Genomic DNA, 288358 nt, shown 5'->3' with positions numbered 1-288358 from the left:
TTCAAAACAAGCAGATTAGTTACTAATGGAAACATAGTATGAACACAGTATGAATTTCAAAACAAGCAGATTAGCAAATGAATTCATACTATGTTACTAATGGCTAATGAATTTCAAAACAAGCAGATTAGAAAATGAATTCATATTGTGTTGCCAAGGCATTGTTCTCCTCTTTCTTCAATTCTTGCTTCTTCCCATCAATACTGAGTTCCACTTCTGAAAATGAAAGAAGATACAATGCAAAGTATAAGATATGAAAGACAATGAACACTAGAATATAATCTAAAGTAGACTATATATATTTTATAATAGCAAATTGTCAAGAAAATTAGAAAGATAAACATAGTCAACAAATTAATAAAAATCTCATTTATATGTTGAGTCCCATATAGCCTTGCATTTTACAATGTCCAAAATTAGCCTTATAGATTATTTGGCTACTCAAAAATCGAAAACAATAAACTTAGTGTTATATTCATTAAGAGTTTCCAACTTAGGGCTAAATTCCACTAAAATTATCCAAAAAGTGCTTCCCCTGCTTTATTACAAATGTTGCCACACTTAGGGGCTGACTTTTTCCATGATATGTATCTCGTTGTCCTCATATGTAGAGCATGGTGGTAGTTATGTAGGTTGTATTTGTACATAAATGAACAAAATATGCCAAAAATGCTTGAAATTAACTAACTTGCAAGGTATTTTTCCTATCATTAAAAATTATAATTAGTTTTATTTCTTATTATTTTTCTTTCTTTTTATAAACAAAGGCATAATCAACAATTAGGGGGATTGGAAACACCCCTATAGGTTGGAAAGAGCAATATGTGCTTTGGAAATATTTCTAGTAGTTTTTGAGGCATTTCTAAGGTGTTTTGGTTTACATTTCTAATGGTGAAATATTGGTGGGGGAGGAGTTTCCTACTACTTAGCTTTTGAACAATGCATTCCCTCCTATCTTAGAGGTTTTCTTATCTAAGATTGCTTGGAAGGAATGTGTTGGCTTGTTAGTAATATTTTCTTAAGTCTTATTTTTACTAAAGTTGCACATAACATGCACACACAAAATCATTGTAGAGTGTGTCTGCGAGACCATGTTTGAGAATTTCTGGAAGGAAGTTGGAGGCAATTGACCATGACTCTCTTGACATTCGAGGTAAAGGAAAGAGCTCAATGATCACATATTGGTGCCTTGGGGGAGGGTGGTGGTGGGGCAAGCTACTAGCTTGTGCCAAGAGTTGTGGAGAGATGAGGTTCACGGTTTCAGTGATCTACATTTGGAAATATATGAGGTATTTGTCAAAGAGAAAAGAATATACATCATGATAAGAGATACTCATCCTCATCATAGACAGACACTCTCAAGGTCACAATAGAAGCAATAGTGTAAGTGGAGGAGGAAGCTGAAGGCATCTCTTCCAAGCCACCATTGACATATAAGGAGGCAATACGCATCAGGGACATGCTTTTTTAGGTTGAGAAGACTATCAATAACAATCTCTTGGTTTGGAGCTATTATTGTCTCTTCCATTAGAAAATAAGATCATTTTCACTAAGTTTTATAGATAGTGCTACTTCTCCTTTGATTAACACTTCCACAGATGTAAGAAACATATCTCACCTCCCAAAACTCTTCACATTCAACTCATCCCATAGGGACACTAAGATTACCATTGTTACTTGTAATTTATATTTTCTCACTTTTCTCCTTAGCACACATTCTACATGGGGTATTGCAATTTTGATAGCATTATATTCCAATGAAATTATCACAAACAGTTTGAAATTTCTTTGTATAGAAACTCTACCATTTACCATTTATGTGCAATTATGGATTTAACTCAAAGTTCAAATTCAAAACATATTGCAAGTTTCAATAAAATCCGTATCTTTGAGAATAAATGCTAACAATACATTTGCTCTTTATTGTTGAGATCAGTTTATTCTTACATGTTCATAGTGTCATCCTACAAAAGTGGGGTAGCATCAAAATTTGAGTGAAAATATCCTAGCCAACAATTGAAACTTGAGATAGGCCCAATGCTCCATGCAAGTATTAATACAATTTCCAGCTTCCAGTCTACGATCTTGCTCTCTGCAAATTAGACAAAATACCCGACAAAATTGCTGAAAATAAACAAGGACAAAACACCCATCAAAATTTCTACCAAAACACCACTGAGGCAAACATGCTCCTACAAAAAATGATGAAATGCACACAATCTTTAGTGATTCTATGCTTTAACATTTGTTCCAACATTCATTATAGTTGGGCTTCAAGAAAAAACATAAATCACATTCAATTGGAATTTTTAAATCACTAAACCTCCATGATCAATGTTTTGGCAATTTTATTCAAAGAAACTTCAATATAACTACAAAGAGTTCATGGAAAATATAGAGAAAAATGTGAAGAAACTTCAATGTGACTACAAAGAGTCCATGGAGAATTTACATAAAAAAATTGGGAATATTGAGATAGTGAACTAATATTGTTGAAGCTCATTTCTAAATTCTGCTGAGGAGCCTACTAGGGAAAGAAATACATAGTAGAGGAGTTTAGTGAAGCACTGTATCCCTTACATTTCATCTATGTAGGGATCAGTTTACACAAGTATATCACTTAAATATATGTGATGTACCTCTTTTAAACTTAAACTTAGAGGGGTTACATGTAGTAATTACATGGCGCAGTGAACTATTAAGGAAATTTCCAAAAGAAACAAATTGTCAAAAATAGTTTTTGAACTTTAATGATTTGTGATCTATGATGGCCAATCAATCATATTAACCATATTTGATGGTCAAGATGCATTTTGCCATGATCTTTTCTCCTCATTGCTGCCATTAATGGTGCTTTACTTGACACTTGTTGAGGTAGTAAAAATTTCACTATTGAGAATTATAGCTCGAACATGAACTTCTGCACAGGTTCAATGTGAACATAAGATGTAGTTTGTGATAATTTTGAAAAGTAATTCCATTTTTGGAAAAGTAATTCTATTTTGTAATTCACTTTAGTTAAAAAAGTGAAATTGTTATGTTTAGCAGTTGAGCCTAATATTGTATCTCATGCATAACTTAGACTAGGAGGAATATTAAAAATAGATTCTTTGCTAAAAGTATATAGACAGGGCAAGGTAGATGCTTTCAACACACTTGGGCAGTTGAGTAGGTTGAGCAACATAGAGGGAGAGAGAGCAGGTAACTAGGAAAGAGATGTTTCCAACAGCACTCAGTCCCATATGGTTGCATGGATAGCACAATACGGATTTGTATAGTCATACAGACAGTATTGTTTGAATCTATACAATTATATAGACAATCCATATAGTTTATATGGGCAAGCCAAACATCTATATAACAGTCATTTTGCTTAGTCCAATGTGTGTTTGGTATCCATACATGTGTCTATACAGTTCGTATGGGCGGGACAAACATCTATATAGCGGTCATTTTACTCAGTCCAAGGTGTTTTTGTATCCATGCAGTGTTGTTTTTTGGGCAGGATGTGGAGGTCAATTGCTTGGACCCAAATCTTTCTAAGGTATCACGAGACCCAACAGACATTTTTTAAGTTTCTACCAATTATATGTTCATTTCCTCTTGTCCATTATTTTTTTCCAAGTATAAAGGAGGCTTATGTGTTCTATGAAGTCAATTTTACTGATGCTTCCAAAGGAAATCCCAAAAGAATAGGATGAGGAGGAAGAACCTTTAAAAATAAGGAAAGGAATGTTAGATCATTCTAAGAGAGTCCTCATCTAATGAGAGAAATTCAAGCTCTAATTGTTTGCTTAAAAGTTTGTTTAGGTGTTGAGGAGCAAACATAAACCATCGAGAACTGAAACCTAGGACTTCCCAAATACCACTGAAGGCAATCTACCAACTGAACTACTAACCCACACATTTGAGCATATTTCCAGATGGTATCTTGACTACCAACACCTAAGAGAATATGGCAAGCTGGAAATTTGATGTTCAAACAGTTGCACTGGGATAATTTGAACTATCCACGAGGATGGTATTTGTCTACATGATTAATCTGGACTTTCTCAGCATCGTAGAGCAACATGGGTTACTTCTCTCTTTTGCAGGGAAGTGATTGGCAAAGAAATTTTTTCAAACATGAGCTGATATGTGGGACAAGAGAATAAAACAGTACCTATCCTTCCAGGATTTTAATTGTTATCATCAAATTTTCAGGTTGTTGACTTGTCTGTTTCTACTGCACTATAACAGTTCATTCTGGAAGTTTGTTGGTTTAAGCATAGTAGAAAGATTCAAATATAAATACAAATACCAAGGTAGATCCATCTTAACTTTGGATCTATCAAGCACCAAGAGGGATCAAACAATTTATTGCTTACAATTATAAGTGGAATATGAAATATCCACAATTCCAAGTTAAAGTGGGTTAAGAAGTGTCAAGACATCTACAAGCTTTATTGTTAAGACACAAGTACTAAACTCTAGGGTGTTTGGTTCCTCATAAATTTTATCTAATCAAGAGTCAAGCATCACTTTCATTTTACTGGTTTCACTGATGGATGTTTTTGGATCTACCACAAACCTTAAACAATAATATATGTATCCTAAACTTGTTAAGTTTTCAAGTCATTTTGGGACTAGATTGTGCAGGTATAATTTGCTTTTTATTTGTCCCATGGGGTTGTCTTTGGACTCTTGGAGACAAGCGAATGGTATGACGAGCTAGCAGGAGCATGTAAGATGTGATCCAATTGACAATATTATTTACCCTATGGAAAGACCATTGTTGCACAACCTTTCACGAAATGACAATGTCAACCAGCCTGCAAGAATTTCTAAATTTAATTACATTTGGCTCTCTAGATTTCTGCTAGAATTGAATTTTTAGGAAAGATAGATTATCTTCCACATGCATCCAAAGTAGATATGCTAGCATTCCTTGCTTAAGTGGGATGGAGGTTTCAATTTTTTCCATCTTTGGCTCTTAGAAATATTGATCTTGATGTGAATGTATATTGGTTTTTGATGAAATATGAGTTGTGTTTTCAACAAATGTGTGTGTGTATGTAGTCACTTTGTCTAATAACCAAAATAATTGCCATAACAATTATTACTATTTGTGAATAAGATATTAAAATGTATTACCATTAACCAGTAAGAGAATAGATCTTGATGAGCATACAGAATATTCTTAGCTTCACTTCTTTATGATTCATACATTCCTGCCAAGAACAAAATTTCCTCTTCATTTTCTTAATGGCAAACTGGAAGAACATAGTTTCAGTTTTTACAATCCATATAATTACCAAACTTAAAAAGATATCATAACCAACAATATTAATCTAGATTCCTTACTCACAAAATATTATCAAAGCCTCATGATGAGGTATAAGCCTAATCATTGGTTTGCCTATTAAAGCCTTCAAACAGTTCCATAGGTGCCATCCCCTAGTTTCTTGATGATCTTATACCTCGAACAAAATAAATTACAAAATGTGGTGATGTTTAAAAAATTACACATCATATAATTTTCCATCTTATATCTTTATAAGCAAAGAAGAGACCCTCAACCATGAAATCGACTAGAATGTCCTTCAAGTAATAAATGCACAAAACACAAGAATGCCAAGAAGTATGCAGTTGATGTAAGTAGCAACATTTTACCAAAAAAAAGGAATGCTCTTGCAAAATTCAATGCATTGCCAAAGTAATGCCAATATTAGAAAACTACTCATTCCCTTGAATGATTACTTACCACTCCATTTGTGCTTAGAAAAACGTAATGGAATTCATAAATAAAAGCTTAGATATTTCTTATTATGTTGAAATTGTTGATGTCATAAAGAGGAAGATCCAAACAGTGCCATTTTATGTCTCTCCATTCTTGGATTATGCACAAATCTGACAAATCTTCTACTAAAGAGGCAATAGGATATTCACCAAGTGGCTGGAGAATAGAAACCATGAACATCCAACCAAAAAAACACATTTAGATCTAAAACCAATCACAATTGAGATATTTTGTCAACCACTAAAAACTCTTTATTGCCTTATTAGACATCAAAAGGATTTCTTAAGTCTTTGCACTAGCCTAGGAAACAAAGCACATTAGGTTGCATTATGAAAATTGCTTTCACAACCCTCAAACCACCTTCATTTCCACTATCCTTTTATTGCAAGCACAAGAGCCCACTAAAACTGCAATATCACAGAACTCATTGTCGCACCTTGTTCAGCCATGCTTCATGATATCAACATATCAACACCTTTCCCAATTGTTCTTCATTCATTTACTTTTTCTTTTGTCACAATGGACAAATTTGTATGATTGCTAAAGTAGACAAATTGACCACAACCATGTTTGGATGTAGATCAACATGCACAAAGAGGAAGGTTCTAACTGGAAGTTAAACCCCTGCAATCATCAAGAAATAGAAATTGCTTCAAATTAGATATGTTCACAAAGAGTTTCAATGTTATATTCAAAACAATAAGCAAAGTAGCCTCAAGCCTACCATCAAACACACCAAAATGACTGGCTTAAAGCCTTAGACATCACTAAATAAGATTTAAAGCAAGATCCAAGATATAACAATTTCCAATCAAATTCAACAAATACAAAAGTGGATTGTAAAAGCTACTATAAAGAACCCATCTCAAAGAAACAACAGGGTTTACATTATTACCACTAAAACAATATAAATTGTCAAAATTGAATTCCTTTGATCTCACACTGTATGCAAAGCCCAATAGAATCAGATTTCTATATGCATCAAAATATTATGATGTTAGAATTCAAATATCAAAAAAAATATTCCCTGAAAAAAATAAATAATAGAATCCAAATATGAAGACTTATTAAGACCAACTATAACATACTTTGATCGTACTATAACACTAGTGTTAGGCATTCATGTTAGATCTTCTGCCATGCTTGCATGACAAATGAGTAGCTAGTAAGTATGGTCAAAAACAAATGTGAAATAAACCTTGCACAGACCACCAAAGTGTCGGAAAAAAATACCATATAATAATGTAATCCGCTCTCTGTAGCAATAGCATCCACAACAAATAGATTCCATGCTTCCCACATTTCCCAAATGATAGAATCGCCCACCAACGCAAATAACACACCAGCTTCAAGTGGAAATAACTGCTCAAATTCTAAAGTAAGTACCACAAGAGTCCCAAAACTTGCAATTTAAATATAGCACTGCATAATATCAAAATATTAAATTTATATATCATTCAAACACCCACCAATAGAACTCTATTTAAAAGGAAAAACAACATGGCCTCAGAAACACAGTATTAAATCTCCACATAATTCCAAAATCCAAACAAACCACATAAGAAACGCACCAGTTGGCAATAAAGTCTAAAAATATGTTACATAGGAGTCAAGATAGGAGCAACTTTACAGAGTAAAAGGAAAAGATTAAATTATCAATCAAATTACTCCCTAGTTGTTATAGTCTCTACAATATGCAAATACCAGACTATCTTACATGAAAATGAGTTTTCCCAGAAAATATATATTAAAATAGGATCATGTGACCTATAAACTTAGCATCAATTCAAAATTAAAGCCTACTTATACTTTATGTGACTATCCTTGAATTTAGTATTCTTAGTCAAATTATGTTTTGAAGTGGACACTTGTGGCATGTTCTAGACTATCTTCATTGAATTTTTGTTAAACTTTGCACATGTTACATATTGTGAAAAAAAAGAAGGTATATATGTGATATGGGGTTATGATGACTTTGCATATCTCACACGTCAAACCTTCCCTCAATATTTCATTTCGACATGGAGGTGTTCATGGCCAAGGATGAGTGAGGAGGCCAAGAGGTTGGCTCATCATCGGAGTCCTCAATCACTATAAAAGGATTGATGCACTGGCAGAAGATATCCTCCAAGAAGTGGCCTAGACTAACAACATGTGGTTGTATGATCCTGGGAAGTGTACGAGAACGAGTGAGTCCTACTCTCCAAACATCCAAGGCCAAAGGTAAGAATCTCCTAATGGAAACCTAGCTTTCAATGAGAACCTAATATCTCAGAAAATCTTAACAACACTTACAAAACTATTTTGGTCTAAAACCGTTTTCAATAATTTGGCTTGGATATGTACCAAAAAGGTTACAAAACATTGTGAGACATCCAATTCCCATGATGTGGAGATCAATTGTTTGCAACCATTAAGTTTTACCTACATGGTATGATTTTAGGTTTACATAAGAATGCCCCTTATTATAATCAATGATTTCAATAGAGTGAATAATGAGTACCGTAATGCCCCTTACTATCATACATGGTTTCAATAGAGTGAATAATGAACATTGTAAACAGAAGAGTGTTACTTAGCCCAAAGGAAATTAGCAACCATATATCTCGATTGCAGGTTGCATGCATTAAAAAGGAAACAAGAAGAAGTCGCCTTGTAAAATGGGCAAGGGCATCAACAACCTTATATTTGTATCTTACTGCATATGGCAACTTCTAGTTAGCTAATAATATTAAATTAGCTTTTATTCTCAACAATTGAATTCATTATAATTGAATGTCCAAACATTCCAAATCCTGTTTCTTTAACAAGCAGAGAAATTGTTCAATCATAAGTGAAAATATTCAACTTTTCTCCAAGATCAATCACACCCAATGTCAATTTCACAAAACTTGTAAATTCAACTTATGTCAATCTATAATCACAATGATTAGCATGCAACCAAAGATAGTTCACAACAACAAATAAGTTGTGGGACATCCTTCTGGAAAAAATAAATAAATAAATAATAAATAACAAATAACAAATAAAAATAAATAAAAAAATTGGAGTGAATTTCTCATATTAAACTTCGTCAAGTTATATAGTTATAATATTCATTACATGTAGTGAAGTAGAACAACTAAAACTAAAAAAATAGAAATGAACAAGAAACACAATTAACCCTATCAAATTAGGAAATATATGGCCAAATTCCTTAGCACAAGATCTATTTACAAGTTGATCATGTTCACCTAAAGACGAGCTCAAAACATTAAGCAGATAGTATCTCTGCTACAAAAAAATATGTTTATAGGAGAGCAAAGAAATTGTTATGTATCACGCTCAAAATTTCATATAAAATCCTCTTTTAGACTTGATAAAGTGATTCAGTTACAATAATTATATTGTACACTTAGATTCCAAGGAAGAGTCGTTAAAAGGAAATTGCCACTTCCCCTAACAGATAGATTCACATGAGATCAAAGGAGCTAACAAATATCAAAAGATGAAAGAAGATAAACAAAATTTCTCCCATCATACTTCACCAATTAATAGTCGTAAAATTTATTGTGTGAACTCCAAAACATGGAAGACCGACCAACTAAGATAATTTAACCACTTGTCCAATCCCCTATACACATAAGACTTCAATAGCACAAATTTGCTATCGAATATCACTATTCACCTTTCACATAAAGTAACCAATCTTACAAAGGAGTAAATAAAAAAGAGGAACAGTTTCAAAAAACTTGCATTCTGAAACATCCCTATGGTATATTTTCACCTTCAAGTGTACATTCCTCGGTTAATTATTATGATGTTTCATAGTAAAGAATCATTTGCACATGCTAAACTCTAGGCTCCAACCTGTCTAGGGAACTAAAAGCATAATCGCACGATGTACAATTCTTAAATTAGCCAAAAAAAAAATACAGTAGTATTGATCATAGTACTATCTTTATATCAGCATGAGAAAGAGAGAGTGGATCTTCTTCAAAACTACAACCATCTTATATTACCCATGAATACATATTTAGAATACATGTGTGTCACAAAATTGGAGACCGAAGATAAATATAGCTCTCTAGCTTACTATAGAACCTATTTTCACTATATGAGAAACAAAATGATAGTGCTTGGCATGCACACCCCACATTGATCTTCGAAGTTTGGAGGTAAGATGTGACCACGCCGCTTGATCTTCATGAATAATCTCTGAGATGCCACCCAAACACTGGTTTTGTTTTTATTAGGAAATTTGACCAAAACTCAGTTCATAGAAATGATTTTCTTTTAAACATAACTCCATCCATTAGAGAAACAAATTTGGAGTGAAATTGGCAGTTTCAAGAAGTACCCCATATCCTCAATGTGCACAAAGGGCATTGGGTATGTTGCAAATTTGATCTTGTTTAAATATTTGCTTCAATTTCCAAAGGTTTTGATCTACATGGGATAGATACCCATAAAATAAAATTGAAGACATCCGTTTTTGTGTTAATGCATGCCCCACAAGCTTGGTATTTCAAGATCAATGGGTTTTCACGCAAGTTGAACTTTTCAAAGTTTAGTGTAGATTTTACTTCTTTATTTAATAGATCTAATCCATTTATATTGGCCATATACACAAATGAGTTTATCATTTTTTGAATTTCTGAACAACTCATGTTAGTAGTGTAAGAAGATTTTGACAAGTGAAGTTGACATGAAGGACATAGGAGGCTGGTAGGTTTTTTATGAAGTTTTCCTTGTACAAGGGATTTACACCTTAAAGATTTTAAAGATATTTCAAAGTACAAAAGGAAATAATGATCCAAGGTTATATTCTTCAACTTCATGGATGGTCAACATAATGATGAAGCCCTTAGAAAAGGAGAAGTTCGAGGACACAAAAGGAGAGATTTGATTTTGTCAATAACACTTTCTTCACAAAGAGGGAGTGTTAGTTTTTCCCTATTGCATTAGATACTTCTTTCTCCCATGGTGGCATAGCAATCATCTTTAGTAGCAAAGGCACAACAACAATAGGCACAACAGTCTAGATTTATGCAGGGTACTTGTGCAGTCATGATAAGGGTGCAATTGAGGAGAATGAGGATGCAACACTAGAATTTTCAGGGTATTGCCCTGTAGTTATGTAGGAGATAGATTGAGAGGGTGCATGGATGTTAGAAGTTTTCCCTGTTTCATCAGTTATTGTTCTCTTCTATAGTGGCATAACATTCAACCAGCAAAGGCACACCAACAACAACCACAGTAGTTTGGATTCCTGTGTAGGGTACTTGTGTTGTCATAATAAGGGTGCAACTGAGGAAAATGGGGGTGCAACACTAGATTGTTTGTGATGCTAAACTTTAATTATGTAAGAGAATATTGAGAGTGCACACACATGCCTTCCAGCATGCATGCGCCAACCTTAACCACTTCTAGTTTTATGGTTGTTTTTCCAGATTTAACATTCCAATTTTAGAATAGATGCTTTTCTTATTTTGGAATTTGAAATCCATATTTAGAATTACGTTGCTTTTAGCTTCAATTAGCTTTTGTTCTAAGGTAGATTAAGCACATGAGCCAAGAAATCTTCCACTTTTAGGGACATCGTACTTCCCTAGACAGATTTAGATAATGGTCTTGCTTTTCTAATTTTTAGCACCCACATGGATGGGCTATTTTGTCTTCTCCTTTAACCTTCCTCATCTATATTATATAAATAAGGCATGGTAGAGGTGGTTATTTTTTAATGCTTTTAAACATGAGATTGAGTTGTGCTAGTGATTCTGATAGAACTTTTGAGTTGTAGTAGTGTGTCATTTTTCCAAATTGTAGTTTTGGAAGTTCAGTTTTGTACACACTGTCTTATATTTTCAGTATGATGTGTTAGTAGATTACATATACAGAATTTGTAGTTTTGATAGCCATTAAAGTTTTATGTTTTGGCTACTTGCGTTTTCTGATTGCAGACTCTGCCTACCATGGTCTGAAAATTTTAACAAGGCCTACATAATATTATGTCATCCACCACGGTTTCATTAACCTTGTGGTCTGTGTCATGCGGAAAGAGTCAATTTTGCGGACAAAACCGACCTCCCTAGAAACTAAGGCGTTTCTAGTGACAAACAAAACAATCAAGCATTATCTTTCCCTAAATATGCATTTAAAATAAAAGCAACCAGGTGTTTAAGGCTTACCTTTAGTCCAACGCTGTTTGTAACGGCCAAGCCTCTTCGATCCAGATGAGCTCCTCTCCTTGAAGCCTGCATACACAAACAAGCAAACGATTACATAGCACCTGAATAACTCATATAATAAAACATATTCATCATAAAGACCAAGGAGTTTATGAAACAAATTATGCAGGTAAGAGTAAGAGAAAGTGCAGAACCAGAGTTATATTGATTTTTTAAAGACTTTCTCTCTTTTTTGGAGTTTGAGATGAGGAGCAGAGGTATAAGACTTGCCAAGGAGGACAGTATGGTTATTGATGGAGCCATACTGACTGCAAATAGTCATGGTGACAAATTTTAGTGTAACAGTCTGAACCAACCGGATGGCATGAATCTCAAAGGAATGAGACTGGGTGCAAACCCCAAGCAAGTTGGAAGAAGTTTGAGCTATACAATGCAACCCTTGACCTTGGAATGTGTTTCTCAGAGCACTTCCAACAAACCAATAAAATACGAAGTTACAAAAGCCTTCATTATGTTGGCCTGCAAATTCTCAAGCTAGGAGTATTATTTCCTTTATTTGGTGTTGTTATGTTATGAATGGATATTGTCTTGGAAAAATACAATTTTTTTTCCATGGGAAAAAACTTTATGTTTGATATTTCTAGGAGGAAATAAAAATATATATACATTATCTTTGGCCTTTCAGCCTAGAAAATATGTTATTGTTGTCAATAGCATGTCTTAGATATTGCTTATTGCAGTCCTCCAATAGATTTATTTAGATAAACATCATAGCATCACAAAACCTACCTCAAATACTTAGTCCTCCTAAACCATTAATAGCACTGCTAAACTATTTCTATAAGAAAAATAGTGAAACGTCATCTTCCCGACTATTTAAAAGGGGAGCTAGTTGAAACCAAGCGTCCATCTCTAAATTCTTGAACTATGATGATTCCTTCCTGTAGAGACAAGGCATCCTTTTAGAATCGTTCCACCTTTATATTAAATTCCCAATATATGTGAAGAAAAAAGCTAGACACAAACCTTCTTTTAATCTCCACAACTCTACTCATGACTAAGCTCAAAACCAAATTTGCTATCATATTTTTCCCATTAGCCCAATCTATTAATAATTTAGAATCTCCCAATACTTGAAGTTTGAGAATTCCCCTATCTGCAACATATTTCATCAAAAGAAACAAGGCATAGAGCTCAACTCAATTCTTAGTTCCATGTCCAGCCTAATATTTTATATTAATTTAATGGGAAAGTGATAGAAATAAAATGCAGCCATAACCAAAATGATACGAGGTCCCTTGTCAAGCCCCATTAAAATAGCCCAAGGCCACTAAATAGTCAACCACGGGTTCAATTAAAACCCTTGTAGCTTTGGGAGTTGAAATTTTCTTGTTTCCCCATAAGCACTCTTGATTTGATGGGCCACTTGCTTGGATGTGTATCTATTCCCTAGAATGGTGTTTTCTCCCTTGCTAGCCAAATCCCCCACAAAACAAAGCAAGGCCAAGCCTTGTGACTCACAATAGAATTGTCATGACACCAATATTCAAAACACTTCCCCAATAAATCCTTATCCCGTTGATTTTTCCATGACTAGACAATTGTGATATTTCTTTCCAAACTAAATTAACTAAAGGGGGAAGGACAAAAAACAATCCATTGTTTCAATAACATGCATAAAACCCTTGGAAAATGTACTTCATGTGATTCCACGCTGTCAAAACTTAGCTCAACACAGATGCTACCAGAAGTGGACTTTGAAAATCATTGCGTGATTTTAGTAGATTAATCGATGCATGTATAATTGATGTCAGGTCAATATACATATAATAGAGGTATACAAATAACATGGAGGAATTACTTAAATGTTGAGAAATAGGCTTCAACCTTATTTTGTGAAGTCATGCAAAAGAAACCTTAGTTTGTGAATCAAGAAATTTCCCTAAGTCGGATCTTTAACAACAATATGGCCAGAATTCAATCTAAAATAAACATTTTCTAAGATCATTGGATCTAACGTTTTGTGATCTGTAAATTCAAAATTTGTCGAACAATTGCAGGATAGAGATTCAAGTAATGGGTAAGTATAAAAACCTGGATGATGATGAATAGGACTGTTGTAATGAGTAAGATCCGCACATCATAGACATTTTTCGGTATTGCTAGAGGCATTGTAATTGGAATGGTAAGCACTTTCTTCCTTCTTGACCCTAGGCATTGTATCTTCCCTTCTTGGCAACTCCATTTCCATTTTCTTCTTGAGGACGCGCATAGCCCGTGCCTTGATAGCATTTTGAGAAGGACCAGCTTGGTTCTTCTTGTGCTGCTCACATCACCTCTCTTGTTCATTTACCCCAACCAAATATTAACGCTTCATCATCTTTTCCTAATTCTAACTATCTAGTGCACTATTTAGAGAGTGTTAAGGCTCCCCTCCTATAGCTCTGCTCTCTATTTTGTTGTTAACCAAATTTTATCCGCCTGGTTTGCCCGCCAATCCTCCTTGGCCATACCCTCTTAAATTTGAGTGGGAAAATAAAATTCCAAATTGAAGACCCTAAAACTTTTGCCATAAAAAAATAATAATAAATAAATAAATAAATATTATTCAAATATAATAATATTTTAATTTTTTTAAAGTTATCCAATGTTATAAATGTTTTAACATTTTCAAAGAGAAAGGTAGTTGAATTTGCAAGCTATTTTGTTTTCTCAATTTTTTTTTATTTTTTTTTCATGTTTGCATTTTATGAAATATTTGATTCCTTTGTCTTCGCGCTTGGTAGATCTAGATTTAAGATCGATCTAGATCGGTTTAATTTTTTATTTTTATTTTGCAATTATAAATTCTATTCATTCTTCAAAAAGATGTACATCGAGAGTAACAACAAAAACGGGTGGTCTCACCTCGACCAGGTTTGTTGACCACCACATACAACATATGATAAAAGTAAAAAAAGGAAACTAAGGACATCGTCCACAACTGAGAAGGCCAAAGACACCAGAAGACAAGTAAAACATAGAAAACACATGTTATCATGCTAGTCATTCGACGCGATGGAGGTTGGGTTGTCCAGGGTTGTCCCAAGAGGAGGCGAAGGTCAAAAAGAGAATTGGATGTGCTCCTCAAAATGAGTCATCCAGGACTCCATCTTCTCCACCTTTTCTAATAGCAAGTTTTGTCTTCGTTAGATCACCACAATACGCTCTCAGCCTTGGCACTGAAAGTAGTGAAATTTATCCAAGGTAGCTCCCAGTTCCGCATGTTCCTCTCGTCGAATCCTTTCAAGAGTTTCCAATCTCTCCAATAAGCATTGAATCAAGTCTCTACAATTTTCCAAGAAACAATGTTAAATGACCCTTGAACCAGGAACCGAAGATTCTGCACCCCCTCGTTGTCCCGAGCCTCTATGCCACCAAGCCCCGTCCATCAAGCTATTATAAATGTTTTAATATTTTTCAAAGAGAAAGGTAGTTGAATTTGCAAGCTATTTTGTTTTCTCAATTTTTTTTATTTTTTTTTCATGTCTGCACTTCATGAAATATTTGATTCCTCTGTCTTCGCACTTGGTAGATCCAGAGTTAAGATCGATCTAGATTGGTTTTCTATTCATTCTTCAAAAAGATGTACATCGAGACTAACAGCAAAAATAGGTGGTCTCACCCCGACCAAGTTTGTTGACCACCACATACAACATATGATAAAAGTACAAAAAGGAAACTAAGGACATCGTCCACAACTAAGAAGGCCAAAGACACCAGAAGACAAGTAAAACATAGAAAACACATGTTATCATGCTAGTCATTCGACGTGATGGAGGTTGGGTTGTCCAGGGTTGTCCCAAGAGTAGGTGGAGGTCAAAAAATGCATTGGATGTGCTCCTTGATATGAGTCATCTAGGACTCCATCTTCTCCACCTTCTCTGATAGCAAGTTTTTAGCTCTCCAAACCACCACAATATGCTCTCGACCTTGGCACTAAAAGTAGTGCAATTTATCCAAGGTATCTCCCAGTTCTGCATGTTCCTCTCGTTGAATCCTTTCAAGAGTTTCATATCGCTCCAATAAGGATTGAATCAAATCTCTACAATTTTCCAGGAATTAGATAAAAAAAAAAACCATGAGAATAATTAGATAAATCATTATTTATTTAATTTTCTCTAGGAATAATTATTAAATCATTGTTTAAATCATTATTCCTGGTCACATTTGAGTAAATCTCTTAGAAATAATTAAATAAATCACTATTTATTTATTATTCTTTATTTCCATTATTCGAATAATTGCTAAATCACTATTTAATAATTATTTCAATTTCACAACATTCTTAATCCTTGTGAAATAATTAATAAATCATTTTATTTGTTAATTATTTCTAAATAAAGATATTTGACCATTTTAAATATATTTTCCCTCTCCAATAAATATAATAAAGTATTCCTAGCGGTTAGATCTTGATTTGGTCAATATTATTTTATTATTCTCCATTTTCGAGATTAACTCAATACTTTGTTATAAATAGGATGGTTTTCCATTCATTCTTCGCCATGATCATTATCATCGTCACCATCATTGTCTCTTCAAAGTTATCCCCTTTTTGTAGATCTCCTTCACCATGTGTTATAAATAAAAGAATGTATTCAATTAAAGTCTTTCCATTTGGGTTATTGCATTGGATATCTTCATTGTTATTTGCTATTTTGGATCATATATGTTTTTGTTGCAGGTTTTTCACTTTTTATTGTAGGTCTGAATCATAAGCAGGCACAAATTATTGTTAGGGTCACTTGTCACCTAGTGACTTAAGTGAAGTGTTTTTTGGTACACCTTCCAAGAAATTTCACACTAACAAATGGCAACTCCACTAGGTTTTTAGTTACATTTGTCGTCAACAAATGGTGACTCCACTAGTGTAATAACAACATTCTTGGGTGACTGAAGTTTCAGTAAATTTTAGGGTTTTCTATAGCTATTTTTAGCCTCTCAATTTATATTTATAGTATTATTTCATTTTTTGTCAAATTTTCAGATTTTGGTGGTTTTCTGGTTCTTTCTGCAGGTCATAGGTACCAGTCGAGCACGAGACGGAAAAATTTGTGTGAGATCTACTAACTGAGAGTTCCAGGAGAAAAACGCACTTTTTAGCCCCTAATCTATGTTCCAAAGCGCACTCTTTTGCCCAAAACCTGTGTTTTCCACTGTTCCGGGTCAGTGCCTGCATTTTGGTATTTTCCGGAAGTCTTTCAGAATTTTTTCATATTTTTCGAGAGTGTTGTCTGCAGACTGGGAATGGTACTTCACCTCTATTTTTAGTCTCCTCTAGGCCTAGATACACTTAATTTTTATATTTGAGGAAGGAAAATCCTCATAGGGTTTAGAGTACACCTCCACAGTGTTAGGAAGAGATTGGTTGAGTGAGGAGTCTAGGGTTTCAACATTTTCAACCACTACTTTTTAGAGTTTGATCCATTACTTTTCAGCACTTTTATATAAGTTTCTTTTACCTTTTCTCCCTTTAGAGTTTGGGTTTGCCTTTTCCCCCTTAGTATCCCCTTGAGCATCCTAGGTTTTAGACCTTCACACCTATCATTTTCAACATTTTTCACCTTTGATTTTTGTTGTTTGTCTGCACCATTTACAACAAATTAGTGCCTCTGGATATAAGTCCCTTGACATTAGGTCTTTTAGGAATTTTTATGTGCCTTTGAGTAGCTTGTTTTCCCTCTCTTTCTTAGCTTCTTCATAGCCTTTGTGGGTGGAGTTTTGTGTGCTTGATTGGCTATTTATTTTCTGTCCTTTTCATAATATATAAAGTATTTCAGCACTTTATTTGCAGTGGCACATGGCATCATCAAATATGGCAATTAACTCATCCACTTGACACATTATTTTCACACAATCACACCAAGTGAACATGAGCTTGGTTAACACCGCCAAGCCAAGACATTAAACACTACACCTTAATAACTCAACGCACATAAAATTAAGCCCACTTACGCACCAGGGCCAAACAATATTTGTAGTTTAGGTGTAGGATCATTGGGATAGGCTTCCAATAACACCCATCGATTGCTTTCATTGAGACATAGAATTTGACATATTAGGGAGCTTAAAATCCTTCACCATCCCACGGTCCAAAGGCGGAGTGCGTCCAAAACCCGATTAAGAGGGGGTTAGGCTAGGTCATCGTGCGAGCGATTCTCCTCGGGACTACCCAACCTATGGCAGGGAAACTCGTGCATTGGATAACTACCAAGAAGCTCAAGACTCAACCACCCCCATGGGACGAACGTAACCGTAGTGACCAATATTAGGAAAATAACCTATAGGACTAGTTGTGGGAAGCAGTTGGTTCTCTACCCTGCCTTTCTCTAGACAACTCTGCTTGCGGGGATGAGATTCCATCAAGTAAGAAGTTCTTTGGAAGGTCGTCTGAAACAGTAGATCAAGAATTTTTGAGGATGTAGACCATCTATAGGCTAGAGGTCTTTTTCTTTGATATGACTTGCTTTCTTGTATTATAGTAACATCATTAATATAGTTAGTTTACACTTGCCACCACTATACTAGGTGTTTGCTTGTTGTTTGTTGCTCTTTTATTCCTATCATCACCCGTTAGTCATTAGGACATTAGTATCTTAACATCATTGCACCCCCTAAGCATTTATCGCGGAGACTTTGAGGTCTTCACCGCCAATTCCCGTTAGGACATATTACTCCTCCCCACCAAGTTAGAGTACATCCTCCCAGTCCTTCATCGAGTCATCATTCTGATTATGATTCTACTGATTCTTCTAGTTACTCCTTTGATTCTGTGTCTTCTCAACCCCATATCGCCACCACATTAGGGAATTTTGAGGTCTAAAATGGGCCTCGTAAGGAAATTATAAAATAATAGTGGAAATAATAAAATAAGATTGTATTACAACATCAAAATTTAGAGGGAAAAAAGAGAAAACTATTTTTTCAACTTGTATTTTCAACTTATCTCCCTATGGGTTTACTCAAATTTCAAGCATGAACACTCGTTGGATGCAGAATTTGATTCCTCATCCAAGGAGTATCCATGTTGCATACTTTCGATGGACCCTACTACACGAAAAATAAGAAATACATGAAAAACGTGATTGCAACCACGTTTTTTTTTTTATGTATTTCTCATTTTTCATGTAGTAGGGTCCATCGAAAGTATGAAACATGGGTACACCTTGGATGAGGAATCAAATTTTTCATCCAACAAGTACTCCCACTTGAAATTTGAGTAAAACCTTAGGGAGATAAGTAGTTTTATTATTTTATTATTTTTATTATTTTTACTTTTTTACTCCAAAAATGGTGAATCATCATCCCCCATGGTTGACATCATCATCTTGAATCCTATTAGTTCTTATAAAGTTTATTTTGGCTGTACATTTTTCGTAGGAGGCCCATTTTAGACCTCAAAATTCCCCTAATGATGTCAGGGACCAACGTGGGTGCAGGAAACCAGGGTGGTAACCCAGGTACCAACCAGGGTAACACCACCAGCAGAAACCCCACAGGTGTGGTCACTCCTCCTCCATTGCTTCCTTTTATGGCTAGTTTGAGTCTCCCCCATTTCATCCAGCTCATCAACGATCCTCTTCTCCGTGATCCCACTTGGCCCGCTATGCTGACTAAACTCCCTTCAGACATCCCAAAGTTTGAAGGTAATCCTGGAGAAGATCCCACTAATCATGTTCGCTCATTCCACATGTGGTGTTCATCAAATTCCATTACTGAAGACTCCATTTGTCTTCATCTGTTCCAACGCATGCTTACTGGAGCTGCTGCTAAGTGGTATGTCGATCAACCTAGAGCCACTCATTCCACTTTTGTGACTCTTGCCAAAGCTTTTCTTGCCTATTTCCAGTTACCTCTCCGTTATGACACTGATACCAAACTATTGACTTCTTTCCGTCAAACTTCTGCCACTCACCTATCCGACCATGTTTAGGAATGGCGTAGAAGGAGGAGCATATGTAGAGCTTCTGAATTTGAAGATCGTGTCTATATGGATTGATTACTTAGATCGCTTTTGGCCCCCATTACTAAATATGTCGTGTCACACTTCCCCCAATCTAAGGAAGATGCACTCCAAGTAGCCTTAAAATTTGATCTGATTTACACCCAGTCAGGTTATCTCTACATTGTCATCCTCGATCTACCTCAGCTTAGTGCTGCTAATGCACCGAGGGCATCTCATACCCCGATGGCATAGTTGGAACCATTTCACACCCTCAGCCATATCCTCCACCTCCGATGAGTTATGGTCCACCTCAGGGAGGGACCAGTTCCTCTTACATTGATCCCTCCCCCAATCCTCCACATGGAAACTCTTATCCAGGTCCTAGCACATCATATGCATATCTCCATTTGTATCTACAGATTCCAGGATCAGTTTTTGCACCACCTTTTTATCCCAATCTTGCCCCATCTCCTTATTATCCATATGCACTACCTAACGCTCCAACCCCTCCGGAACTAGTGCCCCAACCCCCCATGCCTACTCCCCCTCTACCACAACATCCACTTCCTCCACAAGGTCAAGTGTATGTTCAATAGAGCAGACCCAATCCCCTTAACCCCAAGAAAAGGAACAAGGGGAAGGGTAACCGGAACCAACAATCTTAAGGTAATCAAGGCAACCAGGGTCCTCCACCCAATGCACCTCAAGGTCCTCATCCTAATCCCGCAACCTAGTAACAGGGCAGTCAATCCAAGCAAAACAAGGGTCTTCATACAAATAAATCATGTGCCTATTGCGGCGTATATGGTCATTATACTCACGAGAGTCCCCTTTTACCTTAGATTCATAAATTATGGGAAGCTCAAGCAGCTGCTTCTTGAGGTATGCAACCCATCGCTCCTCCTCCCCCTTCTGCTTCATCTCAAGCAGTAGTGCTTACCAATCTTTTTCCTCAACAAGGATATATTGTTTCCCAACCTGCACAAGGTCAAGCAACTCCTCCAGCTCCATCATCTAGTCACCATGATTATCAAATTATTATGATGAATTATAATGAGGTCAATACAGAGCAAGTCAGCCTTCAGGCTTGATCGCGCCAATACGACAAGCCACCTGTTAAGTCAACAACTGAGTCCCAACCCCAAGTTTCCACTGATCCTCTATCGTCATCCAATGGCACCTTACAAATCCCTCAATTAAGGTCAAGGTTATTCCCAAGATCCCTAAAGTTCCATTACATAGAAATGTTGCTTCTGCTAAAGCCGCCCATACCTATAGCATAGTGAATGACTTGGTGCAGTCTCCTACTACCATGTCAATGTTGGAAGTCCTCCAGATGTGCCCATCCCAATGGAAAGAGCTATTATATGCTTTGGGTGTTGTGGATCCCCAATATGATCATATGATTGTCTTTCATGTTGACAAGTCAAAAAAGCCTTCCCTACCTTCATCTGTTGAATTTCAAATGCAAGTCTCCATTATAAATAAAGGTGCCTCCACTTGTGTAATGGCTATCAGTGTTTGGAAGCAACCTGGTTCCCCTGACCTTTACCCATCCACCATTACTCTTCGTGCCTGGGATGGTCATCCTTCATAGCCCCTTGGCTTATATTACAACTGTCCAATCACAGTTGACAGCAAGACTGTCTTTTTTCACATTGAAGTCTTTGATTCTCCCTTAGATTGTAACATCCTTTTGGGTCATAGTTATACCTATGTCATGTCAGTTGTCACATTTATGGTTCACCGTAAGATGTGCTTTCCCCATAATGGAAAGATTGTCACCGTTGATCAGTTGACGTATTATGATCCCAAAGCCTAGACATTACCTCAGACCAACATCTCCTTCATGACTGACAATAAGGTTGTCTTGTCCCTCACCAATGTCTCTCCTGGAGTATAAAAATATTCCACTTTTTTTGGCGCTTATTATGGTCCACAACATACTCCTTCTGAGCCTAGCTCATCTAGTGTTTTCATGCTCCAAGCATCACGAGCTTCCCACAAATGGTTCGGTATACCTTCACAACAGCCTGCACCTCCACAACCTTTTGTTCCTAACTCAACCCAGGCTTTTGGTACTACTCCACAAGGATCATTTTCTCTGCTGGTATCTCTCCTAATCCGTTTCCACCCGGAACTGCTCCCCCAAGTGTTAACGATCTTAGAGAAATTCCTCTAGGCCATTACCCTTCTGGTCAGATACCGTTCTCATCCCTCCCCCCCCCCCCAAGAGTTTATTCGACACCTGTTATGGCTACGTTGAGTTTACTCAGCATTACCATGGGGATCCCAGTGTGATACATTAATCCTCCCCTAAACACTCCCCCCAATCAACTTAAACCTTACACTAATTTGATCCCAGTACAACCTATTGTCACTTCCCCTACCTTTGCTTCAATTCCACAACAACCTAAACAGGAACCTACTCTTGTTGTGAAAGCTTCTAGTGAGGGGGGCAAAACCCAGAAAAAGGGAACCAAATACAAGGCATGTTAGGTCCCTATACTACTAGTGTAACCCCTTATTGTTATTAGTATAACCCCCTTATTATATTGTTGTGCCCATGTAGTCCCCATATTGTTATTATTGTGCCCCATAGAAGCCCACTATTGTTATTATTGTGCCCTTACTATTATTGTTATGTCGGCTCTGATTATATTATGACCCCTTAGACTCCTATTTATAAAAAGGAGGTCTTGTCATTTGTATCATCCAAGAATTGTTCATTTGTGTAATCTAAAGGAGATTGCCCCCTCGAAGAGGCTTATTTCTAAGGCGTTTATCTATCTTTTTGTGAGCTGGTTTCATAACATTTGGTATCAGAGCTTTGGATTCTAGGGTTTCGCTGCTCCAAAACAGGTCAGCGTGGAAGTTTCATTATAACTTATTTTCTGCAACGTTTCATAATCTAAAAAAAAACCCATTTGAGAAGAAATCACGTTGAATCTCACGTCCGAATTTAAAATCTTGTCTCGCTATATTTTTGGATATATGATTTGCGGAAGTTAGGGTTTTATCAAGCTCCAAAATTTCATCTAAAACAGGTCATCGTGGAAGTTTCGCTATACCTTGTTCTCTAAGAATTTTCAGAAGCTATATAAAAAACCCATTTGAGAAGAACGCGGTATGAACAGTGGGTCTAAATTTCAGATCTTGGCTCGCCATACTTTCAGATATATGATCTGAGGAAGTTAGGGTTTTTGCAGACTCCTGAATTACATCTTAAATAGGTGACCTTGGGAAAACCGTCATAACTTTCTCTCTGAGCATAAGATTGAAATTTCACAAGAAGTTGCAGAAAGAGGACAAACTGTAGTTTTTGTTGTATCAGTTTCAGGTCCTAAGGTTGAAACTGTCACACATGGCACTTCGTACAAGTTCTTTGTACTGAACCAGTCTATAATCAGGTCATCGTGGGAGATTTGACATAACTCTTCCTTGTAGAATCCAATATTGATAAGACTTGCGGGGTTAGAAAGATCACTCAAAGGGCTACTGCAGCACACAATTCCATAACTTGGAGATCTGAAATTACATATTTATAGTCGTTTCAAGATCGGGCTCCAAAAATCAAGAAAAAACGAGATGAGGAAGTTTGATGGCAAGGATCCAGTAAATTGGATACTACATATGGAGAAATATTTTGATCTACATGTTGTACCACTGTTACAAAAGGTACGTATTGCATCTAATTATTTAGAACCGAATCAATTTTTATGGTATAAAGGGCTTTGTTCTCGTAAACCACTTGTCACGTGGTCAATTTTCACGGAGGAAATGATAACACATTATGAGGATACAAAGAGAAACACCTTCTTTAGCCAATTGATAAATCTCAACAAAAGGGTTTAATGGCAGAGCACATTGAGGATTTCCAAAAATTGAATATAAGGGAAAATGATATTCCAGAGAAGCAGAGGATTGATGTCTCCATAGGGACTTTAAATGGTAACATTCAACATGAGGTTCGTCTTTGGGAACCTGATTCCTTGGAGAAGGCATTCAGGTTAGAAAGAAAAGTGGAAAGCAAAATTATGGCAACAAGGAAGTCTACCCCTCACAACTATAAATATGGAAGTGTTGTTTCTCCTAGCCTTCCACAACCTACAAGGTTTACATGACAAAAATTGGAAGAAAAAAGAGAAAAGGGCTTTGTTACATTTGTGATAGAAAATACACTAAAGGTCATAAGTGTGCTGAGAAGAAATTATTTTACATAGATTGTGAAGAGGAGGAATAAAAGGATCAAGAAACATCAAAAGAAGAGGATATACACCGGGAACCCACCCTAGAGAAAGAAGAAATGAATTTGACCATACCTTGTAAAGCATTGGAAACAATTACCACTCCTCAAACCCTCAAGATAGAAGGACATATCAGAAGAAAAATGTTCAAGAAGTGAAAGATCACATCGAGCATCAAGAAATGAATCTGGCCATATCTTGTAATGCATTGGAAGAAATTACCACTCCTCAAACTATCAAGATAGAAGGACATATCAAGAAGTGAAAGATCATATCGAGAAAGAAGAAATGAATCCAACCATATCTTGTAATGCATTGGTTGGAATTACCACTCCTCAAACTATCAAGATAGAAGGACATATCAAAAAGTGAAAGATCACATCGAGCATCAAGAAATGAATCCGACCATATCTTGTAAAGCATTGGAAGAAATTACCACTCCTCAAAATCTCAATATAGAAGGACATATCAAGAAGAAAAAGGTTCAAGCAGTGAGAGATCACATCGAGCATCAACAACAAGTTCTCCAACTTTTAAAGGATAATGCCACTTTGGTGCAAAATCAAATGAAAGAACATGTAGATAAATATCGCAGTGAAAAACATTTTGATGTAGGTGATTGGGTATTTTTACGGCTACATCTCAAGCAAGCTATTTATGAGAAGGAAATGTTGGCAATACTACATGCACTTAAGAAATGGCGACCTTACCCAATGGGAAGACACCTCAAGGTAAAAATGGGTCATCATAGTCTTAAATACTTTTTAGAACAAATATTATCTTTAGAAGAATAGAAAAATTGCGCCACAAATATGTTGGGTTATGACTTTGACATTATCTACAGAAAAGGGAAGAAAAAATTTGTTGCAGATGCACTCTTAAGAAACGATGAGAATGTGGAAGCATTGTTTTGTGCTATTTCTGTTATCCAACTAGATTGGATAAATGAAGCAAGGGATGAATGGAAGAAGGACGAATAATTGTGGCCACTCATTCAAAAGTTGCAGAAGATCCCAATTCAAACAATATTGCCAGAACTTGAAGATGAAGAAAAAATCATATTGGAACTTGGAGCAGTCACAGAAACAAGAACCCGACAGCTATGAAATCGATCAATTTCAGAGTATTTCATAAAGTGGAAGAACTTACCCACTGAAGATTCCACATGGGAGTACAAGAATTTAACATTCGAGGACTTCCAAAAAATTAATATAAGGGTAAGTGATATTCCAGAGAAGAAAATGGTTGATATCTTCATAGGGACTTTAAAGGATAACATTCAACACGAGGTTCGTCTTTGGGAACCTGATTCATTGGAGAAGGCATTCAGGTGGGCAAGAAAAATTGAAAGCGAAATTATGGAAACAAGGAATCCCACCACTCACGACTATAATTATGGAAGTGTTTTTTCTCCTAGCCTTCCACAACCTACAAGGTTTACGCCACAACAATTGGAAGAAAAAAGAGAAAAAGGGCTTTGTTACAATTATGATAGCAAATACACTAAAGGTCATAATTGTGCTGAGAAGAAATTATTTTACATAGATTATGAAGAGGAGGAAGAAAAGGATCAAGAAGCATCCAAAGAAGAGGATATACACCAAGAACCCACCCCAGAGAAAGAAGAAATGAATCCGACCATATCTTTTAAAGCATTGGAAAGAATTACCACTCCTCAAACTATCAAGATAGAAGGACATATCAAGAAGAAAAAGGTTCAAGAAGTGAAAGATCACATCGAGAAAGAAGAAAGACATCCGACCATATATTGTAATGCGTTGGCCGGAATTACCACTCCTCAAACTATCAATATAGAAGGACATATCAAAAAGAAAAATGTTCAAGAATTGAAAGATCACATTGAGCATCAAGAAATGAATCCCACCATATCTTGTAATGAATTGGAAGAAATTACCACTCGTCAAACTATCAAGATAGAAGGACATATCAAGAAGAAAAAGGTAATAGTGTTGATTGATTCAGGAATTACCCATAATTTTATTCATTGTAATATAGCCAAGGAATTGAATTGCTTCTTATATCCAGCACCAGAGTGTCAAGTGATGGTTGCAAGTGGAGGAACCATAAATTCCTCTCGAAAGTACCATAATATCAAGCTATCCATGGGAGAATATGTATTGAATAGCCCAATGCTTTCCATTCCAATGGGTGGTGTTGATGTTTTACTAGGCGTCCAATGGCTATAATCTTTGGGTGCAATAGCTTTTAATTTTCAAGAACTTTTCTTGAAATTTTTTTGGGAAGGAAAGGAAGTTGAATTGATGGGTATCGAAGGAAAACCTGGAAAGATAATAAACTCTAACATCATGACAAAGCTTCTAAATAAAGAACAACGGGGTGTAATTGCACAATTATGTTCACTAGAGGATCCCATATCGAAATCATGTATTTCTCCAGATCTCCAAAACGTTTTGGACAATCATTCCAAGGTATTTGAGACTCCCAAAGGCCTCCCACCTATTCGTGATCATGATCATGCTATTCATTTGATTCCACGAAGTGTTCCTCCAAACATCAGGCCTTACACATATCCATATGCCCAAAGGAGTGGGAACTCATTCAAAAGTTGCAAAAGATCCCAGTTCAAATAGTATTGCGAGAACTTGACAAGGAAGGAAAAATCATATTGGAACCTGAAGCAGTCATAGAACCGAGAAACTGAAATCTACGAAATAGATCAATTTCATAGTATCTCATCAAGTGGAAGAACTTACTCGATGAAGATTCCATATGGGAGGACAAGAATTTATACAGAAGCATCAAGAACTACTCAAGCGTTGAGGACAACACTTTTTGAAGGAGAGGGGCATGTTAGGTCCCTATACTACTAGTGTAACCCCTTATTGTAATTAGTATAACCCCTTATTATATTTTTGTGCCCATGTAGTCCCCATATTGTTATTATTGTGCCCCATAGAAGCCCACTCTTGTTATTATTGTGCCCTTACATTATTATTGTTATGTCGGCTCTGATTATATTATGACCCCTTAGGCTCCTATATATAGAAAGGAGGTCTTGTCATTTGTATCATCCAAGAATTGTTCATTTGTGTAATGTAAAGGAGGTTTCCCCCTCGAAGAGGCTTATTTCTAAGGCGTTTATCTATATTTTCTATCTTTTTGTGAGTTGGTTTCATAACAAGGCACCCATAGCAATTCCAACTCCTCCTAAGCCGCCAAAGCATATTCCTCCATGTGCTTTGTGTGATGTTGTTGGTCATGCCATTAATAATTGTCCTGAACTACCTCATGTCAAGAATGTGGTCTCTGACACCTTCCCTGATTCCAACATTCCTGAGGTCCATGTCACCTTACCTGAGTCAGCTAAGAATAATAGATCATTACGCATGAATCACCCATATGCTTTATGTGATAATTATGGCCATTATTCTCATCATTGTTGTCATCTCAAAGATTTTTGTGATACACTTCAAGTGCTTCGTAAATTAGAGGTCGCTCGTAGTGAGTCCATCTCTCCTATACCCACATATTTTGGTCCCACTCCTACACCGGAACAGGAGATCTCTCAACCACCCATTATGATCCCTCCCCCTGATGTTAAAGTGACGAATATTACCACTACCATTCTCTACATGTCTTCATCCATGAGATTGATGCATTCGAACTCCTTTGATGTCTCCTATTGTGATTTTGTTGAACCTTCTTCGACGAACACCCTGGTCTCAACATCGATATATATTCCATCTACTTGTCATATGTCTTCCATCCTTGACGATGTGTATGTGAACCTTGTCTCTCATGAAGATGCCTCATGTAGCTCTTCTCCATCACGTGGTCCCTCTTCCTCCATTCTGCCCATCTTCCATTCCGATGAAGACATCATGGAAGCTACGACCACTCCTAATTATCCTTCGGATGGTATGTACCATTGTGCATACTTCGTTTTGCAGCAAACCCATGACCAATATTTTGTGGAGTCCAAAGACTTCGTTCATCATGAGGTCGATTGGTTCAATAACTCCTTACTTCTAACCCACAAATTTGAACCACATACACCTTGTGGCCAATACATTACCACTAAATGCTTGGGTAAGGAGGCGTCCATTTTTTAGAGTCCAAGAGAAGCAATTCTCCCCAACCCTCCTAGTGTGTTTGGTAGCGTCGACTCTAGTACCATTATTCTTCCCCATTTAGACAAATCTCTAGAGTCTCATATCGCTTTAGATCAATCTTGGGATGATCCACTTACTTATCCCTCCATCTTACGTCAACAACCCAATGCCTTAGACATTGTTGTTGTTCAACCCCCATGTTTTCTAGGTGAGAATCAATTCATTATATTTGAAGCCACTCTTTGGAATAGTGACACCATGTATGCGAACCCCAAAAATTCAATCCATTTGACTCATATATGCAGTACAAAACGAGATTGGTAATCCACCATTTCCTTTCTATAACTGTATCTTTCCATTCTTCCCACAATAAGACATCCATAAACAAATGGCAAACCACATCATCAAAATATGTTTGGAGTCCACTACTCTAAATACATCTGGTATGCCCATAACATGCTTTGTTTATCCATACAAAATTGGGGGGCACATATGCCCCTTACATTTCTTCATTATCCTTTGGAGGATCTCATGTCGGTTGGGCTGAGATAATTAAATCACTTCTTCGAACACTTGAAACACAATGGCGCTCCATAAACTCATCCAGCTAAGGGGCATCGTTCCCACCTAATTAGTCCCCTCCATAATCACATGCTGAGAAAGTATCACATTCTTGGGGGAATGATGGTACCCCTGGCCACATTCTTACTTGATCAACATAAGTCTCGGCCTAGACCCAACCGATCAAGGTATGGTCGATTATCCTTTCACTTCTCGGATAGTTTGTCCTACCGGCCTCTTCAGCGAGCCATTTACACATCGCATATCGTAGATGATTGATACCATATATTAAAACATTCTACTCTATGTGATGCCACACTTACCACTCGTTCCCCAGGTTTGACTTAGTGGGTGGGGATGATTCTAGACCTCCTCTAGTAGTTCATTCCTGTGATATTTTATTTCCTTAATTATTCACCAAGAACCATTCTCCCAAGAAGCATTAAGGCCATATTTAGACGAATAAGGCCACCTACCTAAAAGTCAGAGATCCTAATTCTTACAGTCGATTTTTCCACTACGATCTCCACAAGATTTAGGACCTTATCCTCCTCTACAAATTCTCCAACAACTCATTATGCAAATGAATTGGATTTGGGGGCAAAAAACCCTAGTTTTTTTGTTGCCTGTTGCAACCAAATCGTAGCTTTGTTTGATGAACCGTAAGCACTGTTAGAAAACTCTCACCGAGTTCTATAATGGGTATCCCTTTGTTTTTGGTAATTTGACACTTCACTGGGAAGCCATTTTTTCCATGAGGTCTCACTTTGTCGCCTATTAAAATCAAATGTCTTCATTTAAGACATTCTTACTCTGGTACCACTTTACCTTTGCACTGGTTGAGTCACATGTCAATTTTTGTCATGAGTAACCATCATTTACTCATGTTTTTATGGTCCCCTCTGGGCCCCCCCCATGTGGCAGCATAGATGAGTCACCCTTGTTGAGAGCATCTAAGATGAGTCACCCTTGTATCTATGGAGTCCGTTCTGAGTCCCATTGAGTCCAGTTACAATATTCCATACATTAGTGTGTCGCATCCATCCCATTTTATTCATATTTGGCCTCCAGCTCTACTGCTCCGTCTTTGCCGAACCCCCGTTTGAGTCATTGACCATCCCCTCCAAAATCGAGTCAGTCGTTGTCAGGTCAACCATCCTTATTATGTTATAACAAGGGAAGTTGTTTGTCAGGCACTCATTTTGTTTCCTTCCATCATCATCCCTGGTGTTAGTCGATCAGTCTCTCTACTATGCTTCCTTGTGTCCTTGTTAAGGATTCCTCTTTGCCTTAACTTTGGCGGGCCCTCTTCTATTGACCTCAGCACATTTATTCCAGAAGATTAGTCTAGAGGGAAGTGTACCTTCCAATTTCCATTTTTGTTCGGTGCCTCAGATCAAGCAAAGGGAATTATCATTTCCCTTTGACTTGGTTATTTATCACATTCTCGACACCAGCTCCTTATTGCACGATTGAGATTTGTACACTTGATGGTTTAGTGATCTAGACAATTGTCTGAGTGATTCTCGGGTGTGTGTGAGATGTTCCAGACCTCATGAGGGGGTGGCCCTTCAAGTAGCCCCCCACATGCCTGGATGACAACAAATGTATATCTAGCCTCAGATGTAGTTCCGCAAATGTGATGGGGCAATTTTCGCTACTTGCAACACCCACAGCATGAATGTCTCCTTTAGATGATCCATTGAGATCTTCAGAGCCCTTTTATGTTTAGCAGGGCTTCTTTGATTGCGATCCCCCCTCACCATGTCAGCTTGAGGGGAATTATGTACTCAGATGTTATGTATACAGTCCTAGTCTATGTTTTTCCAGACGCATTATGTATATGATATCCATTGTATTATTTTCTGGCCCATTGATGCCAGTGTATCATGTATCATGTACATTGTAGCTTAGTCCCACATTGTTGGGCTCATCATTATTCTTTGTATGCAGCTATCTCTGTGGGTATGGTTATGCCTTCCCCACCTCATTTGAGATCATGTAATACCACATAAAAGGATACTTCTATCAATTTAGTAGGTCTCGCCCCCTCCATTTGTGTCCTTTCTTGGATTGCTTAAGTTATCTCTCTCTCTCTCTCTAACTCCCCTTTTGTGTCTCGTGGCAATGTAACCTACAACGTATTTTGGTCATACGATTTGCTCCTAACACTCATACGTTGGGGGAAAATCTGTTATCACCAAAAAATTATCACCTGGTCATTTCTAACTAGATGGATCAAAATATACCATGTAGGATTAATTACACAGAAGGTGTTCTCTTTGTGAGGTTTCGCCAGCAAACACTATTCATTCCCACCAATCACAACACTCTATTTTCATCGTTCTAGCAAGTGAAATTATAACACGTGTACATCCTTTTCAAAATATTTGTATGTGTGACGTGGTGAAGAACTAGGCTTTGTTGTCTTCCAGCTTCAGGCTAGTGTCATGCCCTCCACGCCAGATAGAGGACAACATTAGTTTTTGGTAACATTGGATGTGCTCTAGCCATGAAAATTGGTGGAGAGGCTAAAGCACATGAGTTCTAAAGAACCCAGAAACGGTTTGGTGAAATTCCACTTGGATTGTATTTTATTAAAATAATTAACATTTTTAATGGGGTTCCTAAGTCTAAACTTAAGAAAATTAAAGTATTAATGGGTATTAATTAAAATATGGGTGATAATGTTCTAGAAAGTGATAAAGTAAAGATTTAATTTTAGCCATTGATTAGAGACTTAATCTCAACCATTGAAGTCTCAACGAGAAAAGTATAAGAAGGAGGCTTGGGGTTCATTTGAAATACACAGAGTTGATCAGTCAGTTCAATTTTGCTAGGGCAGGGTTTGCTAAGGAATTCGAACCAGTGATCAAGCAATGAGGATCAGAGGTAGTAGTGGAAGGAAGTGATTTCCAGTTCTAGTGAATATACATCAGAGAAGTCAGTGAACGATAATAGAGCCAGCGTTGTGCCAAGGAGGGACAACGCAGCAACTGGAGGAGATTGACACAGAGGGACAACGCCAAAACTAGATGAGGTTGACACAGAAGTGTTGGGGAATAGCATAGATCAGTGCCAAGAATCGTTGTGGGTGACTGGCAAGAGAAATCTCGATTTCTTAGCAACAAAAGAAGTAGCAGCCGAGGTTGACACAGAATTGTTGGGGAATAGCAGAGATCAGTGCCAAGAATCGTTGTGGGTGACTGGCAAGAGAAATCTCGATTTCTTAGCAACAAAAGAAGTAGCAGCCAAGGTTGACGCAGTCAGAGGGAGTCTCCACGCAGAAGTCACATAGTGGTTACGTAGGCTCACGCAAAGACTGCGCAGTGGCTCATCCAAGAGCTGGGGATAGGATAAAATCTCCAGAATCAGTGTGAGAGAATTCTCAGTTATCTTCTCTGAGTGGATTGCCATTTTCTCTGGGGCATCCAGATTGTATTTAGAAATTTACTACCAATAATATAAACCCTCAAATCTGTTGCACCAGTTTTCCCACATTGGGTTTTTTTGAGGATGTTTGTCCAAAAACAAGTGTGTCAATGTGATTGTTCATATGCTGATGTTTCTCATGCCTTTTAATTTTTAGTTTTTAATGTGTGAAGTCTGCAGCTGAATTTATTTTGATATTTACTAAAGCATTAAAGCATTAGCGAATAACTTATTGTAAATAACTAGGAGAAACAAATCAATTACTGCAGAAAATTTTTCACATGGTATCAGAGCAAGGTCCAGGCAATATGGAAGCAAAGAAAAAGAGCATGGAGAACAGTAGGGATTAGAATATTTCTAAATTAGCTTCCAGGTTGGAAGACGAATTTTCTTGCTTATCGAGTTCTACATCGGTGGAGGATTGGTACATTGATAGCGGACCTTCAACTCATATGACTGGAGAACGAGAATATTTCTTGAGCTATCAGGGGGAACAAATGAACTTCCAAATCATAAAGGCTAACAAGACGAAATTCACCCCAGTAGGAAAGGGAACTGTTATATTCCATACAGCAGTAGGAGATAGTATTGGGGCCACGAACATATTGCATGTGCCAAGTATGGGAATGAATTTGATTTATGTATCACAATTAAAAGATAAGGGATATGATGTGTACTTCATCAGTAATAGAGTATATGTGAAGCATCCTAAGGGGAAAAAGAGGGCCCATATTGGAACTCGAAGCAACAGGTTATAAAAGTTGTAACTTGAGTCTCCTATGGCACTGATAAGCAATAATGTCAGTGGAGAAAAAGACTTAAATGAACTTTGGCATAGAAGGATGGGACACTTACATCACGGGGCGTTAAGGATGCTCAAGGATAATGTTACGGGTGTTCGAGTGCTTACTACCAAGCATGATGATACATGCAGAGGCTGCATACTAGGCAAGTAGGCTAAAGCATCTTATTCTAGAAGAAACAATAGAGCTAAGAGTGTATTAGGCTTAATACACTCATACATATACGGTCCTATGTTTATAAGAGTTATCAGTGGTGCTAAGTATTTTGTCACGATCATAGATGACCATTCCAGGAAAACTTGGATTTATTTTTTAAGATCCAAGGATGAGGTCTTTGATCGGTTTAAGGATTTTAAGGCTCTAGTGGAAAACCTGACAGGAAGTAAGATAAAATATTGCGCTCAGACAATGGCAGAGAATACATGGATAAGAAATTCATAGGTTTCTGCACAAGAGAAGGGATCTGAAGAGAATGGACAACACCTTATAATCCATAGCAGAATGGAGTCGAAGAAAGGAAGAACAGAACTATTGTTGGAGCAGCAAAAGTGATGTTATATGATCAGAATCTACCCAAGATTTTATGGGCAGAAGCATGCAGCACGACTGTATACATTCAGAATAGGACTCCTCGCAGGGCTTTAGGAAATAAGACGCCAAAGGGCGTTTTCACGGAAAAGAAGCCAGAAGTAAGTCACCTCAGGATATTCTAAAGTGTGGCTTATTTCCATATTCCATCAGAGAAGCAGAGCAATTAAGAGAAAATTGTCGAATTTGGGTATCTTGTGGGTTACAATGAGACTTCAAAGGCATACCGAATCTACATTCCAAGTAGTAGGAAGATTGTAGTAAGGCGGGATGCGAATTTCATGGAATATAGAGATTTCAGGATATCTCGAGAGATGTCATTTGAAGAACAGGTTGAGGATGCTCCTTTGGTCCAGCAACAGGGATCAGATCTGGCAGGAAGACGGGTACCTAGTTCGAGCACGGTAACTAGTACTAGCATCTCCTCAAGAGAAGAGGAACCAAGGGTATCACAATAGGTACAACAACAGGAAGAGAAATAGATGGAACCTCCCACCACCAGTGGAAGGACTACCCAAGAAGTACGGCATACTCTTAGGGATGCAAAGAAATTCGTTGGAGCTCTTAGAGATGAGAAAAGGCAGCGTAGACAACCTTATAGGTACCAAACATTGGTAGCTCAGGTCGAAGAACCTTCTAGTTTTCAACAAGTTGTACAACACTAGGTATGGGTGGATGCCATGGTAGAAGAGTACAGTTCCATCATGATAAATGATGTTTGGGAAATTGTACCAAGACCAGAGAACATATCAGTTGTGGGTTTGAGATAGATCTACAAAATTAAGTATGTTGCAGATGGCAGCGTAGACAAGTACAAGGCTAGGTTCATCGCGAAAGGATATGCTCAAAAGGAAGGGATAGACTATGAGGAAACCTTTGCCCCAGCAACCCGGTATATCTCTATTAGATCCATTATATCCCTTGCAGCACACATGGGATGGGAGATTCACCAAGTGGATGTCAAGACAACTTTCTTGAATGGGGTGATAGAATAAGAGGTATATATCGAACAGTGAGAAGGTTTCGAAACACATGAAAAGAGAACTTGTGTGTGTAGGTTGAAGAAAGCCTTCTATGGGTTTAAACAAGCACCCAAAACTTGGTATGGTCGAATTGACAGCTACTTACAACAGTTGGGATTCATCAAGAGTGATGTTGATCCTAATCTTTATTATCTGTTGGTAGAAGGTGAGTCGTTAATTCTGGTATTGTATGTGGATGTTTAGTTTTGACAGGATCATCCAGACTCATAGAGGATTGCAAGAAGAAACTGGAAATAGAATTTGACAGGAAGGATTTGGGGCTAATGCACTACTTTTTGGGATTAGAAGTTTAGTAGTAGGATGGTGAGATTTTCCTTGGCCAAGGTAGATATGCATCAAAAATTCTAAAAAGATTAAAAATGCAGGATTGTCGACCTATGGGTATGCCTATGATTACCAACTGGAAGAAAATAGATGCTTCTAGAGACAAGGAAGTGGATCCCACCTTATACAGACAACTCATTGGGTCGCTTATGTATTTGGTCAACACCAGGCCGGACATATGTTATGTTGTCAACACCCTTAGTCAGTTCATGGTGGAACCAAAAAGGGCGCACTGGGCAGCAACAAAGCACATTCTAAGGTATGTGCGGGAAATAGTCAATTTTGGATTAATGTACACCAAGGGCGATGATATCAAATTGAGTGGATTCATTGATGCAGATTGGGTAGGAAGATCAGTAGACAAGAAAAGTACCACTGGGTATTGCTTCGGTATTGGATCTAGGATGACCTCCTGGTGCAGTAAGAAGCAAAAGTATGTAGCACTGAGCTCTGCTAAAGCTGAGTATATGGCATCTAACAAAGCAACATGTGAAGCTATATGGCTCAGGAAACTGCTTGTAAATCTATTCAGAAAATAATGGAAGCGACAAAAATCTTCTATGATAATAATAGTTGTAGCAAGCTCTTTGAAAATCCATTGTTTCATGATCGCTCCAACAACATTGATATTCAATTTCACTTTATCAGGGACTGTGTTCAGTGTGGGGCGGAACAATTGGGGTATACTCCCACAGGAAATCGGGTAGAAAATGTACTCACCAAGGCTCTAGGAAGAACAAAGTTTGTTCAATTTCGAGAACAAATGGGTGTTGAGCCCCAAACTTGCATCTTCCCTATACACCTTTCTAGCCTTTTTCCATTTACCTGGACCTCCTAAGCTATCAAATCATTGCAAATTAGTTTAAAAAGAGCATATAAAGTGGTTTCCTAACTATGTCTTGTGTCTGTTGTTTGAATTAGATTTTTGCTCATTCGGCTGCGGTTCTTGTCACTTTCCGCAACCTTTTTGTTAAATTCTATGTTACATGTGTCTTCAGGCAAATCCAGCCACATGGGCAAGTTGCAAATGACGTGGACATGGACCGAGTCATATTGGTTCAGTCGAATTCACCAAAGAAGGCCGTGGTCAAAGTTAGTCAAGCGGTGGTCAACGTAAGAGTCCTACGGTGACAGAACTCTGTTTTTCACCACGTGAAGACTTGCGTGGCCGTTCCTAGATTTCTGGGGACATATCAACACCTGTGGACTGCTCCATGAACCGAATCCAATAGCCACCCTCCATAGATTTAATCACCACAGCAGCCATGACGCTAGATCCCTGGACGTGGTTGTTCACGTGTCTTTTATCAGCGCATATTTTAGGAAAGTAGTTATGTCATCCTCTGTTATAAATAAAGCGTTCTCATACACATAGTAGCTAGCTTTGTAATGTAATTTTGACTGTTAACGAGCCCACTGTGCCGTGACAATTATTTCTGTGTTATGACTGCATTTTAATACATGAGAAGACTCTGTTTATAAGCTCAATTCGTGGTTGATTGCTGATTGCCCGAGGTTGTGCAGAGGGCCCCTGTACACACCAAGGTTTTGTTAATTGTTGTATAGTTTCATGCTTTATTTCTTTACGTTCCTTATGCCATAATCATTCACTTGTATATATTGCACTCCTTATGGTATTAACGTTGATTGTTGTCCATAGTTTTTATGCTTTACAATGCTGTTAATTGATCAGTGTCTTTGTTTCAGATTACAGTAGGCAACCCGAGCATTTGCACCTAGTTTTATAACGACTAATGACATGGAATTATTCTTGTCCTTCTGCTGATTTATTTTTCTTAGTTCTTAGTTCTAGCACTATTTTATTTATTTCAGTTTTGCTCATTTACTTTTCTGCAAGATAGATATTAAATTACTCATGTCATTTTCAGTTATCTCCGAAAGCCATAGTGAGACTAATGGTGAGGGATTGAAGTATGAGTGTGTAATTTGATATTAGTTTATTTTTCTGCAAGTTAGTTATTGAATTGCTCATGTCATTTTCAGTTACCTCTGAAAGCCATAGCGAGACTAATGGTGAGGGATTGAAGAATGACTGTGTATTTCAATATTAGTTTTATTTTCTGAAAATTAGACATCAAGTTGCTCAAGTTGTTTATGATTACCTCCGAAAGCTAGAGCGAGACGAATGGTGAGGGGTCAGAATATGAGTTGATGTAATTTGATCTTAACTTTACTTTGCTTGCAATTTTTGGATTTCTTTGAGTTCAGTTTCTTTCATATTTAGACAGCAGCAAGGATACCGGGTTTCATGATCAATAGTTCACTGTTTGTTTAATTGGAATAGTGGCATATTTTCATTCTCTTTTAGGAGTTAATTTCATCATTGCATGTTTTAAAACCTTTTTGCAAGTTTGAAGTTTTGGAAATCAATTTAGAGGACATCATTGCCTTGAACATTTTTATCCATACTTGAATTTTAGAATTGCTATCTCACAATAGGGAATCAACGAAGATAAACCCAAAAACAAACTAAAAACCAAAAACGACAAAAAGTAAGAAATCGGTTATCTTGCATATATAGTGCGCTTCACTTCAGCAGTTTACGACTCCCGAATTGACAATTAATATAGCAATTTAGGACACTCTAAATTGACCAAACAATGGGTATGTTGGAAAATCCCTTTCAATAGTGTGATGCAGCATTTGAGAGGGAGTTGTAGTACAAATGCAACAGTGGCAGTGGTAGTGTCATGGGCAACAGTATAGTAGTAGAAGAAACATAGTGTTGGTGGAAGCAACAGTGCGGAAAGGGGATGCTTCAGAGACAGAGCAGCATGCAGTTGGACATTGTTGCGAGAGCATTTTCCTCACTAAGAGGGAGTGTTAGGTTTTGGTAGCATCGGATGTGATATAGCCATTAAAATTGGAGGAGATGCCAAGGCACGTGATTTCTAAAGAACCCAGAAACTGTTTGGTGAAATTCCACCTGGATTGTATTTTATTAAAATAATTAATATTTTTAATGGGGTTCCTAAGTCTAAACTTAGGAAAATTAAAGTATTAATGGGTATTAATTAAAATATGGGTGAGAATGTTCTAGAAAGCGGATCAAGTCAAGATTTTATCTTAGCCACTAGTCAGATAATTAATATCAGCCATTGAAGTCTCAACAAGAAAAGTATAAGAAGGAGGCTTAGGGTTCATTTGATATACACAAAGAGTTGATCAGTCAGTTCGATTTTCCTAGGGCAAGGTTTGCTAAGGAATTTGAACCAGTGATCGAGCGGTGAGGATCAGAGGCAGTACTAGAAGGAAGTGATTTCTAGTTCAAGTAAATATACGTCAGAGAAGTCAGTGAAGGATAATAGAGCCAATGTTGTGCCAAGGAGGGACAATGCAACAACTGGAGAAGATTGACACAGAGGAACAACACAGAAACTAGGGAAGGTTGATGTAGAATTGTTGGGTAATACAAGTGATCAGTGCTAGGAATCATTGTGGGTGACTGGCAGGAGAAATCTCGATTTCTCAGTAGCAGAAGCAGCCAAGGTTGACGTAGCCCAGGGAGTCTCCACGCAAAAGTCACGAAGTGGCTACATAGGCTCACACAGAGACTGCACAATGACTCATCCAGGAGCTGGGGACAGGATAAAATCTCCAAAAGCAGTGTGAGATAATTCTCAGTTATCTTCTTTGAGTGGATTTCCATTTTCTCTTAGGCATCCAGATTGTATTCAAAAATTTACTACCAAAAATAGAAACCCTCAGATCTGCTGCACCAGTTTTCCCACATTGGGTTTTTCCAGGGACGTTTGTCCAAAAACTAGCGTGTCAATGTGATTTTTCATATGCTAATGTTTCTCTTGCCTTTTAATTTTCAGCTCTTAATTTGTGAAGTCTAAAGCTGAATTCATTTTGATATTTACTAAAGCATGGGTGAATAACTTATTGTAAATAAGTAGGACAAATAAATCAATTACTACAGAAAAAATTTCACAAACAACAAGTATGGAGGACATATATAGATAAACGATTGGCAGATGCAAGTGGGCTAACCAGGGTTTGAGTCGGTCAATAGTAACAACAGACCCCAATGACATTAGAGTGTAGGAACCTCATACTGTGGGTTAAGGTCTAGAGAAAGTTGAAGAAGTTGCAGGTCGGGGAAACCGGGCCGCGTGAAGAAGGAAGTGACTGCTTCTCTGATGCTTTTTTTCCTCACACACTCAGGTTTGAATTGGGATTCCAATAGATCATCGGCTAGATATGGTAGCAAAAATTATGGGGGTGGGGGTGCCAGATTTGGAGATGTATTTAGCGGAAGTAGGAGGAGATGGCAGGGATGTTATGGTAGTGGTGGAATCGTACATGGAATTGGTGAACGAGATTGCAGGTGTTGGGGAATGCAAGAACTATCTGAAGAAAGAAGGTGCTAATCTAGTGAGAAGGCTCAAATTATTAGTAGCCATGTTTGAAGAAATCAAGGAACTGGAGGATCCCCTGCTTAAGGATAATAACCTACAGACCTTGAAATCTTTGTGCTCGGATCTTAAACATGCTGTGGAGATCCTCAAATTTGGCCATGATGGAAGCAAGTTGCAGGTAAATTGCACAATGTAACTATTCAGTTGGAGCATGCTTTAAGTGAATTGGCTTATGAAGAACTTGGATTGTCAAATGAAGTTTGAGAATAGGTTGAACTTGTACATGCCCAGTTCAAAAGAGCTAAAGGAAGAGTTGACACACTTGATTTGGAACTCGAGAAAGATCCAAGTATTGTCTTGTCTCAGAGGAGTGACAGAGATGTTGACCAGCATGTATTAAGAAGATTAGCATAAAAGTTACAACTCAAGACCATTGTCTATCTTAAGCAAGAACCACTGGCACTACATGATATTGTTATCAAATGTGGAGAAGTTGGTGAGAGGTTAGAGAAAATGTCAAGTATTATGATGAGGTTGAAGGACTTAGTTTTGATAGAGAATCCTGAGATGGATGTTCTTGATAGTGAGAAAGGATCGAATACTTGTGGTGGTCTTACAGATAAATCCAACTCTCCTGTTATGCCTAATGAATTTCATTGTCTGATTTCCCTATAGCTAAGAAAGATGTTGCCACAACACTCTTCAATTTATCATTATATCAAGGTAACAAGGCAAGGGTTGTGAGAGCTAATGTTCTGTCCCCATTGATGCATTTTCTGGTAGATCCCAGTGCAGGGATGGTTGATGAAGCGCTTTCTATACTAGAAATTCTTGCAAGTCATCAAGAGGGGAAAATAGTTATCAAAAATGTTGATGCAATCCCAATATTGGTAGAATTAATCAAAGTTGGCTCACCTCCAAACCTGGAAAATGTAGTTGTTGTTTTGATTGCATTATGTACAAGTGATCCACAACATCTTGTTGCAGCCCGAGAACTTGGAGCTTATCAACCCTTGTTAGATTTGGTCCATAAAGGCACAACAAGAGCTAAGCGCAAGGTTGCTTCATTATTAGAGCACATCAACAGATGAGAGCAAGCTCCAAGTAGCTGATTACAATATTTGGAACAGACAAGCAATCAAGCATTGGTTGGCTCATTTGTGCATTCCTTTTTAGTATGGTGGTCAAAGATCATCTCCTTGTGGTTTTATTGTATATTTATTAGAAATTTGAAACTTGTGTCATAACCATAAGGTGAAATACTCAAAGTGGTTGTGAGATGAGGATGTAGGGATGTGTGGAGGGTACTATTCTTTTGTTATATGTGAAGGCTATGTGGTGTGGATAAAATTGTTGAAGCACGACATCCATCTGGCAAAGCATGATTTTTCTTGGTTAGAAAGATAGACGCTTGCACTCTTTCACTTAGACTCCTTGATCACTACTAGGTTTGATCAATCATTCAATGGAGAGGCCATTTGTAATGGCGTCATTTCCTTTACTCACAACGCCCATTGAATCAACATACAAACCTTGTATAATTCCTTTGGTGGTTCAAATGTGCTTATGATCCCCTCCCTAATCAATCCATCATTCACTCTCATTCTTCCTCTGGCATTAGGAAATTATGACTAAAAGTTAATAAAATTTGGGTGTGTCACAGTTTGTTGCTAAGTGTATGAAGTGAATTGCAATTCAGTTGTAGTGCCTCGAGCTATGGAAGGTGGAAAATTGAGATTCCAGGGAAGTGAAAGAGGTTCAAACCCATATTGCAGTGAAGTTGGATTTGCATTGAGAGCGGCCTCTATAAAATTTCCTTGTTCCTAATGTCCTGCAACATTCTACAGATCATCATGAGAGGGAATCGAGTTGTCATTATCGGGACTGACATAAGCACCATTAAAGCTTGTATCATTGATGGTGGAAGTGGAAATATGTATTGTGGTCATCGAATGGCCTGTTGTGGCGGTATTGTAGATAGCCCATATGTTCTGAAGAGCTATTCAATGGTCTCATTGTCATATTTATGGTGGAACTTTTCAGTTAGTTCGAAAATCTACGATATACACTCTGTGGGTACTCAAGTTCTTTCATCATGTTCATCCTTCGTTCGACAAGGCTTGCCTTTTATGGTTGGCGGTGGGGTTGTATTCATCATCGGGTGTGTTGGGTCAACAATGAGTAGCTCATCAGGCGAGGAAAAATTGTGTGGATCTCCATCCAACTCTAACTGTTGGATCAACCATTCCACAATATTTCCATCACATTTGAAACCAAGTTTGTGGTGAGCTCAAATAGCCACTTTAGGAAGCCCATCGCCTCCTTCAGGAAACATGCAGAGCTAGATGGTTTTGTTCAGATGCCCAGGCTAGAGCAGCTAAGTTTCTAGAGAGCTATGGCAAAATACTGGATGAATTACAAGAAGATCCTGAAAGCCACAGAAGACCACCTGATTGTGTATTTTTGTGTAGACTACGAGAGTAGTGCCTAAGGAAAGTGGGTTTCAGAGACATATTTAAAAAAGTCAAGGAAGAAGAGAACACAAAATCTTTGATCCTATTTGAACAAGTTCAAGTTCTAACAGTCTTTGATAGTACTGAAGATGGAGGGAAGCGTTTAGAAAACTTAACAAGGGAAATATTTGCATGCAATATTTTTTATTTGGGTGTTGCAAAGCTTGTTGAAGTGTTTGAAAGGGATGGCATATCCTTTTTGGCTAGTTGTGAAAACTTACTACCTCGACCATGGGTCATTGATGACTTGGAAACATTCAAGTCAAGCTGGATGAGGAAGACTTGGAAGAAGGCTGTCATGTTTGCGGATAATTCTAGCGTAGATCTTGTAGTAGGGATATTACCTTTTGCAAAAGATTTGCTTCGACGAAGTACACAGGTGGTTTTAGCTGCCCATGATCTACCATCCATTAATGATGTTACTTAGTCTGAATTGATGGAAATTGTCTCAAAAGTGAAAGAGATGAAAAATGGGAGGGAATATATTCTGGGAGTAGACGTAAAGAACCTTCTTATTGTAAATTTTGGGACTGATTTTATGTATCGCTTGAGCTTGCATATTTATAAAATGATGTTAATCGAGTTGTTTGGGAGGGTATGGGCAATGGGATTGACATCAATCTCTAAGCGCAGTTCAAATCATAGTTACCAAGTTGAAAATTTAATTCAAATTTGAGTTTGATTGGATGAAAGATTTTCAATAAATCAATAATATATACCTTAAAAATATTTAAAGATAGGTATTTCTCTTCCTGTAAGTGTGATACCTTCCATTCATTTTCCTCTTCATTTTAATATTTAAATAATTTAATAATTATAAATAATCTAAAAATTGTAAAACACAATTAAAACCTAATAATTATATATAATATAAAAATTCTAAAACACAATTAAAAAATATAGCACTACCTTCATCCCTTCAAAATCTCTCTTAACTTCAAAACTTAAATATATTCCTAATAAAATTTACACACTTTGAGTGTTCAAATTATTTCCTTCACTATTTTCTGGACTTTCCAGACATTCAAAACAAACTAGATAATATAAAAAAATAAATTTCTAATTTAATAATAACCTTCCAATTCGTTTCCTTCTATTTGCATGCATTAATGTGCAAGTACCCCTATCTATTGTGTGTTTAGACAAGCCTTCTAAATCAATTAGATTACTAACTACTGCGAAACGGATCAAATTTCCTCGTACTATTCGGTGTACGAATAGAACTTTCAATTTTTTGTATTTTTCACCTCAATTCAAGCGAATTTGGTTACTATGGTTCAAATGTGAATTATAGTGCAGCCAGAGACCTAGAGACTGAGCTTTATGGCTTGCATTTCATCAAATGTGGACAATGTCCAATGTGTATTCAATGAAAGGCCATACTCCTTATATATAAGTGTGTTCCAGCTTTTCACGCTTGATAAGGCTTGTGTATATTTAATTCTAAGTTGGTTGCACCATCCATTCCAAGTTTTAATGGAGCATGGTCATGTTGCTAGCAAGAAGGACCCTCCCACATGGGACCTCATCCCTCATCCTCACTCTGCTCACTAGTACAGTTGTTTCTTTTCCTTATAAAATGATCCACTTAATTTTAAATTTGTTAATAGTAAGCAATGACCCACTCATTAGCTCTACAATATATAGGAAATCACGTGGTCTATGCAAGTTATTTAGTCGAAACAACTTTTGGAAAATTTCTCTGCTTCTTTATTTTATGCTCCCAAATACTTGCATGCATGTCCATGGTGTACTTTGTAATTTCATCCATTAGGTGGGCTGACATTTGTAGATTATATAAGAATAAACAACAAATGGATTAGACTTCATCACGATGCCCCACAGATCTCCCATCGATGTTGTGGAAAAATAGTATCTAGGATTTCTTTCCCTCACTAGCAATGGGCGGTCATACATTCACTTATTCAATGTGGAGTTTGATATGATCAAGGCACTGGAGTTCTATGACCCCGATGGCAATGCCTCATCTCATTGGAGACCAATCCTGCGGAATATTGTAATAGAGAGGACTGTATGGTATTAAAAGACAAATAATTGGGCATGATACAATTGGGCAAGTTCTCCCAATATTTTATGGAATAGTGCTCTCACCTCGTGGTGTTTACATTGGATAGTTTGGCAAATCTTATACGGATGGATTTAACAGTGGGTTGTGTTCATGGCGATATGATATTTATAAATCTTCGATTCCTTCGGTGTACCTTTGCACCTTTAAGAACAATTGCTAGTTTTACCATAGTAAAATCACTTTCACTGTGGAAAATAATTTAGTAAACCACTTTTATTTAATTATTTTCTCATTTAAAAAAAAAAAAAAAAACAAAACAAAAACACCCATGAGAATAATTAGATAAACCATTATTTATTTAATTTTCACATCAATGTTTAAATAATTATTCTGTGTCACATTTGACTAAATCCCCTAGGAATAGTTAAATAAATCACTATCTATTTATTATTCCTTATTTCCATTATTGGAATAATTGTTAAATCATTATTTAATAACTATTTCAATTTCACACCATTCTCAATCCTTGTGAAATAATTAATAAATCATTTTATATGTTAATTATTTCTAAATAAAGATATTTGACAATTTTAAATATATCTTATCTCTCCAATAAATATATTAAAGTATTCCTAGAGGTTAGATCTTGATTTGGTCAATATTATTTTATTATTCTCCATTTTCGAGATTAACTCAATACTTTGTTATAAATAGGATGGTTTTCCATTCATTTTTCACCATGATCATTATCATCGTCACCATTATCGTCTCTTTTCTTTTGAGCTCCCATTTGAGTTCTCCACATTGTTTTGGGTTTTTCACACATTGAGAGAGAAGATCGATTACTGAAGCATCAAGGACATCAAAGGACCCATCCCATGGAGGGGGATTTACATACCCTTTTTGTAGATCTCCTTCACCAGGTGTTATCAATAAAATAATTTATTCAATTAAAGTATTTTCATTTGGGTTATTGCATTGGATATATTTACTGTTGTTTGCTATTATGGATCGTATATGTTTTTCTTGCAGGTTTTTCACTTTTCATTGCAGATCTAAATCCTAAATAGCCATAAATTGTTGTTAGGGTCACTTGTCACCTAGTGACTTAAGTGTTTTTTGGTACACCTTCCAAGAAATTTCACACTAACATAGCAGGGCTTTGGAGGGAGGGAGTACCGCCCTCTTCTAGGGGCTGGACGCATCAACGTTGGACTAGCAGCTTCACCTGCAATGCAAAGGACCTTCCAAGCACGCCTGACCCACACCCACTAGGTTCATCGCACCTGGTGTAGAAACCAACAGCCTCCCAAACAGGATTGTGGACTAGCACCAACCAAAACCACACAACACTGCACAGACTCAGGAGATCAGCCACCCCAGGCTCGAACACAGAGAGGTATTGAAATTCGAATAATTCGAACGAAGGAGGGTTGGAGGAAGCAAATAATTTCCCACCACACTCTAAGGACCTCCCCCAGCCACATCAGCAACAAAATAACACTTCTACCTCCAAGATTCTTGCTCCCTTCCCCAGAAAGACACAGAAAAACACATGGAGAATCCAAACAACCCAATTACGAGACCAAAAGCCAAAAGACGAAAGCCATCTACAAAAAGGCCACCCCTCCCAGGAGTAATGTTGCCTACGCCACCACCGAAATACATATAACCGCAGAAAATCAATACACAAATTGACCAGGAGCTCTTGAAGGTCAATTCCACCAGGAACCACAGTCAGCAACCACTCCAAAAACACCCTTGCAACATGAAAGTTACCAATTTAGAGAGCCAACAACCTGGCCGCAAACCGCATTTTTGGGGGCTCCACCCTACCCAACGGAAGCAACGTTGCTCCCTTCTCTGACAACTAAAGAACCAGGCAAGAGAATGAAGCCGAAACAAAACATGAATGAAGTCCCCATCGACCACCCTCGATCTTAGAACGACATCTCCCGCACTGGTCCAAACACTACTAAATTCCACACTCATACCATTACTCCTCCCCATATATCAGGTGAAGTGAGAGGGCATGGGGGTGGCCCTCGACCTGGGTGCTAGTTGTTAGCCATCATGGGCCACGAGGTGCCCCATCCACTATGTCCATCACCCCCATCGAGGATAGATCAGTTTAATTATTAATTATAGTTATAGTTATAATTTTTTAATTTTTTTTACGAACTCAAAATGTTAAAGAGGACATCACAACATCTATACCATGGGAGAGGAAATCAATAATTATGGAGAAACCCTATAGGCCCATGGAAAAATTGTAGGCGAAGAAAGGGGTGTGGAGTTTTTTACTAGAGCGAGGCGTAGTTTTGACGAAGAGTGAATGGGCTCTAGACAATGTCAAGCTCTGATATACTTGTCAAAATGAAAACTAAGATTAAATGATAACCATGAGATTTATATTCACATGATGTATATTTTTAAGTACATAGATCGTCGTTGTGATAAACCCTTTGAAGGCACACAACTACTCATCAAATATGTTTTTTCAGATGAGATGTTGGCATGAAGGGGGAGGAGTTGGTGGATTATGCATTAGAGGAGGGGGTGTTCAACAAATTTGGGCTAGCGCAAGGACTTTATTCATTCGCATTTGGAAGCTAGATCGAAAGTTCACCATGCCTTGGATTTAAGGCCTACCAGGTCTTTAGAAAGCAAATTTAATAATTTGATAGCGCAATCATCTAGCAATTCAGAAGCCCTAACCCCTGCTCCAATTGTGCACTCCTCGGGTCCTCTAGTTTCAGTCAGCCCAAGGCTCGAGGCCATTTGTGAGGGGATGTAAAAATCTTCTTGGGGTTGTCTAACTTTGAGTTTGATTTCCCTTTCATGCTAGAGATCGGAGAAAGATATGCAATGTATTATTGCTTTCTTACGGTTTTCAGAAGTTTTAGAAGTTACGGCTTTCTCCGGTTTGTTTTTTTGCTTGTCCTTCATCTCAAGTGCCATTGGCCTTGCCCTCCTTGGACGAACTGGTGAAGGAGAGCCTTTCCCCGACGATGAAGGAAGGTCAAACTGATGTTGAGAATATTTGAATCCATTTGCAGTGTTAAAATTTAGATACAAAAGGGTATTCAGAATTTTAACACTATAGATGGCTTCAAAGACCCTTGTAGCGAAATGAAACACTTCAGTATCAAAATTGCAATTTTCAATTTCCGGAGTGACATAATAAAAAATCACTAACATAAATGACTAATTCATATATTTGTTGTATTTATTATTTGATCATATTTTTATTCTTGGACTATAGTAATCATTTACGTTAATCATTATTAATTTTGTCACTTATTATCTAGTCATATGTTTTAGTTCTGGACTAAATTAGTCATTTTAGTTAGTCGCTTTTAGTTTGGTCACTTATTATCTAGTAGTATATTTTATCCCTAAACTAAATTAGTCATTTTTAGTTTGGTCACTTAAAATTTCTCAAATTTGGTGGTAATTCACTTGAAATAATTGCGGTGACTAACTTTTTTAGTCACCTAGTCACTAATTTCGTCATTTTCTACCAGTGTAACTAGTGTCTGTCTTCATAATTGTATTTGAGTCATAATAAAATATACTTGTCAAAAGAAATAAAAGGAAATTTTATTATTAAAGAAATTAACTTATTGAAGCATGGGTTTCATGCTTTGGTCAATTGTTTTTTGTTCAAATCCTCCATTGCAGGCTTCTAGGATTTATGTCAAGTGTCCTTGTCCATGTCATGTTGTAACAACCCATTCTTGGGATCTATTTGTCAAAGAAGAATTTTATTTTATTGTACTTTATGTCTTATAGGCCTCCTCCACCAAGTTGGCCTCAAACAGGGGAATTCGACCTCACAAGAAGCCTATATATCAGAGCAACTTGACCTCATTTGAATAGCCAACTTAACAAGTTCAATCTACAGTTTTTGGGCTTAGAAAAAGTGTGAATTACAACGGGAGAAGAGAAAGATTCTAGCAAAGTAGAAGGAGCCCAACATCTTGCTAAAGAAGCTGAAATTTCTCTCTTTTATCTCACATGTGCGAAGTTATGGATTGTTGTTGGGAGCCAAAATTTTGCAGTTGCTGGGAGGTCGAAATTTTGAAGTTGTTGGTGAAGCTGTGGCCAAAATTTATGAGTTTTTGTTGGGTTGTTGCTAGGTTTTTGTTGCTACACCAGAGTGACTATTGAATTTTGTTGAATCTACTTGGAAGGTTGACTTGTTGGAGGAGGAATGTTTGTTGGTCTAAGGTCTTGGTCTATCTCATTTTAAATCTACTGAAGGGAGAGTTCTCTGACTAGTTTTTCCCCTATATAGGGGTTTTAGCCCTGGCTGAGTGCCTACATCTAGTGTCCTTGATCTTTGTGTTTTGGTTTTGGTAATTGATTGGTGAACAAATATAAAAGAGAACATAAGAAAGTTATTAAGAATAGAAAGGCATCACAAGTAATCATCAACATAAAGAAAATATTTCTGCCTTTCTAATTTTCTAACACCTCCTTTAAGATTATGTAATGATCAAAATTTGCACCTGTCCACCATCTTGGTTTTGAACTGGAGTTATTTGTTTTGAGCTTCCCAACTTTGGAACAAGTTTTGAGAGAGTGCTCAAGCTCATAGCAAGCTCTATAGCAAAAACAAATGTTTTCGTAATCTAGATTTTGTACCCAAGAATAACTAGGTCCAACTGAATTAATTTTAGCATGACATCCTTTGTTTAAATCCATTTCCATACAAATGTGAGCATATGTGGACTTCAAGTAATATATTTTTTTCTTCGCTTCAACAATAGAATCTTCCTAGGGCATTACCGATTGTAGTCAAAGTAGTTAGATTCACATCTGCAAAGGAAGTTTTGGGAGCATTACCCAAAGTGGAGAAATCAAAATTGATGCCAAAAGAGAATCAAAAGAGGGGAACCAATTATACATACAGATTCCTACATTGCCCGATATGCATGGATCATAATCATAAATCAGCACTCAATTATCAACTTTGTCAGATACAATGATGAAGAAACCTCTTGGCAAAGGGTATATGTTCAAATCATCATATAAGAGGATTTCGTTGCTCAAAAATCTAGGAATGGAGGTCTACAAGCCTCAGCTACAGGCTGTTGAACCTGTAAATCAAGCCTACGTCAGGAAAAAATAAAAATTTAAAAAAATAAATTAAATTAAATAAATAAATGCTTCACTTAAAGCTTCAACCCCTAAGGGAACCTCAATAGAGGGAGCTTCAGTAACAGACATCCATGAAAATGAGGATCCATAGATAGGGTTCAACAAACCATGAGTAGAGTATTTCACCAAATTGCAAAAGGGAAGGGGGGGGGGGGGGATCGATAAGTGAGAGCCCTCCTAGCTTGAAGGAGAAGCAGTGCTCAAACCACTAGGAGCTGAAATTGAGAACAAAGCAGATCTAGCCGTGAATGTTGCAGAGAGGTTTGCAACACCCATGAAAATGTTAGACATTGAAGTTTAGACAATATGAAGCTAATCATAGAAGAAGAAGACCTCTTACTTAAAACAGGAAGCGAAGATATTCTTCTTGATGTTGAAGATGGTGAGATTGAATACTGAGACGAGGTAATAGTCAAGAGCATGGGCAATCTTGAGGATTCGGGAGACAATAGGGCCACGAGCGCCTCCTTTCAAATGTATATTGAGGAGGAATGGAGAAACAATCGACTAGGCTGAACCCTAGCCATCACACCAGAGGTGAATCACAATGCCATTATTAGTGTCAAACTCTTATAATGTTATGAAACTACATAAAGATTTATTTTCAATAAAATAGATGACATGTTATAAAAGATATATTTTACTTATTACTGAAGTGTTAAATACTGAGATTTATTTTCTCAATTATTATATCGTAATGAATTTGATATACCAGCCTAGATCCATCTTAACTCTATATCTATCAAGCATCGAGAGGGATCAAATATCTAGAGGTGCAAACCTTTCCTCAAGTTTTGCACTCAAAAAAGAGTTTTACACCTCAAGAGATTTGATCTCTCTAGTCGCTTGATAGATATGGGGTTAAGATGGATATAAGTTGGTCTTATATTTTTGGTGGGTAGACCTATTGACTAGGTGAAAGATGACAATATGTCCAAATGTAATTTTTCATGTTTTTACTTGCTAAGAATTGGTATGGAGTTGATTTATTAATTCCATTAATGGAAATGTATATTTATGTGTTTACGTATTTATGTGTGAGTCTTCTCTGCTTTGAAATTTTTTACTAGAACTAAAGCTTGTGGAATGTAAAATAGTAATAAAATGCAAAGGATGAAGTGCTAAACCTTGCATAATATTTTAATAATGGAATATTGACAAAGTATGGGTGGTGCAAATTAACGGATGTAGAACTTTAGAAGCAAATTAAATGATGCAAAACTTTTAGTGCACATTAAAGGATATCAAAACCAAGTGAGGGTATGTTTCCACTACTCCACACAAGGAAGATATATTAAAATAATAATTGTTTTGTGAAAGTCATCCAAATTTTCTAACTAGGATGTAATCAATAAATAATAAATTTTACACTGGATTAAGCCAAGAAATGAGTAATAAATTATCATTTATATTCTTTGAAATTTGGCCTAGGCATGAGATAGAAAAATAATAAAGTTACAGGGAAAAAGTTAAAAGCATTCTAAGTAAATAGATCAAATGGAAGTAATCCATGGCCAAGGTAAGGCATGACATGGTAGGGCTTGGTGGCCCTAAGCAGCAAGGAATCACCCTTGAGGTGACACACAACACTAGTTTTTACATCATCTGCCATAGGTCAAATGTATGGATATGTTGATGTGGTACTTGTGTAAAAAGATCAAAAGGACCATATCTTGGTGTCCCACACTCAAAGTGAGACAAACTGTATATCATTAGAAAGCACACATTGAGTGGAAGAGGATGGAGACATGTTGACAATGTTGGAAATCCATCAACCAAGGGGGTCTCCTCTATGTGAAGTCCCAATTATACCTCACGCCATTTGGAATAGAAGCCCCATTCAAAGTATCGGCCTGGTTGCCATGTCTTCTTATATATTTTCCTTGGCTTTAGCTGTCAGCAAGAGTGAGAAGTGTGTATGTGCCTTCACTAAAAGCAAGTAAGTGTGCATGGTGAATGTTCGGTTGCAGGTGTATCAAGGTTCTTCTACTGTGGAGGGATGAAAGGTGAGCTTCTAAGAGAAAGGTAATAGTACCATCCTAGTAGAGGCAAACACAAGCGAAAATATAACCGCCTAACATCAAGCAGAATAGTCCACATATATGCGGAAATTGTTACAACCATTACAACACATTTTCAAGTAGATAAGCATTAAAATAACCAAAATATTTCAACTACTTTAGTACTGGTGAAAGCAAACATGAATCATAAATATTCACATAAAATTCTTACAAATATTCATAATCCATGCATGAAAACATGTCAGCCATCGAGCTTCAAGTATTAAGTAAAAGCCCTAAGATACATGAATACAATGAGCATCACTAGCTCCAATAGTGCAGCATTTGAGCCACGACTTGCTCCCCAAAAATACCAACTTTGCCTCTCTAATGCCTTATGGGATAGGCCAGGGTGAAAAGTCCTTTTCTTGTACCATGAGGATGTATATATAACAAATGGGGTGATCCTTCACCTCCCTTGTGACTCTTGGGCTGCCCTCATGACTGTTAAACTTCTATATGACCTTTTGACTTCTTACATGACCTTTCACATTACATGAATGATTTATGGACTTCCACTTTACTTTATATTTCTACAATATTGAATTACATATTCCACAAAATGATGTGGCACATGATGACTCATGACATGACACTGATCACATGGACTTGCTCATGGCAATGTCAATCCATTCTTTTTTGTTGCTTCCTTTGTGTCTTCTAAAAGATGGATCATGATATTATTCTTTGTCCTCCAAATGGCTTAGAGACGAGGAGTCTTTAGTGGAACTTGATCTCAAGTTGTTGTCTCAATTTGATGTCCCTTTTCTTTCTCTTGATTGATCATCTTGTCTTTGTAGCTAATAAAATGTCTTATGGCATGGCCTCCTTCTCCATCTCCTTCATCATCATCTTGTCATGGTATGACAGAGTACCTGCATCTTTCAATTCACTCATGACAAGACGACATCAGCCTAATAAACCCCTAGTCTATGATGTTGCACGATGATCCACTAACTGAGCTGGAACCAAGTGACAGGCTGAGGCAGAGGCTCAATAACTACACAATTGCGCAGCTCAGGTAGTCAAGGGTCAATCTTGAGCCTTGAGACTACACAATGTGTAGTTGAGGTGGACTAAGGAAGAATATTGCGTAGTTTGGGAGCTCAGTGAACCAAGCTGAGGGGTTGAGCACTGATTCAGCCAACTACATAGTTCTAGAAGGTAAAGGAGCTTGGGTGATTGTGCAATTACACATTTTAAGAGCTCAAGGCTGAGGCTTGAGACTACGTAATGCACAATTCTCGTTGGACAGGAGAGAAAGATTTCGCAATTTTGGAGGTTAGAGACTGATCTTGAGCACTGTGATTGTGCAGTCCGCAATCCTAGAAGATGGAGACTGCACATTGCGTAGTGCTAAGGGATAAGGGTGTTGCTTGAGGCCTAAGACTGCGCAATGTGCGGTTCAGGTTGGGTAAGCTGAGGTTGAGTAGCCCGGTTGGGGAGTTTTCCCAGTTAGACTAAGTGTTGGATCAGTGAGATAAAGATGAGCAAGAGAGAGACTTTGAGCATGATCACACACTTAGATCACTTGAAAAAATGACAAGGAGCACTCATAACATATGAACACATACATTCCTCACTGCAACAACTTTGCGACAACTCCTACCAAGTGCGACACAAAAGATACACTTTGCGACGAAAGCAATGACACTTGTGTGACAATGCTTGAAACTTTGTAAATAAGTGGGAGACATGTATACATGATAGGAACGACTCATTATCACAAATGTTTCCTGTTAAAACAAGGCAAAACTCCACTTCACACGATAAGCGATAATTCCCACGCTCAGAGACAACACTTGCGAATGATAAGAAAAGTGTGAACGACGCTTGCAAAATGTGAATGACAATGAAAGCAACACATGCCAGAGCAAAGATAACATGAAAAAGACATTAATTAGAGTGAGAGCAAGAAAAAGCGATAGTCAAAAGCATGAAAATCACACTTGCAAAACTCATCGAAATAGAAGTGCAAACAGAGCCAAAAGTGAGAAACTGTCAATGTCAGTGCGCACTGACTGTCGACATGGATTGAACATAGCACAAGCACTGTCTTGATAGACTGTGCTAGGCTTATTCAAGCTTGCGTGTAGGAGCGTGCCCATGAATTCATTGTAGATTGAGCATGTGTGAGCAAGTGACTTCGACACTTACAATAAAAAAAGGGAGCTCAAAGACTTAACAGAGCTAGAAGCGACTACAAAAAGGTCAATCGCAAGATCCGTGGTAGGCTCCAAAATTCAAGTATAGGAAAATTTTGGAGGGTTTTTGTCACAGCGACAACAAGAACTTAAAAATGGGGTTTTAAGTGATTAAAAAAAAATGGAAACTACAACCCCACCTCCTTGAAGTGGCTTACTACGTTAGTGTGTTACACCTCTATCATTATCATTTTAAACATAGAAGTTGTCTCTTTAGGCAACTTAAATATTCCATCATCAATGAGCCAAAAATCCAAGGTAAATAGATGCTCGAGATCTAGTCATTCCTACATAACCTTTTTGAGTCACCTAGCTCTTGTCAGGTCCTCAACCATGATTACACCATTGGTAGCGTATAATCCCTCTACATGCATTGATGGAAGTAGTTGAGTGACCACATCACATAGCATCCACCTAGGGTGGAAATTATTGAATGTGATTACACCTAGAGGAAATTTTGAATGGTTGTTGGGAAACATCCTCAACCAATCTAGAATATGCCCCGATATCATTCATATAATGCTCTTTTCACACCTTCACTAGTTCCTTTTGTTGCATCCGTACCACTCTATTGAAACTCTTGGAAACTCCAATTGCAATTTGAGAGGACTCATGTTTTTGTTTTTCATACCCATGTTGCATAAAAATCCTTGCTATCAAAACAAATTAGACATTTTTACACTCGTTTATCACGTTATGTAGTTTATTTATGTTTTTTTTTGTGAGTAGTCCATATTGTTTCTTATAGGTGGACGGTAAAAATTTAATCTCCACATAATATTGTAGAATATTGATAGTAGTATACAGAAATCAAAGGTTGAGATTTATCTCAAAAGTAGTTATGTTAAGTGAGTTACGATTTTCTAGGTAATGTGGCATTGGTAAGCCATGGTATTGACCCATGGTATTGTAAAAAAACAAATTTACATATTAAGAATTGTTGTGATAAAGTGGGGGTAAATCTTCATGGTTAATAATATTATTCCATGTATTTTTAAAGGCATGCATGTTTAATTTATATAATAACTATTTTTTTATTATTTAATAATAATAATAATAAGTGTTTTATTCTTTTTTTCTAGGAATGTGAGATGTATCATGTAGTAAGTGTTTTTTATGCTTATTATGGATTAATGCACATCAACATTTACCAACCATTTAATTTATATGGTTGTTCTAGTTATGTCAATTTAAGCATTAAGGCATTTTAAGACATTCCCCTCATCTCGTGGAAATCTTATCTCCTCTCCCATATTTTTTGTGGGCTAGGGTTATAAAAGAAGACAATATGTCCAAATGCAATTTTTTATGTATTTATGTGTAAGTCTTCTATGCTTTGAAAAGATTTGCTAAACTTAAAGCTTCTAGAATGAAAAAGAGTAAAATTTGTTGAACCTAAAGATTTTGGAATGCAAAAGCGTAAAATTTGACTAGACCTAAAACTTGTGGAGTGTAAAAGAGAAAGACAATGCTAAGGATGGGTAAGTTTTAAATCTTTTAATGGATTTTTTTTTTTTTTCCCATGGTTAATCAACAACTACCCATGATTAAATCTAGGGGTTGCTACTATAACACCAAGAGTATATCCATTGGCCCTTAAGCCATATATACTATGAATTTATGACTTAGAAATATGATATACCAAAAATTTATGACATAACAAGAACTAAGACTCCATTGGGGGGGGGGGGGGAGCCTGCTCCTTAAGCATTTGCACAACGAGCCAAATATGTTCCCCCTTGGGATTTGAAACTGAATGGAGGGGATAACCACTTGACCATCCCATGAGGAGACTTTGAAAATGGAAAATTGACAAAGTATGGGTGGCGCAAATTATAGTAGAACTTTGGGTGCAAATTAAATGGCATCTATTGCAGATTAAATGATGCCAAATTTTTTCAAAAAATCATAATGTTGGAGTGTTTGAATCATTTTTTTGATGGTGGAAATGGATCCAGCACCATCAAGAACCCCTGGGGCACCCAAAATCCTAAAGTTTGACAACTGTAACCCAAAGTTTCAAGAATTTATGTCGGATTTTATCATAGTCTTGTCGGAATTTCCATTATTCTCTGAGCTAATTTGTGGGTGTTTTAGACTATGCTTTAAATTAATAACTATTTTGGTAAAGTGATCCAAATTTTCTAACTTGGATGTAATTAGTAAATAATAAATTTTAAGGTGAATAAATCCAAAAAGTGGGTAGTAAATTATCATTTATTTTCTTTGAAATTTGGCCCAAGCATGAAATAACAAAATAATAAAATTATAAAAAGTTAAAATCCTTCTAAATAAACAAATAAAACGGAAGTAATCCATGACTGAGATAAGGCATGAAAGGGCAGAGCTAGATGGCCCTAAGCACTGACAAGGTAGCGCCCTTAAGGTGAAACATAACACTAGTTCTCATGTCATCCACCACGTGTCAAATGTATGGATATGCAGATGTGGTACTAGTGTAAAAAGCTTCTAAAGGTTGTATCTAGGTGTCTAATACTCGAAGTGGGACAATTTTTATATCGACATAAGGCACTTAATGAGTGGAAGAGGATCGAGACCTTAAACGCGTAGTTTAAAGCAATTAAAAGAAAGAAAGAAAATTATAACCCCACCTCCTTAAAGTCACTTAGGGGGTCAAGTGTGTTACAACACTGTCATTATCATTTGAAACAGATAAATTTTTTCTTTAGGGAACTTAAAATCTTCCACCATCGATATGCCAAAAAACCTAGGGATGCTCGAGATTTGGTTGTTCCCGCGGGAGCTTCTCGAGTCACCCAACTCTTATGAGGTCCTCAACCATGATCACATAGTTGATAACCTATAATCCCTCTACCTGCATTGATGGAAGTAGTCTAGTGACCATGTTACAGGGCATCTACCTTGAGGTGGCAATTGTGGAATGTGATTGCACCTAAAGGAAATTTTGAATGGTTGTTGGGAAACATTCGCAACCAATCTAGAACGTGCCCCCAGTATCCTTCATTATAATGTTCTTTTTCACGCCTTCACTAGGTCCATTTGGTCGACCCCTACCACACTATTGAAAGTATTGGAAGCTCTAATTACAATTTGAAAGGACTCCTGATTATTTTTTTCACCCATGTTTCAAAAAAATCCTTACTATCAAAAAAAGTTAGACATTTTTGCACCCTTTTATCACATTATGTCGTTCATTTATGTTTGATTTTTGTGATTAGTCCATGTTGTTAAAACATTTTTGTAGTTCCTCTCACTTAGCATGCATTTCTCTACAAGTCGAATAACATAGGGGGTCCTATTGGGTCCCAATATTTTAGACACTTGTGAGGACTCCCACCATTATTAGGAGTTGTTTCTTTTATTGGGAGTTATTTCTTGTCCAACTCCCTATTCATCAAGGTATAATACTGAGATCGTTTCCAATTCCTGACAAACCACATCCACCCACAAGTGTTGCTGACAAGGCATCTTGTGTAAAATTCAAGTCCACGATATACTACACCTAAAGTGTTTTTTAAATGTTTATTGCCTTTGATTAGCAAAAATGTGGTTACCATTATGCCACAAACCAAAGAAGAAATGATCATGAAAGCACAACTATTTGATTTGATTTATGCTCAGTCAAAGTATTTATACATGACTATCCTTGATGCTCCTCATCCTCCACCTCTTGAGTAGAAGAAACCAAATATCTCTCATATAGTCAATAGCTTAATCAAATCTATGAAACAACTGATTATAACTAGTCCACCCTATAATTCATACAATTCCAACCCATATGGTGTTCATCGTATGGTGCCAACCAATATGACAATCAGCATGGAGGTGTTGCTACTCATGCCTCCAACACTTCTTTCATGCCATATTATCCAGCTTCGTAGCAGAGTGTCCCACTATCACAACCATTGGACTACTTGATACCCCCGCCAAATATGCTAGGTCTTTCTCAAGACATGTCCCTTCCCTTAAATAACACAAACATTGATGATAGTATATCCATTTAATACAACCCTTACGGACCTCCCCAAGTGAGCAATCCATATTATCCACTTCTTGGACTCCTCAACCTCTACCCCAACCACATGGTGGAGGTAATTTTGTTCAACCTTCTCGTATTCAACAAGTTCAAGGCTTCAATCAATTGAACACTATCAACCCCTCCAATAAAAATAACGGAAAGGGCAAGAAGAATCTAAATCAAGGACAAAAGGGCAACCCCCTAAATGAAAACACTGAGGGCATCCCTAATATTGGTAACCAACCTAAGGATTCAAAGACCAATTAACCAAAACTAAGGAAAAGCAATAGGTTCCACACTAATTTCCATTATACCTTATGTGGAGAGTATGGCCATCATACTCACTACTGAACACAAATTGCAAACTTCAAATGGATGAAGGAATCTATGTCGAATATGGATCTTGCTCGCCCATGGGGGCACCATCTTCTGAACAAACCTTCCCTCAACCATAACCACTCGTCATTATCCTTAACCCTATCCCTTGGAAATGTTTTTTCACCACTAAACCTAGGGTCACACACCTCATTTCCCACCACATCAACTTCATAGCCCATAACTAGTCTTCCAACTTGGGGTCATCCCTTCCACTTATAGTACCACAATATTCAATGGAGATTCTCCTTTGAAGTAAAATGGAGGTCCTTACCCATACAAATTAGAAGGCATCATCTTTGATTGGGACCACTATCAGCAAGCACACCTCCCATCATCTACCCTATTCTAAATATAAGTCATTATTTAGAAATTTGCAATCCATCAATGCATTATAAATGATGGGGCATCTTCATGTAGTATGTCCTCCTTGGCATGGAAATAGTTAGTCTCTCCCACACTGAGTTCAGAGAATTTAACTATAGACTTTGTCCCCCCTTAGGGACCTTGCCTAACCTCCCCAACACTTTAGTTGATAAGGTTGTTTTGATCAATGTCTAACCCAATGGATTACAATCCCCCCTGGCCGGGATTACATCTATGTCATGAATGTTGTCGTGTATTCACTCTTTCAAGACATGAAACTCCCTCGTGATGGACATATAATCACCATTAATAAACTCTCATACCGTGATCCCCCCCTCACATGCTTCATAGGATAGAACTCTTCCTTTTATTGCTCATATTGAGCCCTTGCACTATGTGTTCACTATCACTAGTCATACAACATATTCCCCCAATCCAAGAAACACTAACCTCTTAGTCTCATCCCTCTTAGAGGACGAAAAATTTCTTGAGGCCATTATTTCTTTCACTTGTCTTAGTAATAAATCCCACCTAGGTTCTCCTATCAACTAGTTGCAAGGTCCTAACCGTTCAATTAGTGCACCCTTAGATTCCATCTCTCTTAAAGTTATTCCTTCTCGCGTAGGATCATCTCTTGTGACTAATAGTGATTTTGTGGAATCCAATTCTATGGTTATTGATCATACTCCCATGAGATGTGTTGTCAAACACTTTAAGGTCCCAACACCCCCCATGGATATTATGCAACTTAGTGGATTTGATACATTATTTTAGATAGTATTTTACAGATATTCGACTTTAAATCACCTATTGCTGTACCTTTATTCCATCATCTTAGGTATTTGGTAGAAACCCTTCCTGTAGTCCTTATATAATGGTATTGGGGGTAGTGCCACTTCCTATATTGGTGCTACAAAACCTTGGTTGTGAAATAACATGACCCCACAACATACCCTTCGTGGGAACTCTCATCACGCTAGGTTGTGTCATGTACCCCCTAACATTATCTAATCACAAGCCATGTGGCCTAATTAGCATAATAAATTGAGATAGTTTCACTTCTCCATGTGGTGAGTCCCCTTTGGCTTCAGTCTCTTTTTTTTACCTCCCATTGAGGTGATATGGACTCCTTCAAGGAGTTCCTTTTATGGAAACTCATTGTTCCCTCGTCTCCTTTTGGAAGTGTTGTTTACAAGAACTCATTATTCCCTAGGTTCCTTCAAGGAGTACCTTTTATGGGAACTCTTCATTCCTTGACATCCTTCAAAGGGTGTCTTTTATGGAAACTCATTGTTTTTTGTCCTCCTTGAAGGAGTGCCTTTTTATGGGAACTCATTGCTCCTTCGTCTCCTTCAAGGGGTACCTTTTATGGGAACTCATTGATCCCCAAGCTCCTTCAGCAAGTGCCCTTTTAGGGAATTCATCATTCCTTAGCCTCCTTTAGGGGGTGCCTTTTATGGGAACTCATTGGTCCCTAACCTTCTACATAGAGTGCCTTTCTTAGGGACTCAACATTCCCTAGCCTCCTTTAAGGAGCACCCTAACACTTGTAGGCATGGATACATCTACTATATTTGATCGGGATGATATCTTAAGCGATATTCTCATCATCTCTTAATGTTAAGATTAAGGACCTGGCTTCACATGTTGCTTACACATAAACTCATATAGTTTGATCATCCATTAGCCTAATGGCACCTAACATTGTGTCATACACTCATGACATGTTTAGAACAAAAAAAAAGGGGGCAATTTGGGACTACCTATCTCATCAGTTCATAAAAGAAAGTATGTCAACTTAATACTTTTGTTATTTACTTTGTTTACTTCAATAAATGATTTCTATAATCAATACTTTCACTTTGGGTATTTGGTTTCATGTGTATAGGTATTAACTAAAAGTTTCTCTAAGGTATCCAATATACATCCCACTGGTGCGCATATATCTTTTCTTGCAGGCATGTACTTCTCTAAACTAGCACGTAATACTCTCCCTCTAAGATCAATGCATCAACCAATGTTTCCCCCTAAGTATGCCTTTAGGCTTTCTTTATTTTGTTTCATTCACCACATCACCTAGCTCGACATGTACTCTATGGAGCCTAACTAATAGAACTCAACCTCCATGTGTTGCCTAATTTCAAATCACCTTTTACCATCATGGTGCCCATGTTGCTTCACCTGATACGATGGCAGATAATCCACATCCCAAATATTGAACCTCATACTTCTTTCTCATCATTATGCTGACCCATCCCTTCAAACTCTAATTATTTCATTGGTGTTGGTTGGGTATGCCAAACATCTACATTCCAACCCTCCATTCATCAACCTCTAGAGAGACTCAACCATGGAGCCCCCTCCCCTGATTTACTATCATTACTGGCCTCTCGAGGCCAAGTCATTTGACCATTGGTGCACAAATATTTGTGTTTGTACATTCAAACCAATTATTATTTTATTCTTTCACCATATTTCTTTTTCTTAGCAAAGTTCATTTCTTATCTTGGTGGCAGTCTTAGTTGTCCTTGGTTCAAAGCACATTCACATCATTTACACCAAGTTACCATGCTTACATGGTCATCATTAATCATAGGCATCCCTGTAGTTTACATTTTGATCGCTAACAATGCCACCATTAGTTATTTATGCCCTCTATAGCCACTACAACCTTACTTACAACTTGATGCATCACTTCCATATCTTCTTGTCCTCTTGGGAAGACCAATCATCTCTTTTCTAGTTGATCTCTTGATCGCCACCTATGTTATCTATAAAAATTGTTGTGACTAAGGGAAGTTCCTTTTACAACTTTGTTCATCATCCCCACCAAATATATATATATATATATATATATATATAATCTTAAAATAATGGTTCATTAGTGACTTTGTAGTGATTTTAAATAACACCTTTATTCTTTGTAGTCACATCTTCATTCCTATCAACATCTACTCATCTATTCGAAGAATGTGGTGGTATCTCAGTTATCATTCCCATCATAATGGTGAACCCTAGATGGGACAACAATAGTCTCCATTGATCTCTCCTTCTATTGAGTCACTTAATGTTTCAACTTCAACATAATATCCACACTAGATAAGACACCCTATGACAGTTGTAGCCATATTTTTAATAGAAAACCCTTGAACTTTATTAGGCTATCAATGTCAACATCATAGAACTTTTGTTCAATACCATTCACATAAGGTTCCATGCATTGTTCCTCTCGAAGCACTTGTTTCCTACCATTAGCACCCGTGAAAGTGATGTAGACATCCACATCATATATTTTATAGTTATCAAACATTGGTCACATTCTAAGATCATGTTCAGACCAACCCCTTTGACCTATTATCTGTCATTGCAAATCATTTCTAGAAATATCACAAGCATGGGATATGTCATCCTTATTTGCATCAAACCATTAAGAGATTCTTCGAGGTTTGTGGTTTTGTAGGTGGGTTCCTATATTTTCTCAAGTTGTCCTTCAAATCCTTTCACTTTTCTCTCTCCACAATATCATTTCACAGATGATTAATTATAGTATTCAAATGATGATTTATTTCAGCTATATGATTGTCCCTAACCTCACAAATTAGGGGGCAACTGTTATCACTTCAAAATCACTCGCAACCATAAAGGTGATCAGCAAAGCCATCATCACTAAGGAAATTCCCCATGACATTAATATATCCACTAAATGAACTACTCAAAAACCATTAAATATTAGCTTTTGTAGACTTATGTGTGTTTCCTTTAAACATCCCACCCAACTTTTGTAGCATATCCCCGATAATATAGAAAGTTAAAAAAACAAAGTGGACAAAAACAGGCCTTTACATCTTGGGAAAAGCCATCCATGACAATTCAAGTGGGATTTCAATAAGTCTTTGGTTTAGTGTTCCTTTAGAGTCTGGAAACCATGATTAAAAGCACAAGTTCACTCAACCAAACTCAAGCTTTCGTGATCAAAATCAGTGGGTCTTTGGTGCATGAACTTATACCATTCTTGGTACATAATATTTACTATATAATGATGTCATTTTCATGCATTCAAATAAACAATTTGAATTGATAGACAATGCTATGCCAACAAGTTCATTCTTAAGATCCATTTGTACATGTTTGAGAGAGAGGGATAGACAATGAGAGACAAAGAGAGCCCATAAAGGATCAATAAGGTCCCTCCCAAGGAGAAGGAGAACAAGCTCACTGCTAGCCACTTTTTCTTGGTGTCTCATAAAGGCCTTTTTTCCTTACCATTGATGTTAAAGGTGTATTTGCTTCATTTTTAAGTTTATTTTATTTCATATTGATTACTTTAATTTATTTTTATGATGCAAGTTGCTAGCTTATTAATTGCTTTATCTCTTTCATTCTGATTGTGAGTAATGTTCAACCTTTCCATTACTCAGTGGAGATTCCTTTGCTTATCTTAGTAACATTATTTCATGAACAAATATGATGCTTTTAGCTAATCCTTAAGAGCCAACTTGATTGATTTCAGTTTCTACTCTCATGTGGAAACTAGAGAACCTATAACGCGGATCTTCTAGGGTTTAATTTTTTTTTCCACAACCATGATGCCTTGAAGCCATGGATGATTAAATTGGAATGGAAGGCAGTCTAAATTAGGTGAATCTGGAATGTGCAGGGCCTTAGGTTTGTGATCTAAACTTACCAAATGAAACAATTATAGACTTGATAATGTTATCCTGTAAAAGAAAATCACTGTGTAAGAGAAATTTTCCAATCCTTCCTACTATATGCTCTGACCCAAGCCTCAAATTTGACCATGTAATATTTTGTTTATTAGGTTTTATGTCGATCATATCCCATTTATGTATAATATCCTCCATCCTTTCTCGGAAATGATCCCTAATTAAGTTCCCCATTTTTTTTTATTTGTTATGAAAAATCACATCGAGGTCCCTTGTAGTAATATAATTATGAGTATGTTTCATTTAATTTAATGCTAAAAGAGGGCTCTGCCAACTTTTCCTTATAGAGCACTAGCATGTATATGTTGAAAGCATTCAATTTCTTTTACATATGTTGGTAAAGTTGGTTATCTAAAGTTAGGTTTGATATGCGAAACTATTGATGGTGTTGTACCCACCAACATTCAGGGGATCTCCCTAGTATGAAGTCCCAACTAGACATCACATCGTTTGGTGTAGGAGTCCCATCTGGTACGATGGCCCGATTTCCATTATATTAAAGATATGCCTTAGCTCTTTCTTGTTAGCACATGAGAGTGGTATACTCAGTCTTCAAAAAACAAGGTTCGTGTGTCTAGTGAGTGCTTCGTGCAACTTGTGTCTAAGTTCTTTCACTGCAGACACTGCAGAGGGAGAGGGTGAGAGTTAGTCTCAAGTTGAAAGGGAATAGTTCCAACTCAGTTAGAGACGCACAACACAACAGGATATGCGCAGCTTCTAGCGGAGTAGTCCACATGGATGCGGCAGTCACAAACACAAAGTGAACAGATAACATGTACAACACCCAGCGAAGTAGTCCACACGAGTGCAAAGGTCGTTATAACAAGTTTACAAGAATGAATTTGTCTAGTGTCTGGCGGAGTAGTCCACATGGGCGAGACAACAATAACAACTAATACAATACATTTCCAACAACATATGCACTAAAACAACCGAAATAGTTCAATTATCTTAGTACAGGTTAAAGCAACATGCATCTCAAGCGTCCAAAGAATAGCCTTACAAATGAATACAATACATGTGTGAAAATGTGTTGGCATGTTAACAGGCTTCTGAATTAAGAGAAAGTTCCAAGACACATCCGTACACCATACATCACTAACCTTGATAGCGGGGCGTTGGACACACTGCTCGCTCCTCAAAGAAAGGACTACAAACTCTCAAGGCTATGTGGGAGGAGACAAGGTGAAAAAGTCCTTTTGCATGTAGAAATGAGGGGTATATATAGCCAAGGGTGAACTTGACCCTTGTGACTCTTCGACTTTCCTCATCACTGTTTGACTTACATGACTCTTCAACTTCGTTTGTGGGTCTCTTGGACTTCCACGTTACACTACATTGATTACGGCAGTATGAGCCACAGTAGTGATGTGGCTGAGAAGACTCATGACATGACTTGACATGACAATGCTAGTATGTTCATGTTGATGGTGGTGTCCATGTCAAGTTGCAGTGTTACTGAGTGATGAGTGTGCTCTGGGTGTATCATAGCCTCACCTCCACATGACAAGGTGTGTGAAGTCTTCGATGGTCTTGGTGTTCGCTTGATGTTGCACGTGCATGTATCCCTTTCACTAGTACTTGGCATGCTTCATATGTTCATCCATTCACGAACAAGTCTCCAAGCATGTGTTCCTTGTTCATCCTGTCGTCGTCGCACCATGTCTAATTCATGTACATGTCTTTGTAATCACTCATGACGAGACGACATCAAATCCATAAATCCCTCAGTCTACCACGTTGCATCATATTTCGTTTTCAAGTGTAGGTGACCGAGAGAGAAGACAAGACTCTGAAACTGCGTAGAGCACATTTCAGGCTGGGATACAAGGCTCCAAGGCACTGTCGGGAAAAACTGCGTGGAGGTCACTGAGAGGTTGGGTTGAGAAGTCTAGGACAATAGTGACATTTGTGGGATTTGGCTCAACTGGGAGGTAGAATTGCACAATTTTTCTAGGGAAGGCAGTACAGGCAATAGGAGGCACTGGTAGTGAAAAATGTGCAAATTTCTAGAGGAGGACGGGAGCAAGCTACGGGAGCTTGTTGGAAAAAACTGCGCATATCCGGGAGGCAGTCATTCAGGACATGTCTGCGTTATTTCCGAGCTGAGCGGGGTGCCAGGTGGTAGGTGGATTGTCCAATAAAACTACACAATTTTCAGGAGGAATGGTAGGCAAGATGATAGGGGGGATTGACTAACAAAACTGTGTAATTTCCAAAGACAGAGCAGTGACAGGCAGTGGGTGCATGTCCCTCTTGTCTGCGCAATTTCTTCAAGCAGTGAAAGTAGGCAGGCTGACAGCTTCTCCGTAATTTTTGGGAGGAGTGCAGCCCTTGGTCACTGCCCAAGTCAAATTCTTTGGTTGACCAGCAGAAGGCTTGATGGATAGGCTTGCAGGAAGTGTAGACTGAGATATCTTCTTAAGCAACTTCTATGTTGTTCTAGGTGATAGTCAGTTAGGTTGATTCCAGGATTTTGTAGTGCATATTGCCTGGAAGGTAGCCTCAAGATCTGCACAATTATGGGCAATAGTGAATGGTCACTGAGGGCTGAGACTGGGCAGTGCAGCTCACTGGAGGTTGGGTTGATGGAGGGTGGTCCGGTCAATAGATCTTTGGCAAAACGGTTAAGTGTGTGAGAGAGTGAACTTGTGTATACATGACCTTGTGAACACACACTCAACATGACTTGACGACAAGACACCTCAAATCGACAAGACAACACATGCTCAGTGTGACTGACTAAAGGGTGAGAGCGACAAGTGTGGCACTTGAGATAGATCATTGAACGACTGTGACGACACTTACGTGACATTGCATACAACTTCATGTGTGAGTCTGACAGATGCTTACATAGTGAACACGACTTGTACACACAAAGAGAAACCTTGAACATAGCCAGAACAAGACCGCAAACATGACATTACAACCAACATGCTAAAAGATGACCAGTGAACGGTCAAACAAAGGGTGTAAAGACTTGACACGAGCTCATGGGATGAGCACGAGTTTTTTCAATCATAAGGGAAAAACCAAGGAAGGCTCTGAAATTGGATGCAGACCAAAATTTTGGAGGGTGTTGCAGCCGCTACAACACTTGGTGACACATTGGTTCAATACCAGCTTCTCTGTTTTGATTCGTTGACAACACAGGGCTTTGATCTATTAGGGAGTATTGAATCATTGTGCAGGTTAATTCAGTTTCCCCACTTACCCCATGGACATACATGGTTCACCTTTCGCTAACTCAATCAAACACAACAACAAGTTCCAGCTTGATCACAGTGTTTCAAAATTGGGAAGGGTAGTTTGGATCGCGAGTTCAAAATTTTCAAAGTATAAGTTTTCATCCCTGGTGTTGCTCCATTGCTAGTAAGCCTGGCCAGTACCCCGGTAGAGTCACGTGGGAACACACGCATTGCTCCACTACCAACGAGCCTAGTTAGTACCCCATTGGAGTTGCATGTTTCACCTCTCTACCCAGGAATCCTTTCTCTTCTTTCACCTTTGTATTTTTTGAGAAGAGGACTGTGTAAAGGCACTTATTTATTTTTGGGGTGGAAGAGGGATCTCGAATTATTGAGAGCATAAGAGGTTGCTCCTTCAGAGAAGCATGTAATACCTCTTATTTAGGTTTGCTCGTTTCGTTTTTCCCCTTCTCCGTTTCTATTAGTTAGATGAGCTTGAACACACAAAGCAGGAGACTAAGTATAGGCATGGGGTTTTCCAGTGTGGACATAGGTTCATGGTTGGACTAGAGCTTCCCTTACAGACAACTCGTATTTTCTGTTAAGACTTCATTGGTCAAAGGTTATAACTAAGCATGGAGAAGACGGACACATGACTAGCTAAGTGCTACAATGTCACAAGACTCTTTGGATCTCAGCCACATACTCATTCAAAACCCAGAACTCAGTAGAGGGAAACACTTATTAGAAAAACCAAAAATAGCATGATATTAAGCAAACAAAACAAAACAAAGCAAAAATAGCAAAGGAAAGCAAAAAGACAACAAGCAGTAAACAAACTATGTACATAGCACGGGGCGCAGCCCCAACTTACTAAAAATAATGTTTTAAGTCTTGGTCGTTGATAAGAAGGTTGTCAATCCTCCCATCAAGTGATTGCATATGGTACATGTGTGAGCCAAGCTTTTCCTTGACAGTGTTAATCTATCAAGTTTCGCTACCAGAACCTAGTTGTATCCCGAAAAACCATTCAACAAAGAAAACATTTTTGCTCCAAATATAGTTTGTAAAATATGTTCCATTTACAACACTGGGTAGTTGCCTTTGTCTGAGGCGTAGTTCAAGTTTCGAAATTCAGCGCATATGTGGATCTCCCCAGACTTCTTACATACAGGAACTAAGTTAGAAACCCATGTAAAATGAGGAACTTTGTATATGATCCAAACATCCAATAGCTTAGTCAATTCTTTCTGTATGAGCAGTTCATGTGACATATGTAATTTTCTCAGCTTCTGCTGAAATGGCTTGACCCCTTCTTTGATCAAAATCACATGTTGGATTATTCATGTGTCATATGTTTTCAGATCATCATATGTCCATGCGAACACATCCCGATATTGTTTAAACAATCAGACAAAAGCTTGCCACTCCTGTGGTGTGCAACACGTACCGAGATTGATGAACTTCAGATCTTGTTCTGTTCCCAAGTTGATATGTTCATGCATCATGGTGGAACTGTGGGTTTTGTTGTTCCTTGGCCCTTGAGCACCCTTGGGGATGAGGTTGTCTTTCTCGTCATCAACTGCGGCTTGTAGAGACTGCTCGTGCTCATCTTCGTCATTCCCTACGTCCTTGAAGACATCAGTGTTGGCCATGAAGTGGAGTATCTGTTGATCATTGTCAAAAATGCATAAATTAGTTATGTTATTAGGGATAGAAGGCTTATACAAAATTTCAACAGTAAATCTATCCCTAAGCGGTGTCATCCTAGCAGCTGCGTTATAAGGCATCGGCAGCTGCATTACGCATTCTTGGAACAACAATGGTATTGAAAGCTTGGAAGTTAGAGATCAGTTGCCATACCTCTTGTTGATAACTTTTGAGATGAGGCGGAAAATAGATTATGGTGTTACATACCTTTTGTACCACGATTTCTGAACCACCTACCACTTTGAGCGCAACAACATTGAGACTAATGGCTTTGTGCAAGCCCAATACGAGTGCTTCATATTTAGCAGTGTTGTTTGTGCACTCGAACTCCGAGCGACTTGAGATCAAGTGTTTCATGTGCTTTAGGTCTATAGAGACACACCCACTCTAGATCCATCCCGTGTCTTTGATCCGTCAAAATACATGGTCCACAACTCATCTATACACAGACCGCTTGATGCACTAGAACTACTACTGCTACCACTACTGATGCTAGTGTTACAATGTGTTTTACATGTTTCATTTCCATCAGTTGGGGAAGGAAGGAGACCCAACTGCATGTCTAGTGGGGTTGGGGCTCGCTGTGCGAGATAACACCCCAGTTGTGTTTCTAAGAGGCAGTTGTCGAACATGAGTTATGCGAAATCCAACGGTTCGTTCTCACCATTGATGGAAGTGACATTATATTTCATGTATCTCTCGGATAGCACCCGGATATGATTGCTTTTTCCCTCGTATGGAAGCCATAATTGTGACCAATCTGTGGCAAAGTAGCCATTCAACTTGTTGGACCAGTCTCTGCTAAGCAGTAATCCATATGCTTCTGTTATGTCCATAATGACAATGTTAATGCATTGGTGAACTCGACCGTCATGAGATAATTAGATGATCACATCCTGAAGTTCACCAATGGCTGGTATGCATGTTTGATCTAGTTGGATGATTTGCGCAGATGTCTTGCTCCATTGCGCATTGATCCTCTTGGAAATGGAGAGTGGCATGACGTTAGCTGATGCGCCAGAGTCAACCAAACAGTTGTGAACATTGTAGTTAAAAATTTCAAATGAGAGCAAGAATGGAGGGCAAATAGAGTTTTCTTCTTCCATCTGGAGTGTGTTGAGCACATTTATGAGTGAACCAGGAGATGTGATTGCTCCCTTACTAGTAGAGGTTGTACAGTCAGCGGATGTTTGCCCCAATGTGCACAACAGAATCTCCCACCGACCCATGAGCTTAGCTAACTCGAACAAAGAGATGTTTGCACGAGTTTTCTTCATGGCTTCCACAATGTTGTAGTCAAGAGCGGGTAAACTCATCGAAGTGTCAAAGGTTAGACTCATGTTTGTACTGTCCGGTGGAGTGTTCTGAATTTTAATACTCATGGACGTACTCTTGTTTGCAGTTGTCTTCCCGGGATTGCTATTTTGCTTTTTGCTTTGGGACAGCTGGTGGATCAAACTTCCTCATCACTAGTTTAAGCTTTTCTTTCACCTCCCCAACAGTAATGGGATCCCCTTGAATTCTGACATTGTATCGACCATTTTGCTTTGGGGGTTGCTTCTCAGTGTTCGTTTTCTGTGTTGCGCGTGGGCATTGATACATGTTGATCACTTGCCCAATTCTTAGTGCATCATCAGATGCCACATCTTCTTCATAATCTTCATCTTTCGGTTAACACTACAAATTTTTTACCATGTTTAACGTCGAGTCTGCAACTCAGTTCCATTTCGAACAAGTCCCTTCCAGGTGATGGTCTTCATGGAATGAGAAAAACTTGGGGTTCCCGCACATTTCCATCTAGAACACTAAGCTAGAGCTTTGCGCAGTTTTAGCTGGGAAGTTGTTGCTGCTTGATGACATACTCCTCTTCTATTATCTGGGAGGTCGACTGCTAGTAGATGTCTCGACCATTCATTTCTTTAGTTCAGACACCTTTGTTGTCAAGATCTTGACAAGATGAGTAATGGTTTGATTCCTTGTCTTTCCCCTTACTCGCAGTAGCCTAGGGCTTCATACTCGCATCTTTTGAGTCCTTTGTTGGTTCATCATCCTTAATGACTCTAAACACACGCAAGTCCTTTTCCACAACAATCGCCTCTTCGCAATTTTCAAGTAATGTTGGTTTCGTAGCTTGCTTGACGAACTATGCAATACTAGTTGGCAGTGCAGACATGTAATAGTCGACAATGACGGAGTCATGAGGTTGTGTGTTTGCTGCAAACTTGTTCAAGATGCATAAAAACCTCTTATTAAAGTCTTTCACTTCTCTTTCGACTCCATCTTGAGACTACCTAACTCTTTGAGCAACATGGCACGGGTCTTGTCATCAACATTTTTTTCCAAAAACATTCTCTCGAACATGCCCCAGTTCTCGGTGGAGTTGACAGGAAGGCTGTGATACCACACCACTACTCGACCATCCAAGGTACACAAAAACTATCTACATGCATCGTCGTCATATCGTACCTCGAGTGTCTGCAGCTGTAGGTAGAAGTTGTCTAAATGGTCTTCTACCTTTACTGTTTTGTTAGGGTCAAACTTTATCAACATCCTCTCCAAACACTGTGGCATCTTATGCAAAGCACCTAGGAGAGCCAATGGTCCCTCAGTCTTCCATTCCAAGTTTTGATCAGCCATGTCTTCTTCTTCTTCATCCTCCTCCTCCTCTTTAGAATCTTATGATTCTGCCTCTGAGTCTATTGGTTCATCTTCACCTCCACCCCCTTCGCTACCTTCCCCTCTGTCTCCTATACAGGAGCCTAAGCCCACGATCACGAGGGTGTTTTCTTCTTCTTGTAGGAAGACTAGAGGTTCCTCTCCGTTCTCAACAACCCCTTCTAGACCTTCTAGAGTGGCAAGAACTGCTTCTTCCACTAATGAGACAATAACTCATGTGGGAATGGTCTTTGGCTTCTTTGATGCGTATGGAAGATCTTGCATTCCTGGGATCAGTCTGACTGCTTTGGAAAACTAATGGGTGATGGGACGGATAGAGCGGAGGTGATAATATGAAATTTCATGTTCACGTCTAGGAGGTGAGGAGTAACCAACTTCAGAGTCGCACGTAGGTGAGAGGGAGTTTGAGTTACTGCCTTGACTAGATGACTGATGAGTGGGGGGGAGAGGATATTCAACCATAAACAACAGGCGGACCTCCTTCTAGCGCCAGAAATGTTGACAGTGCTGGACCCACCAACATTCAAGGGATCTCCCCAGTATGAAGTCCCAACTAGACCTCACATTGTTTGGTGTAGGAGTCCCATCCGATATGATGGCCCAGTTTCCATTATCTTAAAGATATGCCTTAGCTCTTGCTTGTCAGCACATGAGAGTGGTATACTTAGTATTCAAACAATGAGGTTTGTGTGCCTAGTGAGTGCTTAGTGTAACTTGTGTCTAAGTCTTTCACTGCAAAGGGAGAGGGTGAGAGTGAGTCTCAGGTCGAAAGGGAATAGTCCCAACTCAGTTAGAGATGCACAACACAACAGGACATCTGTAGCTTCCAGTGGAGTAGTCCACATGGATGTAGTAGTCACAAACACAAAGGGAACAGATAGCACGTACACCACCAAGCGGAGTAGTCCACACGAGTGCGACGCTCGTTATAACAAGTTTACAAGAATGAATATTTCTAGTGTCTGGAGGAGTAGTCCACACAAGAAAGACAAAGATAACAACTGATACAACACATTTCCAACAACATATGCACTAAAATAACCGAAATAGTTCAACTATATTAGTCTAGGTTAAAGCAACATGCATCAGAAGTGTCCAAAGAATAGTTTTACAAATGAATACAATACATGTTTGAAAACGTGTTGGCATGTTAAAAGGCTTCTAAATTAAGTGAAAGTTTCAAGACACATTTGTACACCATACATCACTAACCCTGATAGCAGGGCGTTAGAGCCATTGCTTGCTCCTCAAAGAAAATACTACTAACTCTCAAGGCTATGTGGGAGGAGCCAAGGTGGAAAAGTCCTTTTTCATGTACAAATGAGGGGTATATATAGCCAAGGGTGAACTTGACCCTTGTGACTCTTCTACTTCCCTCATGACTGTTTGACTTACCTGACTCTTCAACTTCGTTTGTGGGTCTCTTGGACTTCCACGTTACATTACATTGATTACAACAGTCTCACCCATAGTAGTGATATGCCGAGACGACTCATGACATGACTCGACATGATAGTGCTGGTATGTTCATGCTAATGGTGGTGTCCATGTCGAGTTGTAGTGCTGCTAAGTGATGAGTGTGCTCTTGGTGTATCATAGCTTCACCTTCGCATGACAAGGTGTGCAGAGTCTTCGATGGTCTTGGTGTTCGCTTGTTTTTGCATGTGCATGTATCCCCTTTGTTGGTACTCTACATGCTTCATATGTTCATCCGTTCACAAAAAAAGTCTCCTAGCAAGCGCTCCTTATTCATCCCGTTCATTATCGCGCCATGTCTCGTTCATGTACATGTCTCTACAATCGCTCATGACAAGACGACATCAAATCCATAAATCCCATAGTCTACCATGATGCATCATCTTTCGTTTTTGGGTGCAGGTGATCGAGAGAGAGGACAAGGCTTTAAAACTGTGCAGAGAACATTTTAGGCAACGATGTGAGGCTGCGAGGAACTATAGGGAAAAACTATGCAGAGGTCACTAAGAGGTTGGGTTGAGCAGTCCGGGACAATAGTGACATTTGGGGATCTGGCTTAGATGGGAGACAGAACTGCACAATTTTTTCTGGAGAAGGCAATGCGAGTAGCAAGAGGCACTGGCAGTGAGATTGCGAAGATTTCTAGAGGAGTCCAGGAGCGGACTGCGAGAGCTTGTTGGCCAAAACTATGCAGATCTGGGAGGAAGTCATGCAGGACATGCCTGCGTAGTTTCCGGGCTGAGCGGGGTGCCGAGCAATAGGTGGATTGTCCAAGAAAACTGTGGAATTTTAAGGAGAAGTGGCAGGTAGGCTGACAGGGGGACTGATTGAAAAAACTGTGCAATTTCCAGAGACAGTGCAGTGCCAAGCAGTGGGTGCCTCTCCCTCTTGCTTGCACAATTTCTTCAGGTAGTGGAAGCAGGCAAGTTGGCAGCTTCTGAGCAATTTTTGGGAGGAGTGCAGCCCTGGGTCACTGCCTAAGTCAAATTCTCCGGTTGACCAGTGGGAGGCTTAATGGATAGGCTTGCGGGAAGAGTAGACTAAGATAGATTCTTGGGCAACTTCTGCATTGTTCTGCATGAGAGTCAATCATGTTGATTCCAGGATTGCGCAGTACAGATTGCCTAGAAGGTAGCCTCAAGCTCTGCACAATTCTGGGCAATAGTGCATGGTCACTGAGGGCTGAGACTGGGTAGTGCAGCTCAGTGGAGGTCCAGTCGATAGATATTCAACAAAACGGTTAAGTGTATGAGCAAGTGAACTTGTGTATATATGACCTTGAGAACACACACTCAACATGACTCGATGACAAGACACCTCACACCAACAAAACAACACATGCTCAGTGTGACTGACTAAAGGGTGAGAACGACAAGTGCGACACTTGAGATAGATCGTTGAATGACCGCAACGACACTTGCGCAACATTGCATACAACTTCATGTGTGAGTGCGACAAATGCTTACATAGAGAACACAACTTGTACACACAAAGACAGACCTTGAACATAGCCAAAACAAGACTGCAAGCATGACATTGCAACCAACATGCTAAAAGATGACCAGTGAACAGTCAAGCAAAGAGGGTGTAAAGACTCGACACGAGCTCATGGGATGAGCCTGAGTGTTTACAATCATCAAGGAAAAACCAAGGAAGGCTCCGAAATTAGATGTAGGCCAAAATTTTGGAGGGTGTTGCAACCGCTACAACAGAAACCCAAATGAAGAGAAGGGATGTTGTGAAGAGAACATAAACCCCCATAAGCTCCTCTTGAACTAGATGTAACACCATCACAATTGTACCACTAATGCTTGAAAGTCTCTAACGCTTCAGAATCCTCAAACTTGGTCTATCTCTCGAAGGATGGTATGTTTTTATAATTGAATTAAATCCATTAATGCCTCTTCATTATTGTGACCATTGGGTCCAATACAATTCGAGGAGACTATATTAATTGTTTAACCTCAAGTTTTTTATTGTTACCTTTAAACGATGCATTGGCTCCAAGATTTTTATAAGTTCTAATTATGACTATTAAGGTCCTATCTAGGGTGGATTGAATCCCTAATATATTTTCTCTATTAATTGTTTCTTTGTGTTTTTATTTTGTTGGCTTCCTCCCCGCTCTATTGGGTAGCCCTTTTTCCATCTCTTCTTCATCTCTCTCCTCCTCCTCCATTTGTAGATGAGCCCTTTCCCTTGTAAGGATTCATATGGGGAATTTTTGCTTCTTGAGGACATTATGTATTTCTTCTAATTGAATGGAGATTATATGCTTATTTACTATTGGAGATGTTGATTCTTTGTGCAACATCGAGAGGTATTCCCACATATCTACAAGTTGGCCAAGGAATACGAAAAGTCAACCTAGAAAGGACACAAGTTGGCTAGCCAATGAAGGGACATGTCCATTAGATTGTCACACCCCCTTTGACATGTATAAATAGATGACGCGATGCCTCATTTGATTACCAACGAAGATCAAGTCTAAGCAAGGAGAAATCATATTTTTTTAGGTCTATCTTTTCTTCATTAGACAACTGCACGTGTGAGAAGAATAGGTTGAGTTGACCATACCTTTGACCAAGCTTGACTGTAGAGGTTTGAATTGATTTGACTTCAAGTCATTGACTGAGTATAACAGTAGACCATAGTTATCGTAGGGCCAAACTTGACCATGAGCAAGAGTTTTACTTTTTCACTGGTTTTGACCAACATTGACCAATTGCTAAATTTGACCAGGTTTCATTGGTATTTGACTTGGAATATTAGCACAACTTTCTAAACAAATTATTGATTTGTAAAGCTTACTAAAGAATAATTTCTCCTAAGAAAAGTTGTGAGGTTTTCTCCCAAGGTTGGGTTTCCCAGGGTAAAAAATTGTCTCTATTGTGCATGGTTGTCTTTCTATGGTCTTTACCCTTTTCACTGCATTTATTCTTGAGATTTATTAGTGTAATTATTCAGTGATATGCATGGTATGAAATATTATGTGAAAATCATTAAGAAGTAATTATTTGACAAGAAATTGTATTCTATGGCACTAGTCTTAGAATTTCAACATGGTATCAGAGCTTTATTGAAAGATCAACCAAAGAAGTAAACTTAAGAGAAAATATTTAATAACTTGTTTGGATTTTTGATCTCTTGTAAAAATGGTGACAAGTCTTGGATGGTGCTACTAATTTCCAATCTTAGAAGACTAGGTTACTCCTTACCTTGGAAGAAAATAATCTTCAGGATCGCGTCAAGGAAGTCATTCAAGAGCTAGAGGGGGGTCAAGGAGAAACCAAAGTATGAGAAGAATGAATAAAAGGATAAGATAATATTGATAGATTCTATAAAGGTTCACTTGATTTCACATGTTGCTAAGTTGAAGATTGCCACAAAAGTATATAATGCTCAGGTGGGTTTGTACAAGAGCAACAACATTGGCTGAAAATTAACCTCGAGGCATCAACACCATGATGTCTATATCATATTATGTTGTCTCTTATCTTATGAGAGTCTCTCAGTTGAGGGATGAACTTAGAGCCATTGGAGATACCATTGAGCATACAAAGCTTGTTACAATTTCTCAATGGATTTCCTTCCTCATGGGATCCATTTGTTTCGGGAATTCGTGTATGAAAGGAGCTACCCCAGCTTGATAAGCCATGGATTGATTATTTTCAAGAGGAGGCCAAATTGTTGTCCAAGAAAAACTTGCAAAGACCTTAGGATGAAGAAACTCAGGACATTGCAACTCATGCAAGAAAAGGAAAAGGAAGAAGAAATTTTGGAAAGTTTGATAAGAAGAATTCATGTAGAAGATGTTGATTAGTGGTTTTCATTGATGTCAACCCAAGCAGCACCAGGGGCTACCCCAATCTTGCATGGGCATTTTTACTTGACAACTTACTATATTTCGAGTTGATGATATTCTATATGGATGCTACTCATTGAGATGTTTCTGTTGATATATGGCACGCCACGTAATTCTTCACATTTGAGAGATATTCGTGTTTGAAGTTAGTAACCCCAGTTTGTGGGCTAAAACCCTATGGGGTTGCGGCATGAAACTCATAATTGGTTGTGGTCATTAAATAACCAATAATTAATAATAATAATAATAATAAATTGCTCCTAAAATCCCTCCAATGTTCACTTGTTGAGGACCCTCCCAACTCAAGACATTCATATAAATAGTGACCATCATATCCTCCTCTAGTAGGAATTTTGTGGCTTCAAACAAGTCATCGTGGCATTTTCGTTATAATTTTATTTTTTTTCATTTATTTATTTTTTGCGAAGCTTCAGAAGTTGAAATTAAAACCCACTTGAGCCAAAATCGTGATGAACCTCGTGACCTAATTTCAAATCTTGGTTCTCTATATTTTCAGAAATATGATATGAGGAAGTTACGGATTTTGCAGGCTCCTGAATTCCATGTCAAACAGGTGACGCTGGGAAAATCATCATAACATTCTCTCTAAGCATTGGATTCAAATTTCGTAAATAGTGACAAGAAGATGACGGACTGTAGTTTGTTGGGTATCATTTTTAGGGTTGAAGGTCGCAACAGTGACACGTGGCACTTCGTACAAGTTCCCTCTACTGAACCTGTATATAATCAGGTCATCGTGGGAGATTGGGCATAACTCTTTCTTGAAGAATCCAATCTTGATTAGACTTGTGGGGTTGGAAAGAGGACTCAGAGAGATACCATAAGACGAAATTGCAAACCGTGGAGATATGAAATTACATAGATACAGTAGATTCAATATCAAGATCCTAAAAGGCAAGAAAAAAATATGCATTCAAGGATCACTGCAGTAAGGACCACACATCAACATTCAAGGGTAAGTCTCCTATAGCAAGGTATGTATGATTAAGTGTTTACATTTGAATTTTTAGTATCATCTCTGACATATGTTTTTGCAGGACAACGTAAATATATACAGGGTCTCGGTTACATCTCTATGTCTCTATATGTCACAGTCAGTTTTGATATCACATTTCAGATGTCATATTCTTGATACTACACATTTGATGCTACATATGCTTGATGCTACACCAAGTATGCTAAATTTATATGATGTTGTAAGTGTTGGAAATAATACTGAGAGGAGGGGGGGGGGGGTGAATCAGTATTATCAAATCAAACTCTTTTTCATTTCCATACTCAGATTCATATACGCTACTTCAATTAATGATACTCGTGTATATAAGCAACTGTGTTAATTGCAACTAGCGTATATCTAGTAAACTTATGATTCAATTAGTTGATCTTCAATGAGTGCATCAGAACATTATTAGTATTAACAGTAAACAGGTGCAGTAAAACAGAACAGATCATCACACATAAGGAGCACACATGAACACCATGATATAAGGTGGAAACCCAATGTGGGTGAAAACCACCTACTGCAATTCGTCTCTATATTCTTTTAATTAGAAACTTCTTTTTACAATGATTCTGTACTGGTGCAGTCTTATACCAGTACACAGGCTGCTACCTGTAGAAGGCTACAACCTTCTCTCATTCTCCAGACTCTCTTGGAAGGGAGCTACAACCCCATAAGCTCTTGTACTAGCTGAAGTACTAGTACGTAGGTGCTGGCCTACATAAGGCTACAACCTTCTCTTTTCTTCCAGGGACCACGTTTCATAAATTTTTAGACTAGATCCATAAATACAAAATAATCACCACTGCAATACAATCATCAACTTATACCTGCATCATCAATCTCTGAATCACCCAATACTGAATCACTGAAACCCTGTCATCAAAATACAGTTACCTGAACATAGACCAGAGCCCAAAACTCTGCAACAACCACTAGAACCAACAACAACTGAAACATCAAACCTCATAATGTATACGCCACTTGACTGTGTCAAAATCGCGTGTACACGCGCTTTCACCAGAGAGAACCCACGTATAGATATAAAGATAATTACTTATATCTTCGCTGCCATTTCCAACTTGATTCAGATCGATCCAAGCGTCAGAGACCCATAACCAACATACTAGATCTTCACCCTTCATCAAACATTCATTACTTGCACCTCCACCCTTGGCCTAATGATCTTCTCCTTATATAGGTTTAGGCTTCTCTCAATACCCTGGTCCAAAACCATGTAGAAACAATACCTTGGACCCAATACTTGGGATCAACACTTCGGACCAAATACCATGGACCAAATACCACGGACCAAAACTTAGTTTTCCAACATGTACGCGCCTTTCCTTCTGTGAACTTGCGTGTGTACGCATACACGCCTTTTGTTCTTCTCACCTGCGTGTATATGCACTTCCATCAAGGTTAACCTGCGTATATCTCTCTCTTGACCTGTTGTACTAAGATCTGTCCTTTGATTGGGTTGCCATCATTTGTATCATACCTCTAAGTGAGTTGCCATCAAGGACAACACTTGTATCATAATGCCAACAATAATTTCATGTTACTTGTCTTGTCACTTTGATAGAATGATCTCCGTTGTTGTACTTAGAACTTGGTCCATCACAAGTCCAGGGTTTGTCATCAGTTTTTATTGTATATATCTTTAGGCCAGTTTTGGATGTAGTCTTGCATAGAGTCCAGGCCTATATCAAGAGTGGGAGTCTTTGTCTACTGTTAAAACAAGTCAACAACAAAAGTGAAAAGCACACTTCAGGTATACATTGTAATTTTAATTTGTATTTATTTATTATTATGCACTTACATGTGTTTTGCAGGTAGAGGTAAGTTGAAGGGTATTTTGTTTTGTTTTGGGATTTGGTTTCGTTCGGCAAATTTTGCATGTAGGTAGAAGAAGATTCAAGCACAACATCAAGCAAGCATTCAAGAGCTGAAATATAAAATCAAAGGAAGCATTGCAACGGGACATCCTTTGAAGACATGACAACCATCTACATATTGTGAAAAAGTATCAAGGCCAAGAGTCAGCGGGACATCCTTTGAAGACAAGACAACCATCTGCATATTGTGAAGAAGTATCAAGGCCAAGAGCCATCATTGTAAAGTTGTAAAAGAGTCATCATTGTAAAAGAGTCATTTATGAAAGAGTCATTCTGCCTAGAGTAGAAGAGGCAGTGTTGGGAGGTATACGAGTCATTTTTGGGATGATGCCATGGTTGGGTTGCAGGTCATAGAGTGATTGGGTATTTGGTCAAGTACACGAAAATCATTGTACATATTGTTGTATCATGGATTGTTGTCCCTAGTTTGAGAATCCACAATCATGTGTCTTATTTCAGTCATTATAGGGTGGCAAGGAGGTGCTAGGCAGGTGTATGAATTCACCTACTGGTTGGGGTCTGTGAACATTTCAGGGTTGTAGGGTGGTGCTAGGGCGAGTTGTGGCTCGCTAGAGTGTTGGGCATCCATTCAATTGATTACAAAAGAAACTAAGGCGCAGGGGCGTCCTTCTAGTGGGTGCTGGAGAAGAATGTGTTTCTATAGTTCTAGAGAGTTCTTGCTTTCATTTCAATTGGGGCTGAAGATTAAAGAATTTATAAGAAAAGCATTCGGTGGTTTTTGACCCAGAGGAGGTTTTCCACCTAAAATTATTGTGCTTCTTGTGTTCCTTTATTTACTGTTATTACTGCATAAACATTAATAATAATTGAATATTAACTAATGCTCTAAAATATTTAAAAGTGCTAATTGCTAAGGAATACTTATTCACCCCCCCAGTATTTCCAACATAAGATTAGCTCCAGTTCAGGATCAAAAGAAGAATAATATGTCAAATATTAAGTGCTTCAATTGTCATAAATTGGGTCACTATGCCTCTCAGCGTCTAGAGAAGAAAAGGAAGGGAAATTAGCATGCATCAGTAACCGATGTTGATGATGATGATTAATATACACCACATAAAAGGTTGAAGGAATTTTTTTTTGTCTTTTCTCTTATAAACACTATTGCATATGGTAGTGATGTTTGGTTAGTGGACAATGGTGCTTTTAGGCACATGAAATGTTCTCAAGATTCTCTCACCGATTTGACAAAGAGGGATTCAACATTGCAAGTGGAACTTGGGGATAAAACCAAGTATGCAATGAAAGGAGTTGGAACATCATCATTTTAGCTAGAGTCTGTAGATTCTCTTCACATGAGAGGTGTTTTATTTGTACCAAGATTGAAGGAGGAACTTTCTCTTTATCTAAGTGTTGTAGGATAGAGGTTACCAAGTTGGATCTATCGATGGTTAGGTTCTTGTATGGACTAAGGGCTCGAACATAGACTCAACATAAGTGATTGGTGTTTGAGAGGGAGGACTATACAAACTGATGAGGCAACTAGTCCAAGAATTAGTACATAAAAACATTATTTTATGTGAGTTATGCCATCATAGATTTTCTCAACTGCATTATAGGGCTTTACCAACATTGAGGAAGATGGTTACACGTCTTCCAAAGTTTTGGGTAGAGCATGGTGGTGTTTGCAGGGGTTGTGCACTTGGCAAGAATGCCAAGGGTTCTTTTATGAGTAGTGATAAGAGATCCAAGGGGATCTCGGATCTAGTGTATTTAAACATATTCAAACTAATGAGAGTTCCATCATTGGGTGGCTACTTGTACTACATAACGTTCATTGATCGCTCATTGATGATTTCTCCCAGAAGACTTGGATCTACTCTGTGAAGACCAAGGATTAGGTCTTTAGAAAGTTATAGGAGTTTAGTGCACAAGTAGAGAACTTGATCGAGAAAAAGGTAAAAGTTTTGAGATCAAATAATGGAGGAAAGTATACTTCCAGGGACTTTAGTGATTTCTACAAGGAGGCAGGGATCAAGAGGGAGTGGATAGTTCTTACAACCCTCACCATAATGAGGTTGTGGAAAGGAAGAATAGGTCCATTATGGAAGTAGTGAAGGTGATGGTTTATGATCAATATCTACCCATTTTCTTATGGGAAGAGACATCCAACACAATTTTTTGTGTTTAGAACAAGAGTTCTCACCAGATATTGGAGCACAAGATTCCTCACGAGGCATTCACAGGAGTGAAAGCGAGAGGTTAGGCACTTGAGGATCTCTAGTTTTCTAGTATACATTCATGTGCCCAAGGAGAAGAGGAAGAAGTTATAAACTTCTAGGAAGAATAATAATTTTGTGGGATACAATAAGACTTCGAAGGCTTATGTGATCTACATTCCATGACACGTTAGGTTGAGGCCAATCAAGGTGTTACTTTTGATGAGGAGGTAGCCTTTAAGAGGTCCAGAGGGTCCCACATGGAGATTGATAGTGAGGAGAAAGAGGCTATGATGGATGTAGGTTAAGGCCCCTCCATTCCAATTGGTCATCCTTCAAACTATCAACAGGAGTCAGTAGAGCCAACAAAGCCCGTGAATCTACCTAGAGATGTTGTCTTGACCAAGAAGAGGCCGACATGGCTTCGTGACACTTTGCAGGATGCATTTCCTCATGGTATTTTCAAGGAGAGTAGACGACCATATAGGTACTCGAGCTATATGGCATTGATTAGCCACATCATTGATTCCGAGCCTTCTAGTTACTAAGAGAAAACAAGCCAATAGTTTAGAAGGATGTCGTGATGGAGGAGTATCAATCCATCACGAAGAATGATGCATGGGAGATAGTTCCACGACATGAGGGGGAGTCAGTGGTGACTTCCAAGTGGATCTATAAGATCAAGCTTGCAACAGATGGCAGCATTAAGAAGTATAAAGTGAGGTTCATGGTGAGAGGGTTCTCCCAAAAAGAGGCAGTGGACTATGATGAGACATTTTCTCTAGTCGCCAGGTACACTTTTATCAAGACTACTATTTCTCTTAGTTCTATTATGGGTTAGAAGATACATTAGATGGATGTAAATATTGCATTCCTCGATGGTGTAATTGAGGAGAATGCATACATAGAGAAACCTTAGGGTTTTGAGGTACATGGGAAGGAGTCCCATGTTTACATATTGAAGAAGGCTCTATACACACTCAAGCAGGCACCCGGGGCATGGTATTTCAAGATTAATGGATACTTGATGAGTTTAGGCTTCACCAAGAGTGATGTGATTCCTGACCTTTACTTCATGGTTGTTGATGGCAATCCTTTGATCTTGGTGATGTATGTTGATGATCTATTCCTTACTAGTGTAGAGAGGTTCATCGTTGGTTGCAAGAGGGAGTTGGCCTTGGAGTTGGAGATGAAGGATCTTGGCCTGATTCATTATTTCTTGGGATTGGAGGTGTGGTAGAGACTTGATGAGATCTTCCTAAGATAAGGGAAGTACATTGTTCATATTTTGAGAAGATTCAATATGATGGACTGTAAGTCCATGGCTACACAAATAGTGACCAATCTAAATAAGTTGAGTGATTCTAGTTTAGATTTAGATTTGGTGGACCCACTATGTATAGGAAGTTGATTGGATCCCTGATGTACTTGGTTAACATTAGGCCAAATATTTGCGTTGCAGTTAACACCCTAAGCCAGTATATGGTTGAGTCAAGGCAGGTACATTGGGTTGCAATGAAGCATGTGTTGAGGTACTTGCATGGTATAGTTGGATATTGTTTCAGATATGTCTCAAGTGGTGAAGTGAGGTTGTAGGGATATACTAATTCATATTGGTTTGGGATTGCAGAGGATAGAAATAGCATCTCAGGGTGCTATTTTAGCTTGGGATCGATTATGATATCCTAGTTTAGCAGGAAGTAGACTTATATTGCATTTAGTACAACAAAGGCAGAGTATATCACAACTAGTGTCGTTGGTCAAGAAGTAGTGTGGCTTCGAAAGTTGCTTATATGGTTATTTAATTGGGAGCTCAAGGCGACCTTGATACATTGTGATGATCAATGTTGTGTTAAGCTTTTGGAGAATCTAGTATTGCATGACAGGTCAAAGCACATTAAGATCAAATATAATTTCATCCAAGACATGGTGCATAAGGGGACGCTCCAATACATATCCACAAATGAGAAAATTGCAAATATTCTCACCAAGCCTTTGTATAGAGTGAAGTTTGTACACTTCAAAGACAAGCTTGGCATGATGAAGAATATACCCGTCTTACAAAAAGAGCGTTGATGTTTGTGCAATATTGGGCATAAATTATCTCATGGGGTCATGTTGATTTGACCAACGGGGGAATGATACATTCACCCATGGAGTCATGCTGATTTGGCTAGGGGTGAATGGCTTAGGGAAACTACAACATATGGCATACATTCTTCCATTGTAACCATGGTGATTTGGAATCCATAGAGTCATTCTAATTTGACTAGGGAAGAATGATGCATTCACCTAAGAATCCATGATGATTTGGCCAAGAGTGAATGGCCCACGGGCATGCCTTCTCCTAAGAAGCCATGCTGATTTGGTTGGGTCATGAAGATTTGACTAGGAGATATTGATACATTTACCCATGGAGCCATGTCTATTTTGCTAGGGGTAAATGACCCACGATACTCACATGACTTGTACCATTATGGAGTGATCTATACCTATAGATGTGCACGTGAGGAGACATTACATCAACATTGCAAGCTCATGAAATTTTCTTGTGAAGGAGGACTTTCAACTAAAGAGAATTTTTTTTTTTAGTTATGGAGAATACCTCCCTTACTAAGAGGGAGTGTCAACATTTTTGTGTAGCATCAAGAGGTATTCCAACATATTTACAAGATGTCCTAGGAAGAAGACAAGTCGGCCAACCAGTGGAGGGATGTGTCCCTTGGGCTGTCAAACCCCCTTTGACATGTATAAATAGATGATGTGACATCTCATTTGATCACCAACAAAGAGAAAGTTTGAGGAAGGAGAAATCAATTTTTATGAGGTCTATATTTTCTTCATTGGACAACCACACATGTGAAAAGAACATACTGAGTTGACCAAACCTTTGATTGAGCTTGACCGTAGATGATTGACAGGATTTGACCACAGGGCATTGACTGAATCTGACTGTAGGCTGACTACATGTTTGACCATATAATGTAGGCTGGAGTTTGATGTTTTTACTGATTTTACCAACATTGACTAACTACTAAATTTGACTAGGCTTGACTAGTATTTGACTTGGAATATTGGTGCAAACTTCCTAACAAATTGTTGATTTGTAAGCCTTGTTGAAGAATAATTTCTCCTAATAAAAGTTAGTAGGTTTTCTCCCAAGGTTGGGTTTCCCATAGTAAAAATCTTTGTCGCTATTGTGGAAGGCTATCTTTCTATGATCTCTATTGTTTCTGCTACATTCACTGTTGAGATTTTCCGAGTGTAATTATTCAATGATAGTAGTGGTATAAAATACTGTGTGAAAAAAACATTAGGAAGTAATTGTCTCACATAAAAATTGTATTTTACTGCATTAGCCTTATAATTTCAACAAGAGACACCATTTCTATATGTTCAAGAGGATTATTCATGACCAATGGGATTGTTATAGTGGGGTTAAAATTTAAGTTTGCCAATATTTTAGAGAATAGAATAAGGTCTTGTTAGGACAAAATTTCAATCTTATTTGATTGAGAAGATGAACTTCCTTCCCTAATGTGATTTGGGGATTTTTTTGGTTGTTTAGTGTGTTGACTGCGAGGGATATGCACTGCTTGTCGTGGAGACAATGCATACCGAGAACTAGATGAAGTTTAAGGACTTGGAGTTGGTGGCACTTATCATGATGACAAAACATGTCTGATTATTTGGTATTCACTTTCTTCTTAGAAATTGCCCCTATTCTTCCTTCTATGGAAGTAGTTGGGTTACATTTTTTGTTGTTGCCAGCTAACCCACGGAAGATTTGAACCGGTGACCTATTGCAAGGAGTACCTTAACAGTGCACCCATTCACCATCAATCAAAAGTCTAGTGGGTAATAAATTGGGTTACATGAACATTGTCTTTTCACTCCTTTGTGAAATGCCATGTCCATGGCATGCTTTGAATTTGAAGGAAAGTTGCTCATAGTGTTAAAAAGTAAAGATGCTTCCATTCATCTAACATTAGAAGGATTCCTTCTACAAGGCATTTTTCTAGATCCACATCCACATAGCTTATTACACAAACAAACATATTTCCCATTGGTTTTGACTTGTCTATTTAGTGATCCAGAGTATCTATGCATTGTATCAGTATTCCAACAATGAAGAGGAAAATGTGAAAGGTGAACCTAGACATGAATGACTAATGGGATGTCATGTTCAAAGATGAAAATGGGAGTCAATCGTTCAAATACACATCATGAGTGCCAATGAAATAAGGTCCATTCTCAAAGATTAGATCTTTGTCCTCTTTGACTTTGAATAAAAGGGCATAAAAATTCATTCCATAAAAGTAGCGAGTACATTTTCCTCTGGTCAATACTTGCCAATTCCTCAAGACCCAAATTTTTAATGGACCATGGTGATGGCCAAATGACCAATTAGACTGCATTCAATCATAACTAATGCCACATGCATTAAGGAAGATGTAGGCAGAAAGACTTCTAAAATGCTCTTAAGTCTCTTAAGAAATCTCAATGACCAAAGTTTTGTAGATTTCCCAATTGCTAAAACTAAGGCTCAAACTACCAATGCTGCAAGGTTTGGAGCAGGGTGGAAGATCCCTCCAGGTTTGAGATCCATCCTTGGACCTCAGAACATTGACGACGAACATAATACACAGGTTTTCTTTGGAGAAATTTGTAGCTTAACCACTACGTCTTCACCATGATTGATTCATATTTTGTTTTAGAAATTTAGCACAACTTGTATACTTTCTTTTGGGTTAGAGTCTTACAATAGATTGCATCTTATTCTATAGGGTTTCCTTAAAGTCACTTCCTACAAACTCCTCTTCCATAAAAGGTTGCAAACCTTGTTTTATGGTATTATATTGAATAGAGATGTCAAGTAGGGATTCATCATAAGAATCCACACATATTTCTATATAATTGGAGCTTGCCCCTTTTAAACAAATCCTATGTCTACTTGATAATAACTAGGGGGGGAGTCCTACATGGGGAAAAAATGCCCCCAACAATCCTATCGTTGTCAATGATTTCTCAAAATGTCCATGATTTGTTGATAATTTTTTGTTCTAAGTTGGGGATCATAAGCCTGCCATCTCATTACGGTTACTAAGTTTTACATTGGCGCTTCAAAGCTTCCATGTTCCCTTATTAAAATCACATTTAAAAAAGAACTTTTGAATAAGCTTAAGATTATTGCTATTATCCATGGTAAAACATTTCTAATTCAACTTGACCCCACCTCAAAAACACTTAACTTTGACTCTTATAAACCCTGCATTAATTCAATTTTTTAACAATATTCTTACCTATAATAACCATAGAATCGTTCTCTCTCACTTCAAAGTGCTTCATCGCTTCAAACCTCGCACCTTGTGATTTTTACCTATGAATAAGAACAAAATCCTTGACCAAGGTATAACGTGGTTCTTGAATAGTGCACTACATCTTCTTCCATAATTCCCCTTTTCAAAAAAAAAAAAGGCATTGTCAAATGTTTTTTCACCAAACTTTTGTAATCCTAGTGCATCCAATAACATAATATCTCAATATCTCATTTGTAAATTACATAGGTTTAACAATGAAAGGTTTAGATTAAAAAGTCTCTCAATGTGCAAAGTAACAATATCAAGTCCAATCAAATAATCATATACATAAATTTGTATTTGGGTGGAGGTTAACTTTAATATTAAAAAAAATTGTTTATTAGTGAATCAATTTGATATGATGTGGGATAGTGTAATCTTTATAATTAATTCCCATTTTCAATTCCTTTTCATGAATTTTGAACCAAAATCAAGGTGCACATTATACCCCACATAAACCAATTGGTCTACATCTTCTAGGTGAGTGTGCATGCACTTGCATGTGATGGGCACTCATTTTCTAGTGGTAAATGTGTGCTAAGTCAACACTATTATTAAAAAAAAACTGTCACCTAAATTAACTCACCAATAATCCATAAAGAGATAGAATTTCATTATTGGTTTTATAATATCACTCAGTTTTTTTTATATTAAAAGAAAACCAATTTTTAACTATTTTTGAATTCAAGCTTCTGTTATTCAATGTTATGAGAATGACTCTTTTGGATCAATCACATCAATTTTTTTTAGGGTTGTTATGAACAATCCAATGTGGTTCATCGTTAGGACATAGATGGAAAACCCGATCAAACACAAAAAAAATAATGTGGAAATGTTAAAAAAATTCCAACAAAAAATATCCCGATTATTAACCACAATGAATGGTTCAAAATATCAACCAAAAAATACTAATATAATTGATCCAAAAGAGCCATTCTCATAATTTTTTTAACTAATTAAAAATAATTTTAAAATTATAAAATAATATTAATTTAAATAATATTTATATCAAAATTAATATTCTTTATAATCATTATTAAGATTATTTTTAATGAGACTTCATATTGGTTAAATGGATTAAAAAATTAGAAATATTTAAAATTTGATATAAGTCAAATAAATTTTTAATAATTATTTACGGATGAATTTTAAAATATTTAAAAAATCTGCCATCTAAATAAAAGTAATTTCATATATTTTTGATAACATTTAACATTAGTCACTTACATTAAAGCGTTTACTACTGACATTTAACATTAATCACTTACATTAAATCGTTTATTACTAGCCAAGTTCTAATTTATCCCATTGTGATGTGACAATATATATTAATATATACGGATACTAATTAATTAAAATAAATTAATCGAGCGATTGTGCAATTTTATTTCCACAATGTAAATCTTTCGCAAAGCAAGAACCGCAAAATAAAGCCTTCGATTTTCTGTGTGGATGCAGAGAATACCGCGCCAAATTTGAGTGCACAGAGCGCGGCGTCGATGCAACAGCTTGGTTAAAAGTTCTCATTGCAATGGCCCTGATCTCCACATGATAAACTGTTCATAATCAATTCATTCCACCATAAACCCTTTTTTGGAAATACACGCAGGTAACGCTCAACCCGTGATCGAATCCAGTCAACACCCAACTTAACTTTGATCAACAAGCAGAGCGTGGCAATGGCGAGCAGGGGTAGTAGATGGATTGTGAAAGAAATGGTAAGAAGTCGGTCTAAATGGGCGCAAGTTCTGAGAAAGGGACTAGAACCCTCCTGGGCGAGGAGGAACATAACTTACATGCCCCGGCCGGGGGACGGCGCACCGAGGGCAGTGACCCTTATTCCGGGGGACGGCATAGGCCCCCTCGTAACGGGTGCAGTGGAGCAGGTAATGGAAGCCATGCATGCGCCCGTGTACTTTGAGACGTATGAAGTCAGCGGGAAGATGCAGAGAGTGCCCGCCGAGGTGATCGATTCCATCAAGAAGAATAAGGTGTGCCTGAAGGGTGGTCTGGCCACTCCCGTGGGAGGTGGGGTCAGTTCTTTGAACGTTCAGTTGAGAAAGGAGCTGGACCTGTTTGCGTCTCTTGTTCATTGCTTTAATTTACCCGGCCTCCCCACTCGCCACGACAATGTTGATATTGTTGTTATCAGGGAGAATACGGAGGGGGAATACGCCGGTCTAGAGCACGAGGTCGTACCTGGTGTGGTCGAAAGCCTCAAGGTAAATGTTTCATCATAAATTGTTCTCTCAATTTCTTGATTATAATTGTTATATCCTGGTCCTAAGTCACTAGCAAGGTCAAAGACTCAAGCTTGACGCACTTCAAAATTAAAATTTTATATTTATAAACTGCGTTGTTGAGGTGATTACCTTTTTAAATATCCCCTGGGTAATTATGACAATACGATTACATATTGGGCTGTGAAGGAGCATGCATTGATTTGAAATTATTTTCACGCCATTAAAATCCCAGTGCAAACACAAAAAATTATAATGCACTAGTATCCATTTGACAGGGATTGTTTTAACTGGTACACATCCATCGTAACACTGGATGCTTTATTCATCAGAAGGTATCAAATTCCTAGTGCTGCCATTCTCAAACAATGGAACAGAGAAGGGATCAACCATGTGTTTACACAGACTGTATTTTTGGCTTCCTCCCAATCCTTACACACAATTTCGATTGATTCCTCCTCTCCATCCCAAATCCCACTCTCCTTACCTGCAATGTAGAATGCACCTTTCAGCACAATAAAATAAATTTTTGATTTGGTCTTTTCTCATTTGCAGAGAATTTAGCTAGGCATTCTGTTCAAGTACATAGTCGACTAATGTCGACAACTTATGCAGAAATAGATGCACCACTAAAGTATCTCTAGACATACGTAAAGACAATTTGTTTGTAACTACTACCTGTAACAGATCTTGCCAAATTCACCTTATTAAACTTATCAGCTGGCTTGAAATGGCCTCAAAACATTTAGATGAAATCACAATGAAATTCAGCATGCCTTATGACCAACACGTCTTGCAGTCATAATTGAAATATTTGCATCTAGGAATTTGGCCATTTATTAATTTCTATATTAATTGGTTCAATAGGAATCTGAGGAATGCTAAAAAAAAGACTAAAGTGCTTATGTTTATGTGTTTTTATGAAATCAATAAATAGCCCCTTGCCCTATCATATACTAGGAGAAGTTGACCTTTCTTTCCTTTAGATAAAAGGTATCATGAAATACCCTAATAAATTACCATATTTGAATAAAAGTCAAAAAACAGACCATAATGAGCAGATTCTGTACTGTAAAACTCATCTAATATCTATAGATCATTAAAGCTGAAAAACACCAATCAGATTTTCTGTTAGTGGTGCCCTAACCAACAAATACATACTGGTACTAAAATAAAACAGCAAACTTGGACTTCTGAAGACTCAAAACAGCATCTTTACTTTTATATTAAATCTGAAAAGATAAATCGAAAGCAACAGCTCCAAACTCAAATTCTTTAACCTCAAAATTGTGCACCTTGCTTTTCCTTTATAAACTAGGAAGAAAAGAGGTACAATGAATCTGGATGCATGCACAACATCACCTCTACTGGCTGTAAGAACTCCTATTCCTATTGCACCTGGTTGCAGAGATAACGGTGTCGAAAGGGAAGTGTGCTCTCCTAGAGATCTGTGACTTTCATTAAGTTGGGAAACCTCATGACGAGTGCCCCTTCTTTCTCAGGGAACTGTGCAGTCTACTTGTGCATGCAAAACTTTTTAAACGAAAACACTGATTTAGAACTGAGCTGCTAACAATAGAAGAGCATATAAAACAGAAAATAGATTATGGATGGTACGTTCATGCACCTTGTACTCTCTCTCCTCCATAATGACTATGTAATGTCTCTATTTGAGAGATTGTCCTTGGGTTACAATCCTGAGCTAGGGTTTTCAGTGAACACATGAAATAATTGTATTTTATAGCAGTATTACAGTACTCACGAATCTAAGAAACAGTGGTGCTCTTATTGGATACACAAGTAATATAGCAAAAAATTTAAGCAATCAGTTGATTCCACAAGAAACCATTTATAACATAGGCTGATTCTTCAAGCAATTACAGACTTATAAAGATCCACAGATATCATCATAAACAAAGCTTACTAAACTGTAGCCAATCATCACAGATTGAGGTCCTGTCTCAGCCTTGCTGCCATAAGATCACACCAGCCGGCCTTGCTGGCCGCCCCGTGCTGTTATTTACCCTGGTTGCTTCAGATCCTAGTCAGCCAGCACCCTTAAATCCTTGCAGCCTCCTCTTTGTAACCCCTTTTGCTACCTGCGGCCTCAAAGAATAACTTCTTGATCAGGAGCTGCCACAGGAAGTTAATCCTCAGCTTTCCACTACCTCAGGAAGATCTGTATTGGCCTCTTGTTGCCTCAGCATGCTAGATATAGCCCTTCACTGCCTCAACACAAAGTGGTATCAATCTCAGTTGTCTCAGATAGAAGTCTCCAACCCTTGCTGCCATAGAAAGGTGATCCGCTGCCTGATTTCGAGCCCTCACTGACCTTGGAAAAGGGAAGATAGAGGGATTGGCTAGGGTGGAATTTTTCACCACCTAAACCAATCAGAGAAAGTGGTCTTAAAAGTTAAAACCCCCCAAGAGCCTCAGCCCAAAATCAGAAAGAATAACCAGCCATGATGATCATAATAAATCTCCTCTTTCCTTTTTATAGATTCTCTTTGGGGCTTTTCCCACCTAATTCCTATTTTGAGTGATTATCAAGTTTCCCTCCGTTGGCTCCAATTTTAAATATTATTATCTAATGTTACCTAATTAACATTAAATACTGATTTTCCCTTTTTTAAATGACTATAGCCTACGGGGTTAAATAGGCTAGTACGTCCTCCCTTTTGGAATTACTTTGAAGAGGACATTATAGTTCCCCCTTCCCAACATTGTTTGTCCTCAAGCAATTGCAAATTCGGGGGCTGCAAGATCTGTTATCCTTCCCATGTGGCATCCTGTTTAAGCAAATCCTTTCACCTGATAAGACATTCTGAGATCATCCTACTCCTCAATCTCCTCTCTCGAACAACCATGATAGCTTTTAGAATCAATACTAAGTGCTCCTCCTCATTCAAAGGGGGTAGCTCAGCTGAAGTAGTAACTTGTTGACCAATGGCCTTCTTAAGGCATGATATATGGAACACATTGTGGATTTTGCTTCCCTCTGGCAACTCCAATTCATATGCTACTTCACCAATTTGTTAGATTATTTTGTAAGGCCCATAAATTTTAGATAACAATGGTATGTTCTATGCTTAGCACAATTTACTTCAATGCTCCTTAGCAGCCCAATAACAATTTCCAATTATTTCAAGTAGCAATCACATTAACCATTAATCACATTGACAGTGTATGTAGATAGAACATAAAATAAATGCAGAAGGAAAGCCAAGACAAGAGGACACCAGATTTGGCGGATGCCAAGGAAAAACCCCAATGTGGAGAAAACCCTTTGATCAAATCTTCTTATTATTGTTCAATAGTTCAGCAGAGGGAGAGTACAAAAGTCAAATAGAGTAGCCCAATACAAAGTCAAATCAACCTTGTCAAATTCTGCAGTGAATTGTAGTCAAACTTAAGTCCTAATTCGAAAGTCAACATTGGTCAAATCAACAGCAAAACACCTCCTTTGAAGCTCAGTCAAAGGTAGTCCAATTCGGCCTCTAGCAAAGGTCAAAGTCAACCCAAAATAGTCCCACAAATTATGGTCAAACAACAGTCAGCCATGTGGTCAAACAGGTCTGCAGTCAACTCAGGTCAAACAACCCCAAACTTCTCGATTTTCGTGCCAATCAATGTGGCCTCAAGAAAGTGAAATTCTTCCCTTAAAACGGAGTCAAATTCAGTCAAAACAACATCAGTCAACGCTGGTCAACAGTCTGAAATTTTGGTTCTGTTTTAGCCCAGAAAATTTGTCCTCCTAGCTGCACGTGTGAGAGAGAGAGAGAAGATGCCCAAGCTGTACGAACCAATCTGATGAAGAGAGAGAAGAATGTGTGAGTGAATGATGTCCAAATGAGGTGTGAAGTCTCTTCTATTTATACACTTTGTTGTGGGTGAAGAGACACATCCATTGGGCTTCTTTAGCCTACATTAAGCTGAGGCCGACCTTAACAATTTGCACATTTGAGGGAATAAATTCAAAATCACACTCTTGCTTGTCTGAATGAGATGATCTTTATATCAAACTTGGACCTCTCAAAAAGAGAAATCCAATGCAATCATCATCTCTATCAAATGAGCTGTCCCAAGGTGGAATTTGGCCCTAGTTGCCATTTTTAACAACTTCCCTCTGGCAGCTCCAATTCATATGCTACTTCACCAATTTGTCAGATTATTTTGTAAGGTCCATGCTACTTCACCAATTTGTCAGATTATTTTGTAAGGCCCATAAAATCTTGGTTTTAGTTTCTCGACACCACTTTTCTTGAGTGAAGACTATCTATACGGCTGCAATCTTAGCAAAACTAAATCTCCTACCTCAAAGATGCGCTCTACTCTGTGTATGTTTGTTGAAAATGTAGCGAGCAAGGTCTTTTGGCTTGTGCCTTAGCCAGTGAAGACCTCAAATTGTCCTTCTCCCAGTATGAGTGCGAGTTCATGAGTTAGACTTCAGTTAGGATGGGTTATTTCTAGTTTACTGGAATAATCATCAAGTTAGCATGCGCATAGTTGGAGCTTCAATTAACAAGGATTCTTCATCTGTTTGACTATAAAATGAGGTGTCAGTTACAAGTTTAGTTAGAGCGAGTTGGGTCTATAAAGAGGAGGAGGAAGGCACAATAAATTCATAAGTTTTGTGCACAAGGTTTGTGTGACAAGACAACTCATGAGTTTGTGAGAGGAGCTTTGATTGTGGAGAGCACAAATATTGTGTCCTAACTCATGAGTTTGTGAGAGGAGCTTTGATTGTGGAGAGCACAAAGATTGTGTCCTAAGTTTTAGGAGATCACAAGTGTGTTAGAAATTAGGAGGTTAGTTGTGCGTAATGAATAGGAGTTGGGTCCTAAATAATACGAGGTAGAAAGTGCGCTAAGAAATAGGGCACAAGTGCGCTAGAAAATATGACTTGAAGTGCGCTAGGAAATAGGGGATTTGCGTAAGGGAATAGCGCTGCCAAGTGCACAAGGAAGGAGCAGCAGGATCGAGCAAGAGAGCAGGGTGTTAAAATTTGGGTACTAGAGGACAAGTGGTTTCCTAAGGCTTTGATCTTTGGCCTAGGGAAAAGTGTCCAAATTTATTTTTAATTTTCTCCTAAAGTGACTTTATAAGTGGTAAAGTCAATTTAATTTAAAAGTGACTTTATAAGTGGTAAAGTTACATTCTAATTTAAAAGTGACTTTATAAGTGGTAAAGTTACATTCTAATTTAAAAGTGACTTTATAAGTGGTAAAGTTACATTCTAATTTAAAAGTGACTTTATTAAAGTCAATGAAGAACTAGAAAGTGAAAAAGTGACTATGGAAATAAAAGGCTAAGTGGTTTTTTATTTAAGTGGGTGAGTTAAAAAATAGAAAGTGAGAATTAAATGCACATTTATTCTCATCCTTAGATCTAAATGAATCTTAACGATTAGATCTTAGGGTAACCCAAAAGGTCATTTGGAGATTAAAAGGAGAAGAGAAGAGGAAAAGATCAATTCATTCTTTCATGAGCATTTGAGAGAAAGAGAAGAGAGAGCAAGGAGAAAATTTCTGAGCAGTGAGGAAGTGAAGGAGAGCAGCAAGAAGACATTTCAACAAATCTGGGTAGCAGCATTTATTGGCATGCATCCCAAGGAAAAACCGTACAGTAGGAGAAAGGCACAGAAATCGAGGAAGAGGGACAAGAAGTTCTGGGCACGTTTTTCGATGCTGGTTGTACGACATCTAATGCTGTTTTATTTCTGTTTTGGCTGTTCGCTGATTGGCATGATTTTCGAGGTGGAGTTCAAGCACGAAAATCGAGATAAGTTGTAATTTGTGGTCGCTGGAATTTTTACTGTGTATTTCAGTTTCTATGTAAAAGCATTTTCAGAAATAAAAAAGAGCTCTCAAACTGGTTTTCCCCAAGAGTTGTAGGGGGGTTTTTCCAGGGTCACATTGACCAAAAATCACTGTGTTATTTTCTGTGTGTGGCTGTCATAATTTTGCTGTGTTTTATTTCTGCAATTTCCGCAGTTGTGAAATCTATAAATTTGTGTTTTCAGAAAATTATTGTCATTTCCAAATTTTAGAATTTGTATCATGCTTGGATTTAAAACAAAATGCATGGAGTGATAAGGAAAACTGATAACTGGAGTGGGGGTTGAAATTTCTTCATGGTATCAGAGTTTGGTTGGCTGAAAAGTGCAGTTTGGGACAACAAAGTGAAAATTACAACAAGCTGATTTTTACACAGAAAACAAAAACCTTTACCACAAATTTGAAAATTTCAGTTTGGTAGGACAGTGAAACATGTCTTTGGGTTTGAGAGTTGAAGACAGGTTGGATGGGCAGAACAACTACAATGCATGGAAGGAGAGAATCTAGAGCATCTTTGAGGAAACAAAAGTATGGGGAATTATGGTAAATACCACATAGAATCCAGTAGTAGTACCTGCTGACCCTGTACAGTTGGCAAAGTTTAACAAAAAGAATGCTAAGGCAAAAAGATTGATTCTGGAAGGAATCAAAGACCATGTCATTCTTCATGTGAGAGGAAAGACTTATGCACATGATATGTGGATAGCCTTGAGCAGTCTTTATGAGAGTTCAAATGAAAACAGAAAAATCGTCCTAAAGGAGGAACTAAAGGCCATTAAATGATCCGAATTGGATCCATAGAAATACTGTCAAGAACCATGACTGAATCAGGTCGAACAAATCTCTAATGAAATCCAAAATAGTATAAAAAACACCCTGAACGAGTGGCCATGGCAGCCGACGTGGAACGACGAGAACTTCAGTCAAAGCACGCTAACCGAGGCCCATGGAGACCGCGCAGGAGGCCAAAGTAGCCCTGGAATGGGAAAAGGGCGAACATGGCCAAAATGGGAAAGCTTGAGCACCCGGTCACGTGGGGGAATCGGAGGACCGTGGGCGGGAAAAGGTAAAAGCGCTAAAGTACAAAGGTGGGACTCGCGCTCTGGAAACCGGCGGTTTTGATCGCGGCACCCTTGAATGGTAAGAGGTTTTGGACGGGAGCAGAGCGATTCCATGCACCGATCGACGCGTGGCAGGTGAAGGTGAGAGAAAACCGCTGTTGATCGCGCACTATCGGTCGAGCAAGTCAACTGTGCGAAACGTGCGTATGGCGTGGATCTGGAGGGCCCAGATCGAACGAATGAGACTACGCCCGATGGAAAGAAGCGGAATCAACAAGGAATTAAGCTGCGTTCTAAAGGGATTTCGAATCCGTTTGACCGCCACGGTGGAAGAAGAACGCATCCATGATGTAACTGAAGAAACGAACCGATGAAGCATGCTGGCACCATTTAGAGGAGGACAACAAGTGGCCACTCCCAGAGCGTTCATGATGACGTCGAACGTAGGGAACTCTAGGCGCAGCTGCAGAAGGCGAATCGACACAGGTGGAAGAGGAACTGAACAGGCATAGGGATTGAATGGCTAAAGCCATGAACAGAGACAGTTGTACCATAAGAGTTGATTAGAATTAGAATTGAGAAGAGTCTAAGCGACCAAGAGATACAGTGAACAACGAACCCTGAGAGGAGGACTGAACACAGAGAACGGTAAAGCCAAGAAGAAGAGACAGAGGGCCGAGTTGACCACAGGCAGCGTCGAGCACCAGAGAGCTTGAAGATTCAAGCCTTCCCATAGAGGAATCTGTCCGAACTGAGCATCACATTTGGCTCTTTCCACTGTAGACCAAGGGTCACAGAGTTGGTAGGAAGAAGAAGAGTCTGTGTACTTCGAGTGGCTTGGGGAATCCAAGAACCACCCTGCCAAGCAAAATCTGCTTCAGGAGAACTCATATTGAGTCCCTGTATTGTAATTTCTCTGCTGAAAGACACAATAAAACAAGGCCACCACTGAAGCTGGATCGGAGACGTAGCCCTGGAGAATAGGGTGAACTCCTTATTAAAACTGTTTGTGTCTTTGTGTTGCTTACTGTATTTCTCTGCTGTCTTTCCATTTTATTTTCTGTGTATTGGCAATCTGATTGATTCGTTGTTTCAATAACACAGAACACACACACCAACACGTGAGTCTGTAATACCTTTAGTTTAATAAATCTTTAACTGATGGCACCCATAGGGTGAATATTAGATCATTAAAATGGCTAAGACTGATAGTGCTACAACATACCTCACAAAAATCACTTCAGTGAGAGATAAGTTGGCAGCCGTAGGTGAGATCATTGCACCCATTAAATTGGTGAGGATTGCTTTGAATGGTCTTCCCAAGACTTGGGAGAATTTTGTGGATGACATTGTTGCACGGGAAAACCTTCCCGATTGGGAGAGGTTGTGGGATGATTGCATTCAGAATGAGATCACAAAGAACCATCTTGGGGCGGCCAAACAGGTGGAGGAGGATGACAATGTGGCTTTGTTAGCAAGGGGCAAGAAGGGCAAAGCAAAGAAGCAATTTTCCAACAGTGGAGGCAAAGGCAAAGGTAAAGGCAAGTAGCAGAACAAGGGAAGGACTATTCCAAAGTCAAATGTTGGAATTGTCAAAAGTTGGGACACTATGCTGTTGTGGTCTAGAGAAGAAGAACAAGAAAGGGAAAGACAAACCCATGGCAACTTCTGCAGAGATAGAGAGCTTCTCAGAAAGATTTGATCGGGAATTTGGGTTCATAGCTTGTGAGGCCACTAGTGCAGGATCACCTGCCATACAGGTTCAGAGGGAGTGTGCATTCCCCGCTACTAGCAGAGCATCTTCTAGCATTTGGTATGTTGACAGTGGCGCTTCCTGCCACATGACAGGAGTCAGAGAGTACTTCTCAAAGCTTTTAGAGGGTGATATTGATATGGAGGTAGTACTTGGTGATGACAGCATTGTTAGAGTAGTCGGTGTGGGGACATTGACATTTGATAGGGGACCCAAACCTCCCTTGAAAGTGTCAGATGTTCTATATGTGCCTGAAATGAAGAAGAACCTGATATCCGTCTCAGCACTTGAGGATAGAGGGTATGATGTGTTGTTCAGGAGAGGGAAGGTACTTATATATCCTAGGGGAACTCTAGCTTCTTCAACTAGAGAGATTGGTGTGCGCCATGCCAAGGTGTACAAGTTCTCATTCCAGCCCCTGATGGCATTGAGTAGCAGCACCCGAGACAGGACCGACAATAGATCTAGCAGTTTAGAGTTGTGTGAGATTTGGCACCGCAGGATGGGGCACATGTATCATGGGGCCTTGAGTACATTGCGGGAGATCACCACTGGTGTGCCAGATTTCAATTCTGATCACCTTGATGTATGCAGAGGATGTGCTATGGGGAAGTTTGCCAGATCCCCTTTCCCCCACAGTGATAGCAGAGCGACCAGGATCCTTGACTTGATTCATACCGATGTGAGTGGTCGTATGTCTCATGTATCCTTGAGTGGCTATGAGTACTATGTTTTATTCATTGATGACAACTCTAGGAAGACCTGGATTTATTTATTGAAGACCAAGAGTGAGGTCTTCAAGCGGTTTCAAAAGTTGAAAGCTCTTGTGAAGACCCAAACAGGTAGGAAGATCAAGGTCCTCAGGTCAGACAATGGAGGGGAGTATACCCTTGGTGAGTTTGTTGATTTTTGTGCTGAGGCAGGCATTAGGAGGGAGTTAACAGTTCCTTACTCCCCCCAGCAGAATGGGTTGCAAAGAGGAAGAACAGATCCATTGAAGGGGTTGCCAAAGCCATGCTTCATGATCAGGGGTTACCTTTATTTTGTGGGCAGAGGCCTGCAACACTGCTGTGTACTTGCAGAACAGGAGTCCACATTGTGCTTTGGGGAATGTGACTCTGGAGGAGGCTTTTTCTGGGAAGAAGCCTGATGTTGGGCACTTTCGTATCTTTGGGTGCCTTACATATTCTTATGTCCCCAAGGAGAACATGACCAAGCTAGAGCCCACTGCAGATAAGGGCATCTTTGTGGGTTATAGCGAGACCTCAAAAGCTTATCAAATTTATATTCATGTGCAGAGGAAAGTGGCTGTCAGGCGGGATGTGAAGTTCGAGGAGGATAGAGCTTTCAGGAGGTCATGAGGGTTAGAGTATCCAGAGTCACTAGACCCTCAGGAGCAGCTGAGTTAGTCACAGGGATCCAGTGGTTAGGGATTAGGAGGTACATTGATTACAGTGTCAGGTCCATCAGTGAGCAGTGGCTTTCAGAGTTAGGTGGGTGGTTCTTTGGGCAGCATGCAGGGCAGTCTGCAGAGCAGTTCACAGGGTAGTCCACTAATGGACAGTTCGCACGGTACTTCAGCGTCTACAGGCACAGGTTTAGGCATGAGGTCAGTTGATAGGCCTTCAGGAGTTAGGCGTTTGATGATGATGAGGATTCTTTCGCTCCGGTGGGAGAAGTATGCTCAGGGAAAAGGAAGCCCAAGTGGCTTCAAGATACCTTGCGCGAGGCCACATCAGTTGCTAGGCCAAAGAGACAGGTTAGAGAGAGTAAACCACCTAAGCGGTTTTGTAGTTACATGGCATTGGTAACAAGCATTGTTGACTCTGTGCCTTCTAGTTATGAGGAGGCAGCCAACTAACAGGTCTGGAGAGAGGCCATGATGGAAGAGTATTCTTCTATTATGAAGAACGATGTTTGGGAGGTAGTGTCGAGGCCTGAAGGTAAATTAGTTGTTACTTCCAGATGGCTCTACAAGATAAAGCATGTTGCAGACGGCAGCATCGAGAAGTTCAAGGCTTGATTTGTGGCGAGAGAGTTCTCACAGGTAGAGGGAGTTGACTATGAGGAGACCTTCGCTCCCGTAGCTTGGTATACATCTATTCACTCCATTTTATCGATTGCAATAGAAATGGGTTGGAAGAGCCACCAGATGGATGTGAAGACCGCATTTCTCAATGGCTTCATTCAGGAGGAGGTTTATATTGAGCAGCCGCAGGGCTTTGAGGTGCATGGGAAGGAGTCCCATGTATACAGATTGAAAAGGACACTCTATGGCCTGAAGCAAGCTCCCAGAGCTTGATACTCGAGGATTGATACATACTTGCAGCAGTTGGGTTTCACAAAGAGTGAGGTTGATCCGAACCTATACTTCATTGTGGTGGGTAAGGAGCCTCTCATTCTGGTGTTGTATGTTGATGACTTGATCATCACTGGTGGAGAGAGACTCATTGAGGGTTGCAAGGGAGATCTTGATTCAGAGTTTGAGATGAAGGATATCGGCTTGATGAATTATTTTCTGGGATTGGAGGTGTTGCAGGTGGAGGGACATTTCTTCCTGGGACAAGGGAAGTACATTGTGGATATTCTTAGCAGATTTCAGATGGAGGACCGCAAACCCATGTCTACACCTATGATCACTAACTGGAAGAAGCTTCACGCTTCTGATTCTGAGTTGGTGGATCCAACTGTATACAGACAGTTGATTGGTTGTTTGATGTATTTGGTCAACACTCGACCAGATATATGTTTTGCAGTTAACATTATGAGTCAGTTCATGTGTGAGCCCAGGAGAGTGCACTGGGTGGCTGCAAAACACATTCTTCGTTTCTTGCAAGGGACTGTGGATTTTGGTCTGGATTATAGACAGGGTGATGGAGTGAGACTGGTAGGGTACATGGATTCAGATTGGGCAGGTTGTGCTTCAGATAGGAGGAGTGCTTCCGGGTGTTGTTTTGGGTTGGGTTTGGAAACAACAATCAGTTGCATTGAGTTCAGCTGAGGCAGAGTATATGGCTGCTAGTTTGGCTAGTTGTGAGGCCATATGGCTTCGCAAGATGTTGTTTGGTCTATTTGGTCAGGCATTGAGACCTTCAGTAATTTACTGTGATAATCTGAGTTGCATAAAACTCATGGAGAATCCAGTTTTTCATGACAGGTCAAAGCATATTGAGATCAAGTATCACTTCATTAGAGACTATGTCTAAAAGGGAGCTGTCAAGCTTGAGTACATTTCCACAAATGAGCAGGTAGTGGACATTTTCACCAAAGCCTTACCACAGGGCAAGCATGTCTACTTTAGAGACAAGATGGGAGTGGTGAGGAACACTTTCCTTGGTAAGAGGGAGTGTTAAAATTTGGGTACCAGAGGACAAGTGGTTCCCTAAGGCTTTGCCTACGGAAAAGTGTCCAAATTTATTTTTACTTTTCTCCTAAAGTGACTTTATAAGTGATAAAGTCAATTTAATTTAAAAGTGACTTTATAAGTGGTAAAGTTACATTCTAATTTAAAAGTGACTTTATAAGTGATAGAGTTACATTTTAATTTAAAGGTGACTTTATTAAAGTCAATGAAGAATTAGAAAGTGAAAAAGTGACTATGGAAATAAAAGGCTAGGTGGGTCTTTATTTAAGTGGGTGAGTTAAAAAATAGAAAGTGAGAATTAAATATACATTTATTCTCATCCTTAGATCTAAATGAATCTCAACCATTAGATCTTAGGGTAACCCAAAATGCCATTTGGAGATTAAAGGAGAAGAGAAGAGGAAAATATCAATTCATTCTTTCATGAGCATTTGAGAGAAAGAGAAGAGAGAGCAAGGAGAAAATTTCTGAGCAGTGAGGAGTGAAGGAGAGTAGCAAGAAGACATTTCAACAAATCTGGGTAGGAACATTTATTGACACACATCCCAAGGAAAAACCCTACAGCAGAAGAAAGGCATAGAAATCGAGGAATAGGGACAACAAGTTTTGGGCACATTTTTCGAGGCTGGCCGTATATCATTTAATGCTGTTTTATTGCTGTAAAAGTTTCTGTTTTAGCTGTTTGCTGATTGGCATGATTTTCGAGGTGGAGTTCAAGCACGGAAATTGAGATAAGTTGTAATTTGTGGTTGCTGGAATTTCTACCATGTATTTCAGTTTCTCTGTAAAAACATTTTCAGAAATAAAGAAGAGCTCTCAAATTGGTTTTCCCCAAGAGTTGTAGGGGGGTGTTTCCAGGGTCACACTGACAAAAAATCACTGTGTTATTTTCTGCGTGTGGCTGTCATAATTTTGCTGTGATTTATTTATGCAATTTCAGCAGTTGCGAAATCTCTAAATTTGTGTTTTCAGAAAATTATTGTCATTTCTAGATTTTAGAATTTTTATCATGCTTGGATTTAAAACTAAATGCATGGAGTGATAAGGAAAACTGATAACTGGAGTGGGGGTTGAAATTTCTTCATAGGGTTTGTAGAGCAAGTCAAGGAGGCAGTAGAGGATTGGTTGTGAGCTAGAGGGCTGAGATCAAGCAATGATCCATGGCAGCTGAGATCAACCATATCATCTGAGATTTGTGAGAGAAGCAAAACACATTCTCAAGAGAGACAGATTGCTTTGTGATAGATTTGATTGCTTCAGAACAATCAATAGAATACCACATCAAGCAAGCAGGTTTTCCCTGTTGGGTTTCCTAAGAAAAGTAAGTGTCAATTTGTGTGATGTTTTTATATTCTATTTCTTATAAGTTTTCAAGAGATTTTGTATCTTGGTGAAAGAATTAGTTTTCAGTTTTCAACAATTCATCTAAGTAGTTGCAGAGTTTCATGGAAATTTAACATGGTATAGGAGCAGAGATCAACATAAATACCAACACCAAGTTGATTAGTGAAGGGCACAGATCAAGCATAAGGTTTGCTCTAGAGTTTGAAGAGCAGAGCAGTTAATTGGATAGCAATATGGCATTCCAAGGACTAAGGTCAGATCATAGTTTAGAGGGAGCCTCGAACTTTTGCTCATGGAAGGAGCAGATATCAGTGGTGTTGGAAGATAATGGGGTGCTACGGTTTATGAAGCAACAAATAGTGCCAACTACAAATGCCCAACAGTTGGCCCAACATAACAAGAATGACACCAAGTTGAAGAGGATCATTCCCGAGGGGATCAAAGACCATATTATCCCTCATCTCCATGAGAAGGAGACAACATATGAGATGTTTAAAGCCATCTTAGATCTGTATTAGGGTTCCAGTGAAGTCAGGAATCTTGCTCCCAAGGAGAAGCTAAGAAGTATCTGGATGAGCAAAGGAGAGCCCATCATCACGTATCTTTCGAAGTTCACTCAGTTCAAGATGAGCTAGGTGCGGTGGGTGTGACTGTAGCAAACAATGACCTTGTGAGTCTTGCGCTTCTAGGACTTCATAAGTCTTGGGAGAATTTTCAGGATGTAGTAAGTGGCAAAGAGAATATTCCCAATTGGGAAAGACTATGGAGTGACTGCGCCCAAGAAGAGATCCAGAGAGGGACGAGACCTGACAGATCAACTTCGATAGAGGATGAGGAGAACTTTGCCCCGATAGGCAAAGGTAGCAAAGCCAAGGGCAAGAAGGGCCAAGGAGGGGTCGAGTCTAGCTAGAAGGGCAAGAAGAAGGATATGAGCAAGATCAAGTGCTTCCATTGCCATGAGATCAGACACTATGCCACTAAGTGTCCTAATCAAAAGGAGTCCAGTAAGGATCATGTGGTTCAATTAGGTGAGGTAGAGATGCGTTTTCTACTCAGTTCGAGAAAGATTTCTCATTGATAGCTTGCATGGCAAGTTCAACAGACAATAATGTATGGTATATTGATTCAGGATCATCTTTCCACTTGACCGGGAACAAGGAGTATTTTAGCCACCTGAAGGAGAAGGACATGTAGTTTCAGATTGAGCTAGGGCATGATTGCAAGTATGCAACTAGGGGAGTTGGTATTGTTAGTTTTGAGAGGGAGTCATGTAGCTCTCTCCATCTCAGAGATGTCCTCTATGTTTCAGGCTCGAAGAAGAATCTTGTTTCAAGAGCTACCCTTTAGGACAAGGGTTATGATGTCATCTTCAACAAAGGTAAGGTTTACCTCAAGCACTTAACTTTTGGATGTAAGAAGTAGATAGATGTGAGGATGGGGAATCTGTAATTGCTACAGGTTGAGACAGGCACAACCTTGAGCAACAAAGTAGGAACTGTGTAGAGCAGAGCTCTGAGAGAGTCCTTAGAGCGAGAGTAGGTTAAAGCTCCCAAGAAGGAGCCTCAACCAGTATCACAAGTTGAGTCTTGGCTAGTTGGCAAGTGTGCCGATTAGTAGGATGATGAGGAGAAGAGACCAGAGCGAGTGGAGACAGCCACTCAGTCAGTTACTCCCAGTACATGGAGAGTTTGAGCCAAGTGGGTAGACCAGTTGTTTAGGGGGGATCAAGGGAGTGTTGGATCTCCCAGTGATCTGAACTTAATCTAGGATTCTTTTAAAGTGACTTGGATTGTAAAAATGTTTAAGCGTGAATGATAAAACTTAACCAACGTAACAATAAAATCAAGCATGAGAGGCGTTATATGAAGCTACGATTTAAAAGAAAATGTAAAGATCGAGACAAGAATAAAATAGACACAAAAACCAATTGATAACGAAGTTTGTCCAGTGTGGACTATGTCTCCAGGTCTTGCCTCCAAGAGAGTGGCCTGTTTTATTTATATGATGTTAAGCCTCAAATGATTTATTACATCACCAAAAATGCCTCCAAAAGTTTGCTACAAAACTGAGCTTTTTGCTGCTAAATGAGTTTTCTGCTACCAAAACTCCTTTGGTTGCTACAAAATCAAGCTCTCAAAAACTCCACTAACCTATAAAGCTATGTAGACAAATCTGTCTTAAAGATTCTTGGCACCTCAAAATGTTACAACCACACTTTTGTGGCATAGTGGCAATTTATTTTGCATTTATAGGCTTAGAGGGTCCGCACCTTGGGGTCGATTTCACGGTGGTTGTGACCTAGTTGTAACAACATATAATATAAATGGTGTATTGTTGTACTATAACAAACCATAGCACATAAAAAATCCTGACGACACTGTTGTATGCCATGTACATATTGTTAACCCTATGGCAGAATCGTTGTAACCATATATGGTATATTTTAAAATCCAATGTTGAATGGTTATACCATATGTTATATATGGTATAACATATATTAATTGTTTTGTTTTAAATTTATGTGGGTGTGTGTTGATTGTAATGATATGATACACCATAATCTCATATCGTTTCATACCTCATCGTGTAGTCCAATTACCTTGGCCCACATGCAATATTGTTAGCAACAATGTTCCACGGGGACGCGTCCCCCAGGGTTGGGTGCGCGCACCTGTCGCACCCCACGCACCCGGGATAGGGGGACGTCTGGGGAAACGTTTACCCACGTCCCCCTTTTGGGGAGACGTGGGGAGACACAAGGGGGGACGTTTCCCCAATGTGGGGGACATGACTCCCCAAAAGGGGGACGCCTGGGCGTCCTCCCTCAAAATGGGTTATGCGTCCCCCCTTAAATTTGCTTGTAAACAATGATTTATGACATGGAAAACCTAGTATTTGATCATATTGCCCTACTAATGCTATGCAATTCATGGTAATGTTAAATTCTTAAAAGTAAAAGTGACATTCTCCTTTATCTTTCATTTTCATCCTTTTACTTAAATTTTTAACATTACCATGAAATGACTCAGGATGTTTGAGAGTGGTTCTGGCCTCATTGGATTTCATATGCAGAAAGTAGAATTTTAGATCTCACTCAAAATCCAATAGACTTAACAGTTTTTTAGGAATTCAGGATTCGATGGATTGCATTGTTTCCATTGCATTTTGTCATGTATAAGGGTATGGAATTAGTATTTAATCAAGAACACCAAGCCCTCTGTGTACTTTAGAGTGACTTTTAGACTCATCACTCCACTGTTTTTGAGTTTAGTTATATCAATTTACTATTCCAGTCTTTAGATTTCAGTATCTATTATAGTCTATTTTGCTTAGTACTAATTAGATTCTAGAATGATGAATGATGAATTTTAATTTTAAATCAATTTAGAATCTAGAATGATGAATGATGAATTTAATTATTAAATCAATGTAGATTCTAGAATGGTGAATAATGAATGATGAATATGTATCAGAGTATTTCATTATTGAATCTCGTGGTCTACGGATGAATCATGTATGTATTAGTAAGGATGATGAGTATGGATCAATGTATTTCATTGCTTATTTCAATTATGTATGTATCATTGTATTTATGCTTTCATTATTGAATATGAATTTGAAATATATATATATATATCTATATATATATATATATATTAAAAAAATTATATACCTCGACGTCCCCCCGTCCCCCCTAAATTTCCTTAAAATTTGAGGGTACTACCACACGTTCCCCTTGTGCGTCTCCCTGCACCCGCGTCTCCCCGTCCCAGAGTCTTGGTGGAACATTGGTTAGCAACTATCAGATATGCTTGGCAATTTGTTTCAATTTATATGGAATGCATACTATCTTTGGCGGGGCTGTCATATTTGGCTTTCTGCCCACTTTTTTTCTACCATAACAAAACATAAAGATTAAGTATATCAAACACACGCCATCTGGTTTAATGGTTAGGCCAGTCGTTGCTAGCTTAGTGGTCTCATGTTTGACTCCTAGTAGCTCCACTTGTGTTGTTTATTAAACCTTCGAATGTTCCAGTGGCCTACAGGCCCCTTTTGGCCACCACCATGAGGGTACCACGTGGGCCATGTGGTGAGACCCCATAGGTCCATGTCACGCCCAGTGAATGTGCCACACAAGCACCAATTCAATGGTCAATTCGATCAATCTGTCTAGTTAGCCTGTCAATATGTCATCCTCATGTTTTGCCACGGGTCATCTTGCCACATTAGCATTGACTTGACTTCGACTTTTTGCTTGTTGTCACAAAACTTCAAATTGCGATAACTTTCGCTACGAACTCGAATTGACACGATTCAAATTGCATTGGAATCGTCTCATCGAGCTCTTCGACATACACTATTTCCATCAAATTTTGAAGACTTTGAATATTAGGCCTTTTTAGGACCCTCCCGGATCAATCCTCCCCATTGAGAGGCTTTTAGACGTCCAGAAGTTTATTCATTAGAAACTAAGTGTGAGATCTGCCTCCCCACTTGTCTAGTGTCTATCCACCCTGTTCTGTGTATTTGGCTTATCACAAAAAACTGCATGATAATTATGACAGCTAAAACCATATTTTTAGCCATCTGAATTTCCCACATCTTTTTGTATGTACTATGTATTACTTCAACCACTGCCCATGTACAACACATTAGCAACATTAACAAATATAAATATGCTAATAACAATGAACTAACATGTTTGATCCTCTTGACATGTTCCCACAACAAATTCCCATGCTGTAGATCACCCGCTTTGCCTAGTTTTGCAGATATGAGCGAAAAGGTCTTGCTCATGTTGATGAACCTATTCAATTGCCTTGTGGTCACTGACGAAGAATCACCCTGCATTTGATGAGCACGGAGGATATCTCTATGTTTCCCTTGAAAATGTGATATTTGTTTGCCTTCCTATAGTAGATAATATTCCTGTCAAATAGGTAAGGACTTCCAAGCACAATTCCACAAATATCCAATGGAACCACATCTAGTTCAACTTCATCCACAAATCTAGATGTAATAGCAAACCTAAGCTTACACTTTTTAGTCACCTGTAGCTTAGTATTGTTACATACCCATCTAAGCGGATAAGGTTTAGGATGTGGTGTTGTTACCAAATTCAACTTCTTAACAACTGCCTTAGATATTAGATTAGCTTGAGATCCAATGTCAAACAAAGTATCTACTTTAACATGCTTGATTACCACCCTTATATGAAAGAGTTCATTTCTCTTTCTCGCTAAAATTGAAGACGAAATAGAAGAACCAAAACCAACATGTGAAGACGATATACCTTTCAAACCCATAGCTGCGATTTGTGTCTCATTGCTAGAGTATGATCCTAGATCTTGTTGGACTATCGTTGCCACCTTCTGCTTGCCCTTCCTATTTCAGAACCACTTAGGCCTCAGCTTTGGATCTAACTTCCAACAATGATCATCATCATGTCCCTCTTTCTTGCAATGGGAACAAGAAAGTTTTTCATCACTCTTCTTCACAGAAGCTGTTCTCTTTGGCTTCTCCTTTCCTTTGCCTTTGTCGTCTTTTGACCGAATGTCTTCCACAGAGACTCCACCACCTTGTTTACTTGCTTCAATGTAGGTCGCTTGTACACAAGCCTCATCCAGGTTATATGGTTTCAACAGAAAAATAGTATTGTGGACATAACCATGGAGACTACCAATATACTTCAAAAGAGCCTTTTGCGTATTTAGTGGAATATTTAATGGCAGTGCCTTTTTCCCAAACTCCTCTGTAAAGTTTTGCACGTTTTTGCCTTTATGTTGCTGCATAGCTTGCCATTCTATTATTGCCTTTTGGTCATGTGCAAAGGATAGAATTGCTTTTTCAATGCTGATGTAAATTCAAACCATGAGGAAAGAGTTTTACCTTCCCGAAGTCTAGTCTCCCACCATATTAATGCAATACCTTCCAATCGAAGCAAGGCCAATTGAATTTTTACCTCGTTATCAACAATCTGCTACACATGACAATAAACTTCCATCTGGCGAATCTAGTTGTCAAGCTTTTCAGCATTAAGCTTTCCAGCATTAAGCTTTCCATCATAGTCTGGCAAATCGAATTTAATTTCCAACTTTAAAAATGACTTCTTTGACGCAACTTTTCCATGAGGAGATGGAGGAGGAGAACGAGGAGGAGAATGAGGACTTGAAGGAGGAGAAGGAGGAGAAAGAGGAGTCTTTTTCAAATCGCCATCATTTCCCTTGTCTTTGACTTCTTTCTTTAACAAGCTTCCCTCTCTAAAATCCTTCCATTCCCGATACATTTTGTCAACCATGGTCATCATCGCCATGAAAGCTTCATGAAACTCTTTCTTATATCTAAAAGGATTCACTTCTTCCTCGAGTGACGACATTTCTCTTCTTCGAGTAATGCTTTTTGATCCAATTTCCGGATTTCCTTCAATAAGTGTTCCTTCACCTCGCTTAAATTTGCTCCTGGTTATCATGCACACTCACAAACCACCATTAAACTTGCTCTGATACCACTTGATTTGAACTTAATCTAGGATCTTTTAAAATGACTTGGCTTGTAAAAATGTTCAAGCGTGAATGATAAAATTTAAACCAATGTAACAAAAAAATCAAGCATGAAAGACTTTATATGAAGTTGCAATTTAAAACGAAATGTAAAGATCAAGATAAGAAGAAAATAGACACAAAAACCAATTGATAATAGAGTTTGTCCAGTGTGGACTACGTCTCCAGGTTGTGCCTCTAAGAGAGTGGTCTCTTTTATTTTTATGATTCTAACCCTCAAATGCTTTATTACGTCACCAAAAGTGCCTTTAAAAGCCTGCTACAAAACTGAGCTTTCTACTACCAAAACTCCTTTGGTTGCTACAAAATCAAGCTCTCAAAAACTCGATTAACTTATAAATCTATGCAGACTCAAAAACTGCCTTAAAGATTCTTGGCACCTAAAAATATTACAACTACACTTCTGTGGTGTACTTGCAATTTGTTTTGCATATATAGGCTTGGAGGGTTTGCACCTCGGGGTCGAAACCACAGAGGTTGCGACCGTGTTGTAACAACATATAATAAAAATAGTATATTGTTGTACTTGCAACGAAAACATCATAACAAACCATAGTACATATAAAAACCTGACAACATTGTTGTATGCAATGTGCATATTAGTTAACCCTATGGTGAAGTTGTTGTAACCATATATGGTATATTTTAAAATCCAACATCGAATGGTTATACCATATGTTATGTATGCTATAACATATATTAATCGTTGTTTTAAATTTATGTGGGCACAAGTTGATTCTAACAATATGATATACCATAACTCCATATTGTTTCGTACCTTGTCGTGCAGTCCAATCACCTCGGCCCACATCCAATATTGTCAGCGGTTGTCGGATATGCTTGGCAGCCTGTTCCAATTTATATGGAGTGTGTTCTATTTGGCAGGGCTGCCCACCTTTTTTTCCGTCATAACAAAGCATAAACATTAAATATATCAAACACGTCGCGTGGCCTAGTGGTTAGGTTGGTTGTTTGCTAGGTTAGTGGTTTCATGTTCGATTCCCAGTAGCTTCACTTATGTTGTTTGTTGAATTGTCGAATTTTCCACCGGGCCACGGGCCCTTTTTGGCCGCCATGAGGGTACCACGTGGTGCCTCCGGATAGGGCCATGTGGCGAGACCCCATAGGTCCATGCCAGTCCTAGTCAATTTGCAACGCAAGTGCCAACTCATTGGTCAATCCGATCAAGCTGTCCAGTCAACTTGCCAACGTGTCATCCTCATGTTCTGCCATGTCGCCTACCATGTGTCATGTTGCCAAGTTGGTGTTGACTTGACTTTGACTTTTTGCTTGTTGTTGCAAAACTTCAAAATGCGATAACTTTTGCATACAAATTTGGATCAATGAAATTCAAATTGCGTTGGTATCATCTTGTCAAGCTCTTTGACATGACGCTATTTCCATCAAATTTTGGAGACTTTGAATTTTAAGCCTTTTTAGGATCCTCCCGGATCGCTCAGTACCACAGTCAGGTATAATACGCAACCAAAGAGCTACATGGGGTACATGGCACTTATCACTGAGTTGATAGACTCAGATCATAGGAACATGGTTGGAAGGAATAGGTCTCTAGATTAGATTTCGTAGTAGGAAGCAGGGGAGTCTTCTAGTTCAGAGGGAGCAGCTGTAACAACGGATAACGTGGTAGTGTTGGAGATAAATCCAGGTGGAAGATGTTCTTCCAAAAGTACCTTCCTCACTAAGAGGGAGTGTTGAAAATGTAGCAAGCAAGGTCTTCTGGCTTGTGCCTTAGCCAGTGAAGACCTCGAATTGCCCTTCTCCCAGTGTGAGTGCGAGCTCATGAGTTAGACTTCAGTTTATTGGAATAATCATCAAGCTAGCATGCGTAGAGTTGGAGCTTCAGTTAAAGAGGATTCTTCATCAGTTTGACTACAGAACGAGGTTTTCAGTGACAGGTTCAGTTAGAGCGAGTTAGTCTCCAGTGTTGATTAGAGAGAGAACAAGTTAAGAGCTCCAGTGTTGATTAGGGAAAGGACGAGAAGAACTCTTAGTTAACTCGTCAATTAGAACTCAAGTTCTAAATTTGAACTGAGCCTCCTTACATGTTCAAATTGGGTCTGTAAAGATGAGAAAGAAGGCATAAGGAATTCATAAGTTTTGTATGCAAGGTTTGTGTGATAAGACAACTCACGAGTTTGTGAGAGGAGCCTTGATTGTGGAGAGCGCAAAGATTCTGTCCTAAGTTTTATTAGATCACAAGTGCACTAGAACTTAGGAGGTTGGTTGTGCGCAGTAAATATGAGTTGGGTCCTAAAGAATGGGAGGTAGAAAGTGCACCAAGAAATAGGGCACAAGTGCGCTAGAAAATAGGACCTGAAGTGCACTAGGAAATAGGGGATTTGCGCAAGGGAATAGGGCTGCCAAGTGCACAAGGAAGGAGGAGCAGGATCGAGCAAGAGAGTAGGGTTTGTAGAGTAAGCCAAGGAGGCAGTAGAGGATTGGTTGCGAGCTAGAGGGCCGAGATCAAGCAATGATCAATGCCAGTCGAGATCAACCATATCAACTGAGATTTGTGAGAGAAGTAGAACACATACTCTAGGGAGACAGATTGCTTTGTAGTAGATTTGATTGCTTTAGAACAATCAATAAAATCCCACATCAAGTAAGCAGGTTTTCCCTGTTGGGTTTCTTGAGAAAAATAAGTGTGTCAATTTGTCTGGTTTTTTTATCTTTGTGTTTTTATTCCATTGCTTATAAGTTGTTAAGAGACTCTGTATCTTGGTGAAAGTAAACTAGTTTTCAGTTTTTAGTTATTCATCTATGTAGTTGCAGAGTTTCATGGAAATTTAACACTGTCCGTGTACCTCTTCTTTTGGTTTTGGACCGCCTGCAAATTCTCCTTAAGGATCTTAAGGATGTCTTGGTTTTCCTATATTCAATCTTTGGCTTTTGGGGCCCTACCATCCCCAAATTCCAAATCGACAAATGATGGAGCATTGTATTAATACAATTTCATGAATGGGGTCGTCCCAATGTATAAATGATAAGTGGTGTTGTAGTAGTGCTCCCCGAGATGTAATTGCTTGATCCACTTCTTTTGCTATCCTGACTCTTGACACTTAGTTACGCAAACACCCCTTAATCCATTTATTCACAATCTCTGTTTGGTCATCTGTTCAAGGATGATAACTAGTACTAGGGTCAATTCTGTGCCCACCAATTTGAACAACTCCTAAAAAAATTCACTGATAAACTGGTCGTCTTGATCATTAACTGTATTTTTAGGTAGCCCATGGAGTTAAAGTTTAAACATCTCCTTGAAGAATAATTCCGCCACTTGTGCGGCTTTATAATATGCTGAAATTGCAAAGAAATGTGTGAATTTGGTCAACTATTAAACTATCATGTAGATGCAATCCTTGCTTGGTAGAATTCTGATAAAGTCCATCAATATGCTCTCCCCTTTTTGCTCTCGAATTGGCAAGGGCTGTAGAAATCGTGCAAGAGGAGTATACTCAGGCTTGTCCTGCTGACAAGTCATGCACTCCCTTACGCGCACACCCCTCTAAACTACTAGGCTCATTGCTTGGCGCTGCTATTATATCTTCTTCATCGTCCTTGTTTGACATCTCTTCAATATAGTGGACCTTTCCCTCGCCCAAGCATTAGTGACTTGGTTCCCATAGTTACTTGCAAGTGAAGAAGAGTTTCTTCCTTCTTAGCTCGCTTCAAGTCTCGTCATCCAACCTATCCTTCCCAACCCACTCTCTCTGAAATGGCTTCTTATCTTTGTTCTTTTAAGGGATTAGTGGTTTGGATGGAAATTTAGCTTTAGGTATCATATCTTCCACGTCATGCATCTTTGTGATGGCATCTTATAAAGTGGTAGGTTTGAAGGCCTTGACCCAACCATGCAAGGGTTCAAATAAACCTTCTGTGAATAGCATGATCAACCTTTGCTTAGATATGTCTGTCACCATGACAACTACTTGCTAAAATTATGAAATGTAGGCATCTAGTGTTCCGCTCTACTTGAGCTGTGCTAACTCCCTGAATTGTATCTTCGGATCCTTCCTGTCAAACTGATCTATTAATCTTTGTGTGAAGTCCTCGTAAGAAGTGATGTTGGAATGTCCTAGGGTGACAAATCCGTGATACTGCCATTCATTAGTGTTAATTTTAGGTATGTTCTATGATGAGAGCAATTTTACTTCAATTTTCCATATTAGCTCAATAATAATTCCATATTAGCAATCACATTTAGCATGATAGTAAAATGCAGATAGAACATAAACTTAAATTGCAGAAAACAAGCCAAGACAAGAGGACACAAGATGTGGCGCCAACGAGGGACAAACCCCAATGTGGGGAAACCCTTGATCAATTCTTCTTATGTTCTTCAATAGTTCAATAGAGAGAGAGATAGTACATATACATCAGAAGTCAACATTTTGACTTGTCATAATAAAAGCAGAGATCTTCTCTAAGAAGATGACACACGAGGTAGCTGATCTGAACTCAGGTGAAGACACATTGCTTCCACTGACCCTGCAAGGTGATTCCATCACCATGCTGCACTTCCTCATCACTATGTTGCATCTCAACATGCTGCACTAATCATCACTGTGCTGCACCATTGTCACAGTGCACTATGCTGCACCATACTGCACCATGCTGTGCCCATCATGCTGTCACCTATCACATCATTATGTTGCACTACTGTCACTGTGCTGCACTATAGCACTGCTTATGAACACAACTCCTAAAAAGGTCTCCACTGCTGGCTATTGCCTGTGGCCTAGCTCAGCAGTGAACTGCAACTAGGTCTCTCCATACAATGATGCTTCCCATACAGAGGAGCAATGTGAGTTGATGTCATATCTAAAGAAAACCAAAGCATCTTGATGCCAACCATATTATAGAGAAACAAAGTGTATCGATCAAGAGAAACAAAGAATACATACTGTGGATCGTGGTACATCAACTTGTCTGCCATGTCTACTATATCATGTCATTGGGGAGACTACCCTGTCATGGATACTGTGTTTGCCATGTCATATAATATATATACTATCTGCCATACCAAAATCTTATTAGCCATACTGTGTATATACATGTTGTTTGCCATACCATGACACTGCCTGCCATGTCAAAGCACAATCTACCATATCATGTATATACATGTTGTTTGCCATACCATGACATTGTCTGCCATGTCAAAGAAACACTGTCTGCCATATGTTGCTTGCCATACCATGCCATACACAGTGTGATGATAATATATAATGCAAACAGAGTGCAATGCGAGTTTATACAATGAGTGCGATGTTAATTACAAATCACAGAGTATACCATACATATTGACATAAATGTATTATAGTGTGTTGTAATTACATACGTTCTACGGGATGCTAGCGTGACTGTGGTTTTTAGCGAGTCACCAGTTATTCCATATGCGGGCCAGAGATTATGAAATACACGGATATACCTTATGCGAAAAGGGATTGCAGTCATACCATATGTGATATTCAGCTCCACGACTGTAATTTAGGGCATCGTATGGATCTATTCAAACAACGTCTAGGGTTAGGGCAAACCCTTTAGGACAACATATCCCTTTTGATCTCTCCTACCACCAAAACCCAAAGACAAGTGGAGAGAGATCACAAGAGATGATTGTTCAAATGACTTGAAGGCCACCTCTATTTATACTAAAAAGTTGAGGATATGTGGGGGCAATTTGGTCGCTGACCGACCTTGACGAATTGTCCCATAACACAAATAAATTCAAATCTCCATGAATACATGTCGGAATCAGATGATATTTGGATCAATTTTACACCTCTTGACGAGAGGAATCCAGGAAAAATATTAGCTGCCATAAATAAGAAAACCCACATGGAGTTTGGCCCTTGTTGCCAATTTAAACACTCCCTCTCAACTAGGGACAACTCCATCTGCTGGATTGTACTATCTCTGCCATCAGTGCCCTACACTACTATGCTCTGCTCTGCTGAACTATGAAGAAGAAGAAGTGATCGAGAATGTATCATACCATCCTCTACTGACCCGAAGTCAGTCCCATATAAAAGAGAGTGTTTCGTACCACTCTTATTGATCCGAAATCAGTTCCAAATAAAGAGAGTGTCTCATAGCACTCTTACTGACCCGAAGTCAGTTCCAAAAGAGAGTGAGTTATATCACTCTTATTGATCCGTAGTCAGTTCCAATTGATCCCAGATCAATATCATCCTAGCATAGGGAGTACGGTAGTAACACGATGCGTCCATCGATACTGCTATGGTCCCTATCCTCATTTCCCTTCTCATTGGCCAAATGAGAGGTAGTTCACATGAGTCCCAGACTGCATGGGTAGGATGTCTCAGCAGGAGAAGGATGAACCACTCATCCTGCCTACATGTCTCTAGGGGTATCCCAGGGTAAGGCTGAACCACTCACCCTATACACAACAAATCACTAGGGGAAGGCTAAACCACTCACCCTATGATTGTGTCTCGGCAGGAGAAGGATGAACCACTCATCCTGCCTACATAGCAGACCATTAGGGGAAGGTTGAACCACTCACCCTATGGTTGCTTATCGCTCCAAGATGTACCCCCAAGCCCCTCGGAGCTCCCAGGGCTCAATGTCCATATCATACAGGACCCTTAGGAGAGGGTCTCTCCACGACTCCTAGTCGTTCTCAAAAGTCAAGAATCTGACCTTTCCCAGGGGCTCCGACAGAATATTGGCGACCTGCACATCAATCCTATTGCGATGGAGCCTTTTTTCTCCTCGATATACCATATCCCAGAGAAAGTGGTACCTGATATCTATATGCTTGGAGCGATCATAGAACATGGGATTTCTTAACAATCGAATCCCCCTCTGGTTGTCACAGAAGATCACGATGATATCCAACACGTGTCCAAACAGCTCACTGAAGAGCTTCCACAACCAGACATCTTTGCACGAGGTCATACTCGTAGCTATGTATGCGGCCTCAGCGGTGCTCAAAACAACTGTCTTATGCTTCCTAGAAGTACTCTTGCGATCCTCCACATTGCTTGCCAAGTCAGCATTCGAATAATCATGCAGCTTCATATTTTCGGCAGTGTATCTCAATTGTGCCCCAAAGATATCTCAAAAGATTCTTGGCACCAATCCAATGAGGCTCAACCATATATGATCTCAACATGCTAACTGCAAAACATATATCCGGATGGGAATTCACCAAGAACATCAATGCTAGTATGAGTTTATGAAACTCAGAGGCATTTCCCAAATCAGGTTCGGCATCACTACCGCATAACTTCTTAAAGTTAGGCTTCATCGAGGTAGTTGCAGACTTGTAGTTCACCATTCCAAATCAGGAATCCAACTCCCTCTTACTTTTGTAAATGAGAGAGTTTGCACCTGTTAGAAAGAGGTCGTCCTCATAAGGAGGTAGTATGAGAGGTCTATCATCCACAACCTGAAAGCAATGGTTTGGATCGACTTCACTCCTAGTGAATCTCAGCTTCATCAGATAGCTGTTCATCCTTTCATACCAAGCCCAGGGTGCTTGCTTCAAGCCATAGAGGGATTTCTTCCACCTGCTTACATGAGATTCCTAATCATGAATCTCAAACCCCTCGGGAATGGTCCCCTTGTAAGATTTCCTTTGGTACATCTCGGGCATGTACCTTCATGCTCTACTTGAATTTAGGCATCCATGTCACCATCTCTCTCGCATCGGGTAGTGCCCCACAATGAAGATGGGCAGACCTCCGATGCTATAGAAGAGATGTGTCAACCAACATGGTCCCCAATGGATTTCCTGCAACTAGATACAAACTGCCAACCTTGAACCCATGAGTAAAAGCATCTTGAAATTTCCATTTTCAAACACGTCCTTTCCATCGATGAATGCCACCTTGAAACTTTTGACTTCCATTGACGAAATGGACACCAGGTTCTTCTTGAGATTAGGTTCATAAAGAATTTATTGTAAATGAATCGTGCTACTCTCATTCAATTGAAGGGCAGTATTCCCTACACCCTTTCCGGGATAGGTGGCATCGTCTCCAAGAATAATCTCCACGATTGTCTCCTTCTCTATCAAATTAGAGAGAGCTTCCTTGTATCCGATGAAGTGCCTTGAAGCACTACTATCAATAAGCTAGATTCCCAAAGAGTCTGGAGAGGGCCGACATAAGATAATACTCAGAAGCAACATTTGATTCTTCATACCTGGAGTTCCTTGCTTTCTTGAAGAGTCAGCCATTTCCTTGATGACCTGCATTCCTTTTTCCTTTGCCATTGTACCTATCATTCCTTCAATCATTGAAGATGCCCCTGGAATGATTGTTATCATCATCAAGTGATGTGTCCCTTCTATTCAGACACTCCTTCGCATAATGGCCAAACTTATTGCAAGCAAGGCATTTGCCTTTCCTTCTTCTTAGATCCGGACTTCCCATTGAAGTGACCTATAGGTAGGCCATCAGATGCTTTCGTTGCGCCACTTTGATAATCGTCTCTGCTTTGACTTCACCCTTGGTGAATTTGAAGTGGGATGACGAACCCATTGAGCCTTTTTGTCCTTTCCAATTGTCTTCGGTGATTGCTCTTTCACTCTTGCTTGGGCTTTGTCTTCACCTCAACTCTGATACCATGTTAATTTTAGGTATGTTCTATGTTGAGAGCAATTTTACTTCAATTTTCCATATTAGCTCAATATCAATTCCAGATTAGCAATCACATTTAGCATGATAGTAAAATGCAGATATAACATAAACATAAATCACAGAAAACAAGCCAAGACAAGAGGACACAAGATGTGGTGCCAGCCAGGGACAAACCCCAATGTGGGGAAACACTTGATCAATTCTTCTTATGTTCTTCAATAGTTCAGCAGAGAGAGAGAGATAGTACATAGAGATCAGAAGTCAACATTTTGACTTGTCATAATAAGAGCAGAGATCTTCTCTAAGAAGATGACACATGAGGTAGCTGATCTGAACTGAGGTGAAGACAAACTGCTTCAACTGATCCTCCAAGGTGATTCCATCACCATGCTGCGCCCATCACAGAGCTGCACCCATCACTGCTATGTTGCATCTCATCATGCTGCACTAATCATCACTGTGCTGCACCCATCATGGCGCACTTCCTCATCACTATGTTGCATCTCAACATGCTGCACTAATCATCACTATGCTGCACCACTATCACAGTGCACTATGCTGCACCATACTACACCATGCCGTGCCCATCATGCTGTCACCTATCACATCATTATGTTGCACTACTGTCACTGTGCTGCACTATAGGACTGCTTATGAACAAAACTCCTAAAAAGGTCTCCGCTGTTGGCTATGGTCTGTGGCCTAGCCCAGCAGTGAACTGCAACTAGGTCTCTCCATACAATGATGCTTCCCATATAGAGGAGTAATGTGGGTTGATGTCATATCTAAATAAAATCAAAGCATTTTGATGCCAACCATATTATAGAGAAACAAAGTGTATCGATCAAGAGAAACAAAGAATACATACTGTGGATCGTGATACATCAACCTGTCTGCCACGTCTACTATATCATGTCACTGGGGAGACTACCCTGTCATGGATACTATGTTTTCCATGTCATATAATATATATATTGTCTGCCATACCAAAACCCTGTTAGCCATAACATGTATATACATGTTGTTCACTGTCTGCCATGTCAAAGCATTGCCTGCCATAACAAAGCACTGTTTGCCATATCGTGTATATACATGTTGTTTTCCATACCATGACACTGTCTGCCATGTCAAAGAAACACTGTCTGCCATGTCAAAGAAACACTGTCTGCCATATGTTGTTTGCCATACCATGCCATACACAGTGTGATGATAATATATAATGCAAACAGAGTGCAATGCGAGTTTATATAATGAGTGCGATGTTAATTACAAATCACAGAGTATACCATACATATTGACATACATGTATTATAGTGTGTTGTAATTACATACGTTCTATGGGATGTTAGCGTGATGGTGTCTTTTAGCGAGTCACCAGTTATTCCATATGCGGGCTAGAGATTATGACATACACGGATATACCTTATGCGAAAAAGGATTGCGGTCATACCATATGTGATATTCAACTCCATGACTGTAATTTAGGGCAGCGTATGGATCTATTCAAACAACGTCTAGGGCTAGGGCAAACCCTTTAGGACAACGTACCCCTTTTGATCTCTCCAACCACCAAAACCCTGATCCGAATTGGATCCATGAAGAATAATCAAAAGAACCATGGCTGTACCAGGTCGGGACAGACTTCAAAGAATTCAAGACAACGATCAAAAACACCTCAAACCAGTGGCAGTGGTAGCCAGCGTGGAACGACGAGGACCTCGGTCAAAGCGCACTGACCAAGGCCCATGGAGATTGTGCGAGAGGCGAAATTAGCCCCTGGGAGGCCCAGATCGGGAAACAGGGGAGGTTTTTGATCGCGCATCGCTGGGCGAAAATCCTCAAAATGGAGAAGCCCCGAGCGCTCGGACGTATGGAGAGTCGGGAAAACCATGGGACAAAAGGCGAAAAAGAGCTAAAGGACAAGGCGGGACCTGCCCTCCGAAAAACCAGTGGTATTGATCGGGGGCTCCTTGGGCGATAAGCAGTTTTGGAGAAATTGGAGCGATCCCACTCAGCGATCGATGTGTGGCAAGCGGAGGAGAGAGAAAACCGTCGCTCATCGCGTGCTAATGGTCGAGCAAGTCAACCGCGCGAAATGAGCGGACGACGTTGGATCTGGGGGATCCAGATTTGACGGTTGACATTGCGCCCGATGACAAGACTGGATTTAACGAGGGAATAAGCTGCGATTTAGAAGGATTTGAGGTCCGCTTTGAATGCCACGGTGGAGGGAGACTCATTCCATGACGTAACTGAAGAATTGAACCGACGAAGCAAGCTGGGGCAGTTACAGGAGGACATGTGGCCACTCCCTGTGAGCCTGATGATGACGCCGAACAGGGAACTCCAAGCGTAGCTGCAGTAGGCGATTCGACAGAGGAGGAAGAGGAACTGAACATACATGGGAACAAATGGCTTTAAAGCCATGAATAGAGAACATAAGACACACAGAGAGAGGAAGACAGAGGACAAGAAGCATTGAAGACAGTGAAGCAAAAGCAGAAAGAAGACAGAGGGCCGAGTTGACCAAAGGCAGCGTCGAGCACCAGAGAGCTTGAGAGATTCAAGCCATCCCTGAGAGGATCTGTTAGACCAGAGAGGTCAAAAGAGCTGGTAGGCAAAGAGTCTGTGCACTCCAGTGGCTTGGGGAATCCAAGAACCACCTTGCCAAGCAAACCTGTTTCAGGAGACTCATATTGAGTCCCTGCATTGTAATTCTCTGCTTAAGACATAATAAAATAAGGCCACCATTGAGAGCTGGACCGGAGATGTAGCCTTGGAGGATAGGGTGAACTCCTTATTAATTTCTTGTGTTCTTGTATTTGCTTACTATATTTCTCTGCTGTCTTTCCATTTCAAGTGTCTGTGTATTTGCAATCTGATCGATCCGTTTCTTAAATAACATAGACACGCACACCAACATATGAGTCTGTAATACCTTGATTCAATAAATCTTTAACTGAGGTCACTAATAGGGTGATTATCAGATCAAGTGGTATCAGAGTTTTAGGGCTGTAAGGTTAGACAAGCTTGTGTTGGTAACTTGGTTTAGCTGTTGAATGCTCACTAGATCAAAGCTCAAATTAGGAGAAGGAGAGTTGGTCAAAACTAATCTTGAAATTGGGAGAGTCTATCCTCGGAAGACAATGTCGGAGGAAGGTTCTGTGGGGCCAGACCCTCAATTCATAGAAAGTTTCCTAGCTATAAAGTCTATGGTAGAAGAAATGTATAGGGACTTTAGAAAGCATAACGCTAAAGATTCATCAGGTTCTAAACAAGATAAAGAGGAAGATGAGTCTCACTCCCATGACCACTCCAAGGGAAAAGGGAAAGAGGAAAGCTTTCTCACACCTCCTAATAGCCTTGTTCATAATAAGAAAGCATCTTTGATCAAGCTAGATGTTAAATTTGATTTGCCCATATATGATGGAGAGCTAAACGCTGAAAAGTTGGACAATTGGATTAGACAAATTGATGTGTATTGCAGAGTATAGAACATCGACTCAGACAAGAGTAAGATTCAGTTGGCAAGCCTATGCCTAGGAGGCACTGCCTTGGTTTGGTGGGAAGGAAGAACCCAAGCTGATATGAAAAGACATGGTAAGACTATCTATGTCTAGAGTGACTTTGTTTCTACAATTGAAAAGCAGTTCTATCCATTGGCCTACATGCAACAAGCCATAATGAGTTGGCAAACCCTTTGGCAGTTGAAAGGGCAAAGTATGCAAGGGTATACTCAAGAATTTAGAAAGAGAGCATTGATTCTAGGAATCTCACTAGACTTACCAGAGACTCTTTTGAAGTACATTGGTGGTCTACACAGCTAAATGAGGCATACCATCCTCATGTTTAATCCCACTAGTATAGATGAGGTATTTGTACAAGCTACTCATCTAGAAGCTAGAGGAAAGTATGGAAATCCAGAAGTTGGGGGACCATCCCAACCCACTGCAAGCAAGAGTAAGGAGAAAAAAAAAGCAGAAGTGGAAAGCAAGGAAGGCTAACACTGCACAGAAAAGCAAGGCTTCATGCACTCACTGTAAAGAGGATGGGCATGATGATGAGTATTGTTGGATTCTGCATCCAAAGTTGAGACCTAAGAAGTCCGAGGGCAAGAAGAAGAAGACTGCTGCAGCTATTCAGAAAGATTTGGGGTCAGACGCAGGAGATGAAACAACTATTGTAGCCACATGTATAGAAGGTAAGAATTTTGAAGCATCTACTAGCAATTCTGCTCAATCTGTTATTGATGAAGAAAATGAGAGAAAAAGACATGAGCTTTTCCATATTCGAGTTACTTCCAAACATCAAAAGGTTGATACTTTGTTTGATAGTGGCTCACAAGTAAATCTAATTTCTGAAGCAATTGTAAAGAAATTGGGATTAGCAACCACTCCTCGCAAGAAACCATACCCATTAGGATGGTTGAATGATAAAACACAACTACAAGTGACTAGACAGTGCAAACTCAAGTTTTCTTTTGGGTCAGCATTTGTAGATGAGGTTGAGTTAGACATAATTCTTTTGGATATATGTGGAATTGTTTTAGGAAGTCCTTACTTGTATGATAGAAAGGCTATCTTCTATAGAGCTGAGAACAGGTATCTACTTGTTAAAGATGGAATCAAATACTTTGTAAGAGATCATAAGCTCAAGAATAATTATACTCTCATAAACTCAGGGCAGATGAAAAGAATGATAAATTCATGCAAACAATTCTTATTGATGGTTGTAAAGGAAAATAAACCTGATAAAACCAATGTATTTGAGGGCTGTAATGCTGAACAACAAGCTGATATAGAAAAGGTTGTTTCAGAGTATGATGTCTTATTTCAAGAACCTAAAGGTCTGCCACCCAAAAGGGGAATAGTACATGATATTATTTTGCAGCAAGATGTTCCATTGCCTAACATTGGGATGTACAGGTTGTCAGCTTTAGAGAATGCTGAAATCAAGAAGCAGGTGCAGGAGTTGTTCGAGAAGGGATTCATCAAGCCTAGCACATCACCATGTGGGTCACTTTTGGTGAGAGAAATATGGCTCGTGGAGAATGTGCATTGACTATCGAGCACTGAATAAGATAACAATAAAAAATCGTTATCCCCTTCCTCGCATAGATGATCTTTTAGATCAATTGAAGGAAGCTGTTTAGTTCACCAAGCTGGATTTGCACAATGGATATCATCAGGTCAGGGTTGCAGAGCAAGATGCATGGAAGACTACTTTCAAAACAAAGCAGGGATTGTATGAATGGCTGGTTATGCCTTTTGGCTTAACTAATGCTCCTGCTACTTTCATGAGATTAATGAATGATGTACTTAGACCTTTTCTTGATAATTTCGTTATTGTGTACCTGGATGACATTATGATATTTAGTAAAACATGGGAAGAACATTTAAAGCATGTTAAGTAGACATTAGATGTTTTGAAAAAAGAAAAACTTTATGTTAAACTCTCAAAATGTGAATTTGGCAAAACATCTCTAAACTACTTGGGACATATAGTACGGGGTGGTGAATTGAAAATAGATCCCTCTAAAGTGGCAGTCAATGTAAACTGACCTAAACCCAAGTCTGCTACAAAAGTGAGAAGCTTCTTAGGAGCAACACAATATTGGAGGAAGTTCATTTCGAACTTTTCCTCAATTGCAGTTCCCTTACATGATTTAACAGGATTGAACAAGGTGTTTCAGTGGGGAGGCAAACATTAGAAAGCCTTCGACACCTTGAAAGAAAAGATTAGTACAACACCTGTACTAGCATTGCCTGATCTGCAAAGACCATTTGAGATCCAAACTGATGCCAGTGACTATGCCATGAGAGCAGTGTTGACTCAGCACGGTAAACCCATATGTTATCATTCTGAGACTTTTAATCCTGCAATAGTTAACTATCCTACATATGATAAAGAATTGTATGCATTAGTTCAGAGTGTGAAAAAGTGGAAACATTACTTAATGGGCAAAGAGACAGTAATACATACTGATCATCAACCACTTCAATATTTGCACTCCCAAACTAAGTTGCAGCGATCAAGACATTACAGATGGATGGGTTTTCTACAACAGTTTCATTTAGTCATAAGATATAAAAGGGGCATACATAACAAAGTTGCAGACATGTTATCTAGACCCATTATAAATGCATCCACCATACTTAAGCATAATTCTGTACTACATGAAAGCTACATTGAACAATATGCTCAGGATATGTACTTTAAGGATGTATATGCAACTTTCAGTCAAGGTAAAAAAGTAGAAGAATTGGATTATCATGTGAAGGACCGACTTTTATACCATTGTGGAAAACTATGCATTCCACAAACTGAGAGAGTAAAGATAATTAGGGAAGCAAACACTTCTCTGATATCAGGTCATTTTGGGATAAGTAAAACAGTTGCACAGTTGCAAAGGTTTTGTTATTGGCTGAAAATGAATGAGACAGTTTCTAGATATGTAAGAGGGTGTGCTATGTGTGCTAAAAGCAAGCCGAACAACAGAAAGCTAGGCTTGTACACTACATTGCTAGTTCCTTTTCACCCTTGGGAAAATATTTCCATGGATTTTGTTGGAGGACTGCCTAAATCTAGGAAAGGTCATGATTATCTATATGTTGTTGTGGATAGGTTCAGCAAAATGTGTATTTTGATACCTTGTAATAAATAGATTACAGCTGAACAGACTGCAAAATTGTTTTTTGAACATGTATGGGTTCATTTTGGATTACCCACTTCTATTGTATCTGATCGAGACACCCGATTTATGGGGAAGTTTTGGTCAAGTCTGTGGGAATTAATGGACACCAAACTGAAGAAAAGCACAGCTTTTCATCCACAAATTGATGGCCAGACATAAGTAGTTAACAGGACAGTGATCCAGTTACTGAGAGGATATTGCAGCAAACATCCTAAGCTTTTGGATGAACACTTGTGTTATGTACAACATGCTTACAACAGAGCAAAACATTCTTTTACACAGAGATCTCCTTTTGAGACCTGTTTTGGTTTCACACCAAGGTCTCATTTGGATTTTGTCTTTGATAAAGATACCATGGTTGATGGACACAGTGATGTGGACAGGGCAACTAGGTTCATTGAACAGATCCAGGAGATCCACTAGGCAGTACAGGAACAGCTGGAAAAGAGCCAAGCCAAATACAAGGCTAGGCATGACAAGCATCAGATGGAGCATAGTTTTCAAGTTGGTGACCAGGTCTGGCTGTATATCAGCAAGGACAGGATGCAAGGTGAAGGTAAAAAGCTAAAGCCTATCAGGTATGGACCCTTCAAGATACTTGAGAAGATTGGTGAAAATGCTTTTCGCCTTGATCTACTAGCTTTTCGCCTTGATAGTCCTGATGATGGATCCCTGTTGGGATTTGAAACGTTGACAGAAAATGGTTTTTACTGTGGGTTCTCCGATTTCTAAGTTAGAAGCTTTTCGCCTTGATCTACTAGCTTACATGCACATCCACTCAGTCATAAATGCAAATTGCTTGAGATTGTTTGAACCTTCAATGATTGAGGACCCTGAAGAGCAGAGTCAATTGCCTTCTATCGATGACATGCTACCTGAATATCTTAATGAATTGCAGGAAGACACCGTACTGGACAAGAAGGTGAGGACGACACGAAGGGGAGATGTGGAGTACCTCAGGATTGGGCTCAAAGGTTCAAAGCCAAACAGTGCAAAGTGGATTGAGATTGGGCAAGTGAGAAAGCAATACCCTAACTTAGTCGACGCTTGAAAACCAACTTTTGGTGGTCCAAAAGCTTTTCAGTGGGGAGGCTGTGATCCGAATTGGATCCATGAAGAATAATCAAAAGAACCATGGCTGTACCAGGTCGAGACAAACTTCAAAGAATTCAAAACAGCGATAAAAAACACCTCAAACCAGTGGCAGTGGTAGCCAGTGTGGAATGACGAGGACCTCGGTCAAAGCGCGCCGAACGAGGCCCATGGAGACTCCGTGGGAGGCGAAATTAGCCCCTGGGAGGCCCAGATCGGGAAACAAGGGAGGTTTTTGATGCGCGATTGGCGAAAACCCTCAAAATGGAGAAGCCCTGAACGCTCGGACGCATGGAGAGCTAGGAAAACCGTGGGACAAAAGGCGAAAAAGCACTAAAGGACAAGGCGGGACCTACACTCCGAAAAACTGGTGGTATTGATCGGGGGCTCCTTCGGCGGTAAGCAGTTTTGGAGAAATTGGAGCGATCCCACTTAGCGATCGACACGTGGCAAGCGGAGGAGAGAGAAAACCGCCGCTCATCGCGCGCTAATGGTCGAGCAAGTCAACCGCACGAAATGAGCGGATGACGTTGGATCTGGGGGATCCAGATCTGACGGTTGACATTGCACCCGACGACAAGACCGGATTTAACGAGGGAATAAGCCACGATTTAGAAGGATTTGAGGTCTGCTTTGACCGCCACAGTGGAGGAAGACTCATTCCACGACGTAACCGAAGAATTGAACCGACGAAGCAGGTTGGCGCAGTTACAGGAGGACATGTGGCCACTCCCTGTGAGCCTGATGATGACGCCGAACAGGGAACTCCAAGCGTAGCTGCAGTAGGCGATTTGACGGAGGAGGAAGAGGAACTGAACAGACATGGGAACGAATGGCTTTAAAGCCATGAACAGAGAACAAAAGACACACAAAGAGAGGAAGACAGAAGACAAGAAGCAAAGAAGACAGTGAAGCAAAAGCAGAATGAAGACAGAGGGCCTAGCTGACCAAAGGCAACGTCGCACACCAGAGAGCTTGAGAGATTCAAGCCATCCCTGAGAGGATCTGTTAGACCAGAGAGGTCAAAGAGCTGGTAGGCAAAAGAGTCTGTGCACTCCAGTGGCTTGGGGAATCCAAGAACCACCCTGCCAAGCAAACCTGTTTCAGGAGACTCATATTGAGTCCTTGCATTGTAATTCTTTGCTTAAGACACAATAAAATAAGGCCACCACTGAGAGTTGGATCGGAGATGTAGCCCTGGAGGATAGGGTGAACTCCTTATTAATTTCTTGTGTTCTTGTATTTGCTTACTATATTTCTCTGCTATCTTTCCATTTCAAGTGTCTGTGTATTTGCAATTTGATCGATCTGTTGCTTAAATAACATAGACACACACACCAACATATGAGTCTGTAATACCTTTATTCAATAAATCTTTAACTGAGGTCACTAATAGGGTGATTATCAGATCAAACCCAAAGACAATTGGAGAAAGATCACAAGAGATGCTTGTTCAAATGACTTGAAGGCCACCTCTATTTATATGGAAACGTTGAGGATATGTGGGGGCAATTTGGTTGCTGGCCGACCTTGACGAATTGTCCCATAACATAAATAAATTTATATCATCATGAATACATGTCGAAATCGGATGATCTTTAGATCAATCCTACACCTCTCGATGAGAGGAATCCAAGAAAAATATCAGTCGTCTTAAATAAGAAGACCCACATGGAGTTTGGCCTAGTTGCCAATTTTAACAATGAGCTTCTCCTTCCAAATGCAGCGTGGCGAATTTGATAGCCTTTGCCTCCAACATGTTGAAATTCAATTGCAGTTAGAATTTCTTATCTTGATAATTACTCGTGATTGTTGTATATGATTTTCTTTTAGCATTCACTTCATTCAATTAGGTCATCAAGCAATTATACATTCAATTATACAAGCTTGAATTGCGCATTTCGTGAGAGCAAGGCTGGTTGCCCTCTAGGATTGCACAAATCATCAAGGCAGTGCTAGAACCGGATTGCAACCAAGTGAAGAGGTCAGCTTGTGGTTAGACAACAAAGCAAGTAAGCAAACACAAGCTATAAAGAAAAAGATAAAACTCAATGAAAGCACAAGTACTTGGGTCAGTGTAAGATAATTTGTTGGGATTTTAGTAGGGAGGCTCCAAAACGAAGTGTAGGCAAAATTTTGGAGGGTGGTTGTAGTCGCTACAACATTGGCGACACATTGGTAGAACTCTAGCTCTCTGTATGGACCTTGTCTCGTGTAAAGCGAGTCTAACTCTTCCGGAAGTATTGTTCGATTCTTTGATTGTCATGGTTCCTTCACTAGCTTGAGTTAAAGATGTAGTATCTACCATCCTCTTGATTGGTCAACACACATACCAAGCCAAGTCAACTGAGTTGTTTCAATTGGGATGAGGGGTATATTGATGCACAAGTAATATAGATTGTCAGAGTTTAAGTTTCATCTCTAGTGTTGCTCCACTGCCAGCAGGCTTGGACAGTACCTCGACTGAGTCACTTTAGGAACACAAGCATTGTTCCATTCCCAGTGAGCTTGGACAGTACCTTGACGGAGTTACTTGCTTCACCTCTCTGCACAGGAAGGGTTTCTCTTTTTTCGTCTTTATTTTTTTATTTTTCATTTTTCAGAGAACCTTGCATAGACACTTATTTATTTCATGAGGCGGAAGAGGGATCCCGACTTATTGAGAGTATAAGAGGTTGTCCCTTCAAAGAAGGATGTTTATATATACCTTTGACATACTTATATACCTTTGACATACTTGTTAAGCTTTCCTCCCTCACCTTACTCTACTTGATTGAGTTGACAAGGGTTAACTGAATATAGAAAACCGATTAGAGTAGGTGTTACTAGTTAAAAGTGTAAGCGTTGTGATTTCACCAAGATTCACTCTAAAAGTAACGTATTTTCCATCAGGGTATCATCAACTAAAGAAACGCAAGTTTTTCACAATGAGAGGGAATAAACAGATAACCAAATGTTGGTAGTAGTACAGGTCCTCTTGTATTTCACCCTGCTTGTCTCAAGAAGCCAAACACAGTTTCATGGGAAACTAACCTACGGGTGCATAACAAGCAAACAAGAAAAGGAAAACAGTAAAATGAAAGGAAAAACAAGTAAGAAAAAGCCTAACAAGAAAGCAAACACTACTACTCCAAAGCTAAACAATGCATGGGCCTACTTATGTGAAGTGATATTTCCAATGCAGCCACCAGCGCATTGGTTGGCCCATGTAAGTGAAGGCATGGTTGACAAGAAAGATATTCAGGCAAACCAGCGAGCAAAAAAGATAACGCAATGAAAACCAACACGCTCGAAGTTTGAATGCGTCCACAGAAAAGAAAAGAGTAAAAGCACATGGAGGGCACTTTGCAAACGTATCATGGTGTTGTATCACAATGCGCGCAAATGACAATCATGCACACTCTTTCGACCTTGACAAATGAGCAAACATGCAGAAAGAAGAAAACTTTCGTTTCGCAACATGGCTTGCTACATGTGACTCCTCCGATGCATGAGCGATAGGATTGTGTGATTTTGGTGGAGGATGTGAAATCTATAAACTAGATTTGATTTTCAATGCAAACAAGAGAGTGATAAGGACCCTGGGTGATTCGACAGATTTCTGATCGGAATTGGAACTGACCTCAGGGTTACGAGAACCTGAGATAACCATCAGCTCGGGCTGAAGTGCCTCGACAGCTTGAGGGGTCTCCACTTCATCAGAAGGTGGATCATCAAAGACCGGTGGCTTAGAAATATCAACAATAAGTGAATTAGAATCGTGATCAAATGAATGAGTAAAAAGATCACGACAACCACGATCATAAAATTCGAGATGTGCATCGACATCCTCATGATCTGACAAATCATACAGAGGGGTTGATGAGAAACAAAAAATTCTATCCTCTGAATTTCCAGAAATGAAAGATGACAGATTGAGTGGATTCGTAAATAAAGATTTGTCCTCTCTGCAATCAAATGACGGATTGACATCCTGTGTGTCTTGTGAATGATCGGAAGTAGAAACATTCGGGTATGAATTTTCACGAGAAAAATAAGAAATAGCAGAATCACAAAAGATGTTATGATAAAGTGGATGAGGTGCGAACAGAATCAGGTCATCCTTCACCGCGACTTATTCTTTAGATTCCCACACATATCAAAAATGATAGCGCAGGTTGGCTGACCAACACCAACTCTGTCAACAACTTGATCCTCGTGAACAACAAATGTGGAGTCCAAAACGGATGAACACAACACAATAAAATCCGAAGGATCATAGGAACTAGAGGATGGAGGTTGAGAGGACTAGATCACGTGACAACCATCAGGGTTGCAGTCGAAATTTGCGTAGATATCGAGAGCTTGTGGGTTGGGAGGAGGTGATAGTTCAACAGATTGGTTCACAACTTCTCTCGTCTCGTCCTGCGGAGCTAGAGCTGTTTGATGAGAAGAGGACGGAGAGTCACTCGTGACAACGGCCTTGCCCGTCTTAGATTTGGAAGGTCTAACACCGAGGTATGTTGGGAGGGGTTCGAATGATTCTAACTGAGGTGGATTTTTAGATGTGTGAAGAAGATACTGAAATCTCTCTCAGAAATTTCCAATCAACTTCATCTTCAGGGATTTGAAATGGAAGATTACAGACGAGTTCCCAAAATTGCACAATAGATTCATCACATGCTTTTCGTAACTCCAATTTTTTAATTTATAACGGAAGAAAGCATTACCTAACTCTTTGATCCTATCATTAAAAGAGTGAATAGAGGTTGTGGGCAATGTGAGACACCATTGCTTAACGCGTCTTTTGAATGTGTAAGCGAACAACCTATAGGCAATGTCGTCCGAGGGGACTTCATTCCTCTCACAAAAGCCAAAAAGGGGAACTTCGTGTTGAGTCGTGATAAGTCATCAATGACATTCTCCAACACTTAGAAATCATGTGCATGAGAAAAACATGTCGGAGTTGAGATTGTGATGTAAGTCATGAATGATGTGCAAAGATTCAAAACAAACTTTGAGGGCTCAGTGTGTCATCCGACCCTCCTTCTAGTGCCAGAAATGTTTACGATGCTGGACCCGCCAACATGTCAAGGGGATCTCCCCGGTAGGAAGTCCTGACTAGACCTCAAACCATTTGGAGGAGTCCTAGCAGTGGGTGGTAATTTAGTGCCTTGACTGTGGTAGCACGCAGAGGTAAGTATGATAGCTTTGGTCGGAAGCAAGTGAGATGCATGGGGGTTCTAACACACGGAGGGGAAAAGGAAGTGTGTCCCTTAGAAGCTTGTAATAGTATGCAACTTGAAAGGAACACACGAGTGGAATGACATCACAAGCTGGAAGCAGAATAGTCCACAAACCAAAGTGAGAGGTTAATCCAACAACACGCCTTCAACAAGATTCATACAATTGGATACAAAATAGTAAATACACAAATGCGTAAGTTAAACAACATACATTGCTAAAGCAACCCGAATAATCCAACTACAATAACAACATATGCATGAAAACGTGTTGGCTCGGTTATATTATTAAGTGAAAGTTCCATCCATGCATACACCATTAATAGCCACTACCCCGAATAGTGAAACATTACAGCCAACACCGCTTGCTCCTCCAAAGAAGTGTACTCGTTCTAGGCTGTGGAGAAGCCAAGGCTCATCACAATACTCCCAAGCCTTTTATAAGCCAAAAGCCTAGCCAAAAGCTTGGTTCCCAAAAAGCCTCTACTATAAGTTATGATGTTCTATGTATAACAAAGGATGGGGTGACCAATGACATTCCCCTTCGACTCTTTGACTACCCTCATGACTCTTCAACTCCTTTACAAATAACTCTTTACATTACAAAGTGACTATTGACATTCCACTAATGACACTTAGAATTTCACTTACAATATATTTACGAATAATATGCAATTTCCGCATATACCCATGTGGGACAAATTAGGCTTGAGTCAGCCTAACAAGACAAACACAATCACTCGAAAGCTTGGGGAAAGACCAACTCAGCAACATCCTCTTGATGGTCTTTGGTGATGAACTGATACCAAGCTTGGTAACTTGCTATGGTGTCCCCGTACTGTTTGGTGATGTCTTTCTGGAAACGGACTCTTGCCTCCATGGCTTCCAGGTACATAGTTCTAAAACTTTTGTCCAACTGATCTTGAAGCATATGCAAAATTGTCCTAAGTGTGGTTGGACCACCGATGTATCTTTGCATGTTTTCTATGCTTAGCTGCAAGTCATCGCTGGTGCCCTCTCGCATCAACTGCTCCATGTACCTGTCGACCTCCAGCCGGACTTGGTTCTTCTCAATAGCTTCAGCAAGGGAATATATTGAAGGGATCTTGTGTGTCCTCACCATGACATCCAGACTCTTGAACAACCGTGCATAGGAAGCCTCAATGTTAGTGATGAGCGGAGGGAGTTGCTCATAGTTTTGGATCAACATCTAGATCCGTGCTTTGTCTAGCTCTGCCTGCGGCTTCATTATCTTGTGCAAGTAAAGCAGGGCTCCCTTGTACTTCATTGTCCATTTCTGTACGTGTGCAATAACATGGATGTCTTTGAGAGATAGGGCAATCTTCATGCACTGCTGCTGAAAACCATATAGATGGACAACTGCCTTGTGCACATTGACAAATCCGTCATAAAGTCTCCGCATGGTGGTCTCAAGAGTCGATACTTTAGCAAGTATCGCTTACCTCATTTTTGCCATAGCGGATCTCGCGGATTGTTCTGGCCTCTGCTTGGCCTCTTGCAAGTCCTTTGCCATCTGATCATTCTCCGCTAACAAGAACTTGACAGTTGAGCTCATGGATTCTGCATAAGCCTTAGAGGCATTGGCCATGGCAGTTGGATGTTTTCTAACCTCTTACACAATCAACCTTTTCTCCATATGTGTAGGTGACACGTGATCCATCCGGGAGATGCTTTCTTTGCGCCTATGCAATCCTCTGCTGTGGCTCATCAAATGACATATTGTACACATCCATCACTGATCATCATCAAGGAGAACAACCTCTCCTTGCTCGCTCGGGACTAGTTCTGATTCTGGAGGCAGTGGAGACTGAGGGGCGACCTCGGATGTTCTCGGCATGAGGACGATATCTTGGTCCTGTGGCTCTTGTTCCAACTCAATGTCTGTCATTACAACCATTTGCTCAGTCTGTTGAGCAAGTTCCCGAACTTGCACCTGCTCACCCTCTTCTTCATCTGATGGCTGTTTTGGCTCCTCAACTTGTACGGGCGTAGTTTGCTCTATCATCACGCCTTGCCCTTTTTCCTATTCCCATTTCTGCTTCTCTTCCCTCTCTCTCCTTCTTAGCTCCAACTCTTCTTTCAACTTCTTCTCTGTTTCTTGTAATTTCCTCTCAGCATCCTCCAACCTTTGCTTCTTTCTCTTCCTCTGTTCTACTCTCTTTAGGTGCTGTTGCCTCTTTGCCTCCACTTCCAAAGCTACTCTGTCAACGAGAGGATCTTCTTTGAACTTGTAGCTTTGCTTAGCCTCTGGGTTCTAGGCAGTCTTTCTTTTTCCTTTGTCCTGCACCGATTTGCTACTCACTGCTTCTGTTGTTGTTGCTTCCTACGGTGCTGCTGCCTGTAGAGTAGCTTTCCATTCTACAACGATGTTGATCGGTTCATTGAGCTTAGAGGAGTTGTACAATGCCTCCAAGGATCTTCCTCTACCTAATGAAATGTCCCGTGGATCCATCGATAATACACCTTCGCACAATGGTTCTTTCATATACAGTAGGGATTGTACGAATTGTAGTCCTTGGTGCCGAACTCAAGCATTTCTAAGTCCTTGGCCTCGACATCAGCATCCCTTCAAGCTCCTGATCTCGTACAATCCCATCTGCAAAAGAAGAGCAGGCCATGGTGCTTTCTTCCTCCTATGTAGTCCTGCTGATAACCTTGTGGAGATGTGATATGCAACCTCTTGCATGACCAACTTTTCTGTGGCCAACCTTGGTAGCACATGCGGAGGGTTCTCTCCGCCAAACATCCTGATGAAGGTGCCATTGGGTGAGGCATACTAATCTGCAATGTTAAGTAATGCCTGCATCGCTTCTTGGGACACGCAAGGTGGATACTGTTCAAAGATCAACTTGTAAACCGAGATGATGAAATGGTCAGGTAGCCTCGCCATGACTCCTCGGTAGTTGCACTCAGAAAGCAACATGCAATAAATGTTCACTACATTCTTTGATCGTGTCCATGTCCAACCCATGCCACGAAACTGATGCTGGGTACAAATTGCATCAAGTAGGTACGCAAACATATAGAATCTCTCTTGCTCATCCTTCGACAGATTCCAGGCATTAGTCACATGCACTTTCAGTTGAAGAGCCAACATATCCGACCAGTTGAATGGCCTTCCTTCATTTGCCAACTGGTCCAACACAACCACCCAATTCTGCGGAAAGGTCTTCGTGCTCTCTTGACTGTACAAGCGGCATGCAAAGATGATCAAGAGTTGGTAGGCTTTTTTGAGTGACTTAGTCTTGTAAATATGATTGGGTGTCGACTTGAACTTCGACGACTCTTTCACCCAATGCTTCATGATGTCTCTTGTGTTCACATTGCTGTTGGGGGTATAGAAAAGTGCATCCATGGTGTTAACCGACTATGGTAAGTGATACATCCGATGATAGTTTTCTGTTTTGAAGGTAGCAAGCTGTGTTCCACTGGCATTGCTCATTGTCATTGTCTCGGGATCGGTATGTGAGACAATCTAGTGAATGATGTCCACACATGGGAGTTGGAGTACCTGCATGCAACCTTATAAAACCCTGACTTGTGGATGTTGACATAGACCTGCCGATCTTCTAGATGTTCTTTGAAGCTGTCTGCAAATATATCCTTAATTTCCTGCCATGTTATCTTCATGTCCTTCTCTACGAACAACTGTGTCTGCATAAACTGGGAAGTTCATTGACACTTGTTCAACTACATCCCAGTGTTGCTATGGACAATATCCTTTGATGCAGCTCTCTTGGAAGCCATGCTACCTGTACTGCTGAAAAGTTGCTCAACAACTGCTGTACCTGGAGACAGAGAGGACACTCATGGCATGCAAATGTTAGCTTGAAATTGAAAGCACTTCAAGATAGACCAAGCAAAAAACTGGGCAAGATTGCACAATTCTAGGTTTCAGAGGTGAGTGGCTGTTCGCTGGATTTGCGCATTGCACAGTCCCAATTGCCAGTGGGGAGGTGATGCTGATTGGAACTGTGCAATGCGTAGTTCAGTCTGGCTTGAGCTGGCTAGGATTGCGCATTGTGCAATCCCAGTTGCCAAGGCTCCGAGATTGGCTCCTGGAACTGCGCAGTGCGCGGTTGGAGCCAGTGACTGGCATCCTCTGCGCAATTCCTGGAGCCAAGGCAGAGCCTTGACATCCAGAAATGCGCAGTGCATGTCGGGAACAACTAGATCTGGTCCAAGGAAGCCTAGATCTGCCCAAGGGCAACATGAAAACGAGCAGATCTGAATGTGTGAGTGATGGTTGGTGCAGATCTGAGTGAATGATGATGCATGCAATCAAAACAAGTGCAAGAATCAGTCAAATAGAAGAACAATGAAGCTCATGGAGAGAGTCGCTGCAACGACGACCGTTAGTGCAAAAACTGGGTTATGCATGCGACACTTAGGAAAGGCAATGCAAAACTTAAAACAACACTTCTACAAGCTAAAACAAATCAAAATGCCAACGACCGTTCAATAAAACGGGGAAAACAACACTCTCACAAGCCAATGAAACAAAAGCGATAGAAAAACAACAAAAGACTAGAAAAGCAAGACTTACCCGGAAAAGGTACGACGACTTTGCCGAAGGTTCCTAGATCTCCTTGGGAATGCCTGAGCTCCAAGATCGAATGTGCAAATGAGCTTTGGTGGCTTCCATTAAATAGATTTGATCGATTTAGGGTTTATGACGCAAAGGCCAAAAAATCTAGAACAAAGCGACACGTGGTGGCAGGTTCCAAAAATAACTTAAGTACAACTCCGACTGCTAAAAATAGATCCCTATTTTTAGGGATGCTTTTTTGTTTTTTTTTTCTTTTTGATTTTTCAGGAAAGGATGCCATGCATGCACGTAGAAATTGCGCAGTTCAGGGGAGAACGAGGCAACTCACTAGCACATGCATCAGGCAACTGCTGAGGGAATGATTCTGCGCAATTCTTGGACTGAGTTCTCTGGCTACCTCTCATGCTCTGCGTAGTTTCGCAGCTGAAGACAGGCTGTCAACTGGGTCTGTGCAATTCTGGAGCCTAAGCTCATTGTGGGCTTGAACTGCGCATTTCCTGAGAGTAAGGCTGGTTGCCCTCTAAGATTACGCAGATCATCAAGGCAGTGCTAGAATCAAATTGCAACCAAGTGAAGAGGTCAATGTGTGGTTAGACAACAAAGCAAATAAGAAAACACAAGCTGTAAAGCAAAAGATAAAACTCAATGAAAGCACAAGAACCTAGGTTGGTGTAAGATAAGCTGTTAGGATTTTAGTAGGGAGGCTCCAAAACAAAGCATAGGCAAAATTTTGGAGTGTGGTTGTAGCCACTACAAGAAATTCATAACAATTTGGGAGGAGAGTGGACTCTCTATTTACAGTAGAGGCTCTCAAAATCTCTCTCCTTTTTGCTCCTTATAAAATGTTTAAGAAACCTAAAAAATTGCTGACCTGTCATCCCCAATAGACTTGGAGACTAAGTCATTACAATGATTTGACATTGCTTAAAGCCCTCTAAAATATGTGACATCCTCTTGGGAGAGGCTTGTCTTGCTTGCTTAAAGACTTGATTTGCACTAGTAGTCCAATGTTCCCTTATAAAATAGGCTAAATTAGCTTGTAATAATTTTAAAAAGGCAAGAAAGGCTTGATGCCACCCTTAAGATTCTCAATATTGACCTGGGAAATGTTCTTTGATCACTGACGACGAGATAAAAGGTCGACGACACCTTGATTTGGTCCAGAATTAGCTCGCTTTCATGATTTAAGGCTTGACTTGCTTGGTTGTCCCTTTGATCTTGGTCCATAGGAGTTTACTTGATGTGACCCTTGCTTTGCTCATAAGATGCGCCATATTGTTGTTTTTAACACTCGTGAATGCCCCAAGTGAAGTTGCCCCCCTCCTTTAATAATGAAATAATGCTTGAAAAGGCACTTTGAAGAGGGCGTTTTGGGTGCTTTGACTTGGAGATTGCTTGGCTTGCTTCGAAGAGTGCTATAGGCCTTTCTTTCCTTGGAGAATGTGAAACATTGTCTCAAGGAGCACAAGATCATTGTGAATTGTGAGATTGCCATGAAGAATAATGGCCATGGCCAAAGAGGTGTGCATACATAAGAGAAATGGTTCACGCGGGGAATAAAATATAGGTGCACTCAGATGGGTATTTTCACCCCTATCATTGTGCTATCACCTTTACAAGGCTAATAAAATAGGTGTTGCTTAAGCCATGTATCCTAACAAATTCGCCTCAATGATGCTCAAATTTCAACACAGGACATAAGAATGTCTATCAAGGCAGGGAGTTACCACCCATCACGGGTCAATTAGCAAAGCCATAAAACCAAGCACCATGAAAATGAAACTAATAGGAATGGTCATGACTGTCCACCCAGGGGGAACTAGGATATTATTTTACACTTCATCCCACATGGTCTATAGAGCCATAGATTGCACACATTTGGGCTTTTAAATGGCATGGTCCCTTGTCAAAATTTTTGGGGTGCCCTTGTTGAAAGAGGGGTAATAGGCTTCATTGGAGATTTGACTACATTGATAAGTTTTGTAGCATATATGGTTGAAAGTCTAGTTCCATTGGTTTTTTTAGTATTTTGATTGGACTTGGGTGGCATCAATGTCATATTCAAAAGAAAAACAAGTTAAAGCAAGTTTTGTAGCTCTAGGTTTTATGTTTCCAACTTCCATTTGTATTGAGGCAGTTTATTTTTTAACATTTCAATATGCTTATGGTGAGGTGGTTTTAGGTGATTAAGTTTACTTTTTGTGTGGTTGTTTTGATTTTGACTTAGAATAAGTGCCTTCACAATAGTTTGCTAGGATGGGTTATCCGTAAGAGGTTTTCTGCATGTCTAGAGTCTTTTTATGAGCAAAAACATAGTCCCATGAAGTACATGATCAAAGTTACTTTCTTTTTGCTTTGTTTTTGTTTAATCCGCAAAACATTTTCTCGAGGAAATCCTCTAGTGGCTTCTTCTCTTTGAATGGCATTCAAGGTAAAAGTCGTTGATGGTCATGTATGCACAACCCCAAGGGATCTAAGTGGATTTGACCTTGTGACTTTGGCCATTATGGCTTGGCTTGGCAATTCAAACCGCTTGAGCTATGCGTTGATGTTACAACATTAAAGTTGCTTGTGAATGATGTTGGTTATGTGTTTTTCATGTTTTTTAGTCTCAAAAGAGTCAAAAGGTGGGTCATGAGTTGGGGTGAAGTCATTTCGAGTCAAGTCAGGTTCCTAGGGCCTTGTCTGGGGGGTGATTTGAGTCATCAACATGTTTCGAAGTGTTGTTTATAGGTCTTATTAGTGTTTGGAGTTTTGAAATTCTTAGCATTATCTAGGGGGGATATTATCCCATGGTTGGAGTTGATGTTTTTTTAAAAAGAATTAATTCATTTTGTATTAAATAAAAGAGGGAATTTTGACGATACCTTCCAACCTTTAATACAAACAAATAGGGATGACTTTGTCCAAAAAACCTCCATAATGTTTAAATGATGTTGGGAATTGCTCCTTGCCTGACTATCTAGCTTGTGAAAAGCCTTGTAAACGGACCAAGCAAAATTACATATTTGCAAAACATAAAAAACTAGACAATTATCAATAGCAATGTTGCGAACATTGACATCAGGATATAATCAGTAAGGGTCCGAGAAACCAAAAAATTGTAAAAATTGGGAAAATATTGGTAAAAATCAGCAAACACCGCCAAAATTTAGAAACCATAAAAATATCTATAAAAATCGGCTAACATCAGCAAAATTAAGAAACCATAAAAATATCTATAAAAATTGGCAAACATTGGCTAGGCCAAAAAATTGTGATTTCGAGATAAAATCGGGATTTTATCGAGATGTTCGCAACACTGATCAATAGTTGGCTAATCTTTAGTTTTCCTACAACTGATGACAATAGAGATGGATCCATTCGTTTGACATGTTCAAAGTGTTTTTCCATAATGTCTTCCTCCATAGTTGTTGCTTGTGTAATATCCCTTAGGAGAATTTTACCTTAGGGTTAAAGAACATATGACAAATTTTGTTCCAATATCACAATATATTTTCAATGCAACAAAGTTGATAATGAAAACACAACAATGTAAACAAGTAAATGATTTTCAAAAGTTCACATCAAGTTACAATTTCCACAAATTCATTCCTAAGGTTGTTACACCAACATGGTTCATTGTATAGCCTTAATGATCTGGTAACAATACGAACACTAATTACCCTATCAACAACCAACCAATTTACAATTTTGTACTACCCTAAAAACTGTACTAGACAAACCTTGTTGCAACCAATTGCTTCTTAGATCAAACAAGCCATAGAAATCCTTGATTTTTTGCCAAAATCAGATTAGAGATGCCTCAAAAAATTATGCCAAACAAAATAGTGAGAGGGATTGGCTAGGGTGGAATCTTTCACCGCCAAAACCAATTAGAAATAAAGGGGTTTTAAAACCCTTAAGAGCCTCAACTCACAAAACAGAAATATACCCCAACCATGATGAGAAAAATGATTCTCCTCTCTCTTGTTTATAGATTTGCTTTGGGGTCTCTTCTCCTAATTTTAATTTGAGGGGTTAACAAGTTTCCCTCTACTTTGCCCCAAATTTGGCTTCTTTCACAAGTGTCCCTTTAATCACCCCAATTTACCTATTGTTACCTCAAAAACATTGAATAATGGATTCCCCCTTTTATAATTGACTATAGCCTACGTGGTTGGATAGGCTACTTCGTCCTCTGTTGAGTAATATAATTAGAAGAGGACATTATATCCCCCCCTTCCCGACATTGCTCGTCCTCAAGCAATCGCAGAGTTGCAACATCAATACTATGACCCCAATCCCTAAGGTTTATGAAATTGTTCTTCTCTCCTATTGGTTTCAAGAATAAGGACTTGTCAGGTAATCAATGTTCCTTCCTTTGATCACTTTCAGCCCATCCATATTTATTCTAAACAAGTGATGTATTAGTCCCTAGCCCTTCTCCAGATTCACCACCACCACAAATATTTGTAATTGCAAAAACTGCCACTAAATGTCTTGAGATGACAAAGCAATTAACACTGAAGTTTGGGCTGATGCTAATGTTAAAGTCCTCAACTATATAATAGAGCTGGATGGGGACCATCAAGAGCGATGTCTTTCTTAGATACAATGGACATTGGTAACAAAGATCCATCCTTGCTAGCTATGAAAACTTATTTAGCCTCAAACTTTGTCCGATAAAGCCTGGAACAACAATCTCTCTAAAAACTACTAACTCTGGTTTTTCCACATCTAGGTTGCGTCAATAGATAACGCGATGGGTAAGGAAGTTGGTAAAACCAATAAATATCTTCTTGTCATTTATGCCTCCCTGATATTCCAAAAATTGATGCAATATCCATTTTCAAATTATGAAGCAATTTTCCATATTGCAAGTCTCGTATTTGCAAAACATACTTGACATTGCTTAAATAGCTTAATAGGAGTTCATTTCCATTAAAACAACAAGCTTATTCAAGCATGTCCTTCTCAGATTCTCCAATAACATCACCCAATGTGGAAATGTATTTACCTACCTGGTTTTTTGGTTGATCTACTTCAATCATCATCCTCGTTCCTCCATAACAATATTTATTGTGTCCTCAACTTCTTTGCGATGGGCAACCACAAGATCCTCCTCTTCCTTAAGTGTGGCATCAAGCTTCTCATTGGAATCCAAAATATTCATATTCGAATCTGTTGCATCCTCAGATTTTATTCTTGTATTAATTGCATCGGAAAAATCTCCTTGCCTCCCATTAGCAGCTACATTATTATTCAGCTTTATTGCTTCTCCAGGTTTTGATTTTAATGTTTATCAACTTTGCCCTTCCTCCCAAATGGAGAGGAATTTGCTTGTCTTGCTCTTGTGATTCCTCAACAATGCAAGGATCAAACCCAACAACATTTTTATTGTTCATTCTTGGATCTACATAGGTTGGATATGGGTGGATGTCAACCCGTTCGCTTGGGGGACCATGATCCATTGTAAAATGTTGGTAAAACTCATCGTTTGTCTGTTTATGCCTGCTCAATCTATTGCAATCACTTTGAAGGCCCCAACTATTGGTTATTGGTTTAAAAAGTGTATAGTGAAAGAAGTCATGATGACAATGGTAGAGTTAATGGAGCATTAGGTGACTCTTTCAATTTCCGACTTGTCTCACATGTCTACAGTAGGGATTCAGCTAAGGGACTTGTCTCTCACCAATATCCTTGACCTTTCTTGCATTTGGGTCTTTCAGTCGTCTATAAAGATCATTTACAAGCACCCTGTGGTGGTTGTCTACTATAGACTCATTTCTCCTCGCTTCTTGATAATCCAAGCATTTCCTCCCCTTTTGGCATTTTGATCGGGCTGTAGCAGTCCTACAAGAGTGCTCCTAGGCTTTTTCTAGTTGACAAGCTATGCATCCCTCTGCGTCCCTCAACAGATTATCCTTGAGGCCCTCCCAAGAAAACCTTTCTCTGATTTGCCTATATGTTTCGAAGAGTTCTTGGTGTCCTACTAGCTGTGGGTCATGTACGACCTTTAATATCTCCTAGAGTGTAGATTCAGGGATCAGATATATCCTGTCCTTATAGAAAATGACCTCATCCTCTATTTTGTACCTGCCATCCTAAATGATACCGTCCATCAATTCATAAGCAAACTTATTTTTGAAATATTCTACTAGGAGGTGGGCTTTCTAATCTCTAGTGATTTCCATGAGCGAGCATGCGGTTGGTTTCTTGGAAAGTGCATCAACCTCAGTGTTCTTGTACTTAGTACCAAGGTCATAGGCCTGTAGGTTGCTATCTGATGACCTTGGCCTTGTAATCAAACAAGCCACTTCTCCATGCCTAGATATTGCCTCCATTTCTTAGCTAATATAATTTGAGGACCCCCATTGGACATACCTCTCAACACCACCTTGTTGCCATGCGAGGCTTCGAATTCCATTTCCATCACCTTGTAGTTCATTGAGAATTTTCCTATCGAGTACAACCACTGTACTCCTGAATCCTAACACAATATTGGTGTTTGCGAGTTCTACTACATTAAAATCATCGGTGAAAGAGTAATTACCCAGTTTCATGCTCAAATGTGGGACTACTTGGGTGCATATCATGTTGTGCCGATTTGCTTTCCTCACATTGAGGCCCTCAAATTCTTCTTTGGGAATACCTCTTCCTGACACCACAACTGCATTGATGAAATTATGCGGAGCTCCACCATCGACCAAAGCTGTGATTCATTGCCCTTGTATGACACCCCTAATTCGAAAGGTGTAATATTTGAGGACTCCAGAGAAAGAGGTGATAGTACCGCCTTTGGTTCTTGTATAGGGCTTCTTTTCTCCTTTAGCCTCCTCAAGGGACTGCTCTTCTCCGGCACTGCTATGCTCCTTACTTGGTGCTGACGTTGTATCATCTTCATCGTCATTGTCAGACACTACTTCAATATAGTGTATCTTCCCCTTTCCCAACCATCTATGACCGAGTTCCCATGGTTTGTTGCAAGTGAAACAGAGTTTCTTCCTCCTCAACTTGCTCCGAGTCTCCTCATCCAATGTGTCATCCTTGGTCCCATCTTTCTAAAATGGCTTCTTATCTTTGTCCTTCAGAGGGATTAGTGGTTTGGATGGAAATTTCACCTTTGGTGTTGCATCTCCCATATCTCATGTCTTGGTGATGACATTATGTAAGGTGGTAGGTTTGAAAGCCTCGATCTTGTTGAAATTCGTTTGCAAAATAGAATTTCTAATCATGATAATTACTTGTGATTGGTATATATGTTTCCTTTTAGCATTTACATTATTCAATTATGTCATCAACAAACTACACATTAAAAAACATAAAGAAAGTAGATACATAGTGGACAAGAGACAAGAGACACTAGAGAGTAGGCCAGTAGCCAGGGCAAAACCCACAAGGAGAAAACCCAACAAATCCTTCCTTATAGAATCATCTTCAATAAGAGAAACCCAAGTCATAGATAAAATGACTAGTAGATAAATTACCCTAGTGCCAAGTAAGCCCTCCAAAGATCTGTTCTCATGACAACATGCTTGTTTTTTGATGCTATATGCCATAGAGATGTGATGCTTCACGGATTCACATAACTAGAGAGTAGGTGCCTTAGGAATTGATATAATTAGAGAGAGAAAGCACTTCGTATATCCACAGAAAGGCTTGTTCTAAACTTTGTGTTGGCTTGTTGGGGCCTGACCCAGGTTCGAAGTTAATTAGCCAAACAAATCCTTGTACTACTGGCCCTTTCGGCAGTACTCCGCGGAATGCGCACTGAAGTCCCACCCGAAGTAGTATGGGAGGGTGCTAGAACCAGGTTTCCGCACATTTGAGATGTCTGAGAGGTTCATTGGTCCACTGTTTGTTTCTGCGCAGGTTGCTTCGGGCACTTTCCTGTCCTTTACGGCCTGATACACTGCCTTCGCACATCCCTAACTAGGGGCTGTGGAGCTCCCGCACCGCGCTATTACCCGAGATTTTACTTATCTTCCAGTACTAGTTAATTACCTTCGCCCACTTGAATGTCTTAAGTTATAATTAGTTATACAAAACATTCATACAGGTTCTTGCAGTAAATAAACAGTATACTTGTAAATTATATCTAATCATGCATTAAACCAGAAAAAGATACACAAAAATGTAATCTAACTTTTCTTTATTGATTTTCCCGACGGTTACAGATTCGACTTGACCTGCGCACTCAACTGCGGACTACTAGGCCTCTGCGCACTTAACTGCAGAGCCTTCTCCTACTCTATGACCCACAAACACACTTTACAATTCAACTCAATCACTTAGACTTCTCTTCTTGTATTAGTTATCTTATACACTTAGAGCCTTGCTCTATTTATACAAGCCCATGGTTTGCGGACCATGATTAGGTCTATCCAGCCGACATTACATTACAAAAACTAGGGTGGACAACCTTGTGACTCTATTATAATTTCGCACCCTACGCCCACAATTCGCGGAGTTTTTACAAGAAGACTCGGTCAAAACTTGGGCTTTAAGTCCCAAAACATGCCTTGGGGGATTCCATGCCCAACAGGCCCCCAACACAAACATCGTGACTCTCCCTCGAGTCACTCTGTCGGTGCGGAGTCCCTCCAACTATGCTTGAACTGCAGCAAGGTCGGTAGCGCACTGAGCTGCTGCTTGCTGGATCTGTTGCATGCATTTTTCCGAGACCGCTGTGTCGGAAGTGCTTCTCTGCATCAGCGCGTCTATCCCCTGCATGTGTGCGAGTTTGCCTTCAATTTCTGCTGTGATGGTGAAGGCTTCGTCTATCCAAGATTGAACGCGCACTTTCAACACTGCTTCCTTGTGTTGTGCCATGTCCACCTGTTCTTTCAGCGCTTTGGCTTGTTGCATCTGCGCGAGCCTCTAAGTGAGGGCCACTGTCTGCGCAGTTCCTTTGACGCTGCCATACTGTTGTTGGAGTGCTCGCGCCTCTGTCGCTAAGCGCTGGATGTTGGGTTCCTCCTGCAGATTTGTGAGGACCTCAAATGATTCTTCCAACATGTTGGTGCAGTCTCGCACTGCACTGCCAATTTCGTCTAGTCCCGCTGTGATAGCACTAGCACGCTGTTCTTTGACTTTCGGAGGAGTGGACGACTGCCCCTTTAACCGCAGCTTGACGATCTGAAGGTTTAGCTCCAGCGGAACCTTTGCCATTTTCTCCCTCTCCTCACGCACCCCTGCTGCTAACCTGTGGATACGCGCCTCTGCTGGTATGTCTGTTGGGATGGCCAGCGCTGGGACGCTTTGGCAAGCTTCGTCTATTACCTGTACCAGCTGTCGATTCTGCGACACCACTTTGTCGCGCTGCAAGCTCAATTGTTCCATATTGATTTTTTGCTCGTTGAGGACTTGCAGGGCGTGGCTCTCCCTAGCTCGTAGCTTTGCAGTTATCCCATCCTACAAAACATATAAGGTGTCTCGCGGGAGTGCAGCCGTATTGATACCAAGACCCTTCAATGCACTAACCGTAGGCCTGTCGGCCTCATTTGTTGTTACTAGTGCCCCTTCTGGCAACACTATGGTATTCGTCACCCGAACGCGCAACATCTGTTCTGCTGTCGTTGTTCCGACTACGAGGCTGGTCGAAAGGGTACCAGCCCGAGGAGGGTGCACTTGCAACTCTTGCAGCGACGCTCTGAGGGTCCCCAACACAATCTGGTTCTCTTGCATGAAATTTTGGAGGGCCTCAGAGGTGACATCGCGCACTGTCTCGCCGATGTCGTATAGATCACCCTCGGTTAGGGTGATTGGGTCAATAGACAACTTTGATGCCTTGACCTTCTTGCGCGACTCTGTCTGCTCAGTTGGGTGCTGGCGCTTCAACTGTGTTGATGCAGTTTGTGGGTCCGCACCTCCCTCATCTGCCTCTGCTTCCTGTCCATGCGAAGGCGACGTTTGGCCCTTATGCGCCTTTGTGGTTGCCTCCTGTGCTGTTGCTGCTGCAGCCTTTTCCTGCTCAGTTGCTGTCTGTGCAGCGTCCCGCGCCGCCTGCACTTTTGTTGTTGCTGCTTCCTTCCTTCTCTTTTCTGCCAATTGTGCGATGCGCAACTTGGCCTCGTCTTTCTTCCTCTGTGCCGCCGACTTCTCTATCTCCGCGATGTCTGGGGCGCGCCACTCTAGTGGCCATGCCTCCAGTACGTTAAAGATGACGTCGTCCGTGGCTACAAAGGGTAGCTTTCTCCATTGTTTGGTCGGGTCCTTGCGCGCTCTGATGTAAATGTTATGGATGTCCGCTTTGAATTCCGCAAAACTCTGCAGGCTGTTGTAGACAGTGGGCGACAACCACGGCTTGTGGTTGATCCCCATTCTGAGGTTCATCTCCATGAACACCCAAAATATTTTACTGTCGCGGATCCTCTTGGCATCCTTTGTGGCCCAAAGCGAAGCATACTTCGCGGCCTTTGGCAAATCCCTGTCAATTGTGGGGAATTGACTATCCTCTGGTAATTCCCCTGCCACGAGCACTATGGACAACAGAAGCCATGCGTAGTGGAACGTTTTGCCCTATTCTTGAGCTTTGCGGCAATTCTCCAAAAACTCCTTGTAGAGGAACTCGGATCAGTTAAACTGGACCCCTTTCGCGCACTGCTCAGCCATTGCTACCATCGGTGTGGGTACCTCGTCTGCGCGGCGCTTGCGCATAACCTTACCGGCCAGTATTTGGGTTGCCACTTTCATTGCCTTGTCATTGATGCTGGATATGGCGTAGCCCCTTTTCTTCTTTGCCAGCTTGTACTTTTTCTTCATGGCCTCCGCGATGACCAAGTCGCTGCTTTTCCCTTCCGAGATGTCCGCGGGGTCCTCTCCTTTGCATGGATGTCGGGAAATGCGGTGAAGCAAGTCTGTCGAGATGGGGATGGGCTCCTCCAGCCACAAACACCCATCATGCACCAGGTAGAGCAGCTGCTTGTTGACGAAAATGGTTATTGGGGCGCGAGGAAATGCGGCACCAAGAGCAGGTTCAGTAGCCTAGCCTTTTCCACTCCGTGCAACCACTTTCGCGGATCTAATCTGTAACTCCCATCGTGGTGTTCTGCTTGGGCTTCATGAGGTGCGAGGTCTCAAGGTGAGGGAACTTCTCGTGGTCAGTGAGGTCCCAATCTTTGAATTTTAAGCTCGACACCCGTCCCAGGTGCGTGCCCTCAAAAATAATGTTGTCGGGGAGAAGCGGGGTCTGGAGTGAGCTCTTGGTCTCGTCAAGGTCCTTGGGCACTTTAGCCTTCCCTTTTCGTGGGGTGCGCAGGCTCAGTTTCCTCCTCCATGCCTTTGTCCTCGTCTTCTGCGATGATTAGGTCCTCTAGGTCTTCTTCTTCAATGGTCTCTATAGTGACGACTTTCCCCTTCTCCTCCATTGACAGCTTGGTGCACAGCGGGTTCCGCGGGGACACACATATGAGAACCATCGCTTGTTTGTCCTTCTTAGGTCTTGGCGTGCGCGGTGATTTCGGGATTTCTGCCACAATCCCGGCACCTTCCGGAGCATCCCCCACAGTCAAGGCCTGCGCGGCCTCTTTGGTGGTCAGTTATGTTATCTCCATAACGTCCTCAACTGTTGCCATCGTGTCCATCCATAAATCTAGCACTCGCGAACTCAGGGGCTCAATCAACGCTCGACACACAACAATCAGGGCTCTGCTCAATAGCTCAATTCGCAAATGACCAAGTGTTGTTTGCTGGACAACCCCTTGTAATTTATAGCGCTTTGTGAATTTGAATTCGACCGTTCCCCCCAAATTCGATTCATTATTGCTACCTTCGCGACAGATTTTCCCAAATCTTGCCCATAAATCGTGTCTTAAATGTTTGCCGGCCGCTCCATTTGATCTTAAGTCGAGCATCCCATCATGAATAGTGACTTCAACGGTCATTTTCTGGCCAAGCTGTGCGGCAGTGCAACCCCTTGTGCGCGGTCGCAGACCTTGTGACTCTTTGCTTCTGCGCACAGCTCCAATATCGCGCAGCTCTCGGGCAGAATAATTTATATTCCCACGCTCCCTTTCAACTGCCAGGAGCGCTAATACTGTACTTCCTTCGGCTAGTCAGGTGGTCGCATCACCCGTGTAAAGTTTCATCCTGTCATTCATCATGTTTCCTGGAAAATACCCACCTTTAATTGTTATGATCGACATCGCGCACTTTACCATCTACAATGCACTACCCTGGTCAATTCGCTTTGTAATGTGCGGTCCAAGCCAAGGCATCAGATTGATCAATTCGCGGCGATAGGCCTTAAACCTGTCATCGTGATCGTACGCATCCTGCCTTATCACCCTGGTCTTTTTGCCGAGAAAATCTTCCTTTATCTCGTCCTCCAGCTTCTTGACTTCTGTGTCCACCAGAGCGCTTTTATTCCTTAATCGTACCCTTTCTTCTTCAAGTTCTTGGAGTCTAAAATTTCCCTGTTGGATTTTTGCTTCCAAGGTTCCGCAAACCAGTGCTATCATGCACAGTCTAAGCTCTCTAGGTACTATAGGGTTTACAATGGTTGCTTCATACTCCAGCCTGGACGGTGCCTGTGTGGTCAGGTTCTTGCACGCGGTCCTATAAGCCCATAGAACCGCTGGTACGCATAGGTCCCAGTCAGTTTGCTTCGCATTGTGGACCTTGTTCAGCGCTTCGTGTACTTTGTTAAAGGCTTTTGCGTGGATATTCTTCTGCACACTTGGTCTTTCCATACTTCGTGGTCCCAACCGGAGGGGTTGTTCATGCCATTGCCTTACCCGTACCTGCTTACTGATCATGTCTCCTACCGCGAGGACGATGTGCATTCGTGCAGGTTTCGCACCATATGCATGTATCCACCTGGATAGGTGGGTGCGCGGGCCGGTTCGTCTGACAATCTTGTCTGTTAATCGCATCAGAGGCTTCCCAAATCGCATGTGCATCATCCTTTGGCATTCGTGCCGGTCCTCAAAACTTCTTTGGTGCGTACCCCACCATCTTGCGGGCCTAACGTGCAGTACCCATTTTTGTTCCGGTACTTCTCTTTCAAATTTGTTTAGGAAGTCATCCACCTCGCTTAACCCGTCATACGTAGGCAGATCTCTTACCTCTGTTGCTATGCAATGCAGCGATCTTGTCATCATGTTACAGTTGAGCGTGGTTACCTCGTGTAACCGGTTCTGCCATCATTCTATCTCCTCGTCGGAATCTGATGTGTAGGAGCTTTCGCGCTCCCATGAGATTCGGCCATCTGCGGTTGGATTTACCCAGTCTTGCTCCCGCGCGGTTATTTTGTAGATGTAGTCTAAGTCATCGTCGCTATCGTAGTCACTCACCGGCTCCGTGTAGCGTGATCTTTCTGTGCGGTCTAAGGAGGCCACTACGCGCAGTGACCTTTTCTCAAAGATCCTCTTGCGTTTCTTTAGATTTATCACTCCATTCATGTCAGTGGCCCAATCTATTCCCCATAGTGCGTGATAGGGATTGTTTTCATCAACAATTTCTATCACTTCGAAATCTGCTAGTGCGCTTGCTCCTTCAATATCTACCGTGATTCCCTGCAATCTCCCCATAGGTAGGATCTTTTGCTGGTTCGACATTCGCAGTTGGATATGAGACCATTGCAGCGCAACCTACCCATGCGCTCCCATGTCTGCTTTGGCAGGACGTTTGCGTCCAATTCTAGATCCAGAATCACTTTGTTCATCTCATATTCCCCGATCTGTGCAGTCAATCTCATTTCTCGTCCTATTCGCGTCGTGTGCTTCCCGAGCTTCTGGACTACGCGCGGTTCTCCTGGCGTGGTCCCAGCGCATCTAGTTATGAGTTCTTGCAGCCACTTTACAGCCTTGCTGTCGCGCAACAACTTCATGCATGTCTCCAAGAACGTAGTGAGCATCGATGGGTCCATTTCCGGCTCCAGTCCGTCTTTACTTTCCGAAGTGAAAGCATCAACAAAGCTCTTCTTAGCGTCCATGAAGGTCTCCTTAGCGCGCTCCAAATCAAATTCTGGTTCCTTTGTTGGAGCCTTGCAAACCCAAGTACTTTCTTCAGGTTTCTTGCCTTTGTCATCTATTGTTGTAATTCCACTACGGAGTATGATATTTACATTAGGGTCTTCCTCGCGCGGCTCATACCTCATCATTTGCAGGTTTTGAGTTGGGGGAGGTTGGAGTGCTCCTTTATCACGCAACCTCACGATCAGTGTGGGAAAATCCTCCGCCTCATGGTCAAACAACGTACAATACAAGCATGATGGTCGCGTTGGATTTGTAAAATCGCGGGCATAATGCCCTGGCCCTCCGCAATTGTAACATATCAGCTGTCCGTGACCTCTTCCTAGTCCCCCTCCACCTCGGCCTCGTCCGTGCCCCTGAAATCCAGTGTGTGCCATTCCGGTGTTTTGATCGAGGGCCCATGTTTTGGCATAAACTCTGTAGGTAGGAGTTCGATCCATCATCAGTTCATAACTTCTATAGGTGCGCTCATCATGTCCGATTGACTTACAGAAATCACAAAACAACTTCTTTGAATTTTACGTATACATTTGTAATAGATGGTAGTTATTTGTAGCATGCTTTCCTCCTATCTGGCAAATCGCATACCACAATGCAGGCGCTGCGCTTGGTCCTGTTTGTGCCTTCCGGTCTTAGTGGCATTGGCCCTCCTCCCGCAAGGTAATTCGCGAACACCGGGCAGTTGTCGTGCCCCTGGCCCTTGCATTTTACGCACCATACCTCCTCGTGCATCTCTGGGCGGGTTGTCCTGTCTTGTTTCAAACTCCGCATCTCCAGGCACAAGTTTTTCAACTGTGCGTGATTCTGCTGAACTCTCAAGTTAGGATCTTGTATCAAAGTCTCATGCAATCTCATCACGACCTCCAAAGCCTCAGCCTGAGTGGTTAGCCTTTGTTGCGACATGCATTCCGTAGATGCGGCGTTAACGATGCTACAAACCATTCGCGGTGTTGCCCATCTGTTAATGTCATGTTCGCTTCACGAATTGTGCACTTCAGTCTTTGATCCAACTCCCATGGGGTCTCGCCTGGTAGCATTGTGATTTCCTTGAATCCAATGATCGACTGTGCTTCTGACTTTGGCCTGCTAAATTCTTTGTTTAACGCAGCTTGGATATTCGCGATCCCCGCATTCAGATTGTCATTGGAATGCTTAATGTACTAGGTCAGCGCGCGATCCTGCAGAGCACTGACCAACGTTGCCTTCTTTATATTGTCGTCTGTGACACCCTATGCTTCCCATATAGCGTTTATCACGAACCAAAATTGGTCCGGATCTTCATTCCTTACTCCCTTGAACACTGGTAGCTTTATCACGCTTGTCATACTGCTTTGCGGTGGCGGCGGAGGTGGTATGGGCAAAGACGGGGGTGAAGACGGTGAAACTGGTGGTGGTGTGGGTGGGGGTGGTATGCACTAAATTCTCTGTCTTATCAGATTGATCGAACTTTTTGGTGAGACCTTTGCGAGCTCTTCCTCGCCCCCTCGCGGAGGTGAAATCAAGGGGCTAGTTTCTAGTTCTGTGCTATCTTCATTTCTCTAGATTCTCCCACTCCGCGTAGGCCCAAACATCAATTTATTCGCATAACCTGCTTTTCACATAGTAGCATTTTAATTCAAGTGTTCAAAGATTTAACGTACTTACCTCGCGGTCCCTTGAGGAAGCGTCGTTCTGCCTTGCTATAGCTGATTGAAGTGTCTACCGCGAATTTGGTGATGAATCCTCCTATGATTCGATCGAGCCAGTGATCGGCAACGCGCATGATCTTATCTTCCGATGCTTCCAGTGTGCACATCAATTCTGGAGTCCACACAATAGGTTTAGCGAGTTTACACCTTCCTTGGCTATCTGCTAGCTTCGCGATCCACTCGTACAACTCAGTGGGGAAAGATGCAAAGAAAATTTCGTGGACCTCTGTATATAAGTAGCAGTCTAACCAATCTTCAATAGTCGCGGATTCCTGTTTTCCTGCGTTGCGAACTCGTGAATCTTCTGTCCAACCAATTTTCAATTCCTTTCTTTGTTGGATTCCAATGATACGACATTCGACATCTCTATGCAGATCCCAGTCTTGACAACGGAACCATTTGTTGGTTTGTTGGGCCCTGACCCCGATTCGGAGTTAATTAGCCAAACAAATCCCTGTACTATTGGGCCTTTCGGCAACAGTCCGCGGAGCGCGGACTGAGGTCCCACCCAAAGTAGTATGGGAGGGTGCCAGAACCAGGTTTCCGCACCCTTGAGATGTCTGAGAGGTTCAGTGGTCCACTATTTGTTTTTGCGCGCAGGTTGCTTTGCGCACTTTCTCGTCTCTCGCGGCCTGATACACTGCCTTCGCGCAGCCCTAGCTAGGGGCTTTGGAGCTCCCGCGCTGCGCTTTGCGCTATTACCTGAGATCTTACTTATCTTTCAATGCTAGTTAATTACCTTCGCCCACTTGAATGTCTTAAGTTAAAATTAGTTATACAAAACATTCGTACAGGGTCGCGCAGTAAATAAATAGTATATTTGCAAATTATATCCAATCATGCATTAAACCAGGAAAAGATACACAAAAATGTAGTAAAACTTCTCTTTATTGATTCTCCAACGGTTACAGACTCGACTTGCCCTACGCACTCAGCTGCAGGGGTCCGCGCACTCAGCTGCAGACTACTAGGCCTCTGTGCACTCAGCTGCAGAGCCTTCTCCTACTCTATGACCCACAGACACACTTTACACTTCGACTCAATCACTTAGACTTCTCTTCTTTTTCTATTCTATCTTCTATTAGTTATCTTATACACTTAGAGCCTCGCTCTATTTATACAATCCCATGGTCCGTGGACCATGGGTGCGCAGGGGTCTGCGCACTCAGCTGTAGACTACTAGGCCTCTGCACACTCAGTGGCAGAGCCTTCTCCTACTCTATGACCCATAGACACACTTTACACTTTGATTCAATTACTTAGACTTCTCTTCTTCTTCTATTCTATCTTCTATTAGTTATCTTATACACTTAGAGCCTCGCTCTATTTATACAATCCCATGGTTCGTGGACCATGGGTAGGTCTATCCAGCGGACATTGCATTACAAAAACTAGGGTGGACAACCCTATGACTCTATTATAATTTCGCGCCCCGTGCCCACAATTCGCGGAGCTTTTACAAGAAGACTCGGTCAAAACTTGGGCTTTAAGCCCTAAAACATGCCTTGGGGGGATTCCATGCCCAACACTTTGTATATCCACAAACAATCTTCATTAGAAATTCATATATATTCACAAAAAGGTCTTCATCAGAACTTCGTATCTTAGCCTCAGACATGATTAGTTTGAAATACTCCAATGAGGAATGCAAGTAGGTCATATATATGGTCTTTTGTTCATGTGAAGAGGCGCTACTTAAGCTGAGCTGAATTGTCTCCATGGAGGGCTGACTTGGTCTACTTAGGGATAGGAAATACATCTTTTATAATTCTATTTTTCTTTCTTATAGATGTCCAAATGGGACATGTTGATAATCCTTTTTCTTTTGACTCAAATACATTCTTTTTGACTTTTTACAAGATTATAATGATGAAGACCAAACCTAGTTACAACTTCAACACTCCCTCTTAACTAGCGAGGTGTTCATAATGACTATCAAGATGTTCTCAAATTGACAATTCTGTAAGGAAGGATCATTAAGATTAAGATAAGCATTATTATTAATATCATTATCGACATCAACCACATTGCCATAACCTAATTAGTACCCCTAACGTATGGCACATATGCAATGTTTAGTAAACAAGCTCACTCTAAAAAGAGCTTAGAGCATGATGCCCAAGCAAGTTCACTCTAGAAAGAGATCAAAGCACAATGCTGGGAGGCTACAACCTCTAGGACCATTATATCTGATCTAGGTCAAAGTGACGTAGGGATAACCTCCCTAATTAGGTCACTATACAATGACACAAAGAGAATGACTGTCCTCTGCTGGACCATTTTACTATATAGGTCAAAATGACACAGGGACTAGAACGTTAATCAGGTCACTAAACAATAACCCAGGGACTACAACCCTAATCAGGTCACTATACAACGACACAGGAAAATGTCTATCCACACGACCATTCTTCCTGATCAGGTTAAAGTGACACATGGACTACAACCCTAATCAGGTCACTATACAATGACATAGGAAGAATGTCAGTTCACCAGACCAATCTTCCTAATCAGGCCTATGTACTTGACATAGGGATAACCTCACTAATCAGGTCAAAGTGCATGGCGCAGGGAGAATGTCAGTGCATGAGGTTATCCAATTTTTCAAACCGTTCTCCATCCAAGGTCATAATCTCCACAAGCCCAAGCCAAGTTAGCAACTGTACTTCTCAAAACATCCATGACCAACTGTACCATGCTGGTAACACATGATGAACAATACATCTGGACTTGACGATAGATTGTTCTGTTCCCTTTACTAGATTACAAATGCTTTCTGGATACCCAAACTAGATGCTCCAAATCACGTTGATAGTCCATCATCCAAGAATCTTAGGTAAGTTTTTTTTGGGGTCATAATAGGGATTTCTTACGGCTCCCTCAGGAGATAACACCTTTTCCACAGCTGCTCCCTTTGACAAATGAGTCCTCCTTCCATCAGAGACTAGTCATATCGGATCATCAATTGAGGCAAACTTCTTGTCAAGATCCTCTCCCTCTTTTTGAGAGAACCTTCTCAAATCTTGCTTCCATGCTCTCATCTGCTGCATGCTGGATCTTGATTTCTCTTAGGCACAAATACTCTAAATTAGTTGCTCCCTATGAACTTGTTTCTACACATTGAGAAAGTCCTCGTGATTTGCTTCATTCTTCTAGTTCTTCCTTCATCTGCTGCTAAAGACTAGATGGCCCTTGTCATCAACTTGTAGAGCTCACTAGGAGACCCTTTTAACAAAAGTCAGTTCCCTCTTTCTCTTGGACCTCTTGTATTTATCTTGCAACTTCATCATCCTTATCCTCAGTCAGGAGGATGTCATATTTGTCACTCCTAAGGTCTAGGGCTTCTTCTTTTAGCGGAAACGATTATTACTAGGGTTTTGTCCCTAGTGTTTTTCTTATTCACATCTTTGCTAGGGTTTACAAACCTTAGATACTTGCATGTCCAAAAATCTTCGGAACCTGCCATTTTCCAAATTTGCATGTTCTACAAGTATAATTATGATTTGTACGACAACTTGAATTGAGTGTCATCATACCGCACATTTCACATGTTAACTTCTTTTGTTGATTTCTTTGTAAGTTTGCATTCTCAGTTTTCAAACTCACATAGAATAACTTATCACAGTAAGATGTCAGTACGTAAATAAACTGAGATCAACGTTTTGAGATTGAAGGTTTAGATTGCAAATGTTCCAATCTTTCAGAACATGTGAGAGAATTACATATCTTTATGGAGAACTGTAGTTATTTCTCCTTGACTCACATGCTGGTCTTTGTTTAAGGACATTGTCAAAGGAGTTGAATTTCAAACCTTTTCAAGACTATATGTTAGTTTGGTTTCTTTGGATGTCTTGATCCTCATGCTTGTTTAGACAACAAACTTTTTGATTTCTTGGTATGTCTTTGTCCATATTTGTTCTGGTCCTTATGCACATGGAAAACAAAGTTACTTAGCATTAGATAATATTGCGTAACAAAACTTTGAGATTCATGAAATATAGTCACACATTGTTAAGAATGTTATGTCATCAGAAAAAGAAGGGTTACTTAGCTTGCTTCCTTCAGAGAGACATTGACTTGATCCTCTCACAAAGATTCAGGCATAACCTCAGATCCTCCATAGACTTTGTTCTAACACGAACTTGTGCCACAGAGTTTGGGTATACTACAGTGATGAGCTTTTAGAGATGTTCTTGGACTTGGATGTCATCATAGATTCTTGGTCTTGTTCTTCTTCTTCAACTTTTCATTTTCTAAAGATTCGGACTAGTGTTCTTAACAGATTCAAACTTATAGATTTTTCCATAGAAGCGTATAAATTTGGTCTTGTCTTCAAACCTAATTTTGTCACTCTTCTGTAGAGATTACAAACTCAAAGGCCACTTAGAGACTTGTAGATTCCTTTTTCAGTGTTGTTCTATAGTTTGAGGTCTCAGAGTCGGTTAGATCTTAACTTTGAGCTTTTAACCGATCTATTCTCATCATTAAGGAGTTCAGATCATCATCATGAAATAAGTTATTTGCATAGTTAGGAACTTGTATGATTTAGAATCACTCCACTTAGATGCTACAGACTTCAGATGCCTTCTAAGGAGGAGATCAACCCATTCCATCATCTATATGCAAGTGTCCTCTTCTTATTGCAACTTCAGTAGAAAAAAAATTCGGACCTTGACCTCAATCACCTTGGATTTGAATCTTGGATTAGAGGTAACACAACACAAAGATGACTTGTTTTAAGAGATAACTCGGATCTCACTAGACTTTTGCTTGTTTCTATCACAAAACCATGCTCTAGGGAACTCTGCCTGGCAGAGTAGAAAGAACTCGGATCACTTTGTAGATGTAACATGAGTTACAAAGGTAATTCTTCCTTTATCTTAGAATGAATTTCAAAACTAGCTCTAGTACCATGTTGAAACTTGTTTGCAAAATAGAATTTCTATTCGTGAACATTTACTTGTGACTGATATATATATTTCCTTTTAGCATTTGCATTATTCAATTATGTCATCAAGCAACTACACATTCAAAAACATAAAGAAAGTAGAGATCATAGTGCACAAGAGACACTAGAGGTTAGGCTAGTGGCTAGGGCAAAACCCACAAGGGGAAAGCTAGGCAAATCCATTCTTATAGAACCATCTTCAACAAGAGAAATCGAAGTCATAGATAAACTGACCAATAGACAGATTACCCTAGTGCCAAGTCAACCCTCCAAACAATTGTTCTCAAGATGTTACATGCCTATCTTTTAATGCTATATGCTAGAGAGATGAGATGCTTCAGGAATTTGCATAACCAAAGATTAGGTGCCTCGAGAATTCGTATAGTCAAAGAGAGAAAGCACTTCGTATAGCCACATAAAGGCTTCTTCAGAGCTTCGTATATCCACAAACGATCTTCACTAGAACTTCATATATCCATAAACAATCTTCATCAGAACTTCGTATATATTCACAAAAAGGTCTTCATCATAACTTCGTATGTGAGCCTCAGATATGATTCATTCGAATTGCTCCAATGAGGAATGCGAGTAGGACATATATATGGTCTTTTGTTCATGTGAAGAGGTACCACTCTAAGTTGCACTGAAACAAATACGGGAACAGATATTGATACGAAGTTTGAAACATATATGACAAGTTTTCAAAAAATCTAGATACAATATGGCAAGGAAATGACACACACACACACACACACGCACACACACACATATAACAAAATAAGAATTTCATATTACCATTCAGCTTTTAGAATCTAGATTCTATATCTAGAAATACATAATCATCATCATGGATTCAACATAAACAAATCATCATCATCAATTCGACATAAACATTGTCATCATCATTAATGATTATTATAACATTCATGATTCAACATATCATCAAGTTTCTATTTCAAATTTCAATCATCAACATGATAAGATCATCACCAAAATTAATAATGCACACTACATAGTACAAAATACAAAATGAGCAATCACTGACAATCTACTATCATATGGCATATTATGGTATTCAATGTTCATTGTGCAAAACTTTAAAACATCATCATAAATTACATTTACATATCATTAAATGTGTATTCATCCATGTCTTTAAGATCCACGTGCTCTCTAGGAGTAGCATTGCTGCCATGTCCACTTGAAGATCCAACTATTGGTGCCTCCTCATCAAACAAAGTCATATGAGACATGGCATTCAACGTCATATCCAAGTTAGACAACTTTGGTTACACATCTCATAGTTTGATGGAGCCACATTTGTATTCCTCACTCTTGTGTGAGAGAAGACGAAGGTTCGAATGAACATACACTAGCTCCTCAACCTTCTTGGAGCCCAATTTGTTTCGCTTCACCGAACAGATGAAGCCATATGTACTTGAGTTCCTTTCTGTTGAAGAGGAACTAACAACTTGTGACAAAATCCTAATGGTCAATTTTTGGATATGTGGAAGTCGCCCACCATAGTAGTTCCACCAATCAATTGGACTTAATTTGGTCTTGTCCCACATAGAATCAATATCAACACCCAAACCCTCTGATCCCACAAAATGAGCAAATTATGAATGAATTCGAATCCCAATTTCAGGATCTACAAAAATATTTTTATATCTTTGTGAGACTTCTGGGTCTTTGTTTGGTGTGGTTCTTTCTGGATCACTTAGAAACTCTGCAGACTAATATTTTGGATTCATTGCATAGGCCAAAAGGTGCAATGGGGTGGTCATCTTGTTCCACCTTTTGGTCAATATATCTTTTACTTCTTTGTAAAACACTACATCTGGGTTCTTCTCCTTGGCATGGCATTTATAACCACCCTTATCTTCTCTATCATGGAGTCAATGCCCTCATACAACTCTCCTAAATTAGGCATATCTGTGTCAAACATGCGGAACAAATGCACAATTGGCTTAGTAAATGCCAAGGGGTACTACACCTTATCCCACCATTCATTATTAGTAACCAATCTTTTCACTGCTTGTGCTCTTTCAGATTGGGGTTGCCTCCATTGATTCCAAAGAGAATTACATACCATTGATTGTAATGCTTCTTTCATTTGCATAAGCCTTGTTAAGACTATGGTGTGAAAAGCAAAACGAGTATCGACAACTTGCAAGTGCCAATGTTTCAATAAATCAAAAATCATAATTGATTGAATACCTATTATAATTCACGAATCATAACATTTGAGAATACAATTTACATATTTGAATTTAGAGTCATAGAAATTAGAATTTATGAAATAAACTTTAAAGTTTAGGTACCTTAAGGAGCTCCAACTAAACAAATTCCCTATAAATGCCTTGGGACATGTGGTGGTTTGTGATGAAGGATTGAATTTCTCTTGCCTCTTCAAAAATAACTCGAATGCACTCAATTTACTTCCCCATCTTGCTCAACATGAGGTTCAATGGATGTACAACACAAGGAGTCCAAAAGATGTGTTGATATTTGCCTTCAATAATTAGGCCCACTGCTCTACACGCTGTTGCATTGTCAGTTATTACTTGGAAAACACTTTTTGGCCCCACTAATTCAATTGCTTCAATTAAGATGTCAGTAATGAATTGAGAATCTTTTAGCTGCCCTTCACAGTCCATTGCTTTCAAAAACATTGCCCACTTTGGGCCCTGAGGAATCACATTGATCAAAGGCCTATTCCTTTGATCTCTCCATCTATCAGAAATGATGGACACTCTTGAAATGTGCCATGAATTACGAATGGGGCTTAATTTAGCCTCCAAATCTAACGTCTCACCACTCAACAATGTAGTGCGCACCTTCTCATATTTAGGGTTGTTGTACCCATTTGGGGTTTCATTCATTGCTTTGATCATCTTTGCCCAATAAGGAGATCGCACAAGGTTAAAGGGAAGGCCATTTGCATAAATGCATTGACCTATAGCTGCATATGCCGTCTCTCAAGCGTCATTATTAAAACTCTTTTCAAGCAGCGCCAAATTAGATCGCTTTGAACCAGGGTTGCCAATTTCATAGGAGGGAAGTGGAGGATTTGATGAAGATGATCCCAACCTTGTTGGTTGTTTGAATTGAGAGATGGGATTTGCTTCATTTGCTTTAGCATCTACCTCATCTTGTTCTTTTCGATATTTTACATGTTTTTCCTTGCTTAAACCTTTTCCCTCTGTTCCATTATCTTTAGGCGGGCTAGTGCATATTCGAATCCCATTGCCTCTTAACCCAAGTAAATGTGCTTTAACCCGGGTTTATGATCCCTTAAACTCCTTTTGACACTCACTGCAAACCCACGCCAATGATCCCCCTCCTTGGATATTCCCTACAATAGTTACATAATTCCCAAGTGGCGACTTTGGATCAACTTTAGGGGCAGATTCAATTTCTTGTTCCTCACGAATGGTTGAACTTGAAGTTTCCATGATGATGATGTAAATGAAATTGCAAAATAAATTTGACAATTACAAATTCAAACTCAAATAATTTTAAAATTTATAACTGTAAAAATATAATAAACATAGATGGGTTGATAAACTTTGAATTTATAATTTGTAGAGACAAATGAATCATGGATAGGTAGATTTTGAATTTGTAATTATGTAGAGACATGTGAATCCCTTTGAAATTGGGATGCTTCATTAAATTAGTGAATTTTTACATTTCTATAATTTTAGAATCTAAAACTTGTGTGTACCCCTAGCATATCACCTTCCCCTATTTTGAAAACTGTTCTCACACCTACACCCATCCCTATTCCCACACACCTTGGCAACATTGCATTGAACCAAAACTATACTTGCATTGAAAAACTATACCTACATTGCCTAAGATGTCAAATAGTGGACAAATGGATTTTTGAACCGCAAAGCCCTCTCATGTTTTATATTTCCTTTCCCAATATAATTGACCCGCATCCCAATATATAAGAAGAAGAAAAGAATTTTCTGTGTCATATTTCTTTTGGGGATTGCATAAACGGCAATAGTGTCGAAAAATGTAACTAGGTTTGGTCTTCATAAAATGTATTTGTCAAAACAATTTTTATTATTGTTACAATGACTTATTAAAGCATGGGTTTCATGCTTGGGTCATCATTTTATTAGTCAAAGTCGCCATTGTGGACTCCTAGGATTAATAAAGATTCACTAGAGTCATTGTATATTTTAGGAGACCCTTCTTGGGCTTTCGAATGATGTAAAAAGAATCATTTTTGAGTCAAAAATGAATTATGTAACCTCCATGCCAAGTTGGCCTCAAGGAAGGTAATTCGACCTCATTGGAAGGCTATATATATAAGGCAATTCAACTTCATTTGGAGCATCTCACTCTCTCTCACATAGTTCGATATCTGAAGCTAGAAGCTGGAAGCTGGGAAAAGTGCGAAGGTGAAGAAGGAGGCTAAAAGGAGTGCGAGTTTGGTCAAGAAGGAAGGGAAGGACAAAATTGAAGTTTTGGTATCTCTCTCTCTCTCTCTCATGTGGTCTAGTTTAGGAGATTGAAGTCTCCTTGTCAAAGTCGAAGTTGCTGCTGATGCTGGAAGCTGCCTAGTTGAAGCTGCTACTGATGTCAGAAGCTGCCAAGTCGAAGTTGTTGCCTACGCCGGAAGTTGCCAAGTTGAAGCTGCCGCTGATGCCGAAAGCTGCCAAGTCAAAGTTGCTAGGGTCGAAGTGCTCCTGCTATTAGGTCGAAGGTTGGACCAAAGAAGGAGAGGTTGGCTTGGTGTGGAGGAGATCTTATTCTAGGTTGAAGAGTCTCAAGGAAAACCATTGAAGGAAGAGATTTTGACTGGGTTTTCCCCTAGATAGGGGTTTTTCCCTGGCAGAGTGCCTACATCTTGTGTCTTGTGTTTTTGTGATCTTCATGCACACATAATTTGGTATTTGCTTGATGAAAGATAATATAACATATAAGTAAAAGAAGCCAACATAATTCACAAGTACTTATCAAGAAAGAGAAATCTAACCATAATCCTACTAGCATTGATTTCTCAACAGGGTATCAGATCTAAAGGTCGAAGAAGATTGAAGATCACTTCGTTGGCTTGAAGGAAATGATTACTCCCTCTATGATAAGAATAAGATTCATTACTGCAGGAAGATGTATCAAGATCTTCTACTACTTGGCTACTTAAGGGTTCTTGGCTGCTCTTGTAGGTTCTCTTATTGATGATAATGCATGGATTATTAATAGTGAATGATCTAGGCAGATGATAGGGAAGAATAAGCAACTTCACACTCTATGAAAGGAATCATCTCCTCATGCAGTGGAATTGGGAGACAACAAAAGCTATGCTATTAAAGGCCTGGGATCAACATCATTGAAGCTGGAGAAAGGAATCTAAGGAACCTCTAGAAGTTGATTAAGGGATCATATAAGAGGACCTTATAAGAAAAAAACTTATTATCTTCAAGGACAATGTCTAACACAATAAAGGAAGAGAACAAATTAGAAGAATCATTCAATTACAATGCTTGGAAGAAAAGGATAGATCTCATCCTCGAAAATAATAAAGTCTTGGATCTAGTAAAAGGAAAGTGAATATGTCTACAAAGAAATCAAGAAGTCTAAAGGGCCAACAAAGAAGGGTCAGGGATCAAGCAAACTTTTCCAAAGAAGAAGAACATGATGGAAGGATCCAAAGTCAAAGACGTATTTTCTAGGAACTCTTAGGGACTCTATCCCTTGCATATCCTTCTATTATCCCTCAAGCTTGGAAGGAGCCATTACCAACTTCCAAAGATAAGTATCTTACTCCTTGTATTGTCTTTTATATTTGGTTTCCCTTAGTTATCTAAGTTTGTTTGCATAAAATACTAATCACATTTATATTCATATTTTCCTTGTTTAGGAAAAACTTGTTGAAGACTCAAGGAAGGAGGACTCACAAGACAAAGCATTGGAATTACAAGGTTTGTTAAAAAAAAGGTATGTCTTGAACTATAAGTTTTTGCTCTCTTCATGATATTCATTCTTGATAAACTATTACTAACATCATTGTATCTAGCTCTCATGAATCATAAAGATTTTTGATTGGGTGATTCATTATTAGATAAATCTACCATCCTCATATCTCTGATTACTCCTGTGGAACCCTAGAAAGGTTCTTTGTGAAAAACCCTAACTTAAGGGTAGGTTGATGATTATGTGTGAAACCCTAAACTACTTAGGGTTATTGTTGAAGTCAAAAGAAAATTGTTTGATGCCTTGATGATGTCATGTTTAGAGTTTTTTTGGTATCGGTATGGAAACCCTAACTTACTAGGGTTTAATGGTGATCTCTGAAATCTCAACCCTTTGAAGTATTGATAATTTAGGGTTTTCTATGTTTAGTATTGAAACCCTAGATCATTAAGGTTTGATAGGGTGTATAAGCAAGACCCTTATAATGTCCTAGAAATGAAATCTTTGGTATATGTGTTTGTTCGATCGAAACCCTAGTCTTATAAAGTTTGTTATTTGTGTCTTTGGGTTTGACTAACACATGTTATGATATGCTTGTACATGATGATGGAATCCCAGATGTATGAGTTGAACTAATTGTTGATGGTCAGGAGTCTTAGGGTTTGGAACTAAGCCCTAATCAAAGTTTGATTCTCTAAGATGATAATATTTGTGAATTCTAGGGTTTTGTAAATAAACCTTAGTGAAAGTCCAAATCTCTGATATATAATGACAATATGATAGATTGAGATGTGTAAGATTGTTGAAATATGAGTTTTAGTTATGATTGTTTGAAAATATCTAGGGTTTTCAACAAACCCTAAGGGAAGCTAGTCATATTGTTACTTTGAATTGAGTTGTGATTGGTTTTGGTTGTTAAAAGCTCATGTATGAAATCTAGGATCTCACACTAAATCCTAGTGATAAGTCTAAAGGGTTTGCAATATGATGTAGTAGGGTATGTCATACCTCTGGAAGAAACATTGAAACCCTAGATATAATGAAAGTTGTTATGAAATGCTCAAAGTCTTGATGAAGTAGTTTAGGGTTTATGACAAAAACCCTAGCAAGAAGTTGAAGTGTATGTGTCTCTTGTGTGTAAATAAGTTTGAGTATTTTGATAAAAGCTTCTGTGATTTTGATATGGTTAACTTGATGTTTCTATAGATTTGGTTGTACTTGCTGTCTATGTTGTGCAGGTACATAATCTTCAAGATGGTGAAGATGTTCATAAAGTAAGCATGATGTGAATGATGATGGTCATGATGCCTTTGATAAGAAGGATGGAAGCCAAGAAAGATTCTCCGATGTCATAGAAAATAAGTTGAGCCCCCTAAGTTGAGAGGGAGCCTGGATGAAAATTAGATCCTCCTTGATTAAGAGGGAGTGATGGATATGGTTCTCTACTTCATGCGTCATGCACTAGACCAAGACTAACAATCGTAAGTTGTAGTGAAGTCCATGAGTGAGAGAAGAAATTGGAGAATGCATGTTGAAGGGATGCTGAGATAAGAAGAAGCCGGATCTATTTGTAGAATATGTTGCTGCATGAAAAGTAGGAAAGGAAGCTGTATGGTTGAGGAATCTTCTGTCAAGATTCATTTGGAAAGCTCTAAGTCCTACTGTGAAAAGTTGAGAAGCAACATCAAGTTGTTTGGAAGACCCTGAAGGTTTGTATCTATTTATGTACATTTGAAAGTTTGTTACTAATTGGGGTTGTGTTTGTACAGGTAAATCTCTCGAAGGTTTGATAACATGATTCACATGCTTAGGGTTGTCAATCAATTTGATCGGGAGAGATTTGTTGCTGATCTGTTTGATCGGGAAGGATTTGTTACCGATTGGAATAATCAGAAAGTTGAGGCCTTGTGGTTGAGACATTACTTGGGGGGACATCTGGTCGACACTCTGTTGACGTCTAGTTCCCAAAGTAGGGAGGGTGGCGTTGGTCGTAGAGCTCTGGCCTCGAATACACATCTAGATCCTTGGGTTGATGGTTAGTAAGTAAGCTTGATGGTACCTAGAGAGGCTGAAAGCTTTAGTCCATCTTAGTCCCATTTGGATAGATTGCCCTGGTAAGGAATCTAGTCCATGACATTATGGTGCCTAAACTGTTGAGAGACCTTGGATAGATTACCTTGGTCAGGAATTTAGTCCATGGCATTGTAGTGCCTAAATTCTTCATAGTTCATATAGTTTGAGATTTTTTGTATGATACCTCCCTAGTTAAGAGGGAGTGTTGAAAAATGTAACTAGGTTCGGTCTTCATAAAATGTATTTGTCAAAATAATTTTTATTATTGTTACAATGACTTATTAAAGCATGGGTTTCATGCTTAGGTCACCATTTTATTAGTCAAAGTCCTCATTGTGGACTCTAAGGATTAATAAAGAGTCACTAGAGTCATTGTATATTTTATGAGACCCTTCTTGGGCTTTCGAATGATGTAAAAATAACTATTTTTGAGTCAAAAATGAATTATGTAACCTCCACACCAAGTCGGCCTCAAGGAAGGCAATTCAACGTCATTGGAAGGCAATTCAACTTCATTTGGAGCATCTCACTCTCTCTCACATAGTTCCATATCTGAAGCTGGAAGTTGGGAAAAGTGTGAAGGTGAAGGAGGCTAAAAGGAGTGCGAGTTTGGTCAAGAAAGAAAAGAAGGACGAAATCAAAGTTCTGGTATCTCTCTTTCTCTCTCTCTCGTGTAGGCTAGTTTAAGAGATCGAAGTCTCCTTGTCAAAGTCAAAGCTACTGTTGATGCCAAAAGCTGCCATGTCGAAGTTGCTGCTGATGCCGTAAGCTGGCCAATCGAAGCTGCTGATAATGTCGGAAGCTGCGCAGTGAAAGCTGCCACTGATCTTGGAATCTGCCAAGTCAAAGTTGCTAGGGTCGAAGTGTTGCTGCTACTAGGTCGAAGGTTGGATCAAAGAAGGAGAGGTTGGCTAGGTGTGGAGGAGGTCTTTGTCTAGGTTGAAGAGTCTCAAGGAAAACTATTGAAGGAAGAGATTTTGACTGGGTTTTCCCTTAGAGAGGGGTTTTTCCCTGGTAGAGTGCCTACATCTTGTGTCTTTTGTTTTTGGGATCTTCATTCACATAATTTGGTAATTGATTGATGAAAGTAATATTTATATAACATATAAGTAAAAGAAGCCAACATAATTCACAAGTAATTATCAAGAAAGAGAAATCTAACCCTAATCCTACTAGCATTGATTTCTCAACAAATAGAGAATGAAGAGGCTAAGCATTAAAGTCCGTATAGTGTTCAAGTTTTTCGCTGTAAGGATATTTTTTGTACTTTAGTCTTCGAATCTTGCTTTCAGATTCTTCTTCTTCTTCTTGTTTGATCAAACTTCTTCACCATGTTAACAAATCCTTTTTATCTATTGTGGAAATATGTTGAGAGGAAATTTAGATGTGGGACATGTCTTATAATTTATTGCGACTAAGAAAATGTGGTCGGAGGTTTTGCTCTTTAAGAATGTTTCTATGCTGCCCACATCCCAAATATGAGAGCTTTATTGCTATTGACACCTAATCATTGGGATTGGGTGAATATATGTAAATAATGTAAATAGTAAATATTGGAGAATAGGAATATGAAGAGACACTGGGAGGTGAAGCCCAAGTGTCTCTCCCTCCTTGTATATATTTATGAGAAATATTAATGCAAAGACACAATTTGCATTGTGGAGTTACCTCCTGGCCTGACATGGTATCAGGGCACAGGTCCCAGCCTCTATTGTTGGCTCTCTTCCTTCCCTTGTAACTCCCTCTGTGCTTCTGTCTTGCTTATATTCTGCAGACACTTCTGTTCTGCCATTCAAATCTCTACGCTCCCCTCTCCACAGTCGATTTTTAATAATAGTCGATTTTAAACGCCCCTCCATATAACGCTTCCCATAAGGAGAAGATACATCTATGTCCTGGCATGGTGTGGCTAGTACAATGAAGATGGTGCGTTGAAGCCAGAGGAGGGAGCTGGTGCGTCTGCTAAGAGCGCTGTGATCGTGAACCCGACGTTGATGCGATTGTGTTGTTGGGGTATGTATTGGTAGTGGCACGATGGTATGTAGTGAAGCACCATATGTTGAATATTGTGACTGTAAAGAATAAATGTCCTTTGAATACTGTGACTGTGAATACCGCTTGGCACTGTTGTGAGGTTTTTAACTACACTTTCAATATATATGTATATAACTCCCATGGTCCCAGAGCGCATCCTTTACCTGGTTTTTAACACTCGCCATAATTAACGCAGGCCTGTCCATTGCATATAACGGTTGCCTGGCATCACTGTGATATGTTGGCGCTGCGGTAAACCCAACTCTCCCCCATCCCACCACCATATGAACACTATCATATCAATTCTGTCCCCTCGGATACCACCCATACCACCATCAAATACCACCCTCCACTGTCCAGTTAATACACTTATGGTTAATGCCTCTCACACATCTACGCTGTTTGAAGCCCGATCCATACGTTGACTATTGAATGGTCCACATACCACACTTTGGTTTTTTACCACTGTATATTACTGTGTTCAATAATACATGTAATGTTGCCCATTATCGCAGTTGGCCTTTTCATTTCATATAGTGCTGCCTCATTTATGATTTGTAGTAAAACACATCATACCTTACTACCTCCCCTTCCATAGTACCTTCCCCATATACACCCTCCCCTAAATATACCTCTGTTTTAATATATCCGAGTACATTTTTTACACATATAACCACCACAAGTGCAATTTTTTTCTTGGCAGCAGAGTACATTTTACACAGTATACATTTTTAAAATGCATTCATTGATATCTATTGTTGGAGTAGTTCTCTCGGGAAAAGAGAACTATCCTGAATGGTCACGGAAGATAAAACACTCTCATTTTCAATGAGTTGTGGAAAGGAGTGTCTGCAGGAGAAGGAGATAATGAACCTGCAAAGCCCACCTCAGATAAGGAGATCGCCATTTGGGAAAACGAGAACAACAAGATCTATGCCTTGATTGCAACATCTGTACATGAAGAGGTGAGTCACCATATTTCACCATTTTCAAATGCTTTTGAAGCCTTACAGAAGTTGAAGGAACTCTATGACTCACACTCTGAACTTGAAGTTGTCCAATTGATGCTTAAATTGTTTAGTCTCGAATTGAAAAATTATGATCCTCTTGCTTTAGCATCAGAAGTAAGATCTATTATGCATGATATTAAAACCACTGATGTTCAACTAGACATTCCTCTCATAGATTTTTTCAAGGCACTATATCCCACTTATTCAAATTATCTTGAGTCATTACAAGCAAGTGGAAACCTCAAGGAGATTACCTTTGACTCCCTTGGGAAAAAAATTGCTGAGAGAGAGAGCTTTTGGGAAGAAGACAACTCCTTAGTCTTTTGAAGTAGTTGTGTGTCTTGTACATAGAAAGAAGAAGCATGCTCAAGATTCTTCTAGAGGAATACGTGGTCGAAGAGGAAGAGGAAGAAGAAATTTCAGAGGTAGGGGGGGTAAACACTTTCAAGGAGAAAAGTCTGATCTTCATTGCATACGTTGCAATAGAGATGGACATGATGCATCTACATGTAAGTTTCCTTGGGACAAAATTGAGCAGGAAAGAAATCAAGCCCAAGGCAAAACCAATGACAAAGAGAAAGGTAAAGCACCTGAATCCGTTCACTATGTTGTGGCACATTATAATATTGGAGTAATTGAAGACTTGTTTAATGCTCCACTTGCTTCTTGGAAAAATGATTGGTTGCTTGATTTAGGAGCAACTTGCCACATGACCTTTAGAAGAGATTTTTTTGAAGAATTTACTGACAATGTTGGAGTAGTATACTTTGTAGACAAATCAAAACTGAAGCCATCAAGGCTTGGCACAATAAGGCTCAAACTGCCTGGTCTTCGAGACTTTCTTCTACATGATGTTTTATATCTCCCGAAGCTGAGGATAAACTTGCTGTCCTTGGTCGACATCGGCTAGCAAGGACACTCCATTCATATGTTTGATGGCAAGGTTGAGGTCAGAAAAGCATCAGATCACTCACTTGTCATGACAAGGATAGAGGAAGAAAAACTTCTAAAGCTGCAAGGTACCTCTGTTCGTGCACAAAACTTCTCATACAGTTCTCATTATGATGAAGGTACATTCCATCAATTCTTTTATGGTATGCTAGATTTGGACACGTGAACTATGACAACCTTCGCTGGTTGAAGAAAAATGGTGTTACTGTTTTGCCTACAATTCCTAGGAAACTTAAGCAATGTGATGCTTGTATTCTAGGAAAGCATAGCAAATAGTCTTTTCATGATTCACATTCCAGAGCACATAGAAAACTTGAACTCATTCATTCAGATTTATGTGGTCCAATGCCTACTCCTTCTGCAAATGGAAATAAATATATGATGACATTTATTGATGACTACACCAGAATGTGTTGGGTTTATTTATTGAAGAACAAATCTGATGCTTTTCAAACATTCAAGAACTTTCATTCATGGATTGAAAATGATGCACAATATCATATTGGCTCTATTTGCACTGATAATGGAAAATAATACACTTCAAATGAATTTGAAAACTATCTTCGCCAACATGTGATCAAACATCAAACAATTGTGCCTTATAATCCCCAACATAACGGAGTAGTTGAAAGAATGAACATGACAATCTTAAATATGATACGTTCCATGATGTTTTTCATGAATGTAAAATTGATGATTTGGGTTGATGTAGTTCTATGTGCTGTGTATGTAAAGAATAGAAGTCCATCTAATGATATTAGAAACAAGTCTCCTTATGAAATGTGGTATGACCACATTCCTTCAGTAAAGCATCTCAGGGTTTTTGGTTCCACCTGTTATGCCTTGATACCAAAGGAACAAAGAAACAAACTTAGTGCAAGGAGTCATAAGTGTATCTTATTGGGGTATTCAAATACCTCCAAAGCATATTGTCTCTACGATGAACTTAAATAAGAAGTTTGTTGTATCTAGAGATGTAATCTTTCTTGAATCTTCCAACACTGACGATGTTGTTGAGCGACAACTTGATTGCTTGGATAGAATCGGACATGCGAAATCGTTTCAAGAATTTGATAATCAAATCCCACATCTTGAAGGGGGGATTCCTATACTGGATCAATCTGTGGAATCTTCTTCTGAAACACACTCTCCCCCACATGAAGCTTCAGCCACTGATGATACTTTGAGTGATGTGATTGACAAAATTGGGAGACTCAGTCTTGATTCAGACCCAACTTAGTCAACTGAGCAGCCTAGGCCATCTCAGAAAGGTCCTCCCAAATAGCTGACAACGACACTTGAAAGTGTTCATCCTGACGAGGTTGGAAAGACAGGAACAAGAAATTCAACCAGGGAAAATGGAGGTGATGTAGACGATTCTAATTCCCCTGTTGATATGGATGTTTCTTATGATTGTGAACTGAATTTGTTTACAGATGTTGAACCAACTTCCTTCAAAGAAGCCGCTTCTCATGATGAATGGAAAGAAGCGATGCAGAAGGAATATGATGCCTTGATAAAGAATGGCACTTGGAAGCTGGTTGATCCTCCATTGGGAACCAAATCAATTGGTTGCAAGTTGGTCTACATGAACAAGTATAAAGCTGATGCTTCACTTGACAAGCATAAAGACAAACTTGTGGCAAAAGGTTTTGTACCAAAGGAAGGGGTCGATTATGAGGAGACTTTTGCCCCCACAGCAAAATGGGCTATACCATTTAGACACTCTTTGCCTTGGCAGCTCAAAATGGTTGGAAAGTCCATCAAATGGATGTAAAAGCTGCTTTCTTGAATGGAGATCTCAAAGAGAATGTTTTTATGTTCTAGCCAGAAGGATTTGTTGTGAGGGGCCAAGAACACAAAGTATGCAAACTTGTGAAATCCTTGTATGGCCTCAAGCAAGCTCCACGAGCCTGGTATGAAAAGTTAATTGAGCATCTTCTGAAACTCAACTTCAAACATTATGATTTTGACGATGCAACTTTGTTTGTCAAGAAAGTTGGGAAAATAGTTGTATATCTTGTGGTATATGTAGATGATCTTTTGATGACAGGGAACAATGAGAACTACATTGCATCCATAAAGAAGGAATTGATGAAATGTTTTGAAATGACTGACTTGGGCTATGTTCACTACTATCTTGGTATTGAAGTAACTCAACATCTGAAGTCTATATTCCTCTCTCAAAAGAAGTACATTGGAGATTTGTTGAACAGGTTTGGCATGGCTGAGTGCAATCCTTTTACTACTCCAATGGAATAGAACTTGAAGCTCACATCCATTGAAGGAAAAGAATTTGAGGATGCAACAAAATATAGACAACTTGTAGGAAGTCTCAACTACCTGACTACTACTAGAGCAAATATTTCATTTGCTATTGGAATCCTCTTCAGGTTTATGCAAAAGTCTTGTGAGGGACAATGGTTTGCTGCAAAAAGAGTTCTAAAGTACATGAAGGGAACTCAAGACTTTGGACTCAAGTATACACATGTGGGCAACTTCAGCTTGATTGGATACTCTGATTCAAACTTCGATGGAGACAAAGAAACTAGGGTATCTACTTCAGGTTATGCTATGAGTCTTGGATCAGGAGTTGTCTCTTGGAGATCACGCAAACAATCAGTTTTAGCAGATTCCACAATAGAGGCAGAATATGTGGCAACAATTGAGGCAACAAAGGAAATTGTGTGGCTTAGGAAATTTCTGGAAGATTTGCAGGTAAAACAAGTGCATTCAACTCCATTGATGATTGAAAATACCTTTGCAATAAAGTTGGCCAAGAACCCAAAGTTCCATGATCGAACAAAGCACATCAATACAAAATACCATCTGATTCGACATCATGTTGAGGCCAAGACAATCCATCTATGCCATTGTTCCACTAATGAGTAGATTGCAGACATCTTTACCAAAGCGCTTGGAAGAGAAAAGTTCGAAAGGTTCAAAACGATGCTTGGACTCACTAACATCCCTTTAGATTAAGGGGGGAATGTTGACACCTAATCATTGGGATTGGGTGAATATATGTAAATAATGTAAATAGTAAATAATGGAGAATAGGAATATGAAGAGACACTGGGAGGTGAAGCCCAAGAGTCTCTCCCTCCTTGTATATATCCATGAGCAATCTTAATGCAAAGACACAATTCGCATTGTGGAGTTACCTCTTGGCTTGACAATACATTCAAAAGAAATTTGATCAAACAACAAGAAGAAGGCAACCCTTGAATTTCTAAGGGTTAAAGGCTGTAGGCATACCTCTCGTCTGCTTGCTTGGAACTGCTTAACTGGAAACTGACTTTGAGACTTGAGTTCGTTACTGCGAAGTTACCAAGTTTTGGCAGACGACTTTGAAGTTTGGCTTTGGCTCCGGCTACATGAAGCACCGCTATGGCTTTGGCTTTGGCTCCGGTTGCAACAAATAGCTTTGGTAGCTAGCTTTGGCTTTGGTTCCAACAAACAACTCCACCAAGCACTTACGATTTACCAAGTTCTTACTTCCAAACAATTTGTTGTGCGCTGACGACTCTTCAGAATAGCTCAATGAGTTGACAAATGAGGCGGTAATGTGATTTAGGTTAGACGTTTCGACTTTACCCAACTTTTTTTAAATCTGATTGAACATATAAGTTATGTGATCTGTTCCTAACGATTTAAAAAAAAAATTGGCTGATCCGTTTCCGAAGTTATGTGACTCGTATCACGATTTATGGATCACGGATTTGGAAATCCTGATGGAGATCCATAATTTCGGAAACGGTTCTAAATATTGTCAAAACGTCATGGATCCATTTCCGAGCAGAAAATTGCCATTTCCAAAAAACTGAAACGGGACGAATATGTTTAAAGGTTGTTTCAGGGCCGTATTGTACACATTCGTACCCGAAACGATGAACACAGTGTCCGAGGGTTAGGGACAACATTTCTGATTACTTAGGTACCACTTAAGCTGAGCCGACTTGTCTCCATGGAGGGCCGACTTGTTCTACTTAGGGACAAGAAATGCGTCTTTTAAAATACTATTTTTCTTTCTTTTAGATGTCCAAATGGGACATGATAATAATTCCTTTTCTTTTGACTCAAATACCGTGTTTTTGGTTTTTTACAAGATTGTAATTATGAAGACTGTGTTGAAATATGTAACTAGGTTCGATCTTCATAATGTCTCATGTAATCATGATTTTATGTATTTAATGTAAACAGGAGAAGAAAATTTATATTGTTATTTTGTAGCATGGGTTTCATGCTCAAGGTCATTTTATTTATAGGTCAAGAACCTATTGTGTGCTTCTAGCGATTTGTCATACAATCAAGTAAGTCAAAGAGTCATTGTAATATGTAAAAGACCCTATTGAGCATCATGTAAGTCAATTTGTGTCATAAAGACCCTCCAAGATCAAGGCAGCCTAGCCATCAACAAGTCGACCTCATGATGACAATTCAGCTCCAAGGAAAGGGTATATATACAAGGTATTCAACCTCATTGGGAGATCATCCAAGAAGCTCTTTGAAGAATAAGAAAGAGACCAAGAAGAAGAGCGAAGGAGAGGAGAAGGAAGAGAAGATAAGACTGAAGTTTTAGAGCACTGTTTTGGGCTATTCCTACCACATGTGTGAAGATAATTAGGACTTCTTCTAGTTGCAACAAGACCGAATTGCAGTCGAATAAAGGAGCCAAAGGGATCAAGTCTGCAAGCCAAATTTATAAGGAGGAAGCAACAATGCAAGTGAAGGAGAGAGAAGGATAATTTCACCATCTTTTCCCACACGTGCGAGTTAGGGTTTTGGCAGTAGAAGCCGAAAATTGTAGACCTGAAGTAGTGACCGAAGATCTAAAGTAGAGGCCGAAATCCGAAGTGTGAAGCTAGTTTGACTTGGGTTGACTTTGTGGAAGAGAAGGTTCATCAAAGAAGAAGTTGACTTGGTCTTGGAGGGGTCTTTGTCAAGGGCCCGAGGCCTTGGAATTTGTCATTTGAAGATTCTACAAGAAGACAAGATTTCTTATGGATTTTCCTCTCAAGAGGAGAGGTTTTGGCCCTAGCTGGCAACCTATATTTTGTCCTCTTGTTATTTTGATCTTCATAGTTTGGTTGTTGTTTGATGATTAAAACAGTATAATAATCAAGTAAAGAAGAAGCTAACTACAAAGTACATTAAGTTAAGTAAAAGAACATCACAAGCAGTGTTAAAAGTAAGAGAAATCACTCTAATCTTGCTGCCCTTGATTTCTCAACATGGTATCAGAGCTAAGGTGACAAGATGAAGAGGAATCTTGAAGATCACTCCATTGAAGAAGGATACATAAGGGCCAAACATAATAAGTGCATCAAGGAAATCAAGTCATCAAGGAGAGCTAACGAGCATCAAGGAAGAATAGTCTACACATCATCTTGAAGGAAGGAACTCTTGAAAGATGAAAGAAGACCTCAAGGACCCCACCTCCACTCAAAAGACTCTACACACTTGAAGTATTCTTGAAACTTTGAAAGCATTCTCATTCTATCCAAAGCAAGCAAGAGGAGCTCTCCTTCATCAAAAGAATCAAGGCAATCTCCCTCTCTTGGAAGAAAAGATCACAATTCAAATATCCTTGAAGAAGAAGCATTGCCTCTTGAAGAAATAAGATCATCAAGAAAGCAATCATCATCAAGGAGGCATCCAATTGTCAACAATAAAGAAGTAGTGGAAGTCAACATCATCAAGAAGGCATCATCATCAAAGAGGCATCTTCACTTGACAAGTATTTTGTATTTTATGTCTCAATCTACAATGACATCTTTTAGCAAGGTGAACAACAAACTTGTTGGGACATCGAATTACCGTGCATTGAAGAAGAGAATAGATTTGATTCTCATATAAAATGAAGTTAGTGACTATGTCACGCGCTCAATCACCAAACCTCCTCAAGAGCAATCTCAAGCACTATCAAAGTATATGAAAGGAGAAGTAAGAGCTCAAAGAATCCTTATTGAGTCAATTAAGGATTCTCTCATTCCTTATGTAGCAAAGTTGAAGACATCAAAAGAGATCTATGAAAAATTGGTGGAATTGTCCTCTTTAAGTATTGTAGGAGAAATTAAATCGTTAAGAACAGAACTATACAAGATGAAGGTATCAAAGGAAGAAGGGGTAGCCTCATACCTTATGAGGGTATCTCAAATAAGAGATCAACTACAAGAGCTAGGAGAAGTAATGTCTGATCGAGAAATGACCACCATTGTACTCAATGCACTACCTGATGAATGGGGCAACTTTGTATCAAGTATCTGTGGAAAGAAGGAAACTACCCCATTCAATGATCTAAGGTCATTATGCAAAATTGAAGAAAGCAGATTAAAGGCAAAGAATGACGTTGGATCAAGTGAGCAAACTCAAGCATATGCAACTATGGCAAGGAAGAAAGGGAAGTCTGAGAAAATATTTCAAAATAAAATTGACGTGTAAGATTCAATGCTATGAATGTAATGAATATGGGCATTTCAAAAGGAATTGTCCTAAACTCATGACGGACAACAGGAAGAGAAAGGAAAGAAATGAAGCTCATGCCACTGAAGAAGTAGAAGAACCATAAAAGAGGAAGACAAAGGAGGAAGAAAAATACCTTTACTATGAGTAAGATAACATCATATACTTAGTTCTTTTTAGTTTGTAGAAGATAGCAGTCATGATGGAAAGCATCACAAGTATGATAGGATGCATTATAACAAAGATTGAGATGACATCATCATAGAGGCATGGAAGGATAGCCGAAGTAGAAGTTTATATGGTTGAAGTAGTCATAGTACATGATAGAAAGGAAGTAGCTCATGGCATCTTCATTAGAAGCATAGAAGGATAATCGAAGTAACAATTTGAATGATTGAAGCAAGTCATCTAGCAAGATAGGAAGATAAAAGTTTGTCACACCTCATCATCATTAGAAAGAAGCATTTGTAGAATGAGGATCATCAAGATCCTCCATTGGAATCTTTGTTAGAAGATTCACCTCTACTTAGAAAAAACAAGTAGATAGTCTACATTCCACATAGTGTGGGATCCACACTTTAGAAGGATGATGGTATGATGACGAAGAAGTGCAACATGACAATTCAGTTGAAGCATTTTCATCTTCAAGCAAGGAAAGGATGCTTCCAAAGGAAGTCTAGGTGACCACATAAAGGCAAAGTTATGCATATATTTGATATTAGAAGTCTTTTCATCGCATAGTTGCAGATATAATGGTTAGAATGTTCTATCTCATAAGCATGATGAAAGAAAAATGAACACTTCCTTTTGTACGATACATGAAGGCATGAATACAATGTGCCTTGAACTCTTCTTCATGATAACATGATATGACCTCATGAAGAATATGAGGTGGTTGGCGACTATGGTTCCTATGATGAAAGAACTATGTATAGAAGATCTTGAGGAAGCAATATGTGAAGAAAGGTGAAAGAAGAGTTCATGGAAGTTGTATCTATAATCATGTAAGATGAGATAAGTGATCAACACCTGATGAAAAGAAGGATTAGTTATGACATATCCATGGAGAAGGTCTAAAGACCCTCATGTGTATGTTGGAGAAGGAGAACCTTGGTAATGTATGTCTTGGAGATGGATTCATACTATATGCAAAAGGATGTTGTTGTTGCAGAAAGCAGATGTCATGACAAAGGGTCATCATAAAGAGGTAATGTTGATTTGATGTTCATTTTGATTTTTTTGAAAGAAAGCATCTGGTTAGGTTGTAATAGGGCTACCGAAAGAGGGTTGTAGAAATTCATCTACAACTAGTACACATAAGATTGGATGGAAAATCCTGAAAGAAACATGACTTGTAAAAGGTAGCGGTATAAAGGATAGCTAGATGATGACAAGAAGGTCACTTTTCGATGAAGAGAAGGATGACATGACTATTGGTTCAACACTATGTTTCGTTTAAGGGAAGTGATGTAGAAGATGGCCGATGCCCTACAAAGAGGTTTTGGAAGAAGAAGGCTCCATGATAAAGAAGTTGAAGTTCATCCATGACATGATGCAAAAACGAGGAGCCCTACAAGCAACTGAGAGTACGATCTCCATCAAAGAGCAGATAGTTGCTGTTGAAAGCAAGGCCCTAGTTAAGAGGGAGAGATAGACACATCATTCTTGTTTTTGTATTATGAAGAAAGAATGGAGGATTGGGTAAGCATCTGAGATTGATATTGATACTCTTTGAGGATGAGGTAGGGCATCCAATAGGTGAGAGTAGCCAAAGAGGAAAATCCTTGAGGATGTGGTAATCCGAGGCAGGAATGGTCCTAGACGTACATAACTTGTGAACATCCGGATGGTATATGTGCCTTGCGAGACAATGATGAAGTTGTCTACAAATCATTTGTCTCCCCAACATTGTGCTCTAATCTAGTGGAGAGATAGAGTTGTTAGTCAAGGCCTTGCTATATGACAATGTTGGTTGATATGATGAGATGCATTGATATGCGCTGAGAAGATAGCTTATGATATGGCTTACCAATCCGACTCTTCTTATTAGAATTCTTCAGTATGAGAATGTCCATGTACCTTGTATGGATTATGAATACCTCCCCAGTTAAGAGGGAGTGTTGAAATATGTAACTAGGTTCTGTCTTCATAATGTCTTATGTAATGATGATTTTATGTATTTGATGTAAAAATAAAAAGAAAATTTATTATTGTTATTTTGTAGCATCGGTTTCATTCTCAAGGTCATTTTATTTGTAGGTCAAGCACCCATTGTGTGCTTCTAGGGCTTTGTCATAGAGTCAAATAAGTCAAAGAGTCATTTTAATTTGTAAAAGACCATATTGGGCATCGTGTAAGTCAATTTGTGTCATAAAGACAATCCAAGATCAAGTCGGACTAGCCATCAACAAGTCGGCCTATAATTGAGGACAGGTCAGCCTCATGATGACAAGTTGGCTCTAAGGAAAGGCTATCTATACAAGGTATTTGACCTCATTGGGAGACCATCCAAGAAGCTCGAGTCACATCAAGGCGCCGAAGGGATCAAGTCTGCAAGCCCAATTTCTAAGGAAGAAGCAACAATCCAAGCGAAGGAGAGAGAAGGATAATTTCACCATCTTTTCCCACATGTGCGAGTTAGGGTTTTTGCAGTAGAGCCCAAAAATTGCAGACCTGAAGCAATGACCGAAAATCTAAAGTAGAGGCTGAAATTTGAAGTGTGAAGCTTGTTTGACTTGGGTTGATTTGTGGAAGAGAAGGCTGATTAAAGAAGAAGTTGACTTGGTCTTGGAGGGGTCTTTGTCAAGGGTTTTAAGTCTTGGAATTTTTCATTTGAAGATTCTATAAGAAGAGAATAATTCTTGTGGGTTTTCCTCTCAAGAGGAAAGGTTTTGGCCCTGGCGAGCAACCTATATTTTGTGTCCTCTTGTTCTTTTGATCTTCATAGTTTGGTAGTTGTTCGATGATAAGAAACTATAATAATCAAGTAAAGAAGAAGCTATTTACGAAATACATCAGGTTAAGTAAAAGAACATTACAAGCAATTATCAAAGTAAGAGAAATCACTTTAATGTAGCTTCCCTTGATTTCTCAACAGACCGAACCTAGTTACAACTTGAACGGACCCAACTATGCAATGGTTTGGCTAAACCTTCTATGAAGAGCATGACTAGTCTCTACTTCGATATGTTTGTCACCATGACTGCTAACTGCTAGAATTATGAAATGTAAGGCTCAAATGTCCTGATCTGGTTGAGCTGTGCTAGCTCTTTGAAGTGTATAACAGGATCATTGCGGTTGAAACACTCTATCAATCTTTGAGTGAAGTCCTCGTAATAGGTGACGCTGGAATGCCCCAAAGTGACCAATTCATGGTAGCACCATTCATGCGCTTCCCCTTCCAAATAGAACATGGTAAATTTGATAGCATCTGCTTCTAGCATTGGATAGAGTTGGAATTGGATGCACAATTTCCCAACATTGCGTATTAGATCATGATTCTACTGTGCTTTGGGCCCGTTTCTTTACTTATTGCTATTGAACTCATGAAAAATCATTGCTGTCCAAACATCTTCCCCTAATGTCGCATATTCCTAAAAGTATTCTGTAAAGTTTTCATTCTGTTCTATTGCTCCTTGGATTAGTGCCCACTGACTATTTAGAAACTAGGGTTGTAGAGGACTATAGTTCTCTCTACTAGTTTCCCTTGTGTTAGCTTGTGCAAAGATATTGAAAGAGCTAGGATTACTAGGATTATAATTGGTGCACCCCTCTACAAAATTCCTACTACCACCATTAGATCCATTAGCAACAATGTTACTTGTGATGTTTAGATTTCCCATGACTTGTGAGGAAGAGGGTTACTTGTCCTTGGGCCATCTATCACTACCTTTTTTCCAGCAGTTGGGCTAGTTGCTAATGCCCTCTTGATAGCTCGTTCAAGTTGCCAAAAGGGTTCTCTTGTTCTTCCCTATCTTCCACGGTTGAGTTGTGGGTAACCCTCTTCCTCTTGATTGTAACATTTTCTCTATCTTTTGGAAACATATAGAACTCTTGTGCTCACAGGTTGGTAGGATGCATAGCTCTAATAACACTGTAATATCCCTTAGGGGAATTTGCACTTAGGGTTAAAGAACATATGACAAATTTTGTTCTAGTATCACAATATGTTTTTCAGTTCAACATAGATGATATTGAAAACACAACAATGTAAACAAGTAAATGACTTTCAACATTTCACATCAAGTTACAATTGCCACTTCTAGGGCTGTTGCACTAGTAGGGTTCGCTGTACAACCTCAATAATTTGGTAACAATGTCAACGCCAATTACCCTATCATCAAACACTGACCAAATTATAATTATGCTGTCATTGCACACTTTGCATCTGAAATTTTGCTGCCTTGTTGTCCTGTTGTCACCAGGTAGCCCTAATGGACCTTGTTGACGTCTTGGAGAGGACGTTGCTTGCTCAAACACTTTTTTCTTAGTTCCAACTTCACTTCGCTGCCACAAGCTGTACCTGGATATGGCCTATAGATGAGTTGCTGCCCTGAACAATACTCAGACAGTGTCCGCAATCACAGGATTCTCTTCCCTCTCAAACTAACTCAAGATGCCCACTTTGTTATAGCCTCTTAGGCTTCCACTCTCTCAGATAAGGCTCCAAGTAATGTGCATTATCTCGGATAACCTCGTTTTGCCACTTAAATCAATCCAAGAGGGTCGTTGCCTTAGAAAATGCCTTAGGGGTACTTTGTTTCCCATAGTTTCCCTTCTAGATCAAATCATTGTCACAGAGGAACTTCATATGGCAGACCGCATGGATCAATAATGCTTTAGGGCTATCTAGAAACTTGATTCCCTTATAACATGCTAATGTTGCTACAAAATGGACTTCCTATTACCAAGATAAGGGCTTCATTGCCTTAGAATTGCCTTAATCAACCCTTGATGCCAAAGTATTTCTCCACCGTTGCCTTGTAATGGCCCTAACAGGCTTACGTTGCAACAAAGAAACTGCATGTAGCCTAGAATAAGGTTGCTGTTGCTATAACACTGTCATAGACAGACCTTGTTGCCATCGAATTGCTCCTTAGATCAAACATGCCACAAAAACCCTTCCTTGCTTGCCAAAATCAAATGAGAGATGCCTCGAAAAACTATGCCAAATAGAATAGAGAAAAGGATTGGCTAGGGTGGAATCTTTCACCACCAAAACCAATTAGAAATAAAGGGGCCTTAAAACCCCCAAGAGCGTTAGCTCACAAAACAAAAATATCCACCAACCATGATGAGAAAAACGATTCTTCTTTCTGTTATTTATAGATTAGCTTTGGGAACTCTTCTCCTAATTTTAATTTGAGGGGCTAACAAGTTTCCCTCCACTTTGCCCCAAATTTGGCTTCTCTCATAATTTTCCCTCCAATTACCCCAATTTACCCAATCTTAACCCAAAAACATTGAATAATGGGTACTCTCCTTTATAATTGGCTATAACCTACAAGGTTGGATAGGCTACTTCATCCTCCCTTGGGTAATTTAATTAGAAGAGGACATTGTAGGTTGCTCATGTGCAAATGAACCTATATAAATCATTGGTGAGGAGTGCCTCAACTCTGCAAGCCCAAGATTTTGCTCTAGCCCCAATTATTCGACTCTCTTGACTCTCTCTTTCAATTCTTTGCTTTCGTCTTCTTGTTATTCCGGTTTCTCCCAATTGTTTTCTTCCCCTACCTCCAACATAATTAACTTGCTCTTATGCTTTGTACAATTTGGCCTTCATCTTGATCATTTGCTTTTTGGTTGCTTTCAACTCCTTTTAATAACCGTGTTCCCATTCCCTTAACCAATTCTCCATTCTCCTTGTTCCCTATGCAATGACCTCTTGACCTGGCCAGAAAGGAATTAATAGCAACGAATAAATCCCAAATGTGGTGCCGACTATTTGGCTTATTGCTAGTATCAAATAACATACTCTTGAAATTTGCACCAAGGTATTTTATCCTTACAAAGCAAGACAAACAAGAAAACCTATCCCATGATTTGAAAGGATGACTGTTCAAGCTTGAAAATGACTTTCAAGACATCCTAAGAGAGGGAATTCGCAGGTCATCTTCGAGAGCCATGAAGAGAAAATGGTAATGGACCTTTTGATAATAAACTCCACACAAAAGGATAGATGGTCTAGTTGAGAAGGTTTCCTAAGTATTTGCAAATAGATGTGCTCAAAGATAACTAGTAGAGTAATTGACTTTGGAGACTAAGGTCAAATTACTGCAATCAACTTGGTCCTGCATTTCTTGAACCTAAGACTAATGTGACTTCATCTAAAAGTAGAAGCCTCCAAAGATATAAGTCATGCTAAAAATATCAACACCCTCATTTAAAAATAGAAATGACTATAAAAATTAATGTTCTCATCCATAAATAGCGATATCCAAAAATAAACATGTCTAAAATAGAAAAACACTTCTAGAATTAGAAAGTGCTCTCCGTTTACTTGTTCAAATTTTCCACTATTTCTAACATTCAAGATGAATCTAGAAGCTCTTGTACTATGCATTGGAAAGTATGTTAATATAAAGGACAACTATGGCCATCGTGGAGGAGGTAATACACGGGTTTGTGGTTTATATGCCTTGTACAATTGAGATTGGTTGATGCTAGTCTATGCCTTCTTCTATTTTTGATTATGTTTCCAAACATTTGAAGGATTATCTTGACAATTAAACCAAGAATGGTTGTAGGTTTTATGCTTATGTTAGTAAGTGTGCTTAGTTCTCTTCACATTGGGTGGAGAAGCAATTGTACTAGTGGGGTGTTCTTGTTTGTCAAAAACCTCGACTTGTGGCAAGTTCTTGGAGGAGGAACAACTTGCAAGCTACTTAACATCCTTTTTGACCTTTGCTAATTCTTCCTCGAGTTCAACATTAATTTTCTTGTAGTTGTAGTTGGTATATTCCAATTTCCAACTCCACTCCCATTTCTTTTGTTGTATCTACTACTTTTTAATATGAACTGGATTGGTGCTTCTAAACTATAGATTGGATGCTGGGAAGAAAGCCATACACAAATTGATCAATTATCTATGGCTTGTCGAGGCGGTAGTTGCTCAGGATTGAAGTTCTTTTCTATGGGAGTTATATTTGCACAATATATTACTGTTATTCTATTTACAATTTTGGTACTATTGGAAGGTAGTACATAATGCGTTTAGATAGTGGTATTCTTGCAAAACTTGTATGACACTTGCGATCAAGTCTAAAAATTATATTGATGGCTAGCTAAGTGGTGCCATTTCAAGGCATATCCATAGAGGGACCTCTTGCATTATGCCCATTTAGGCATCTGGTGCTTCTGTTGGCTAACTTCTGAGATGTTTTCCTAAGTAACATGTGTTGATTGCCATTGGTGATACCATTGGAAGTAAAGAATTTGAAAGAATGTAGTGATGTGTGGGCATACGATGATGATGCTCTTCATCATTGTTGTGGACACAAGACTCGAGTACTCTAGAGGCGATGCCAACTAGTAAGCAAATGCTTCTGGTCATCATAGGCATCTGAGACTTGAAGGTAGTTCAACCATTTATTTATGTTTTCCTTTGGAGAGAGTTCACTATGCATTGAAAGGCTGGGTCACATGGGATGCCAAAGGGTTCCTTGCATGCTTTTGAGTTGTGGTGTTGATTGTTGTGGAGCCAACTACAGCGTGGCAAAGTTGGATAACTAGAACCTGACCTGAAGAGAGAAATAGTCTTGGGTGTTGTTGCGAAAAACAACAAACAAAACAAATGAAAAGGAGGTCGGAAGAGAAAACTAATATTGAATTTGAAAATAAACTCGTTGGTGCAAATGTACTAGTGGTATGGATGGTGGGCGGATAGGGGTATAACAAGAGGACGAGTTTCGTAATATCCTCGAGGGATTAATTGACCCAAGGAACGAAGTAGCTTATTGATCCCTGTAGGCTATAGTCCCCGATAAAGGGGAAAACCCTAAAATACCCAATGTTTGGGTAACAAAGGTCAATTTTTGGTGTTGCTAGGGCAAAAAAAGCCCGAAGTTGGGGTTTGGTGTGAACCTCACTCAATTAATTAAGGAGAAAAATCCCCTCAAGGAAATATATAAATATAAGAGGGTTAGATTCATTTGGAAGCATCATTGGATTGGATTATTTGTCTTTGTTTTCTTTGTGCTTGAGGCTCTGAGGGTTTTAAGACCCCATATCTCCTTGGACTAGTTTCAGTGGAGGAGGGGTTTTAGACCCCATTTCTCCTTGGACTAGTTTTAGTGGAGGTGATCCCACCCTACCTAGTCACTTCTCTTTTATCTTTTTCTATATTGTTTTGGCAACATGGAAAATTTATCTATATGAAGGACAGTAAATCGTGTTGGGAAGACTGAGGCAAGATATATGTTTTTTCCTTCGAGGCTATTTGGATCTGTTATGAGGCGGAAGATCGAACCACCCTGAGGCAAAGGTAACGAGTTCTGAAGTAATCGAAAACCTGAGACCAAGGTAAATCTGTGGCAAACTAGCGAGAGTTTCTGAGCCTAAACAAGTGCTTTCTGAGCATAAACGAGGGTATCTTGAGCATTAATTCAAGTAGGTCAACGAAGAGATAGATCAAAGCCCATGATAGATCAATGTTGTTTGGAGCATTATAGTGTCACTGTGGCTAATTCAGAGGAGTTGCTGGGCAAATTTGGAAGTAAAGTTAACATAGTTTTGGGAACAAAATTTAATCTGACTAGTCACTGTCATCTTGGAACAAATAGGATCCCAACCTTTGCAAGCAGAGACTAATTTGTGGAGCAGATTGAGGATTCCTAAGGTAAACTCCCATGCGAGTATCATAAGACAAAATTCATGCGAGTCTGCCTTGAAATAAAAACAGAATAGTCTGGCAAGTGAGTTCATTTCGGGCCCTAGCTGGATCTGTTTGAGGCCATATCGTATTAAATCACTGAGGAAAACAAGTTTCTGAGACCAAAATCAAGAAGTAGCGGATCTCATCCAATACGTCGAGGTTCCCTGAAGCAAGCAATTGAATACCATTTCGAGGTGATGAGGCCTTGTTTGAGGCATAAAACAACCATTTGTTGAAGTACATCAAAATATCCTGAGGCAACGGTTAGGTATTTCTCCTGGGTAGTGTTTTTAATGTTGCATGATTATTCTCTATGGTAGCGTTGGACAATTCTTGGAGCAATTCAAAGTAGTTTTGGAGCTTATTAACCATAAGGCCTTTGCTGAATGGTCTTTGAAGCAGTCTGTCCCTCCTTGGAAGTATTTTTGACGCGGATTTAGTTACGTCATGAGGCCAACAAAACCTATGAACCCTTCTTGTAGTATTTTTGGAGTAGTCATGTCGTGGATTCGGTGAGGCAAAGGGTGGTTCTGCTACAGGGATATATTTTAGAAGTTAGATAGTTAGATCTATTCCTTTGATAGTAGAGTTTGCAAATTAATTCCAGTGCATGTACTAGGGTTTCAAGCTAGTACTGGATCAGATACGTATCATGTTAAAATGTTTGTTGAATATTGGTAGTTGGATCATCAAACTTCTCATTGTGAATTTTCAGGCTACTTTCTGCTATTGTTATTGAAATCAATTGTGAATTTTATGAGAAAAGCTTGCTGTTGCACGAATTAATTTCTGTTGGAAACCCTAGCCAAAATAGGAAGTCCTAGATAAAAAATTTCCCTAGGCTATTAGTATCAGAGCACAAGTATCTTGCTAGTGTGTGAGTGCATGAACCTTAAATGCTTCGAGAAGATACAAGTAACGTCATTATGAGAAGAAAGAGAAAAATCCATCAACCAACTATGGGAGGTAGAACAGGGCAAGGGGAGTAGATTCCTAGTGACCTACTAAATGCAATACTCCAACAACAACAACAAATGACGAATGTGTTACTAGAAGGACAACAACAAATGGCTCAGGTTATTGTCCAGGTCGTAAATAATCTTAGTAATAGAGGGTTGAATGTAGATAATAAGGTTGGTACTAAAGGAAGCAATAGCCATAACGTTGGTTTCTCCAATGCTATTCCTCAAACACACAACAGGACAACCAGTGGAAGGAGTCTCAAACCTTTCCTCAATTTTTAATCATCAACAAATAATGACTCAAGAAGCAGCAAAGTCAAATAGACTCTTTGATGAATACTTTCGGGGGTATGCAACACTAGAAGAAATCGCTCGAGCAATCCTAACTTTCCAGGAATACAACAATATCCGATACTTGAATAGACCTAGGAAACAACAAATTTCAGATTTTATACTGCCTGTCCCCTCTTTTGATGGGTCATCAAAATACTCAACAAGGGCTTAGGTACAAAAGTTAAGACACCTATTTCCAATTTAATCCCATGCACGAAACAAATACTATTCAATTGACTACACTACACCTAGAAGGGGAAGCACATGATTGGTGGTATCATTTACTGGTTACGTTGGGACATGCAAACATCACTTCTTATGTAGACTTTATGCAAAGATTGATAGATAGATTTGATCGGAAGAACCCAAATATACACTTTAGAGGGTTGGCACAACTCAAACAGACCAGATCACACAAAGAGTATATTGCATAATTCGAATAGACTGCAGTCATGGTCACAGACATAGTCGAAGAAAGACTAATCATGCTCTTCACAAAAGGATTAGCTGAACCCTTACAGGGCTGGGTTAAGGCATTCAATCCCGCAACACTACAAGATGCCATCAAGAAGACGAGACATGGGAGGTGCAGTGCCAAAAGTGAAGACTTCACCCATGTCGCAAGTTACTCCAAAGGATAAGGGCAAGCAGATATCTCTAGACAACGAAACCAAGAAGGTTCGATTGGATGGAGAGACTTGAAACAAGCTTAGAAGAAAGAAGCTTTTTTTCACTTGCAAAGAGCTGTGGGAACCAGGTCACTGATTTTTGGGGAAAGGGAAAGATTCAATACATTGAAGTATTGCATGATAGCGACAGTGAGAGTGATACAACACAACCACTAAGCAAGGAACTTAGCATTTATGAAGAAGCACCACCTCAAAAAGAAGCAAGGAAGCCACTTCCGAGAATTGAAGGAGGTAATATTGCCACTCTCTCAAGAGTTCCTAAATATCACACAATCAAAATCAAGGGCGCTATACAAGGGCAACGAGTCATAGCATTGATAGATGGTAGAGCAACATACAACTTATCGATGCAACAATAGTGGTAAGGAGAGGCATCCTCGTCCAAGAATTTGAGGGCTTCAAAGTGAGGGAAGTTGATGGGTATCATATGACATGCACCCAAGTAGTTTTACAATTAAGCATCACTCTTGGTAAGTATACGCTCACTGATGATTTTTATGTGATAGAATTGGTAGATACTAATATGGTGTTGGGATTTCAATGGTTGTACTTGCTAGGAAGAATTGTGATGAACTACCAAATGATGGAAATGGAATTTCGAGACCCAAAGGGCAGCAAGGTAGTTCTAAGAGGCATGACCATTGGCGGTCCCTGCATTGTCACAACCTTGCAAAAGGAGGTCATACCCAAATAAGGAGAAGTCACTTGCATGTCAACTTGTGGAACTACACGTAACAGCCTACAATCTAATGAGGTCAGGCATGCAGAACATGACACATTCTTGAGAGATTGGAGAGCCCATCTCTTAGTAGAGTACTCCAAGAATAAATTTGCTTGTGAAATATTGGATGGACTCATTCATGATGACAGGTACAAGGTGGAAGACAAAATCATCTTCTATGAAGATGAGATATATTTTGTCCCCGAATCTATGCTCAAGGAGAAGCTTGTCAAAGCTACACATAACAAATCTGCTGAAGTCACAACAAAATCTCAAAACAAGGATTGCATAGACAATGAGAATTTAATTGCAGCAACAAGAGAGGAAAGGAACATAAGACAAACTGGCATGAATATTTCATATGCTGACTGGCCCCTTGTTGAACAAGTGGGATCAAACAAGACTGCGACATTTTCACAAGGCATGATTTTGAATCTAGGGAAGTCCATTATCTACGAAGCCTATCTTGGTGTGAAGCATAGTTTATATGTTAGCAGACTTGAGGGCACAATGCAGACTATGGTGGGTTCACTATCAACAAGTCTCTCTCCTAGGTGTTACTCCAATATTGTGTGTAATGAAGGGCACAAAGTAACCCCACCTGCAAATGGATCACTCTTTGATTCCAGATAGATCACTCCTTGATGCCATAAGGAACATATTTGATCTTCCCATATCTTGTACTGTCCAAATGCATGAGGTGGAAGACAATGGCTGCAATCTATATTCTGGATCATTGCTCCTTGTTTTTCTGCATATTGGAACACTTTGGGAGATGGTTAGACAGAAATCTCATGAAAATTCTGTTGGAAGGATTTTTTGGAAAATTGTGGAGCAAGGTGGAAGTCTAAATGAAAACATAATGGGTCATTTGACTGCTACAGGACGGAGGAAAATGCGGGCTGCACATTACTGAAATCTCTGATGGAAAAATTGATTGGATTGTATATTGGTAGCATCAATTTCGCAGATTGGAACTGGTGAGGTTTGTGCTTCATGGGAATGCAGAACTTGATGCATATAAGGATCACCACTTTCAAGTAACTAACGAAGATATGGGCGCAGGCAGTTGAATGCAACCACTAATGAACGAAATGACATCTCGCAGTGCTGGTATGTTTTGAATGGTAATTGTGAATTTTGAAGGCAATTTTTCATGTGCAAGGGTTGATGAGAAAAAGTTGCTGCAGCCCAATTTGTCATTTGCTTGGGGACAAGCAATATTGGGAATGGGGGACTGTAATGTCCTCGAGGGATTAATTGGCCTAAGGGACAAAGTAGCCTATTGATCCCCACAGGCTATAGTCCTCGATAAAGGGGAAAACTGCAAAACACCCAATCTTTGGGCATCGAAGGGCAAATTTTGGGCTAGTTGGGGCATAAATGATAAAAGCCCAAAGTTGGGGTTTGGCGTGAATCTCACTCAATTAATTAAGGAGAGAAATCCCCTCAAATCTATAAATACAAGAGGGTTAGATTCGTTTGGAGGCATCATTGGATTGGATTATTTTTCTCTGTTTTCTTTGAGCCTGAGGCTCTGAGGGTTTTAAGACCCCATTTCTTCTTGGACTAGTTTCGGTGGAGGTGATCCCACCTTACCTAGTCACTTCTCTTTTTATCTTTTTTTCTATATTGTTTTGGTAACAGGGAAAATTTATCTTTTTGAAGGACAACAAATTGTGTTGGGAAGGCTAAGGCAAGATATTCATTTTTTCTTCTAAGGCTATTCGGATCTGTTTTGAGGCAGAAGATTGAACTACCCTAAGGCAAAGGTAACGAGTTCTGAAGTAATCAACAACCTGAGTCCAAGGTAAATTTGTGGCAGACCAACATGAGTTTCTGAGCCTAGATGAGGGCTTTCTGAGCATAAACAAGGGTATCCTGAGCATTAATTCAAGGCCAAGCAGATTGAACCCTTTCTGAGGCCAAGGAAGAGACAAATCAAAGCCTGTGATAGATCAATGTTGTTTGGAGCATAACAATGGCACTGTGGCTAAATCAGAGAAGTTTCTGGGCAAATTCGGAAGTAAAGTTAAGATAGATTTGGGAACAAGATTTAAACTGAACAGCCGCTGTCATCCTGGAACAACTCGGACCCCAGCCTTTGCAAGTAGAGGCTATTTCGTGGAGCAGATCGAAGACTCCTGAGGTAAATTCCCATGCGAGTTTATCATAAGATAGAATTCATGCGATTCTGCCCTGAAACAGAAACATAATAGTCTAGAAAGTGAGTTCATTCGGAGCCCTAGGCGGATCTGTCTGAGGCCATATCTTATCAAATCGCTGAGGAAAGACAGATTTCTGAGACTAAAATCAAGCAGTAGCAGATCTCAACCAATAGGCGAAGGCTACTTGAAGCAAGCAACTGAATACCTTCTGAGGTGACGCGGGCCTGTTTGAGGCATAAAGCAACCATTTGTTGAAGCAGGTCGAAATCTCCTGAGGCAGCCATTGGGTGTTTTTCATGGGCAGTGTTTCTGAAGTTGCTTGATTATCCTCTTTGGTAACGTTGCACAATTCTTGTAGCAGTCCGAAGTAGTTCTGGAGCCTATTAACCACAGGACCTCCGCTGGGTGGTCTTTGAAGCGGTCTGTCCCTCCCTGGGAGTATTTCTGAAGTGGATTTAATTATGTCCTGAGGCAAACAGAACCTACGAACCCTTCTTGTAGTATTTCTGGGGTAGTCACGTCCTGAATTTGGTGAGGCAAAGGGTGGTTCCACTATAGAGATCTGTTTTAGAAGTCAGATAGTCGGATCTATTCCTTAGATAGTAGAGTTTGTAAATTAATTCCAATTCATGTACTAGGATTTCAAGTTAGTATTGGATCAGATACATATCATGTTAAAGTGTTGGTTGAATATTGGTAGTTGAATCATCAAACTTCTCAGTGTGAATATTGAGGCTACTGTCCGCTATTGTTATTGAAATCAGTTGTGAATTTGATGAGAAAACCCTGCTGTTGTATGAATGCATTAATTTCTGTTGGAAACTCTAGGCAATATAGAAGCTCTAGACAAAAAATTTCCCTAGGATATTACAAGTTTGTATTGAATGCCCCCTAAATGGTGTCATTCCATCCATACAGAAGCTGATTATAACAGCTTTAAGCTTTTGAATAGTCTATCAACAATGCTTTAGCAACTATTTCATTCATACACAATACTAACTCGAAGCTATTCAATATGCTGGGACTTACCACTATGCGAATAACTGCATAGAAACACTATTCATCTTTTACTATATGCGTGCCACATCATTCATACTAATAACTAACTTTATAACCAATTTTTAAAAAGGGTTAGTATGAATCCTATGTTAATTACATAATGGTCGAGCATTTCATGAACAATAGTGAACTCTATTCAAAGTTTGGAAACCAAAACCAATAACATCCCAAGATATAATTCACCTAGTAGATGTACCTTCACAAGAAGAAACCATTGTTTTGTAAGTCCATCTACAAATACTTGAAAAGTACCTGAAGTCAGCCTTGAATTGGAACCTAATATATTGAACTGGAGGAAATCATGTCTAATATCAACCCATGACATTAGATGACCAAAAACAAGTCATTTGCTCAATTGGGGTTGTTTTATAACATTCCTTCATCACTTCTACAAAAATCATGTAAGAAACAGAATCAGTTAAAAGAAGATGAATGTGTTGAAAACACTAAATTTGCTGCATTGTAAAATTAGAGAAGACTAAAGGATACTTCTGTATGCTTTCAGTTTGCCGGTTGGAGTAAAAAAAACTCAGATCTAGGTTTATAGTGTAGTCTGCCTTCACCTGCTATGAGAAGACATGAAGGAAGCCTCCAACCCCAGGAAGGTGGCCCTAGATATACTCTAAAGTGTCAAAAAAATGAGGTTTTAATGGTTGAAGCTCTGCTCAACAAATGAGAAATCATGGTACAATTATGTCTGAATAGCCTTAGCGATAAGCCTCTAGCGACTGACATGTACAACAAAACAAGAATGTAGAGTATGTAACAAAGAAACGAAAACAACATGAAAGACGTGATCAGAGCATAGGAAGGATATTTGTCATACCAACCAACTTAGAAATGTGTCCAAAATGTCTTCTGAATGCCAGACAACTGATACCTAACATATCCAGCATCGCGAGTTCATTTCTAAATCAACAGTCATACTCGGACATTTAACAATATAAACAACACAAAGTCAACTTACCAAACATACATGCACAAAACATTGCATACTCCTCAGAAACCTGTATTGGCCCATATGCGAGTTCATTTCTAAATCAACAGTCATACTTGGACATTTAACAATATAAACCAGTGTTGTTAAAAGCGCGATTTAATCGCGCTTTTTTCAAAAACGCGCGCGTTTTTCCCTTTGCCGAATAAAACCCGCGTTTTATACCAAAAAAGCGCCAGTTTTTTTTTATAGCGCTTTTTTCCAAAAAAAGCGCGCTTTTTTCGAAAAAAGCGCGCTTTAAATCGAAAAAAGCGCCGAGGGCGCGGGCAGCGGGTTATAAGTTATGAAAATCGATTTTTAATTTTTCATTTCTGACTGTCGCCGCGCGGAGGAGGAGGAGAAGCCTTGAGGAGAAGAGCTGAAGGGTTTGGGTCCACTTTGGGAGCGAATCCAAGTGTTTTTAGGAGAAATCCAAGACAAGATCACCAATTTGTCCATAAAAACGGTATGTAGATTAATTTTTTTTTGTTTTCCTTGTTTAAAAACTTTGTTTTTCATTGTTTTTGGTTGAGAAACTTCATATGGGCACCATTTTCCTTTTGTTTTCATTGTTTTTAAAGAATTTTTTGTAATTTTTCATTGATTTGGGATGGGTAACTTGGTATGACTATGGGAACCAATTTTTTATTTTTTTTAAACATTGTTTATGTTTTTTCATTGTTTTTTGGCATTTGCCATTTGGTTGGGTAACTTGAGATTTTGGAAATAATTAACTTGTAATTTTGTAAATGCTAAATTTTAATTTGTAATCCTAAATTCCTATTTCCTAATCCTTATTTTTCCATAGGTTTGCAAATTCAAAATTCAAAAACAAACATGCCAAGGAAATTGGATCCTTTCTGGGAATATGGTGAACCTAAAGCTCCGAATGATAGACAAAACTTGAATTGCAAGTTGTGTGGAAAGGAGATACGCGGGGGGTGTACAAGTTGAAGTACCACCTTGCACAAATCCCTGGACATGATGTGGGGCCCTGTATAAATACAAATCCTGAACTTATCCAAAGAGCCATGAGAGCATTGGGAGAATTAGAGCACACTAGAGAGGCCAAAGAAGAACTCAAAAGGCAACTAAGAAGGTCAGCTGAAGGAAGTGGACCAAGTGGCACTGGTTCTACTGCAGCGTCAGTCAATCCGGTAGCTGCATCATCATTTTTTGTTCCTCGAACCACACCTGGTTCACAACCAACTATCGGTTCAATGCTAAAAAGAACTGAAAAAGAACAAGTTGATAGGTTGATGGCAAAATTTCTCCTCTGGAGTGATATTCCTTTCAGCATTGTAAGGAATAATCCATTTTTCCAACCTGCTGTTGATGCTATTGCCAGTGTTGGCCCGGGGTACAAAATCCCTTCTTATCATGATTTCAGAGGCCGGATTCTTCAAGAGGAAAAGCGTGACTGCACCCAAAGATTGGAGGATTTTAGGGCATCATGGGCACAAACAGGATGCACTGTTATGTCAAATGGTTGGACTGACCAAAAGGGGAGAACCCTTATAAACTTCTTGGTTAGTTGTCCCAAGGGGACTATGTTTATCAAATCTATTGATGCAACTCATCAAATCAAAGATGCAAGAACTTTATGTGATTTGCTGGATGTGTTTATTTTGGAGGTGGGTGCAGAAAATGTTGTCCAAGTCATAACGGACAATGCTGCAAATTATGTTGCTGCTGGTAGAATGCTTATGGACAGGCATCCTACTTTATTTTGGACACCTTGTGCTGCCCATTGTATTAATTTGATGTTAGAGGACATAGGGAAAATTCCCTTTGTCAAAGATATTGTTGACTCATCAAAAAGCATCACAAAATTTATATATAATCATACATCTGTGCTTAGCTTGATGAGAAGATTCACCAACAACAAAGAGTTGGTGCGCCCCGCCATTACACGGTTTGCGACGAGTTTCATATCTCTTCAATCCCTTTTGAATTCTATGTGGGATTTGAAGAGAATGTTTCTTTCAGAGGAGTGGCGTGCTTCGTCAATGAGCCGCAAACCAGAAGGAGAGGCCGTATGCAGACTAGTTTCATACCAGGAAGACTTCTGGGCGGGAGTGCAGGAGGTGTGCGCTGTTACTGAACCTTTGGTAAAGGTTCTTCGGTTGGTTGATGGTGAGAAGCCCGCAATGGGCTATTTGTATGAAGCCATGGACAGGGCCAAAGAAGCCATTCGGTCCTACTATGATGATAAGGGAGATGATGGGTTTCAGAAACAACTCCTTCTATGGGAAGTGATTGATGAGCGATGGAACAACACACTCCATCGTCCCATTCATGCTGCTGGGCTTTTCCTGAACCCTGCATTTTCTTATGCATGTGGGTTTGATTTTGATGCTGAGGTCATAGATGGATTATTATCCTGTGTCCAGAAGATGGTGAGATCTCCAGAACAACGTATAGAGATCTCTAAACAAATTGAGACATATAAGATGTCAGGTGGCACATTTGGCTTTGAGATGGCTGTCACTGATAGGACGATTAAAATGCCAGGTATTTTTTAGTTTGTACTTTGTAACTTTGTTTCAAATTTCATTGTCTCTTCAAATTCCATTTTTTTCTTATGTTTATTTAAAATTTTATTTGTAATTTTGTTGTAGACGCATGGTGGAAGATGTATGGTGGCAGAGTACCCCTTTTGCAAAAGCTTGCCGTACGCATCCTCAGCCAAACATGCAGCTCCTCAGGATGTGAGCGCAATTGGAGTGTATTTGAAAAAATACACAACAAGAAGCGCAATAGGTTAACACTTAAACATTTAAAATATTGCAAATTTCCAAATAAATTTTTGAATTCATTAAACAATATTTTTTTTATAATATTAATTATTAATTATTATTTCATGAACTTTGTACAGGTTGGAGTCCCATAGACTTAATGACATGGTCTATGTCTACTACAATCTTCGATTGTGGGTGAGGCAACTAGAGAGGACACCTGATATGGATGCCATCTCATTGGATGGGATTGACACCACTGCTGAATGGAGGGTTGAGACCGAGAGGCCTCTCATGGATCCCACTGATGATTGGTTAGTGCAGGATGAGGGGGAGGAGGAGGGGGAGGAGGAGCAGGAGCAGGAGCAGGTGGAGGAGGAGGAGCAGGAGGAGGAGGTGACACCGCCTACCCGGGCTACCACTACCACCAGTAGAGGACGTGGTCTCCGTCTACCTCCTGTAGCTGCTACTACTAGTTCTTCAGCTTCTAGAGCACGTTAGACTCCACTGCCATTTCCACCAGCACAGGCACCAACTTCTACATCTAGAGGGAAAGAGAAAGTTGTGCCATTTTCTCGCAAGAGAGGCAGAGGAAATCAATAGGATTAGACTTTCATTTTATTGTATATGACATTATGACATGATGAGATACATTATCATATTTTTTGTTGATATTTTGAGGCTGAGTTGGGACTCAGGACTTACTATTCAGGACATGATTCAATGTTATGTGTGATTTTAGCGCTAGAAATGATATTAAACATCTTATATATTAGTTTTTTTATCATATTTATGTGTCAATGTATTTATTTTATGTTGTAGATGGTTTAGATATTAAAAAAATTGAAAAAAAAAATGAAAAAAAATGAATATTTTTGTGCCAAACGCCTTTTTCCCGCTTTTTTTCCGCTTTTTTCCTGCTTTTGCTGATTTTTTCCACTTTATTCCCGGCGCCGATTTAATCCCGCTCGCGCTTTTAACAACATTGATATAAACAACACAAAGTCAACTTACCAAACATGCGTGCACACAACATTGCATACTCCTCACAAACCTGTATTGGCCCATATCCTATATATTCATCATGTATATAACATATGCATCAATCATTAGTAAATAACATAGGGTGAGGGTAAAACAAGAATGGACCATAATAATGACAATCATGCTGATCCAATGTTGCCGCCTCAGATCAATGAGAAATGGATTGGGCTAGTAACCAAGAAGATCATTGGCAAGTACATGCAGTATATCCATTTTGGCAGTGGCATTGTCATTACTTGTCTTGCTGGGCATCCACTGTGGCATCCTGCTCAAACAATCATTGGTTGAAAATGTGAAAGGGAGGCTGTCATAGATATTTGATGTCTCCTCCTATTGATACCACCATCTTTGTTACCAATCAGAATCAATTTGCAAGGTCTCTATGATCATTTTTCCAGTAATTGATAATCCTCCCAGCACTTTGAAACCATTCCCTAGTTGCCTTCTGATTAATTACCTTGCAATCATTATGTCATCATCTTGAGATTGTTCTGCCAACATACAATATCCATTCCCCTAGCACATTGAGATCATTCCTCAAGAACAATCATTCCACCATCTTGCAAAAGACCATTCTGCTGGTACCATCAACTAGAGTGATCCCACATTACTCCAAGATTTTTCGGATAGTTTGTTGAGATGAATCTGTGAGAAGTTTGAGATCATTCTGCCTGTAGGACCAGTACTACCATCTAGACATGCATAACGATCACGATCTTGAGCAGCTTGTTGATTTTATCTTTTTGACTCACCAACTGAAATTCCTCATCTCAACTGTCATTAAAATCATCCTGCATATTGAATAATCATTGAGCAAACAATTTTCTACCCACTACACTCCTGCTCCCCTTTAAAAAGAATTAATCAGTCATGTGATCTCAAAGTCATCAATACACCGAGAGTGATTGAAGGAAACATGACTATGAGAAAATGACAGGGAAGAACTACACTTGACCTGGAGCATACTTGACACCTCTGCCTGCCGAGTTTCCTCTCCATGGGCTGCAGACTCAGAGTCCTCCACTCATTGCCCATATATATTTTAAAATTTTGTAGTGTATTAAATTTAAAACCAAATTTTATGGCGGAATTTTTTTATGCCAAATTTTTATCGAACTTCAAGGTCGTTGAAACTTGAATTCAAAACATGTGACTTAGTTTCGTTGGAAGGGGGGAATCAGAGGAATCCATAACTGTTGGTAAGGCTGAGTTGGTGTGTTGGGGTGGGGGGGTCCATAGCTGTTGGTAAGGCTGAGTTGATGTGTTGGGGTGGGGGGGGGGTCCATAGCTGTTGGTAAGGCTGAGTTGGTGTGTTGGGGTGGGGGGGGTCCATAGCTGTTGGTAAGGCTGAGTTGGTGTGTTTTTTTTGTGTGGGGGGGTGTGTTGGGGGGTCCATAGCTGTTGGTTAGGCTCAGTTGGTGTGTTGGTGGGGGTGGGGTCCATAGCTGTTGGTAAGTCTCAGTGATTCCTATGTTCTGTCCTTTACCAGTGTACCCTAATTTCATATTGTTTCTTGGAGTTGGTTTAAGTAGCTTTTAAACTTGATTGTTCAATAGGTTATAGTTATTGGTCTGTTTGCTTTAATGATAGTTGTATCAGTAAAATTTGACATTGATCACCTTATCAAGGCTGTTGGAAGGTTTAAAACCTAAAAGTTGTTCACACCATCAGAAGAATCTCAACAAGTTAAGCAGAATGGTCTCAATAGAAATTGTTTGGAAGAGAACAATACCTATGGAAGACTGAGTGCTAGAAGGATACTTTTTGGCTTGTAGCTTGTTATCAGTGCTGCTATACAGTCACATGATAACTGAAACTACAAGATCACCCCCAGAGATGCATATGATGATGTTAATATTAGTTTGCTTCAATTAACCCATCAAAAGAAAGATCCAGCAAACAATAACAATTACAGGTACTTAGGGAATGCTTACTAGAGTTAGCATAAATTCTTGCTCACCCTGCTCAGGGGTAGAATCTTTTATAGAAGGGACAATTGCAGGCATGCACCTGAGTCATGCTTGGGCCTTTTGTTAGATTGTTTTCGTAGAAGTGATTGTCCTAGCTGCTTCTGTTTGTTTGGTTAGATATGGACTTAATAATAACCTTTCCCCAGGGCCTTGGCTATCTTTTATAATTGATCTTTGCTCGTTAAGATTTGTACGATATTAATAAGTAATTGAGTGATATGCAGTTGCATTCTTTTTGAAATATAGCATGTGTATATCAAGATATAGCATGTGTATTTCTTGATATACACTTTAGTCCTTTTTGATTGGCACAGATGTCACGAATACATATGCACATGGCAGGTGATAGTTTATTCCGGCACAATAATTTGCATGGAATCTTTGAGTATGTTTGATGTTCAAGGAGGCTGTTTAAACTATCTTTCACTTATATTGCTAGGTGATAACAAAGTTTTGTTCAGAGCGGATTGCAAAGTATGCTTTTGAGTATGCTTATCTCAACAATCGGAGGACGGTGACAGCAGTGCACAAGGCAAATATAATGAAGCTTGCTGATGGACTTTTCTTGGAGTCTTGCCGTGAGGTTGCAAAGAACTACCCTGGCATAAAGTATAATGAGATCATTGTTGATAACTGCTGTATGCAACTGGTTTCAAAGCCTGAACAATTTGATGTTATGGTATGTTCCTTTATTCTGATGTAGAATAACGTGGCAACCCCATTTTTATCCTTCACCTTTCATAGAAATATTTCAATGTAAAACACTTCTAACAATTCGTTTATTTCTGAAATATTAAAAAACCTGTGAACCTTGCTCTAGGTGCTTGCTTGAGATATGCATTTTATTAAAAAATCATCCAATCAGAAAATCGGATTTAACATCCATCTTGTGCAGCTTCCATTTGAAATGAGCAGTCATTGTTATGAAAAGTCTGATAGTCTGTATTTGATGATAGGTGCAAACATTTCTTTTTAATAATTTGTGTTTTTTTTTTGTTCATTACTTTCACCAATAAGCTGAGCTTTATATTTATGTACATCTCTATTTTTTCATGTACCCCTAAATCAACAAGAGATGTGGTCCTCTTTGTCTGCTTGAGAGACAATGCCTTCAACTTTATTTCTACGTGATATCGTCAAAGATTGACCTCTTGGACATGATCATTAGAGTCACTATCCATTATGGCTTCGAGGCTTGGGGAGCTAATTGGGTTATGATTGAGAGAGTTTGGATCCCCCTCGTGACAATATCTTGTCTATTGCATATAAACAATTCCTCACAACATCATTTAGGTTGAATTTGGCACACATCCTTTGCCCATAGAGACTATTTTCAGATTGGTCTCGATGCCCCATACGTTATTATCTCTATGAAATTCAGCTTTAGGATGAGAGCATTACCCCTTCCTAGTACTTTGGTCTTCAAAGGAGATTGCGTCTCTGCTTCTATAGGTCTAATCCTTGGACAATGATGATGTTGGCTCTCTCAGCCCTGAGACCTCTTTACTCTTCTAGTTTGTTTTCATTTTGCATTGATGCTACCTCCCTTTTAGGTATTCTCTTGATGCATCTAGTCAACTCTTGCGCTCCAAACAAGGGTCAAACAAGGTGGTGAGAGAACATTTACAACCAATACATAGAGGCCACCTTGATTTCCCCTCCCAAGGACCTCATTTCTTAGATAACTTTCTTGCTTGAGCACTTCATGTAGTTTAGGGATGCCATTTTTATGAGACTTGAGTCTATGCAAAAGTCTTGGATCTATGGCCTTATGATTCCTTTAAGATAGTTTAAATTTCGTTTGCATTGACCTTGGGTTGAGACAGACACCAGATTCAAGGTTGAATAAGATTTATTTTGTTTGTCACATATAAGTCATTGAGTCAAAGGACTAAATTATCCTCCAATGCGCGATATAATATGAGATCGAGGAGAGTTTTTGTTTCCTATACAAAGAGTTAGGTGAATCTCTTACTTGCTTGTTCAAGTTCTTGGACGGGCTATGTCTAGCTCTATTTTTGAGGAGGTACTAGAATTAAGGAGATAGATTCTAGAGGGTCCATCTAGGACATGCCTTATTTAATTGTTCTCTTCTTTCTCCCCCTTAATTTTGACAACAAATGATTGTAAGTGATGTGTAGAGTCCCATGTGACATTAGCTTCTAGATTATTGAGGTCTCATATCTTCTCTAGAGTTGCAACTAGCATTTGGTTCCCACAAGGTTTTTGATGAGGCTTTTTTGATGCCACAATTGTGAGGTTAGATCTCGTTAAGCCAACATACATCCCAATGCTATGACGTATTTGTCAATTTCCTAATCCCATTTACTGGCTAACTATTTTGTTATGAATAAATATATAGGAAATAATGTAAATGATAATAATTAATAATGATTAGTTAATTAGTAATTAGGTTGAAGAGTCATGTCTAATGAGACATGACTCTCCATGAAGAGGCACCTGCATAGTATATAAGCAGACCTCTCGCTCTCATTTGTATCATTCTTATTCATACATTTAATATATAATATTTGTATCCTCATGGATATCTTTATATTCCAAGTCTTTTGGAGTAATTAATCTGAAGAAGGAACTTTGTTCGCTTCATTTGGTATCAGAGTAGTTCGACCCTCTGGCCGCTCCACCGCTGCACAGAGTCACGTTCTCCGATCCAGGTCTTTGGCCATCGAAATTCATCAACTTTGTTGTTGTTGAAGCGTTTCGCCACAAGATTTTGGATTTTCTCCATTTTTTCCAATTGGCCCTTGGCCATTAAAAAATAAAAAATAAAAAATAAATAAATAAGAAATAAAAAAAGTCATATAAAAGAACTAAATAAAAAAAATCATATATATATATATATATATATATATATATATATATATATATATATATATATATATATATATATGTATATATATATATATATATATACATAAAAAAAAAGGAGGGACTTTACCTGCGTTTTTTGTTACCTTACTCCTGTTGCAGTCCATGTCCACGTTAGAAAGAAGGTTGTCAATCGACAGTCCCATATACGCTGCCTGAAACAACATGCCACGCCAACCGCTCCAAACAATGCACCACTTCCGTTGCCACGGATAACCCCGCCATCACTGTTCCACCTGCCCCCATCGTCGTCGCCTCTTGCTTCAGTCACAATCCATATCCCAACGACCACCCAACCATCATCCGCAATCGTCATCTTGTCTGCCAGGGTGCTACCAGACCATAGTCAACTAGACGCTCTAAGCCACCACTACCATGGGGCTTGTTAAATCTATGACCATCACAAACCGATGCCACTGCCTTTGCATACACACAACCGCCACCTCTACGACACTGTGTCCTTGCTGCCGTAGTCTCGACGCCATCGCTGCATGTCCACGTTGGTACAGTTTCGTCACCATTGCTCGGCTACAGTCACCATTCACCAATAGCTGTTGGTCATATGCAATCATATGTTTGATTATGTACACGACATTAAATTGCCTCAGGTTGTAACGCAAAGGGAACAATTCTATATAATAAGTCGTGACCTTTGAAATAAGACTGTTAAAGGAGACGAGATTTAAGAGGTGTTTACTAGGTGCTTTTAAAATTAAAATAAGGATATCTAATATTAGAGGAAGGTGGATTATTGTAAGATTTAAGGATTAAATTATCTTATCTATATATATATATATATATATATATACAAAAAAAGGGTTTTGAAGTATAAAAGGAGTATTTAAAAAGTTAAAAAAAGGGGGTAAAATAAAAATAAAGGGTATTTAAAAAAATAAAAAAAATTTAAAAAAGGTTCCATACAAAGTTAAAAGAAGAAAAAGGAAAAAAAATATGGAATCTCTAGGTGATGCACAAAAACAATAAATTGCAAGAGATATAGGACAATTAATGGCAATATATAAGCGACAACAAGCTGATTTTAATAAGGAAATGAAGAAAAGAGAATCCACATTGCAAGTTTAAATCTCATCATCACTCCTACAAAACGATGTAATCGAGTGTACCAAGAAATTGCAGTTAGAAGATCAAGAGAAAGGAAAAATAACCAAACTTCGGCAAAACAAGAAAGCGTTACAACAGGAACATAAAAATCTTGTGTATATGCTTTACAAGGAAGTAATGGAAAAGGATGAAGAAATCTCTCGCCTCAAGGACCACATTGAAAAATTGCGTGAAGAAAACTAATGTCACAAAGAAAGAACTCAAGAAGCACTTATCAGAATAAGAAGATGAAACTTTACGTTTAAAGAACCTTAATAAAGATTTATTAGAACAAATCAGAGATCTAAAAGAAGAAAAACTTAAAAGTCAAAACATTGAAAATAAGGTTGATGAATTAGAAATCAAAGAACTTTTATGTCTGAGAAACCATAATGAAAGTTTACTCACTCAAATTAAGAAACTTAAGGATGATAAGAAAGCATTAAAAGACCAATTAGAACAATTTACTCAAGAAGAAGAATCGAAATTTCCAATTGTAGTTGTCCAAGTTGAAGATAAGGGAACGAATACTGATCCAATGAATATGACAACTCAAGAAGACAAGTCATTTCAAGAAATCACACACTTAGATGTTGCAGTTCAGATGATAAACATCTCAAGTGAAGGTTTTGTAACCAACTCAACAACATCGTCACCTGAAGTAAATCAAAAACTTTCCACACACTTAATAAGGGGAAGTCAAACCAAAAAAGTTCCCTATCAACATCCGAATCATGAGAGTAGACAACTCAAACAAGCTATGTATCGGGACTATTCAGAACAGAAACAACAAACTGATGTTCCAGAGAATAGTGATGTAACCTCAATCCAGTCTTATGATGACAAGTCGTTACAAAATTCCAGTGATTAGAATATTCCATAGAAGATTAATCTAGTATGGTCTGATCCCTTCTTAGTGCAACAATTTTATTTGTCACTTAGAAGATCATATCAACTTGTATCGACAATGATCATTGTTCCGAGACGAGAAGACATTCGGAACCGAAAAAGAGATCAAGCCTTTTTCATCAACAAGCTTTGAGGACAAAGCTTTTTGAGGACAAAGGCAATGTTATGAATATATATATAGGAAATAATGTAAATGATAATAATTAATAATGATTAGTTAATTAGTAATTAGGTTGAAGAGTCATGTCTAATGAGACATGACTCTCCATGAAGAGGCACTTGCATAGTATATAAACAGACCTCTCGCTCTCATTTGTATCATTCTTATTCATACATTTAATATATAATATTTGTATCCTCATGCATATCTTTATATTCCAATTCTTTTGGAGTAATTAATTTGAAGAAGGAACTTTGTTCGCTTTATATTCTCTAGTAAATATCTTGTTGTAAATTAATTATTATTGTTGATCTACTGAATAAAAGCAGTGCTCGGATTTTAACACATAAATAAGAGATAATAGTGGAAGCGAAATAGTGACACCAATCTCATAGACATGCACACATAAATTTCTGCCCTTCAAATCTTTTGTTTCCCTAAATTAATATTCAACATATAAGCTCACCCTTATTGGGAAAATGGTCCTTTGTGGAAAAATACATATACAACAAAACCTAGAGAAATTATAGCTGATCAACCCTCCAAAACCTGTCCTTCGATCTTGCTAGATGATTTGGATCCTTCTCCCTTGCTGCCCCTTGCATTCTTCCTCAGACTCTAGACACTTGGATGAATGTCTTTCTCCACCCAATCATTGAGATCTCACTATCTCATTGTCTTGTGCTCACTTGATGTGTCTTCTCCCTTAGCCTAGCCTTCTTTTATAAGTTTGAGTTATTGACTGAATCCAAATCCATATTCTCCAAAGTGATTGACGGTTGAGATTAAATCTCAACATCACTTGAGATCAACAATTGAGATTCATCTAATTCACTAATGAAAATAACCTTTGCATTTCATTAGATTAATTCACTTTTTCTTATAAAAAGAAATTACTTTAATAATTCCTTTAATTAAAGTAATTTGCTAAGGTTAAAGGTCCTTTGGACGACTTCCACATGTCTAGACACTTAAACTTGTGCGTAAGTACATGTACGATGCTACTATCATCAACAATCTCTAAGTCGGTCTTCATGTACATAAAGTACTAGGCATCAATGTTCTAATAGTTGATTCTATTTTACAACCTCAGGTGTTAGGGTTGTTTCAACTTTCAATGGATAGCTAGCATTTGCTCAAGATCTCACAACATGCTCCTATGTGTCTTCTTCAAATGTTTTTAATGCCATCATTAGGCTTTGGTCACTTCCTTTTGTATCACTCATGGTGATAGGGGTGACCCTTCTCCTCCATCTAGATCTGATTGTATATCTAACCTTTGATACTTTATGACGCTGATGTTAAGCTTGGGCCTCACAGTTATATCTAGCCCCTATTCATCTTTTTTATCTCTGCCTTTCCAACATTACTTGATCATGCTCTTTCATCTTTTTTTCATGATTGATTAGTTTAGCATACTTTGGGCTTTTGGAATAACCTTGAGCACTCCTAGATTGAACTTTTTTCTTCTAGTCCCATTGACCTACCTTTTAGGTCATTTACTGGACATTAATATAATTACCTTATATACTTCTTGTTTTCGGCTAATCCATTTTGCTGAGTATATGAAGTAATAAATTGTCTCCTAGTTTCATTGACTTCGCTAAAATTTGAAAATTCATTGCAAGTATATTCTTCTGTGCTATCTGATCTAAAAACCTCAATTTTCTTTCCAATTTGTTTTTGAGTCATTGCTTTGAATTCTTCGAAATATTAGAATGCCTATAATCTTACCTTTAGAAGATACACCCATGTATTTTTGAATAATCATTGATGAATTTCATTAAGTAATGCATTTTTCTTTGTGATTTGGTTCAAGTAGGATCTTGTATTCATATATAATAATTCAAAAAATGGTTTTTTCTTTCTAAATGTGCTTGTTTTTTGCCACATCTCTATGTTGTTTGGACATAGCACGAGTGTCGCATCAAACCCCTAATGAATAGGTGTGGTCTAGTTACAACTTTTCACTGTCTTGGGGAATGCAAGGTCCAATACTTAGATGTCCATATATGTTATGAGTTGTGACTTAGTTTGCTTATAGAATCTTCAATTAAACTATTGCTTCTTGATCAACTATTGATGCATAAAGTTGATATCGTCCTTTGATGGCTTCTTCGCCACTTGTTATCAATGTGTTCATTAACAATATATTTCTCTCATAAAAGTCTACTTTCAAATCTTTGCTTGCAATAGCACTAAACCAAAAGTAGTTTTTTAGTTGATCATAGCAATTACAAAACATTTTCATTATGTTTTGAACATTGATTTGACAATGTCATTAGAGCTTTTGGCAATCTCATAGATGAAGGATGATGTTGTCTTTGATTAACATGTTGATTTAAACACAACATGTTCCTGTTCCCTTGTCTAAATCATTGTTTCCCTTTAGTACTGTGTTTTGTCTTACTTTGGTTAATCATACCCTACAAATCTCTGCTCATATCTATATTCTTCATCTTGAACTTCCATATCAAGGATCACTTTGTAGTGTTGTTCATTTGCTAGGACAATTTCTTATCAAATTTCCTTTCTCTTGGCATTGAAATTAGGAATTAAGCTTAATTGAAATTATAAGATCTTTGCATCCACCCAAAATCTTAAACATCAATCTTGATTTCTAGGTGAATCTCTTTGGAAATGCATATCTTTATTTACACATGAAGGTAAAACTTTGAGGTTCATCCTCTTCCCTTTACATCAACATATAACATTGGGACGCTATAATTTTAGGTACTTCCTATAGGGAAAGCTTTTGAAAGAAAACTTAGTCCATTGTGAGGATTCAATATGATGCACTTTTTGAGATTAGATTGTATTACCGTAGTAAAAAGGCTTGCTGGGATGATCTGAACTTATGTGTTGTACACGTTATAACAAAATCTCGCACTTCTTGAGATAAAGTCCGAAGCTGAGGTTTGAGACCCATTGCACCTCATTTGTCACCTCACCAAACCTCTTCTCACTTCTATCCAGCTCTTCTCTAGCTCAAGGGGGGTTCTCCCTCGTAGTTCTTGTTGGAATTATAACTAGGTTCAGTCTTCATAATTGTCATTGTATCAATATGTATTTTATGTAAAAACAAAAGGAAGAAAAAATTATTATTATTATTTTTATTGTCAAGCATGTTCTTCATGCTTTGGTTTGGTCAAAAGAAAATGTAAAAGGGCATGTTTTTCATGACCCTTGTAAAAGAAGCAAAATTTGAATTTTAAAGTGTCATTAGTCCCTCCAATTTGTCAAGTCAGCCCTCCTAACTATCAAGTTGGCTTTGCTATTTGAGGCACCTTTTCAGATGAATGACCAACTATATTTTGGTACCTATCCTCCACCATTTGGTATCCAATTCTGGTCTCTTATGTGAAAAGAAATTCGGATCTTTGGCATGGAATCTGAGGCACATAAAACGAGTTTTCTCTAGCACCTTAAATCTCTATGAATGCGAGTTACAAGAGACATATCATCTCTGTGGTGCGAGCTACAGGAAGACACCAATCTCTGTGTGATGCGAGCTACAATATCTGTATGATGTGAGCTACAGGAAGATACCAATCTCTGTGTGATGTGAGCTACTATCTCTGTGTAATGTGAGCTACAAGAAGGTCGTCTTTTTTGTAAAACATGAGCTACCTATCTCTGTGAGATGAGGCATCTAAAGGACAAGCAAGGAGTAGATTGGTTTACTATCTTGTGGACAGAATGTGCCTGAGTTTGGAGGGTTGACTTGACATTTAAATCATTGGTTAGTTTGACTTGGATTTCTCTTGTTGACAAAGGATCTATAAGGAAAGGATTGATGGGTTTTCCCCTTGTGGGTTTTTCCCTGGTCTCTGGCCTAACTTCTGGTGTCTATTGTCTTTTGTGCACTAATTAAATGTATAATTGCTTGATGACATAATTAAAGTTAAATAAAAACATATTATATAGTCATAAGTAACTATCATGCTCAGAAATTCGATCATCCATTCGAATTTCAACATGATATCGGAGCTAGTCACAATCCAAGAGAAATCTAGTTCAAGTTGGTTAGAAGACAAGTTTGTTGGAGTTGCTGATCAATTCTACACGGAATGTTCAGGGCAATACTGTTCCGAGTCTCTTGTTGAAGTTCTGGATGTAACACTTGTGTTGAAACTATCTTAAGGGCTTATTTGAAAGATATGCAGAAGGATTCAAGAAAAGTTTGAGGCTAGTATATCTATCTCTGTAGCAAGTCAAGGAGCTCGAATTATATCTCTGTGGAAGGCTGAGATTACAACTCTATGATGTGAAGTTTTGTCTCTGTAGATCCTTTCTTGGTGGAAGCTACAGGTCTGAGGGTCTGTACTATATATATATAAGTCTGCTACAAGAACCATAAAAGAAGTTCGTATTAACTTGACAGTTGTCTATAGTATTGCTCCTTGTTTAAGCTGCTTGATGATGAATAAGGTTCAAATGTGTGTCATAACTCAACCCTTGTGATAAGTCCATGAAATTACGGTGAATCAAAGCTTTTGTGTTTAAAAATCCAAACTGATTGAAGAGTGACAAGAATTTGACATCACAAGTAAAGACTCCGAAGGCAGTAAACTAGTCCGGACTCCGAACAACTGTAACATTCTCCTCCTTCTTAACTTTGTGACTAGTGAAAATCGCTTCAGATAAATAATGATGGTCAAGTGAAGAATCTCCGTGGTGAAGAGCATTTACATTGACAATTTGCAAAGTCTCCATGACATAAGACATCCGAGTTCTCTCTATGGTACATGGCATTCAAAAGTTGTGGTATCTCTGTTGTCTGTGGTACTTGAATTAAAGTGATTCAAGCCTACAGTGTTACAAGTTTTGGTGAAGACAAATATGAAGACAAGCTCAAACATAATTCAAGGTTCGTTTCTGAAAGAAGACATCTTATAAGGTTCTGAGCATATTTCTGTGCTCTAGTTAATAATCTACAGTGACAAAACCAAGGTTTGTAACACGCATCTAAGAGCTCTGAAGTCAGTACACTTGTCTGAGCCATGAATCATTTGTCTCTCTGTGGAAGGCTGAGATTACAACTCTATGATGTGAAGTTTTGTCTCTGTAGATCCTTTATTGGTTTAAGCTACAGGTCTGAGGGTGTGTACTATATATATATATATATATATATACAAGTCTTCTACAAGAACCGTAAAAGAAGTTCATATTAACTTGACAGTTGTCTATAGTATTGCTCCTTGTTTAAGCTGCTTGATGATGAATAAGGTTCAAATTTGTGACATAACCCAATCCTTGTGATAAGTCCATGGAATTACGGTGAAGGCAAAGCTTTTGTGTTTAAAAATCCAAACTGATTGAAGAGTGACAAGAATTTGACATCACAAGTAAAAAATCCGAAGGAAGTAAACTAGTCCGAACAACTGTAACATTCTCCTCCTTAATTTTGTGACTAGTGAAAATTGCTTCAGATAAATAATGATGGTCAAGTGAAGAATCTCTGTGGTGAAGAGCATTTACGTTGACAATTTGCAAAGTCTCCATGACATAAGACATCTGAGTTCTCTCTATGGTACATGGCATTCGAAAGTTGTGGTATCTCTGTTGTCTGTGGTACTTGAATTAAAGTGATTCAAGCCTACAGTGTTACAAGTTACGGTGAAGACAAATATGAAGACAAGCTCAAGCATAATTCAAGGTTCATTTATGAAAGAAAACATCTTATAAGGTTCTGAGTATAGTTCTGTGCTCTAGTTAATAATCTAGAGTGACAAAACCAAGGTTTGTAACACGCATCTAAGAGCTCTGAAGTCAGTACACTTGTCTGAGCCATGAAGAAAAGATACGAGTCTCATATAACCAAAAGTTTGAATGTATCTGAACCATCTCAAGGACATTTCTTTGAAGCTGCCTCAAGCAGTTGTGATTTGGTACCATATTCAAGGAAGACAGGTAAAGTTTCCAAAGAGGTACGTATAAATTTTGTTTTCACATTTTAAGAACCAGGCATAGGTCTATGTTAAAGTTCTCTTGCAAATAATGATCTCATAGATCTGTAATCTTAGAAGTCTATCATGGAATGCTAAATCTCTAGGTTATGAAGAGATCACATAAGGAATTATCATGAAGTGTAAGCTAACATATTGTATAAGAAGTTGTGTCCTCTCTTGAGAAAAAAGACATAATCAATATGTTAGGTGCTGCTCTCATAAGAATTCAGATACTTGCATAGTTTTGTGATCAAGGTTGACAAAACATTAATGAATTCCATATCATATATGGAAGATTTTTCAATAACATTTCTAGGGTTTGCAACTAACACATTAGTATAGCTGTAGAATTTGCAAATTTTGAAAGTTGGAAGGTCTTGAAGACTACTATTGAAGCATCTAGGTTTTGCAAAACCTAGCAAAAGTATGAACTAAGAAAAACCCTAGGAGGACTAATCGTTTCTGCTGAAAAAAAAATCCCCAACTCTTGAGAATGACATAAATGACATCATGCTGATGTGAGGACTAGGATGATTACAAGAAGTACAAAATTAGGAGGGAGTTGGAAGCAAAATTTAATATAAACGATCTTACACTACAACTTGGGACATGAAGATACATAGTTTGGATTGGTAGTGCTAATGATGAGTAGAGATAGCACTAATGACTGAGTTTTGGTATGGTTTCTTGAAAGAGCACGAAGCAGGTTTTGTTGCACTGCAAAGACAAAATTTATGACAATTAGCTGTGAAGCAGTTTGGCTCTGTAAAATGTTTGATGGACTATTTGACGACATGCTGGATTTGATCATGATACTCTATGAAAAATTATCAGAGAACCTGGTTTTTCATGATAGGTCGAAGCACTTTATGATTCAAAAGTATCGAGTAGATAGGAGCTGAGATGCAACAATAGATCTCCACTGACGAACAAGTAATTGATGTAAGGGAAGTATGAGTGCTTTCGACAAGCTTGGGCTTGTAGTTATCTTCTCCTTGGATTGAGAGGGAGTGAGGATGGACGGGATGGACACCATGTTCTCCATGTGTCATGTACTATGGCCAGGACTAACTGCCGTAAGTCTAGTACATGAACATAGATAGGGAGAATGGTGGATTGGATAAGCATCAAGGTTGAACATTCTTGAGATTTGTACTATGACTAGGACTAACAACCGTAAGTCAAGTGCATTGATCTAATATAAGAATGGTTTGGAGGACCAATATTTCCTTGTGTCAAATATTGTGACAATGGATTAGGAAATGGTCTTGTGAGGACATACTTTGGTGAACCTAGGTGGAGTATGTTCCTTGGAGAGGCGGTGTGGTGTCTTATTGAATGCCTCCCAACATTGTGCTTTGATCTAGTGGAGAGATAGAGCGTACTTGTCAAGGCCTTGGTAGTTTGACAATGCTGGTTATGATGTTGTTATCATCATTAATGTTTATCAATTCAGTGCCTCTCTTATAGAAGTTCTCAACTTGAGAATATTCCGATGAGTCATTATCTATACCTCCCTAGTTAAGAGGGGGTGTTGGAATTGTAACTAGGTCCGATCTTCATAATTGTCATTGTATCAATATGTATTTTATGTAAAAACAAAAAGAAGAGAAAATTATTATCTTTATTGTCAAGCATGTTCTTCATGCTTTGGTTTGATTAGAAGAAAATGTAAAAGGGCATGTTCTTTGTGACCCTTGTAAAAGAAGCAAAATTTTAATTTTTAAAGTGTCATTAGTCTGTCCAATTTGTCAAGTCGACCCTCCTAACCATAAAGTCGGCATTGCTATTTGAGGCACCTTTTTGGATGAAGGAACAACCATATATTGGCACCTATCCTCCACCATTTGGTATCCAATTCAGGTCTCTTTTGTGAAAAGCAATTTGGACTTGTGGCATGGAATCTTCTATCTCTGTGAATGCAAGTTACAGGAGGCATATCATCTCTGTGATGTGAGCTAGAGGAAGACACCAATCTTTGTGTGATGTAAGCTATAATCTCTATATGATGCGAGCTACTGGAAGACACCAATCACTGTGTGATGTGAGCTACTATCTCTGTGTAAAGCGAGCTACAGGAAGGCCATCTTTTTTGTGAAATATGAGCTACCTATATTTATGAGGTGAGGCATATAAAGGATAGGCAAGAAGTAGATGGGTTAACTATCTTGTGGACAAAACATGGTTGAGTTTGGAGTGCTGACTTGACATTTTGACCATTGGTTAGTTTGACTTGGATTTCTCTTGTTGACAAAGAATCTATAAGGATAGGGTTGATGAGTTTTCCCCTTGTGGGTTTTTCCCTGGCCTCTGGCCTAACTTCTGGGGTCTATTATGCACTAATTACAACTACCTCTCATGGAAAAGGTAATAGATGAATGACTTACTTAACGCAATTGAATCCCAAAAATGATATCTAATATAATGCACTGCGAAAACCCCCAATACTGAATTCAAAAAGAGTGAAGGGAACTCTACTTGAATGGTTGATGAGGCACAATACTTGCTAAGGTTTTGCAAATGGGGTAGCAAGGTAAGTGGGCTTGATTGTGGGGAAAACTCCACAGTTAAGTGCGCTTGAGCCAGAGGTGATTTGGGGTGGGTGACCTCCTGGGAAGTCTTGGTTACTGGGTGCAAGCCCCAGAAGTGATGATTGGCGCTATGTGATTGATTTCACTAGTTTCAATCCCACTTCTTCACCCCTGTGAGCATCACCTGATGCAATGAGTGCTAAGTGGACTATTCAAAAAATCATAAGAAATTAGTCAGTTACGACTACCTCTCATGGAAAAGGTCATAGATGAATGACTTACTTAACGCAATTGAATCCCAAAAATGATATCTAATATAATGCACTGCGAAAACCCCCAATACTTAAGATTACTATCTATTAAACATGTTCTTCATGCTTTGTATTGGTCAAAAGAAAATTTAGAAGGGCATGTTCTTCATGACCCTTGCAAAAGAAATAAATTGAAATTTTATTTGTCTCACCAAATAGGCAAGTTAGCCCTCCAAGAGTTCATTTTGGTTTGCCTAGGGACACCCATTCACATGTTGAGAAGGTATATATAGTCCATTCATCCTCTTCTCAAGTTGTAATTCAAATCACACATATTTATGAAGTTAGTGCAAAGCACTGAGGCTACACTTCTATGGAGCAGTGCGAAAGTCTGAGGCCACACTTTATGTGGAATGCGACCTAGTCTAAGGCCATACTTTCTGTGAAATCCGAGCTAATTTGTAGCACCTTTTATGTGGAAGTTGACTGAGGCATGTTTCTTTTATGGTATGCGAGCTGACTGAGGGCCACTTTCTATGATGATACCCGAGCTCTGTGGCTAAGGCAGTCGCTGATCTTCGACCCTCATGGAGACCTGTGACAAGCCTTGTTGCAAACCTCTTTATGGACATATTGGAGGGCCTCTTGTCTTGGTATGTTGGAGGGTTGACTTGGCATTTGGTGGTTGGTCTATTGGGTTACTATGCAAATTAGCGTGTTTATGACTTTGATGTCTCTTGTTGAACTAATTCTATAAGGAAAGGATTGCTAGATTTTCCTCTCATGGGTTTTTCCCTGTGTTAGGATATTCCGACACATAGGAAATAATGAAGTATAACTTGGTCTAGTGTATAGTTAGGCAAAGTGTGTTTCTTTTGTATGTACTTTTTGTAACTTACAATCCGATGGTTACGATATGTTCTAGACATGAAGTGATCTGACAATTCATTCTATCGTTGGTATTACCGACGCTTGATCCGTGGCTTAACACACGATTGGCCCATGATCTCTATTTAAAGAGCATGGAGGGTCATTTGTAAGGTGACCATTCATGAGAGAAGATTATGTAAATCTTATTTCTTTTACATTAATAAATTCCCTGAAGTGGCCGCGTTGGCATAGGTTGCGGACTGTTGCCCTCTTTAAGGGTTTTACCCATTTCAAGAACACTGGTGTATGGATCCGTGATCTGTTTGTAAACGGTGTCCTTTGGTGTTCTATCTAAGGAACTTACCTTGTAAATTTCTACATGGTATTAGAGCTATTCGAGGGCCGCATCCGTTGGTGATCCAAATCCGAAGCCGGTACAATTGCATATGACTGTTGTTTCCTAGATCTACTGTTTCTGATCGCTTTCGAGCGGAGAGGACTGCTCTAGTGTTAGGAGCATCTGTTCCAGTGAGGAACCCCTTTGGTTTCATGAGAAAAAGGTTTCCGGTAGCACTAGCTACGCCATTTTTAAGATCTAGAGGCATACGGTCTTTTTTTGCAGTTATAGTTATTCATATCTCTGTTTATTTCAGTTTATAGTGTTCTATAATTTTTTTTATTACGAGATCTATACCTTTCATTTTTGCATATGCTCTTTGCCTCGCGACTCTGTGCGATCTGGGCAAACTAGAAACATAAAGAAATGATTTTTCTCATGCGTATGCTCTTTTCTGTTGCACCTTAGTTTGATCTCGGAAAATCAGAAACATTGAGGAAAATATATAGTTTTAGGCGAAATCTAAGTTTAAGCTATAAGGCTTTTGTTTGTTTGGTTTGTGTGGTTGTTTTTTTGTTTTGTAGGAAAAAAAGGGGCTTTTGAAGTAAGCACGCACCCAAAAGCTTCAGTGAGCAAAAAACCATCCTTTCCAAAAATTACTAACCTTTTAAACTAGCTCACTTGGTCCAAAGTTACTTTATGAGAATAGAGGTCTTGGGTTCAAGTCTTTCTTTTTGTCGAGTTACTTTTTCAAAAAGCACATGTAACTTATGTTTTAAGTTATTTTATGTAAAAGTGTTTACACCCATTATAAAAAGTGAGTCACTATAATTCTAAAGTCACTTTATCTTTTATTTAAGTTACAATTTAGTGGATAGTTCATAAAGTACCATTGTAAAAGTGACTTTCACTTATCTATAAAAGTGGGTCACATAAAGTAATATTTTTTTAAAAGTGAGCTAATTAGATTAAGTTTGGAAGTGGGGGGGGGGGATTTTTTCTTTTAAATATAACATTATCATTCACTTCCCAACATTCACGTGGTTCGTCGGCATCTTCAACAATTTTTTTTCAAAAAGCCATAACGTCTTTATTTGAAAGCTGTTTTCAGAGCTATTTTTTTTTGAATCGGCCTAATTTTTCGAGATCTTTTCATTGGAACACTTAGTTTCAGTATCTACAGCTTCAATTTCTTTAAAATGGAAAGTCCATGCCTAGTTATTCTTGACAACACCAACTACTTCCAATGACTATCCTACATTGTGGATTTACTTAGAAGTAAAGGTCTTGATAGAATAGCCTCAGGGCAAGAGTCTAAACCTAAAGATGAAGATAAGGAAGCCAAATGGGAAAATAAGCAATATCAAGCACGTGGGTTGATAGGGATGTATATTTCTTCAGACCTTAGATTCCATATTTCAGAAATTGATACCCCTAATGAAACAATGAAACAACTCAATAAAGTTTTTGGAATTAAAAATGAAATTAGAGCTCGTCAACTCGAAAATGAGTTGCTTACGTTGGACCCCAATAATTTTTCTTCCACTGAATATTTTTTATTCAAGTTCAAGACCCTTAGACTTCTTTTGGAAGGTGTTAAGGTTAAGAAAGAAGATGGTAACCTTATCTATTCCATTCTTACTAAGTTAGGACCAGCCTACTCTGTGGTTGTTTCCACCTTCTATTTTACTAGAAAAGCCTTTATTTCTCAAGGACAAGACTACAAGCCCCCCTCTTTTGATGCTTTTTGTGATTCTTTAATAGAGAGTAGGAAAAACTTTTACATCTTGGTCTTCTTAATACTGGAAACTCTTCTAAGAAAGCCTTAGCAGACCAATAACAACCAAGTTCAAAGAATCCTAAGAAGCAACATCCTAAAAAGAATGATCCTAAACCAAACAAGGGTCTTAAGCAATTTCAATCTCACAATGAAAAATCAATTCAACGAAATGATAAGGCAACTAAAAACAAAGGGAAGAAGACTGATAGACATTGCAAATTTTGTAAGTGTGATGGCTACTTAGAATCCAAATGCGTTAAGAAGATGGAAGCCTTAGAAGCAACAATGAAGAAGCATAACATCCATTTGGAGCACTCTTCCACTTGAACTTCATCTTCAGGAATAACACTTTTTGCATGTGGTTGTCAAGCATCTCGCTTCGATTATGCACTAAATGTATCTTCTTTTTCTCATTCTCATGAGTGGCTCATTGATTCTGGAGTTTCTTATCACATGGCCAAAAACAAAGCCATGTTTTCTTCTTTAAATGATTGTAACACCAAAAATATATATGTTGGTGATGATAGATCTCTTAGTGTTGTAGGGATTGGAACTATTCATCTAAACAATGGTCAATTTAATGATGTATTATGTGTTCCTACTTGATCCTGCAACCTTCTATTTGTATATTAGATAACTCATTCAGGTGAAGGTAAAATCGTTGAATTTTCACCTCATGATGTTGTAATTAAGGACCTAAGAGATCCTAGATAGATTTTAGCTAGTGGCATTGTTGATGATTCTACAAGGTTGTATAAGTTTAACAACTTTGGGTCATCAACTCTTCCCTCGTTTTTTGTTGCTCATAATGATTAAGTGAGCAAACTTTGGCATGAGCAATTTGGTCACTTAAACTATCGCTCCCTTCAAAATCTATTTAAAGAAAATATGGTGACAAGTCTTCCTATGGTATCTTGCAGAGATGGTGTTTGTTCCGGATGTGTACTCAGAAAACATCATCGAGATAGTTTTGAAAAACGTGCCTCTTGGCACGCCTCAACCCCTTTACAGCTTGTGCATAGTGATTTATGTGGTCTACTTCCAGTTGTTTCATTCTCTGGCTACAAGTATTTGTTAACTTTCGTTGATGATTTCTCTAGACGCACTTGGGTATACTTCTTAAAACTCAAGAGTGAAGTCTTTAACATGTTCTTGGCCTTTAAGGCCTTTGTTGAGAAACAATATGGACATCAAATTCTTAAGCTAAGATCTGATAATGGCGGAGAATATGTTAACAACAAATTCATAATTTTTTGCACTGAGCATGGAATTCAATTGCAACATATTGTTCCATATACTCCACAGCAAAACGATGTAGCTGAAAGGAAGAATCACACCTTAAAGGAAATGGCTAATTGTATGCTTCAATCTATAAATGAGTTAGTCTTAATTTTTGGGCAGAAGCAATTAACTGTGCAAATTACATATTAAATCGCACTCCTACTAAGGTTTTAAAGAATATCACTCCAGAAGAAGCATGGAGCTCAACTAAACCAGATGTAAGTCACTTTTGTGTTTTGGTAGCAGAGCATGGGCCCATATTCCAGATGGGAAACATAAAGCCTTAGAACCTAAGAGTGAAAAATGTATTTTTGTTGGATATTCTGAAGATGTCAAAGCATATAGACTTCTTCAACCTAAATCCAAAAATGTTATCATTAGAAGAGATGTAAAGTTTGCTGAAAATATATCGGCCTAGGAGCTTAGTTCGGCGGATGTGCCACCTATCTCTATCCCTTCTACTTCTGAAAATATTTCTTCTTCAAATGATGACAACGAAGATGACAATTGTCCCCCACCTTCTCGGGATCCTCCTTCAACTCCTCAGCTTCCAAAATGGGTCTACGCTACTTGGAATGCAACAGGTGCTCTTGCAGGTGATCCTACAGATCAGCGTCGTACACGTTCTCAGTTCGATAGAGCCTCTTCTTTACTGGCTCAAGCTTTAGGGAATTATGATTTTGACACCTTTGCAGAGGCTTCAGGCCATCCAGACTGGGATGCAACCATGAATGAAGAATATCGTTCATTATTGACAAATGATACATGGGACCTTGTTCCTCTTCGAAAGGGACGAAAACTTGTTAGATGCAAATGGGTTTACAGAACCAAGTTTGGATTAGATGGAAAAGTTGATAAACATAAAACTCGTCTTGTTGCTAAGGGTTTTTCACAAGTTGAAGGCATTGATTATACTGAAACCTTCTCCCCTGTTGCCAAAATGAACTCTATCCGCCTTGTTCTTTCCCTTGCTGCCTCTTTCAAATGGGAAGTCCATCAGATGGATGTTAAATCCGCCTTCTTGCATGGGGACTTGCATGAAGAAATCTATATGGAACAACCTCTTGGCTTTATACAAATAGACTTCAGCCTTGTATATCAGCTTAAGAAATCCCTTTATGGTCTCAAGCAAGCCCCTCGAGCTTGGTATGCCAAAATGGATAGCTTTCTTTTAGATACTGGCTTTTCTAGGTGTCATTCTGACAATACTGTCTACACCAAGAAAGTGGGTAAGTCTCTTATCATTCTTGTTCTTTCCGTTGATGATCTTATCCTTACTGGTAGTGATTCCAACCTTATAAACCATGTGAAGTCCAACCTTAAAAAACAGTTTGAAATGACAGACTTAGGACACTTGCATTATCTTCTTGGTCTTCAAGTCTTGCAATCCAAAGAAAGTATTTCCTTTTCCCAGTCCAAGTATGCCTGTTGTTGACACCTAATCATCAGGATTGGGTGAACATAATGTAAATAAATAAATAAGTAATGTGAACAGTCATCGGGAGATGAAGTGAACAGTCTCTCCCTCATGTATATAATAAGGCCAACCTGAAGGAATAAATACACGAATCAATTTTGGTTAAGGAGTTACTGCCTGGTTTGACATGGTATCAGAGTCGGCGCCATTTTGGCTTTCCTTTGCTTTGTAACTCCCTATTCTGCCTATGTTCTACCTTGCATACAAAACTCTGCTCCTCTGCTTTCCATTTAAAAGCGCTGCTCCATAAAATACGCTACCCATTCAAAAGCGCTATCCATATAATACGTTGCCCTTATAAATGTTGGTGTCAGTTGCCTGACATTTTCTCAAGCCTACTTGCACCATTGACTGCTACTGCTACACTGCTCGATACCTGCCTTGAACACTGCTGCCATTCTCCAAAAGAAACCTAAACCCTCTTAGAACCTCTGGTAATGCCTCCACGAAGGATACTTTGATTGATTGAGTCGTTCTGTCTCGTTGGAGAGATCCTTTGTAAATATGCTGCGTTTGGCTCCCAATATGCTGCTACGTTTGGCATCCATATCATATCACCCCTCCTACGCATTTTAGAAATTAGAGCGTCGCAGTAGGAAGGACTGTTTCTTAGTGAAGAACTGATATTTTCCTACTATTGTCCACATTTTGAGTTGGCTCCTGTAAAATCTGGAAATTGTGTGTTATTTCTTTGAAAATCAATTGTTGTTCTCAGTAATGCATTGAAGCAGTGTAGTGTTAAATAGTCTTGAAGAATGCATTGAACGATGGACCGTGAATGCCTCTTGTGAAGCTGTGGCAACAACTTTAAGAAATTGCATCAGAATAAAACGATAAAGAACGGATGTAAATTATGAAGTGTTGGCATATGCGTTGAGGCCTGATAGTTCTTGTATTTACGCTGCCCCATTGAAGTTTGAATGCTGTGTAATATGATTGTTAACGCAGTTCTTGTATTTACGCTGCCTATTATAAATCAATGTATACGTTAATACACAGTTCTTGTATTTACGCTTGAACGCTGGTTAGTGTATTACATTGAACGCTGGTTGCCGGAGCAGTCTAGTTTCTTGAATGCGCTGTACAATTTTTTTTGTGTATTGAAGCTGCTCCACAATATATTTAGGGTGAATTATATTAGGAAAAAGTTTTTTTTTGGTTACAAAATGCATTCAATCATATCCATTGTGGGAATAGTTCTCACTGGCAAGGAGAACTATCCTGAGTGGTCTCGGATGATAAAACACACCTTCATTTTCAATGAGCTGTGGAAATGAGTGTGTGTCGGAGACGGAGACAATGAACCAGAACAGCGTACCTTAGACAAAGAGCTCGTCATTTGGGAAAACAAGAACAACAAAGCTTATGCATTAATCACAACATATGCAAATGAAGAGGTGAGTCGCAATATTTCGTCATTTTCAACTGCCTTTGAAGCCTTACAAAAGCTGAAAGAACTCTATGACTCACATTCTGCACTTGAAGTTGTTCAACTCATGATTAAACTCTTCACTCTTGAACTGCAAAATAATGATCCTCTTGCTCTTGCATCTGAAGTAAAGTCTATAATGCATGATATCAAATCCACTAAGGTTGAATTGGATATTCCTCTTATCGCTTTTCTCAAGGCACTTTATCCTACTTACTCCAATTATCTTGAGTCATTGCAAGCAAATGGAAATCTCAAAGATATCAGCTTTGACTCTCTTGTAAAAATGTTTGCTGAAAGAGAGAAAGCTTTTGGAAAGAAGACATCCCTTGAATCTTCTGAAGAGGTTGTGTGCCTTGCTCATAAAGAAAAGCATCCTGCTCAAGATTCTTCAAGAGGAAGAGGTGGTCGGAGAGGAAGAGGAAGATATTTCAGAGGCAGGGGGGCAGACACTCTCAAGGGGAAAATGCAGATTTGCATTGCATTCGTTGCAAAAGAAATGGCTTACATGATGCCTCTACATGCAAGTTACCATGGGACAAAATTGAGCAGAAAAGAAACCAACAGAAAGGTAAAACTGATGATATAGACAAAGGTAAAGCACTTGAATCCGCTCACTATGTTGTGGCACAATGTAACATTGGAGTAAATGAAGATTTATTTAATGCTTCACTTGCTTCTTGGAAAAATGATTGGTTGCTTGATTTAGGAGCAACCTGCCATGACTCATAGAAAAGATTTTTTTGAAGAATTTACTGACAATGTTGATGGAGCAGTATACTTTGCAGAGCAATCAAAAATCAAGCCATCAGGGCTTGGCACAATCAGGCTTAAACTGCTTGGTCTTCCAGACTTTCTTCTGCATCATGTTCTATATTTCCCACAGCTCAAGAGAAACTTGCTGTCCTTGGTCCACATCCACCAGCAAGGTCACTCCATTCATATGTTTGATGGCAAGCTTGAGGTAAGAAAAGCATCTGACCACTCACTTGTCATGAAGGGAATAGAAGAAGAAAGGCTTCTCAAGCTGCAAGGAACCTCTGCTCATGCACAACATTTCTCATACAATTCTCATCATGAAGAAGATACACTTCCATCAAGTTTATTATGGCATGCTAGATTTCGACATTTGAACTATGACAGCCTCCGCTTGTTGAAGAAAAATGGTGTTGCTGGTTTGCCTACAATTCCTAGGAAATGTAAGCAATGTGATGCTTGCATCCTAGGAAAGCATAGCAAACAATGTTTTCATGATTCACATTAAAGAGCACATAGAAAACTTGAACTCATTCATTCAGATTTATGTGGTCCAATGCCTGTTCCTTTAGCAAATGGAAATAAATATATGATGACATTTATTGATGACTACACCAGAATGTGTTGGGTTTATTTATTGAAGAACAAATCTGATGCTTTTCAAACATTCAAGAATTTTAATAAATGGATTGAAAATGATGCACAATCTCATATTGGGTCTATTCGCACTGATAATGGAAAAGAATACATATCAAATGAATTTGAAAACTATCTTCGCCAACATGGGATCAAACATCAAACAACTGTGCCTTATAATCCCCAACAGAATGGTGTAGCTGAAAGAATGAATAGGACAATCTTAAATATGGTACGATCCATGCTCTTCTTAAAAAATGTAAAGATAATGTTTTGGGCTGATGCTGTTCTATGTGCTGCATATATAAAGAATAGATGTCCATCTAATGCTATTAGAAACAAGACTCCATATGAAATGTGGTATGGACATGTTCCTTCGGTAAAGCATCTCAGGGTCTTTGGTTCCACCTGTTATGCCTTGATACCAAAGGTACATAGAAACAAACTTGGTGCTAGAAGTCGTAAGTGTATCTTCTTGGGGTATTCAAACACCTCCAAAGCATACCGTCTCTATGATGAAGTAAATAAAAAGTTTGTTGTATCTAGAGATGTAATTTTTCTTGAATCATCCAAAACTGACAATGTTGTTGAGTGGCAACTTGATCGCTTGGATAGATTCGCAAAAGCAAAATCATTTCAAGAATTTGATAATTAGATTCCACATCTTGAAGGAGGGATTCCTATACTAGATCAACATGTGGAATCTTCTTCTGAGGAACACTTTCCCCCTCATGAAACTCCAACAACAGATGATGCTTTAAGTGATGTGATTGATAGAATTGGGATACTCAATCTTGATTCAGTCCCAACTCAATCAACGGAGTAGCCTGGACCATCTGAGAAAGGTCCCCCAAAGTGGCTGACAAAGACACTTGAAAGTGTTCATCCTGATGAGGTTGGAAAGACAGGAACTAGAAATTCAAACCGGCAAAATGGAGGTGATGTAGATGACTCTAATTTACTTGTTGATATGGATGTTTCTTATGATTGTGAATTGAACTTGTCTACCGATTTTGAACCAACGTCCTTCAAAGAAGCTGCTTCTCATGATGAATGGAAAGAAGCGATGCAAAAGGAGTATGATGCCCTCATAAAGAATGACACTTGGAAGCTGGTTGATCCTCCATTAGGAACCAAACCAATTGGCTGCAAGTGGGTCTACAAGAACAAGTATAAAGTTGATGGCTCACTTGACATGCACAAAGCTAGGCTTGTGGCAAAAGGTTTTGCACAGAAGGAAGGGGTCGATTATGAGGAGACTTTTGCCCCCACAACAAAATGGGCTACCATCCGGACACTCTTTGCCCTAGCAACTCAGAACGGTTGGAAAGTCCATCAGATGGATGTAAAAACTGCTTTCTTGAATGGAGATCTAAAAGAGAATGTTTTTATGTCCCATCTTGAAGGATTTGCTGTGAAAGGACATGAACATAAAGTATGCAAACTGGTGAAGTCCTTGTATTTCCTCAAACAAGCACCGCAAGCCTGGTATGAAAAACTAACTGAGCATCTTCTGAAACTCAATTTCAAACACTCTGATCTTGATGATGCAACTTTATTTGTCAAGAAAGTTGGCGAAATAGTTGTATATCTTGTGGTATATGTAGATGATCTTTTAATGACAGGGAACAATGAAAGCTACATTGCATCCATAAAGAAGGAATTGGGGAAAGTTTTGAAATGATTGATTTGGGCTCTGTTCATTACTATCATGGTATTGAAGTAACCCAACATTCGAAGATCTATTGTACAGGTTTGGCATGACATAATGCAATCCTCTTACTACTCCAATGGAACAAAACTTAAAGCTCAAATCTTTTGAAGGAAAAAAAATTGAGGATGCAACAAAGTATAGACAGCTTGTAGGAAGTCTCAACTACCTAACTACTACCAGACCAGACATTTCGTTTGCTGTTGGAATCCTCTCCAGGTTTATGCAAAAGCCTTGTGAGGGACATTGGGTTGCTGCAAAAAGAGTTCTAAGGTACTTGAAGTGAACTGAAGACTTTGGAATCAAGTATACACAGGTGGATGACTTCAACTTGATTGGATACTTTGATTCAGACTTCGATGGAGACAAAGAAACTAGGGTATCTACTTCAGGATATGCTATGAGTCTTGGATCAGGAGCTGTCTCCTGGAGATCACGCAAACAATCAGTTCTAGCAGATTCCACAACAGAAGCAGAATACGTGGTAGCAGCTGAAGCAACAAAAGAAATTGTGTGGCTCAGGAAAATTCTTGAAGATTTGCAGGTAAAACAAGTACAATCAACTCCACTCATGATTGACAATACCTCTGCAATAAAGTTGGCCAAGAACCCAAAGTTCCATGATCGAACGAAGCACATCAATACTAAATATCATCTGATTCGACATCATGTTGAGGCCAAAACAATCCATCTCCGTCATTGTTCCACTAATGAGCAAATTGCAGACATCTTCACCAAAGCGCTTGGAAGAGAAAAGCTTAAACGATTCAGAATGATGCTTGGACTCACCAACATCCCTTTAGATTAAGGGGGGAATGTTGACACCTAATCATTAGGATTGGGTGAACATAATGTAAATAAATAAATAAGCAATGTGAACAGTCATCGGGAGATGAAGTGAACAGTCTCTCCCTCATGTATATAATAAGGCCAACTTGAAGGAATAAACACATGAATCAATTTTGGTTAAGGAGTTACTGCCTGGTCTGACACCTGTGATCTTCTACGCCACTTCCACATGGAAGACTGTAAGCCAACCCCTTCTCCCTTTCAATCTGGAGCCAAACTTTCAGTCACTTGCACTTCCCCTGAAGTTGATGCTACCTTATACCGTCAGCTTGTTGGAAAACTTTTGTATTTGACCCATACCCGTCCTGACCTTTCCTTTGTTGTTGGCCTTGTTGCTTGGTTTATGCAAAACCCACATGAAAGTCATTGGAAAGCAGCTAAAACAATACTTCGTTATGTTCGAGGTACAGTTCAATTTGGGATTCATTATAGTGCATAAGCATCTCCTTTATTGGTTGGTTTCACTTATTCTGATTAGGTTGGTGACCCCGATGATTGGAAGTCTACTGCAGGTTATGTCTTCACTCTTGGTTCTGGACCTATTACATGGGCTTGCAAGAAACAAAGTGCCATTTCTCTTTCTTCAGCAGAAGCAAAGTATCGTGGTGTCGTTGAAGCTAGTAAGGAAGCCCTGTGGCTTTGTCAGATCCTGTCAGAGTTTGGCTTTCAGCAGCAACATCCAACTACACTTTGGTGTGATAATCAAAGTGCCATTCATCTATGCAAAGATCCCGTCCAACATCAGCGCAACAAACACATTGAGCTACACATGCACTTCATCAGAAAGCTCATTCATGACCATGTTCTTGAAGTGCAATATTGTTCAACCAATGATCAAGTTGTAGACATCTTTACAAATGCTCTCACAGAGGCGAAGTTTACTAAACTTCGATTTATGGTTGGAGTTCAGGAAGTTGTCACTAAGGGGGGATAGGCTCTAATGCCTCCTTCCTTCTCCTAATGTGTCAGCATTTTACATCCTTCAATCTTATCCTAAGTTATTCTTAAGGTCGGATGTTAGGATATTCTGACACATAGGAAATAATTAAGTATAAATTGGGCTAGTGTATAGTTAGGCAAAGTGTGTTTCTTTAGTATGTACTTTTTGTAACTTACAATTCGATGGTCACGATATGTTCTAGACATGAAGTGATCCGATGGTTCATTCTCTCCTCGGTATTACTAACACTTTATCCGTGGCATAACACCCGATTGGTCCATGATCTCTATTTAAAGAGCATGGAGGGTCATTTGTAAGGTGACCGTTCATGAGAGAAGCTTATTTAAATTTTATTTCACTTACATTAATAAATTGCCTGAAGTGGTTGTGTTGGCTCAGGTTGTGGACTGTTTCCCTCTTTGAGGGTTTTAACCACGTCAAGAACGCTGGTGTACTGATCTGTGATCTGTTTGTTAGCGGTGTCCTTTGGTGTTCTATCTAAGGAACTTACCCTGTAAATTCCTACACCCTGGTTGCTGGCCTAATTTCTCTTGTGCACTGGGATTTTTATTTGTCTTGTACTTGAATAGTTAAATTGTTAAAGTATAATTGTTTGATGGAGAATAAGGAAGGGCTAAAAGAACAATAACACTTTCACAAGTAATTATCAAGATCAAGAATTCAAATTGTAATCGAATTTCAACACCCACGTCTCATGAAGCACCTCCAAGCACGGTGTAAACACCTTTGGACTACTTTTAAAGTTAACAAGGCCGAGTCTACATGGATAGGAAGTAACTTGTTGTCTATGAGTCTGACATGCCTGCAATGGGTTAAATTTGTGGGTATTCACGTTACCAAACAAGACTTGTGAGCTTTTGTGACCCAATGAGTTTGTCTTAGTGAGTTTGAGTCAATAACTTATTGATGTCACTATTGAAGCACAACAAAAAGATACCATTTCTTCTATTTTTTGTATTGCAAGCTTTTGCTAGCATTCTATCAGCGACATGGGAGGGTTTCATGTTGACATTGAGGGCGTTTGAACTATAATTTCTCATTAGAATCAGGGAGGTGAATCCCAAACAAGTTAGCAACCATCAAACACAATCTTGTCAACAATCCAACACACTTACAACTTGCATTGTTTGTTCATTGTTGAGTTTTCCGATTTTCTAGCTGGTGAATAATGTCTTTGCTAGGTTCTCAACCCACCCATAGTTCTTAGCGATTTTTTGCCTCAAAGAAGTGATTTTCGAGGTTTGAATCTATAGGGGTTAGGATAGGAATCAAATTTGCAAGCTTGAGATTATCCAATCCAAAGTTCGCTAAAATCTAATGTGTGTGGGAATTAAATAACCAAGTTCTATGATTGCCAATTTAGGCAAAGGATTTGAAATCACTATGGATTCTCCTAAGTAGTTGTGGATATTGTGCATAAATAATTATTTATCAACCACAAGTCATAAACTATGTTGAAAATTCAATGACAACAATAATAATTCCCCATGAAAATAAAAGGTTGCGCATTAAAATAAATCTAGCTAAATTGTAGGAACAAAAGGATTGCACCTATGTTAAGATGTCACAATAGGATTTTGGAATGAGGAGTGTTGATGACAATGGCTAGATTTGTTTGTGTGCAAGCAACCATTAGGATTCAAGAGCCAACCAAAGGAATAACCCTCAACAATTATTGGTTTACACGATTAGAGTGGTTATAGTTGAATGACAACAAATTCAAATCATTTACAAATTGAGTGATAAGGAAATGATCAAATGTTGTTTAATATATCTAATTAATGAATGAATTGTTGATTGAATGTTCCTTTACAATCTTGGCAAGGTCATGTAATGGGGGAACTAGTGGTGCAAATAAAGCTAGAAAAATATTCACGAGTAGAGGTGCAAATTATTGATTGAGTCAAACATTTTTTGTGCTTGATGTGTGATTTTGGTGTGATAAGGTGTTTGAGTCATGATTCTTCGGCTAGTTCTTACCACCCCATTACTAAGTTCATTTTGTTGTGTGAGACAATGTCAAGGATAAATGAAGTAGACATGAAACTAGAACCAAGGGTAGTGGATGAAGATTGATGGGAAAAGAGGTAGGAGGGTCAAACTTGGGCTGCAAGGTCTACAAAGAAGTCGAAGAAGTGTGGGAATGAGTACTACAAGACCTAATTGAGGAGAAATATAGGATTAGGAGTTTCCAAAGCAAACATAGAATGATGGAATGAATTGGAAGGGATCAACAAACTTTTCTAGAAGATTCATCTCAACATTTGATGAATCGGTCAAATGTGGATTATGTGAAAGTGTTTGAAATTTTCATGTTATAGAATCAATTAGTTTTGAGTAATATTTTGGGAATATTTTCCATTACATTTTTCATAAAATCCATAAAAAACCCAAAATGGGGAGAGAAAAGGACTTTGCATGGGTCTACTTTGAAACATTGCCTTCATGCAAAATGAAATTTAACTTTCTTGGCAAGGACTTGAGTGGGGGAATAGATTGATATAATTATACCTGACACAATTCCTTGAAAGGATGCAAGACCTTGTCCACTTGCCCTTATAAATTTTCAACATTGTCACAAACAATTGAGCTTATATGGCTTTGTAGAGGCAAACACAAAGAAGCAAATATTAGTATTTGAAAGTTATTCTTCTTCAAATACACAAGTAACTCGAGTGTTTATTGTGAGTGTAAGAGAAACTTTATTTTCAACCTTGTGCGGCCTTCGTTTATTGATCTAACACCATTAGTAATAATGTGCATGCACCTTTGGCTCCACATGCTACTTCTAGTTCTTAAGTTAGCTTGGATATGAGAGGTTGGAAATCAAGTGTCCATTTTGAAGCTAGGAAAGCAATAACCAATTTTGGTTTTATTTTGAAATACCCTTCAATGTTTGTAGCAGTCTTTATTGGCATGGCATCATAATGTCATTTCTGTTGTGCAATTGAATTTTAAGCCCGTACATATGATCTTTTAGGTTTGATTTGTTGGTTGAGTTTGTTTAGTATGTAATACAAGTTCTTGTGAATTGTTGTGAATTTTGAACAAGAGTTGGTTGCACTATTATGTCTTGGGTAGATCGATACAAGAAATAAATCCTTAAGAAATTTGCTTGTTTCTTGCCCCAAAGGCACGATGTTCCTAAAAATTAGTTTACTCTTTAAACCAAGTAAGGAGTGTCCAAATGCTTTATGAGTTGTTAGAAGTTTGTTGTCGTAGAGGTGGGGAGATGAGGTATTGTACATATTGTGAAAAATAGTGTAGCAAACTACATGGTTTCTCTCAGCGTTTTGATGGAGAGACCATCCTCCATTTTTTGGACCCCATGTGTAGCCCACTGTTTATAACTTATGATAGATACAAGAGTAGGTCAATGGGATTTTTTGAGTATAATGATGCCGATACAAGTAGGAGCACCAATAGGTCTCCTATATAAATAATGAGAGATAAAGTAAAAGGATAATTCCTAAATGCTAAAACATGGAAAACCTTTGACATTGAGTGTAAGCAACAAAGTTATTAGGGGCCAGCTATGGTATGAATATTGGAAGAAGCTGGACAGGGTTTGGATACCCTTGAACAAATAGTGAAATCTCCTATGGATCTCATAATAAATTGGTCGATGGAAGATGAAATGCTCCTTCGTCTCAATATCTTGGGGATGACATGGTTTGCATATCATGTCTGATCGATTAATTTGGTGGTTAGTCTCAATCCGCACTATATGAGAGCCAACTATGAATTGTCCCAATGGGGTCCGAAGGGTGTGCATCGAATGACAAAGCTTTAAATGGCGCCGAACAATGAGTTTTATCCAAGCATATAAAGCCATCTTCGGATGTTACCCACCCTGAGGTTTTATCCAAGCGATCTGTACACATTTCTCATAGATATCCTCTTGGATGATTTATTCATCACCTGTTTGGTTGGTAAGAGATGCTTGAGCACACACATATAATATCTGAATGGAGGAAGTTGGTCCATCATAATACCAATCTAAGCAAGGAGATTTGAGACTTTGGTGTATGGACATCGAGATTGAGTTGAAGGACTAGTTGTTGCAATAAACTCAAACGAATAATAGGCCAAGTATGGATAGTAGTCACACCGCTTCATTGTGTTAGTGAAGCTCCAAACATGGTGTATAAGAGAGACGAGTCCAAACATTGCCTCAAGTTGGAAGGGGCGAGCTCCAAACTCTAAGAGAATAATGGGTTGAGGAACTGCCTATTTGTATGGTATGATGTGAGGAAGGAGCATGGTTTATACTCAAGACATAATAGTGGAACTGCCTATTTGTATGGGTATGATGTGAGGAAGGAGCATGGTCTATACTATTGTGTTAAATAAAAGTGTCCATGAGTGACAACTTTGACAATATGTCTTAAAAATGATGCTGGAGACATTGCCTCTTAAGTAGGGTCGAGGACTCATAACCCTTGTTGGTTTGGGGATGAGGTGCATGTCATAAACTAAAGTGAGGTTATATGAATAATGACGATAATTAAGCATATGAACTAGTGATCTCAATCTCCTCTCCTTGGAATAAGAAATGGTGATTAGAGAGCATCTTCTTTGACACATTGAAGATCATGACCTTGGTTTTACCTAGGTTGATCATTCACTGATGAAGATGACAGAAAAGGGCCAGGGCATCCAACTATCTTTGTAATCCATTAGGAGATGATGCAAGAAGGACCACATCATTCGTAAACATCAAGATAGAAATCAAGACATGGTGTAGAACAAAACCATCATTGCCCTAGATGTGCTCATACAAGGACACCAACTTGTCAATATAGATCCCAAATAGTGTGGGTGACAAGGGGCAACCATGTTTTACTCCAGTAGTATGTTGGATAAAATTTGATAGCTTGTGTGTTGTGCATAGATGATGAAGGAATGCCTTGTATAAATGCATTATGGTTGATAAATGGGTCTCTGAGATGCTGATGCCTATGGGTCTCTACAATAAAGGCTCCTTAAGGATAGAGTCAAAAGCATTCTGACCATAAAATTTCAAAGAGCGATGTTGGGCTTCCTCAATGATGGTGCTTAGTGTAAAGATGTGATCAATAGTTTGGTGCTCTTGTTGGAATCTAGTCTATCCCCCAACCATAAGTTGTCTCCACTCAAGCTCCCTAGAGAGATGCATGTGGAGGAATGTAGCAAGAGCTTTGAGAATGTGTAGTCCACCATGATCATCTTGTAATTATTGGGATCTGAGCTAGAGCCCTATTTGTGTATCAAGTGAATGATGTGCTGTGACCATGTCGATGGGAAACTTGTATATTGGAAAGCTTGTGTTGGTAAAATTTGTTGTGGACAAGGTAATGGGCCTCAACAATAGAATTACAATTATGATCTTTTATTTGAGGTAATTTGCAGAAGTCAAGGAGCTTGTCTTTCCTACCATTACTAGATTCATTACTAATTTTATCTCTTTATAATGCATAATTTCACAAAAGATGAGTTTGAAGAGGATGTTGGGTTCTTTGAGTCAAAATATTCTAGATTCACATATCATATTGAGATCTTTGCACTTTAGTTTAATGATGTTTTTTGGAGGGATGTTAAGGAGGTTGGTATAATTTCAGGTCCGTTGGTAGAAGTCTTGATGATGGCTGGAAACACACTATATGTTACATCTACGAGGGCATGGGTAGGCCTAAATCATATATGGAGGCATAAAGTTCTAGTACATATCTCTATGGGAGATCATTGATGCCAAGTGGGAGCATTTGTTGCATTCAACTTTGCATTTTGTTAGGTACCTTTAAAACTAACATTCTTTTATGATTAGAGCATTTGTGGAGATGGGGAGGTGACTAGAGCCTTGTTTGAGTGCATTTAGAAGGATTTTCTTGATGATGAAACTAAAACCCTAGTCATTTCACAACTTTAAGAATATTGGTCACAAATGATCTCTTTTATGATAGCAGTGCAATCAAATTAAGGAAGATTGTCACATGTTACAATTTATTCTTACATTTTTGATCTTGATTGTTTCATTTCTTTTGAAATTTGAACCTTGGATCATGATACTTGAAAGTTGATTAAGCCTTGCGAGATCCCCCCTTCTTTCCCAAAATGTTTGGATGTGGGGTGGCTCAATCACTAGCCTCAATAGTTGTTGGTAGCCTTGTGGGACTTGATTGGATTTGAAGTTGTGACCTATGGCCACCATTAAAATGTTTGTAACTATGGTAGATGAAATTATGTAATCGTAACATGGGCCTAGCTATCGTAATGACCATGTGTGTTTACTATTTACTAAGTTAGGATAGAGCTAGCCATTCCAAACTTGACACCGAGGAAAAGAAAATTGTCAAGAGTGCATTGTGAGGGTTTCAAGATGAGCCCATGGTAACCAATGGAACAATGGTGTTCAAAGACATCTTTAAACAATAAAACATATCTTTGTAAGAAGATCCCAAGTGGGCAATTCATTGTTTGTGCAATTTGTGTAAAATGATGCTAGAGCCTCACCAATAAATAGGTTTAGGGTTTACCATGAGGACCCCAAAGGATCAAATCATGATAACCACAAAAGTGGTTATTGATAAATGAAGTGGTCCCAAAGGACCATTAAATCCCTCAAGTTGGTTTTAGACTAAATATTTTTACATACTGCATTAAACTCAACTTGGAGGGTCTATGAAGGTGTCATTATCTTTGCATGACCCCTTTATGACTTTGTTTTGCAGTGAGTATCATTGCTACATCGTTCTTGTACGAATTCTAATGATATCACATCTTGCATGATTCCCCCCCTTAACACTGAGAGCCAAAATACTTGACCATGTTGAGGTACGACAATATAGTGACCTCCACAACACCTTCATCCAATCCTCTTTGTAACATAGTTAAGAAAAGTTTTTCAACAAGGCTTACAACATAGAGTTCTTTAGGACTTGAACATCCCAAACATCTCCATTCACAAAGGTGGAGCACCCAAAGTCTATGCTCAAATAGTCAAAAAAGATTTTCTAAAAAGTGTTCTCAAGAGTAATATCTGAAATCTATCAATCAAGCAATCTCATCCATGCAAGCTACAAACGTAAATTCTCCTAAATCATGTCAGTTGAACATCAATTATACCAAGTTTAAGGCTTTCAATTAAGTAGAGCATCAACAATAGCTAAGTTTAACACTGTCGAGAATAGTACAAAAGAAAAAAAGAAATAAAATTAGATTTCTGTGTTCATTGAAACACCCTTTTGGTCTCTCCTTGTGTATCAAAAAATAGTTCCCTCGTTCATCATTCATTTGAGTAGTACCTAGGCATTCACCCACTTCAACTTCTCCGTATCTTCTCATCATCAAACAATTGTATTGATTTTGTTGATTAGTCAAAACCATCAATGGGTCCTCAACAACATCAAGTTGGGTTTATACATCCTAACAAGCCCAACAACATCCCCCCCTCTCGAAAACCTAATTTGCATTGAAATGGACTTGACAAATTTTCAAAAAATCTACATACAATATGACAAGGAAATGGCAATTATATATATATATATATATATATATATATATATATGAATGACAAAATAAAAATTTCATATTACCTTTCATCTTTTAGAATCTAGATTCTATATTTAAAAATACATAATCATCATCATGAATTCAACATAAACAAATCATCATCATCAATTCAACATAAACATTGTCATCATCATTAATGATTATTATAACATTCGACATATCATCAAGTTTTTGTTTCCAATTTTAATCATCAACATCATCACCAAAATTAACAATGCACACTACATAGTACAAATTACAAAATGAATTATGATTGATAGTCTACTATCATATGACATATTATGGTATTCAATTTTCATTGTTCAAATGTTTAAAGCATCATCATAAATTACATTTACATATAATAAAATATGTCTTCATCCATGTAATTAATATCCATTGCTACATCAACATTTAAATCCTCTCCAGGAGTGGGAGCATTGTTGCCATGTCCACTTGAAGATGCAATATTTTTTCCTCCTCATAAAACAAATTCATATGAGACATGGCATTCAATATCATATCCAAGTCAGGCAACTCTGGATCCACATCCCATAGTTTGGTGGGCTCAAATTTGTATTCGTCACTCTTGTGTGACAGAAACCAAAGGTTTGAATGAACATACACTAGTTCCTCAGCGTTCTTGGAGCCTGTTATAGCTCAAACTAGCAGGGGGTCCTAGATGGGCACTTGCTAGGTCAAGAGAAACAATGAAGCTAAAGCCCATTGTAACCACAACTAAAGCTTCCTACACTTTACAAACTTTCATCGATGGGAGGAGACCCGATCAATAAAGAATCACTTATGAAGGATAGATCATCTAAGATGGATGTGAAGTGATCTCGGGGACCCTTTCCTAGGAGAGGCTCAAGAATGGGACTTGCTTGCTTCTTAAGCAAGGTACGAGGCTTTCTAAGAGACGGGGATGAGGGTTTAAGGTCTAGGTTTAAGGAGTGTGAATTGTAAAGGGGCTTCCAAAATCCTAAAATCCTTCTTGAACTTGGTTTCCCAAGTGGTTTTTAAAGAGTTGACTTTGACAAGGTATGGGACCACACATGACCAAGTGGACCTAGGTTAGGTCAAGAGTAAAGAGTTTAGCAACCAGTGATAGATTTGAATTAAACAAGGAGTAGAAGGGGATCAGAGAAGTGATTTTCACTCAAAGGTGCAAAATGATCTCTATGAGGAACTAGCCTAGGGAAACTTAGGGCAAAAACCAATGTCGAGGCTAGGGCTTGGGATATCTCACAACCACATTGTTGGAATTCCCTCAAATTTGGAGGAGGCCTAGGAGAGACACTAACGCAATAGAGGCAAAGAGATTGAAGTTTTGCTATGGGTGGTTTGTCGGGAAAATGATGCCCTAGGAGCCCTAATGTGGATAGACTTAGAATAGTGGAGAGGTGAAGAAAAATGGTTCTTTAAGTGATCACCTTTTGGTAGACCAGTGCCTAATCCTTTGGGAAGTTTTGGAGTCAAGAATAATATGAAGATGGACTTCGTTTCTAGGTCAAGGAGGCTTCAAGGACAACTTCGCTTGTCATTAGGGCAAAGGAGAGTGACCTTAAAGCTTTTACACTTCGTTTTGCAAGGTAAGATGGCTTGTCAAGATAAATTCAACCATAGAATTATCCCTAGGAGAATTCGTTCAACATACATGGCCCATACATAGAGATATGCTATATAGAAACATAATTCCACAATTTCGCAGTAAATGCATGCAACAACTAGCCCTAGTATAGTGAAAATCTCATCATCAATGTATGTGACAAAGTAAAAGAATAAATAGCATTAAATTTGTACTTACATGTAAGAGAATATCCAACCGCCAATAAAATTGCCAATCAAGAAGCTATAAGAAAAGACAATCCATACATCAAAATTCATCCATGCTCCAAAATTTCATCCACCAAGAAGGAATAGTGAAAATCTAAAGAAAGATACAAGCCCAAACCAAGTGATGATGAGAAATGAACTCTCATCATTTGTATTTATACACTCCTAATGAGTTCGATTTAACTACTTGAGCCTGCATTAGCCCCTAAAATAAAAATAATGTGCAAATAACTAGCTCTTGGTGACAAGCCCACCAAACTAGCTCATAAACAAAATGACAAGCCTCTCAAGAGGTCGAATGATCAATAATACATATCATTGGGCTCTCTAAGAGGCTTGATGAAGTCCATAAATGCCATAATGATGAATAGGAATTCCAAAAGAAATGGACAATGGATTGGCCCCTTGTTCTCCACATAATAAACTTGTGGTGCTCCCAATGGGTGTGAGGGAACACAGGTGACCTCATGGGTCTCCAAGTAAGTCGATGATGCCTGTAGACCATTTGTAAGGGCTCAGATGATGGTGTAGGTGATGCCACATCAACATACAAGTCTTGAGTCAACTGCCAGGTGCATGGTACAACTATGGGGCTGGCTAGGCAAAGGTGAACTAGGTGCATCTTCCTCATCCAATAGGTGAGTCTCGAGCAATCTCTAAACATCTTTGGGGATCCATGGATTGTTTTCTACTGTTGTGGAGGCTCATGGCTCTCGACACACCCTACATGTTTCAATGTAGCCCTTTGGAGGGTTAGGAACCCATATAGGGATACCAAACCCTAAATGGAGACCACCTGAAATCTGCATAAGATCTAGTGCGTCCCCTGGTCTTCCAGTACAACAAGTGATCAAGGAAATCGAGTAAAAGAGCTTACAAACCATGGACAATAGGGGGGGATTTCATAATGACATGCCCTTCCATAGTGGGCTTTGGCAGGTGCTAATGTCTCGAAACTCCAAATGGGGTTAAACTGTTAATTTTTGCAATTGCGGTCAAATTTCACCTTGGACAACTCAGATGACCGAGATGATGATTGCATTAGATTTCTCTTTTCGAGAGGACCAAAATTGACCTAAAGGTCACCTTATTTGGACAAGTGAAAGTTGGTTTTCGAATTTATTTATTCACTCATGTATATTGGGTTAGGTTGGCCCTAAGCACATGTTAAATTGGAAAGGTCGGCCTCAACCCCAAGTGGACCCTCATGAAAGCCTATAAATAGGAGACCTCAAGCACATTTGGACACATGGGATAAAGCCATCTTCTACTCTTCTCTTTTGTCTTGGCTCGCACAGGTCTGAGTGATGAAGTTCGCGCAAGGGTCCAAAATCACAGGGGTGAAGCTCACATTGATCTAGGGTTTTCTGATTCCTGGATGCTAGCACACAGTGGTCCTGACAATGTCCAGGGAGCCTTGAACGCTAGCACAGAGTGTTTATGGGAGCGTTTGGGAGGCTAGGGTTTCCGTAGTCCAGTTTGATCCCCAGAACACACACACAATATGGTCTTGAGAGTGTCTGGGCTGCTATAGATGCTCACACAAGAGCCTTATGAGAGCATCCAGGATTTGAGGCAGCTCTGAGTATGTTTGACCTCGGACACCCTCACCTAGTTCACCTGGGAGCATCCAGATCTGTTCTAGACGTAGTCTTCCAGTTCTGCAAAGAGCATCCAGGACTAATATAGACGCTCGCACAACTCCTCCCCTGTGTCCGAGAGTTAAAGATGAGTTATCATTCTTCAGCCATGTTCAACATTGTTCAACTCAGTGACAACAATATCTAGTAATTGACTTCAGTCAGTGACAACACAGTATAGTCATTAGAATCAGGGTTTTGATTATACGCATGATTAGATCTGTTTCATGGATATCATTGTTGTTTTGTTGCGTAGATAAAGATATGGATCATTGTACTCTCTTTTGCTGAATCATTTGATGATGATTTAAGAAGAAGATTTTTAAGGGTTTTTCCCATAGTGGGTTTTGCCCTAGTCTCAGGCCAATCATGGTGTCTCTATGTGTGTGCATGCTTTTCTTCTATTATTCCTTTATGTTTCGCTGCATTGATGATGATGATGTTGTTCTTTCTATATAATTGCATATGCCGATGAATAATGTTATAGATCTGAGTAATGTAATGATGATATGGGGTGAACTTAATGTTTTAATGAAGAAATGCAATTATCAAAGCAAAGAACAATGTAGCCCTATGAAAAATTAACATAACCAAGTATCTTATTATATGGTTTCTACTTCTAAAGGGGATTATGTCCAAGATACATCCTTTAAAGGGTGGTGGCATGTGATAACGAGATGAATGGAGTAGGGAATGAAAGGGGCGGCCCTGGGTCACATGCTGGGGTATAAGGGTTGCTAATACAAGGGAAACCCACACTTGGGTATATAATGTATAGGAGGGAGCAATCGTGGTACATGAGGTGCCCCAACCTTGATTTTTCCACGCTTCTTTATATGCCTTTTCCCTTTTATGATTTTTCTTTAATTGATTGCTCGAGGCTCAAGGGGTAACAACATGATGTGTGAGATACAGCAGTGGCTACCCCCTTTAAGGTAGGGCGGTTAATTGCCCACCAGGTGTTGGGACAATCATGGGTTCCTGAATGATAAAGGAGGCTCATCTAGGGCCTGTAGGAACCAGGGTGGTGGCCATGATGATGGGGTAGAGCTCATGTATTGGCTTTTGCCCATGTGCTCCTAGGGTAAATCTTGTCTCTCTCTTGTGCATTGTGATCTCTACTGCTTCATTGTCATTATGGTTAAATCTTGTCTCTCTCTCTTGTGCATTGTGATCTATACTGCTTCATTGTCTCTATGGTTGAATTTTTAAATGCGTAATTGCTTATTGCTACATTGGAAGTGTTAAATAAACATCTACATCATTGGAAGTAATTATCAAGTTTCAGAAATAAGTGCTTGTATAATTTGCACCCAAAAAATCAACATGGTATCAGAGCTTTGGTGAATGAAAGAGCACTGAGATAACTCTTGAAGAAGATCACTCTAGATCTACTATTAAGACTCCTCTATGGCTCCCACTATGAAATCAAAGAACAAGTTAGAAGGGGCTACAAACTATAGAGCTTGGAAAACGAGAATTGACCTAATTCTCGCAAGGGAAGATCTTTTGGAAATTTCGCAAGGCAAAGTGACTAAACCAATAGATGACATAGGAAAGAAGAAGTACAAGAAAGATGACATCACTACTATGAGCATTATTATGGACTCCAGTAAAGATCATCTCATCCCATACATCTAAAAGCTTGACACTTCAAAGAAGATGTATGATGCCTTAACTGGATTGTATATCATCAATGATATTGGCCAATGTCATGAGTTTGAGAAATGAGCTTTGTGATATTAAAATGGCAAAGAACGATACAATGGCTTCATATTTTGTAAGGATCTCTCAATTGAGAGATAAACTACAAGCAATTGATGAAATTATCTCTAATAAAGAACTTGTGACCTTAGCACTTAATGGACTACCTCAGTCATGGGATTGATTTGCATCAGATATAAGCAAAAAAAAGACTCGACAAGTTTTGAAGTACTATGGGCAACTTGCTCTCGAGAAGAATCAAGACTCATGTCTAGAGAAAGAATTCAAAAATATCAAGAAGAAGAAGGTCCTCAAGCATATGCAATGCGTTTCAAGAACGCTGGAGGAAGGAAGAAGTTTGGCTTTCAGGAGAGAAGGGATTTTGATAAAAGATCTAATCCTCAAAGAATGAAAGATATGTCAAAAATTCAATGTTACCATTGTCACAAATTTGGTCACTATAGAGACCAATGTCTTGAGAGATCAAATGACAGAAAGAAAAGAGGAAGACAACACGTTGCCACTACAGACAATGATGAAGATCCAAAGAAAGCTAAAGTTGAAGACTCAAGTAACAAATATTTCTTCTATTAAGCTGGAATCAACAACATACTTTATGTCTTAGGTTTGAAAAGGAATTTTTTCTTCCATTTCATCTTTAAAAAGATAGAGGAGATAGAGTAGCATTCATTGAGTAGTAGGATTAGGAAGGGTCTGCTAGAGTAATTGGGATTCCTTCATAGTAATTAGGATTCGTGAAGGAATGATTAAGGCTCTATTTGAAATTGCAAATGCTAAACACTATTGGCCTTTCAAAATAGATTCTTAAAGATCTAGGGGTTTACTGACTGAAAAACTCTAGGATTTGTGGACAAAACCCTAGATTGAATCATCATTTGCGTGAAGAGCATATAAGTTCTAGGGTTTTGACATTAAGATATCTAGGGCTTGTAAACCCTAGCAAAACTAAAAGGGCTTGAATAAGAGAAACCCTAGGTTTATGTACAAAACCCTAGGATGAGACATTTCCGCTGAAAGAGGAAACCCTAACTCATGCATGGAAGGAATCACATCATATGGACAAGGTTGATTTGCCTCATGGATGCAAGAAGTCTAAGATCAAGAGGGAGCTAACATCCTTCTTAAATATAAGTATTTTATATCTCTTTAATCATTACTATTGTTGATTTCACTACTAGTTAGTCTCTTGTACTTATATTCCTTTCTTGGTTGTAATCGTTCTTCCATGACCTCCTAGTGAGGATTACAGGTACATGACAAACGCTGCCTAGATTTTCGTAGCAAATGATAATATTGAAAGAACAAAGCAAAGCTTGTGACAAAAGGGCTCGTTTTGAGAGATATCATACTAGAAGAGATCTGGATTTAGAGGGAGCAGTCCGATCATCAAGATTGAAGTATTTATGCCGAACAAAAGTTAGTAGTAACTTCCAAGATGAAGTATATAACCAACTTAAGAGAAGTATAAAGCGAAACATTATCTCAGTATGAGGGATAAAACTATGATGGGACATCTTGTTAGGTACACTTCTATTAAAAACATATTTTGTGATTTTTGTTGAATAACATACTAGATGAATGTAGACACTGTCCTTGATGAAAGAAGAAGTGTACATAAGGGCTACCTCAAGACCTTGAGGTACATGAGAAATAGTTTAATGATTGAAGAAGACATTGGGCTTGGTATCTTAGATCAAAGTTGATCCTATATGATTTGTCTCTAACATATTGTTAGAAGGACTCATGTGTCAAAGGGAGCAATCATGGTAGAAAAAATGATTCTGTTATAGATTAAGAGGGAGCTTGCTGTTGAATTTGATGTGAAGGATTTTGTGTTTGATGTACTAATATTTGGGACTAGAAGTTTGGAATGATGGACAGTAAGTCCATGTCTACTCCCATTGTGAACAATTTGAGAGATTATGAGTCTGAGTAGTTGATTGGCTCCTTGATGTATTACGCTGGACATTTGCTTTGCAGTAAGTATTGAGATATCTGCATGATACTATGGTTTGAGATGTATCCCAAACAGTGAGATACAATTGCAGGATTATATTGATTTCGATTGGGGAGGGAACGCTGAAAGACAAGAAGAGTACATATGGAAGTTGCTTCAATTCTACTCTGATTTCTTGAATGAGCAGGAAGCAAAGGCAAAATATATTGCAACTTGATTTGTCAAAGCACATCGAGATCAAGTACCACTACATTTGTGACGTGGTGAAGAAGGGAGAAGTGAGGCTCCAGTATATTCCTATTGATGAGCAGGTATATGATATTCTGACAAAGCCTTTGTCTTGGGTGAAGTTTGTGTACTTGAGGGACAAGCTGGGACTTGTTGATACCAGTGTTGTGAAAATTGCGATAATATCAAAAAATCGCGATTTTTTGAGTTTGGCAATATTATCACTCGATTTTGCGAAAAAATCTTGAAAAAAAAATTCAAGTTTTTTTTTTGTTTTGTTTTGTTTTTTTTGTTTTTTTTTGTTTTTTTCTCTGATTTTTTGATGAGGAGGAGCAACAGGAGGAGGAGGTGACACAACCTACCCAGGCTACCTCTGTCACCAGTAGAGGACGTGGTCTACCTCCTGTAGCCTCCTAGTTCTTCAGCTTCTAGAGCACAGTAGAGTCCACTGCCAACTCCACCGACATCTACATCTAGAGGGAAAGGGAAAGCTATTGCATTTTCTCGCAAGAGGGCAGAGGAAATTAGTAGTATTAGACTTCAGTTATTTGGTTCATTTCATTGTATATGACATTATGACTCATGATATGAGATACATTATTATATTTTTTGTTGATATTTTGAGGCTGAGTTGAGACTCAGGAGTCAAGACGTACTATTCAGGACATGATTCACTGTTATGTGTGATGTAGCACTAGAAATGATATTAACATCTTATATATTAGTTCTTTTATCATATTTATGTGTCAATGTATTTATTTTATGTTGTAGATGCTTTAAATATTAAAAAATTGGAAAAAAATGAATATGTTTGTATTTTAAGATTTTTTTCTCGATTATTTCCCGTTTTTTACGATTTTTTCCCGAGCCGATAATATCCCGATAATGATAACTGCAACATTGGTTGATATCTCTCTGTTGATAGTGCTGGAGTCCCACCAACAGCTAAGGGGTCTCCCTGGTGTGAAGTCCCAATTAAACCTCACACCGTTTGGGATAAGAGCCCCATCCGATATGTGGGCTTGATTGCCACCATGCAATTTTCGCTCTTGGCTATCAAATGTGATGATGTCAGAGTAAGGACAAGGATGAAATGCCTGAACAATGAGACAAAGTCATCCCAAGATTGGCAAACTGCAGAAAGAGGTATAAGAAAGTTATAGAAACAATAAGAAATATGCCATGAGGAGGATAAGTATGCCATGAGGAGGATCAGTAAGACAAAACTGTCTCAGACATACATGAACAAGAACATGCAAGAGGTTAATTGCAAATTAGTTCACAATAGGTCACCAACATGGCATGGAAACAATAAGCACAGATTGAAAGCAAACACATGCAACAATGACAAACTAGTCCATAACATATTGCCTATATGAAAGCACACATACAAATACAGTGAAAATACCAGACAACCAACACAACCACTATGAGTAAGCATGGGAATCAATGCCAGAAATGAAGACTTCTTATTGATGTTGCTGTCAATCCAAGTACATGACCTGCAATTAACCAAAGCCCAACAGTGGAACATGGGATGCTCATGCCATTATCCAATGCATAACCCTAGCCTCACTATAGCTCACCCTACTAGCTTCCAAGAGCTGAGTGCCTCTAGTTCTTTGAGCAAAGATCAACTATCTACTGCTAGTCCTAGCTCTAGTGCTAAAAGGCCCCCCCCCACACCCCGCATTCCCAAATGAGGCTTGAGGGCATACTTGTAGAAATGAGGTGACTGTTCACCCACTGTGACCCTTCACCTACCTTCATGACTCTTGAACTTCCTCGCTATTCTCTCATGCTCTAATGACTATTACATGCTCAAGTGACATTTGTAGAGCTGTTGACATTATGATAGCAGAGAAGACATGAGGTGAGTACAAAGGGTTCTTGGAAACCCTAGGATAATCATTGCCAATATGTTGCTCGGTCATGAGACAAGCCTATCTTCTTGCTGTTGAACCTTGCATCCGTCAACCTTTTGATGTTGTGCCTTTGGTATGGCTAACTGGTTCCTAGAGCCTGTGTGGAACCATCTTTCTAGCTTGCAGCGTCTGTGAGAAACTCTAGCTCCTTCCATATGGTCAACGTTCTCGCTTCTTCCTTCTGCTTGCAAACAAATGATACTAGTTACACATACTTTCGAACAAAGAATGACATTAAATCACAATCAATCGATTAAAAGAAAGATATTAATTGGACCCCTGTATAGTCCCTTCTCTTGCAATGGTGTTGTCAGAGCAAGTGGCTTTGCAGGGTCTTTCTAGGCTTCCTCAGTCATGTTTTCATCTATGGGCCAACTATCATCCATAGGACAAGTGTTAAATGCAGTTTCATTGCCCCAATTTACATAGGCATTTTCGGTTCAAGGGAATGCACTAATATAGCTTTCTCTAGGAGCTCCAAAAATAAATAGCCCACTCCTCGTTGCCATAATATCTTCAATGGTATCCTGTATTCCATATCATTCCTTCCAGGTTTAATCACATCAAACCCAAACCCTAACTACTTCACTACCTTTACAAATTCACTTTGCACAATTGATGCTTTGGACAAGGGTGTGAGAATAACTTGTAAATGAGCATGAATAGTTGTCCTTAGATTCAAGTATCTTTCAAAAACGAACATTGCATTTCCATGCTTCATGTACCCTTGGCTAGTGCATAGTAGAAATTGTCTCTTATACTCATTACAAAAGATGGATATCTAGATTAGGGCTTGGCAAGCAAAACTAGCAAGCCTATGTGTATTAGGCATTCTCTTTCTCCCTTCAATCTCCTGGATGTGTCTTTCATAAGGTTTGGAGAGCGTTCCCTCAATACATATCATCAAACTCTCTGAAGCTCGCTTTTGGGCGTGAATTATTGTTTCATAAGAAGTCCTTACTTGCAATAAAAACACACATGCATGGACCATTATCTCCACTCTTGAATGTGAAATATCAACACCGATTATTAAAGAAGGCACATCTGATCTGAGAGGAAGCTGTTTCTTTTGCTCATCAATCAACAATGAACTCTGACCTCCAATTTCAATTTAACAACGTAATTAGGCCTATATTTCTTGACATGGCCTGCCAAGCAACATTAGGTCCAAACACCAAAACCCAGCTTGCATAATCTTTTTGTAGTAGCATAAAGGGGCTTGTTCTCTTGTTAGGGCATAAGCGCGAGAGGGTTACCATTCTTCTCCCTCGAGGCTACTACATGTTTCACAACACCTTCAATATTCTCATTCATCTCATTAGTAATTGTTTCATTTCCTTTGCATCAATGCACACACTTTTCATAACCTTTGAACATTTCTTCTCCAACTTAAGTGATAAGGTCATAAGGTCTTGTCGCTTGTTATAAAGTTAACAACATACTTACATTAGCTTCAAATGTTTGCGAATTGCAAACTCTGTTCTTCTCGTCTCATGGAAACGTTGTTTTTTTTCAATTCACAACATGGTCATTAGCATACTCTTTAATATAGCAGAGTACACCCATTCTTTTTATCACCGATTGCATTTTGACTTAACAAATAGGTCGTATTTCAAAGTGACTTGCAGGCTTGATGCACTGGTTGCATCGATGGGTCATAATGCTGGTCACACCTTTTCTCCATAATTCCAGAGCAGGTTTCATTTGCCAACTATGACTTGAGGGTGTGATTTACAACTTTAGCATGATCGCAAGTCGCATTTGGTTGGCGTTTGTTTCTAAACACTAGGAATTAAAAAATGCAATCTATGCCTCAGTCCAATAACATCTTGAGCCCATACTAGAGGTCGTAGATTGAGATGCGACTTATGGAGGTTGCATGATCGCAATCTGATGCAAGTCGCACTGGCCCATGACTTTCAAGAGTGATTATGTGACTTAGTGACCTTGGGAGAGGTTGCATAGTCACAATACAGTGGAGGTCACATTTTCTATCTCCTGTATAAGGTTTTGCGATGCGAATTTGCAACTTGAGGTTGCATAGTTGCAGTGGAGGCCATGTTGCATAAATCCCCAAGTTTTTCGGGTCCTGCTCTATGACTTTATGACTTGAATCTGTGAAGTGTTGCTCCGTGCTACGATCATCTACGTCCAAGCTTCATGCATTTCTTACATTTGGGGCTGGTTTGTGCGATAATCCTGTGATTGCACTGGTGTATGACTGAATCACTTCGTGCATTATAGTACCCGCAATTCATTGATCTTTTGGGAATGGTGCAATCCTTGGTGATCAACCTTACATTTAACTTTGCATACATCCCTCATCTAACGAGTAAAAACATGTGTTATCGCACATTGTATTCTCCATGACATACATTCTTTATCTCCTTGCCCAACGAAATGTGATGATGTGCTAGTCTTGACATGCCTTTTGCAGCAAGATTATACAAAAGCAGGTTCTGAAGATGCAGAATTGTGTTTTCTAATAATTCTAAACCAGGAAATTGTCCAATGTCATGCTTAGCAATTGGTGTGAACTCTTGTGTAAGTCCATATCAAACTTATAAGGATTTGAATCACCACTTGCACAAAACTCTGCGATGTAATGAGCAAGAACCAATCCTCTAAGCTTGTTCTTAGCAGCTAGTCTCCACGAATTCCTGCTCTCCCATATGGATCAAATATGCCAAGAATATTTGGTGAATTTGTTGGAAGAGCTGTGCCCCAGAGTTGTACTTGATTGTAAAATGGTATCTGTTAAGAGCCCTCTGCTAATCCTAAAGAAATATGAATCCCTTTAAGTGTCTACTTTCTCACTTGCTCTGCTTTTACAATTGGGGTATTCTCCACCACGAAAAAATTGCATCTATGTTTTAGCATTGTCAACCCGAGGAACTTTATTTCCTTTTGCGAAGGAAATAGTTTTTGGGTGTTGTTTGCCATCCACGAAAGAGAATCAACTCCCTTAACGAATGCACCTTCAAAATATTTAGGAAGAGGAAGCAAATCATCAAATGCTGCAAGCAAGGCCCCTTTAGAACTCAACTCCAGGCTCATCATCTTTTGTGCAATGAGTGGTATCCCAGCTAATGCAAGCAAGCTATTTCTATTATGTATTATAACAATAACATCAAATACCCCACGAGGTTTCATCCTTTTAGTGAGGTGCCGCATGCCATTGGATTGAATAGTTTCAATCTACTCACCCAACAAGGTGTCACAACATTGACCAAATTACTCATGCCATGTATCGGAGAATGTGCTCTTCATTTGCACTGTCTCTTCTTCCAACACTGTGTCAATATATGACCTGGCGTATGATGCCTTTGATGACTTCAACGCTGGTTTGTTATGCCTTCAGATGCCACCTCGTGTGATTGCATCTTGCCAAACCTTCAAAGTATGTCATGTCCTGCACCATGTCGCTCCAAATTCCGCACCTATGTCTTCTCCATTCCAGTCTAATCGCACCAGCAAAGGCTTGAAACTACACTTGGCATAATACCTCCGTGCAACCATTCCACATAGCATTTTGTTATTATTTCCTTGCGTTGTTGGAATGGGATATTGATATAACATATATATACCACATTCCCATAGCAGTTGGCTTAGATATAAATCTTCATAGTGCTAACTTGGTAGCTGCTCAAGTATATATATATATATATATATATATATATAAAATAACAATTTGCTTCATGCAAATGTTGGCTTGCGGTCCCATCACCCCTTTACAATCCTTGACATTCATACCCATACTTTTAAAAGTCTTTTGCCTTATGTTATATTTTATAAACATCTCTCCATCACATGGGCAGGGAATAGGACTTCTATTTGTGCCTTAATAAGAGTCTTAAGTGCGTTGCTTTTGCTGACCCTGCATAGCACAAAGTAGCCATAAGTTAGTTAAATGACATCATATAATAATGTTTATATTAAAAAAAAACCTAAGATGCATGGCAAGAATAAAGAAGCGCATGTAAGCTTCAAGGGATATGCAATGTTCCCAATGCCTTTTGACAGTGCGATATGACAAGCATTTTGTGGCATTTTGAAGGATTAGCCTTTCATGCCCCAATAAGGTCTTTTCTTCAACAATGTGGCAATCAAGCACATAAACTAACTTGATGATTGTAGGTGATGTGATATGTAATTATTTTCTCTACATGATGCGACGATAAAGTGATCAAGAGAAAACATATTAAAGCTTGGGATTACACTAAAACATAGTTGAGACTTTCGTCATGATAGTTTAGGGTTTAACAAGTGTGTAAGCAAAGTCATGCTTTCTTAAATCCTAATGCAATTGGGGAGAAGCCATTGTTCATTAACACAAGGTATCTTTAGCTTATTACAATGCTCATTTAAAGATGAAATGTAAGGGTGCGTGAGGCCTGTAATGCCTTATTAGAGCCACCACCCTCAAAACCCTAATCCATCAATGCAATATGCATCGTGTGAGGAGGGCACTGACAGGGTGTGATAGCAATTGGGTCACGAGGAATTGATCAATTCAAAACATGACCATAGCCTTTATGACCTTAGGAAAGTAGAGGGGCACCCAAAATTTTGGATATGCCCAAAAAGTTTGTGTTGTTGTAGCGGCTATAACACTCTCTTAGTGAGAGGGAGTGATGGTGATGTAACAGAGGATGGTCATTCTTCCTAGGTCAAGTGTGTTGACCTGGATTAGGAAGAATGGTCCTCAAGGACTGGTCACTCAAAAGAGTGGGTACCTTTCAGTGTTTTGGCCCGGTCACTCTATAAGAGCGGGTCCCTTTCAATGTTTTGGTTCGATTACTCTATAAGAGTGGATGCCTTTCAACATTAGGCTCAGTTACTCGTTGAGTGAGCCCATATAACATCATGGCTTGGAGTGAGACCTGTGGAATATGGTTTGGAGCGAGGCCTATGAAGTATGGCCTGGAATGGGGCTTATGGAGTTGGGACGTAGATGTCCTTTAGGGTTTGACAATGGTAATGGCAAACCCTATGGAGTGAGGATGTGGATGTCCTCCAGGGTTTGCCCAACCCTGTAAAGTTAGAACGTGGATATTCTCTAAGGTTTGGTCGTGTTGGTGATGGCAAACTTGTACTTGTCCGTATACCATGAGGTTGAGGCACTGACCAGATCATGGTGACTAGTTGATATTGATGTTGTAGCATAGGCTAGGTGTGCTAACCTGGATGATGGTACCTAGTGGATATTGATGATGTACCATAGGTTAGGTATGCTAACCTGGATAATGGTATTGAGTGAATGCTATGATTGTTATAGGTCAAGAGTGTTGACCTGGATGATTATGATGTTGATGATATGAGTTGTGAGACCATATTCTTATAAAAAAATATTTCAATAGAGAACATCTGCAAAGTCATTATAAATACCTCCCTAGCTAAGAGGGAGTGTTTAATTTTGTAGCTATGGTTGGTCTTCATGATGTACAATTTGTACTTTTAAAGATAAAATATAAATTACATTTGTGATAAAAGAAAAATTATACTTAGCTTGTTCTTCATGCTTGTGATAAAAGAGAAATTATTTATTGATTTGTAAAAAGAATTTTTTCTATAAGGCATGCTCTTCATGGCCTTTTCAAACGCAGGAAATTGAATTTTTAAATTTGGATTTTAGACACCACAAGATGTCAAGTCGGCCTACATGTGATCAATTTGGCTCTGCCCCAAGAGACACCCATTTGGACCCCTTCTAGTACATATAAATTGTTAATTTTAGGGCTAGATTGTTCTCTATTGTAGATAATTGCATTTTTAAGCGTTTTTCAACATTTTCACATTACTTTCACCCGATAACGTCATATCATCATTAGCAATTATGTAGAGAGAACAATAACATTAACAATGTGGTGGAACAGCAAGGAACAATAGAAGAAAAACATACGCAATAGATGTTAATTTGGCAGCTCAGTGACAATTCCAACCATTACATTCAATTCCTCTTTTTGAGAGGATAAAAATTGACTTTTGAAGCACTCAATTCGGATAAGGAAAAGTGGATTTTTGAAGTCAAGCCTACAAGTACAAAATTGTCAAGGTCAGCCTTGGGTCAAATGACACTTCTCAAGGATAAGATGGCACCCCTCAAGATGCATATAAATACAAGTTGAGTCCTGTTCATTTGGCACCACATCAACTCATCACATATCATTCTCTCTCCTCATTTGATTGGTTCATACAACTCATAATTGCTCCACACGCGTGGGCTGAAAGGAGGACGAATTTCAGGAGGCTAAAATCTGCAATTTTTCTGCACTTTGACCAAGCATTGACCTGCGTTGACTTTGCCTTTCTGGGCAGTTTGAGTTTGATTTTTTGGGAGAATGTCTGTTTGGGCAGGCCGAGTTTCTGGGCACACAAACCAAGGCAATCTGTTGACTTTGATTGTGTTGACTTTAGACCTGCAACTAGGGTGTTGTAGCAGATTTTGACTTTGACTTTGACCAAGGTTGAGGAGGAGTTTTGGGAATGTTTTCAAGGCACTTTGACGAACTCATTAGGCCACATCTTTTAACTGTTGACTGAGCTGAATTGGAGGACAGTTGACCATTGACCATTGACTGCTGATGCTATTGTTGTCTTTGACTAGAGTTGACTTTGACCAGATTTGACTATTGGATGATATTTAGATTTTTGGTTGGCATACTTGAATATTGGATATTGGCTAGTCAAAGGTTTGACTTTGACTCTTGAATGATGTACTCTTTCTGTTGAACATTTGAAGACAATCTAATAAAAGAATTGCAAAGGGTTTCCTCCTTGTGGGGTTTTTCCCCGGTCATTGACCAAATATTGTGTCTCTTGTCTCTTGGTTGTGTTTCATTGTGCATTTGTATAATTGTTTGATTTACTATTGCTCTACTATCATTGGTTAATTGAAGAAGTGGAAATTGTTAAATTGGATGCTTTTGGATATTGTTGAAGTAATAGTTGCAACATAGAATAGTTGATGAAAAATTAACATGCTATGAGAGCTGAGGTGAAGACAAGCCTAAGAGACATAGAGCAAGAGCATCCATCTACTAAGGAGTTGTTTGAAAGGGTGAAATCTTTTGGTAAAAATGTCTACCTCTTATTTCAAGGATAATGAAAAGCTATCTGACTCATCTGACTTTGCAACATGGAAGACCAGGATCAATGTCACTTTAGATGAGTATGATGTCTTGGAGTACATGGAAGGAAATATCTCACCACCACCAGAAAATGCTCCTCAAGCTACCAAATCCAAGTATAAGAAAGGTGAGATTAAAGCTAAGAAGATTATTATTGATTCTTTAAGAGATCATCTACTTGTTTATATTTCATCCTTGAAGACTTCCAAAGAAATGTATGATAAGATTGTTGGCATGTATGAGGTAAACAATTTGAGCCACATAATGGAATTGAAAAATCAACTCAAGGAGTCTAAGTTGCATAAGGGAGAAACTATGCAATCATTCTTCATAAGAATCATTGAGATCAGGGACCAACTCCGGACTGCTCAAGAAATTATACCTGATAGGGAATTGGTGATGACTGCCCTTAGTGGCCTTCCTTCTTCATGGGACATGTTCATTACTTCTATCAACAATAGGGAAAGGATCCCTTCTTTTGATGAGCTACTTGCTTTATGCAATCAAGAGGAAAGATTGATGATATCTAGAGGAAGAATTCAAAGGCCAAATGAAGGAGAGCCCATTGCCTTCGTTGCTCAAGGGAAGAAGAAGAATGTGAAGAAAGGAAAGGGAAAGCCATCTAAATCAAGAAGACCTCCTCAATCCAATCGAGATTCCAAGGATTCAAGAAGGCGAGATAAAGATGTTGAATGCTACAATTGTCATCGAAAGGGTCACTATGGTCGAGATTATCCCGAAAAGAGAGATGCTCCAAGAAGAAACTCTTCAAGGTCTTACAACAATAACTGTGGCTTCAACAATAATAGGTCGTATGAATGAAGAGATGGAAGGAGAAATGAAAGAAGAAGACAAGACTCTCCCGATGATTGTGACGATAGCTATCGTCCACCAAAGAAGTCAAGGAACTCCAGGTATGAAAGTAATGCTACTGATCAATCTGAATATATTCATATTTTCGCATTATCTAGTTCATCTCCCTCGGATACTTGGGATAGTTGACTGGTTGGTAGTGGGGCCTCTCATCACTTCTCTAGATATAAGGAGGTTCTCTCTAATTTGGTAGAAAGGGAGACCGATTTGAAGATTATTCTTGGTGACAACTCCACTCATCCCGTAAAGGGTTTTGGTTTTGTCAAATTTCACTTGGACTTCGGCGAATTTGTTTTGCTTCATGATCTGATGTATATGCTAGGATTGAAGAAGAATTTGGTATCGATATCTATTTTGGAGGATAAAGGAATGAGGGTTGCATTCATCAAAGGAAAAGTACTTACTTGGCCTATTGGATCCTATATGAGAAATGCCTTCACATTGGGATCTAGGTTTGAAGGACTCTATAGAGTCACTAGAAGACCCCTTCTAGCTATGGTCCATAATACAAATCATCAAAGCAAGCTGTGGCATCGAAGGCTGGCCCATCTACATTATGATGCTCTTCCAAAATTGAAGAAGTTGGTCTCTAGGATCCTCGATGTTCAAGCTCAACATGATGGAGTATGCCCTGGGTGTGCTAGTGGAAAGAAGACAAGGGGACCATTCCCCTCTAGAAAAAATAAGACGAAAGACATTCTTCATCTCATTCATTTTGATGTGGTCCAATGCCCGTGCATTCACTTGGGGGTCATCTCTATTACATCTCTATTACATCTCCTTCATTGACGATTTATTAAAGAAGACATGGATATATTATTTGAAGCACAAGGATGAGGCATTTGAAATATTCAAGGAGTTCAAGGCTTTGGTTGAAAATCATACAGGGAAGAAAATAAAGATCTTCAGGTCCGACAATGGTGAGGAATACATCTCAAATGAATTTATAGACTTTTGCAAGAAGGAAGGAATTAAGAAGGAGACTATTGTGCCCTACACTCCCAAACAAAATGGAGTGGCTGAGAGAAAGAACATGTCCATTGTGGAAGTTGCCCGAGCCATGCTCCATGATCAAAAGCTGCCAAAGTTCCTTTGGGTTGAAGCAACAAACACAGTGGTATATGTTCAAAATAGGTTGCCTCATCAAGCTTTGGACAACAAGACCCCCGAGGAAGTATTCATAGGTCAAACTTGATATTGATCATTTTTTGAATTTTTGGTTGCTCCTTATACTTCCATGTGCCGAAAGACGAAAGAAACAAGCTAGAAGCCACAATAAGAAAAGGTATGTTCGTTGGATATTGTGAAGATTCTAAAGCATTTAGAATATATTTATGGTCAAAGGAAGGTTGAAATTAGCAGGGATGTAACATTCGATGAAGATGTTGCCCTTGGAAAAGCAAGGGACCTCCCTCCGCCTCCTCCTGAAGACAAGAGTGATGATATGGATATTCTAGAAGGTCCTTCTGTGCCTGAATCTGAGAAGGACATTGTTGATGATCCCATGGAGCCTATGGACCCCTTGGATCCTCCTCCATGTGATCCCCCTGCGAGGAAAATACCACTTTGGCTCAAGGACACACTACAAGATGCTGAGAAACATGTTGTTGCTCGTGGAACTTTCAGGGAAAGCAAGAAGCCATGTAGGTACCAAGCATATGTTGTTGCTATGAGCAATATGATTCAAGTTGAGCCTCATACCTTTGAAGAAGTCGTGAAGGAACAAGTCTGGAAGGATGCTATGGTCGAAGAATATGAGTCTATTATGAAAAATGACGTATGGGATGTTGTGCCGAGACCAAAGGGAAGATCAATGGTGACCTCCAAATGGCTCTACAAGATCAAGCATGGGGCTGATGGAAGCATTGAAAAATACAAGGCGAGGTTCATAGCCTGTAGATTCTCCCAAAAAGAGGGAGAAGATTATGATGACATATTTGCTCTTGTGGCCCAATATGCAACCATTCGTTTGATAGTTGCCCTCATTTCCAGTTTGGGATGGACTCTTCATCAAATGGATGTGAAGAATACGTTCTTACATTGTTTGCTTCAAAAAGAAGTGTATGTTGAACAACCTCTAGGATTTGAAGTTCATGACAAGAAGACCCATGTATGCCGATTGAAGAAAGTTCTCTATGGATTGAAGCAAGCCCCTCGTGCTTGGTATGCTCGCATCAAAAATTACTTGATGAGGCTGGGATTTACAAGAAGCAGTGCCGATCCAAACTTGTACTTCAAAACGATCCAAGGTGCCTCTCATTTTGGTATTATATGTTGATGAATTATTCTTGACAGGTGCAGACCCTCTCATTCTAGAATGTATGAGGGAGTTGACTTCTGAATTCGAAATGAAAGATCTTGGTTTGATGCACTATTATTTGGGACTAGAAGTATGGCAAAACCTGGGCGAGATTTTCCTCTCACAAGGAAAACATGTTGTAAAATTGTTGGAAAGATTTGGCATGGTTGAGTGCAAATTCTTGCGTACACCTATGGAGATGAATTTCAAGAAGCTATGTGGACAGTTGCTAGACCGGACCTAGCAAACCCCTCAGAGTATAGACAACTGGTTGGTGCTTTGATGTTCCTTGTGAATACTCGCCCTGACATATGCTTTGCAATTAACACTTTGAGCCAATTTATGACCGAGCCTCACCATGTACATTGGATTGCTGCCAAGTATGTATTGAGATATCTACATGGGACTATTAACCTTGGACTGAGATATGCCGCTGGAGATGTTAGACTACATGGATAGACAAATGCAAATTGGGCTGGCAGTATTGTTGACAAGAAGAGTACTTCCGGATGCTGTTTTAGTCTGGGATCCACCAAGATATCGTGGATGAGTAGGAAGCATAAATCCGTAGCCCTTAGCTGTTGAGGCTGAGTATATTGTAGCGAACCTGGCGAGTTGTGAAGCAGTTTGGTTGAGGAAGCTCTTTGGAGAGCTATTTGAGCAGGTTTTGGACACGACAGTTATCTATTGCGACAAGAGTGGGATTCGTTTGTCAGAGAATCTTGTGTTACATGACAAGTCCAAGCATATAAAGATCAAATATTATTATCCACGACATGGTGCAGAGAGAAGCCGTGAGACTCCTCCACATTTTGATAGCTGAGCAGATATCCGATATCCTCACCAAGGCTTTGCCGAAAGGGAAGTTCTTGGTCTTCAGAAAGCAACTTGGACTAGTTGAGATGACCCTTTCGAATAAGGGTCTGGGCTGATCAAGAACACTGAGCAGTGCTCTCCCCCCTTGGTTGAGCTCCCAGGGTGAGGAATGGAGCTATTGGGCTGCTGGGGATGAGAGACCTTTGACCGATAGGATGTTGAGACCTGGGATCTCCCCTAGTCAGAGTATGCCCCAGTGAGCGTCCTACCCACTCTGTGGTATAACCTCTTCCATTTGGTCAATGGGTTGTGGGACTTGTGATAGAGTGCGATCCCTATGATCCAAATTTAAACAAGAACACAACAAATTACAGAGGTAACCATAAACATGGAGATGCAGCGGAAATAATACTTCATTTCATTAATGTAAAATACTAAAATATGCTTACAAACAACATTGGAAATAAACCAGCTAGGGCGATGGTAGCTTATCTCTGAGAAGAGATGTGGTGGCTACATGTCTTTGAACTGTGTTACAATGAGCCTGGAAGGCCTATTTATTGTTGAGAAACAATGGAAAACCCTAAACATCCAAAAACCTAACCCTAGAAGATGAAACGCCAAATTGTGGGCCCCGTTTGGGTAAATTGGTACATCAACTTCCTGGGGTTGTAACTTTAGCATACGATCTCTGTTTGACGCGCACAATATCTCGTTAGAAAGATAAAGATCTATCCGAGAACTACAACTTTGGGAAGAGCAACATCGGTCCATGGACCCATGTCGCTCCTAGTTTTCCCGAAAAATGTCGTTTAGGGCCTCAAAACGGCTCTGGAAGTTCAAGACCCAAAAAACTGCTAAAAATAGTAAACTATGCTACAATTAAGGAAACTGAAAAGCTGAAAGAAACAATGGTGGGGGTCCAAGTGGACTTGGCAGGTGGCCACCAATATCCACCTGGATCATTCCTCCCCCCTTAGGAAGCAATGGTCCCCATTGCGTTGAGTTCCTCCATGAGATGAGGAAACTTCTGCTAAACTTGGTCCCTGGTGAGCCACTTGCCTTGGTGAAGGAGTTGGCCTGCTTTGACAACTCGATACAGTTGGATATTCTACTGGCGAGTGTGCTTGATTTGTGTGTCCATGATCCGATCAGTTGTAGCTTGTTCCATGCAATCTGGATTTAACTCTGTGGGTGTGCGCTGTTTTGCAATGTCGAATGTGTCGAGTAATGGTGGCAAGTATGGCCAAAGGCGGTCCACGTTGAACATTGGGTGTAGGCCAAGGAATGGGGGAATGCTGAGCACAAATGCATGGTCTCCCACAGCCTTGGTAATGGTGTAAGGACCATATCGGAGTGGTCTGAGTTTCTCATAGGCTCCGGTAAGGCGTTCCTTTTGCAAATGCAACCAGACTTTGTCACCCACCTGAAACTTGTGTGGCACCTGATGTTGATCATGTCGCTGCTTGTACTTGGCATTTGATTTCTCCAGAATGTCATGGACCTGCTGGCGAATATGTTGGATGTGTTCAATGAAGCTATTTGCCTTATTTGTTTCAGATTGGACATGAGCCGAATCTACGTGAGTAGCTGTAAATGGCATGGCCACATCAATGGGACATAGTGGCTGGAATCCCAAGCTCACCTGAAAAGAGCTGTGGCTAGTCGAGCTGTGGAGAGCCCGGTTGTTGCTGTGTTGAACATAGGGGAGGCTCTCGTCCCATGTGCGTGGATGCTTTGAGTTGTACATGCGCAGAATGTGTACGATCATCCTGTTGACCACCTCTGTCTGGCCATTAGTTTGAGGATGGAAGGCGTGGACTTAGTGAGTTTGGTGTATAGCATCGACCAGAGACTAGACTAAAATGTACTGAGCAACTTGCTGTCCTGATCTGAGATGATAGACTGTGGGATCCCAAAGTGTACCCACACTCGTTCAAAGAAGAGTTTAGTAGTGGCTTCTGCTGTGATATTCTTCTTGCAGGCCGCCATAATGGCCATCTTCGAGAACCTGTCGACGACCACAAAAACACAGTCGTTTCCATGCTTAGTGGAAGAAAGGCCTGACATGTAATCCATGGAGATGGATTCCCAAGGTCGGCTAGGGGTAGGCAGCGGGGTATAGAGGCCCTGCTTCTTGATGGTCGGTTTGGCAATGGCGCAGGCAGTGCATGATTTGATGTACTTCCCGACATCCTGTCGAAGATTCGGCCAATAGAAATACTTCTGTAGTACTGCCACCGTTTTCTCGACCTCGAAATGGCCAGCAGCCCGACTGTAGTGTGCTTCACAAATCATCTTGGCACACTCGCTTTAAGGAACACAAAGGTGACCCGGGTGGCATAACAGGGCATCCTGGAGGTGAAAATCTGGAACATGCTGACCCTCCAAGAGTGTCTGGTATGTGTGGCCGAATTCTGGGTCGCTTTTGTAGAGAAGTGGCCAATCAGAAGTCTTGTGCCCACAAGAGTTGAGCACGATGGTTAACGCCACGATCGGTGGTCGATTGAGGCAATCTGCAACATTATTGGTGCTATCCTTCTTATACTTGATATTCAAATGGAACTGTTGCAAGTATGTGGACCACTTCTGATGGCGATCATTCTGCAATTTCCCTTGGGTCTGTATGAACTACAGGGGTCGGTGTTCTGTGTGGATGACCGTTTCCCTCTCCAAAATGTAATGCTTCCATTGTCGGCAGGCCTGCACAATGGAATACATCTCTTTGTCATAAGTGGGATACTTTCAGACTGTGTCTGAAAGTGTCTCATTGTGATATGCCACTGGATGCCCGTATTGAGTAAGGACTGCCTCAATAGCATAGTCAGAGGCATCTGTCTCGACCTTAAATGGTTGTTGCAAGTCTGGGAATGCGAGCACTGGTGCCGTGTAGAGGCGATCTTTCAACTCTGTGAATGCTTTTTGTTGAGATTCAGACCAAAAGAATTTTGCTTTCGCTCATCCCTTGGTGACTTAACTCAAGGGCCAAGTGATATGAGAAAATCCCAACATGAACTTGCGGTAGAAGTTAGAAAAACCTAGAAAGCTGCGAAGCTCTGTCAGAGTGGTTGGAGATGGCCAATCCTGAATGACTTGGATCTTGGCTGGATCCACATGCACCCCCTATTCATCAATAATGTATCCCAGATATTGAACCTGGGTTATGCCAAAAGTGCATTTCTCCAAATTGGCACATAACTTGTGTTGTCGCAGTGTTTGGAGAACCTGTCGGATGTGGTGGAGGTGCTCTTCCCACCTCTGGTTGAAGATCAAGATGTCATCCAAGTATACCACTACAAATGAGTTGGTGAATGGCCGCAAGATGTCATCCATTAGCCTGATGAAGGTTGCAGGAGCATTCGTCAATCCGAAAGGCATAACCAACCATTCGAAAAGGCCCTCCTTGGCTTTGAAGGCAGTCTTCACACATTGGAGGGTTCGATTGGTACCTGGTGATATTCTGACTTCAAATCGATCTTGCTGAAATATTTTGCCCCCTTCAGTTGGTCCAGGAGGTCATCAATTCATGGGATTGGGTACCTATTATGGACAGTGATCTTGTTCAGCGCCCGATAGTTAATACAGAGTCTCCAAGTCCCATCCTTCGTCTATACCAATACAATCGGGCTCCCATAGGGCGATGAACTCGGATGGATGTGACCTTTCTGCAACAGCTCCTGAATCTACCTCTTGATTTCATCGTTCTCCAGAACAGAGCGCCGATAGATTGGTCCATTGAGCAGTGGCGCACTTGGGGTCAGATCGATGGAGTACTTGACCTGACAGTGCAGAGGAACCCCTTCGCGAGAGGTGAAGATGTCCTCATACCCCTCCATGACCTTGTCCACCTGTAGTTGTCGTGCAGAGGGGCCTTGTCTAGAGGTCATGGCCACTGCCGCCTTCTTTCCTTGAGGGCATAGCATCATGAAAACAAATTTCCCGGCTTTGGAAATGAGCTTATTGTATTGTTTTGCAGTAACCAAAGAGATGGCGGTAGGCGGTGCTACCTCCGGTATCCTGTACAACTTATTTCCCCAAGTAATAATAATAGCATGGGGCCTCGATTCATACACAACATGTCGCTTCCACAAGCATGGTTGTCCTAATAATACATCACAAACTTCAAGGGGAGTAATGTCACACAATACCTCATCTGTGAAGGGATTGATGTTGTATGGAAGGCGACACTGCTGGCTCACGCGAAGATCTCGTCCTTGGTGAAGCCACCCAATGGTGTACGATTGTGGATGTGTTGTGGTCGGTAAGCCTAGCCACTTCACGACCTCTGCCGAAATGAGGTTCTTTTGGCTCCTGCTGTCGATAATGATCTATAATAGGGGCCCTTTACCCACATCTGGGAGTGGAAGAGATGCTCCTCCTCTTCTGGATCTTCGGGTTCCTCCTTCTGGATCTTCGTGGTGGCAACGGTGGTATTGGGATCTGCATCGATAATATGCTTCCCTTTGTCATTCCCCTTGTCGGGTTCTGACTCAGAGTTGGAACATGCATCTGATTTTGAAACCTTTAGCTCAGCCACCAGTGACTGCTTGGCCCGACACTCACTTGTGTTGTGAGTGGAGCTCTTATGGAACTCATACCACTTTCCTGTGTCCTTTTTCGGCTTCACGACACTGTTCTTTGCTTGCAGCTTTGGCGGGTTGTCTTGGGCCGCCCTGCCTTGGCTTTGTCCTTTGTTCTGTGGTTTGGGGGCACTTTTCCCTTGCTTCGGATTCGCAGATATAAAGTCTCACTTCTTCTGTTTAAACTTTTGCTCGACCTTGACGACATATCGGTATGCCGTGCCGAGCGAGGGGATGTTCAGGAATTATATTTCTTCCTGAATGTACTTGTGCAGGCAGCCGCGGTATTTGAGTACCAAATGCTGCTCCGAATCGTTGATACCCAACTTTGTGCGAAGGGTATGGAAAATATTGGTAAACTTCGGTACGTCTTGGTCCCTTCCCTGCCGCAGCGTGGTCCACTTTATGTATTGATCCTCATAGCTTTCGACATGGTAGTACTGCTCCTTGATGGCATCCCGGAATGAATCCCAGGTGGGTGCGGCTAAAAATAGTGAGCTTGTACTTTCATCCTTTTGCTCGCGGTAGGTTTCCCACCAGTTCTTGACGTGGGGGGTTGCTTTGAGAAGAGCGAAAATAATCTTTTCCCGACTGGAAAAATCATGAACATAAAAAGAACCCTCTAGCAGATTTAACCATTTATCGACGACATCTACCTCTATCTGACCCTCGAATATCAAAATTAACTTGTACCTTAAATGGTGTGTCGTTTCCAGAGTAGCTGTGGGAAGCCGATGCGTCGCCCCTGGGTAGCTGCTGAAGGATCTGGGCAAAGCTGTCCATCATCGCATTCCGTTGTCGCTTGAGGGCCTCTTCGAGCAAGATTTTGATAGGATCTCCTGCCTCCTCGTCTTTCTTTTCATTTGCCATGGGAGGCCGTCAGGATTTGCGAGGCTGGTCTTGCAAAGGTTCGACAAGTTCAAGCCCTAACTCCTTATATCCCGACCTCGTTGGGGACATGCAAAAAAAAACAGAGAAAAATGAGACTGCTCTAATACCACTGATCCAGATTTAAACAGGAACACAACAAATTACAGAGATAACCATAAACACAGAGATGCAACAGAAATAATACTTCATTTCATTAATGTAAAATACTGAAATATGCTTACAAACAACAATGGAAATAAACCAGCTAGGGCGATGGTAGCTTATCTATGAGAAGAGATGTGGCGGCTACATGCCTCTGAACTGTGTTACAATGAGGCTCGAAGGCCTATTTATTGTTGAGAAACAATGGAAAACCCTAAAAATCCAAAAACCTAACCCTAGAAGATGAAATGCCAAACTGTGGGCCCCGTTTGGGTAAATTGGTACATCAACTTCCCGGTGTCGTAACTTTAGCATACGATCTCCATTTGATGCACACAATATCTCGTTAGAAAGATCTATCCGAGAACTACAACTTTGGGAAGAGCAAAATAGGTCAGGACCCGAAAAACTGCTAAAAATAGTAAACTGTGCTACAATTAAGGAAACTGAAAAGCTGAAAGAAACAATGGTGGGGGTCCAAGTGGACTTGGCAGGTGGCCACCAATATCCACCTGGATCACCCTATCCCTTGCAGTAGGTGGATCTCGCCCATGTCGGTGGATGTAAGTGTTCTACCATCTGACTCTTTAGGGGTAAGATGTATGATTAGGGATAATCAGGTAGAGTGTGATCCTTACCTCCGATAACTTGATCTCACCTATTGTCAGGGACTTTGGGGTAGAGTGTGATCCCTACGCATTAGGGTAGGTTGATCTCGCCCATTGTCTTTAGTTTCGGGTGGTTGCTATGGCTCGCCGATGATGATGATGGTTCCGGGTGGTAGCAGAGTCTCCGTGATGGTGATAGAGACAGAGTGGTAGTTGGAGTTCCCCTGTAGCAATTCTTCTTTAGTTTCGAGAATGTTCAACATGAGATAAGCAGAGACAAGCAAAGATGAGCAAGGATGTACATGGCATGATGACGAGATACATATGATGATCACATGATTCGGTTGGAATTGTTAAAATTTGGGTACCAGAGGACAAGTGGTTCCCTAAGGCTTTGATCTTTGGCCTAGGGAAAAGTGTCCAAATTTATTTTTTACTTTTCTCCTAAAGTGACTTTATAAGTGGTAAAGTCAATTTAATTTAAAAGTGACTTTATAAGTGGTAAAGTTACATTCTAATTTAAAGGTGACTTTATTAAAGTGAATGAAGAATTAGAAAGTGAAAAGTGACTATGGAAATAAAAGGCTAAGTGGGTCTTTATTTAAGTGGGTGAGTTAAAAAATAGAAAGTGAGAATTAAATGCACATTTATTCTCATCCCTAGATCTAAATGAATCTCAGCCATTAGATCTTAGGGTAACCCAAAAGGTCATTTAGAGAATAAAAGGAGAAGAGAAGAGGAAAGGATCATTCATTTTTTCATGAGCATTTGAGAGAAAGAGAAGAGAGGGCAAGGAGAAAATTTCTGAGCAGTGAGGAAGTGAAGGAGAGCAACAAGAAGACATTTCAGCGAATCTAGGTAGCAACATTTATTGGCACGCATCCCAAGGAAAAACTGTACAGCAAGAGAAATGCACAGAAATCGAGGAAGAGGGACAACAAGTTATGGGCACATTTTTCGAGGCTGGCCGTACAACATTTAATGTTGTTTTATTGTTGTAAAAATTTCTGTTTTGGCTGTTTGTTGATTGGCACGATTTTCGAGCAAAGTTCAAGCACGAAAATCGAGATAAGTTGTAATTTGTGGCTGCTGGAATTTTTACTGTGTATTTCCGTTTCTTTGTAAAAGCATTTTTAGAAATAAAGAAGAGCTCTCAAACTGGTTTTCCCCAAGAGTTGTAGGGGGTTTTTCTAGGGTCACATTGACCAAAAATCACTGTGTTATTTTCTGTGTGTGGCTATCATAATTTTGTTGTGTTTATTTATGCAATTTCAGCAGTTGTAAAATCTCTAAATTTGTGTTTTCAGAAAAATATTATCATTTTCAGACTTATCATGCTTGGATTTAAAACTAAATGCATGGAATGATAAGGAAAACTGATAACCGGAGTGGGGGTTGAAATTTCTTCATGGTATCAGAGCTTGGTTGGCTGAAAAGTGCAGTTTGGAACAACAAAGTGAAAATTACAAGACGCTGATTTTTACACAAAAAACAGAAACCTTTACCACAGATTTGAAAATTTCAGTTTGATAGGACAGTGAAACATGTCTTTGGGTTTGAGAGTTGAAGACAGGTTGGATGGGCAGAACAACTACAGTGCATGGAAGGAGAGAATCCATAGCATTTTTGAAGAAGCAGGTCTGGGGCATTATGGTAAATACCACACAGAACCCAGTAGCAGTACTTGCTGACCCTGTACAGTTGACAGAGTTTAACAAAAAGAATGCTAAGGCAAAAAGATTGATTTTGGAAGGAATCAAAGACCATGTCATTCCTCATGTGAGAGGAAAGACTTATGCACATGAGATGTGGACAACCTTGACCAGTCTTTACCAGAGCTCAAATGAAAACAGAAAAATGGTCCTAAAGGAGAAACTGAAGGCCATTAAAATGGCTAAGACTGACAGTGCTACAACATACCTCACAAAGATCACTTCAGTGAGAGATGAGTTGGCAGCCGTAGGTGAGATCATTGCACCCACTGAGTTGGTGAGAATTGCTTTGAATGGTCTTCCCAAGACTTGGGAGAATTTTGTGGATGGCATTGTTGCATGGGAAAACCTTCTCAACTGGGAGAGGTTGTGGGATGATTGCATTCAAAATGAGATAAGAAAGAACAATATTGGGGCAGCCAAACAAGTGGAGGAAGATGACAATGTGACATTGTTAGCAAGAGGCAAGTAGGGTAGAGCAAAGAAGCAAGCTTCCAACAGTGGAGGCAAAAGCAAAGGTAAAGGCAAGCAGTAGAACAAGGAGAAGGACTATTCCAAAGTCAAATGTTGGAATTGTCAAAAGTTGGGACACTATGCTGTTGTGTGTTCGGAGAAGAAGAACAAGAAATGGAAAGACAAACCCATGGCAGCTTCTGCAGAGATAGAGAGCTTCTCAGAGAGATTTGATCGGGAGTTTGGGTTCATAGCTTGTGAGGCCACTAGTGCAGGATCACCTACCATACAAGTTCAGAGGGAGTGTGCCTTCCCCACTACTAGCAGAGCATCTTCTAGCATTTGGTATGTTGACGGTGGTGTTTCCTGCCACTTGACAGGAGTCAGAGAGTACTTCTTAGAGCTTTCAGAGGGTGATACTGATATGGAGGTAGTACTTGGTGATGACAAAATTGTTAGAGCAGTTGGTGTGGGGACATTGACATTTGATAGGGGACCCAAACCTCCCTTGAAAGGGTCAGATGCTCTATATGTGCCTGGAATGAAGAAGAACCTGATATCCATCTCAGCACTTGAGGATAGAGGGTATGATGTGTTGTTTAGGAGAGGGCAGGTGCTTATATATCCTAGGGGAACTCCAGCTTCTTTAGATAGAGAGATTGGTGTGCGCCATGCCAAGGTGTACAAGTTCTCATTCCAACCCCTGATGGCATTGAGTAGCAGCACCCGGGACAAGACCGACAACAGATCTAGCAGTTAAGAGTTGTGTGAGATTTGGCACCGCAGGATGGGGCACATGTATCATGGGGCCTTGAGTACATTGCGGGAGATCATCATTGGTGTGCTAGATTTCAGTTCTGATCACCTTGATGTATGCAGAGGATGTGCTATGGGGAAGTTTGCCAGATCCCCTTTTCCTAGCAGTGACAACAGAGGGACCGGGATCCTTGACTTGATTCATACCGATGTGAGTGGTCGGATGTCTCATGTATCCTTGAGTGGCTATGAGTACTATGTTTTATTCATTGATGACCACTTCAGGGAGACTTGGATTTATTTCTTGAAGACCAAGAGTGAGGTCTTCAAGTGGTTTTAAGAGTTCAAAGCTCTTGTGGAGACCCAGACAGGTAGGAAGATCAAGGTCCTTAGGTCGGACAATGGAGGGGAGTATACCCTTGGTGAGTTTGTTGATTTTTGTGCTCAGGCAGGCATTAGGAGGGAGTTCACAATTCCTTACTACCCCTAGCAGAATGGGGTTGTAGAGAGGAAGAACAGATCAATTGCAGGGGCTGCCAAAGCCATGCTTCATGATCAGGGGTTACCTTTATTTCTATGGGCAGAGGCCTGCAACATTGTTGTGTACTTGCAGAATAGGAGTCCACATCGTGCCTTGGGGAATGTGACTCCGGAGGAGGCTTTTTCTGGGATGAAGCTTGATGTTGGGCACTTTTGTATCTTTGGGTGCCTTACATGTTCCTATGTCCCCAAGGAGAACAAAACCAAGCTAGAGCCCACTGTAGACAAGGGCATCTTTGTGGGTATTAGCGAGACCTCGAAAGCTTATCGGATTTATATTCCTGCGCACAGGAAAGTGGTTGTTAGGCGGGATGTGAAGTTCGAGGAGGAGAGAGCTTTCAGGAGGTCACGAGAGTTAGAGTATCTAGAGTCACCAGACCCTCTGGAGTAGCTAAGTTAGTCATAGGGATCCAATGGTCAAGGATAAGGAGGTACGTTGATTATAGTGTCAGGGCCATCAGTGAGCAGTGGCTCTCAGAGTCAGGTGGGCGGTTCTTCGGGCAACATGCAGGGCAGTTCGTAGAGCTGTTCACAGGGTAGTCCACTAATGGACAGTTTGCACGGTACTTCAACATCTATAGGCACAGGTTCAGGCATGAGGTCAGTTGACAGGCCTGTAGGAGTTCAAGCTTCTGAGGATGATGAGGATTCTTTCACTCGGTGGGAGAAGTATGCTCAGGGAAGAGGAAGCGCAAGTGGCTTCAAGATACCTTGCGCGAGGCCACATCAGTTGCTGGGCCAAATAGACAGGTTAGAGAGAGTAAACCACCTGAGCGGTTCTGTAGTTACATGGCATTGGTAACAAGCATTGTTGACTTCGAGCCTTCTAGTTATGAGGAGGTAGCCAGCCAGTAGGTTTGGAGAGAGGCCATGATGGAGGAGTATTCTTCTATTATGAAGAACAATGTTTGGGAGGTAGTGTCAAGGCTTGAAGGTAAATCAGTTGTTACTTCCAGATGGCTCTACAAGATAAAGCATGCTGTAGATGGCAGCATCGAGAAGTTCAAGGCTCGATTTGTCTTGAGAGGGTTCTCACAGGTAGAGGGAGTTGACTATGAGGAGACCTTTGCTCCCGTAGCTCGGTATACATCTATTCACTCCATTATATCGATTGCAGCAGAGATGGGTTGGAAGATCCACCAGATGGATGTGAAGACTACATTTCTAAATGGCTTCATTCAGGAGGAGGTTTATATTGAGCAGCCACAGGGCTTTGAGCTGCATGGGAAGGAGTCCCATGTATGCAGATAGAAAAAGGCATTCTATGGCCTGAAGCAAGCTCCTAGAGCTTGGTACTCGAGGATTCATACATACTTGCAGCAGTTGGGTTTCACAAAGAGTGAGGCTGATCCGAACCTATACTTCATTGTGGTGGGTGAGGAGCCTCTCATTATGGTGTTGTATGTTGATGACTTGATCATCACTGGTGCAGAGAGACTCATTGAGGGATGTAAGAGAGATCTTGCTTCAGAGTTTGAGATGAAGGATATCGGCTTGATGCATTATTTTCTGGGATTGGAGGTGTGGCAGGAGGAGGGGCATTTCTTCTTGGGACAAGGGAAGTACATTGTGGATATTCGTAGCAGGTTTCACATGGAGGACTGCAAACCCATGTCTACACCTATGATCACTAACTGGAAGAAGCTTGACGCTTTTGATTCCGAGTTGGTGGATCCTACTCTATACAGACAATTGATTGGTTGTTTGATGTATTTGGTCAACACTTGACCGGATATATGTTTTGCAGTTAACACTATGAGTCAGTTCATGTGTGAGCCCAGGAGAGTGCATTGGGTTGCTGCAAAACACATTCTTCGTTACTTGCAGGGAACAATGGATTTTGGTCTGGATTATAGACGGTGATGGAGTGAGACTGGCAGGGTACATGGATTCAGATTGGGCAGGTTGTGCTTCAGATAGGAAGAGTATTTCCGGGGGTTGTTTTGGGTTGGGTTCGGCAGTTGTGTCGTGGATCAGCCGGAAACAACAGTTAGTTGCATTGAGTTCAGCTGAGGCAGAGTATATGGCTGCTAGTTTGGCTAGTTGTGAGGTCATATGGCTTCACAAGATGTTGTTTGGTCTATTTGGTTAGGAATTGAGACCTTCAGTAATTTACTGTGATAATTAGAGTTGCATAAAACTCACGGAGAATCCAGTTTTTCATGACAGGTCAAAGCATATTGAGATCAAGTATCTCTTCATTAGAGACTATGTCCAAAAGGGAGCTGTCAAGCTTGAGTACATTTCCACAAATGAGCAGGTAGTGGACATTTTCACCAAAGCCTTACCACTTGGAAAGCATGTATACTTTAGAGACAAGATGGAATGGTGAGGAACACTTTCCTAGGTAAGAGGGAGTGTTAAAATTTGGGTACCAGAGGACAAGTGGTTCCCTAAGGCTTTGATCTTTGGCCTAGGGAAAAGTGTCCAAATTTATTTTTTACTTTTCTCCTAAAGTGACTTTATAAGTGGTAAAGTCAATTTAATTTAAAAGTGACTTTATAAGTGGTGAAGTTATATTCTAATTTAAAAGTGACTTTATAAGTGGTAAAGTTACATTCTAATTTAAAGGTGACTTTATTAAAGTGAATGGAGAATTAGAAAGTGAAAAACTGACTATGGAAATAAAAGGCTAAGTGGATATTTATTTAAGTGGGTGAGTTAAAAAATATAAAGTGAGAATTAAATGCAGATTCATTCACATCCCTAAATCTAGATGAATCTCAGCCATTAGATCTTAGGGTAACCCAAAAGGTCATTTACAGAATAAAATGAGAAGAGGAGAGGAAAAGATCATTCATTTTTTCATGAGCATTTGGGAGAAAGAGAAGAGAGAGCAAGGAGAAAATTTCTGAGCAGTGAGGAAGTGAAGGAGAGCAGCAAGAAGACATTTCAGCGAATCTGGGCAGCAACATTTATTGGCACGCATCCCAAGGAAAAACCGTACAGCAGGAGAAAGGCACAGAAATCAAGGAAGAGGGACAAAAAGTTTTGGGCACATTTTTCGAGGCTGGCCGTACAACATTTAATGTTGTTTTATTGCTGTAAAAATTTCTGTTTTGGCTATTTGTTGATTAGCATGATTTTCGAGGTGGAGTTCAAGCATGGAAATCGAGATAAGTTGTAATCTGTGGTTGCTGGAATTTTTACTGTGTATTTCAGTTTCTCTTTAAAGACATTTTCAGAAATAAAGAAGAGCTCTCAAACTGGTTGTCCGCAAGAGTTGTAGGGGGTTTTTCCAGGGTCACATTGACCAAGGTCCAAAAATCACTTTGTTATTTTCTGTGTGTAATTCTCATAATTTTGTTGTGTTTTATTTCTGCAATTTCAGCAGTTGTAAAATCTCTAAATTTGTGTTTTCAGAAAAATTCTATCGTTTCCAAATTTTAGAATTTTTATCATGCTTGGATTTAAAACTAAATGCATGGAGTGACAAGGAAAACTAATAATCGGAGTGGGGGTTGAAATTTCTTCAGGAATTTCTCCCAAGCTAAGAGGGAGTGTTAATTTGGCAGCTCAATGACAAATTCCAACCATTGCATTGAATTCCTCTTTTCGAGAGGACCAAAATTGACTTTTGAAGCACTCAATTTGGATAAGGAAAAGTGGATTTTTGAGGTCAACCCCACAAGTACAAAATTGTCAAGGCCTGCCTTGGGTCAAATGACACATCTCAAAGAAAAGATGGCACCCTTCAAGTTGCATATAAATACAAGTTGAGTTCTCATTTGGCACCACATCGACTCATCACATATCGTTCTCTCTCCTCATTTGATTGGTTCGTACAACTCAGAATTGCAGGGTTTTCTTCACATGTTTGGGCTGAAAGGAGGACGAATTTCAGGAGGCTGAAATCTGCAATTTTTCTGCACTTAGACAAAGCATTACCTGCATTGACTTCAACTTTCTGGGCAGTTTTTGAGTTCGATTTTCTGGGAGAATTTCTGTTTGGGCAGGTCGAGTTTTTGGGTACACAAACGAGGCAATCTGTTGACTTTGACTGCATTGACTTCAGACCTGCAACTAGGGTTTTGTAGCAGACTTTGACTTTGAATTTGACCAAGGTTGAGGAGGAATTTTGGGACTGTTTTCAAGGCACTTTGACCAACTTATCAGGCCACATCTTTTGACAGTTGACCAAGCTGAATTGGGGGACAGTTGACCATTGACTGCTGCTGCTGCTGTTGTCTTTGACCAGATTTGACTATTGGATGATATTTTGATTTTTGGTTGGCATACTTGAATATTGGATATTGGTTTTGGATATTGGCTAGTCAAAGGTTTGACTTTGACTCTTGGATGATGTACTCCCTCTGCTGAACATTTGAAGACAATCTAATAGAAGAAGAATTGCAAAGGGTTTCCCCCTAGTGGGGTTTTTCCCTGGTCATTGACCAAATATTGTTTCTCTTTTCTCTTGGCTGCCTTTCATTGTGCATTTGTATATTTGTTCTATCTACTATTGCTCTACTGTCATTGGTTAAATTGTAGAAGTGGAAATTGTTAAATTGGATGCTATTGGATATTGTTGAAGTAATAGTTGCAGTATAGAACAATTAATGAAAAATTAACAATAGAAACACTAGGATTTAGGTCAGAGATCAGGACAAAACCTCACAAGGGGGAAAATCCAACCAAATTCTTCTTCTTAGATATTCATCAAATGTTCACCTGAGATATAAAGTACAAATATCATGAGACATGTGTCTTACATGATCCTCGTAAGTCAGTCACTCTAGATAGCATAGATCTTTGCCTCAAGTGGCACTGACAACACAGTCATAAGTATCACTGTCTTCAATGTCATATCACTGTCATATACAAGGAAGGGTAACATTGCCATATACCGCCATTACCATACACTGTCACAAACCATACTGTCATAGGGTTACTGTCACTATTACTGTCATGATGGTACTGTCATACATTACTATTGTTATGAAGGCACTGTCATATATCACTGACATAGCGGTACTGTCAGACATCACTGTCATAGAGGTCACTGTTATGCATCAAGGGTCACTGTCTATAGGTCAATGTCATATATCAAGGGTCTGACATATATCAATGTTTATCACTGTCATATAAAGATTGCCATTTATCAAAGTCACTTCACTGCCATATAAATATCCTAGTCATATGTCACTGTCATAAAAGATACAGCCATATACTACATCACTGTCATGAGAACACAGCCTTACATAACTGTCATAAGGAGGCTGCCATACATTAACAAGAATCACAACTCAAATGACTGTCATAAGATCAAGAATCTCTGTCATACCTTTCTCTCCAAATTCATCATTGTCAAATATCAACATTACTGTCAAGTATCTTTGCCTTCCAGGATTGACACAAGAGGAAGTGTTATTACCATACCTAACTGTCATATTACAGCCATCCATCACTGTACAAGGGCTCTCCTAACAGCCCTCTACAAGCTACTATTGACTTGACCAATCTGAACTTATACTACATTAATTAGAGAAGTCATTAACATACCCTTTAAGATGTCAATATCCATGTCAAGTCTGCCTTACAAACTGCTGTCCAGCACATCAAATAACCCACATTGCCTAACACAAAACACAGTACCTTCTCCTCTTTAATTGCTCCGTTTCATCTTTCAACCCTGAAGAAATTCAGTTCTGAGGCAAACTTTCTTCTGAAAAATTTCGGCTCGGTGGACACTGGAAACCCTACTGCGGCCTCATGACCTCAACTTTGGACCCTAGCCTTTCTGTCCTTGACCTCTGTCCTACCTTTCAACACCTCATTAGGGCATGCATAGGTCTGAAGTAGGACGGCCCTAGGACAGACGTACAATCAGCCTTTTCCACAGATTTTAGTCACAGATCCTAATCAAAATGATGGCATCCATCTGCCCTTCCTTCAACCTTCACCAAGACAAAAACAAGAAAAAAACTCACACCCCCTTTTCTTCTTTTAGATTCGTCCTCTTAGGACTGCGGTACCTCAGAGAGCTTTCCTTCTTGAATGATCGAGCTTGAGTGTGTAGAATGAGCTTCAAGTCTCCTCTATTTATATTATCTTGAGGTGCAATGACTAGCCCTTTCTAGGGCATTCCTAAAGGCAAGCTGACTTAAATTTTTCCACCATTTAGCCCACAATATATTAATAAAAATTCTTTGAAATATATTTACCAAATCACTTGCTCAGTCACATCAAATAATTGTAGAGGTGTGCCAAATATATCAATAATAATATTTTCCTTTATCCAATTTGAATTCATCTTTGGGGCAAGGTGGACTTCTTTTGGGGTAGATGGGTTTCTATGGCGAAATTCATCCCATAGCTGCCCCATTTTTCAACATAAATAAGTGATTTGTTCTCGAGTCCCCCCAAAGGCATCATTTGATTCACACATAAGACACATAGATCTCTGATTTCAAGTGAAGGAATACAAGACTAGAAGGCCGAATAGAAGAGGAGAAGCCCTCCGAACAAGTGAAGAAGAAGTCTGAGATTTCTGACAGAGAAGAGGAGAAGCCAGCTGAATTGCGGGTCCGAGATTCTTCTGTGACAGTCCGAGATTTCTGTGACATAGTCCGAGTTTCTTGTGACGAAAGACCTGTGATCTAGCCCGAGTTCTTGTGGAGTGAAGCCTGTCATCAAGTCTGAGTTGGCTGTGGAATAAAGCTGTGATCAAGCCGGGTTTTCTGTGGTGTGACTATGATCTAGTTCAAGAATTTCTGTGGAAGAAGTCTGAAACTCGACCCCCATTACAGACCTTGACCGAGCTGCTTAAGGAGGAATTTTGTGGACAAGTGAAGGAGGTTGGACTTGGCATCTTGTTGGTTGTCTTGTGGAAGCATCATGCTGGTTAGTGTGACCATATGCATTGACTGATGTATCTCTAGTTGAACTGAATATTTCTCTAAGAAGATGGTTGTTGGGTTTTTCCCCCAAGTGAGTTTTACTAGGGTAAATCTCTTTTGTTCATTGTGATCTCTACTGCTTCATTGTCTCTATGGTTGAATTTCTGAATGTGTAATTGCTTAATGATACATTGGAAGTGTTAAATAAACATCTACATCATTGATCAAGGTGTATAATTATAAGACCTAGAGAGACTTGTGTAACTTTGGTGTTGTTAAGAAGTGCAAACGAAAAAAAAATTTAGTACTTGATCAGGGTCATGTTTTACATTAGTATCTCTCATCTGAAGTAGGGTTGAACCTGTTAGATTTTGAGTTGAAGATAAGTCACTTTGAGCTGAGTGACTTTTGAACACTAGTTGTTATGAGAGCATTTTGTTTGTGGGTTGGCAAAGTGGGGGGGGGGGTGGCGAGGGTGTGTGAAGGTGTTAGATAGTGACATTCTCCACATTTATTTGTGTGGTAGATAAATGTGGGTAGCCTACCTTGGGCTTCCGATCATGTACTTGCTATAGAACTAACACGAAGTAACATTCTGCCCATTTTTTTCTGATGTGTGTGATGCACCCATATAAATTCATACATTGGATTCTACGATTTCGTCACTCTATTGATATTGCAACATTTTTCTAGTGTAGCATGTAGAAAGTCTTCAGCGATATTTGGTTTGTTGTACATTGCATAATCAATCAAGTCATAGGTATCATGTCTATTTTAATATTGCAACATTGTTATAGTGTACCATGAAAACTGTTTTCTCATATCTGCTGCCATAAATTGTATAATCAATTTCCATAGAGCTCATGTTTAAAAAGATTGCATTATAGTGTCCACTATAATTCATTAGGAAGATTGGGGGTAGAGTGTCTCACTGGTTAGCCGATCAGTCACATGGGAAGGGAGTTGCATGCTTTAGGTGGTTAACGAACATACTTATTAAGGCACTTCCTCAATTTAAACTGGCTTTTGAGACTGCTTGGAGGGAGGACCTGATCATGCCCATGTGGCTTCTTTGTGACCAGATCACTAGTGAGCACTGAGCAGTCACCAGTACAGAGGGGCCTTGCTGTCTATTATGCAAGATATCGAAATGATGACAAAACTAATGATGGTACCTTGCTGAAGAGCTCAATTTGGTCTTTTGGTTGAGGATCCATATAAGAGAATTCAAGTTCCATTCCTTTCCTCGTTGTTTCTATATGGTAGCAAGTCTGTTATGCTAGCTATTGGAATGATGACAAACTATTTTTGGTCAAGTATCCATATCTATGTGTAAGAGTTTTCGAGTTCTGAGTTCTTCTCTCCAGTTCATGTAAAGCATGCCCTAGTTTATGACTGTCTATAGTTTCGTAGAGATGTGGCCAATGTGGACCTCCTAGTCCCCACAAAGATTATTGGCATGTGATAAGTGGTGAATTACGTTTCAGCACTTATTCTTACTTATGCCAAACCAAAAAGAAAATTAATGTAGGCAGGCATCTCTTTTTGTCTACACTAGTTCTGCGTGGTTGAGCTAAAGACCTTCATTCTCCAATATCTTATATTTTGTATTATTTAAACAAAAAGACATTTGTCAATTTAGTTTTTGGACATTATTGTTTTGTACAAATTATAGGATAAAAACATTTTACCCTTAAAATTAACAAAATTTTATAGAAACTATAAACTCAGTAGAAATTTGAATATTTTTGGAAAAATATTGCCAACATTTTACAGTCTGCATATTAGGGATTCTTAAGATTTGCCAAGGTTTCTACCCTTTAAAACAAATTTCCATCCTTAAAATTTTCCCCTATAAATGCTAATCTTTTTGTAAAGAAGATTATTTTTAATGCTACTTGAAAATTTTGGGTTCTCTTTAGATAACTTGTTTTGTTATTCTTTTATTATCTTATGCATTTGCAGAAAATTAATTTCTTTTGTGGTGAACAAGAATATAACTATTAGTTCAATTTCAATGGTCATTCTTTGTTAACGTTTGTTAAACTTGCATTGTTGACTTCGCAATTAAACTTGGATTCACTGCGAGTTGACAACTTGGTTCTGAGTATTGATGATTGTTGCATTGAGATAGCACTTCCATTATTGGCATGTGATAAGTGGTGAATTACGTTTCAGCACTTATTCTTACTTATGAAAAGCCAAAAAGAAAATCAATGTAGGCAGGCATCTCTTTTTGTCTACGCTAGTTCTGCGTGGTTGAGCTAAAGACCTTCATTCGCCAATATCTTATATTTTGTATTATTTAAACAAAAAGCCATTTTTGTCAATTTAGTTTTTGGACATTATTGTTTTGTACAAATTATAGGATAAAAACATTTTACCCTTAAAATTAACAAAATTTTACAGAAACTATAAACTCGGTAGAAATTTGAATATTTTTGGAAAAATATTGCCAACATTTTACAGTTTTCATATTAGGGACTCTTAAGATTGGTTTCTGCACTTCAAAATAAATTTCCATCCTTAAAATTTTCCTCGATAAATTCCAATCCTTTTGTAAAGAAGATTATTTTTAATGCTACTTGAAAATTTTGGGTTCTCTTTTCATAACTTGTTTTATTATTCTTTTATTATTTTATGCATTTTGCAGGAAATTAATTTCTTTTGCGGTGAACAAGAATATAACTATTAGTTCAACTTCAATGGTCATTCTTTGTTAACGTTTGTTAAACTTGCATTGTTGACTTCGCAATTAAACTTGGACAACTGTTAGTTCAATTTCAATGGTCATTCTTTGTTAACGTTTGTTAAACTTGCATTGTTGACTTCGCAATTAAACTTGGACTCACTGCGAGTTGACAACTTGGTTGAGTATTGATGATTGTTCCATTGAGATGACACTTACATTTTTGCAGGTTACTCCAAATCTGTATGGTAATTTGGTGGCAAATACTGCGGCTGGTATTGCGGGTGGCACTGGGGTTATGCCGGGAGGTACTGCAATGTTTCAATTCATTTGCTGAAGAGCGTTGTGCAATGATTTATGATAGCTTAAGTTCTTTCAAAAGTTTATTGCTCAAGGATGCTTATATCATGTTTACTTATTTCTTTCTTTTGTGATTTCATGATTCATCATGTCATCTTCTTGTTTGGAAGATGCTAGTTCTTATCTGTAGTTTTTGCAATTATTATATTGCAGGAAATGTTGGTGCTGACCATGCTGTTTTTGAACAAGGAGCTTCTGCTGGGAATGTTGGGAATGAAAGGTTGGTTGTGAAGAAAAAAGCCAACCCAGTGGCATTATTATTATCTTCGGCAATGATGCTGCGGCATTTGCAGTTTCCTTCGTTTGCAGACCGGTTGGAACAAGCTGTTATGGGCGTCATCAAAGAGGGGAAATTCCGCACAAAAGATCTTGGAGGGGATAGCACTACTCAAGAGGTGGTAGATGCTGTTATTGAAAAGTTGGACTAAGATGGCTGTTAACACAGTTCTGAGTGTTTTTCTTCAGTTTATGGGGAATTTGCTCTGCCAGTTCTGCATTCTGTTTAAATAATCAAATCATATTTTTTTTTTCCCAAATATACGACTTTTCCATGGATTTCCCATGTCTGTTTTAGACGCAGGTGGGGTGTGAAGTGTTCTGATATGTGAATTTATTATTTTGAACTTAGTTCCTGAGGGAGAGTTGGGCCACAAGCTGAAGAGCATATACAACCGTGCAAATGATAGGCTCGGTCAAAATTTTGAATAAGTATTCTTCGTAGATTTATGGCCATTGCTGCAAAACTCCCATTTTTCATATTCTTTATACTCTAAGCTATGCTGCTTTGCATGGATGAGGCACACTGTTAATGAATTGTGCTGAGAAATAAACATTAAAAAGCAGATATTAAGGATCTGGTGCTTATCGAAGTCTTTGACTAGAGTACTGTTCTTCTATAAGTACACTTTCCAAGATGGATAAAACCAGAAATTTGGTATCATAATCTTCTTCTAGTTCCTTTACAACCGGTTTGAAATGGTGAGACATTTATTCATCAAATGAGCTGTGGACGTGTTCATGGAATGGGATTCACAGGACATGTGAAAATGTGGAGGCCAAACACTCGACAATAAAACTATAAAAGAAATTGATATAACATGGGCATATGTGAATTTTCAAACTCTGCAGGTTGAATTTTGAACTTTCATTTGGAATTTAATCTGTTAAGTGTACATTATAAATTTCAGCTGGAAGATTTTAGTTTATCTACCTCAATAGATAGGGCTTTGCATTTAAATTTTGAACTTTCATTTGGAACTTAATCTGTTAAGTGTACATTATAAATTTCAGCTGGAAGCTTTTAGTTTATCTACCTCAATAGATAGGGCTTTGCATTAGTTGCAGCTTGAGCTTGTTCATTCTTAAGAATTTGGCCCCTAGGCATACTCAGGATATTTTTTTTTTTTGGTGTGCATATTTTTCATGTATATTTACTATCACCGGAAAGAGACGGTGAAACAATTTACTGTGGTAAAATGTAGTTTCTTGTCTTCTAAAATATGATATATTTATGCGTTGATTAATATTAACCTCAATGTTAATTTGAAGATATCCCATTGAGGTGCTAAATTGAGATAACAGTGAATTTATGATATAATGTGTTATTTAATAGATAATCTATTTATTTGAAGTTGGTATAAATAAATCTTCACTTAACTGCAAAGCAGATTTCCTAGACCAAACTTGTTCTCTGACTAACTTCAAAAGGATGAATACAATAGATCGCGAAGCTAAAACACCAATGTCCTAAGAACCAGAAGAGATGAAGGAGATGCAAGATAAAGGAAGTTGGAAGACCGTAGAGGGAAAAAAGAAAGCTACATCACCAATCTTGCCAAGAAAGACGAGGAGCCAAATAATTAAAAACTAAGAAAATTATAGGTCCTATAGACGAATTTAGTCTCAATGGACGTTAACCATCATCATCATCATCATCATAAAGTATTCAGTTTTTCATTGATTTGTTATTAGTTTATTTTGACTAATTTTTTTTAAAATCTATCCAAAGTACAACATTATGAAATTAAATTTATTATTTTTAAATTAAATTTATTTATATTTATCTCAAATATGATTGGTTGAAATGTCTCCCCTTTTATTGTGTAATGATGACAAGAATTGACTTTTATGTACTTTATTATTAATTACTATGTACTATATCACTAATTACTATATACAATAAATATAAATAATTTGAAAAATAATATTATATATTAATTACTATGTACCATAAACACAAATGGTTTGTAGTTAAATTCAAAAATTCCATTTTTTCATTGGTGTAAAGTATTGAATAGAAATTTTTACCGGTTTTATTTTTTAATTTACAAAAAGATAATTTAAAAGATATAAATTTGAAAAAAATATATAAAAATAACATGTGTACAATTTGTACAACTCTTATTATATCAATCTATACTCTAATGACATGACGCGTACTATAATATGAGTATTATATAATTTTTTTTTGTCATAATTCAATATTAAATAAATAATTATTAACTTGTTATCATTCTTTTTAATTCAATTATATATATATATATATATATATATATATATATATATACCAAAAAAATGTTAAATAATATTAAAAAAATTAATAAAAAAAGGTTAAACAAATATTCATATAATTCATTTTACAATTTTATTATTGTTTGGAGTATATACAAACATCATGACATTAAAATAGTTTATTAAACTAAGTGGATTTGTAGTTAAATTCAAAAATTCCATTTTTTCATTGGCGTAAAGTATTGAATAGAAATTTTTATAGGTTTTATTTTTTAATTTATAAAAAAATAATTTAAAAAATATAAATTTGAAAAAAATATATAAAAATAACGTGTACAATTTGTTCAACTCATTATATCAATCTATACTCTAATGACATGACATGTATACTATAATATGAATATTATATAATTTTTTTGTTATAATTCAATACTAAATAAATAATTATTAACTTGTTATCATTCTCTTTAATGTCAATTATATATATATATACCAAAAAAAGTTTAATTATATTAAAAAAAATTAATAAAAAGAGGTTAAACAAATATTCATATAATTCATTTTACAATTTTATTATTGTTTGGAGTATATACAACACATCATGACATTAAAATATTTTGTTAAATTAAGCGCATGGAACGCTAGCTATGTAGCCTTGTTTGCTTTCTAAATTGCATTTTTTATTTTTTTATTTTGGGGTTAAACAATCACATTATAACTAAATTAAATCATAAAATCCAAAATTGTATATTTTTATTTTTTAATTTTGGGGTTAAACAATCACGTTATAACTAAATGAAATCCAGAAATTAAACCATAAAGATATATGATTAAATGAAGAAAATAAATTAAACCAAAAAGATATATGATTAAATGAAGAAAAATATATAACTAAGTTAAATATTAAAAGGAAATTCGCATTGATTAGAATTTTGTTGTGAATATAAAATAATTTTAGCTACTGAGAATGGTTAAAGAGTAATAATTATTTTTCTTTAATTAAAAGGTAAAAAAATCTATCATAATTTAGTTGTCAAATAATAGTTGGATAGATAGCTGGATATTGTTGGATGTCATCCATGTACATTAACTCATCACTATTTTTCAAAGAAAACCAAATCGCATTACCTCTTACCTAGGGCGATTAAAGAGTAGTAGCATTTAGAAAAGTTAAACAATTTTAGATTTCTTTCTCTTGTTAATGGAAAAGGACGTGGATCCTTCTTTAGAACTTTTGCAATGGAAGGAGATTTAGAGGCCTCTCCCTCCATTTGTTCACCGAAGTTCACCCCATTTGAGGCAGAGATTTTTCTTGGGAAGTTGTTGAAACCCAAATTGTAGTCCTATCCTTACTGAATGGAGCTTTAAACCACAATTTCTAGTTTTGTTTCCTTCTCCTTCACATGTGAAGTTGCATAAACTTCAAATGAAATTTCATCTCTATTATTTGATGTTGCAATTTTGTTTTTTTGTAGTTCTTTTGGTAGTGATCTAGATTTGCACTCTAAGTTGTACTTTAGAAAATCTTTCTCGACCTATCCCTCCTCTTCCTCTTAAGTTTCAAGGCCTCCAAACCTGTTTTTGGAGGGATTATATTGGTGTGATTGAGGCCCATTGTCAAGGTAAGTACCTCGCAGTTGATGTTTCTTATGTGTTCTTGTTACTTCTTTGAATGAGCCTTCCTTGACATTATTTTGTGTTGGAGACAATGTAGAAAATGGTTGAATTCTTGTGTTTTAGAACAATTTTTGGTAAAGTGCTCTTACTCATGGTAAGAGTTATATTTGAAAGGAATTTGCTCATAATAAAGGGGGTTTAAAGATGACTTCAACTCCAAAGTGAGCTAAATCGCTTATAATAGTCCCTTTTCAAAGTCCATTGCCACACCTATTCTAACAAATGTAAAAATATTACCCTTGGGCTCAACATGAGTTATATAACAATTTAGTGTATCTCTAGTTGAATTTCCCTCTTTTTCACAAATCATAAAGGTACATTTTTAGGATTAAATGGGCATCTTAAGAAAAATAATAAAATAATAGTAAAATAAATATAATAAGAGCTATGTGTATGTGTGTATTTTTTTTGTAAGCTTGGTGGGACTACATCTTCATCATGTCTGATATATCACTTTGATCGGGGCAGGGAATTGAACCAGTGACTTCACATCAAAGAGTGTCTTAACAGAGCACTCGATCACTGTTTATCCAAGACCCCATGGACATAAGAGCTATGTATTTTTTAAAAAGAACAAAACATTTTTTTTTTTGAAATTGTATTTTCGAGTTATTTACTTAAAGGTTTATTCAAATATCAAGTGTGAGCATTTTTTGAATGTAGAATTAGATTTTGCATCCAATAAGTATCCAATATGCATACTTTTGACTGGACACATCGAGAAGAATCAAAAATTCATGAAAAATTGTGTTTATTTTATGAGCAGATCCACATTGAGAAGAATTGAAAATAAATGAAAAACATGTTTCTTTAGACTGGGTACTCATTGGATGCAGAGTCTAATTCTACATCAAATGGATGTTCACATTTGAAATTTGAATAATACCTAGAAGTATATAACTAAAAAATGTGATTAAAAAATAGTTTTGTTTTCCCTACAAAAGTATTTTACTTTGAGGATCACATCATCATCTTGAATCTTATTGGTTCTTTTAAAATTGATTTTGTTGGTACATTTTTCAATTTAAGGTCTACTTTTTACCTCGAAAGCCACTAATGTGCATTTATTAGAATATTTTTCACTAGCAAATTTATATTGTATGGCCAGAGAAGCAAGGGCCTCCTCATATTAGATGGAAGGTCTAATTCAAAAGAAGCCAATAAATGAAACCCTCTAGCAAAACATAGAAAATCAATTCTAATACGGGCAAGACACAAAGAAAGTTCCCACACAACAATAGGAGGGTGATTTCTCATCCATTGGATAGGTGCACGTGTTTCATGAATTAGTTGCAACTAGCAAATGGTTCTAGGCTATATTCACTATTGAATCTACCTTAGATGGGTCTAGCATGAATGAAATAATAAACTTGCAATGGGACAAGCCCTAGTCGTAGAGCATTGTGTAAGCTCCAATTTATGTCTATTGAAAACAACTTCTTGCTTAAAGAGACAACAATTAAATGATATATTCTATAAAATTTTGTAAAAACTAATTGCAATACATAATAATCCATTTTTTCTTTACATTAAAGGCTTGTCTTTTGTGTCAGTTTTATGTTTGATATATCAAAATATTTTGTAAAAATTAATTACAACATAATATTTTCAATGAACATTTTATTAAATATGCTAAAGTTGGTGTAGCTACTTTATTTAGGTTGTCAAAATTAAACATTATTTTTAATATATATATATATATATATATATATTTTTTTTCTCTTTTAAATTTTTTTTTTCACTATAGTAATATTAAAAATTATAACATCATTGTCTTTAAAAAATTTCATTTCCAACTTTCTTAAATAAAATAAACCTCTGTTTATGTTGTTTTTTCTTGAGCTAACCTTGCGATTTATATATGATGTTTTTTCAAAAGAGATTTTACTTTTTATACTCTATTTTATAAATTTTACTTTTAATGTTTTTTTCAAAGTTATTGTCTATTTCATTATTGTTTTACAACCCCCTCTCCCCACCCCCTTGTTTTTTTCAATCAAACATCCCATTTCCAAGTGATTCATTAAGTTATAATATTATCTCTTTTAAAGTCATTTAAACAAAATTATTTCTACACATTTTTGGTACAAGAAACCATGCTATTAATGACACTGGTTCCAAGTGATTCATTAAGTTATAATATTATCTCTTTTAAAATCATTTAAAAAAATTTATTTGTACACATTTTTGGTAAAGAAACCATGCTATTAATGAGACTAGTGCATTATATCAAAAAATGTCTCAAATGATTCCTATGCTTTGTAGTATTAATTCTTGAGACTAATTCTTATACTTTCTAGTATTAATTCTTGAAACTGAATTAAGGCGGGGTAGTATAAAGTGCTTCTATTTATACTATTTTTGAGTTGAATCTTGATTTGAAGGTTTTATAACATAAGTTGTAAAGAAAATTCATTGGACCTAAATCAACATAGATCCAAGCAATTCCAAGAATTTGAAATCTAATTAACTATTTTTAAAAGGGCCCAAGACTATTATCAACCTCCATAAAATGGTTAGTGCAAGTTGCATAAACAACTGATGAATTAAAAACTTGTGTACTTAATAGTCATACTACAAGCAATGAAGGAACAAGTGGATCTTCTTGTCACTTCAAGGGCTCAAGTTGAAAATCACTAGCATGGCTGAAACAAGAAAACAATGACATGATTTGGTTGCCATCCCTATGTCAAATTGATCTTTGGAGATTCTTCCACCCAAGTGTCATTAAAAATTCTTCAAGAGAGGGAGGGGGAAATTTAGGAGGTTGCATGGAAATGTTATTGATTTTTATAAATAGTTAGAGAAGGAAAATTTAGGTGGCTGTTCTAAAATGTTATTGGTTTTTATAAATGGTTAGAACAAGCTGAATGAACAACCAATGATCTAGATATTTACTTTCCTAATAGTCTTACTGCAAGTGTTGAAGTAACTAGTGGAGATTATTTGTTGCTTATAGAAATTTTCAAATCAAATGTGTTGACATATATATAAGTGGTTGAATGTGTGAAATTTATGGTCAAATAGAGGCAATGGGTTCTTAAATGACTTTTCCATTTTCTTACCCATGGTGATAGGGCTACCATAAGTCTTGTGGCAAAAAGTACTGTAAAAAAACGAGTTGGGTTTTCTATGAGGAATTAGTTCAACAACTTTGAAGGTTCACTAAATAGTGAAATACCTTTAATGGGTCTTTGAATATGAAGGCTATAGAAAACACATGTAGTTAAAAACTAGTCCAAATCTATAGTCTAGGTTGTGGTGATTTTTGGTACACAGGTACCCAGTGCTGGGAGGGATACAACCACCAAAAATATCTAATGCCCATATTGTATTTTGAATTGTAGGTATTGCTACAAAAAACATGTGTAGCTATTGAAGTGTCAATAATTCAAAATCTATAGTTTGGGTTGAGGTGATTTTTGGAGTGCAAGTACCATATGCTCTAGTGGATATATGGACCAAAAATATCAAATACACATACTGTATTTTGAAAGAAAGAGACCATTTATCAAACTTGTAGGCATCATTACAAAGCCATGCAAGGAAGCTTTTAAACAAGCTTGTTTAATGGATGGTGCCATAAATCGGCTTTAGTCTTGACTTCAGAATAAATACTTTGAATTTATAGTGAATAATCACAAAAAATATAACTTTATATGATAAAATGATGCTCATTTATATGTGAATTAATTATTGTGCATTGAGTTGTAAGATTTATTTTTGTATCATGTTTATGGCTTGTATGGAAAATAAAGTTTTGAAGATATGCCATGCAACACTACAATAGTCTTTACAACATTGCATTTCTTCTGTGTGACACTATAAGGTGTTTGACACACCTACTCCAATAAAATCTAGAGGATTGGTTGTGTTGATGGTGCTGGATGTCTCCAACAATCAAGAGGTATCCCAGTATGAAGTCTCAATTAGACCTCACACCATTTGGAATAGGAGCCCTATTTGGGAAATAGACCTAACTACCATATTCTTAATGATTTGTCTTCACTGCAATAAACGACATAAGAGAAATGCATATTTTTTCGAGATGAACAAGTAGGTTAACTTTGTGATGAGTTCAATTGCAAAGTGTATAATGGTTCTTTCAGGAAAAAGGGAAGATAAAGTGTCTTTAAAATAAGAGTAATAGTACTATCCTAGTAAAGACTAGTTTGAAAGGATCACTAGTTATCTTGCAAAATAGTTCACAAAGAAAAAATGATCATGGAAGCGGAAGAGACACATGATTCAAAGATGCATACTAAAGTAAATGAAATAGTTCATTTTCTTAGCATGTAGAAACATAAACATATACTGCAAATAGTGGAATAATAGTCTTACAATCATTCACGACATATGCATGAAAGTGCACCATTAAAAGAGCTTCAAATTAAGTGAAAGTCCCAAGACACACCATTACAATGATACAACACTAGTTCCAATAGTGGAACGTTAAGCAACTACTTGCTTCTTAAAAGAATCAAGGACTTTTCACCTTGGCTAGCTTGAGAAGCCAAGGTGAAAAGTCCTTTGCTTGAGCTATGTGGGTGTATATATAACAAATGAGGTGACTCTCCACCTCCCTTACGACTCTTGAGCTTCCCTCATGACTCTTGAGCTCCCATGTGACTTTTCACATTCTTATGAGACCTTTGAGCTTCTACATGACTCTTCACATTCTATGTGTGTCCCTTGGGATTCCACACATTTCCCATTTTCTCTTTTTTTGAAAAATACAATATTACATTTCCACGAATTTGTGGAAAAATACAATGACAACATATGAATTTTATGGTGACTGTTTGAGAAGCCATGACTTGGAAATGGTGACATGGAACTTCATTATAGAGTATCAATGTCGAGCTTTTTACTTGCTGCTATCTTCACATCTTCATGATAGATCTTGCATGTACTTCATCTTCATCCTCGAAAAGGATGGGATGATATGGAGTCTTCAATGTGATCTTGATCTTCATTCTTCTATCGTGATCGAGTTTTCGTTTGTTTCTTCACTTGATGATCTCTTCATATCTGCAACTTCGCAAGTGTCTTCTTGTAGCATCTCCTTGGTATCCTCCTTTAGCATCATTCTTCCATGTCAAGATAATAACACCTACAAATGGAGTTCACTCATGACAAGATGACATAAGTCCCAAAATATCCTAGTCTATCCTATTTCTCATGCAACATATTGACTGAGCTAGGAAATTGCACTAGACTGAGGATGAGGCCTAAGGATTGTGCAATGTGTAGGAGTAAGAGGTAGGGAGAGAGGGTTTAAGCTCTGTGAATGGCAATGCGTAATGACTGAGAGAAAGGGAGGCACTATTGCACAGTTGAGGAAGTTATGGAGGCAAAAGAGACAAGCTTGTTCACTGTGACTGTGCAGGGCACAATTTTGGAAAGAGAGAGTCAATGCATTGTGCAGTTGAGAACTGTAGAGACTGAGACATGATGCAAATGCTGATTGAAAGTGCGTAGTGCACATTGAAGGAATGGCTGGGCAAGGACTGCGCAGTGGGTAAGTGCAGTTGACAATGATTAAGTAATGAGATTGTACAATGCACGGTTAGTGGAGGAAATTTTCTATGACTACGTAGTGCACAATTCTAGGATGTAGAGGATGCTTGTCTGGGACTTATGACTATGCAATGCTTGGTTCAAGGAGATAAAAGAATGGGTGGTTGGTCGAGAAAGTTGTGAATACAAGAATAATCCAAAATTGACTAGCTGTGGGATCGATAAGGAAAAACGATGAGAACAAAAACATGTAAGAAGGCTTGAACATGATCACTGTTAATATTGGTAACTAGGGCCAAACTCCATGTGGGTCATCTTATTTATGGCAGCTGATATTTTTCTTAGATCCCTCTCATCGAGAGCTATAGGATTGATCTAAAGATCATCCGATTCCAATAAGTATTCATGGACATATGAATATATTTGTGTTATGGGACAATTCGTCAAGGTCGGCCAACAACCAAATAACCCCCACATGTGATCAACGTTTTAGTATAAAAGGAGGTGACTTGATAGTAATTTCTACATTCACTTCACTCTTGATTTTCTCTCCACTTGTTCTGGGTTTTAGTGGCAAGATAAATCTAGATGATGAAGCCCTAGATGCAGGAGGAAAGGAGACTACTTGCTCTAGAGATGATGCCCTAGCAAGGAAAAAGCAGTCCTAAGGAGGACGCCCTAGCTGCAGTCCTAAGGATGATCTAGCCGCAATTCAAGGAAGGAGACCCCTACTTCTATACGTTGCCCAACTTGCCCTCTACGTTGCCTAAAGGAGAGATATAGCAGGCCTATTCATGCTGCGCAAATATGCAGGTGCCCTAGTCACAGTTAGGAAAACATGCCAGCGAGTTTGAAGGGACGTTTTCAGGCAATCGAGTGTTGGAAGGAGGGCCCAAGTACCATGTTGGAGGGCCGCAATAGTAAGGGACTGTTCTAGGCTAGTAAACGTAGGGATTCCTCCTAAAACATGCCGAGTAAGGGACTGTTCTGTTGTGACTAGGCTGCAGGCTTGTAGGTGTTGTTTTGAGGGTCAAACAAAGAGCTGTATGTGCCTCCTCAAACAACATGGTCACATAACTTGAAGAGAATAGGAGGCTGCATAAATTAAAGGTGTGTTTTGGGCATGGCCATTGGGTTGCTATAGGTTACAGTGGGAGCCCTAACCAGTGACCAAAACACTGCCCATAAACAGAAGTGCAAAAGTATGGTAACTTGTGCTTTGATTTGTTTGATTGGAGAGGTCTCTTCGTTGATGAGGAGATTCTATACACTGCCACATAGGAGAAACAATGTGTTAGTAATGGGACAACAACAACATGTGGCAACAATGGCACAATGGGACAACAACAATAACATGTGGCAACAATGGCACAATGGGACAACAACAATGACATGTGGCATCAATGGCACAATGGGACAACAACAATAACATGTGGCAGCAATGGCACAATGGGACAACAACAATAACATGTGGCAGCAATGGCACAATGGGACAACAACAACAACAAGGTGCAACAAGAGCATGGTGCTGCAAGCACATTGGGACAACAGTATAACAAGTAAGGTGCAACAAGCACATGGTGGCAAGCATGGTGCTGCAAGCACATTGGGACAAAAGTATAACAAGTAAGGTGCAACAAGCACATGGTGGCAAGCATGGTGCTGCAAGCACATTGGGACAACAGTATAACAAGTAAGGTGCAACAAGCACATGGGACAGTAGTGGAAAACATGGTCCAACAATGGCACATGATGCAGTGCAGTGATGAGTACTATTATGATCGGTGAACCATGATGAGATGTAGCATAGTGATGATGGGTGCATCATGGTGCAGCACAGTGAGGTGCAACATGATGATGAGAAGCAACACAATGATAAGTGCAACATGGTGATGGAGTCACCTAGGAGAATCAATTAAAGCATCATGTCTTCAACTGAGTTCAGCTATGTCATGTATCATCTACTTAGAGATGATCTATGCTCTTACTTAGATAAGTCAAAGTGTTGACTTCTGTTGTATATGTACTTTCTCTCTCTCTCTGCTGAACTATTGAAGAACATATAAGAAGAATTGATCAAGGGTTTCCCCAAATTGGGGTTTGTCCTTGGATAGCGCTACATCTTGTGTCCTCTTGTCTTGGCTTGTCTTCTGCGATTTACGTTTATGTTCTATCTGCAATTTACTATTATGCTAATGTGATTGCTAATCTGGAAAAGTTATTGAGCTAACTGTGAAAATTGAAATAAATTGCTCTAAGCATAGAACCTACCTAAAATTTAACAATCACACACTCATAAATGACCAATCACGTGACAATGAGACATTTTGTACACAAAATCGACATATATTCAATGAGACGAAAACAAGATGACACTTACCTCCAAGTGCAACACTCAAGATATACTTTTCTACGCAAGTGTCGACTGCAACAAGAAAGTGTACAATACCTTGAAAATGAGTCCAATTCATATACCTATGACAAATATAATCCATTAATGTAGAAGATAGCACCAGAGCTTCCTCTTAAAGGTGTGCCATAACTGGATTTCACAAAGAACGACACTTCCCTTAACAAAATACGCCACTTATAATTCCTTCAAAAGGGACTTAGAAACTTAGAAAGTATGGGATGACTCTAACAACTAGAAACAACAGTTCACATTATCAAAGGGAGGCTCCAAAGTTTGAATATATGCCAAAATTTGGAGGGTGTTGTAGTAGCGAAAACACTTGGCATTCACTGGAAGAACCCCCAACTTTTGTGTTCAAGTCTAACTTTATGCATAGGGTCTAGTATTTTAGGAAGTATTGATTCATCATGTAGATTGCCTCAAATTTCCCATTTATACGTGTAGTATATCCTATTTCCTTTCTCGAATAAACACAACTACAAATCTTACCATACCACAATTATTTCGATCTGGGAGAAGAATAGTATATATTCACGAGTTTAAAATGATCAAAGTTTTAGTTCCATCTCCGTTGTTGCTCCACTTCTAACACGCCTGTTCAGTACCCTGACAAAGTCACTACAGGAAACACAAGCATTGATTCACTGCCAGCATGTCTGTTCAATACCCTGACAAAGTTTCTTGCCTCACCTCTTTGCGTCGGGATCCTTTCTCTTATTTCACCCCTTATTTTATTTTCAATATGCTCATTGGAATTTCATTGATGTTTATATTGCCACAATTGAAGAGGGATCCCGACTCATTAAGAGAAGGAGAGGTTATTCCTTCATAGACTATTATATACCTATAGAATTAGTATGCTGACCTTTAGTTTTCTCCTTTCCTTTCTCTACTTGATTAGATCGGTAATACAAAACATCATTCAGTTATAATGCTGAGTTGAGGAGTGAAAATCCTAAAATATATACGGGCATCATGGTTCTGCTTAAATATTTCTGTGTGAATGGATCATATTTTCCATTTAGACATCATTGACCTTAAATATATCAGACCCAAGTCAAAGAAGAGGGACCAAAAATTAGCCAATTGTTGTTGGGTGTCACAAAGCCCTTTACAACTTTCACCATATCGATTAGAACAAAACAAAACACTTTCACACAAGGTTTTATTTACATAGACTGAAGAAACAAAAGAATGAAAGAAAGGACAAAACGTGACATGAACCAAACAAAACAAACAAAATTGGTAAGGAAAGAAATATCTACATAGGTAGGAACACAACCCGAGACTACTATTGAAAACAATGCTTAAGATATTGGTCACTAACAAGAAGAGATTCCATTTTCCTATCAAAGGATTGAAGACGATAAGTATGGTGGCTAAAATTGTCATGCACAACAAAGGGTTCGATCCACAAGGATTGAAATTTCGTGTGTTCACTTTTCTCTTAATGGGATTTATCTCATTTCAATACTAGGTATCCCACATCGAACTCCTCGTTCCCTACAAATTTCTTGTCAAACCAACGCTTGTTATGATTTTGAAGCATAACAAACTTTTATTTTATTTTTCACCTTTCTTCCTTTAACTTAAGAAGGGTGTCTATCCTACTTTGAACAACAAGACATGGTTTGGATCGATATCCTTGAGAAAGTTGAAGGGCTGAGAGGTATATGTTCGGAGGATGGATAAATTATTTTCCATACACGAGGAAGTAAGGGGAGGTCTTCAAAGAGGGTTTTGGTGTGACACGGTCCACCCATAAAGCATTCACCAATTCATTCTACGAGTTCATTTTCTCAAAGTAAACGATTTTCTTGATGATGCGAATTAAATTCTTATTACTGGAGTCAACTAAACCGTTTCCATGAGGGTAATAATTAGATGTGCTTTAAAACAATACCATTTTCTAATGCAAACACATAAAGTTTTAGCGATGAAAATTAAGTTGCACTATAAAAACAAGTGATGTGGGAATGCCAAACCTAGTAATAATATTATACTTGATAAATTGAATGAGTTCTTGCTCATTCACTTGTCCCAATGGATCTGCTTCAACCCACTAAGTAAAGTAATCTGTGGTAGTTAAGATATATCGATGTTGCTTTGATGAATGTGGAAAATTTTCGCCAATAACATCCAATCCCCATTGTTGAAAAGTCTCTTCGGCGACAACGGGCTGCAATGGGGCAGTTGAATTCTTAACTCAACTAGCACATCTTTGACATATAGGACACTTACGGGTGTATTCATTTTAATCCTTGAATAATGTGGGCCAATAATAAAAATCCCGCATAACTTTATGAATAGTAGTGTCACCGACATAGTTCCCACTAGCTGGCCCATCATGAAGTTCTTTCAATACCCTTTCTAAGTCTTGTACCTCTGAGCATCTAAGTAGGATACCATTGTGGCACTTCTAGAAAAACACACCCTGTACAAGATATGATAAAGTTTTAAGTCAAATTTCCCTCTCTTGTTTCATTGATAAGTGTGAAGGTAAGGTTTCATGTTATAGATACTGACGTACATTAGTGTACCAAGACATGCCCACGTTTGTAGGGGTAGCTTTCTCAATATTGTACCTTTCGATTTCTTATTCCCATCTATAAGAATCCTCTTATGGTGGATTGAGTGCTTATGTTGTAAGCTGATAGAGACCATGGCCTTTTATTGTATGAACTGTCTTGAATTCTAGATCATATTCTTGAAGGATTATAATACAACTCACTGTTTTCTCACCCAACTCTTGTTGCACAATAAGCGATCTAACCGCTTGGTGAGGCACAAAAATGATAAAACGAGTTTTCAAGAGGGAAGGGCTAAAGTGCTTCACTGCCCTATATACTACATAAGATTGCTTATCTATGGAGGGATAATTCAGCTCAGATCCCTGTAAGCCAACAATCATAAATGATATGGGCCACTCGTTTCCTTGATTGTCCTTCTGAGTAAGAACATATGTAAGAGATGTTTCAGAAGAAAAAGTATACAACAATAAATCTTTGTTATAATATGTAATTTATAATGCTAGGGCATCGAAGATAGTTTTTTTTATCTGGGCGAAGGCATCTTTGTCCCTTTGGTCTAACTTGTAAACTACATCCTTCTTGATCATCTCTTGTAATGGCTTAACAATATGTGCATGAGCCAAGATGAACTTCCAAAGGCAGTTGATTTTCCCAAAGAAGAATTGAATGGATTTCTTATTCATAGGAAAGGGAATCTGAGTGATAATATTGACCTACTATGGGACCAATTTAGTTCCACTCTTAGCTATAATGTGTCCCAAGAGGTTTCCCTCACACACTCCGAAGATGCTTTTCTTAGGATTTAAATATATACCATATTTTCGACATTGCTTAAATATTTTCCCTAGATGACGAAAGTGATCAAATATTTTCTTTGAAAATACTGTAACATCATCCAAGTACATGACCACACTTTTTCCAATCAAATCATGGAACATGATGTCCATAACCCACCAAAAAGTAGCACCAACATTCATGAGTCCAAATGGCATTCACTAAAATGTGAATGTATAGCATTTAGTCCTGAAAGTAGTTTTTAATCTATCAGGTTCTGCTACTAGAACTTAATTGTATCCAAAAAACCATCTAATAGAGAGGACATCTTTGACCTAGATACCATGTGGAGCATCTTCTCCATAGATGGAACATGATAATTATCCTTATCCAAAGTCTGGTTCAGGTTACAGAAATCAACGCATAAGCGCATCTCTCTGGACTTCTTTCTATCAGGAACCAAATTTGAAACCCATGTAGAATGATAAAATTTGAGTATGATGCGAACATCTAGCAGTTTCCTTTATTCTTTCTGAATAAGGGGTTCAAGCGCAGGATGAAATTTTCTTAACTTTTTCTAAATCACTTTACTCCCTCCTCAATGGGTGTCACATGTTGGATAATTCATGTATCATAAGTTTTCAAATCATCATATGTCCATGCGGACACATCTTGGTATTGTTTGAAAAGATGCACAAAGGATTGTCACTCTTTTGGAGAACATGTACCAAGATACATAGATTTCAGATATTCTTTGTTACCCAAATTAACTTGTTCATGCGACAATGTAGAACTGTGGCTTTTAGAATTGATTGGCCCCTTAAAGCAGTTCTGCAGGTCGTAAATATTTTCTAAAGATACCACACCCTTAGGCATGGGGTTCCCTTTATGTGCCTGAGTTGATTTCTGCAAATCCCTTTCATGCTCATCTTCATCTATTGATGCATATTTAAACACGTCAACATTGGCCATAAAATCCAGTATTTGCTAGTCATCATTGAAAACATGAAAATTAGTGACATTATCCGGCACAAATGGCTTATAAATAATCTCAATGGAAAAACCATCTCTAAGAGGTGATAACCTAGCAACAACGTTAGCTAATGTGTCTACAACTGCATTATGAATTCTAGGAAAAAAATTGATATTAAAGCTTGAAAGTAAGAAATAAATCACCATACCACTTGCTAGTGGTTTTTAAGATTAGGTAACACACAATGAATAGTATTCTGTACTTTATGTGTGGTAATCTGTGAGCCACCTATTACCTTTAGCACCTCCACCTTGAGGTCTATGGCTATCTTTAATCCCAAAATAAGTGCTTCTTATTCAACAATGTTATTCGTGCACTCAGAATTCCAATCGACATGAGATTAGATACTTGTTATTTTGCAAGTAAATCAAACTACAACCAACTCTACAACCCTCTTGTGTTTTCGAACTATCAAAATATAATGTCCAAATGTTAGCAACAACAGGGTTAGTTCCTACATTAGTATTATTTACATCTATATTACAAAATTCATTAGCACCAGTTGGATTGCAAGGAAGGAGTTCCAACTACGTATCTGGTGGTATAGGGGATGGATATGAAAGATAACACCCATGATCAATTTCTAAAAAACAATTTTTGAAAATTACTTGCGCATAGCTAATATGCTTATTAGTGGCTTCAAGAACCATGAAACTATGCTTCATGAAAGGTTCACTCTCGACTCAGATTTGATTATTTTTTCCCTTATAAGGAAGCCACAAATGTGATCAGTTAGGGATCCAAAATGGATCCAGAAAACCCTCTAATTCTTCAAAGTCTTCTAAAGATCAAAACTATCGCAAAAGAAGAACTCTCAGAAATGGCAGATAACACTATCGGGAGTGAAAAACACGAAGAAATGACAAAAAACAGAGCTATCGGTGGCTTGGATAGTGATGCACAGGAGTCGTCGGATCTAGCCGATCAACGATCCAGATCTGATCGACATATTGCAATTGGCGGAGGCTATCGGAGGCTACCACAGACTTATTGCGACAACGATCAATGTGGTCAACGAGGACCGTCGATCAAGCGTGCAGATCGACAGCCCAAGTTGAATCGCAATATCGCGTCGGCAAACCATAGGGGAGTGCTTATAAACGACCCTAGGAATATCCGATATGCGATCGCGATATAATCGCATCACAATATCGCGTCGGAGCATTACAGAGGAGCGGGGCTATATATATATATATATATATGATGAGATGGCTGGACCCGATGGAATTATGAACCAAATTTAATATATATATTGAGTTCCGTAAAACAACATTTTTCTATGTATTTTCTCTTTTTCGTTAAACAAATGAAATGCAAAGGGAATGCGCTGATGAACGAAACCAGACCTGAAAGGGTTTGTAATGCAGTTGCATGACATTTCAAGTCCGCCATAAAGCCATTTTGCAATGTTTTCAGTGTTTTAATGTATTTTTCAAATACAAAGGGAAACCACGAAACGAGTGGGATTTCGGGCGGGCCGTAGGCGGTAAGTGGTTTTGGCCAGGCTCTGCCCGAGCCCATACACTACTGCCACGTGGCTAGGTGTCGGAGAGAGAAAACCACGATTACTTGCGATGGCACCCGAAGACAGATCTGAAAGGATATAAGGCGGAATTAATGATTTTTGAAGTCCGATAGACTGCGTTTGGATGGAATTTTATAGGTTTTCTGTGTATTCTTTGTGTAAATAGAGAACGACCATTTTTGGGATTTCAAAGGCACCAATGGTCCATTCCATTATAGAACAGGTGGCCAACATCCCTGAAGGCGTTTAGCAATGATTGCTAATGCTCAAAGGGGGGGGGGATTGGAGCGGATAGAGGCCAGAAGCCAAAGAGCCCAGAAGAGGAAACAAACAAACAACGCAGATTGGCTTTAAAAGCCACAAAATGATAGAGACAGAGGCAAGCAATGCTGAGACAGAGAGAAAATAGAGACAAAGAGCGAGTCTGTGTACTCAGAGAGACTTGAGGGATTCCAGTAAACTCCTGCTTTTTTGTATCTGTGTGTTGAGACTCAAATTGAGCTTACTTTTGTAAAGCTCTGCTCTTGAAGACATAATAGAGAGGTCACCACTAAAGGCTGGATTAGGAGATGTAACCCAAGAGTTTTGGGTGAACTCCATATTAAACTTGTTGTGTTTATGTGTGTTTGTCTATTATGTTTCTTTAACTACTTCCTTGTCTATGTTATTCGCAATCTTATCGATCCATTGCACTAAGTAATATAGGAAAATCCATGCACATAAGTCTGTAATACCTTAAAAGTAATCTAAGATCTTCATTTTCAGATCAAGTGGTATCAGAGCTTTTGGTTTTTGGTTTGTTAAGGTTAGAGAAGCTTGTGCTAGAATTTTTTGAATGCTAACTAGGTCAAAGCTCAAATTGGGAAAAGGAGAACTAGTTGAGGCCAACACAGAAATTGGAAGAATCCATCCTAGGAGGAGAATGGTAGAAGAAACTCATATGGAATCAGAATCTCAGTTCATGGGTAGTTTTATGGCCATGAGGGCCATGGTAGAAGAGATATATCGAGAATTCAAGAAAGGTTGAGGTGAAAGTACTTCAACCTCCAAACAAGATAATGGAGTAGAAGAACCTTCTCTAGATGCCCCAGAGGGCAAAGGGAAGGGAAAAGCCTCCTCCATCATCTGATCCACCATATCCTCCATCATCCTCACCTCCTAGCCTTGAGAAGAAAAAGAAGAAGACTTTTGTGATTAAATTAGATGTAAAATTTGATTTGCCAATATATGATGGAGAATTAAATGCATAAAAGCTAGATAATTAGATTAGACAGATTGATGTATATTGTAGGGTGCAGAACATCGATTCAGAAAGGAGAAAGATTCAGCTGGCCAGCCTTCGCCTTGGAGGAACTGCCCTAGTGTGGTGGGAAGGTAGGACACAAGCTTATTTGAAGATGCATGGTACAATTCTTTCTACCTGGAGTGAATTTGTTTCTGCCATTAAAAAGCAATTCTATCCACTAGCTTATATGTAGCAAGAAATGATGAGTTGGCAAACTCTTCGCTAATTAAAGGGGCAAAGTGTACAAAGCTATACCCATGAATTTAGAAAAAGAGCTTTAATTCTAGGCATTTCTCTAGACTCACCTAAAACTTTGTTGAAGTATATAGGTGGTCTGGATAGCTATTTGAGGCACACCATTCTCATGTTTAACCCTACTAGCATAGATGAGGTATCAGTTCAGGCTACACATCTAGAGGCTAGAGGCAAGAATGTGAACCTAGAGATTGGGGGATCATCAAAACCCACTGCAAGCAAGAACAAGGAAAA

General features: G+C 39.0%; 2 protein-coding genes and 3 pseudogenes across 2 annotated transcripts; 4 read left to right on the top strand and 1 right to left on the bottom strand.

Moving 5' to 3' along the window:
• The first annotated feature begins 39270 nt into the window (after positions 1-39270).
• LOC149191965 (U-box domain-containing protein 13-like) lies at positions 39271-40088 on the top strand (annotated as a pseudogene).
• A 122-nt stretch (positions 40089-40210) lies between these two features.
• On the top strand, positions 40211-42571 carry LOC149191964 (damage-control phosphatase At2g17340 pseudogene; annotated as a pseudogene).
• Positions 42572-87596: 45025 nt separating this feature from the next.
• Positions 87597-269599, top strand: LOC149191961 (isocitrate dehydrogenase [NAD] regulatory subunit 1, mitochondrial-like). The gene is made up of 4 exons (XM_089404442.1): positions 87597-88446; positions 195633-195872; positions 268470-268548; positions 268754-269599. Exons 1-4 carry the CDS (start codon positions 87904-87906, stop codon positions 269026-269028), a joined length of 1137 nt encoding a protein of 378 aa, XP_089260568.1. The 5' UTR covers positions 87597-87903; the 3' UTR covers positions 269029-269599.
• Positions 191542-192950, top strand: LOC149191963 (uncharacterized). The gene is made up of 2 exons (XM_089406287.1): positions 191542-192204; positions 192320-192950. The coding sequence occupies exons 1-2, from the start codon at positions 192077-192079 to the stop codon at positions 192678-192680; spliced, it is 489 nt and encodes a 162-aa protein (XP_089262413.1). The 5' UTR covers positions 191542-192076; the 3' UTR covers positions 192681-192950.
• On the bottom strand, positions 240356-241155 carry LOC149191962 (uncharacterized; annotated as a pseudogene).
• Positions 269600-288358: the final 18759 nt, after the last annotated feature.

The sequence above is a fragment of the Pinus tabuliformis genome, chromosome 2_2 (assembly GCF_031772625.1).
Source record: "Pinus tabuliformis cultivar Carrire ecotype Pingquan chromosome 2_2, CPIR1, whole genome shotgun sequence".
In the NCBI taxonomy this organism is placed as follows: Eukaryota; Viridiplantae; Streptophyta; class Pinopsida; order Pinales; family Pinaceae; genus Pinus; species Pinus tabuliformis.
The sequence above is the reverse complement of the archived record's forward strand: the minus strand, read 5'-3'. Positions and strand labels throughout refer to the sequence as shown.

Excerpts from the sequence above, each read along its gene's own strand:
- LOC149191963 (XM_089406287.1), top strand. The coding sequence starts at position 192,077 with ATGTATGGTGGCAGAGTACCCCTTTTGCAAAAGCTTGCCGTACGCATC. Across the intron at positions 192,205-192,319 it reads CACAACAAGAAGCGCAATAG|GTTGGAGTCCCATAGACTTA; the intron begins GTTAACACTTAA and ends AACTTTGTACAG.
- LOC149191961 (XM_089404442.1), top strand. The coding sequence starts at position 87,904 with ATGGCGAGCAGGGGTAGTAGATGGATTGTGAAAGAAATGGTAAGAAGT. Across the intron at positions 88,447-195,632 it reads GTGTGGTCGAAAGCCTCAAG|GTGATAACAAAGTTTTGTTC; the intron begins GTAAATGTTTCA and ends TTATATTGCTAG. Across the intron at positions 268,549-268,753 it reads CACTGGGGTTATGCCGGGAG|GAAATGTTGGTGCTGACCAT; the intron begins GTACTGCAATGT and ends ATTATATTGCAG.